This window comes from Gavia stellata, chromosome 1 (genome assembly GCF_030936135.1).
Source record: "Gavia stellata isolate bGavSte3 chromosome 1, bGavSte3.hap2, whole genome shotgun sequence".
Taxonomy (NCBI): Eukaryota; Metazoa; Chordata; class Aves; order Gaviiformes; family Gaviidae; genus Gavia; species Gavia stellata.
In genome coordinates this window covers 85665092-85909174 of record NC_082594.1, presented here as the reverse complement: position 1 = coordinate 85909174, position 244083 = coordinate 85665092, and the positions used below count along the sequence as shown (strand labels likewise).

General features: G+C 40.4%; 3 protein-coding genes and 1 non-coding gene across 4 annotated transcripts in view; 2 read left to right on the top strand and 2 right to left on the bottom strand.

Annotated features, from left to right (window-relative positions):
* Positions 1–28186, bottom strand: part of PPEF1 (protein phosphatase with EF-hand domain 1) — a 45105-nt gene extending 16919 nt beyond the window's left edge. Inside the window, exons 1-11 of the mRNA XM_059816055.1 lie at positions 28089–28186; positions 23316–23443; positions 22464–22515; positions 17004–17176; positions 12967–13081; positions 10857–10903; positions 6756–6922; positions 5237–5273; positions 4627–4776; positions 2361–2543; positions 741–926 (exon numbers count right to left, since the gene is read on the bottom strand). Of these exons, the coding sequence (XP_059672038.1) occupies positions 741–926; positions 2361–2543; positions 4627–4776; positions 5237–5273; positions 6756–6922; positions 10857–10903; positions 12967–13081; positions 17004–17176; positions 22464–22515; positions 23316–23443; positions 28089–28152 (1302 nt within the window). The 5' untranslated portion in view covers positions 28153–28186. The remainder of the gene's footprint in view (positions 1–740; positions 927–2360; positions 2544–4626; positions 4777–5236; positions 5274–6755; positions 6923–10856; positions 10904–12966; positions 13082–17003; positions 17177–22463; positions 22516–23315; positions 23444–28088) is intronic.
* A 10890-nt stretch (positions 28187–39076) lies between these two features.
* On the top strand, positions 39077–39149 carry TRNAV-UAC (transfer RNA valine (anticodon UAC)). The gene has a single exon. It is a non-coding gene; the product is annotated as a tRNA-Val (tRNA).
* A 5535-nt stretch (positions 39150–44684) lies between these two features.
* On the top strand, positions 44685–60022 carry RS1 (retinoschisin 1). Its single transcript, XM_009821146.2, is given in 7 exon segments — positions 44685–44744; positions 44746–44797; positions 53285–53310; positions 53622–53727; positions 58249–58390; positions 58534–58729; positions 59870–60022. Coding segments are annotated over 7 exon segments (735 nt in total).
* Positions 60023–71166: 11144 nt separating this feature from the next.
* Positions 71167–154695, bottom strand: CDKL5 (cyclin dependent kinase like 5). The gene is made up of 17 exons (XM_059818851.1): positions 154612–154695; positions 154036–154070; positions 123464–123509; positions 120284–120420; positions 117177–117297; positions 115381–115440; positions 108826–108916; positions 104083–104272; positions 100772–100852; positions 96157–96317; positions 92868–93825; positions 89632–89751; positions 89281–89386; positions 87068–87191; positions 78895–78997; positions 73098–73217; positions 71167–71791 (listed from the first exon to the last, which is right to left on the bottom strand). Exons 1-17 carry the CDS (start codon positions 154673–154675, stop codon positions 71405–71407), a joined length of 2904 nt encoding a protein of 967 aa, XP_059674834.1. The 5' UTR covers positions 154676–154695; the 3' UTR covers positions 71167–71404.
* Positions 154696–244083: the final 89388 nt, after the last annotated feature.

The following is a 244083-nucleotide window of genomic DNA, read 5'->3' as shown; positions in this document are numbered from 1 at the left end:
TCTTGATACTGTACAAACCGAGGAATCAGTTCAGGATTCAGTTTGATGTAGGCTCCCCGGTTGCTCCCCTCTTCGTAATAGTTAGAGGCAGAAAATATAGTGATAACCTGATCATAGGAAACAAACAAACTGGATTGGCTAGAACAACTCTTCTTGAAACTGATTTCTGAAACTGACCTTAGAAAAACAAGCAGGTCACAAAATTAAGCCTCTGCATATAAAACCAGAGATCAACAACTATGTCGATCACCAAATGGCTTGCACTTTTTGAGTCAGAGCTCCAGGCCTGTATTTTTGGCCTGTTATAGGAAGACTTCAGTTCAGAGGGCTGTGTGATATAACATGCTGTTAAACAGAAACCTCTTTCTAAGATAGACCTGGTTTTCAGGATTCTTGCTGGCCTTCTGATACAGCACGTCAGAAAGCAGGGCCAGAAGAGAAACGATTAAGTGAAAAGGCTTCTAGAGCCTTAGAGCATCTCTTGCACTGTATTTACACATAACTCTTCTCAGAGATTTTATTATCACATTAGTACTAAGCCAGTCTCCACTCCCTGAAGCTGTAAAGAATTTTGTTTGTCAGAACTCCATAATTCGTTCTAACAACTATGTAGCACACAGTTCCCCCAAACCCATTTTAAAGAAGTCACTCATTTTTTAAGTTAACTTTGCAGACGTATCTACTGTGGATGTGCCTGTGAAATCCACAGGAGAATTCTACTTTACATGGAAGCATCTTACCTTCCCATTGTGACTGATCTCATAACCTTCCGGCTTAAATTCATGAGACCTGATGAGCATCTTCAGATTATACCTTTCAAACAGCTTGGCAGTGACATCAGGGCCAAAGTAACAACCTCCTCCTCGACACTTGTTTGGTGTACAGCCATTTTGGCTTCTTGGATCACTCCAGAGAATGTCAAGGATCTGTAAATAGCAAGGGAGGACTGGTAGTAAGTGAGGACTGACAGGCTATAGCTGTCTAAAGTACTGGCCATGGCAAAAGCCCCACGGCACAGGGAGAAAACACACCTGAGCTAATAAGTAGGTCTCGTGTTTTCTTCCTTTCAGCAGGGCATTCTTTTGGGCTGAAACTTTTGTTCTACTTTTCTTAAGAAACATCTATGTTTTGGATGAACTTTTTCAGATGAAGTACTATTTCAGAAATGTACCTCCTTTTACAGCTGAAGTTTCCAAACTTGGGTAGGTGCATCAGGAATGGTACCTGGTACCTGGGCTATTTCAAAGAGAGCAATAGCTGCCTTCTTCACATGTAAGTGTGAGAGGCATTTTCTATTTCCCAGCACAGACCTGATAACTGCATGGGTCGGTGGTTTTACCTAAACTAAGCTTGGGAGTGCCTGCTCTAAGAGTTGACAAGAGTTGCCTTTGGCTTTATTGTCTTGCATTAGCTCATGTTTCAAAACAAGATTTTACAAACATGAGGATGAGTTATCATGGTTTAAAGTCACCTAACCTAATAATTCTAGTCAGTAGCAAACATAAGGCAAAATGTGTTTGTTTAAACCTCATTGGACAAGGTTTACACTAACGCACTCCACGTTTGTGAGAGTGGCTCAGTGGAGGCTTGGTTAGCTGGGGGAGTGTCAGATTTGAGAGGTTGCTTGTGCCCATTACATTAGTTTGTAGATCAGATATGTATCTTGGGAAGTAACATTTTCAGAGATGGGATTTGCTTCTCAAGAAGCAAAACAGAAGTGTGTGCCCCTTAAAGCAGCTGTCTGAAGAGAAGCTCAGAAAAATAAACTTAGCACAACTCAATTTTGAGCTTCTAAATTGCTGTGCAAATTAAGCTTTTCCAATTGACACAGTTTATTGAATTACAGCATGACAAGAGCTCCATATTGCCTCTAATATTCAAGAGGAAATGAACAGCCAAAGGACAAAAAAATCCCACTCTTGAGTAATCAGCCTGTAGGTCTCAGGAGTTGGGGTTTTTTGGACGGTATCAGCATTCAGCTGCCAAAACCACAGACAAAAAAAGGTGCTCGCTACCGCCGACAAAAGTCTGACGTATTTAAACGGACAACCATGTATGTACCAACAGATCTAACCACATGAGGGCATGCAAACACATCTCATATTGAGCAGTTTCCTCCAAACGGCTAAGAAAACACTGTACAATTGTACTTGTAAGGTATAAAATCACAAGCCTTTATTACCATGTCTACAAAAAGCATCCAAAGAACTAACAGCTGGCTAGCATACTCCCAAGAATGATGGGTTTCTTATTAAGAGACAGTCCCCTCAAACATTCTGCCTGAACAGAGCGTTTGCCGGGTTTGCGCGGGGCGGGGGGGTGGGAGGGTGGTGGTATCAATCTCTCTTTGGTTTACCTACTTGTTTCCATTCCTTCAGGGCGGGGTCTGAAGGCTCAGTGGAGCCCAATGAAGAGATGTGTTGTGTTTTCCCTGCAACATTCTGGTTGGCAATGTGTTTACTCGGTCTGGTTGTGGGAATTCTCTCCTTCACTTGGTCCTGCCTGTCTCCCACTGATTTTGGTGGCCGCATCAAGGATTTCAACTTCAGAAATAAACAACAAACCATTGAAAGAGTTACCAGAACATAAAGATAATACAGAGATGTCAGCTGAAAGGCACATCGGTTCCCATTTCCTGTATGCAATACTGAACTCTCATAATGTCCTGAACTCACAGGTTTGGTGGAAGCTGCAGGTGTTTGGCACTTGCAGAAATTTTGCTTTACATCTATCAGCGACCAGCCTTTTCAGAGCTGCTCTCATATTCTCATTCCAAGCCACAGTCAATCACAAAGTCTCACTATACAGCAAGTATGGTCTGGGCTCAGGGCAGACACTTAAGTGCCCAGCTTCACTGGAAACTGAAAATATACATGTATACTGTACTGAAGATGAAACAGCATTCACTACTGCTCTGATACAGTAGCATGCTGCTAGGTTAATTTGGCTGAAATCAATGGAATTACCACGACAATAACAGTGACATTGATGAAGTATTACATCAGGCCCTTTTATTGTTAAATCAACCTCCTCCAATATGCAGGGGCATTTGCCTTTTTGGAGCTGTGTGCTATGGCTCCATGAATGCCCATTAATACAGACTCTTCTCCAGGCAGTATTTTTTCTTCTCATTTGAAATTTTCTCATACTAGCTTATTTTTTGAACAAAAAAACCCCAACAACCCCCCCTCCAGTTCTACTCTTTAACAGAAAAGGACTGATGCAAAACACTGGGTTATTCCATAGCGTACTGACCAGTATTGAGTATTTGTCAGTTGCGAGCTGTACCAATTAAAATGTTATCAGTTGCCCTTGAGTGATACCGCCCTGAGTTGTGGCCCACACATGTCTCATTAGCAACGCTCTCCTGTGGCAGCAACTTTGACCTGTTAGTTCTGTATTTCACATAGTGCATCAGTAACACGCTGAGGCCAGCCTTGGCAAAAGCGTGGGCAGAACTCAGCTCACAGTAAAGACACCTCCATCTGTAGTTCGGCACCTAATTTAGTGTACAGTGGTATAGCCAACAGAGGCTAGACTTGGATGAGCAGAAGTATTCATTGCCCTTTTTCACATCTTTAAGAAACAGAGATACACCTGACTGCCCTGTAAAGCATTCATTTCTGTATTAGAAAACCTAAGGATGAGAGAAATAGCTCTAGATTCCACAGACACTAATGACAAGGTACACAAGGTTGCTTAAACATATGTATCCTGTGCTATCTGGGATGCTCTACCATGTCTGAATTAACATGAGGTGAGCAGATATAAACCAGACCTAAAGGAGACCGGTGAAGGAGACCTGCAAACAAGACTGTCCAGAAGCAGCCAGAGGAGACGTCCCTCGGCTATGGTGTGCTACCACAAACAGCACTGGAAACCTACATCTGAGCAATGATAAGATCTCGATCTCCACCAGATCTCCTGGATCTGTGTTGATTATAAGGAACCTAAGCACTCTGTTCACAAGCAGACATCTCCATTTAGTTGTCCAAATCGAGACCAAATCCCACACCATTTTCCACTGATTTGAAAGAGCTGTGTTTGCTCACCATTTCAGACAAAAATGGATGTTTCTGTCCTCTAAATCCCTGAAAAGCAGTAGTTTTCCTTTCCTCAAGGCCAGATGCTGAAGTTTGATCCTGCTGGAAAGGCTCTCCCACATGTGCAAAGTTCAGCTGCTGCCAAGGGAGCGCCTCAGAGGTGGAGAACTTCCCCCACACAACAGATGGCAGAAGCACAGCCCCAGGACAAAAGGCACTGCTAAAAAGCTGTGTCTAGGTTGATTTCTGAAGTGTTCAGAAATGCCTGAGAATTAAGTACTTTTCATACTTTCTGGCTAATGCGTCAATCACGGCAGGAAGGAGGTACCTAAAGTGTTTTTAGCTATTTTAAAGTCAAAAGACCCATGCTATTTTACAGCAGCCTAGCAATTGGCTCCCAACACCTACTGAAACCTTCCTTCCTAAACACTGATTTTGAAGAAAAACAAAGACTCTTTTTTTCCTTACGTGCCTTATACAGCAGCCATTTCCTTTCCTAATGCAAACAACTCGATCTTAGCATTTGCACTGCTGAATTTTTTAAAGAAAACAAAATTACCCCCACATGAATATGATCTCTTACCTTGTTTCTCTCAAGTGCATTCAGAAAATCCAAATCTGTGGTGTCTGAAATTCCTCCATGTAGGATAAGAACTTTGCTATCAATTATAGTGGCGAGGGGAAGCCAGCTAAAGATATCTTGCAGAAGACACAAAATCTGTTTCCCATGGTCCTGTAAAACATACTCTTACATTAGATCCTATTTCTGGCAGATTCTGTTGCTTCTAAGTTCAAGATTTTGCTGAAGTGTCTGCCACAGTCTGTATGAACAGTTCCATCCAGGTGACACCCTGAACTGCACCACTGACAAACATGTTCTGACATTTACTTTAGGGCCATTTGATTGTCTCTATAGCATTTCGTTTTTCTTTCATGTGCACCTCTTTTTGCGTTCTTGAGTTGCCTTATGGATGTTATTTATTTTATCCCACAGATGTCTGAGCATAGAAGGCTAACATTTAAAATTGTTTTGTCTGTTATTCTGCAAATAATCCAAAATAATTTCAACTACATTACTAGTCATTCTGTACTACACCTAAATAAACTGGTTGGAAGTTACCTTGTTTACGCAGGTTTCATTTTACCTGTGCAAGACTACAAAGAAAATATAGAGGAAGGAGGAGGAATCTTACCTTGTACTTCTTTGAAACTTCTTTTGTGAAGCCGTATCTGAAAACAGGACATCATGAACTGGTTTTCAGTATGTCCCTTCTGCATGATTTTCTATAGTGTTTGCCAGGAGTTTTCTATCCCTCTTTCTCTCCTGCCATTGTGTCTCACCTCTGTTTAAATATGCTTTCTTCTACTCTGTCTCAAGAATTGAGTTAAACTGATTTCTTCTACATACAAGAGATCAGGAACAGAATCCGGACCAGTAATTATTAAGTGGCCTTTTTCCGATCTAAATAAAATAGCTTTTACCTTTTAGATACCGGAAGGAAATTTCAAAGGAACCTAACTGATGATGGGCAAAAATTCGCACAAAACCTCCACAGAGTTTTTGTTCTGAATCACTCAACTTTATTAGACAGTGTCATCTGTCATGTTTTTTCATCCACAAGGGACAAGGATTTTGATACCTCATTCTTTTAACACCAAGATATCCTTGGTGCAAGGGGCATCTTCACAACACCCTGGCAAAGAGCCATACACAAGAATGCATCTTTGCGCTCCGTACCATCACAGACTTAGTCAATATTTTCCACTATTTTGGGTGGGAATTTTCCTACATTGTAGATAAAGTAACTGATCTTGTGTTATGGGGTTTTTTTTAAAATTAAGTGCTGAAAAAGGAAGTATCATGTGAAACTGATTCTCTTACATGGATCATTAATAGGATTTGAACCTGGGTCTCTAACCCAGGTTTATGCCTGGGCTAAAGAGCAATATATTCTGTGTGCAGGCATCAAATGATAGAAGGGGTACAACAGGTTACCAACCAGTCAGTCACCGAAAGACTTACTGAGGCGGCTGAGAATTGTAGGGACCAGGACTGAGAAGTTCTTCTCATGTCTGTGAGATGATTTTGTTCACAAGTCACTCTTTCACTACAGCCAGAAACACTGGCTGTGCTCATTCCCTTGGCAGTGCTGTACAGCTGAGTACAAACATCTGTACTAGAAAACAGGGTTTCAGCTGTTCCTGCAATGAGGTAGACTGCCACCTCTCAACTAACAGACCTCCATGGTGTAGAAGCTAGGATATTTAGCCACCCCTTCTGTTTGGGAAGTGACATCTCCATCTAAAGTTAGGTGGAATATCGGCTCATGGTTTACTGGTTCCATTATATCGCATACTACTATGTCTTTTGCTACGCTGTGGAAAAAGCCAATGCTTTAACTAAAATATAATCCTTCCATCTGTCCCCATTCCTAAATTTGGTACTCTGGAAGCTGCACTAAGCCCATTGACTTCAATGGATTGTGATTAGGTCAGAGACAAGACATGACTCCCGTTCAAGTGCCTGTGTGTAATGAGGATGTTCTTTGCCCCCCCCCCCCCCCCCCATCCTGAAGATGCAGAGCTACTCCTGAATACCTAATAAAATATTATTTGTTTTAGAGTGTCACAGTGGCTAAAGCAGCATTCAAAAGCGCCAACATTTCTAGTGAAAAGTCAGATACTCTGTCCCCCTGGCCCCCTAAAATGTACCTCAGGTTCATGATGTAGTCTTCATGGTTTCCTCTATTCAAGTGTAAATCATTAGGGTAGATAAGAAGAAATGCAAACAGGATTATAAGTATTTCCATAGAATTTTTCCCTCTGTCAACAAAATCACCGTTAAAGATGTAACAGTTTTGTTCTGAAGGCAGACCGTTCTGCAGAAGGAAACAAAACCAAGGACATTTAGAGACGCTTCTATGCTACTGTAATAAAGGAAATAGCATTTCAAATGAGATCATGTTGCTAGAAAATCTGAAAAAACCCTGCACAATACAGAGATCTAAAATGCAGCATTTCTTTATTTCCACTGCTTAGAACAAAAATCTCCGTATCAAAAAACCTGTATGAGCCACCAGAGAAGAGATGACCTCTCTGACTGTTCTTATGATGCCATCTCTAATCCTTCCCTCTGCCTATTAAATTAAATTGAAAGGGACCAATAGGAACATTATTCTTCTAATAAAATATACTTTTCTGTTAATGCAACTGCTGCCAGGAAGTTACGCACTTGCAAATAGAAAGGAGTCATTCATTTTGACTGGAAGACAAGAAATCCATGAAAAATGATCTTCTGATACAAGTCTGAAGGTTCTTATGTTTCCTTACACAGAAAGAAAATGGATTTCATATATTTACATTGTTTGCAGCATATACTTCTAAAACTCCTAAGAAAGACTGTAGTCCAGAGGACATCAAATCTTAATACAGAACTCTGAAGAACCTTGATTCCAGTTGCTTTAATCCTGAAAGCACTACTTGAATTTTACTCACATTGCACTTTGCTCCCACCCAGGGCAAAGATATACTTGAACGTTCACAAACCTGAGAGGCTGTACATACAGGTATTTCTTACCTTATTTTTTCTGAAAATATGGGGCAATGCTTTATTATGAATGGTAACTTAGCAAAAGCTAGTATTGTGAATTGATGGTGTGTTTCATTAGATTAGTTATCAACATGTCAATGGGTGTCATCAGCTTACAGAAAGTATAGCAGCAATTATGTGTAGCTTCATCATTTCCAGTCGTGAGTATCAGAAATATTATTTCAGTTTTGACTTGCCAGAAAAAGGAAACCTCTGTTTTCACACTTGGCATGCACAAGAATTATCAATAGAACATCTATAAAATCACTTTACAACTCTGGAAGCCACTCTTAACAGTTTGGCAGCGTTGCAAGACATCCCCCTGTCCTGAATATAGCTACTGTGTCAGTGTCCAGCACTTCCTGTGTGTACTGGCTTAGCAGGTTTATTGCAGGATGCATGATTTGGCCAGAGACTCAATTAAACATTTAATATGAATCCATTAGGAAAGCTCTTTTTTGTCCCAATCAGTGTCCTGTGCTGTTAGTCAGGGTGCAGTAGTGAATCCTGGTCTCTCGATTCCCACAGCGGCACAAGCCTGACTGCTGTAAATACAGCTTGCTTGGTTTTTGCTGTAGCCTCTCCCCAGCTCTCTCCAAGTTAACTTAGGAGAGGAGCGTGGTTGCTCTGTGCTCGGAAGAGTGGCAATTTATGAGGCTCTGCTAATGCAGTGGCTTATAGTGGTTTTAAAAAAGAAAGGACGGATTTCAGGAGTGGAACAGGCAGGAGAGACTCAGCAGCAGCTCCTGGAAAGATGAATATAAGGTTTGCCTTAAAACCGATAGGCATGTGAATCACCAGCAGATTGTCAGCATACACACAGCCACTCTGTAACTGCAGTCCTCATGGAAAGACAGATCTGCTGAAGCATTCTCCAGACTCTATCACTCTTCTTTTGGAAAAGCTTACCCACAACAAATCAGAGTTTGTTTTGGACTTCTAACTTCAATATGACATTTCAGTTTTGTTCCACACTCATGCAAAGTTTTTATGTCCTTTTCTGTGGTTTCGACAAACAATAACAGCAAAACTAAATTAAAGGCTGTTGCAGCCTCTGACATGTCAAAGAGGCGAACAAGGCCCTCTAATGATTAGCAACTTCCTGCTGGGTATCATTACTGTATCTGATGGGTTAGTGATTAATTAACTTCAGTTTGTCATTTTCATTTTCTACAGCTTCAGGCTATTTCTACCCATAGCATCCATTTAACAATCTAACTTAGCAATACATAATTTAAAATTCAAGGGTTTCAAGGAATTTCAGGAAATGCTGTAACTTAATGGAGATTAACACAGGGACTGAATGAACCTTACAAACTGGCTATTGAGAAAGAAGTAATTATCTTAGCCTCGCACAAACCAGGTTTAAGAATTATACATACTATTGCAACCAACATTGTCTTGATAAGCTGTAAATTGTTAGCTTCTGTGTGTTTGCTGCTGGCAGTTTGTAAAAGTGCTGTGATAAAAGCTCCCTGGACAGAGCCCACGCTCAAGGCAGCCAGTCTGCATGCAGGCCTCTAAAATGCTTCAGCAGCCCTTTCAGCTCTGCACGACTCTGCACAGACCTGAGATCACTACACTCTTCATGGCACTGTTTAGGATTGCACCCTCTTGTTTAAGGTTACAGGTGGTTCATATGAACTTGGAAGAAGAAATCCCTTCTAACTGAAACAGAGTTAGGGAAGCAGCAAAAAATGGATCCCAGAGGCTGACTGGGTTTGCTGATCGGCTGAGTAAACTGCTCATAGGGGACAGAAAATACCATGTCATTTAATTTGCTTCTAAATAACGAAGCAGCTCTATCATGTGCTCTCTATTTTCTCAACCACTTTGAAATGACAAAATATTTGTCCATTTTATTCAGTTTGGTGGAAGGGCTCCCCTAGAAGCTTAACAGAGAACAACTAGGGGTAAACTCAAGTGCCTGAAGTCAGTGGGAGTTTTGGCTCTGATTTTACTGAAGTCAGGATTTAGTCCTTGCTTAGAGTTTTTTCTTTGTAACATCCATTAGAGAGGGGAAAAAGAATCATCTTCTGTTTACTCAAAAAAAGTAAAATTCAGGCTGATTAAAGCTGTAAATATATCTGAGCATTTATCTTCAAAATAGTTCTTTTTCCCATTCTAGGTCCTGTATATGAAATCTGTATCATACTCTTATTCCAGTTTCAAAAAGAAAGATTGTCTAATTAAAATAACAGCTAAAAGACTACAAGCCAAGGACCAGCTAAATGTAATTGATTAATTGATTAATAAGAAAAGCAGAACACTGTAAAAAGGTCTGATTATGCTTCAACAGGCTTCAGGTATGCACTTGGGCAAAACAACCAAGTTTCAGTTCAACAAGTGTCAAAGTGTAACAAAGTTGGAAGCAGGGGGAATTACATCATTTAAACACCTGGTTTAGCTCACTTCAGTCTCCATTCAGTGCAGATGAATGTGTAAGGATCAGACACAAACCCTTTCCCCCGGAAAGCTCAAATCAAAGAGAGTATCTGCTAAATGAAAGGTGGTGATTCATGCTAAAGATAAATGTGAAACTAAATATAGGAAATTTCCTGCATCTTCAGTTAAATATATAATTGTGGAAAAGACAGCCTGGAGCTTTATTTTTTCACATCAGTAAAACAGAGCTATGCTTTTTTAACATCAAAAAGTGAGCAGCTGTTCAAGGATATGTAAAAGGTGCCCAAGGTATTTCCATTTTGTGCAGACTACATGATTGCTTCCAAGACTTAAAAAGCTTTTAAACAGATAGCACTCTTTTTTGTTTCCTGTAAACAAATAATAATAAAAAACACTTTGCCGCTATCAGTGGGAGGCCTAAATGAAAGCTTCCGCATTTTTTCTGGAGGGCCAAAATTATCCGTGGTGTAGTGTTACATCAGGAACCTAGTTAGCTCCTGATTTTAGAAGACTTTAGTCAATATGGCATATAAAACAGTGGCAGAACTTTGAAGACATTGCAAGAAACCCTCTTAAGTGTTGGTTCATGCTCCAGTTCAACATTTGGGAAGAGAAAGATCTCCTGCATCTCCTGCTTCACAGTGAGCAGGAGGATATGGAGAAGGAAAAGCTACAATAAAGACACCATTCAAATTGTTCCAGGATATGTGTGTGTGGTACATGCATACTGCATGTACAGTGATAAATCTATCAGACATAAATACGTGTTCTTAACAAGTCATGAAGTGAAAATGCTACATCACAGATTGCCTACTTACCTTATAGAATATCAGCAAAAGATCATCCAGGTTTCCATGCAAATCCCCTACAGGAAACAAAAACATTATTTTCTTTCTATTTTCCCACAGAGGAGGAAAAAACTGGAATCATAAAACTGGAATTAGTCCTAAGAAGTTTTTCCCCATGTTTTCCTTAGTAATTTCCCGTGTACTAGGATGGGCTTCATTTTAAGGTACATGCTGAAGCAGCTTATAAAATCTGGCAATTAAATACTTGAAAGAGTATACAATTGTCTTGCATAAAGTCTTTGTCCTTCCATCTGGATCTGAAGATCAGACCAGTCACACAGCCAAAGGTTCACTCAGGGAAATGGGAGTAAAAGACAAACAAACATATTATGAACCTGAAAACCAGAAAATGTCACTAGAAGACATTTAGAAATATGATAGCCTTTTACATACTAACAGGTTTAAATTTACTAAGTAGCCCACTATATACAGCACAATTGAACATCTGTCTGATTCAGGGCCAGGTTTTGATTACTACAGCCAGGATATAATGGAGAGTGTCAAGAACTGTCCATGCTTATATGCCTCAGTGCTAAGGCCACAAGAATGACAGATTTGGCCCTTTCCGAGAGGTTTGTTTTGGAACAGGCAGGGAGATTTCACCCCAACACAAAGGATCACTGCAGCATAGCTCCCCTCTGCATATGACTAAATTTCATGCTCACAGAACCAACCTTCTCACATCTGTGACTCACCACCACAAAGCCACAGAACTGTTTCAAAACCTATCTTGTGATAGAATGCTTTCACCATCAGTGAGTAGGAAAGAAGTGACATTTTTACCCTGTCTACATGTTTTCTGTGCCACTTTTTATTAATTATGAGCCTGCTAAAGTCATTCTAAGGAGTCCTTCAAGTTATGATATATTTTCATCACGTATGTGGATGCAAACATTTCAGGTACGTATTTAATCTGCGTTATTAATTCGAAATTAAAATAAAATGGGGAGAGGGATACCTTATTTTAAGGAAATCAACATTTTGGACAAATTATGTCTAAAAATTGATCTTTCATGTTCTGCAGATGATCTTTCTGGTTACAAAAGCTATTAGTTTCAATGGCAGAAAGGGAACCCCTTTAGATGCTGCTTACATAGTACAAATGCAATACAAACATGAGGAGGTACGTTTTGCTTAGTAAGAACATGTTGTGTAGTGAACGAGTATGAATCCATGTTTCCTTGGTTTGGAGAGAGGTTTTGTTGGTTTGGTTAACAAATTATTGGTTACACAAAACCTCATTTAAACAAACCTTTTCCTGGCAATCAAAGTAGGTGCATAACCACGTCTTAAAAAACATTATTTGTTTTGCATATAGTACCCTTCCTTATACCACTTTACTATTACAGCACACACTGCTAGCTGTCAAGAGTTAATGTCACCATTACTGTTCTGTTTTGCAACTACTGCATTCTGTGGCAAGTCAGGATACTTCATCCCTTTACCCATAATTTACAAAAGCGTAACAAAATAGACGGGCAAGAGCTCTTAGTTCTTTACCTTGTGACACATCACATTATTCTGAGAGACTAATTTGTTGGTTGTATAAAGACTCATCCATCCTCTTGGGTCCCTTTAGAAATGAGGGTTTATTATTATTTCAATTTATTCTAGATAGTCATGCTGTCAATGAAAGGTCCTGTTTGCCACCCCTATTAAGCCCTCATTAAAATAATTACTGAGTAAATTATGATGGTAAAGTCTTTTTCTCAATATGAGGAGAAAGTGGTGACTTGCAGCCAGTGATCAAAATACTTGGTGGCATTTTAGAGATGGAAGTGCAGGAATATTTAAGCTACACTGCAGTGTTAGCTGAATTAACACTGACTCATTCAGAAATGTTTACTGAGAAAAGGAAAGAGGAGGTGAGGGACTTTCTTAAAATATACCTAGTGTGACTCAGGAACCTTTTTTTTGTTTGTTTGTTCCAATTTATGCATTTGTGAAAAAGAAGAAGGAGTTAAAAAAAAGCATCAAGAACTTTATTGTAATGGCAACATTTGGAAATGGCTGTATCATTCTCTAACCACTTAGAATATCAACCCATAGCCCAAAGTGGTTATCTTCTCTGGCACCTTACCACAGACAGTTATCTCCTTGGAGTAGGAAGTTGAAAGCTGGGTGATATTTGGCATCTCTTTGAGAACCTTCCTAGTTTCACATAGTAGCTGCAGTACATAGCGGGCATGAAGCAGCTATGAGAAAAAAATGCAGGGAGAAAAGGGAGACTTATTAGAAATAGCAATGTCTGTCTGCTTTATTAATATCAGACATGTATTGCCACGATTATTTATACTACAGACCTGCAGCCATGATTACAGGCTGTATGGTTTAGTGCTGGGAATTAGGAGTGTTCACAGCTTTGCACTTGCTTCCCAGTGAATGGATATAGAGCCCTTAATGAACTTGCTTTACATTTTTCCCCGTTTTATTTCTAGTGTACTGTTTCTACTCTTACCAACTACAGAAAGGATAAGAGACTGAGTAATAACTGCACTCAGAATCATTGCATAAGGTCATCTGTTCAAAGTAACTGGGGAAAAAAAAGGATGTAGTTCTAGCTGTGAGTTAAAAAAAAACACACCAGAAACCAACCAAAAAAACCCTGAAGGCCATAAATGATATTTCAGCAAATTGCAAAAATAATGAGAGGGAAACTCCAGCAAGGGTTGCCTTGTTAAGAGTTATCTTCCTGTGACAGCTGTGAAGATGTTACGAGAACGCAACATTGAAGCTTCTAGTCTTCTCTGCTAATGCTTTTTAAAATAATTTTGTCAGTCAGTGATTTTTAAGGCTTTTAATTCAAACACAGCTCTGAGGAAGTTTGGTAGAGGAGATAGATGAGCTACTAACTAACTTTTCAAGATTCATGTTTTTAAAGCAAACAAAAAAGGCCAATTACATATACTCATTTCCTTAATAAAATGCCAAGCGTAAGAGAAGAGAGAGCTGACATAAGGTGAAGTCTGGGTGAGCTCACTTATCATGCGCTTTACATTTTGCTACTTTTAAGATCAGCCTCCACAGAAAATTACAGAAAAAACACCCACCATTATTTAGTAAATTGAAAAGCAAGATAGACCCTTATCACAGAATTGCTAAGGTTGGAAAAGACCTGTAAGATCATCAAGTCCAACCGTTAACCTAACACTGCCAAGTCCACCACTAAACCATGTCCCACAATGCCTCGTCCACACATTCCTTGAACACTTCCAGTGAGGGTGACTGCACCACCTCCCAGGGCAGTTTATTCCAGTGTTTCACCACTCTCTCAGTAAAGAAATTTTTCCTAATATCCAGCCTGAACCTCCCCTGGCACAACTTGAGGCCATTTCCTCTTGTCCTGTCGCTAGTCACTTGGGAGAAGAGACCAACACCCACCTCTCTGCAACCTCCTTTCAGATAACTGTAGAGAGCGGTAAAGTCTCCCTTCAGCCTCCTCTTCTCCAGACTAAACAACCCCAGTTCCCTCAGCCGCTCCTCATAAGACTTGTGCTCCAGACCCCTCACCAGCTTCGTCACCCTTCTCTGGACACGCTCCAGCACCTCAATGTCCTTCTTGTAGTGAGGGGTCCAAAACTGAACACAGGATTCGAGGTGCGGCCTCACCAGAGCCGAGTACAGGGGCACGATCACTTCCCTACTCCTGCTGGCCACACTATTTCTGACACAGGCCAGGATGCTGTTGGCCTTCTTGGCCACCTGGGCACACTGCTGGCTCATCTTCAGCCGGCTGTCAATCAGCACCCCCAGGTCCTTTTTGGCTGGGCATCTTTCCAGCCACTCGTCCCCAAGCCTGTAGCATTGCATGGGTCTGTTGTGACCAAAGCGCAGGACCCAGCACTTGGCCTTGTTGAACCTCATACAGTTGGCCTGGGCCCATCGATCCAGCCTGTCCAGATCCCTCTGCAGAGCCTTCCTACCCTCAAGCAGATCAACAGTCCCGCCCAACTTGGTGTCATCTGCAAACTTGCTGAGGGAGCACTCAATCCCCTCATCCAGATCATCGATAAAGATATTAAACAAGACCAGCCCCAAAACTGAGCCCTGGGAAACTCCGCTTGTGACCAGCTGCCAACTGGATTTCACTCCATTCACCACGACTCTCTGGGCTCGGCCATCCAGCCAGTTTTTTACCCAGAGAAGAGTGCACCTGTCTAAGCCACGAGTCGCCAGCTTCTCCAGGAGAATACTGTGGGGAACAGTGTCGAAGGCTTTACTAAAGTCCAGGTAGACAACATCCACAGCCTTTCCCTCATCCACTAGGCAGGTCACCTGGTCATAGAAGGAGATCAGGTTGGTCAAGCAGGACCTGCCTTTCATGAATCCATGCTGGCTGGGCCTGATCCCTTAGTTGTCCTGTACATGCCCTGTGAGCACCCTCAAGATGAACTTCTCCATAATATTCCCCGGCACAGCAGTCAGGCTGACAGGCCTGTAGTTCCCCGGATCCTCCTTCCGGCCCTTCTTGTAGTTGGGCGTCATGTTGGCAAGCCTCCAGTAGTCTGGATCTCCCCTGTTAACCAGGACTGTTGATAAATGATGGAGAGCGGCTTGGCAAGCTCCTCTGCCAGCCCCCTCAGTACCCTTGGGTGGATCCCATCAGGCCCCATAGACTTGTGAGTGTCCAGGTGGCACAGCAGGTCGTTAACTGCTTCCTCCTGGATTATGGGGAGTTTATTTTGCTCTCCATCCTTGTCTTCCAGCTCAGGGAGCTGAATACCCTGAGGATGCCTGGTGTGGCTATTAAAGACTGAGGCAAAGAAGGCATTAAGTACCTAGCCTTTTCCTCATCCTTCGTGATGATGTTCTCTCCCGCATCCAGTAAAGGATGGAGATTGTCCTTGGCTCTCTTTTTGTTGTTAATGCATTTGTAGAGGCATTTTTTGTTAACCCTTACGACCGTGGCCAGGTTGAGCTCTAGCTGGGCTTTTGCCTTTCTAATTCCCTCTCTGCATGACTTAACGAGGTCCTTATACTCTTCTTCAGTTGCCTGCCCCTTCTTCCAAAGGTGATAAACTCTCCTTTTTTCCCCTGAGTGCCAGCAAAAGCTCCTTGTTCAGCCAGGCTGGTCGTCTTCCCCACCAGCTCTTCTTACGGCTCATGGGGACTGCCTGCTCCTGCACCTTTAAGATTTCCTTCTTGAAGAAGGCCCAGCCTTCCTGGGCCCCTTTGCCCTTCAGGACCATCTCCCAAGGGACCCTATCAACCAGTGTCCTGAACAGGTCAAAGTCTGCCCTCTGGAAGTCCATCATAGTGGTATTACTGATTTCCCTTCTTACTTGGCCAAGAATTATCCTTTATATACAGTATATTGTTAAGCACAAATGACCACATGTTCAAACAAAGCTGTGCCATATAATGCCTCCCTGCCCCTCCCTCATCTTGTAAGAGTGCAGCAAAGGGGCTTGCTCAGGAACACAGACAGAAAATCAGCAACAGCCTTCTCAGTGCCTTGGCAGCTGCAGACAGCAAGCTCCTGAGCTGTTGTGATACATTAGTGATGCTTTATATTCACTCTTCCCATTACGGTGGAGTCTTGCACACTGGAACGAGGTGATTAACCCTTGCACCTCAATTCCTCTAAAAAGAATGGGGTGGGGGGGGGGAAAAAAAAAAAAGAGGACCACACAAGGATCACTTTTAACCCAGAAAAAGATGATAACTAGTTTCTAGGTTAGCTTAGGACACCTTCCCCAGTCCTGCACCCTCACAGATAACCCCTGCCTTGCAGCTGCTAAGGGTTCCCATTTCATGATCACTGTAATCTCAATGCTAGAAGAGGAAGTCCCCACTAGTCCCTGCCCCTTCCCCAGTGCTGTCTCTGGTAGTCATGCAGCCAAGTAGTGAATCAAATCTGGGAATTAGTCTGGCTGAGAACTGACTGCTTTTCATTTTGTTGTGTTAGCATCCAGCCAGATCAGCTTCCCAAGACAGCTCACCATGTACCTGTATGATCACATGGAGCTAGCAGGAAAGGGTAATGGGATGGAAAGGAAGGGAGAAATATCTCCTTGGGCACCAGTTTAGCCTTCCATTGAATTCAACTGATTATGGAGCTATGTCTTGACAGAGATGTAAAATAAGTAAAAAGAAATAAAACTAGTTGCAACTTACCTGTTCATTCCTGAAGGCATGAAGAAGAGCATTGGCATCTTCAAGAGTAAGGGGGAATGAGAGTCGTGGTCCATAATAGGAGTCTGGAACATCAATCTTCTTTTCAAATTCTGTTAAACATAAGCCTTCATCCACCACCTGAGAAATACTAGGACTGGTGAAAATGTGAGAAACTGGAACAAGAGGGAAGAAAAACAACAATGTAGAAACTCCACCAGTTGCCCATAGGGCCGTAACAGCATGACCAGAACCTGCTGAATGTAACTGATGCTTTACTTGCTGCAGTATTACAGTGGCTAACTCCTGCCTTGTATAGTGGAAGAGCTCCAGGTCTCCCCAGGTTGTTTCAAAATACTAAACAAACAAACAAACCAAAAACCAAGTAAAACCCAATGAAACAAAAAAGCAGGCAAAAACCTCTGTCCCAACAGCCAGTAGCTGTGGTCAGGTTGCAAAACATTTTGCACTGAAGTTGTGGAGCAATCTGCTCTCATAGGTAATGAGAAACATAACCTGTTAAGAGACTTTCTTCTCCTTCCCCCACAATGCAGGGAGATTCAAAAGTCATGGCTGATCATTCAATGGCCATCATCTGTTTAAAGTTCAATATTACACTTTTAATACAGGTTTTAAAGATTCACTTTTATTGCTTTTATTTTCTAAGTACAATTTTTAGGCTAAATGCCAGCAGTTCAGTGATTATTAAAAAAGTCATCAACAAAATCCTGTTTATTCACAGTGGATTTGCAATGCACTCCTTTCTGATACAACTAGGAAACAATGCCAGCTTTTGGTTGGCTGCCATAAAACCATTGGATGAAATAAAGTAAACAAAAACATAGCAGTAAAAGTAGAGCATAGCTTCTAATTTTCCTGGAACATGGAGAAAGCAGGAACATTGCTAATTGCTTCAATCCAATATTTTCTTGACATACCCTTGAAATGTAACTGAGTGAACAGTAGATTTCAGTGTTTTCTTCTTGCAGATTGTCTTTATCATATATTATACTAAAAGAGAGAACCAAAGCCTAGAGGACAGTGTTCTGGCAGCTGCTGTTGCAGAGTTGCTCTTGTGAGATGATTGTTGTAAACACTTTTTGCTGGGCTACAGGTAAGTTTTTTGTAACCTTGATTAGATGCGACTGGAAATAAAAATGTATTATTTATTGCTGGAGGAATACCTGCGGCTGTGACTCAAAACTTACAGCAGCCAAAACCGGCATGTGGTCTCATAAATTATGAGATTCATAAAGGCCAGCTTGTCTTGTAACTGGATAAAATCCATAATAAAGAAATAAATAGATAAAAATACACTTTTTATCAGTTCTGGATTACAAAACCTCCTTTTTTTATCAGCTCTTCTGCTGGGAGCTAATTAGCACATTCAGTGTACACCCATGTAAACGGATTAAGGCATCAAGTAACAGCAAGGTGCTCAGGGTTCACCGTTTCCACCAAGTACAGTCTGATTTGCAGTCCTCCACCACAGTTACAGCTTTGGCTGGCCGGACGCCAGAACATCATCCATGGATTGAAACTGCTGGTTCCCACATACTGATCAGCCAAGCACATCTGCACCAAGTCTCGTCCCAGCCCTAGCAGCAGGTCTCTGGATGGCATCTCCCTCTGTGCCCTACCTCTCAGGAAGTGGGTGGCTGCAGACCACGGAGCCAGTTCCTCAGACCACTCAAATTCTTCATTGCTTGCCTGTTCTGGCCAGAGGCGCTCCTCATCTGACACAACTCCTTCAGAGTCAGCAGTCGTCTCAGCATTTCAAGTCAGGCAGACACCTGTCCATGCCTGCTCCTACTCCAGCCCTCCCTTCCGGCACACAGCAGGCTACCATTCCCTTTACCTCTGAACACAAACCTGCCTTCCTCATAGCCTCGCTTCCTTTTTGGCATATGCCCAGGCTGAGAAACCCAATCTCCTTCCCTGTAGGGCATATCTCTGCAAAGTACACCTCATTTTCCATTTCTGGATGAGTTGTCAAAAGCCAGTCATGGTCATTAGCCTTAGAGTGCGCTTACATCTCCTCAGGCAGTCTTTCAGCTGTCAGAGGAGTCAGTAATGGATGCCCTAATGCAGCCTGGGGATTAGCACACTGGCCGATGAGTACCCCAGCTCACTGCAAGCCCCATGCAGGACTAAGTCTAAAGGATTCGTCCCCCTTCTCATTTTAGTCATCTTCTAGTCAAAGCTGTCAAGGCTCTTTCAGTCCATATTGAAAGACAGAAAACGTGTAGACATGGCACTTCGGGACATGGTTTAGTGGGCATGGTGGTGTTGGGTTGATGGTTGGACTTGATGATCTTATAGGTCTTTTCCAACCTGAATGATTCTGTGATTCTGTAAAAGTCTCAACGTGCCTAGTTCAGGCACCCCTCTTAAGACAGAATGAAATACCCTCTGCCAGTATCTGCATCTCCACCAACTAGAGAGCACAGGGAATGACCTGCTTTGTACTCTGACACCAGAGGTCTAGCCCAAGCTCAGTGAGTTGAGTCTTCACTATTAGCAGACCCCATACAACTACCCTACAAGACAATAGCCATATTCCATGTTAAACACGAAAGCCCAGAGCTGCAGAAAACAACACTTTTTTTTGTTCCCTTTTGAAGGTAGGCTCCAGGAGGTGTGGCTCCTGCCCTGGTGACCTTGAGAGGCACAGCCAGGGGTGCCTTGGACTCCCAGTCCCACCACTTTGCCCAGGACATGTTTGCAGCCTTCTCACCCTCAATACACCCACAGAAGAGTGAGTAAATGGGTCACCTTTTGCTGGAAAAGCAGTTTCCAGCTTTCTCTGGAAAACTGCAGATTTTTTGGGGGATGGAGGGAGAAAAGTGTAAGGTGGAAAAGTTTTTAATTTTTTTTTTCCACAAACCCTTGGAAACTAGTCTTTAATCAGAAGCAGAACAAGAATAAGACACATACCTATATAATATCCCAATCACAACTTTAACTGCACTGACATCATAAACAGGATGAGAGGATGAAAAAAACTTCAGGGTACAACAGATAAAACAATCACATCTAAAGCACTACTGTGTTAATGAGATAGTGGCTTTCTTTCTTTGAAAATATATTCTAAAAAAGCAGATTAGAAAGACGGAAGTGACAAGATGACTAGTGGAGACTGAATGGTTTATAATGTAAGGAAAAACACAGTTCACAAAATCTTCAGGTAGCTTTCTCATCACATACTGAGAAGAGCAGACAACCTGTTCTCTGGTAAGAATATTATAGATTACCTTCCTGGAGAGTGTTTTTGAACCATATGCTATCGCTCTAATTTAAGTGAGCACACACTGATGAAAAACAAGCCAGAGAATCGTGGGTTTCAAAAAATTCGTGGGAATAGCAAAGCCAATCTGAAGCCTTTCTGCCTGTTATGTTTACACTCACTATGGCTCACATCTTAAAACTGTGATACAGCAGAACTGGAAGCATTCATTAAGAATCGCTTTATTCAGCATTGATTTTGCTTAAATCAGTGGGGCTAGCATGGGTGCTGCAAAGGTCACTTGGAGGGGCAAGCAATCGAGAGCTTGAAGTAAAGAATTCACACAGCCAGTAGCTGGACAAACATAACCACAAACCACAAATTTGATATGCAAATTCTCAAAAAAAAGCCCTAAGTCAGCTCCTTTGCATAGGTGGCCTGGACCATCTCTCTATTAAACATGTGCCTTACAGAATATTTCTGTTTCTTTTTGGGTTCTGGTATCTGTAACATGGGGTGTTAGAAAGGGGGAAATAACAAACCAAGACAAAAATAAAGCCTTTGTAGCAGTTATCAAGCCCTAACAACTTCAGTCCTAACAGATGAGAGTTTTAAGCAAGCAAGACAAAGGGGAGCTTTACCATAAACCATACACTTTATTATGTGTTTCAGCCTTAATCATGTCTGCAAGTCCCATTATCTGCAAGATGAAGGAACAGGTCACCCACGCAGTGGTAATGAGGGGCAGCCCACAGTACCCTCTGCCCCTCCCTGTGCACAAGTGGGGCCTGGATCTCCACCTGCCCACAAACAGCCTATGCATGTAGCAGTGTGCTCTGCACCCAGCCAAATCCTGAGCCCTAGCAAGTCACCTGAGGCACCTCACTCACCTTTGTTCCTTCTGTCAATAGACACAGTTAATAAAGTTGGATAAATCATCTCTACAATGAGCAGCTGTAAAATTATCTTTTAATATTATAATGAAAATAGAGATTAAGACTATTTTTCCAAATCTCAGGCCTAGCGCTACTATTTTCTTTCCACTCAGGGTGAAAAGCTGAACTGAGGTGCACTATCACCATGTAAACATGGTAGATGAAATGAGCAGTGCCTGATTTTCTTTGAGTTTGACAATTCCTTCCCAGGAAGTTAAATGACTAAAGCAGATTTTTTTCAGAATACAGTGGTAATGAAAAAAATCAAAGGAAGATTATTGTATCGTCTGCCTTGGCTTTGGAGCAAGGCTCAACCATAATTTCTTTTTCTGCAGAGCACAAACAGCATTAGGCACTCTAAAGTATTTGAGAGAGAAAAATTGCCATTTCTAATGGCTGTCATTAGAACACTGAACCACTTATGGTTTTGATGATGGTTTTATCCTGCTATCAAAGTGTCTTGTGCAAATTTTAATTGGAATAACCTGTGGCTGGACCCGATGAAAGAGAAAGGACATTCTCTTTTAATTCAATAAGAAGGGGACAGCCTCCTTTTTAACTCCGCTGGGATTAGATCTATTCTCAATTTGTTCAGGGAAGTCATGTTTGTTTTCTGGACTTAGAAAGTCACATTCAGTCTGTCCTTCTGTTGAGCTTGACCTCAAAAGTAAGTTTTGTCCAAGGATCCCAAAATACTTCAAAAATTAAAGGTTATTCTTTGAATAACTGAGCTTTAATTGAGATGGTTTCTAAAGATTTATCTCCAGCAGTTTAAATTTATTTCATTTTTAATCATTCGCATACTGACAGACGTTTTGCAGCGAAATCTAGAACAAATTAAATTTAAAAGTGGTCCAGAACTGCTTCAGGGAAGGAAAAAAAAAAAAAAGAGAGCAGTCTCTTTGAAGGCAACCTCTTTGATTACACCTGCCCTAAACCAATTAGACACATTCTTTCTGGATAACCACATCTCATAGTTTAAGAAAACATGCACAGAAAGCTGTGAACATTGGAGTCAGTAAGACTACCATGAGAACAGCTTAAGGGCAGTAACAGCACCTGAGCACCTCTGAGTATTCTCATAAGGACAAGAAGTATCTGTCCTGTCTTAAATCTTGACTCACGGAGCAGATATCGAACAGAGTCAACACTTACAGGATCAAATTCTTATTACAGTATTTGGGAAATGAAAACTCAGCCCCAGCACGTGCCATAGGCTGTAAACATCACATTGAAAATTAACCTTCCTCACATCAGGTTTTTCAAACAGAATCTCCATATTACTTTAATTTTTATCCTTACCTGAATCAGGATGAGTACAGTGATCCAGCATGAATGTAAAAAAGTTGGATAGCTGAGTACAGAAAAGAAAAGAACAAACAAACACTGATCAGTTTAGGGGTTCCAACAAGCATTATCATTCTTTCCTTACTCAATTACTAGCAATTTGCCATTTAGGGGGATCTAAGACACTACTGCATGTTCCCATAGCATCAGCCTACAATAATGATACAACTTGTGTCCTACTACAAAAATGGCTTACTCCTTTCCTTCTTTGCTATATCAGATTGACACTATATGAATACATACAAAGTTCCAGGGCTGTATCAATGCTGCTGACATTTTTGGGTGCAATTAATCTTGCCCATCATGCAGACTATTTGCCTAGACTTCCTTTGTAATCAATAGAAAGAAACTGCTACAGTGCACCAAACTGACTTCAGACAGTTTAGGATGAACACAAAGCCCTAGAAGTTCCTAATTCCCTGTATTGACCCTAAAGGAAACCTGGGCTGACATGCTGCAACATTGATATCTCTGTTGTATGTATCTTTCCTCACAGATACAGTTAAGATCACCCATAATGGGATGACCTGCAATCCCTGGGCTAACAGAGCTGTTGTACAGGAACCTCTAACCTAGATATGGTTGTACGGGCAGAATGGTGTCTTGCTGCTTACATGTTTTTTTATACGTATATACACACACACATACACACAACTTAATTAGTTAATGTGTGAGGCAAGGAAGCGGTTTTATTATACAGGACACAGCTTTGTAGGTAGAAATAACCACATACCCATTTCATTTGTGCAACTTCAGTCCACTGGGTATAACGTAACTGCTTGCACAGAAGAATTGAAGATTACAAACCTGTAGTTGATCTTGCTCATCAGCGTATTCGATTGACTGAAAGATACTCAGAGAATAGCGGCGCCTCATCTCTAGCCGGGCCATTGTAAAGCGGTACCAATTCTGGATGAGGATAGCAGCTCTAATGACTGTCAAAACAGAAAGCAATGGAGCACACATGGATGAAGTGTAATCTACAATGAAAACACACATGCTACCTTTGCAGAATTTTGCAGGCAGATGACAAATTCAGTCCATTGTGCACAGTCGACATTAAGATGAAGCTCTGTAAAAATGAGACTTAAAAAGTATTTTCTGATAATGAGTCCAGGATGCATTTACTGTTTCTGTCTTTGGAGACAGATCCCAAACCAGCTGACTTGCTCAGGCTTATATTGTTAGAAACCATACCTATTTCATTGTCCTGAAGACAGTACCCATGTAGGAAGTCAGCCATGTTCAGCTGATGGGCAGTATGTGGGTTTTGGGAAGGTAAGGAAAGGAAGAAGAGCAGTTTGGCCTAGCAACAAAATGTATTTCTTTACCAAGCTGCAGTAAAAAGCTTCAGACTGCAAGCTGTAACATGAGCATCATGTAATGACAGAGTTTGTAATAGCCGCTTTTAAGAGAAAATTTTTGCCTGCACAGGTGTTATCAACAAGCCAGCAAAATTCAAACCTTAGGGTAAAATGTTAACAAATGGTATTGAAGGACAGAGTAGATGCTTAAATAGACATGCAGAAAGACACACAGCTGTATCTTTGGCTAGCTTGGTGAACAAAGGAGCACTCACCCCAAGAATTCAAGGGACATGTCAGAAGACTATTTTGAACTATGTGCAGAATACACATCACACTCAGCACTTTAAGAAGTTGCATCTACTATTGCCCCAGCCTGGAAAACTGCTGGAAACTTCACTGAAGGACAGTTGCCAAGACTGCAGCCTAGGGTGAAGGGCCTGCTGCCTACAGGCCCCAGTCACACCACAAACAGATCACATTCCCTTAGCTGCTCAGGTAAAAGTTTATCAAGTAGAACAACATCTGGTGGCACAAAGAGGTCCTGGGGTGGGCATTGCCCTGTGGGGATTGCTCCTCACACCTATGTCCACCTATGTCAAGCAATTAGTGCTGTGTGAACAATGGCCACCAGCAAGAGCTGTGCAGGAGGACAGGAGCGACAGGAGCTGATGCCCACCTGATCCCTTCCCACTATGCTGCCAATCCCCCCTGCTACTCCTGGTACCCAAAGGACAGCAGCTCTCAGGAGCTGAGGCATGAAATGTGGGTGGCACTAGCACTGCCAGCAGGAAGACAAGAGGAAAGGTGGGCAGGCGTGCCCTCAGCATTACAGGTGATCACTGCAGCTCCGATAGACCTGGAGGGAAGCATGAAAGCAGAAGGCTGGAGGAGCTGTGCTCAGCCTGAAATAATCATGAGGTTGGGAGAGGAGGAACAGATGAGCTCAGAAGTAACTTCTGCTGTTTCACAGAGCTATGACTCTCTAGTGCTTTAAGCATGCTTATCCAGAAAGATAACTAACTTTGAGAAAAGCATTCTTTGGTCACTTGTTAACTGTTTTTTTAAGATCAGCTGGAAAGGAATAAATGCATATTTCATATGCTTAGGGCATATGTTAAGTGTGGATTTATCATCCAGAGGAGGACACCATTTACTATAGAAAATCATAACAAAATGCAGCTACTGCCTTGAAGATCTAGCAGCTGAAATAATGGCAAATTCAAATCTAGTCATTTGCTCAAATTATGGTCAGAAGGGAACTCTGTATTAACATGCTTAGCCCTACAGAGCACTAACAGAGGCGGTCAAGAGGCATTACATGCATCACTGCATAACAGCAAGAGGAAGGCAGAGAGCAGGGGTATTGGATCCTGTACCTGTCCCAATGCAACCACATCGCCACCACCATATTCTCGCCTGGCAACAAAAAAATAGGGTAAGGTGGGAGGCTGCTCTGAAGAGATGTCACATTTACTCACTTAAAGTTGAACATAACTCTTTCTTGACTGGTTCCTTACTCTTTTTCCCTGTACTCTCAACAGGATACCAGTAAACAAGTAGATAGGGCCAGAAATGTCAAGCCTTTGCCTCCAGCCTTGCAGCTAACAGCTCACTTCAAGGAGTTTCCTAAGGAACTCAACCCTGAATAGCTCAGCATAGGACACAGAAAGAAAGTCTTTATGCTTCTGATCTGGGGAGAACAAGTCAAAGCACCTGCAGGGCAACTCTGTCGAAGGTACAAGAACCAAAGGAATACGCTGATCTTATCTCCCGATGCTCCCAAGAACTAGAGCTCATTTCTAAGCAGGTGAACAGATGATCAGGAGAAGCACAGAAACAAAACTGAGACGTTCTCCTGAATTCCAGGGTTTGACACAATCACCACAGCACAGTACTGCAAATTCATGAAAATGAAAAAAAGAGGAAACTAAAACCAACACTCATGTCTTAACATGAATATGCTTATATTACAGTTGCCAAAAAGAACAGTTGATACTGAAAAACAAAACAAGAAATAACAACCAACAATCTATACTAATGCTTTTTTTTCCCCCCTGCAAAGCAGCAAACAAAAGCGCTGTACAAGAGAGACACCAGTTCACACTAGTCAATTATTTTACCTGATCACAAATACCAGGGATTTTGAGGCTAGGATTAATGGCACCCCCGAGTAAGAATGATTTTTTTTCTTAAACTGACAGATATGCAGGTAAAGAAAAACCTCCATGGAAAAGTGAGTCTATTAATAAATGAATAACATTATGGAAATTTTTTTAGAAAAATGCTTACGGGTGCCATAATAGCACGTTGTTTGCTTATTCTACTGTTAATAAGTATTCAGTATAGTTAAAGTGGTAATTTTTTCTAGTCCAGACAAGGCCAGAACTAGTAAAGACTCTCATCCTACAGATATCGCATCTGTCCTAGAAAAATCCTCCTGCCTGAAGGAAACGTAATCCTTATATGACTAAGAGCATCCTCCATACCCTACATAAAGTCTGAGATCTCTCTTATTTTCTGTCCTTTTTGGAATTCACCACCACCACAGACCTGAAAGCCTGACACATCACACAAGGCTGTCATCAACTTTTCTGTTTAGAAGAGTACTTAAGGGGCAAAGCACAGTCACCAGCACAGAAACTGATTTCCAGCATCAGAACCATTAAACTTCCCATTAAAGCCCCCCTGGGTTGCTTAATGGTCCTGAGCACTTAACATGGCACAGTTCCACTGGTATCACATAAGGCAGATATGTATAGACCACTGTGGTTAATGTTGCAAATCTAACAGAATAGTTCCTGTCATTTTGGTTTTAATTGTACTTATTACAGCGCTGTTATTCTCAGGACTGAATCAGAACATGATTTTCACACTAGGCTAAACTGCATCTGTAAAAGAAATTATCAGTTGCAGAAGGTCTCTACACCAGCAAGTAGTTGTTAATTCATGTTATTATTGCATTAGAGGGATGTACAGCCTCAGGCTGCAGATAGAATGACAGTTCAGCATCATTTGACTACTGCTGAAGTGCATAAAGAATACTATCCAGCAACTGGAGAGGACAAAACATTGTCAAACAAGCACACAAAATTATAAGCCAGCTTTGGGATAGCAAAGCCTGGCTCCACACCCATGTGTATTGATGGTTGTAGACTGAGAAAGAGTACAGCTGCTCATGCCCACTCCAATGTTTTGCACCCTCAGAAATATTCCCCACTAACTCGTCTCCGAGGACTTGCAAGGCACATGTACGCGTAGCATGCAAACCCAAAGAGGAAGGACCGCTTCCCAGTTACAGGTCTGGGAGTTCAGATGTTTCCATTCTCCTGCCACTGCTGTGATAACAGCACTGATGCTGCTGTGACTGCCAAGTAGTGTACACAAAGCTGTGGGCTACCCTTAGACCAGTCAGCTTAGATCCCTGTAGCCATGACTAAGTGTTCCTCCTTCTTAGTCACAGTTTCCTGTGACTTGTGTCCTGACTTGGTAGCTAAAAAGAGCCTTCCTTTTCGACCATAGCTGTTCAGTATAATAATCTCCTAAGACTATGCACAGTGCCACCTAACATGGCTCTCGGCAGACCTGTAAATTGTGCTTTAATGACAAACCTTGAAAGAGAACACCAAGGGTCTGAACAAAGGTCTGAGCCAATCCTGGAACCCACCTGCCTGTGCAAAGCCTGGTGTGTTCAAACCAGGGTGTGGTACGATTAAAAGCAGGGGGATGATACATTAGATTTTTAATTGAACATTTAACCGGGTACTGTGGAGACTTTCAACTGACAGCCTCAGTGACTGTCAGGGAGAATTTCAGGCCAGGCACTTGGTACGGCAGAAAATTGATTCTGAGAGTCACTGTAATAGCTCTGCTTTATTACACTTGTTTCATAATCGTCACTCAGCAGCAGGGAAATTGGGGCAGTTTGCCCAGGAACCCCGTGTTGTGAAAGGCCGTAAAAGGTCCCCCTCAATGCCTTGCCCCATACGCTTTGCCAGTGACAGAGCCAGCACAGACACATGTAAAATTTAGCTTCTGTCCCAGATGCTGTGAATCTTTTCCAACCCAATCTGTAGATGTTAGAGGTGGTCTACACTTGCCTTCTGACCTCAGCCAGCATTTAAAAGCTATGCGTCCTTTTAAAAAGAAGATAATTAGAAAATAATTTTCTCTGAACAAGTATTTTGACAACAGGACTGGGGGAAATATTACCTTGCAATCCTCTTCTGGTGTTACAGTAAAAAACACTGACCTTGAAGACAAAGGCAGCACTCACCTTTCTCTGACCTTCTGTCAGCTACAGAACTGCTGCACCCCATGGTTCCAATGATGCTGCCCATCAGTTTTAATTGCTGCTGATACAAAGCATGTTTCTCTCAGTTGTTAGCGTTACACACACTTCCTGTGTTTTTCCTTCAGTGATGAGAATTATACCCCTCTGGGCTCCTGGGCTCTTCCTAGCACTCCTAACAGGGAGAGGATTGGAAGGGAGGGAGAAGAAAAAAAAGAAGTGCTTGACAACACAGAATCTAAAGTACCTACAGCTCATAACAAATTACTTTACAGCATGTCCTACACAAACTGGACCTGATGAACCACACTAGGTTTCTTTTTCACATCTGATCACTACGAGCTTGCATTCAAGACAGATGAACTCAGTAATGAATACAGTTTATTCCTTACATGTTAGCTGAAAGTTAATGTGCACCAGTGATTTCTTAATCTGAAGCATAGCTATTTAAAGCCTTACTACTAGGGACAAAGGACTACAGAGGCATATTACTCTTTATTCTTGTGATTTGAAAATTGGAGCTGCAGAATTTTAAGGACTTTAAATTACATCTGATACTACTGCTAAAAACCCCTCAAACGTCAGCCCTCCTAACACTCTATTGATTTGAAAAGGTGCCCTACCACCCCATTTATCATTTTACCGCTCTGTCACCACCACCAAGTTTACAAGGAGAAACAGTGCCATAACAAATTGCTTCATTATCAGATTGAATTTAAATAAAACATCCAATTTTCTGTTGCATTTCTACTGAAACATTCTAAATAAAAGATTTGGTTTCATTAAATAAATGAACAAAGTACATTTTGCAGTGTGGCCTTTTGCGTTTTTCTCCTGGCACTTGCTCAGCTCTTCACTAACTGGTAGCATTCACTAATGTAATGCACTTCCTAATCAACAAGTTCAAATGAGTACAATTCCCCTGAGATACAAAATGGGTTAATTCCTAAGTAAGAAGAAAGTCACTGATGCTCTTAGAAAGACTGAATTTTGTTTTAGCTAAAGATTTCGTATATGATCACACTGAACCCTCTCTCTCCCTGTCTCCAGGGATACATGTTTCTCTCTAGCATGTCTGACATGTCTAAATTATTGCATTGGTTGTTTTGTTTCATTGATATTCATTTCCTTATAACTTGAGTTTTAAAACAAAGAAGAAATTCATCAGCATAAAATGAATGCTTAACTACTATTCTTTTCCTTTGGCTTTATTAGCAGAAGTAAAAATAACAGGAGGATAAGAGAAAGCAAAACATAAATGCATAACTAGCCTATTTTCAATGTCAATAGTTAAATACATTTATTGCTATGGGACTATCTACAGTTTATATATATATTTATTATATTATATTAATATCACACAAGTGTTTATAGTTGTGGGACTATTTTCAGGGTCCAACAACACAAGGGTATCTTACACTTGAGCTGGGTCTGCCACCTTCTGAGTCAGTATTTATTTCAGGAAAGAAGGATTTTAGGGGTTTTTTTCCCCCACAATGGACTGCTTTTCCTCCCTCTGAAGGAGCTATGATGAAATTCAAAAAAGTGCTGGTACATTAATTTTGAGCCAATCAATGGCTTTGACGGCATCAAATCAGCACTGATACTGCTAATAGCTCAAATTTGTCTTCTCTCCAAACAATTGTTGTTCTCCTGAATACCATCTCCTCACTTGCCCTCTTAGGAGAATCTTAAGTCTTTGTTAGTCCATCTCAAAACAGCCAGCCATGACTTGAATTGTGATCTGAAGACTAGGACCAAGAGCAAAATAGAGCTTACAATCTAAGTCCTATTGCAGCGAGACCATCTTCGGTAAAGGGCAGGTCGGCATGTGCCCAGCAACAGGAGCCCCAAACAGAATCATCACACTTCTTAGGACTCCACCCAAGCCACAGCAAACAATGGGCTGATCCAAGAAATGGGGATCTGAATCACTATCGCACCCTACTTTCAATGACTTAAGCTTTTCTCCTAGTCATCCCCAATCTTCTCTCCACCTACCTCTAAATTCATGGACATCTAGCACCTCATTGAGCAAAGAAATAAAAAAAAGAGACATAGAAACAGAAATTTTATGGTGATAGCAGTACATGAAGCCTGAAACATACACTCAGAATTTGGAGGAAAACTTGCACAAATATATTCTATCATTAAACCTCTTAAAAAGGCCAAATCTGGCCACCAAAGAGCTAGTCCAGGGAAATAACCATCCCCTTCAGTCCCAAATGCCTGCATCCTAAAGTGGACACAGCGAACATTCAAACTACTACCCTGTTTTCTGATGGAAATATTTCCTATTGGCTTCTCAGGTGGCTACAGAGCCACCCTGACCACCAACCTGCATGTCCAGATTCCAGACCAGCCACACCTACTAAATACTGCAGCAAGCAGGGTCTCCACCCAGGCCCAGCAAATGCACTTTCTGCCATTCTGGTTATGCCAAAGAATCCTGAACAAGGGGAACAAGCCACTGTGGAAACAGCCAGTGCCTTCCTCAGGCCAGGGCTCTTCATTGCTCCTAATTGAACTGCTCCAAAGGAAGAAATCCCTCCCCTCCCGCTCCCCAGGTGTGTTGGTTCAAGCCAACTCCCGCTCCATGCCAAACCCTGTCTTCCTGGGCAAAAGTGTAGAAAAATACCAGGCAAAGGCCATGAAGGCCTTCCATGGGGAAGAAGGTTGAAAAACAAGTATTTAAAACGTTAGAGTCATTTCTGTGAGCTATTTACTATGCAGTGTAGCACTGTCTGGTGAAGAATCATTTGCCATTACAAAATTCCCTCAAATGTTGGCTGATGAAATGGAAAGCTTGGGTTTTACCAAGGTATTGAAAAAGGCTTCGGAGATACAAGGTAGCTGGATGAGAATCTGGGACATTATCCTGTATTAGCATTCTGGATACTATACCACTGACTTACCCTTAAGAGTGAAACTGTCATGTTCACTAAAAAGCAGGCAGTAATTCAATTCCTACAAGTCAGTGATCTGTCCCATTTTTAGATATAACTCCAAGAAATTGCTACATTTCTCAGTTCAGCAAAAAGGCAATTTTGCGATGGACAGGCACTGAACACACAGCCCATCCACTGAAGCAAAGTAAAATGTCATTCCAACCATGCCAATAGACATGCACCAAGCTAAGCCAGAGTGGCACATGCTGCCCTTTTTCTGAATAGGAGTCACTGAAGGTTACACTGCAGCAAGTGCTCAGAAGTTTGGGGTTTAGAACCCGAGCTGTCAAGAGCCTGATTTACAAAGACAATGAATCAGCACCATTTGATCCGGATGTAATAGGTGCTGCCCAAAATCAATCATGCCTTCAGTTTGTCAGTCACGTAAAGACCAGGCTGCCTCAAGAATAAAGGGAATCTTGTAAAGATTTATAGCTGACTTTTAATGAAATCAGGCTGCAGGTCCTTTGGGCAGAGAGCCATCCTTTCAAGCATACCTTATCTTTTAAAATTAGATGAGCAGTGCTACTGGCAGACAAGTGTAAGCTAGGTCAAGCCTGAGGATATGGAAGCCATACGAATAAGAGCCACTAGGCTTTAACTTCTTATTCTTGCTTAGTTCCATTTGTTTCTTACCTTTGATAAATAAAGAATGAAAGGCTCCTCCCTTTATTTTTGTTGGGATGGGATTTCCACAATTATGCTACTTCCCCTAAAAGTTTTTTCAACAGTTATCTCGAGCAATGTGCCTCCTTTCCCTACTCGCCCCTTTCTCAACCATGTTTATGAGAAGGTAGTTATGATTGCCTCTCATGTCATGTCTTAGAAGGTACATGTGGTTAGAGAGGTGATGAGGTAGGGACTGTTTTCTCCATAAAGATCAGATGGATGGATGGGTGGATACTTCCAATTACAGAGGCTTTCCTTTGATGTGTTCTTGCTATCAGTGTTCTAATTTTCTGTGACTCACAGACTTCCTTTAGAGTTTTTTTTCCTTTGGAAATTAGGACTGCAGAGAACTGAAAAACAGATGTTATAACATGGGTATATGATGGATTTGCTTCTGTGCATTGCTGAGGGAATGAAGCAGGAAAGAGCAAAACACCCTAGGGAAGAGAACCCAGACGTTAAATTACAACATCCAGGTTAGTACCTGTGGAGGGACAACTCTTCAAAACTGTCTTGTTGCCAGAGTTGGGATTGTCAAGGATGGGAATCTAGAGATGAGTTAAAGATTTCATTAGCTAAAAGATCCACCCTGCAGAAAGTGGGATGAAGCAGCCATAGTCAACTAACAGAGTGGAAAAGACCCTGGCTATGGCACAAGAGCTGTAATTTTGACATCAACAGTGAGTTTTGTCTGCCAAGGGGCTGATACGAGAACATCAAACACAGGCAAAGCAGTTTATGTTTAGGTCTCTGTTATTTTACATCCATGGGACAAACTAACATTTCTGTTAAGCGACTTTCAGTGATTATACATGTCAAAGAAAGAAATAAGAAAGCCTTTTTGTTTACAGATAATTTCTTCAGCCTGCTCAGACAAGCAAAGCTAAGCTCAATATAGAACTGCTGGAATAATTTCTAGCAATGGCCATGTTGATGGATCTCAGTGTTTGGGCCAGGAATCAATAGGGAACGGATGCAGCAGGATACCACAAAGACAGCAAAGCCCGAAAGAGAATAGGATGAAGACAGACCAGCTCATTAAGGTGGACTCATATTCCTGAGACCAAAAATGCACTGCAGAAAGAAATAAAAGCAAGAGCTGCAAAGGTGTGAACATGCAGAGATTGATTGAGCAATCATTGAGTTCAGGAACTGCATGCAAATAAGAAGAGAATCTGTAGGAAATCATGGAAGAAAGTTGGTTCACGTTACTTAAAATCAATAAAGGATACATTACCAAAAAACATTTGCACTTTTTTGTGCAGAAAATAAACAAACAAAGCAAGCAGCCTCATTTTTTGTGTAGCGAGACTTTGGGGAGAATGTTTTTTAAAAAGAGGAGGAGTAGCAAATACAAGTGCACAAATGGGGTCCAGATCACCTTGATGTATAAGCAAAGCCATCATATCACTTTCCAGAAACGTTAAATGCCTCTAGTGGGAGATTCCTTTAGGAAGTGAGGAGAAATCCTGAAGCAAAGTTAGTTCTAGTAAACTGGACTCAACTGGAGCATAAAAGTCAACAACAGTTGTAGCTTATTATCCTGGAGGAAAAGGAAAATCTGAATCACACACCATCCTGCACTTAATGAACATGGTCTTAATGACATCCCGTTTAATTCTCCTTACTTGAAGGGGGAAAGGGGTGAAAAAGCAAAGCTCCAGAATAGAGTAAATATGTGTTGAAATCTGAGCCAGTTTAAAAATTAAATTAATGCTTCAGCTGAAATTCATATTGGTTTTAATAAAGTTTAAGTTAAGCATCACAACAAGGTTCAAAATTATGATCATAAAAATACTTTTTCCTAAAGCAAAAAGTACATGAAATACAGTAGTCTCAGAGCTATTTGATCTCATCTATAGTCAGAAGTTCTGGATAACTGATCCAGTTCATTTCAAACTTTATAGCTTGAAGCACACTGATTTTTCTCAGGGTAAAATCATAAATAGTCCCACATACATCTGTCATTCCCTACACAGACTTAGGATGAAGTCAATTTGCTCTTTAAAAGTGAATTTTTATATATACACACACACCCCACACCCAAAGATATTACCTGTTTTTTCTTTCTGCTTCTGCAATACCAAGTTTTTTTCCACAAGAGTACCTTTAGAAGATTCTTTTTTTTAAGAGAAAGCAGCCCCTTTTTGGAAGCAGAACTGCACAACCAAGGGTGCAGCTCTGCAGAACAGGTGCTCCAATTCTCTCTGGAGCTCAGGAGCTGCAATGCACTTGCTCTCCACCTATTTATACAGCTTCCCGAGAGGAAATTTCTTGAGCACTGCTCTTCAGAAATCATCAGGAGGAAACATCGTTTTCATTGTCCAGCTTGATGTGAAAGCTCATGGCTGCAGCTCTCCAGCTGCGCTGTACGCATGCTGTTGAAGAGCTGTTTTGTCACCATGCCTCCTGAATCTCAGGCAGAGAAAGGGATGGGCTGAAGTCATCTCCTTCGCATCTGAAGTCACATGATCTCTTTCAAGAGGAACGGCCTTTCTGCTGTGTTGAGGCAATGATTTGCATTTTAGCAGATCTAGCACGCCGGAAAAAAAACGTAAGAGCTGTCCAGGTATTCGGTCATCTGATGTGACTGGCATGGTTATGAAAGCCCTTAAGGAAAAAAATACTGAATTTACCATGAGGCATTATATCTGCATGCTAGTGATATAGGTGTTCTCCAAAACACTCAGTCATACCCAGACAATGGGAGAAGTCCGAAGCAATCAAATCTTGCACTCAGAAGCACTGCACTAATGCCTGTACATTTTGTTTCTTCACGTGTATGCACGTGTTCTCCCCATAAATGTGTGACTGGAATTCAGTGGACTCGCGTCATGTTTCGGCTCATCTGCTCCTCGTTCCACTACTGGAAAGGGGTCGGAGAAGCTGATAACGCTGCAGCGTTGCTCTCCTGTGCGGTCAGGAAGCCGTGGCGCTGCATGCTTTGAAATCAAACCCTGATCCCTGGCAGAAGGGCCCGCACCTCTGACCTAGCTCCTCACCATCCTGACCACGGGCTCTCAGTCACTGCACAGGTGCCCAGGGAAAGGCAGAGCCGTCACACCCAAGGCAATTTGTTACTGCCCACTGCTAGCACAACAGCGCCTGAGGAATCTGCTGCTTCTGGCATAGGGCAGTATATCAATAGCATGGGGACACTGCAATTTTGAAAACACACCCACCCCCGCACCAAACCATTCAAATATATTAGGTGTCAGTAGAAGCATGGTATTGTAATATCACCAGCATAGTCTTGGGCCCAGTCCTCAGCACAACTGACCCTACACACCACCTTTACCCCCAGTCTGCCCTTCCATCTCTCTCCGAAAGCCCGGGAGGGGCTGTTTGTTGCTGTGCAAAATGATTGAACAGAGCACAGCAGCCACTTCTGTGGGGTCAGCGTGGGGGGGCTGTGGGTCCAAAGAGGACCACAGGTTATAAAGCATGGTGTGGTGGGACGAAGGTCCACATGGATGGCACAAGATGGGGATCACCATGCCTCTCGCTCTGCAGCCTCTCCACATGATGGAGTCCCACCAGGACTGGATAGGGAGCAAAAGACTTCTGAGAACAGAGACAAACAAAGCCAGATCTTCACCCTCGTGCCCCTGCCCCAAAGGTCTAGTAATACTGTAATGTGGTATTTTTAGGAAATTTTTTGCCATCAGTCTGGTGACAGTTCTAAAGGCATCAACCACCACTGTGAAGGACAGAGTGATCAAGTCGGCTTTTGGCACAGACGGACAACTGCCTTTACTGTGACAGAATGGATACATTTACTAATGCGCAAAAGATATTTAATGTGCCAAACCAGCAAAGCAGAAGGCACCCTGTGAATGCACTGCTTTGATTGACTGAGCTAGTCCTTTGACATTCTGGAGTCCCAGACACAAGCTTCCACTTTCAAAGCTGCTCCTCTCCTGTGAGACGAGACAGTAAACAGAATACATATCAGGTGTAACAATTCTGCATGACCCAGAAGTTTTGATGTTTGTTTTTCTGGCAGGATGCACTTTCCCTGATCAGAGTTACAGTAGCTAATCATTTATGTATGATCACGCTGTTCTGCCAAAATGCATGCAAGCAAAAATACATCATAACCTCTTTCCACTGCACTCTGGGGATACACATTATTTATAAAACATTTACTGTACCTGATAAATTCATCTATATTGGCATTTGCCAAGATCTCTGCATAATGAGAGGCTATAAGGTTTGTTCCAACAGCCAACAAATCCATCAGAAGTGTTTCATCCAAGATCAATGGCAGAGGCATCAGACCCTTAGGTGTTAGGTTCTGTAGGACATAAAGCCTCCACTGCATGTTTTCTTTTGTTATTCATGGAAGTTGTTTGTCCTCTGTCTCAGTGGTCTGACGTGACCAAGCAACCTGATAAAGAATCAGTCTTGCTGGACTGAGCCACCTCTCCAGTTACCCATGGGGATCACAGTAACATGCAACTTGAGGAAACACAAATGTGCCTTCCAAATTAACCTTTCCCGTTCAAGTCCAAGGACATAGGCTGTACCAAACACCACCATTCTCCTTTCTATATAGGGCAAAAAGAACATACCAGTCCCACCAACAAGGTCACACACATTACAGCTTTTTTGTTTAGCTGTCATGTACCACATGCACACTTAAGATGCTGGAAAGGGTTTTAGCAAACATCAACTGCTGCAACAGAATATAGGCCAAAAAATTCTGACAATATGTTGTTGAGCAGTCTAGCATGACAAGAAAAAAACCAGTTATGTTGTTAGCGCAGAAATTGGGACATCCCTTTACAAGCTGCCCTTCTTGATGTAATAGCATGTATGCTGTTTTCCAAATACTTTGGAAACATTAACCTCCTGAGCAAGCCTCCATGCAGGCATTCCACATACATAATTCAAATTCTGCTTCAGGCCTATTTCTCAGAAGCACCCACTACGAAGTGATGTAACTGATATTTTTCAGAAAGACTGAAGATAATCCCTCACAAGTTAGCTTCAGCCTTCACTTAGAGCCTATAGAGATGATAGCTATCTACAGCACTCAGGTTTTGCCAAATCTTAGTAAAGCAACATGAGGAAAAACAAATGGGCACAAGAATTGCCTAATGACAGCTTGATCTGCATTTTGTTAGTCTGGTGAACCATAAGGTGCACAGACAGTGCAAAACCTACATCCTGAAGCCTCAAGCCTGCTAGACTGTCTTTTCCCAAAAGGCACCTCTGGGTTAAATCAGGCTCTCCAGGTCAGGAGGGTGCACAGATTTGATTCACACATTAATGATCAGTATGTAAAAGGATTTTTTTTTTTTTTTAATTTTTTATTGTTTTTTTTAAAGACTGGGAACTGCCAACTCCTAAGTGCAGCCATCACATACATGGTAGGGAGTCAGCAAAGCGTATGGAAATAATTTTCTTCACCTCTATTTTCATCTTATCCTTATGAAATTGCTTCTAATGACAAAAAGACAAAATATTCTATCTTGTAACAGTAAATCTTTCGCTTCAGCAAAATATTATTAATTTCAAGATTCAAGGTAACTAGACTATTTAGCTACAAACAATACACTGTTTTGCTTACAGGCACCTCATGCTTCTGAAAATTAACAAACAGTCCAAATAATAGTTTCTGTTTGTGACTTTTAACCACAGTCCTGTAAACACTGTACAGGTGCCTTAATTTGTGCTTGTGCAAGCCACTCCCTTTGGGATGTGAGGATTTAGTATGGTGAGGACTGAGGTAATGTAAATAGCACAAAACCCCAGGTAAAACATAATAGATGAAACAAGGCAATTATTGTGTGGTGCAAATCCCTGAATAAACGAACACCTGATGCGGTCGGGCACAGAACTGCACAGAAACAGCTGTGCTGCTCTGTACTCCCACAAAGAGCCACCTTCTGCAGCAGATACACCACGAATCCACAACCTAAGTAATCTTGGATGGGAGTGGGGGGTGAGCAGACAGTACGAGCAGCGCGATCAGCTTCGCTTTAGCAAAGACACTGCTGCGAACGCTTAGCCCTTCTCGTGCTACATCCACATGTAACGAAACTTTTTTTTTTTGCAAAAATCCAGTTGCAGAGGAGTATCATTCACATCCCGCGCAGGTCGAGGTGCGCAGTACGAGACGCCGCCGCCTGGCGGTGAGGCGGTGAGCGCGAGCGTAGGGAGCCCCCTGCTGGCGGCGCGGCACGGCACCGGGAGCCGGCCACAGCCCCGCCCGCCCGGTCGGCTCCGCCGCTCCGGTCCGAGCTCCCCAGCACACCCACCTGCCGCCCAGCTCGCGCTGCCACCCCCGCCACTCCGCACTCGCCGTGCGGGCACACAAGGGTTTTACGTGCTACGCGACGAGGTGCAGCGGGCTGGGGAAAGGTCCGCGCTCAGGGCCTCTGCCCTGTGTTTAAAGGAAAATCCTCGACCTTTTCAAGGTGGATTTTAGAAAGCAAATGGTCTCGCTTTCACGCCCCATTTTAAAAACACTCACTAGTGCGTCCCATGCTGTGTCTGAGGGGAGAAATCGTAACTTTCGTAGATCCATTAGGCAGCACGCCACAGCTTCCTCAAGGGCACGACTGACCCTGACAAACTTCAGGCTCTGCCTTCTCTCTCAGCAGGTTATTTTAAACACTGTACCTGTACAGTGTACCGAGGAAATCATCTACACATTCCTTCCCCACTAAAAAGAGCTTAAAAACATCGCCATAAGCAGCGGAGCACCTTCCCGTGACTGATCACACGAAATCCACGCAGCCAGGTGCTCCCGAAGCAGCAGGAGTGTTGCTGCACCTCTCACGGAGCTCAGCCTGCCTCTCCCATGCTTTCGTCAACCTGCTGGGTGCCGAGATGTAATACACCAACCCAGCGACCTCTCTTCTCCACTTATCTGGGAGCACAGAGCAGCCGAGCAAACCCGTGTTTGGCGGGGCAGACCACGGCCCGAGGCCGCCAGCCGAAAGGCCCCGACAGGCCTACAGCTGTCGCGCAAAAACCTTGCCTGTGCTTTCCCATAGCGTGAGAGCTATTAACGTGCTTTACCTTCTTCACGGCTCCTCCGTAGCTATCTGACGGGCAGAAAACGCATTAAGATAATTTTTTAATTACTACGTTTTTAATTAACCAGCAATTTAAAAAAAAAAAAGCCCGGGGGCTGCAGCTGCGGAGAGCCGGCCCGCCCTCCCTCAGAAGCTGTGCCCCACCGCCCAACGGCTCGCCGCATCCAACAGCTGCCCGCCAACTGGCCGCCTCGCGCCGCCCCCCCGCCCCGCGCCGGGCACCGCCCCCGCGTCGGTGGGGCGGGGAAAGGAGGCGCGTGAGCGCCTCCTCGATAGGGGCAGTGCGGCAGAACCCAAAACACGCGGCGGTTCCATAGTGTAGTGGTTATCACGTCTGCTTTACACGCAGAAGGTCCTGGGTTCGAGCCCCAGTGGAACCAGTGCCAAGATACTACTTTTTGTTTTTCATAATTTCCTTTAAAGCCTTGAGTCTCGGTTTGCTTTTTTTCTCCCCAAGACGGGCAACCTCGTAAGCACGTAAAGAAAGCGCGGGCCCTGTCTGCGGCAGAGGAGGCGTGGGGTGTGCTGAGGGCAGCAGAAAGGCCCCTCAAGCAAGGAACCGCAGCCTGGCACGATCCTTTCCACAACTCTGTGCAATAACACGTTTTTCTAGGAGTATGAGCATAATTTAGCTGATGTCACTGCAGCGGTTGCCTTCTTCCCCTAAAAATCTCCATTTCCTGCAACAGCATCAACCAAAATGCAGAGAGCCAGCACCCTGAGGCGCTGAAGCAGCCGCCGCTCTCTCTGCCCGCCTGCCTGGCACAGCTCTGCCGAGCAGGACTTACAGGGTTTTAATCTGACTGCCCACCGCACCGTCCTCCCTGGGTGCCATTTTATGGTGGCCGGTAGCCCCTATGCCTCTGGTGCAGAGGGGAGGCCCAGGACAGGGCAGGGGCCATGGCCCTCACTGTGCCAAGGCCTCACTGAGCCACGGGTCACCCCAGGCAGGGGAATGGGTGGCTGGAAGCCTCATAAAAAAGCACTACCCTCCTTCTAAGCCTGCCTGATCCATGGCTGTCGGGGGCCATTTTGCATCTTCCCCTGGGACACTCCTCACAGCTGCAGCTTAGGCGCAGGCTGGCCGCTGCAGTGAGGCGCAGACAGGGCCTCTCCCCACCGCAGGTCAGAGGCTTCGTCCTCAGAGGGGCTGAACGCCACCTGCGAGAGGAGCCTTTCCCCACCAGTGCCGGCGAGGGATCCGCACCTGACTGCGGTCCCTCGGCTGGCTAACCAAGGAGGCTGCAGAGACCAGAGGCAGCCATGGCGGCAGCGGGGAAAAGCAGCGGTCTGTGCCTCCTCCTAAGCAGGGCCGAGGGCGCATGAGCACCTACGCAGTGGTGGCAAAGGCTGCAGCCCAAAGCATCCCCAAGGACATGTTTCGTCAGGGTAGAGTGGAGCACTGTTGCTTTCACCTGTGTTTGGGAAGTTTGAGTGCTGGGGAAACGCCAGTGCTTCTCACAGTGCACAGTTAGCAAGCACGGTTAACTCTGTCCCTGTTTTCCCCTGTACTGTGTGTATCGTTTTCATTCATCAGGAGAGAAAGAGCCATCTCAGCTTGCCTTGGAGCAGTTTAACTTTTGCATTATAACGTGTTGTCTCATTTTGCATGTGCAAGCCTTTAGAAAAGGGTAACCTCTGGGTATGGGTGCTGCCACGGTGTCTGTCTGTGTGTGGGAGCCCTAATGAGTGCTGTGGCCAAGACCTCTTTGCAGGAGGAGGAGGAGGATCCCTTAGCTCCACTGAGCTGGAGTTTGCTTATGAGTGTCTTTGCAGGATCAGAGCAGGAGCGTGTGATTTGCCTATCTTAAAGATGAAAGAGAAAAATTGGCTTAACTTACTTTAATCAGGATCATGTTAAGAAACTTACCTTAATCATCATCATCTTAAGAAAACTATTAACCTTTGTCAGTGCTTGCTCTTACTAAAGAACTGCTCTGGGGTATGGGCAAGCTGAAGTTAGAGATTGCAGTGCACTGGAGGGATACTTGGGCCAGGTTGCAAAAGCTTGTTTGGGTAGAAAGCACCCATATAGTAACATAGTGAGACCTAGCAGGGTAAGGTCAATAATATTAAGCACTGTAACAACGCTAAGGGCCTGTGTATCCTGCAGCCTGAAAGTGTAGACATATTCAGGTCTGGCTTTCCTCTGCTTAGCTTGGCTAGTGGGGTGTGCGCAGCCCACGGGAGGTGAAGAAAAAGCAATGTATCCCGCCTCTTGGGTAAACTGTCTTCCACAGACAGGCTGCTTCCAGGACACAGGCTCAAAGCTGAATCAGCTATAGCTAGACTTCTCCTAATGTAAGGTATGCATCTAATAGGGATGGTGATCCCATGGTGCCTGCCCTGCCAACAACATCCAGAGCTTCCCCAGGTGCATGTGTTACAGAGATTTGGCCTGATCCTGGTGGCCAGCACCAGGTAACTAGCTGCATTGCGTCTCTTTGCATTTAGGAAAAAGGCTTCTTTTCAGAAGAGGACTTAAGCTAACACTTCAAACTCCTTGAAAGAATATTTTATTTCAAGAGCCAGATCTTCAGCGTGTGTAGACCATCGTAGATCCATCCATTTCAAGGGGATCCAGCTCCTGACAGTTTGACTCAAGCTCTGAAAGCATTGGCAGTCTTGCTCTCTTGGCATGTCAGTATCCTGCTTCTGAGAGATGCCTATGGTTCACACGTACATGTATAAATGTGTATTTTGTACGTTCCCTAACTGTGCTAACACTAAAGCACGTGAGTGACACATTTGTGCTGAGACATTGCGCGTCGTGTGTGTTTAGCTCCCAGATACATGAATCTCTGCATGCTGCTCTGATTTAGCTGTCTGGCACTCTGACTTCGGGAGAAACGCTATGTGGAGTTGCACTCCTGTTTCACACATGACTACTTTTGCCACCTGATTCCCCTCCGAGGGCACACGCTCACACATGCTGCCGGTCAGTCATGCGCCAGGGAGGGCTCCATGCCCATGTATGTGTTTTGAGAGCTCGTGGATGCACAGCTCTGCCATGCAAATTCATTTCTCATAAGGAGAAAGCTATGGGCAGAAAGCATTAAGTCTGCATAAGATGCTGGCATGGGGCTCCTCAAACGGTGCTGAGCTATATCTATATCTGTTAACAAAGCAAGGCCAAGGTACAGACTGGAGCACTAGCCTCTGGTCTTCCATGCTGTTTAATTCTTAGCGAACTCCTGGTAAAATTGTGGTTCAGGCCAGCTAACCCAGCTGGGGAAGGACACGTGCCAGTGAGCTTCGACTTCGTTCCCCCTGCTGCCATCCCAGGGGCTTCGCAGCCTTACGTATTCTGGTGCCTTCATGCTGTGCCCCTGGAAACGCAAGCTGTGCTCTCAACTTCATGGACTAAAAATATCCCAATGGTGCAGGGTGTCCTTTGTGTTATTTCCCACAATCTGGGGGAAGAAAACACACCAAAATATCTGAGGACCATGAAAACATACAAAAAAAGTCTTAGGGCTAATGAGACATGAGCTGGACCTGGAGAAGATGCATGGCCAAAAGAGTGAATCTGCCCAGGCAGTTCCTGCCCCTGTTTTACGTAGCAGTGTGGATGTCACCAAACTGTCTTACTTTGGACCATTTGTACCAGCCACAGTTTTGTTCCATAATCAATGCCAGGCTAATTTTTATCCTTTTTATTTTTAGTAAAGGGCAAATGTAGCCCTTTCTGCTGCTGTATTGTGTACTGGCTTTAGAATGTTTTCTGTCTTCTGTACCTGAAAGTATTTGTATGCTTGCTAGGAATTAACTACGTGATTCATTTAGCAATGTTGTCTGCAGTGGCAGCACAGTTTTGCTGTTTACAGTTATTAAAATGAAGGACCATTAACGCCATTAGACACAGAGGGTCTGAACTGTGTAGTATTTATACTCAGGCTTTAATTTTAAGGCTCTTCTACTCTTCATGTGAACCAATTTTATTTTTTTAATGCCACAGACAGATTTTTAAACAAAGGCTGCCCTTTTTTCTGTGGGGAGGGAATTTTATAACTGGGGAGCTACCAGTCTTGAGGGTGTCCCTTTGGATGAAATGTTCTTTGATAATAGCTGTGCTATTTCTGAACATGATCCCTGAGCTATTGCATTTCTTACACAAAATGAAGACTTAGTTGAAGGGTGGAGTTGACCATAAACCGAACTAATTTTAAACTGCTTGAGGTGATGGGGGAGAATTTGATTTTGCTTCTTTAAAATACGGTAGGTGATTTCTTTCTGGGTGGGCTGCTCTGCCTCCCGGTGACCTGTGCTTATGAGACCATAAGGTGAGAGTCTGAAGCCCTGGTCTGGTTTTCCAAGAGATATGTGGATGAAGGTATTTAGGAATTTTTACACCAGGATTTTCAAGCCCATGGGATTTAGATACCAAATGCTCATCAATGCAGAGAGGGAATAGATACCTGAGTGTCTTCAGCAGCTCTGGAAATCTCTTTCTCTATGGCAGCCCATTTTAGACCAGACGGCAAAGAGAGGAAGAGAACGAGCCTTGTCTGGATGCTGTGTAGAGCCTGGAGCAAGATGCTGCACTGGGGCGGATGCCCAGAGGCTGCCCTGGTACCCTCAATGAGGCTCATGTTTGTTCACCCCTTGGCTGGACCTTCTGGTGGGTCTTGCTGCCCTAAGAGGGGTGCTGTGTATGAGCATGAGGCCTCTGAGAAAAAATCAGGAGCAGCTCCCTGCCCTTAGGAAAACCCCCTTCCTGGTGCCTCAGATGAGCTGCCCTGCTTGCTCAGCCTGCCGTGCATTGATGGTCCGCAGTGTTTGGGGTGAGTTGGCCCAGGTCAGTGAAGCAGGATGGCTATGTCCATGCAGGGTTCTGCCTGCGATAACCTCCCTTTCCCTGAGGGTAGATTAAAGTGGGAAAAGTGCTGGGTTGAGGAGGTTAAACTGCTCAAGGCTGAGCAAAGCAGTGAGCCCCCTTGGCAGGAGACTCGTCCCATCCATGTCGCATGCCCTGGCGAGGCCAAGATGCTCCTGCCCAGGGGACTGTTTCCAAAAAGTCAGCATCCTTATTTGCGCAGAATTTTTTGAATGGATGTAGACCAGGAGACTAGAGACAGGTCTAGCTTAATTCAACAGCAGCCCACATGATCTATGCAGCACTTTAATCTATTCCCTGTGCATACAATCCGAGATCTTCTGGAACAAAGAAAGCTGCTTCTGAAGCAATTGCTTTCAAAAACCTCCCTTAAAAATTCACTGCTAATTGCACATAATTAACAGAGATTGGAGGAACGGGTGCAAGATCCACTGGAATCACTAGCAGTCTGTTGTTGTCTTGAATCTTTCGGTCATTTTAAAATCAAATGTATAACTCGCTTTGACGTAAACTGGTTGAGAGGATGCTATAGGTAGAACCATTAGCAAAGGGAGGTTTACTTTTTTGGTTTGAGATTTTTACAGCTCAGCAAGTAAACAACTGAAATGTGCTATTTCTGCTTGATCTACTAATGGAAGTTTTCAGCCCCTTGCAATTAGGTGACTGAAAGAGCAGTAAGGCCAGGGCAGGTTTCTACACACAGCTATTATTAGGAAAGGCATTGATAGTGTAGAGGTAAATAATAGGGGTGGAAGATAATGAATACATACTACATACAACAGACAATATATACTACCTATATCTTATAAGCATTAGACATCTGCATTTCTATGGGGGGTATATGTGGTTTCTTGGTAGGTATATCCTTGTTATTTGGACATATGTCTGCATACACAATCAGATTCGCACTCAGAGTGTCAGTACCTCAGTACTTTTTACCTTTTCAAAACTGTTACACATGACACATACTCTAGGATGGAGCTTGACAGTAATAATTGTGTGGTTGGCTTGATGGTGCTTGATAAAATCATGAGAATGGAGGAGAGTAAGGTGCTTATGCAATGCTTAAGTTAATCTCATGCCTTCCCAGCAAGCCAAGCAGCATGCTAAGGAGCTATTCCCAAAAGAGGAAGGAAGAGATGCAGTTCAAGATGGGAAGCGTCCTGCTGTCTCTTCTTTTCTGGTACAAAGGTACGCACTTTGCCTCCTGAGAGGCACTTTCAGATGTCCTTCTGTGTATTTCTTGTTTCATCCATGCTTCTTTCTTCTGCCAGGGGCTGTGGGGTACAGAGCAAGCTCTTCTCTACGTTCTCATGGAAGCGTAATAATTCGGGGAAAGGCAAAATTGTGGAGGAGATGTGTAATTTATGTACATGAGTGAGCAGCGTTCTTACAGCTCTATGAATATTCAGTAGTAAAACTCTGTTTCACAAAATAATTGCAGTGTAAAAAAATTGCCATATAATTTGTCAAAATATGAATTTGCAAAGAAAATTGTAGTGCAGCTGAGCCAGTGAGTAAATAATAATGCTGATTTGAAAATGAGGTACAGTATAACATGAAAGACTGGTCCTTCATTAATTAAGACTCTTGATTAATCAAAAACTGATCATTTTCTCTAGCCCAAGACATTGCTGAATGAGATCTGCCTTTTTTTAAAGGCTCTTTCAGGTATTTTGGCCTGGAAAAGACTTCCAAAGGCACTTTAAGAAGAAAAAGCAATCACAAGTCAAGAAAATGGGAAAAGCATTTATCAATTTTGAGGCTTTCTCAAATTTACTTTTCAGAAAAATAGCAATGATAGCAGGTACGCAGGAGCTAGAAGAAGCCAGGAAATTCAGGGTCACGGTCTCCTTCCATTTTAATTAACCTAGCTGTGGAATGAGGAGATCATTTTCTGGGTTGTGTTTGAACTTCTGGCTTCATTGAAGCCAGAAGCAAAGCTGCTATTATCTTAAAGAAGGCTGAAGTTGCTCTTGCTAAGTGCTGGGCAGTATCTACTAATATTAATGTGTGAATAGTGTATAATCTGTCAGTGTGGGACAGATTTATTAGACGGTCCAGCTTTTCACCCATGGATGTTGAATTCTTGGTGTTTTACTTTGCATAGTTTTTGCTATTCTCTGTTTCCATTGAATATTCACGGATAGGAAAGTGTTCCTCAACTAGCCATGCCTTCATTTCATCCTGTTATGCTTGGCTGTACCCCGCTCTGTCTAATTAATAGGTCTTCATTTTAATCTTCCAGCAAATATTTGTGTGTTCTACTCATACCTTATCTCTTCGCTCTCCTTTGTTTCACATGGGAAGGTTACTGGTGCCTGAGCTACTTGGAAGGCTGTTTTTACCCAGACTCCAGCATTTTTTTCCCAATGGGTGGCATAACTGCAATTAGTCCTTGGAATGAGTTCATACCTTGCTCTGAATCCCAGACACAGCTTCCTTTTAATAGACACCCACACATCAGGATATTTTCGGAGAGCCTGCAGTGAAAAATTACTTGCAGGATCACTTTCCAGGCATCACTCCTGCAGTATTTAATTTATTTTCTTAATTTACTGGTTTTCTTAATTTACTGTTTTTCTCTGCTTTGCGGTCCAAGTGCTGCCTTCTGGATAAAGAGCGAGCGGCAACCCTTTGCCCAGGTCCCCCTCACGCTGCTGCCTCTCCCACCATAGAGAAGGTGCCGCGAGGTCAGTCCTCCGAGCCACGTGCACTGATGCCGTGGTAAGCTCCTTAGCTTATTTTCTCCAGCAGAGCAAGTGGCTTAGAGGAGCACCCCCAGCCCCCGTGCCATGGCTGGGTCCGTGTTTGCCAGGGACACCACCACAGCAGCAGCAGCAGCAGCAGCATATGGTGCAGCAGGCAGGCTCCTGCGATGAGAGCCGCAGCAGCTGCCAGGCCCCCTCCATACGGTGAGGGGGAGCACCCTGAGCCCTGGATTGACATGAATATGCTTTTAGCACATTGAATGTGACATGCCTGCACTGCATTACTCCGTCTGTGCTCACTACACATCTCAGCAGGTTAAAAGAGTGGATTTATTTTTTTCCCTCTGTTTTTTGCAGCTTTGAAAAAAAAACAAAATCAAAGGCCCAAACCCTCCTTCGGATCACAGTAAATAACATCTTTAGTGCCGCCCTTTGGCATAATCAATACATCTAATGAAATTACTATGCAGGCAATGTTCTGCATAGCTCTAAGCAGGAAGGAACAAACATGTCAATAAGATCAGAAATTGCCAACAATTTTCAAAGGAACACTTTGGAAAAAAAGGTAATTACACATTTCTTGAAAAGAAAAGAGGAAAAGTTTGATTTTTTTCCAAATATTTTTGCAACGTAAAAAGAATTTGTAGAAAAATTATGGAGACAGCAGGCATAAAAGAGAAATGAATATGAATTAAATAGGTATAATTGTCATTATTAAAATATGTTTTTTATCACTTTCAGATAAATACCAGTAAACATTAAATGAGACACAATACAAATGAATAAAAATGGAAACCAAATAAAAATCATTCAAATAACGAAAGTGAAATGGAAATGAAAATAATAAAACCATGAAAAATCCCCACAAAATTAATGAGGAAAACAGCAGCCGTGTTAAAACATGAGAGAGGAGCTTAACATGAAACATGCTTAACAAGAAAGCTGGAGAGGGACTTTTTGCAAGGACATTACCCCTTTTTACAAGGGGTAATGGCTTTAAGCTGAAAGAGGGTAGATTTAGATTAGGTATTAGGAAGAAATTCTTCACTACAAGGGCGATGAGGCACTGGAACAGGTTGCCCAGAGAAGTTGTGGATGCCCCATCCCTGGAAGTGTTCAAGGTCAGGTTGGATGGGGCTTTGAGAAACCTGGTCTAGTGGAAGGTGTCCCTGCCCATGGCAGGGGGCTTGGAACTAGATGATCTTTAAGGTCCCTTCCAACCCAAAGCATTCTATGATTCTGTGAAGTACGAGCCCTTCTCCCCTCTGCAGGCTGATGCTGGTGCTGGTCCTCTTGCCTTCAGTTTCTGGCTCCATGCCTGTCAGTGACCAGCATGATTCCTCAACAGGCTGATGTGTGCCGGTGTGGTGGTGCCCTCCTGGGGGGGAACCAGGGCCAGAATGTCATCTACAGGGGAAACAGGCTGAGCATTTGGCACAGTGTGGCTTTAGGTGGTGAGAGGGACCCTGGATGAATGCCCTGCTTTCACCAGGCTAGCCTGGTTCCCAAAATCTTTAGTTGCACACATATCTGCATATGCCCCAGGGGTCTCCACCTGCCAGCATAGCTCCCAAGGGCCATTTAAAGCCTGCACTTCTTAGAAATAAAGGCACTGTTTGTACAACAGGTTCCCCACCGAGCCTGCTTAGCATGGCCATGGAAAAAGCCCTGGGGGAAGCCAACAAAAGCAACCACGAAGTGACTGGGCGAGGGGGCTATGCCTGCCAAGGGGATCTGGGCACCAGCCACGGCTGCACCAGGGGTTCCTGGGGCCGTCGCCACTGGTGCAGGGGCAAGGAGAGATGGGGAAAATGCCATCTGCGACAGCAGCCTGGGACATGGCAGCTTCCCCAGATGCACCTTGCTACCGAGGCTGGTGCAGCCTGATGTGAGTCACCTCACATGCCTGGCACGATTGCCAGGGCTGGGATGTAAAAATAGCCTAGGTTAATAATATAGCAACCCACAAACTAGCACCTGATGGGCACAGAGGTACCGCAATGCTTTTTTCAGTGTCTCAACCCTCTGTGTTGCTTACAGACCGCCTTACCTAACTCTGCTTCCTGATGCTCTCTAATGTGGTGCTCAAGAAAAACAGGGACCTGGAATGGTGTGCCTTTTTGAAAACTGATAAAACCAGTGCCATTCATTCTAGTCACCTCTTTCATTTCTGTGACAGCTTTTTGGGGGCTCCAGTAACATCTCTGTTTTTTAATCTGTTTTCCTTTCCCCTGCCCCATGGCCCACATGTGCAGAAGAGAAGCAGGTGACTAGCTATGCAGAAGGAGCCATCACACCAGGAAAGCACTGCATCACAGAGGGAGTGCTCTCCTTTGGGACAAGCGGAGAGAAAATAATTTTGCTCATCTCTCTGAGCTCTGTTAAACTGAGATGTTGCTTGCAGAGATGAAAGGCAAAATTAACTATTTTCCAGCTTCTAGGCCACCTAAATCATAAAGTCAATAAACAAAGTTATTAACATTTTCCACATACTTTGCCTGCAATGACCAGGTTTATGTGAACTTATTCTGGTAAATTGAGTGACTGACATTTATTCTGTGTTATATTTTATTTCTCTGTTTTATTTTATAATGTGCTTTCTCATGCTTGTACATCTGTCATTAATTCTAGCCACACTGAAAAAAGATGGCTTGTTTTTGCGGCTCTGCGGTCAGGATATTCAATATGATTCCTCAGAGCTGACCTTATCAAAATGTGCTCAGCCTTTGGCGGTGTTATTTCTGCCCACACTTACCTTCCTCCCTTCTCTCTCTTGTTTAACAACATTCTTAATGACCACAAACTTTCTGAGACACGCAGTTAACCTGTTCCTGTCATTAAAATGCCAGCAGCTGAGCCTCCTTGCTACCACTTGCCCCTTCCTTTCCCCAGGTAGCCCAAGTTGTGGCTGGTGCTTTATTCCACCTCCACCTCAGGAAAGCCATGTCCTCCCCATCCCGGCATCCCAGGATTGCCTCTGCCAGCTCTTTTTCTTGTCCCCCAGACTTGGGACAGCCCCTGGAGTTTCTCTCCCCTCCATCCAGCCCAGAAGCAGGTGCCAAGCAGGGCCACCCCAGGGTCCGTTCTCCAGCCCAGCCCCACCGGGATGGCTGCTCTGGCACAAAATCATCCCCTGGTGCTTGCCCAAGCCTCAGTCCCCAAATCCTGTGCTAAGGGGTGGCACTTGTGCAAGGCGGTGCATTGGACACACCATGCTGCAGGGTGGGATGGAGGGACAGGAAAGGCGCATGCCGTATCTCCCCGCCTCTCACAAACACGCATAGAAAATAATTTATTTCACTGAACTGATGGTTTGCTGCATGTCCTGGGGTTCTGCAGGGGCTGTAAATAGGGCTCTTTCCTTTTTAATGTTTTATTTTTGTTTGTTTGTTTTCAGTCCTGTACTTTTAAAACAACAGCCCCCGGCGGCTGTCCAGGACTTACGACTCTCCCACGAATTGCTGCAATTCATTCTGTCTGACCTACAATTACCAATTGTCTTTGTAACCTTCCTCGAAGGCAAACACGCTCGCTATAAAAGCATGCTGCCCATCACATTTTTAGACTATTGGCAGCCAGCTTTACTCTTCATTTCCTTTCTAGGACAGGGCCCGTCACAGCTGTAAACACACCAATATATCAATTACTACTTTTTCCAGCTGACTGAAGGCAAGGGCACCTTTTCCTCTCTTTTATTCTCCCGACACCAGGGGTTATCAAGCCACGCTGCCCAGGCAGGACAGTTGTCCTACCTGCTGCTGTGCTTAACCCAAGCCAAGCCTGCTGCTCCCCGGGGCCGCAGGCTGTGGCTGCTGGTGGTTGGATGGCTGAGCCACTGTGGGAGTGAGCTCTTAGCAGTTAACCTCTTATAGCTCAAAAAGGCAAAGCCAACCTCGTATTTGAGACATTTAGACCAGAGCGCCATGTGGCAAGGGGTGGAGGCCCCCAGCCCACCAGGGACAGCCAAAGGGGCAGCACGCCAGTGCCCCTGCCCTGGCACTGCCTTTGCACCTCTGCATGTCACAGGGTTGACCCAATAACACTGAATTTAGGAAAGGACTTTTGTGCTTGAAATTCATACCCTTGCTTGATTTGCAGTGATGTCCCCTGGCAGACGAGCCTAAAAACCCTAAAAGCCGCTCTTGTAGCTCAGGAGCAGGCATCACTGGCCAGGTGCAGCCACCCAAGCAACGCCAGGGCGGCCAGGGTAGGAGTGTTTATTCCTGGGGGTTGAGCTGGTGCTACCATACACACACATACACACACCCACCCCTGAAAACTATTCCTTTTTTTCCTCTTGTTTCACTCACAGTCGTTGGATTTCCAGCTGCATGTGTCAATGACGTGCCAAATTTTGATCTTGGCTCTCAAATACCCAGGCAGGGACTCAGGAGGCCTGCTGAAAGGCTCAGCATGGACCCAAAGCAATATCCTTACATCAGCCTGGTAATTCACACCCCCTTTCCCCACCACAGGCACATGGTGCACAAGAGTAGGCTTCACCACAATGTGATTGTCCTCATGCTGGGCAAATGTACCTGACACACATGTAAGTGGGCTGCTGGTATGCACTGGAAGAGAAAAGAGAAATATTTATTCCTATACAGAGTATATTCTTTGCTAGTTTGTTTACCTCTGTAGCCCCTAAAGTCCCACTGCAGCACCCAAGGTCATTGCCAGGCCAAAGTGCATTTAACCACTGGGAGGAAAACATGAAACAACCCACAAAACATTTTCCACAAAAATCAGTCTTCCCAAGGTGAAAATAAAGAGTTTAAGAAACACATAGTGAGCACACATCTCTAAATGAAACTTGAACACCTGCAGACTGGAGGAGCCAAGGCTGCAGCCCCATGAGCCCAGACCTGGGCAGTGGGGATGCATGGTGGGCTATGCTGGCTGGGGAGCCAGGATCCCAAATCCCAGGGTAACAAAGCTAGCCCTTGCAGATGGTGCTCCTGGAGCAGGGCGCCCATCCTGCTGGGAAAGGCCACCACACTCATGGGCTGGAGGGGCAGGAGGCACCTGCCGACCCGGTTCCCATACCCCCGGTGCCAGTGCTGCTCCAGCATTGGCATCAAACAGAGCATCAAGCAGGCAGGGGAGGCACTGTGTTGCTTTTATTGGCAAAGATGGTACAGTTTTGATAGGTGGTGAAGTCCTGGTTTTTATCGTATTGATCTGACGACAGGCAGCATTAACTTAAACCACTCTCATGCTGGTTTAAATCGACCTGCTTTGCCCTGTGTGGCACAGCACAGAGGTGGCAATGTGCTGCATGGCCTTGGGCTTGCAACTCCACCTTTGTTTTGCTGTTGCACAGTGGAGTCACAGGGCTTGGCTGGGTAACATCTGTGCTGGGAAAGGTGGAACATGGTGTTGCGCATGGCCCCCAGCCTATGCTTTCCAAGAGGCCAGGTCCGGGGGCATGTACCCACGTTTTCCTGCTGAGCTTGATGGGGTCTGTGTGCCCTCCTGCCTCCCTCTTTGGCCTGACTAAGAGCCACATCTTTTTATTGTAGACCAACATCTACTTCTTCTGCCAGGGCTGATGCCTTGGGTTAATGCAGTAAGCTCCTGACCAGAAATGCTGCCCTGGGACACTGAAGCAAAGGACAGCATGTCTGCATTAAAGAAAGGATTTTTAAAAAATTCCTTTATCATTTTGTTCTTTGCTGGGGTCTTTCTTTCAGTCTCTTGATACATTCAGGCTCAGTTTCACACCCAAGGAGCAGTTGCATTTCAGTAATAAACAGAGATTTGTATATACTTTATATTTCAGCTGATTATAATTGCACAGTGTTTGTGAGTCTTTTGAGATGAAACTTGCTATAGAAATGCGAGATGTAAATTCCCAGCATTAGTTAGAACTTCCTAGGCTCAGCAAAGTGACAGTGAATGAATAAATCATAACTAGATTTCAGTGAATAATTCAGAGTCTAATTCATTTGATGAAAAGATCCTCTTTTCCTATTCACAAAATTTCTGTTTGGAGATGGCGGGTTTCTCATGGCTCCTGTACACAAGTGTTTACCTGCTCAATAGCTTGGTCCTTAGTGGCTTGCAGATTCTCTACTGGTATTGAAAACATGATGTCTGACATTTGACTTGTGTTGGTGAGTTATCAGCAGTCACGGGACTATTTTTTTTAAAATTATTTTATTTTCATAGTTGTTTGGGCACTATTGTGCCTGTCCAAATGCTATGAACACAGTCAGCTTTGGACTTCATCTGGAAGTAGGAAAGACCTTTCAGCAAGGAAAGGGCTCATAAAAAAGCCATGGCTCAGTGACAGGCAGGAGATAAAACAGGTCAGATGTTACAAAACTAGCGGCTCTTCCTCTATAGCCACAAGTGGCTTTCTCTAACTAAGGAAAAAAGTGAGTCTCGTATGTAAGATGGATTGGGAAGACCTGTTTACATTTTGTTTTCCTCCATCCCGTACAGAGGGAGTGATCTCAGGCCAGGCACCTCGTGGGATGTCCCATCTCCTCCGAAGGCACCGGGGATTTGCAGTGGTGCCAGGCTGGGATTTCACCCTTGGGGTTCATCAGCTCACAGGTTTTAAGGGCAAAATGGGAAAGGAAAACCGTGGGGCAGGAAGACAGCAAAAAGGGATAGGGGCAAAATTAGCTGTAAAGCAGAGTCCAAGGGGGCCGGCATGAGTTTCTCCTCAGGGTTTCAGGCATATCTGATCAGAAAGAGGAGATGCCAAAGGCATGGAAAAGAAAAGGCAGTGGGGGAGTAGCACCGGCACAGGCACACACAGTGCCCTGTTCCTGCCCAGTTCCTCTTGCTTTCCCCTGGCAATCAGCTCAGGGAAACACAGTAGATTTGTCAGCCCTTCCTTGATTTATTTGTCCCCAGCTCAGGAGTAGATGTTCATTGCATTTCTTGGCACTTGCCTGCAGCATCTTCATTTCTGATCTCTCTCTCTCTCTTCTTCCCTCCATGCCCACTGCCCCAGCTGCGTTGGCCCTCTCTCCGGGAGAGGTAAGTCTCTCTGGCTGTTTTGGCTGCCGGGTAAATGCTGGGGGCCTGACACTGCCAGGCTCTGGTGCCTCAAGGCAGAAGGAGGGACGGCACCTGGGCCTCCAAGCCCAGGCATGTGCTCTGACCTCTGAATCCAAAGGGGAATCATCCCATGTTTTGTGCCAGACTGGCACAAAGAAAGGGGCTTGGGGAAGGTTCAGCAGCCTAGTAGGAGTGAGTGTCTGTCTAAGCTTCAGGACTCACATTTAGCCTCATGTCACTATTGTCAGTGACGATGTTGATTTATTATTGTTTTTTTACCTTCCCTTTAGGATGAGAGACTGGAGCTGTGGCACAGCAAGGCTTGCAAATGCGATTGCCAAGGAGGTCCTAACTCAGTGTGGTCCAGCAGGACTAACAGCTTAGAGTGCATGCCAGGTAATGTGTCCTTTTAACCATGTTTGTCTGGTGATCTTCAGCAGCTTCCCCCGTTGCACCCTGCATTGCAGGTGGTGGCACGTTATGGTGGTGCTTGTTCCAAACCCAGCTCCTGGTAGGGCCAGGGGAGCTGCACCAGTGGGAGGTGCGGGGTGACCCTGCACCATTGGGCAGAGGGGCAGCAGCAGTGGGGGCCATGCCTGGGCTTCAGGCAGTCACCCAGGGTGGCCCAGGCTGGCCGATGCTCTTAGGCACTTGCCTGCCCTGTTCCTACAGCCCCCAGCGCTGGTGCTCCCAGAAACTGCCTGGGGCAGCTACTGCCATGTGCAGGATTTGCTGTAGGAAACCTTTTGTACAACCTAGGCTGATTCTCCCTTGCTGCAGTTTAGCCTGTGACATCTTGTCCTCTCCCCAGGGGTCAAAGAAAACAGTTTATTCTTTCTTTGAAGCATATTTTTAAGCAGTAAAAGACCACAATCGTGTTTCATTTGAGTTTTCTCTGGGCTGCCCCTGCCCAGCTCCTTTAGCTGTTCCTCACAAATCATGTTTTATAGGTTTCTGATCAAGCTCTTTCCTCGTTATTCTCCACAACTGACAGCTGTGTTACCCCAGCAAGGTGTTACCGGTGCCCTGATCCTCAGGTTTAGCTCATGGGTCCCACAAAAGCTGCACTCTTGTTCAGCCTCTGTCACGCAGATGTTCAGAGGTGTTCATCCCCTCTGGGGCTGGGTGCTGAAAGTGGTACCTGTCTCATGCCCGCAAGCAACCACCTCTTCCCAGCTCCTGCAAGAGGCTGTGCAACAACTTGAGGTGTGTTTTGCTGCTCCTGGGTTCCCCAGGGGAGATACACAGAGAAAACAGTCACCCCAGTGCTCAGCATTTGGCATGGCTGCCCTGAAGGAGGAGGAAGTTAAATGAGTTACCCTGGAAGAGCTCTGAGTGGAAGCCAGGATGGGCTAGAAAGCAAATAAAAATGTGTATTGACAGGAAGATATGACACCATTGCTAATGCTTGCAGGCAAATGCAAACGGAAATGAGAGAGTGAATAAACCCCAGGCATTTCTGTCCCGTGCTTGTGTTGCATATGAAGGTTTCCCTCCAGTGGCATGAGGCAGCTGACAAGCACAGAGGCTTTCCAGTCATCCTTGCTGGCCCATCTACTTCCCCAGAGCTCTCCCTCCATGCACCCTGCTCCTGTGGAGGCCATGTCCACCTGGGGCTCGCCAAGCTTGAGCATTGCCCACAGGCTTCTTCCCTGCCCAGAGAAACTGCAAGGAGAGGATTCATCTGCCATGCATGGGTGGTGTCTTGCCCCCAGGGCAGAGTGGCCCCAGACATCCCCAGTAAAGGGTCATGGCTTCTTAGGCTCTGCCCCTCCAGTTTCTGCAGCTGGTGTTTCCACAGGGCTGTCTGCTGGGGCGGGTATGAAGAGGAAGAAGGCATTTACTGGAGACAGCCTCTGTGGTACAGAAGAATCATTTATAGGACCTCCAGAAATGACACTTTATGTGTCTTGTTCTGAGGGTTTCCTCCAGTCTCTTATGAAAGAAACCCACATGCACTACCCCAAACATGAGTCTGAGCTGGCATAGCTCTGCCCGAGCTCACCGCTCCCTCTCAAAGGGCTGGCCACCACAACTCTTTTTTATCACAGCATCATCACAAAGCCTACCTGTGATGGGCAGGTCCCTCCAGTCCTTGCATCCGTGTCTGAGTCTCTCTCCATTCGGAAGGTGCCCCCCTGCACCTGCACATCTTCCACCTGTAACTGTATCCCTTTGCATGGAGCTGCAGTAAAGCATATTTTGGACAAAGGGAGATTACTGCACACTCTAGGTTGCCATGTAGGAACCCCCTGCTTCCTGCAGCCTTGGCATGATGTGCAAGGAGCAGCACTGGCACGCTCACATGCACCACAGAGCCTCATGTCAATGCTGAATCGCAGCCAGCCCAGCAGAGATCCCCGACCAACCCCTTGGGAAGTACTTCTCACGGTGGCTCCATACCAGCACCTATGCCTGGCATGCCACCCTGGTCCTACTGCATGTTTTACTGCTGTTTAACAGTGCACAATTCTCCATCCGAAGCCTTGCTACAGCCTGGTACCACCCTGCTGTCGCTTGCACCAAGGAATCACAGAATCACAGCATGGTTTGGGTGGGAAGGGACCTTTGAAGATCATCTAGTCCAACTCCCCTGCCATGGGCAAGGACATCTTTCACTAGACCAGTTTGCTCAAAGCCCCATCCAACCTGACCTTGAACACTTACAGTGATGGGGCATCCACAACTTCACTGGGCAACCTGCTCCAGTGGTTAACCATCCTCATCATAAAAAGTTTCTTCTTTATGTCCAATCTAAACCTACTCTCTTTCAGTTTAAAACCATTGCCCCTTGAAAGGGAAGGGAAGGAAAGGAGACACAGCAGGTTTGGTAGATCCGTCCATGGCTGAGGGACGTGTACGAGAGGAGTGGCTCTAGGTTTCCTGGCCAGGCTAGGTGTGAGGGGTGCTTTCACGCATTAGTTGAGTAATGAACATGTCTTCCTTGACTAATGAAGGCTTCTCCTGAATAATAAATGTTGTTGATGTATCTCCTAGCTGTCTCTCTCCCCAGGCAGGGGGGCTTTGCACTCTCCTCACCCAGCCCAGCCCAGCCACAGTGGTGTGGCCCAGCATCCCCACTGCCTGGGGATGGTTTGCAGAGCAGCTGTGCTGAGTTGTTGCAAAACTGTCTTTGGCACGGCTGGAGGGGAGCAGCCGGCCTTGCAACCACTGCAGGAGTTTTCTCTAGGTTGGTGGTAATGGCATTAAATGGCTTAGCCGGTTTGGCCAGGTGGGCACCAGGCGTCTGTTTTGCAGGTCCCTGCATGTGGTGCAGCCAGACGTTCTAGAAGGTGACCTGCTAATTGCATTATGGTTGTGTGGTCTGTGGATTAGTGTTGCTAAAAGTAAAGTTACGTGGTGTTTGAGATAAGCCTGCCAAGTAGTAAACATGCAGGGCCACCCCAGCCCGGCTGCCCTCTTGCACAAGGGGAGCAAGGGTTTTTAATGAGCATGATGTTTCCATGCCTGGAGGAAGGCTGGACAGCGGCTCTGTATTTTCGTGAGGAAAAACATGTTAATGAGGTACCAACTGAGCAAGATATGTTAATAAGATATTGATGCATACGATATCGACCCAGTGGAGCTTGCTAATGAGACATCGACCGCACTGCCACAGTACTGGGGCATTGCACTGGGGAGGCCATAGCCATGCCAGGCCCTGGGCACCTACTGATGCTCCCCGCGTGTTGGTCATTTTTAATACGAGGCATCATGCTCGTCGGTCAGGCATGGCTAAGGTGAAGAAATGTCCTACCCACAAGTGAAGCTGCGCAGAGCTTTGCTTGCTCCTTTATAGCTGAAACCCGTGAAACAAACTACTCTAAACTGGAAAATGTGACAGAGTCACTCTTCGGGGACCACACATGCTCCACAGGCTGCAAAATTAGAAAAATGCTGCCCACGATATAGAAGTTTGCCCAGGCAATTCCCATCTGACACTTATGAGCTCCTTCTTTATGTGTACCTATATTTGTAGTGATAACCTGCTCGCATAAAAAAAGATCATAACAAAAAAACCCCAACTAGGTCCAGGTAGCATGCAGGTGCTCTGCATGGCAGCATCACCAAAGGCTTGCCTTCCAGAGCACTGTGTGGTGACCCACCACAGAAAATCTTAATGATGAATGAGTATTTCTGCCCCTAGTGGTTCTGCAGCCAGCGGGAGTCTTGCTGTTCTTCTCGCTATTGCAGAAGACAGCTGTGGGGTCAGGTTTGGTAGCCTGAAGATCTGAAGGCAAAAATTCAGATGGAGATCCCTGAGCCTTTGGCAGGGCCAAGCATTACACCTCACTGGCACCAAAGTACCTGCAGGTTTTCCACAAGACAAGACCATCTCCAGATACAAAGACAGTCCCCATAGCAGAAAATGCAGAAGATCTGAGGGTGCTTGTGGAGGGATGATCAGAGCAGGCACAGCGATTTTGCCATGCAGGCATAGCCATAAATCAAGACAGTGAACGGAGGAGCGGAAGGAGATAAAGCCCCACAAGAAGAGCCGTGCCAGGCATTTCTCAAGGACCAGGCAGAGGCTGACAGCCTGCAGGCTGGATCCAGGTCGATGGATCCAGTCTGGATCTGCTTCCACAGGCTTGCAAGAAGGAGATTCAGACTGCAGCATCTGAATAAAACCTTCCCCCCAAAATGCTGCAGGCAGCACAAGTTTAGGAAGTTTGAGAGAGAAAGCAGTCAGAAATTCATACAAAAGAAGAGTTAGAAATGACCCCATGGTCCCTGGGCAGCAAATACTGCAGGGTTTGTGGTCTGGGTTTAAAAGCATCCCCAGCATCCTGGCCAGGGAGGACAGAGAGCAGCGAAACCACAGAGGGTGTTGACAACAAGCGTGCAAACACAACCAGCAAACAAAGCCAGCCACTCGTGGCCTTATGGTAGCAGTTTTTTTCCCTTGTTCTGCAGAGTGCCCCTACCACAAGCCCCTGGGCTTCGAGTCCGGCACCGTCACCCCCGACCAGATAAGCTGCTCCAACCCTGAGCAGTACACGGGCTGGTACTCCTCCTGGACAGCCAACAAGGCCCGCCTCAATGGCCAAGGCTTCGGGTGAGTCCGAAAATGTCTCCCTGAGGGGTCTCGTGGGCAGGCGGGTGGGGGGGTCTGGGGCACCCCTGGCAGCATGGGGGCAGGAGAGGCCACCCGGGAGGGCAGGGGCGGAGGACGTAGCAGGGCCAGCGGTGTCTCCCCAGGTGCGCGTGGCTCTCCAAGTACCAGGACAACGGGCAGTGGCTGCAGATCGACCTAAAGGAGGTGAAGGTGATCTCGGGGATCCTCACGCAAGGGCGCTGCGATGCCGACGAGTGGATGACCAAGTACAGTGTACAGTACCGCACTGATGAAAACCTTAACTGGGTTTACTACAAGGATCAGACCGGGAACAACCGGGTCAGTGGACTTTATGCTTTTGCCATTCTTGGAGCAGGGGGCACATTTGATGACACAAAAATATCAGGTCTCAGCAGGGACATGCCCCAAAAGGGGTTCCTGTGGGAGCAGCAGGGTTGATGGGGCCTGGCGCTCACCTCACATCCGGGGACAGCATGGAGAGGGGTGTCCCCCCACCATGGTAAAAGCAAGTGCCATGCTGACCAACTGCAGAAGGACAAAATATATCTGTTTGCTAATGGTGATGGTGGAGTCTAGACTAAACTCAGCGGGATGGAGGCATTAGCTGGCATCGCAGGGGAAACGGCACCTCCATGATAAAACCCCTTTCTCATCCGGGGCCGTGCTACACCAGTCATGCCTGGGCACTGAATAATGGGGGCTCCTTCTTTTGCTATAAGTCCAGGGGTAGTGCATGCTAACGATGCAGAAAAACCCCTGAGACAAAATCTGCAACTATTTAAGTCACAACCCATCAAACTGTTTGCATGCTGCACTTTTAGTGGTTGGTTTGAAGCGAAAAATTGCACTGAGGACCTTGCAGTGGTGCCTGTGGTCCCTGTGCAGCCCAGGTGGGCTAGGGGATGCCATGGCTGCTGTCTCCCAGGCATCATCAGTGTCCATCCATGGGGATGGCCCCGTGCCAGCATGGGAGGCTCTGATGGCTTTGCTAAAGGACCGGTTGCTGCAGCCCTGGGGCGATGCTGAGCTTTCCCAAATAAACTGGTCATGGCAGCAGGAGACATGGCAGCGCGGCCAAGCAGTGGAGAAGGGCCCCCAAATACACTTTTTTGTCTATATTGGCATGTCTGGGAGCCCGGCTCATGCACTGCAAACAGCCAAGGTCAGCCACGCTCACTTCGAACACATGGTGCCTTGCTGCCAGAAGGCGAATGAGAGAGAATAAGGCAAGATTAAGTCTAGCCTAACAGAAAAAGTGGAGGAACGATGTGGGAAAAGTGACTTACTCATAAAACCCAGTTGGTGTGACAAAAATTGTCTGCGTCTGGCTATTTTTAAAGTCTTATTTTGGGGGTGAGGGAGAGGGACCCTCCTTCTCCTCTGCTCTGCACAGGCACCCCAAACTCATGGGGCAGGATTTTCAGTCCCCTAACCGCCTACCCACACCTCTCTCTCCAGGTTTTCTATGGCAACTCAGACCGTTCATCTTCAGTGCAGAACCTGTTGCGGCCGCCCATTGTAGCCCGCTACATCCGCCTCATCCCACTGGGCTGGCACGTGCGCATCGCCATCCGCATGGAGCTCCTCGAGTGCCTGGGCAAGTGTGGCTGAGAGCCCGCCCGCCCCATGCTGTCTCCTGGGGTAGATGTGTAGGTGTCTGCCTGTGCAGTTGCCCCACCTCGCCACCAACACCAGCTGCAGCTGTGGTCCTGCGGTGTAAATGCCCAGCCTGCAAAGGGATGGGCTGTCTTGAATAAAACGTTGCTTTGCACCACGCCTGGTGATAAAGCTAAACCATGCTGTGAAGCTGACGGGTGTTAATGTGGCACACATCGGGGAAGGCAGGAGGGTTCATTGCTGTGTCTTTGATCCCGTGAGATGTGGTGCTTCTGGCCCTGGGTGTTAGGTTGGGGAAATCATCATCACAGCGTGCTGTGGAGGCCAAAGTAAATGCAGATGGGGTCCAAAGGCAGGGCTTGGACTCCCGCAGGGAGGGCAGGTCTGCGAGTGATTATTTGTCCCTGAGCCCGGGCACCCCCCGCCACCTCACTGGGGCCAGGGAGGGCTCTTGCGCCGGGGCAGACATCTCACCCTGCTTTCCTCATGCTCCTCCTGCCGGTCTCTGCCATCCCTGAGACAGGGTCGGGGCCAGATCTGGCCAGTCCCCAGTACAACGGGCCCCACCAGTATCTCACGCTGTCAGTAACCTTGTGTCCCCTTTATGAGGTCCCCTCCAGCCTGAGCTGCTGTGGCCATTTTTGGGACAGCCATCGCTCCCTTATGCACCGGGTGGCCAAACACCCTCTGTATCCTCTCTGGTTTTGCACTGACACGTCCCAAGGAGCCCAGGGTGCTTTGCTCCCCGGTGGGCATTTGGGCACAGGAACAGGGACTTGCTCTCATTAACTGCCTTGATCTCCATGGCCCAATCCCTAATGGGCACTGAGCACCAGAGGAATCTGGGGCATGTGGAGGCTCTGATGATGCACCCATCTTCCTGGGGTAACCGGCTGGGTGCCATGGCGCACGTCCCTGCCTCTGCCCGGGAGCTGATGCCCAGCATGCCCCAGGTGAGAACTGCAGCTCCCATGTGGGAGGGCTGCGGGGGCTCTGGGGTGGCAGCTGCTGTTTGGCTTGTCACACGTCTGTGGCAGAAACCTGGCAGGCACCGGAAGCCTTTTCCCTATTTAACAACCCGTGTATCCATCCCAACCCATGGCATTGGCACCTGAACTGTCTCAGTGGAGAGAGGAGAGGCACAAAGACAACGGCACCAAGGCAGGCCATCTGCCTCTCGTGCCCTCTTCCTACCCCTACAGGGAGAGAGGCAAATGCTTGGTGTGCAAGGCAGGAGATGAGACGGGGCTAAAACCAAATGAGATGTGACCAAAAACATGAGAAAGGCCTTTGGATGTCTGTGCAATTCGTCACATTTTATTCATCTGTCAGGGCAGATGTTTATGCCTTGTTTTTTCCTGTATATAGAGACAAATAATAACTGTCAGGAAAATATGCTGTTCTGGCGAGCCTGAAAGCTTCTGCTCAACTATACTAACAGTATGAAGTCTACAGAGATGTAGAAAAGGCCAATCCCCATCTGCTGAGATGATGGTTATTACATCGCCATCACTCTCTTGCTTCCCCCCCACCCCAAATGAGTTTTGCCTATCCACAAATGGGTGTAGGGACATATTTTCTTAATAAGAAAGCACTGAATCTGTGTTGTTCTCTAATGATTATCAGTCCAGGCAAGCTTTACTGAGAAGGTCCATTGAGCAACTTGTAGCCGAGCTGTGGGACCAGCATGGGGTAACAGGCTTCCTGGAGGCCCTGCACATACAATAACAGGGAGACAAGGGCTCTCCACAAGCCATCATAGCTTCTGTGTTAGTAACACCAACACTGAAAACTGAAGTGTTGCCAGTCCTTGGACACAGTTGCCATCACGTTAACACTGCTCTCCCTTCTCTAAAAGCAGCACGGGCAGCTCTGCTCCATGTCCTGGTGGATGGTGACTAAGGGGGAGGAGGCTTGGTGCTGTTGTTTTGTTGCATGACTGAGGAGTCGTGGGATGGAGTTGGAGGGGTGAAAGGATGGACTGGGCACCAGCCGATGAATATCTCTAGCACCCCAAAGCAGCTAAGCTTGACTATAACCACCCAAAGCCTTGCCTGTGACTGGCCTCTCAAGAGCTCCCATGCACAGTCCAGGGTTTTGCAAGTTGTCTGGTTTTGGAAATGCACCCTGCGGCATGGGCCAAGAGTTCCTAAGTAATTTGAAAGATCTCACAAGCTTAATTCACAGCTTGAATGGATGGACCACACACCATTATACACCAAGGCACCACACCAAATTATGTATCTTCACATGACTGATCCAAAATATAGGATATAATAAAACTTTGGAGGGAGAAAAGACTGTCCAGGTAGAAAGGACCTGTGCTATCACTCTTCCAGCCTCCCAGCTTCAGAGAAGTCACTAGACCCTTTTTCCAGATTGAAATGTACAGCAACAAATAAGGTGGAACTAACTGGCATACACTGAATTTCACAGTTCATTTGCTTCTTGCCTCTCCCCGTCTTTTGCCTGCAGTTCACCTCACTTCCTTGCATGGGGAAAGGACCTACTTCTGGCTTAGATCTGCAATGTCAAAATGGTTCCTGCTAAAGCAGGAGTTTCTGTTCAGACCCTAGCTATGCAGCTCGTTTGCTAATCAGCCTTTGGAAATTCACTTAACCTCTGCCTCCTATCTAGAAAGAAGGATGCTGAGAGGCTTAATTAATTAAGTGGTCCTAAAATGCTTTTAGAATTGCACTTGATTTCCACCTCTGCATAAACACAGAGTGTTGGAGTAACAGTGTGACTGAGGGCATTATGAAAGCGGGATAGAACCAGCCAAAATACAATTACAAAGATACAAAGCTTTTCTTCATAAAGTCTAACTTTTCCTAGCATATCAGTGTAATTTTAATTTACTGGCACAGATGCCTCCAATCACAATTAACTGGAACAGAGCCAGCAACTGAGGCTGCAGGAGATGATGCAAAGCAGTGCTGAACATGCATTTATCTTCTAGGAGTGAATATCCTGTAGGTCTTTACCTGCAGAGGTAGGAAGACCAATGCATGACTTCTTTGCAACTGCGTAAAACACAACAGGTTGAAATCGGAGGCGGGACAAAGCACTGCCTTCAGCTTTGTCACCTGAATGGATGGGATGCTTACAGAGAGAAGTGAGGAACTGTGCTGAGAAGTCAAGCTTGCCCAATTTAAACTATGTGATAAGAGACTGCCTCAGGCCTCCAGGCCAGCCACACCATTTGTAAGTCAATAGCCCCTTTCTCTTAATGAGTACCTGCAGGAATTATCCCTTTACAACTGTCTGAGAGAAAAATGCCCACAGCCACTCTGCTCCCCATCCCATGGGGGACCACTGCTGACTATACTGGGGCTACCACAGTGAGGTGCTTGACCTCTTCAAGGCAGTGGCCACTTCATTTTCTGGAGCCCTGCAGTGAGTACAGAAAAGGGCAGCGAGTGCCTGGGGTCACTACGAGGAGGTCCTTGAAAGAGTAAGAGCAAGGTGAGGTTGTAGGAGTAAAGCCACGTCCCCAGATAGCTAGGCACCTCAAGGGAACGGGCATTTCAAACGCATTTTTGGCTGGGACTGTTGCAATGCTGGACCACTTGTCCCGGTGGAAGTTGAAGCCACTAGCTCAGGCCAGCAGTTTCCCCGTTAGGGAGGTGATGGGCGCAGCTCAGTGAAGGCACCAGGCAGCAGCCTGGTCTCGCGGCAGCCGTGGCTGCTGCACACCCCACCAGGCGGCTGTTTTGGAAGGATCTGAACAGACTGAAGGTCCTGGCTTTCAGCAAGTCTGCTGCTGGAGCGCAGAGGGAAAGAAGGGAGGCCAAGGTAAAGTGGTCCCTACTCCTCAGTTTGTTTCCAATTACCCTGAAGAATGAGGGACTGTCAGAGAAATATTTAAAGTTTTTTAAAGCTGCACACCGTAACAAAAAAAGTCACAGCCAGGACACATTTAAGAGGAACCCATCAAAAACTGTATTGCTGACACCTGAGTGTTTGCCTAGAAGAATCGCAGCTTGTGTGTGGCAATGCTGAAATGCCAACATGCTAGCCAAATGGTGGATCCCCTTCTGCAGCAAAGACAATTTAAGGGCTGGAAACATTCAGAGCCTTTTAATTTCTGGGTAGTGCCTGCTGAGGGGATTGGTGGGTTGATACTGTTCAAAAGAGAGAATAGCAGAGATTCTTGCCCTGAAAGGAAGAAACCCCCGCAATGTCTGCAATGAGACTACAGGAATGGTGGACAACAAAGTGCTTCGGAGCTGTTGTGTCTGTGCTCCTGTGGAAACACCAGGCTTGCGGACAGATACAAGCTGGCTTCTCAGATGGGGAGTTAGCCAGTACCTGGCAGCGACCTCTCGGGCAGAGGAGTCCTGGTGCAGTTCTGGTCTGTTCTGCTCATCTGGGCCAAGCTAATGTATGGGGAGGCGCTCTGGAGGAGACGTGTCAGGAATAAGATCAGCCGCTGAGCAATGGCAGTGTTCTAGTGCAAAATCTGCATTTTTATTAAAGACATATTTTGGAAGGCCCATTCAAAAATACATTGTGCTCAGTAAAAATTAACCATTTCCATGCTGATAATTTAGGTTACCACAGGATTTTTTTTTTCTCTTTTAGAATATTTACAGCAACAATAGAAATTGTACAGAAGTTAAGAATGGAATACATGCCCAAAAAAAATTTGGTAAGGTGTACCAACAACATGATACAAAGGGTTGTATACAAACACTTTACAAATGATTTGTTAACTTGCATGAAGTCATCCTTAAATATTCAACACATTTTAAAATCAATTTGTATTCCAGGATTAAAAAGGTTAACACCACATCACATCCCTTCCACAACAGAAAGCATGGTAGATTTAGAAGTTTGTGCGCTTTAGATTTCTAGGAGCTGTTAAAAAACATCAGGGAAACTTATCCATAAATTTAAAAGTTTTGAAAGCTACCTCCCCAGTCTGTTGTTTTTGGAATAGTCTGTACTGGCAGATTGTGAAAAAAAGATCACATTTTCCTAAACCTCATTCTTCCTTCCTTCTCCCAAATGACACAAATTCAGAGTTCAGCATTTCACAGTGGAGATCTAAGCAGTCCTGGAAGTCCTTAGCAGATTAACCAGATTTTAAAATGCCTGCATAGAGTTTCCAACAAAATCACGGTTTCATGGAGGATTTTAGCTTATTGTTCCATATAAACCAAATATATATAGATATATCTATATCTATATATACATCTATATCTATATCTATAGATGTTACTCCTTTCGATTAGACATATCCTTCAGTAGTACGAGTCTAAGATGTGCACTAGCAAAACAAAAAAAAAAAAAGTAAGAAGAAAAGGAAAAGTCGAGACAGTCACCTACACTTAAAGTTTTGCCTTGTTACTAAAGAATTAAAAGTTCTGCCATTGGATTTACATGTCAGGAGTTTACACCAAGAGGTTATATCCTATAGGAAACTTGAATAGTGGCTTCCATCTTGTGCTATGAACATGCTTTAACGAGGCTGATGGAAAGCTCTACGAAAGCAGTTCACAATGCATTTCTATGCCTGTACAGTTAAGATGCCACCTTGCATTTCTCAGAACGGATCCAGAGAAACAATGCCATGTGAAAACGGAGACCTGGTGGAACAAAGCGCCTGGTAGGCAGCATGTTTTGGTGGGGGCACAACGAGGTAAGGTATCTCACCCAGATGAAATGGAAAATTAAAATGAAGAAAATCCTGAGCAAGTCTAAGGATAGCTGTTTGAATAAAACAGCAAACAGGGTAGAGTAGTAGATAAGGCCTCTAACTCCCTGATAATCTGCACTAGAGAAACAACAAAGAACAAGGCAACTGCAATATTTGAGAACCGCAAGGGGAAGGGCAAGGGAAGACTGCAAAGCAGTGCAAAGGATGGCATTGGGATTCCAGAGGGAGAGCTCGGATGGCTTGGAGGTTTCAGAAGTGTATCAGATGAAGGCCCATCAAGATTTTATTACTTGGTTGCTAACAGTACCTAGAGGAAGAATCTTTTTTATATGTCTCTTCAAAATTTGGAGTCAATAATAAGCTCAGAACAAACAAACCAAACCTCGACCACATTCTGCAAGAGAGAGGAGGTAGATTGACTTGCAGAGAAGACAAGAGCTGTGTAGAGTCACTCTTAGCCTAAGTCACAATTCCATGTTCAGACCTTTGGGCCACGTCTTTGCCACTTTTGCCTGACTGCATATTTTGAGTTACATTCTAAAAGAGCCTGAGAAGCAATCTGGTTCAGGGGAACGAAAGCATCCAAACATAGTGGGGCTGGTCCTCTCACACTTCTCATGCCTCTTCCACTCAGTTTGTCAAAAGCCAACTTTTGCACCAATTGTTTGTACACAAGGTAACAAATAAGTATCCAAGCAGAACTTGGAGCAAGTAAAATTCAGACCTAATCCATCAGATTTACCTATGCTGTCTCATGCAGTAGCTGTTAAGACAGTCCACTGAGAGAACAGATGACCTACCACAGCTTTTTTCTTCAAATTGAAAGAGGATCTCCTACAAAATTTGCTTCGCTTAATTTTAATGAAATTTGCTTCGTGACTGCAGAATGAAAAATCTTGTTTCAGTACAACATCTGAACCAAGTGATGTGCACAAGCCTTCACTTTCCTGATGAGCCTGAGCACTGATGTACTGCTGCTGTTTGACCCTTTGAAAAAGGAGCCAAAATCTAGAACTTCCAAGCTGTGTTATATTAAAAGGGTTTACTCAAATCGCTCCCTTTTTAACAAAGGCCAGAAGTTTAATGGCTTTTCTCCTCATTCACTACAAACCCAGTTAATGAATGGTTACTATCATGACACAGTTAGAGAGAGCTGTGTAGGGAAAGGCACCTGTTCTTAAATAGTGTCCTGATTTGAAGGTCATTTAAAAATGTTTAAATAGGGCACATCACCTTTCCAATAATTTTCTGTGACACTCCTATCCTATTTCGAATGGTGGGCCTACTTCCATGAACAACAGCCCAGATGCATGGTTTATGATATAACCCCATTAATAGATGTATTATGTATGCTAGCTGGAATGGAAAAAATAAACATTCATTGCCACCCCACAATTTGCAGTATATTATATATGGCTATCCTTTTCAAACTCCTTGTGTAACTGGGATTCAAATAGTCTCCCAGCTCTACTCTGACAGTGTTCAACACATACAGAATTGATTACATGCAGATATTTTTGAAGCGTGTCTCACTACCAAACCATTATAAGATAACAAAAAACTGAAACATGAATAAAAACCCCAAACACTTCTAGAGCATGGCTCCCCTCAAAAGCGGCTGGGTTTTGCCTTAACTAAATAGATCATAACAGTGCTTTCAGAGCGATATAATCTGTGTTCCCTTTCTTATAAGGGAGGTCTACAGCACTGAATTGTTAAGAAGTCATAGCTTTTTCTGGGTGAACACAGGAGTCTACTCAGCTAAGAGCAACAGCAGCTTTTGAAGAAAAAAGAAAAATAAGTTGGTATGTAGCTTTTTATACTAGTAAGATTCATCTGTTAAGAGACCTAACTGCAATGACAAGGAATGGCTAAAAGCCTATCACAGGACACTGCTTCTTGAGGAATCACTCCGGCTTTGCTCCCAGAAACAAGTAAGTGTAGCAGAGAGAAAGGCAACAAGCCTAAGGACGACCTGAGGGTGCCTCATATATTCAGAAGTTTAAAGCCTGCATTAATATTGATCTAGAAGAGCGAGTATCCGTAAATAGAGTGGCATCAGGACCCACTCATTTAGATGGGTCTGACTTGGTATCAGAAATCAAAGCTTGGTGTCAGTCCCAAGCCCAGTGGGATGGGGAATGGTGGGATGGGGAACATTTTAGGAAGAAGGGACTGAATCTGAGATCACTGACTTCCTGCCAAGAACTCTGCCCAGTGCTCCGTGCTGGTGACCTCTCAGAGGAACAATGAATCTTGGGCTGCGATAAATGGAGCAAAAAATGTTAAATAGCTCTAAAGGACTGTTCTCTGTGGTCAGGCCTGTTGAAAAAAAAAATGTTGTTTTAGGTTAATACATTTACATGGCAGTTTAAAAGGACAGCTTAAACACACACAATTTCAGTTAAAATGAGCTTAAGGTGCTTCTTTTTCAGTTAACAAGAGCTCAAGAGCTATAGTAAAAACATACAGACAAGTTTAGGCAGCTTGAGTTCTGCAAAGTGACTATAATTCATTTCTGAAACCTAGTTTCTTTTCTATTCATATCATTAATGATGCCAAAGAATAAAATGCAGTTTAACTACAGTACTTTATACTAAGTAAATCTATACAACATGTAGCACGAGACACACAGACCAGTGAAGAGGAAAGCTCACACTTACAAAATCTTTTGCTCTGTAATTCTCTTCCCCTTTATTGAGCCAGCAAATCTCAGTCACTATAATAAGACTCCTTTGGAAGCCTCGGCAAAATTACATTAGCAATATTCTAAATATTGGGAAGTTATACCAGGTTAAAAATACATGATTTATCCCAGCACCAGCTGGCCAAGCTGCTGGAAGTTCTTTCCAACAGAAGGAAGAAAATACTACATACGTTCAACACAATTTAGTACTCAACTGAAATCTACTACGGTTTGTTGAATGTGAGAAGAAAATGCAGTATGAAGTAGAAACAACTTCCTGTAAATATGGGCCACCAAATACTTGGAACATTCCTTGGGTCACCCTTGAAGCTTTGCTAACTACTTTAAACAGCTATATGTACAGTCAGAGATGACTCTGATTTAACTTGATGGGTACTGAGAAAAAAAATCGTTTGGAAACAGTTTTGCTTGCTAGAAATCAGAACAGCCACATACAGCCTAGTATCATCATCCCCAGCATGAAGCTCTTACCAGCAAGCTAAAAGTCTTGCAGAGGCAAAGGATACATATCCACAAAGTACAGAAGAGTCTAGTCTGAACACTCCCTCGGACGCATTCGAATCGTACTGCTTAGAGCCCCACTCTCAGACACTGCTTTTGTGAGGGATTTCAGTGGCGTCAGCCCATTTCAAAGCAGAGAACAGGACTAACCTAGTTGTGACCAACCGGTGAATCCAAGAGAGATTGCTAAAATATGCTGCTAAACTCTGACAGTGATGACTACTAAATATCACAATGTCTTTCCTGGATGCCCACTGAACTTATCAAAAACTGAATACCCTTTCATGTCTACTGTATTTATATATGCTATATATATGATATATCAACACAGTATATATCATATATATATAGATATCATATATTGTCTATATCTATAGAAAATCACATGCACATTTCTTGCAGGCAATTGACAAAGAAAGAATTCTTATTTCGTAATTTTTCAAATTTACTAGACTGACTTTTAGCCCTGGACAAACCTGATGCAACATCCTTCCATGATGTCCTTTCTGACACAGATTTTTAGAGTAGTGGTGCCAAATTTGCCATTGTTTGGACTTTGGTATGACTCGAGAAGTACTGAACAGCATGTCCAGTTTGCACTGTTATCCAACTAGGAAGTTCAGCTCTTACTGCCTGGCTACTTCTGTTAACTACATGTATGGCTAAATCACCGCATTTACATTCAGGTTAATCTCTTTTTGGAAAAGACAATGTATTTGCAAGTACAAGTGTCTTATGAGGACAGCATCTAGAAAACGAACTATGCTGCAGAGTAATGAGGGAGTTGAACTAATACGTTTAAAAAGGAAAGATTGTATTGTTCTGACACTACAGGCCTGACTCTCCTCTTATTGCACAAAGTTTAGACTGGCATAACTCTTTTGACTCCTACTGGCTCACCTTTGACTTAGTTTACCGGTAGCAACAGAGGAATCCGGTTGTGTATTTGCTACACTCTACATTCACCAACGTAAAGGCAGTTTTAACAATGTTGTACAGGAGACTGGAACCCAAGATGTAGTATTTTGCTGAGACTGGTAACTGAACTGTGTACGGGAATATTCAGATAGTAACACCTAAGGAGAAAGTAAGCTGCATGGCAACCTTCTCCCTCAATATCCAAATATCAGATTTGTAGATTTAAATACATCCTGAAATATAATAGAAAGTGCAAGAGTAGTTTAAATTTAAATACAGTGTTTATCTTATTAGTTAATAGATTGCTAAACAAGATGTAAAATACACATGTGCATAAAAGCTTATACCATGATCTGCAGTGCCATGCTATGCGTAAGTGTCGAAGTTTGGCATTTCACTTGCAATTCATGCTATGTTTCTTTGGTTTTCACCCCTGCTGTTAAGTGGAAGAGCACCTGCTTTAGCTTCTAGTCATGGGGCACTTTAGATGAAACAAAAATTTGGTATTGGGGCTCTGTGCTCTTGATGCAGATGCAGAAATCCCATTAATATTACTAGGAAGGCTAAGGACACAGGGGAGAACATACCACAGTTAGATGACTGTACAGTTCTGCAGTCTCTTACATTTAGCCAATACTTCCAACAAAATAGCCCATAATAAAGCTTGGAATTGAATCTTGTCTTTTGTTTGTTACCAATAATGCCTGTAATACTGGGCTCTCATAGCTGAGCAAGATTCATACTGTTACAGTCAGGTTTATATCCACATTCAACTTCCTTTTATTAGAAGTATAATACTGCACTTTATATCACAAATGTATAAAAATATGGCAGATAGTGTCATAACAATACTTTTCTTTTAAATGAGTATATTTAAAAAACAGACAGTTATTTTCCATTTGTATATATATTTATATATAGAATAAAATACTCCTGATGCAATATATAAACGTTACTGTTAGTTTTTTATAGAAACTACTGTAGCTGTTGCACTGCTTCACAATGTTTCAAACAGCTCAAAATAACTTTACATTATAACATAAAAGATATGATTATAACAGTACGATATTAGGTCATCATAAATAAATATTACAAATCCTATCAAATATGGAAGTTTAAAAAACAAATTTAAGACATACAATTTAACATTAAACCCTTAACCGGGATACACTTTTATCACATAAACCCCACTATTTTAACTAGGCAGCAAAAAATGTAGTAAGGGCATAGGTCTAGACATGAATGTTTTCACCCTTATAAGTGCCAATACATACCAGAAGTCTCCCAGCTTTCAGACAGAGATGTGCACTGAGCTGGAATGTAAATGAGAGAAAACGGCAATGCATTTTTCTCCCTGACCGGCACACTCTGCCTGGCATCCAGCGACATTTCTGATGACTGGTAATTCATAATTCAACTTGTTTCACTGTATAATCCCTGACTCTCACTGTGGTGCCAAACAGCATAGCTCCACATGTACATATTGCACACCTTTATAAAGCTGAAAATGCAGTCTTACCATCACCAGAACCACCACCACTCCCCCACGCTGATCTCCACCTGAACTGGCCTATTTTCTGAAGTGCAATTACAAGGCTGTCTCTTTTAAATCATTCAGATTTGGCATTCGCGATCGGTTTGTTCGGTTATACGTGTGCCCGTTCTGTCCGCTCTTGGAAGGCAGCTGATCGGAGTAGGGAGGCCCATCACTTGCGCTCCTGTTCACTGGGGAGACGTGCCAGGTAGGTTCCAGCTGGCTTGGTATCTGCAGCGTCGGCCTGCTTTTCGGCTGAGGCTCTTGCCGCACGTTGCTGCTGCCGCTGCCGGAGCTTTGACTCATGGGGTGAATTCGCACTTCAGAAAAAGAAGCTTTGGCTGGCTGACTTGGTAAGGGCTGGAAGCGAGGCTCAGCAGGGACAGGATGATTTGAAGAGGAGAGGTGTAAGAGCTTTCGGAGAGATTTCAATGGCTGGCTCTGAAAGACACGGGGAAAAGCACTTGACCTTCTGCTTTCCATCTTATCAGACTACCCGTAACAAAACTGTCATATCCTAAACTGAACGTCTTGAACTCCACAGGACTTCCTCACTTCTAATTTGTATTCACTTGGAATATTTCATTCCAAGCTATGACTACACACCTGAGAAAATGTCTTCTCATTATGATTCGATCTATTAGCTACCTGAAAAGATTGAATCTTTTCTACATCAGAAAAAAAAAAATTGTTCCCATCAATTATGGTAACCTTGTTTCCTATGAAAACAGAGGCATAGACATTTGCATTAGCTGTCCATCTGTCACTACTCCTGCTATTAACTTTAGAACCTCAGCCACATTTTATGAGACACATATCAGAAATACAAAGTTCCTAAAAATTTTGTGAACATCAATTAGGGGTTAGAAAGAGTCTTGAGTAATTATCTGCACTGAAATAAGGGCTGGCAGAACTCAGCAGTTAGATATTTTGTTTGCTGGCAGCTGGGCAATAAGCTGCTGTAGTCCCTCACAGCTTCTTTAACTGGTGAGCAGGTTGAAGGAAAATGGAGACATGGGGTTACTGAAATGGCTAGCAAGAGCCTGGGGAAGCCTGAGTACACAAAGTGGTATGAAAACAGCCTCATTAAATTCCACAACTCACAGAGCAACTTGCTTCTTCGAACACTGCAGCTGCAACGAACTCTCTTCTTCAGTTTTCAATGTTGTAATGGCAACAGAGTACAGCACTGAAGCTCCCTCCCAAACCCTGCCCCCCAAGCTGGTTATAGAACTGGAGAAAGTAAACTTGCATTAGTCCAGTGCTATGCTCCAATCGTGTAGCCTGCTTAAAGTGCAGTCTGTGCCAGCTGAGGCACAGCCACACCGTAACGTGGTCACGATGCTCTGGTGACCCCATCAAGTATCAAACTGTGTCGAGTAGCAGTGTGCCCTCAGGATGCACCACTCCTTGCAGAGCTAACTTGAGGACTTTTCTGCAGTGCTGTACAGCTACCATAGATGTGCACTGAAATGTTGCTTGCCTCTAATATAAAAACATAACCAATATTCTGAAAGGCTCAAAGACTGACACAGGGACATTTAGTCTCTCTTCTTCTCCTTGTCATTCATGTCTGGATTTTCAAAGAATTATGCAGGACTGCAGGCACATGATTTTTCACACTCAATGAGTGGGGAATGGGGAGGTCGGGAAATAATGTCAAATGCAATTTTTCTACTCATCAGAGAAAAAGCTGTCAAGCTACCTCAGTGATGTTAAAATACAGGGAATTGATAACGCCACTTACATGAGGCTGAATTTCTGTCATCTTCTCAGGATGCCAATCCTTCTGCCTGCTGCTCTGGTGATTAGAAGAATGAATGGCTTTCTGTAATGCCAAGAGATCCTGACCATCACTGCTAGGCATCTGCAACAAAATTTTAAATAGTGGTTTCCCAGTATATTCTTAAGAACAGCTGTAAGTAATTTCCCCCAGTTAATTACAGAACGCAAGTGAAGCCCATTACTGCAGCAGAATTGCAATGACCTTTCAATATTTTTCCCCATAGTAAGAGCAAGTGGCTGTGGATATCATGCAGATTTGCTATACCCTTAGCCCTTAAAGCATTTGCATGCTGTTAGTGTTACTTGCTGTAAGAGAGAGCAGTTAAACAAGGCTTCAAAAAATAAAAAAACTAAATAAATTGTTGAGCCTCATCTTCATTTAAAAAGCATTCCATGCTGCAGTTAAGACCATGGATCAGTTCTATAAATTTGTTCCTGAGTGAAGCAGACCAAAATCTCTCTAAACTGATGTCTGGCTGATTTTGCCATCACAAAACCAAGAGCTTTTCTTTTCCCCATCTTTCTCCTCCTCCACAAAAATCCCAAACTAAAGCAAAAGTCAAGAAACTCCCCAACCTCCTCTGCCCAAAACAAGCTGAAAATCCAACAAAATTTATGGCAGAAGGATAATTTAAAATTTATATGTAGAGTTTTATCTCATTTCAAGAATTCTAAGCAAAAAAAGGACAGTTAAAATTTAACCTATTTTTAATGCAAGCTGTCTTTTATCATGAACAATCAGGACAAACAAAAATACATCACAGGCATGAGCTAAAATTTTGTTTTCAGATAATCTGTTGTTAATATTTGATTAATTAAGTTGATATGTAAATGAGCAGTTTGCATAAAAAAAAAAGTATTTCCAATATAGCTATAAAACAAACCAGGTTAATGTTTTTCCTGATTGAAACAGAATGAGACAGTTTAATTTTAAAAATACACAATTTCACAACTATTTTCCTCCTTCAGTCTTAGTTTCAGGGCTCATTCTCTCTGGAACTGTGTATGTCACATTTTCAGTATATCGAATAGTAAAACAAAATTTTTAGGCACAATCTACTTCAACAGAACTGCCAATTTTACTTAAATTTATCGAACTGGCCCAAGATACTTAACTGGCATGAAGAGAAAGTGATCCCATGAAAATAAAACACATGCTGCTGTAGTCAGTAAGACAAGTTTACTGGAGCATTTTACAGTGCTACTGTACTTAAAAATTAATACCATGGGTAGAGTGACTACAGGAAGCTTTTTCAAAGAAGAACTATGCTTTAAATTATTCTTTGAATTAAAAAGAGGAAAGAGGGATTTCTTGATGCTTGGATTCTCCCCGTTGGTTGAGTCTGTCTGCAATATAAGATACAAAAACTAAATGCATAGTATTTCAATTCAAGAGATCTGTCCTTACTATATTAATATTTTTTTTTTTTTTAATTCCAACAATATATTGCATCAATCCTATAATTTGCTTTGGGAAAATACAATAGTGATTAAACAAAAAAAGCATATGGAACAAATTCAAGGAACTCAATGCATATAAAGCATGTAAAAAGAGATCAGTACACCTATTCTTATATGCATGTTAATTAGGAATGCAGAGTGCATTTCAAAGCCTTTTGGAAACAACTGGTAGGTCTTGTTGACTTCACTGAGCTTTGGATCAAATCCTGTAATTCTGGCAATCATTTGTTACTTATTATAATGACCTAAAGCTGTATGACATTTCTTATTTTTTTATAAATAAAATATCAAAGATACACTAACAATAATAGCAATTGGTTTCAGAATAAGCAGTTGATAGCTACCTCTAGAACAAATAAAAGTATTCTATTTTTAACTTGTAAAAAGAGCTAGGGCTCCAAGATGAATTATTTCAGTTCTGACAAAAATATGTCTTCAACAACTTCATGTATAACTGCAAAGGCACTGGCTGTTTTATTTTAATTTCTGTAATACAACCAAAAAGCATACCAATGGATGCACAAACAACAAACAGAACTATCAAGTATTAAAATTAAGAATGGGACTATTTCTTCCCTGCTCAGGTACAAACAAGCACAGGACACATATGCTGTGCTTAGCATTATTCTGCCTACCGAAAGAAAACTTTCTAATACAATGTAATGGTTATATGACTAAAGAGAATGATGGGTGCACTACCAAAAGTGAGGGTTTTCAAACAGCTTTCTCAGCTTCTAGATTCCATCCAAGTTAATGAAAGACAGAGGCACTAATTAGCATAGCTTGTTTAGAAACCTTACGGTCAGAACAATTTTCTGTTTGAAGTTCAATAAATCAAAAAGGAATCAAAACATCACTAGGAGAATGGCTCACCTGCAACTGTTCTTCCCGAAGCAGATAATTTCTTCAGACCCATAGCTTGCTATGTGTGCCAAAATCTGCAAAACTTGGTCTCCTCTGAAGATAGTGCCTACTGACACTGTGCACAGCCCTCATGGATATCAAATTATTTGGTGGCAGATGACAGAAAAAACTGTAACTCTAGCAATCCTCAAAACCTTTTGCCACCTTATTAAAAGACTCCAAACAAGATGAAAAGGAGAATGGGTAAGAACAGCTCTGCAAAATCAGTATTGCAAAGAATTCCCATAGCAGGAAGTAACGATTATGAACCCATGAGGAATTGCACCTGGAGAACTCTCTAGGGAGAATGATTAATGGGATTAACTCTGCAGGAGGAAGTGTCAGGAACTGGGATCAGTTCTGGGCTATCAGAGATTTTGAGAATGACATTATTAAGAAGATATCTTCAATCCAATTTCAGATACCTTTTATGACTCTTATGACAATCACCAGCAAAATGAGACTTGCCAAAGGATATCAAAAGTGAATAGTAGCTAGCGGGTATGATATTATCAGTCTCTTAACAAATTCTAATTCTATGACATGCTTTTCAGCATTGTGACAGTTCTGTGGTCTAGTTTGTTATTTGCTGCAGAAAGTCTGTGTCAGAGTAAATAAGTGGAATTACATACTTCCAGGACTCTGTAAGAATTATAAGCCTCAGAAAAAAACTTGGGTAGTCACAAGCTGTTTGTTAGATTTTTAATATGAATTCATAGAAAACATTGTTCATGTAGTTGAAGAGCTAATATTACAGTGCTGTTAACAGCTTTTACTACTGAAGTCAAACTGGTGCTGAACTGAAGGTAATAATTTTTGTTTGTGCTGGAAGATCCTAATGAACATTCCAATGTTTGTTAGGTAGATGCCCTTAACCAACAGATGAAGAAGAACAATGAACAGTGTCTGAACCAGACATTTACACACACATTGGTGGGTGCAGTCTGTCCCTAGATACTGTCCTGTTAAACAGCTGTAAGTAGAAACGAGAAGAGGTTTTTCAGTCTCTGGTTGGTCCAAAGATCAAGTTGATGTCAGCAAGTTTCTACCTGAGGATGCAAGAGTTTTATCACTATCTCATTTCATGAATTTATTCATCTTCCTGTGAGATACTAGCTCTAACTAGCTAACATAATTTTCTCTTATGCGAAACCTCTCCTTACCCCCTCCCCCCTCTATCCCTCTCCTTAAGACTGAGAAGAATTAGGAGCATGGATTATGTATAACTCCGTCCTGTCTTGCAATCAGTGATGTTTTTGAGAGCTACAGACCAAGGTACTTGTGATTTAGATGTTTGGAAAGTGCCAGATTATGAGATGCAACACAGTCCAGTCTGTATTTCCTTCGCATAACTTAACCTGGAAGTAATTGATACACCATCTATCAGCCGGGCTTTTAGAGTGTTCCCTGCCACCATGTCTGAATGGCTGGAATCGGAGTGGACTAGAATGGTGCAAATTCAACCCTTTTTTTTTGGTTGGAAAATGCATCACTGGAACCAATGGCCTTAGGTGTGCTATCCTTTCATGGATGTTTTGATATCAAATAATCCCAGAGTTATAATCTAGGTATTTTGTTCCGTTGTGTAATGCAAATGATCGTATTTGAACAGGGTACAGGTGAGGTGTAAGGATGAACAAATTCAGAAGGAGAGGTAGATGACACTGCTCTAAAACTTGCCCATCAGGAAGGCGAGGTCCATTTTTTGGTGCTAGTTAACACACACACATGTTCCAAACAGTTCAAAGAAACTAAAAAAATCCCCAAACCAAAACCACCCCCCAAAACAGCAGCCTGATAGTAACTCTTCTCCCCCAATTTTCAACAGATCAGCCCTCCACCACCACCCAGAGTCATGTCACCTCCCTCCATGACAGTAGATATTTTGATTTAGTTACTCCCCTTTGCCCTGTGGTACCATTAACAACTTCTGAAGCCAATTTAACTGTAAGGAGTGAGTGTGATTTACTCCATTCTGAGAACATTCAAAACTATAACTGCAGTTACACTTATAGAAAAATTGCAGCCTCATTTTTGAATGGCATCGAGTTCCTAAACAAAACAAACCCCACAATGTGGGGAATTAAAGTATGCTCCTCTGAAAAGCAGGGCATACATTACTGTTGGAGATGATGATCCCTCTGCTAGATAAAACACAGTTCCATTTTCAGATTCCAGATCAAGTCTGGAATTTATCCTCTTATTTGTATGCTGAGAGCATCTGACACAATACCAATATCAAATAAGGAAGTACTGTTACTAAGAGGTTAACAATAAAGTCACATTTTAGTGAAAAGCCCATCTTAAAAAAAAAAAAAAAAAAAAAAAAAAAGTTGGGTCAAATTCTTAGTTTTACTATCCAGATTTCATTACTCAGAAAAATGAAACGTAAGAATGAAGCACACAGAAAAGAACAGGTAACAGAAAAGGACAAACGTTTATTTATTAAACTATTTTGCACATAAGATTTAGTAACATACTACTGTACTAATAAAAAAACCATTGAAACGTTCAGAAGTTCTGCTTCTGGTGGCCTGTTTGAGAACTGCAAGACCACACTTGTACTAGCCATAATTTAAGATAAAGTACCTGTAGTTTTAAATTTTGTAAAACTAACTTTATGTAAATGAAATTTAAAATATATATTTACTGTTTCCAGAACTGTCATCCAAGGATGAAATAAGATGATGTTTATGCTACTTCAGTTTAGGGAGATTTTCATTATAAAACTTTGTGAAATGTTAATATACTTCTGCTCTCTGATAAAAGAAAGTTCTTTCTCCCTCCCAAAAACTAGATGAAAATGTAAAAATGTATAAAAGACACCAAACGCTTATGCCAAATAAAAGCCACAACCCCTTCCCCCAACAAAACATAAAATGTTAAGAAAGGTTAAGACACATCATCCTTATTCCAGCCACGGGGTGCAGCAAGAAGATGGAGGCTGTTATCAAGACACTGCCATGAAAAAGACAGGAAAAAATTCTCATTTATAACAGTTTGATCTCCTCCTTATAGGTGTCTGAAATTATTCAAGCTCTGAGGACACACAATAATGCATTTGCTATTCTTGGAATGGTATCACCATATCCTGCAAAAGAATTTGCTGCAACATCAGCTTAAAACTTGCATTAAAACTGTCTCTCAAAGGGTCTGAATGAAAACAAAGATGCACAGGATAGTAGGTGAAGAAATAATTGAACAGACAGATAAATAAACCCTGAACAGGGAAAGAATTTGACTTTCATATAGCCAAGAGAGAAAATAAAAGAACAAATAGATACATGCGGGCATGATCACAAATAATACAAAGGTACTGTACTAATCTAGCATATTAAAATGGTATAATTCAAAACTGATAAACATATTTTCTTTTAGAAATACTGTATACTTACAGTTTGAGATTTCTTCTTTTTCTTTTTTATTGCCCTGAAAAAACCTTGCTTTTCTTTCTCCTTGAGCTGTTCTGAGTGACTGTTAAGGTTTTCAGGACTTTTCCTAAACATGAAATAAGGTATTGTAAGAGAGATATTCTTTTGGTATTATGTAAAGTCTGTGTAAAAATGAGATCTTATGCCAAAGAATGCAAATTATTGATTAAAGTAAAAAGATTCTTAATGTTTTAGCATTCATTGGTTCAAGGGTTACTATACAAATACCAGATAAATAATCTTATTAAATGGGATAGGAGGAACACAGTGTTAAGGTAAAATGTTTAGCTCAAACCAGCAAATAGTTATTTAGGGAAAAGGAAAGCATGCATGTCTCTTTTTTTTAAGCCAGAATTTAATATTCAAACCAAAATATCACACACAAGGTCTTTTAGAAAAATGAAAATCATATCTGAGAGAACATACAACAAATGGTGCTGAGGTATAAAAGCACAGGTCCAGTTTATCCACTGCTTGCTGGAGAGCCAGGGGTTGCAAAGTTCACCAGAGAGAACCAATTTCAATTGAACTTCCTGACCTTTGCTGACATGGTTCCAAATTTATCACCAGGAAAGCTGGGGATCTACTGTTGTCCATTTCAACTTTAAAACTTCAGTTAGTTTGTTATGCGTGGGTGAGACAGTGCTGGCAAAAGAAGATGACCCGAAAGTGGAACAGGTGACTTGCCTGAAGATTAAATTTCCACTTTTTAACTTGTCTACACAGCTGAATTAACTACAGCTGATAAAGAGCATGTTACTTTAAGTATACACACTAAACTGTGTATGTAAAGTACTGATATGGGGTAAAAAGATGGTTTATGTAAGACACTGGTGAGACATAACTGAATGCAGTTCTAATACCCTTTAAAATAGTTCGAAAATTGGAAACGGTGCAGGAAAGTGTCACAGAAATAATTTCAGAGATAGAAAGAATGGCCTGTATTGAAATCTCTGACTCTTTTAATCTCTTTAGTATATTAAAAAACACAGCCAAACCAGCCCCAACATTTAGTTTCCTTGATTGTGGCACACAAGTACTTATCCAGGAAGAAATTACAGAGTACTAGAAGGGTCTTTAAAGTAAAGGGCAAAGACATAACAAGAACAAGTAGGTGGACGATGAAGCCAGAGAAGTCATATTAGAAATAAGGCACTGATTTTAACAATGAGAATCGTTAACCGCCAGAACAACCTCTTTAGTGAAGAAATGGATTTCCCATCTTTAACATTTCAAATCAGGACCACATGCCCTTCTGGGAGATACACATTAGTCAGGTATGCTACTGGGCCTGGACCCCAGAGAATGGATGACATTTAATGGCAACTAACATAGAGAAAATCATACTGGGTGTTTTAACAGTCCTTTTTCAGTCTTAAGTTGTACGAAAACAAAAATGAAATTATTCCATCGCCTTGATGAAAAACCTAAAGGAAAGCCACAGTTCTAAGGGTTCTGGATGACAAACAGGAGCAGCTTTTCTTGGAGTAACTGTAATGTAGCAACGCCTAGCTGTCTGCTATAGTTATCTCTGGCTTCTAATTCTGGCTTTAAATGCTATGCTATCAGCTGGTGATTCAGCTGCTACTACATGCCAAGCTGACATTTTTTTCCAGGCAAATGTGAAACACATAGTTGGGGTAGGAATCACTGGAGTCATCCTCCTTATTGATGACTATCTTCACTCTGATAGGTGGTTTCATCCATTTCTCAATTTCTACACAAAACCACCTCAAGCTTGAAATGCTACCTGGTTCTAAATAGAAATGCATGCCGTGTTTAAATGCGGTAATAAAGTGCAATTGTTGAGTAAGAGAATGGGCTTAGAAGAAAGATTTATAGGCAGAGATGATGGTGGAAATTTTCCTAATTTAGATTTTTGGAACTTACATCTACATCCAGGAAACACATTCAGGTGCACAACAATGTAGATTTAACATGAAAATTATAACACTACAGCAAAAATATCTAGTTTAATATAATTACTAGATGTAAAACACGTATTTTAAAAATACTGGATTGCTAAGAATTCCTGTTTCTGTCACGTCCCTGTATTTGGTACCACTGCGTAACAGCAGTAGGGCAATCTTCTATTAGTTACTTAAAGCACCACAGAGAAAGCCGAAGAGTAAAGACTACTGACAGCTTTACAGATTCGGTGAACTCACGAGACTGACTTAACATAGACAAAACACCTATCAAATTATTAACTAAATGATTTTTACTTAATTTGTTAGAAAAGTTGCAGGAAAGCATGCACCCCAAGTATCCTGCTTGTACTCTGAAAGTCATGTGAATGGGGCTAAGAATCTTCCGAGCCTTTCCCCGAAGGAGCTACTGTGCATTCACATCTGCAAACATACCCCGAACCACAGCCCCAGTACAAATTACCAACCCAGCAACTATGTTGCCTGCTGAGGAACCGGTGTCAGATCATAAGGAAGTCCCCATGTGGTTACTCTACATTGTCCTTCAAAATTTTTCAATGTCTGGCTATGGCTTTTCTGTTCCGAAGACCATTCCAAAATGGAGACACTGTATTTTTAAAGGTGAACTTAATTTTCAGAATGAAGCTTGGGACAATTTTTGCCAGACTTTTAGACAGAAATTCACTCGTGTAAATTCTTTTCTTTGGCTCAGTGAACCTGGACAAGAACACTGCTCCCTACGGCAGATGAGCAGAGAGGAGAGAAGTGAAATTCTGCACCATCATTTCCTCTTTATGACTATAGCGACCAGACAGAGGAGAAAAATAAGGGGCTGAGAACTCTACTCATTTTCAATTGTTGCTTTCCTAAAAGCCAGTGGTTTTACACCAACTGGTTTATGTCATTAACTCCTATGACTCATATTGCAGTACAGTTGTCTGAAAAAGAATTGACCTTGAAAAGCAACTGCTTCAAAACACATGCTCATTATGTGAAGAGAGTGAACATATATAGCATTATAGCAGGAAGCTTCAACACCAGGATTTTGTGCTGAGTAAAAATAGAGCAGAACATTTTGATCGATGAGATGAAACACTGGTATATTTGAGGCATCCCAAAAGATGATTTTCAGACAATGGACAGTACAGCAAAAAATAAGGATTATCAGAAAAAAATCGGTATGGTATAGTCACTCAACACTAAACTCTTACAATATAAGTGCAAGTATCTTGTATTTTGCCTAAAGCTTCAGCTCTTGAAAGCAAACAGTTACACCAGAATCCGTTACGCAGTGTCTCTTTTACTAGCAAGTAAGACTAGCCCTAGAGCAGAGCCCCCACTCAGACAGCTCACCCTCAAGCAGAAACCAAAGGCAAAACATGCTGTTCTTTGTTATTTTATCTTTGTGTGCCTTTTGCATGCTTAGGACATGTAACGTAGATCACATTGGTTATTCAGGTCTGAGACATTTGGAAAAGGCATAGGTATAAACAGACATTCTGTGATTATCACCAGCATTTACTGCCCCTGGGCAGGAAAGGTATCCAACTTCATGCAGGTACAATGAGGTGTAGCAGCAAACATGCATGGGGCAAGTGCTGATGGGCTTTAATATTAACTAAAAAGAATAAATATGAAGCATGCTGCATTCATGCTGCCATAGATAGATTCACATTGGAGACAGGTCTTTTTGGGAGGCAGTTCCTCATGCTTGTTTCAGTTATTCTTCAGCAGCCCTAATCTCAGCAGGCAGACTCGCTTGGAAATCCTTTTTAACTGCCAGTATACTACTCCCTTTACTGAACCACTCACAATTACATGAGTAAGGATTTTGGTCTAATGGAGGAGTTACTGAAATGTCTGAAGTTTTCTTGAGAAGATAAATGAACAAACACTAATTCTTCAAGTTAGCTTTTGGTTTTACTTAAAGTAAACCCCTTGGCAGTTATAGAGTTACCATAAACGAAGGCAAGAAAATGTCAGAAACTCGTGAAGCATCTCAAATAGATCATTTACTTAAGGTAAGAATCTCAATCCCACAGCTGAAGCCCATAGTAAAACTTCTTGGTCTAAAAGCCTGGCATTGAAAGCTTAAAAATCAGAGATAAAATCTGAAGTTTGCTTGGAGCTGCAAATATTATTTTTTCATGTGGAAAAGGAGGATTTATTAACTGGAATAAACCCTGGAGCTACTGTCTTACATACAGAATACTACCCAGAAGCCACTAAAGCTCCTAGATCACCTGAGGTTATGGCATCACTAAAAAAAGGATATATATCTCTCTACATCTGTGTGTGGGCACACACACACATATGTATGCATATATACACACATATATGTTTTACACCCCTGTCCCCCTCCCCCCACACACCCCGTATGATACAACATTAGCAACCATAAAAATTTGGAAGTTGTTGGGTTTTGTCAACTTATAAAGCATATACTTCAGTAGGCTTATTTTTTGGACAGAATATTGATGACTACAAATTCTGGAAAGCTTCCTTGCAAATAATATTAGACTGCATCATCTAATTTTTAGTACAAACCAAAACCACTGATGACTGAGGAAGGGTCAGGGAAGAGGCATTGGTTACTAGAAGAGACTGGTAGGCAGGCTCAGATGTTGCCAAATAGATGAATAAAGCAAACATATAGGATGACATACGTAAGAGTCTTGTGCAGGAAACGTCAGAGGGAAAGCTATACCATTAGGAAGGTGAACAGCTTCAAGCTATGCAGGGCAGATTCCTAAAGCCTCAACCAGCGTAACACACACAGGTGATTTTTAAGCTTGCAAGTTACAAATTTGTAATTTCCTGATATATTTTACAAATTCAAGAATTCTGTAAATGAACTGGAAAGTATTTACAATGCAGCAACAGTTGTACTGCAGACACAGTTGAACAAGCGTTAAACTAGCTTGCTCAGATATTGGTAACTTTCTAGTTTCAGGAACATTAAGTGTGACTACATTGTTACACTAATATAGCGATATTATAGCCAGTCATGTAAAATTTACAAAATACTGTATTATTTTTGCATCTCAAAAATTAATGGTAGATAGATATTTGTAAGCCTTTGACAGTCCTAAGAGTAGCATGTTCTTTTTTTTATTCTTTTCTTGAATGACAGTTTGTGTGTGTTTATATAAATTATATACATATAAAAAAATACTATATAGATTTTCCCTTTTATTATTTTAGCAGGAAGGTATGACACATGCTAGAAAGATATGACACACTATTTGTCATAGAATGGATACATTTAAATGGATATAAAAGGTCTAAACAACAAAGCTTTCCAGAAGCCCCCAAATATCTCTTAAGCAATCAATGCAAACACTTCCAATATGATGTCAGATAAAGTACTGCATGTTGGAGTTTATTCCAAAGAGATATTTAGAACTGTAACAATGGTAAAGATAACTCAGGCCAACATTTTGGCACACTGGCAGAACAAGGTTAAGCATCTTGCCCATACCTACTGATTTTGCCCAGCTCAAGACAAAGCTCATACAAGTCAAAGAGAATAAAACATCTATCCTTCTATCAAAAAGGAAAAATTGAGCAAGTTCAAGGTCATCTACAGGAAATTAAACTCTGGCAAAGAAAAGCTTTTCTAGAAGGATGAAAAATTTGCCGTTTTCCAAATCAAGTTGTCTAAAGTTCAGAAATGATCTCATAATTTAAGAGTAAAACCTGATGACAAAAGTAGAGTTTATAACATCTTTATTTTAAAGAGGCAGGACAGGGGGGACAGAGTGAAGAAATGCACACAAAGACAAGGGAACATCGGTGACAATTCAGTCTAGCAAACATTCACAAAATCTTTGACAGAAGAAAGGCAACACAGAGCAATAGTATGAGAGAAGCAATATTTTACAGTAGTGGCAAGTCTGGGTGGAATACATGTCACTCATTATTCAAGATGAATTGTCATGTACCAGTTACGTATGTCAGTCAAACATCAAATATTTACTTCATCATAAAATTGATGTAAGCAGAATCACATTCCATTAGAGCTTTCAACATTTTCATAAGCATTTACACAACTTCTATACAGAAAATTAAGTAGAGGAACATAGACTCTACATCACTCAGGAATCTGATTAAGCTGCATTTATGGCACAGAACAATTTTGCAACATTAGACCATTGCCAGAACAACTTGCACAGAGTTAACATGTAGAGCTGGGCAGGAAACATTTCAGGAAAATAGGGAGTAGGAAAAGCAAAGAGAAAGAAATACATGCCAAAATAGCAGTAACTTGGTGTTGCGGGCACTGCCATTCCTCCCATTTCACAAGAAATGCTTATTCTTCTGTGGATTCTTCTCTCAAAGGAGATGTTCCACTTTGTGAAAATATTTGAGTACATTAACTGGAGCAAGGACTTAAATCTAACTGTCTCAAAGTTAATGAAGGGCCTTAATTGCTAGGCCATATCCAGCATCTCTGTGGTCCTTTCACTATTTCAACAAGATGAAACAGCTTCAAGAGGGAAACAGAGAATGTGCTCCAGAATAACCTCTAACTTCTGGTTCAGGGCGTTCACTTGTTAGATCTAAGACCTTGGTTCAAGCCTTTAAATAACGAAGAACAAAGGCCCTGCACTTGAGTTCCTCACGTTCCAAAAAATAATGCTGACCCCAGAATATTTGTTATTTTGAATGTATCTCTGGTTTTGACTGGCAATTCCATCCTGGAGCTGAAGAATCTTCCCAATAAAAGGTTAGTGGATATCAGTCTGTTCCTTTGAAAAGTTTTGGTTTTGGTAATTTGGCATTGTAACCAAAAAATACTTAAGTCAAAAAATTCCCAACCAGCTCTAATAACATACGCTATTATTTCAGTTCAGAGTTAAAATAACATTACATGTTTCTTCGCAGTGACCACATAATAAAAGGTAATATATTGCTGAGTTATATATAAAGCAAAACAAGATTCCAGTTGGCTTACGTTATAGGCAAGATAGAAAGATTCAGATATGAAGGACAACAAAATATGTAAAAGGATTCAACAGTAGGAATAAATACCTTCTTTAGCCACATAAGTCACAACGTAAGTACCACCTTTTTACATAAATGACCAGAGTCCTCAGCTAACTTCCACAAAATGGATGTAGGTGGAGCTGCTGAAGGACAGGAAGCAGACTCTAGTGAATCAGAGCAGGTGACAAGGGTTTTGGCGTAAACATCTTCTATTACTGACATGGGTATATAACCTGAACGCAAGCTGAAATATCAGTTGTTTCCCTTCCTCCACCCCCCTTTCTTTTTTAAGGAGATAAATCACAGCTTGTTCATGTGAAAACACATTAAGCCAACAAACCACTGAAACAGTTCCTTAGATAGCACGATTTTATCGCACTTTCAGAGAGCAGTGTTTCAGATAGTGGTATGAAGCATAGTTAAATCATGTGAATGCATACAGTCCATTCCTCCCACCCATCCTCTGAAACTCCATTTGCTTATTTTTGTTCAGTGTGCTTTATTGTCATTGAACAAAGTAGAAGATTAAGAGTATTTTAGAGCTGAACAGCTCTCAGAGCAACAAAACTAAGGTATTTTCCTTTAAGTCCTGCAAAGCTACGCATATGCTGTCATTCTATTAGCATAATTATAGTTAATTGTTCTATGTTATATAATCAAGCCATGTGAAGCTTTTAATCTTTTAAAATCAAAATGCACCATTAAGATGTTGCTTAGTCCATTTTCCCATAGAACGTACTCATTTCCTTCTGTGGTGTGTAAGCAAAAAGAGCAGCAGACACCATTGTAGGGTGAATATTATATTCTTCATTAATACAGTCCTATTTTATATATGGAAACATGCATTTTGATATTTTTTCCATTTGTCTGACAACTCATGCTTCTGAAATCCACAGATGAAGCTACAGCCTCGCTATCCATACTATATAGCACTTTTTATTTTCTTTAACCGAAGATTAATCGTGGAAAAAAATCAGAAAAAACTGGACAAAAGTATATAATCGTTAACGCATTCAGTGTGATGGTGTAATGAAGTATTTCTTGTTGCTCAAAAGAGGACAGCAAACATGCAATGCTATGTCAGTATAGTCAGAGGAAGCAACTAAGCACATACAGAAAATTGCAAATTTTTAAAAAACGTAGGGTTTTTTTTCCCCCTCCTGTTCAAAATCCCTTTCTTTCCTGCCATTCTCTACACATCTGTGTAAATAAGAACTCACCAGGTGTCAAAGGTGGTTTGTCTCTTTGAGTGGTTTGCCACCGTGCTGCTGTCTGCTGGTAACACAGAGGCTCTGTTTGACACATTGTTTTCTATGTACGTACTCTCTGGACGTGGAGATGGAACTGAACAAAGAAATAGCAAACGATGTATACTGAGCTCTGCCAAAAATCACACCCTTCAGTTGTCTGCTTCCTCTCTACTTCTTTTACAGAAACAAGACAGTGAAGACACAGTTGTACTTTATGTGTGACTGAAAAAAAGCATACTTTTTTTACAGTTTGGAAAGCTGTTGTTTTGTGATACTTGCAAGGTAATACTAGTTGTAAAATGAGACCATCATCAGAACTTGTGTAAGTTGTTATTAGATTTGAGAACATTTTTATCTGTAGGGAGCCACAAGTGTGATTGATATTTAAAACCAGGAAACAGAATAAAAGGTTGGAATACTGTTATTAAAAAACACAAAATACTACAGTTTACACTTTGTCTTCACTTAGACCTTAAAAAAATTACTTTGGATTTTAATATAACTAAGAGATTACTCACTAAAAATGAAAGGATCAAAAACAGATAGTATATATTTTTCAAACAGATATACTGTGGTTTTGAAAATAGGTTATACCTACCTAGAACATAAATTTATTAGAATTATGAGTATCACCAGAAATACCTGCACTGGATTAAAAATTGATCAGACACTAGTTGCAGCATTACTGCAGCATCACACTATACTATTTATCAAAACTGAATGTGTAAGTTTCTGTTCAAGCTGTAGTACAAAAGTACATGCTAATAACCCTTGTATTAAGTCAGTACTTAAGAACTGCATAAATATGAATTTACTTCTTTCATAGTAACTTTGTCTTTCAATAGTTTTTGCATATTCTGTTAACTATGTATTATTTAAACATAGTATCATTTCCCCAATGCAATAATGAAGTCTGTGAACTAAAATATATTTGTTTCACAGATATAATTAAAGAGGAGGAAACCTCTAGTTTATAATAAGGAATTCAATGCAGCCCCAGACCTACAGTTTCCTTAGCACGTGACTTACAGAAAGTCATTCTTCCTTGGAACTTCTGTTTCACTATGTATAAAAAGGAAGGATAATCCATGCCCAATTTTAGGAGTGTTTTAAGGATTAATAAGAGCAATTCAAGATTGAGGATTCTTAAGGATTCTCTGTTGCATGCGCTACAAAACCTTACTCTCAAAAGTATTGCTCAAAACAGTACAAGCTTTAATATTGCTCACAGTTTTTAATATTGCAATAGGACACTTGCAAGGATTGGCAAATTTTAGTATGTCTAAATCAGGTCATCAGCCAACTGATCAACCTGAAGAGACTCAGAGGGAGATTTGTGACTCTACTTGAGGTTATTAGGTGACTCATAATCGAATTTTAGCTGATTGGGACTTCTTAAGGTTCAGGGGAGCCCCACAAGCCTCCTAACACTTGCAAGACAGTAATTAGATTCTTAGCTTCTTATCATCCTTGTCTTTTTTCAAAAGGATTACCCAGGTTTAGGAATGAGGCAGCTGCTCAGAAATCGCCATCATTTGTGTACCTTAATAGAACAATATCTATCCGTGTGTGTGCGTGTATATATACATATAGATACATACATATATATGCACATACTCAGTCCTGCATTACTATTTATTCTGAACTGGGATTATATAAGTGTGCTTTTGCTTGTAGGAAACCCTGATCTTTAGCAAGTCTGAACAAAAGAAATGAATATAGGTTTCGAGCAATGAAAAACTAGCATTACGTTTCCATGCACCACAGTATCTGAAACAGATCAGTAAGTATGTCTATGTGCTCCAAGTACAAAGGTGTTTAGCTAGAATGTTAATGAGAATTTAAAATACAAATTAAAAACATAAATGAGCTGTTTACTCTGGTAATACCAATTTATTTTATTCGACTCCCCCTGATAAATTACCTTCTGCTTTACAAGGTACTGCACTGGATATACTTTTCAATCGAAGTGAGTTATCATTTGCAATAGATAACATGATACTAATACAGTTATGGCACACAAACTAGCAGGTCAAGCCAGTCTCTGAAGGTGGGGTAACAATTCTTTTTCCAATAAACTTTTTTTGTTGTTCATGTTAGTTCTCTGTATCCATTTCCACTACTGAATTTATATTCCATGTTAAAATTCTTGTTTAATTTTGAAAGATCCACCATAAAATTACCTCTGTAAAAGCTGCCAACTCTTCTTGGAACAGGGTCATTATACAGAATTCTATTTTCCTTAGTAGATGCTCCATCTTCTGTGTGTGGATCATGATATGCTCCACCCTAAACAAAAGAATAATCAACTATTTAAAATGAAAGACTATAAACTGATTTGCAGTTTTTAACCAACATACATAAGCAAGAAACGGTGAACTTAACCACACACAGTTTTCGTTTCATGTTATTAATAACTGACAGTATCAAATCCCAGACTACGTAATCAATAATTATTTGGTTTTGCTGCTTCCTTCCTTTTTCCGAAATGGCATTAACAAAATTTTGCCTTTTAGCTGTAATTATTTAAAGACTTGAGCATGATTCAGACCCTCAGATTTTTGCCATGAATGAAATGCAGTTGTAATATCTCTGGAGGAATCTTTTACTGGAGGCCTTGTTAAATTAATTTCTGATGGAATCTGGTCACTCTGCTACTGGCAAATTTTAAAAAGCAATCAGGAAATGCATGTAATTTGTGATAACTGCAACATCAAAGCACTATCTCTTACCAGCTGTTATACAGTAGTACCTAGAGGTACCAACACTTACAAAATCCACTGTATGCAAAATAAGAGGTAGTTCCTGAACTAAGAAATCTATAAGCTAAATAGTTAAGTCAGACAGGATAGCAAAAAGAGTATCATTACCTCTAATTTACTCTATTTTCCTGAATACAGTACTTCCTGGAAGGTACTTCAAGCAAAAGCTTAGAAACATCCACATGCATGTAATTTGCCACCAAATATGACTTAACTCCACTCTTAAATGAACCAGATGCTGCAATTTTTCCCACAGTATGGACTGACCAGATAAAATTCAATGCTCTCTACAAGACCCCACAGGAAACTGTCCTGAAACCCCTATATGAATTTAAATCTAGAATGGCCAAGAAGGACAAAGGTTAAAAAACCAAAACCACAAAAAAACCAATCAGAATTAAAAATTGGGATTTCAATTCACTATGTGAGTGATTTGCAAAATCTATTTTGCCTTTTATTAATGATGATCTGGCCTCACTGTCACAGATAAAGCAACCCTTGAAACTGTGCCAAGATGAGAAATGGAGCTAAAACAATGCTTTCAATCACAGTCTTCTAAAATGTACAAGAGGGTGAAACATTTGATTAAATTACTACTTGTGTAAGATACCTCTTCTTTGTCAGCAGTTAAGTTAGAAATATGAGACAGTAATAGCAACTTGTACTTGATTTTCTTCTGCTTGTCCCCTTTTGTGTACATTTAATTTAACTAAAAAAGAACCCTTGAAACAAAAGTGTTGTACTGAGACTTGAAAAGCCCCAAAACTAATACTGAATGCAAGTCTTTTTTTCTATTTTTTTTTTTTAAAGTAAGATTTAAAGCCTTGCAAACAAAGAATGTTCTTTAAAAAGACTTGGTAGAGCTGAAGAGAAAATCAATGAGAAACTAGAAACATGGAAATGAGGATACTTCACAAAATATGAGCAGAGAGAGAGAACCAGTAGAACTGAATGGGGAAAAAAAAGGAAAACAATAAAGAACCTTTGAGAACACTTATGTTATTCCTGTATTTTTTTAGTTCAGTAATCCTGAGGGAAGTTAAATTTTCTGATTTCTAATGCAGAATGTAGCAAAGAAAAAAAAAAGGATAGGAAGGAGCCAAAGAATGACTTCTTTGTGAAAATGCCTTTACGAGGCATAAGAAGATTGACAATTCAATTCTGATTTGTTACTGAAAGTAGTATAAACAAACAAAAACAGCTTTGTGAATTTACAGACTTGCCATCCATTTCGAAAGAGTATTTTTCCTTTCAGACTTCTGATGGTTGAAATACAGATTTAAAAGCATTAGTTGAAGGCTTAAGTTTAAACCCACTGACCATAAGAAATAAAGGCAAGTTCTTTACAAATAATTAGGCATTCCAAAGCAAACCAAAATGAACAAAACCATAAGCATTAAGATACACATGAATTTTTCTAATTAAAATAAAAATTTGTCAACCAATTGCCAAAAGACAAAGAATGATCTAATAAAAACAACCTGAAAGAAAATTAAAATTACTTGTCAAATTAATATCTTCGACATAATGCAGAAAAAGATCCTAATGCTCTGAAGAATGCAAGATAGCATGAGCTTTTATTACCAAAAACTCAAATGTTGGTGTTATTGCCCTTCTACAGTAACATCCTGAAGAATAAGTAACATTTAACTTGACTGAAATGAGAGATAGAGAGAGAAAAATGACTACACAAAACAAAAAAAGCTGGTTTTGAAATGGAGCTGCTGTAATGCCTTCTCAGTAGCTTTTGGGTTTTCTTAATTACATTGTATTTCTCTTATTTTGATGAGATCTTTTCTCATGTGTGAATATACATAATCCTGAATGGAGGAGATGTGGTTAAGTACAAAAAAACATATTATGCTTTTTTTTCCCTACTGAACTGAAGGTGCAAACACTACCTGAAAACTGTTTTTTATGGCACTTGTAGACCACTATCAAGTCAGCTACACATATTTTTTACATAAACTAAGTAGGCAGAGTTTTTTAGTCTCTCACAGTAAAACATAATTTTTAGACCTTAAATAACATTTGCAGCTCTTTGACTTCTTTCAATTTGTCAACAAATCTGAACTAGATGTTCTCTCCTTAGAAGTCACTTTATCACAGATGTACATATAGAGAAACAAACACTCATTTTTGTATTTGTCTCTGCACCATTTTGCTCCAATTTGATCAATGGCATAGCAATTTAAAGATTTGGGGACAAATGCAGTCATATTTACACATCTGATATGTAAAACATCAGATAATTCAGAAGTGTTCTGTAAGGAATGTAAATCAATACCAGAACTAACCCTTCCTCTATTCATTAAATAATGCTCCCAGTAAAACACAAGGTGTCTAGTGACAGTATTCACTGTAAGGAGTCAATTTACCAGTGGCTTCTCCAACATAGAATCTCTAGACTACCCCAGTTATTTATCATACCAATCAAGAAAAATATTGCAAGTTTTGATATTGCTGTAATAAATTATGGCATTTCAGCAATAACGTCTTGCTATAAGCGAGTGAAAATCTCAGTTCAAAAATTAACATTAGCATTCATAACAGAAAGACATACAAGAAAAGCTAAATAAAAACACAAATGAGAAAGTTAATTCAGTAAAAAAATATGATAGAAATGACAACAGACAATGTAACCAGTGATTAGGAAGTACTAATGAAATTTTAACTTCAGAGACAAATTTTTCTGTTCTCACGTTTCAGTACTTTAAGAGAATGGTATTGATAGTCCATTTAAAAAAATTATCTTTTAAAAAGCCTCTCATTTTGCACTTGAAATATTTAGCCCCTCTGAAAAAAAACCCAACATCCCTTGCCTTATGACAAATGAATAAATAATTATGCAAACAAACAAAAGCAAGAAAGCAGGACACTGTCCCTACATGAAATAGAGGAAGGTAAGCCTTCCATAACAAGCAATATTTTGAACTAACCCTATTAGCATCTTCCGTACAGTCTTCTCGTGACGAGCCAACAGACCTTGTGAGTGACTTATGCTGCACCTGTGGAGATAACAGTTGCAGGCTGTTTGCTCTGGCTGCCATCCCTTGCCCTATGCTTAAGCCACCCTCTGAGCCCTTTGACCTCACTCTGTCCCGGCTCACATACATAGAGTGTCTATGAGGGCGCTGCTGTGAAGAAAAAGGACTGGTATAACCTAGCCCATAGGAAAAAGATTCATGTGGAGCAGACAGAGAGTGGGAATGGCTTCCATCCATGTGATCTGGCAGTTTTAACTCCTCCATTGTTTTGGAGTGCCTTGTTGATGGTCTTCGGGTATCCAGGGTACCCTCGCTGCGATTATTCCTCCCAGATGGACTGAGCAAAGTTCTGTTATCACTGTGTCGGGGAGCAGTTGGACTGGTAGGAGAGTTCAAGTCCATACAGCTGGATGGAAAATACCTACTGGTGTTTGGTTCTGCAGCTTGGGCCCTGGCCTCAGAAAGGTTGCCCACAGATTTTGAGTCTGTCAGAACCCCATGGCTCTTCGACTTTGTCCGATATGAAGGACTCTTAGAAGACTGTGGGATAGTATCAATATAGCTGTGGCGACTGTGCTTATCGCCGGGTTGCAGTGTCCCAGTTTTGCTCTGAGAAGTTTCCATAAATGAGTGCCGGTTCTGCTGAGATCTGGTGTTAGACTTCAGGTACTTTGTGCCTGGACCATCAGAACTTTTTGGATCCACATTAAAATCAAATTCTGTTTTTGCCTTTGTTTCCTTTGGGCTGAGAAGATGTGGCATGTTATTATTGGCCAGATCCTTGTTGCCAGATCCAGGTGTGTTGCTTGATTTTTTTGTATGCATTGGACTATGTGCAGCTCCAGGAAGGTTTCCATTTAAAAAGCTTTCGTTTGCTGGAAGACCCTCTTCTCTTGGCCCGCCAACCCCTAGTGTCTGTATATCCTTGCTGTTTGATCTGTGGTGTGACTGCAAAGCAGAACTTTTGCTGGCTTGATTTCTACATTAAAATGCATAAAGAAGCATTAATATACCAGATTACATATTCACGTATTAATAACTTCAACAAAAGTACACTCATTTCAGAAGGGAGTTGCCATTTAAATCCACAAAATTTAACTGCAGTAAGATCAAATACTGCCAACTAGGCATCAGAAGCTCCACTAAAATAACAGATTTGCAAGTGTTAGTACATTGTTGTTTCTTTCTGGTTATGTCCTGATGGACAAACTCAGCTTTGGTTAATGGATTTTGCTGACAAAAAAAATGAAGATATAAAATCCAATCATAGGAATTCCAACATATATTTGCACATTTATGCATGTGTGTGAGTAATATATGTGCACATCAATAATGTAAGCACTACATTACAAAAATTAGCTGTATATCCATTGAAAAAAAATCTTAAATACACCTGGCATATCAAATTGAAGGTGGAACAATAAAGTATGTCAGCACTGTCAAAAAAACCTGATACAACCAATGCTCCAGGCCATCTAATGTATGTCTGATTTGGAGGGGTAGGAGAGGGAAGAGGAGGGGGAAGAGAGGATATTATGCTGGTAAAGACATCCAGATGGAGTGAGCCTGAGCTCAGTGCAGCAGAGCAAGCCCTATAAAACCAAACCCAAACCGAGGTCTACCATAGGAACCCCAACTTTTGTGCAATTTGGCACTATCCCAGTTCTTGGCACACTAACTCATCCCCAAAGCTGCACCGAAAATGCTCTGCAACCAGACTGACTTGGTGCAGAGCGACTTAGTGATGTCCTTAACCTCCACTCTACTTTGCAGCTCTCCTGGTTTTGGGATTATGGGACTGAGATATGAGTTGGTTCTGAAAACACTCAGCCTGAATTAATTTGAGCAGTATTTATTATCTAAGGTTTTCTGGCATAAAACCGGTTCTGCTTCTGGACTTACGCTGGCACTGCAAACTAGCCATGACTGAGCAGTGCTGCAGCTGTACTTGTTAGCCTTGATGGACCTAGGCTGGCTATGAACAATTAACTTATTTCTGTATCAAATCTATGATAATGTAACTCAGATATATTACTGAGGGTTAAAGTGAGAGCTCACTGTACAGATGAGTTTGTACCTTTGTTGATAATTATAATTGGATAATCAATGCTAGCCATTTTTATACTTAGGATTTTTGTATTACGCACTTTCAGTGATCTAATTATGTACTGTATTACAATTTCTAGAAATCTAGCAATTTTAATGCCAGTTTAAAATATTTTTTAGTTAAAAGGAAGTATATTTTTTAAAAACTTAGAGATATAAGGAACCTAGTAATTTTAAATCAAGCAACGAGGCAAGCCTTTGTATTAGACAAGAAGTTTCCCATGGATCTAGGTTTTCCTTTCTGATGTCACATATCTAAAGGTAAAACTTCTACCCTAAATATCTATAAGGGCAACTAAAACTTTTTGGTGTCTATCTCTGAAAAAGTATAGATTGTAAATGTCATCATCCCAAATCTTAAAATGAGGAATAATTTTTTGAATCTCACAGGAAGAGCTAAAGAAAAACATGGCTAGGATTACAAGCCACTATCATTCTGCATACTTCAGAGGGTGACCTTTAGGACAGCTTTTGTCAAAGCAATACCATAAGGCTTTTTGTACTGAAGTATTTTATCCACCAGTAAACCTGGTTCATAGATGTATTAAAATGAAGTGGCTTCTCTCAAGCTATGTGGGTCCAACAATGGAGTCACTGAGCAAATACACTCTGCTTTAAGTTCAAGTAGACTAGACTAGATTAATAACTGCAACTGCAGACAAAATTCTGTTTATCCCCAATTTGGAGCACAATTAATGCACACAGTTTTCAGGACATTTAGCTGCTAAAAATCTGTGTGAATTTTGAACTTTCAAATATCAAAACCTTAGACAGATTTGCACATGTACAGTAATGGCAGCATTCCAAAGAAAAGAGCATTCCTTTGGAATCTCAGGCATCCTCCAAGCCACAAAATTCCCACTGTTGTTCTAGTAAAATTTTTTTAACATGGGTAAGCCAATTTATTTTTCCTCTGTCATATGCAGAAATGGCTTGAACGTTGTCTTTGGTTTTTTTCAAGAAGCATTCAGCCTGATGCAGAAAGTTAGCAAAAATTTCAGCTTGAATAGCTATGATACAGTACAACTGTGTTTACTTCCTTTACTCAGTGAGGCAACATGGAACAGTATATATGTCTCAGTGTGCCTAAACTATCAAACGATTACTTTTCTTCTCTTGTAGGTGATGTTGTATCTAAGCATGATGGCAACTCACTCATTGGCAGAGCAAATGTCAGTGATGACGGTGACATGACTAGGTGTACCTGTTAGATAATGTGTTGCTGTCTACGTGGTAAGGTTTTCTCTTAGCTGACCGCGAAGGTGAGCTTCCACAACGATCCAAGAGTCTTTGGGTTTGAAACGAAGGATGGTTCAAACATTGTTCTGTCAAATATCTGTCTGCTGGATCTAACTTCAGTAAGTTCTTTGGAAAACAAATCCCAAAGTTTAAATGTTAGTATCTGTATTTTCATCAGCAAAAAATATAACAAAATAAAGAACATTATTGGGATAGTTTTTTTAATCTCCAGTTTTGTGATTAGATGTAACTGCTAAAATAATTTCATGTTACATTAAACTACGTATGATACAAAATAAACACTTACAAAACCTATATTCTACTTAAGAGATGGAAGGCCTCAGCCTTGCTTATTATGAAACATATATATGTGCTATATGTATATAAGGAATATGTTATATATATAGTTATATATATGTGCTTAAAATATGCTTAGAATACAAAAATATCTAAAATTTTAAAAATATGTTTTATGTATATATTTTAAACATGTATAGGTATATGTATTTTAAACACATTTTTCTGGATATACCTTACAACAAATGTTGTTTAGAATGAAAAATATTAAATTTAAATTTACCAGTAAAAATGCTACAATAAAACAGGCTTTACAAACAAACAGAACAAGCATATGGGAACATTCTTATACAAACAAAAATAGTCTTTTAAAGTTAGTATTTTTAAAAATATACAAATATAAGAGTTTTCTTTTTTACTTCTAGGGTTCAAGTCCACCCATATTTTTAAATAATTATCTAAACTTTACAATGCATGCAGAATAACATTTACCTTATAATCCTGTTAGATCTGCTGTGATTCTAAACAAAGACACTTTCTGACATGTAGAAAATATTTAATCACAAAATTGAAAACCAGTAGGTTGGGTATTTTGATACGTTTGAAAGGTTTCTTGCAGGAACAGGGCAATACAAAACTTACCTTGGAATATTTGAACATGCACGACTGTCAGCAAGGATAAAAGTTTAAATTTTAAGCAAAAAGTTTAGCTATTTTTTAAGGGTTGTATAGGTTGAATAGAGCACAACTCTATGTGTATACATGCATGTGTATACACACACAATGCATATCTGCATATGCATTAATATAATATTCAGCCACTTGACCACAAACTGGTTTTCCCTTCACAGGATCCCTGTACTTAAAAATGGAAAACGCTCAGGAAACAAAGCAAGTGGCAAACTACATTCCTATGTAGTTTGGTCATACAGTATGCAGTATCTTCCTTTCTCAAGTGACAAACTGTGTACTGAATGATTAACTTTTTCTTTCCCACTTTTTTTTCTGGTGCTCATCACCACCGTGGCTCAAATGGCCCAAACAAACACGAGAAGGCCACACGTGATTTCCACATTCCTCCTCAGTAGAGAGGGTGTTCATAGGCTTCCCTCAAGTACCTGGACACTAACTTGCAGAGCCTGGACCCCAAGCAAGGAGAACTGAAAGACCGTAGAGAATCACAAGGCTGTGAACCTGCCTGGAATCACAGAGAAGCAGTGGGATAGGGCTCATGGCTGAGGCATGGTCACTGATGGGTACAGCTGGCTTCAGAAGGAAGAGGGTGTGGAGGGGGAAGACTGGCACTCCATATAATTGAGTTCCTGGATGGTATCAAATGCCAGCATGAAACAGAAGGTTTATCCATTGACAGTCTCTGGGTCAGGATTAGAAGGGAAAGCAACATTTGTGATGTTATGGTGGGGGTTTGCTACTAACTATGCATTGAAGAGCATGAAGAAGATGAAGAGGACAACTCTCTCCGACAACAAGCAGAAGTCTCCTGATCACAAGTCCTCATCCTCATGGCAGAGTTCAACTATCCAGACATCCAGCCTATGTAGATGATCCAGGAGATTTCGAGACTATGTTGGTGGCAATTTCTAGTGCAGCTGCTAGAGAAGCAAATCAGCGAAGGGTAGGACTTCACTCTACTTGACCTGCTGCTCACCAACAGTAAAGTACTGGTGACCAGTGTGATCACAGAAGACAGTCTGAGCTGTAGCAACCATGAGACGATTACAGTTAGGATTCAAAGGAAGGGTGGGAAGATAAATATCAGGGATAGGACCCAGGACTTCAAGAGAGGAAACTTCAGCTTCTGTAGGGAATTACTGGGCAGAATCTCCTGAAAAACTGCCATCAGAGGAAAGGTGTCCAGGAGAGCCGCTTGATTTTTAAAGAAAATTTCTTGAGAGTTCAGGAACAAAGCAGCTTATTGTACAGAAGGCCACAAAATTTTGCATAAGGTCAGGCTGGCTAAACAGGGAGTTTCTTAATGAACAAAAATGCAAAATGGGAGTGTATAAGAACTAGAGTCAAGGACAGAATACAAAGGAGGATTATAAAAGCACTGCTTTAGCACAAAGGATAGGCCACTACAGAAGGCCAAAGTCCAGCTGGAGCTAAGGCAAGTGAAGAACATCAAGGGTAAAAAGAAGGGGTTCTACGAGTATTCTCATAGCAAATGGAAGCTCAGAGAAAATGCATGTCTGCTGCTGTATGGGGGAAGACAACTGAATGACAGATGATATGAAAAAGACTGAAATACTCAACGTCTATTTTGCCCAAGTCATCACATGCAAAACCAGCTCGCAACTCCCAAATGCATGCTTGCAAAACAGCATGATTTGTGAAGAAGAGGGGAGAAGAGAAGCAACAAAGCAATGGGTCCAAACGGATGCCTCTTCATTAATCTAGTCCAGAAATGCTCTCTAAATAGAGATATATCAAGAACTCACTACTTTAGCTGACATAAGCTGAAGTGTGGGTTATTCGGTAATCTAGTAATCAGACCTGAGGTCCCTGAGAATGCAGATAATGAGGAACACACCAAGCACGGACATGTGCCAGACTGTCTGGCATCTGGAGAAGAGACAGGCGTACAGCAAAGTATGTGCAGCATTTGTAGCATGCAACTTAACCACAAGTCTCTTCTGTTCTTTTCTTGTAGTCTTTTGCTCATTCTTTAACAATGTTCCAACTCCTGAATCAAGTAATGTAGGCCAAACACAAAATATCCCCTCTACAGAATCCCTGACCTTTCTCACCTTGTAGGGAGAAATACAGACAGAAAAGCTGAAACGCATTATTTAAAGTGAAATGGAATCACTTGGAAACCTGTGTTTCCCTAAAATTCAAGTGCTTAATTTCACAACTTTGTAACTTTTAAATCACATCAAAAGAACCTGAAAGACATTGTGATAGAAAATAAAAATTAGGATAAAATTAAAATAAACCCCGCCCCAGCATGTGTAACAATGGTCTGAAGAATGACCTTGAAATTGCTGTTCTGCAATATATGCTACTACAGCTTGAGCTACAGCTAACTATGATGCCAGAAAAGAGTTTCTGTGAATTAGAAAATAGAGGAGAATGTATAATACCAAAACCAAGCAATTACAGGCACCGAGGTACCTAATTTTGCGGACTCCATGAAACCAAGATAACAGCTATGCTGACTCTCTTCATAAGGCAGGGAGATTAAACGAAAGTGATTTGAACTGGTTGTGTTAAAGAAAAAGAGTAGAGCAAATTTGGTGGATTTCTGGTGGCTACATCAATACTGCTAAAAGCAAGTAAACACCCAAGTATACCCCAAAGCAGATGACCTCTGGTTTCCAAGATAACAGGCGCAGATGGGTTTGGGACCACATAACTCATTTGAGTTCATTAGCCTTATCCACGCTTCATATTTGTCTCAGATTACCTTTAATTCTTAGGTAGTACCCCTGTGATTCTAAACCTAATTTTTGACACTATGACTTTTTTTTTTCAGCTTACTGTGGATGAAATAATGGGAAGGTTGTACTGCAGCTCACCAAGGTGACATTTTTATAGTACAATAATAAGGACAACAATATGCATTGCATACCCGAGAATATGGCATGAATGCATAGCACAATGCTTTACAGTGTTTGACCATTTTGAGGGGAGGCAGTTTCTCCTCATCCCCTGTAAGAAACTAACTCAGGATCATACCCTAGTTTGGCCACGGGTAACTAACTGACTTGTTCCAAAACAGGACTGAAGAGTAACTTAACATACGTACTGTGTAGAGCTGAGTGATAGCAAGCAGATTATGTACTCAGGTAAAAAACCCCAAAATTACTGTGTGTCAACTTTGTTTTTGACTACTGCCACATCTCATGCTTATCCAACAACAAATGAACAACAACTCAGGTTAGCCTAATACTCTGTACTATTAAATCTAAATTTATTACAGGTTGAGACTCACACTCCAGCATTACTAAGGTAACCTGTGCATCTGAATGTATGTTACTGTGAACGCATATTGCTGCAAATGATGGTGATTCCTTTGTCTGGACTATGTTTTGTTTATCAAATCAGTCAAATTTAAACAGACTCTCCTGGCATTTAGAAGAGGTATTTTCCTGATTCCTAGGAAATATTAAGCCTTGCTACATACAATGGTGATATCAAAATATCTCAAAAGGAAGTTCATAAGTACTTTTAAGATGTATTATATTAGGAAACAAAGATAAAAAGTCACTTATATCTTTCCCTACATGTTACAAACAGAAAACAAAACCACATTTTCCTACCTTCATAAGATCAAGCAATACACCACTTAAAATTCCCAAGTATCTTCTCTCTAAAGACTGTGGATGATTGACTGCTGGAAACTGTAAAAATAATATAGCATAAATATACTGAGAATGTAAACAAGGTATACATAAATACAATGTTTCAAAAAATAGAAACTACACAGTGAATAAAGGCATGTAATTAATGGGAATCATACGCACTGAAAAAGTTAGTGGTTTATGAAACATTACAAAACGTTATAATGAAACATATAAATGTTGATGTATGATATGCATCTAGTCAACCAAAGAAAGTATTCTTGATTAGTAGAGCAGTCAAGCAATCTCTCTCAAATGAGAAATAATCAACTTAGATTTATAAATGTGTTTGTGGCATTATGATTGATAAGAGGTGGGAGGTATGAAATAAACGACCATTTTATGTGGAAGTTTGCAACAGTAGAAAACCATATGAGAACTATATGTTTGGTCTAAAATGTCAATGAGCAGGAAATCTTAATGACTTTTATTCCTTTAATTTCACTTGTGCATTTTTCAGCTCTCACTTACATCTAGGGATTGTTACAGTTAGGTGCATATATTTACACGTTCACCTTCCTCAGATTAAATACCAGCTTCAAAACTATGCTTTAAAGAGCAACCCAGTACAAACACCCATTTCCAAAAACGCATTTTATTTGGAAGCAAAATGCATTGCATGTGCACTGTATGTGTTTAAGTGTTAGACCACTATGAATGGAATTGCTGTCCATCGTTTGTATTGGCATTACTTTTCATAAATTACATTATATGAGCTTTGAAGGAAAATGAAAGAACATTTGTTTGAATGTGTTCCTAAATAGTGTCTGTATTTTTCTTTTTATTTTGCTTTACTAATGATTGAGAATTTTTTTTTAAGTCCAAGTCTGCTATGTTGATCTTAGATGATAGTAACTTAGGTGAACCAAGGCTTCCATGCTTCCTCCACTTTCAACATGAACCAAATGGCAAAATATTATTGTCTTCATATAGAATGACCATCATAAAGAAGATTTTACATCTGGAATGATCAGGGAAACATGAAAATGTGCTGAAGCCATGCAAAGCAGTATTACAAGATGGCTACTCACTGGTTATTCAGATTCTCCAGCTTATTTATAGCTTATTTGTAGAACAATATTTATAGCCCTACATTACCACTCACATTTTCCATAAAGGCATGACCCTATTGGTACTTTCTGATCTCTTATTATTTTATTTCCTTGGGCCTTCAACATACCATGGATGTTTTCTTCCTCAAAAAGACTGAAAAGAGATCACTAAATACTCCCTAAACCTCAGGAGTGAGGAAAACTGTATATATATATACACATATATATATATATATATGCATGGAGGAAATGAGCAGGAAGGAAAGGCAGAAAGTTTGCAAATGTGCATCTGTATACATGTGCCTGTGGTGCTGGAGTGTGCATACCAGAATTTTTAAAATCCTGTGCTACAATATGGTAGTACTCACAGTTACCGTAATGTAGGAATTCACAAGGGCTAGCTTCTATCTCGTGAACACCCTGCGTCAGATCCAGCTTGTAAATAATAATTTGCATGATCACAGCATACCTTCTATCCACTATGCAACAAAAAAATCTTCTACTATTAAGCACTACGCAACATTCAGAAAAATGTACTTTTAAGGTTGTCTTATAGCATGGAGTATGTTTTTCTCATGAAATAACTAATGAACATCACATTCCGAACCAACGTTTTTTGTAGTATTTTTCATTTTTAAGCCATTATTCAGACTTTACTTCAGTATTCAAAAACTACTCTCTATTAGAAGGCGTATGTTACTGTTGTCATCATTAGTATCCTGACTTTGCAGATAGGGCTAAGAAGGCGGCAACATGTCTGGGGCCAAATGATAAACCATTGATCCAGGATGAGAACAGAGACTCATAACTCTCAACCCTGTGCTAATCACATTAGGTCCATGCTGTCTTCTTGAATTACTGTATTTTAAAGCTACAAAATAAAGATACTTCATTTTCATCCTAAGACACTAGAGCATTTATCTAAATACGATTACACTGCACAACTAGAACTGGTGTAAAATAATGTTGAAAAGGCAGCAATTTATTTTGCTTAGAACTTTTAAAGCATTGCTTTCCTGATAAGGGTTGTAATTTTTTTTAAATAGTAAATCCCATCCAGCCCACTGTTCTAAACAGGATCAAATACAAACAGGACCTTGCAAGAAAAGCTTGTCTAATCTTTCTTTAAACCCTCCACTGATGGAGGGTCTACAAACTTCAACAAAAACTCTTAGCTATCTTTGTAGCTAAAATAATTATCCTGACACCTTAAGCCAACTATTTCTTTTCTTATCATCATCAGCTAAACCAAATTTATGGCAACCTTTAACATGTTTTAAGACAACTAGGTCCCCCCTCTTTCCCCTTCTCATTCTGTAAGTTTTCTCTTTTACAGAGTAAAACTCAAATCTCAAGTGTTTAGCACAGATCAGGTCTCCTAAAGCCTTGGTATGTCCCTATAGGATTTTACACTAACAATTTCAGACCCCTTTATCAAGATCATAAATTCACCTTTCTAAGCAACATTCATTAATAAAAAATAACAACCAAAACTGAATTACAAGAAAACATGAGTAGAATCACTGACCAGTTACTGTTTAAGATAACAGAGCTACTACTTATATATTGCTTCTGGGATTTTGCCATACTGTACGTCCCAGCTCGAGCAGCTTCTCCACACTAGCAAGTCTCTGTCATTACATGATAATGGCAAACCCCTGAAAGGGGAACAACGCTGCCAGTAGGAAGAGCTTTTTTACTCATGTGGCTTACATCAACTCCCCAGGAATGTAAGTCAAAAGACAAAAAGCTCTTCTGCCATGATAGTGGCATCTATGGTCCAGATTTTTCCATCATAGTAGCCTGAAGACAGCAAGCGTGAATTTTCCACACCCCGAATGGACAGAACTATGCCACTAAACTTCACAGTGCAAACCTGGCAGGGTAATGCTAAGCTGGGTTATAACTGCTAACTTGTATACCAAAGAAGTCAAAGAAATGAAAGAAAATTCTTAATCAGCTCTTAACAGTAAAACGAACATATTTATACAACTCAATACCGGTGTAATCAGAATTTTACTTTGAATTATGAATGCCTTATAATCTAAGTATCTATACTTACACAGAAACACATGCAATAGATAACGCACAATGTAAATGAAAAGAACCGTCACCACAACAATGACAATAGTGTAAATACTGTGTGAGTAAACTAAAAAAACCAAAGCTTTCTCTTACCCGCAAGCCATGGAAGCGTGGGTTGCTGTAGAAAAGCTTCATCTGCTCAGCGGGCAGCGGACCTAGCACCTTCTGAATGGTAAAGAGCTGGTCAATCTCGCTCTCACCAGGAAACAAGGGCTGCCCGTCACTCAGCTCTCCCAGGATACAGCCTACAGACCACATATCCACAGCCTTTCCATAAGGGGCTCTGTAAAATGAACGTATAATGTTTTTCACTCGCTGACACTGTTGTCTTACTGAGCTGTTTCAATTTATTGGCCATATTTCCTATGGCCCACTTCCTTACAACACAGAAAAGTAAACTTTGATATTAAAGAAACTACCCCAAATACCAAGCCCTCCGTTTCTGCCCTGGGCTGCGTGATGTATCACTGCTTGAAAAGGCAGGAGAGGAATTCAAGTACCCCCAGGGATCTGGTTACCTTTGGGAAAAATCTTACACACAAGAATAATCTTTTTGACTGTGAAGCAGTTGCCATTCCAAGTTAAACTAACACTAACTTCCCTTCGCTCCGGGGGTTAATGACTGTGCTCTATTTCTGCACTACATTTCTTTTTCCATTGTGCTTAATACATGGATAGGCATACTGGGCCTGGCCACTGGGAGAACAGAAATTGGAAGAAATCTTTGTTTCAGCATTCATGGAGTGAAATTTTAATTAGGGAGAAAACAGAATACCCTTGAAAACTATTCCTTAAAAAACACAGGTGAGGAAGCAATGAAAGCATTATAAAATAAGTAATTCCTGTTTTGGAAGAAAGCCACAGGTGGGGGTTTGGGAAGAAATTCTGATGGGTGGTCTCCGTGTATGCAAGCAATGTTGTGTGGTGGGGAGGATAGCACCTGGTATTTTAAATTGCTAATGACAAAAGAAGCTACGTAAGCAATGAAGAGGTGGAGGGAGTTCATCAGAAACAAAACAAAATGGTGCAAGTGTTACACAGGCAAGGGCTATACCAGCTTTTCTTGAGACTACATACAAGGGTATTCAATGGAAGAACATGCAATATGGGTGCTCTAGTCAGGAGAGACTACGGGTTTGAGGATGGTTTGCAAGATGCGTAGGGCAGAAAATCAGAATACAGAGAACGGAAGTTTGTATGAAGAGGAGAGAGTGGTAGACTACTGCAACACTCAATCTAAAGGCATGAACACTGAAGAAACACAGAATCGTTTTGAACAGTTCCTGATTTTCACTCTAAGGTTCTGTTCCTTGGCAAGTTTGTTTAGCCCCTACCTCAGTTTGCAACAGCTAATGCATTACATACTTTTGGCTTTTCATTGTTCCTACTATAGACTGACACAACTCCTTCTGTACACCCGAGTTCTTGCTTGTTGAATTTGTAAAAAAATTTTGTAGGCATCCAACTTATTCCAAGAATCTCTTTTGGATGTTTAGGTTTTGAGCGGAACGATCAGAGAATTCTCATGTCAAAGAAAAAGCATATAAAAAGAATAAAGAATGGAACAAAGACTGAACTGAAAATGTATTTCACTGAATCTCTTCTTTTTGAAACTTGTAATCCAATAACTCAAACTCTGTTTCAAGAGATTTTTAAGTTACAACTGGCTTGCCTATTTCTGGAATAAGACAGCACCAGGAATTGCAGGTGACAAATCCTATCCTAAATCTGTTCCCTTCACTCCTTCCTTATGCTGATGATTAAAGATGTTTAGAGAGAGAACACCCTCAAGACTAAAGAAAAATAAATCTGACTTTTCCCCAGTGATTACTCATGACTAGTTACTTCACTTTATGGGGAGGGGACTTGACCAGAGGACCCTGTAACCCTTGTGATGATTTAGTTAAGTAAAGGTGAGAAATAATTTCTAGCTGGACAATAGCCTGAGTAAAACTACAGGCCCGCTGAGTTGACTCATGAAGGAGTCTACGGTAGCTAGGAAAGCTGAAGCAGGACACCAACATTTCAAGAACCGCTTGCCTTTCAGAATCTGCCATGAGACAGTGCAGTCCTTTCAAACAATCATCACAAAATCAAAGTTTGCCCCATTGGAATAGACTGGTGACAAGGAACCACCAGTGGCAAAGCAGAGCATGCCGAAACTCCTGAAGTACTACTATTACAATGGCTCTATCTTACTAATCTCTCATAGTGACTACTTATAGATGTGCTGAGAGACTCAATGTTTGTTCTTTCTGTGATGCTGCTAGTCCAACCCACCCATTAGGGTCAGGTCTGAGTGCCAAGGAAGGACTAGTTTTTCTCCACGCTGGAAAAGGCAACACAGACAAGTACAGACTCCAAAGCCAAAGATCCGCTTTGAAGATATTTTGTGCTTGTACTGGAAAACTGAGGCTCTGTAAGCAAAACAGTTTGTGAGAGTGCAACTAAAAAACCTACCTTTTTATTACGACAGAAAAACAAGCACATCTTTATTTGCAACCCCTTTAATAGGCAGGTTTCTCCACTGCAATGTGAACTGGCAAAAAGGTTGCTGTAGGCTGGGGCCTTTGAGAACAAGCTAGGGTTACAACTGAGGAATGGGCTAAAACTCCTTTGAGGCAGGGACCACTACCCTTCCCTGCTCACAAGGATAAAGGAAGTTGAATCACAGTTTAAGAAGTTTCCAGTATTTACTCTGTAGTCAAACAGAAACAAATCAGAAAATGCCCATTTCTTCAGGCAGTGGCAGAGTAAACTTTTTTGTTTGAAAAGGCATGCTCAAGACTCCTGTTCTGATGACTGTCAGGATCAGTCTTGTCAGATCACAACAGGCAAACAATGCAAGAGTGATGTGGCTGGATAAATGAAATAACTCCTATAGGACAGAGAGACCACAAATCAGAAGTACTATAGTCTATTTCTGCACAAATTAGATTCTCCAAAACATGTTTTCATCTAGTAATTTGGTATGCCTTAAAATCTACTGGCTTTTAGCAATATTTTGTCATCAAAGGGTACAGAGTACTCCATTAACAGTTACCTGAGGCTCTCCAAAGTGAGTAGATTTTGGATGTTCTGTGAATAATTAGGCAGCGATTTCTTTCCTCTCCTGACATTTAAGTCTTGAGCTTTATCACAAAACAGAAACCTCTCTGGGACACATTTTAAAAATTGAAAAAGTAAAACTTTATTTGGTGAAATGCATATATTTAATAATCCTGGGAAGACTTTTAAGTATTAGATGCTTATAAAGATTTGGTAAATGCAGGGGAAGGGGGAATGGGTAAGATGAGTGTCTGGGAAATAGAACAGGATTGCCAAGAAACAGACATCACTTTGTGCCAGAAAAACTTGGCATTAAAAACATACATCAGCAAAGCTGAAGTCATATGCATTAAATACACATACCCCACCCCGCCCCTTCCTCTACAAGCTAATCAAACAAATTTAGTCAATTACAAACAGATGTGATTCCTGCTGAATTTCCTTTGGTAACGAAACAGTTTTGAAAACTGCAGGTCAGATTAATACTACGTCTGTCAACCTTTTCACATCTTTCCTCCTAAATCCTCATTACTACTATAGACAAAGAGTAAAATGTTGTGTAACTAAAAAGACCACAACTGATGCTTTCTTTCCAAGTCTGTTTTCTCCAAAATATGAAAAACTGATCTTTGAGGTTTTTAATGGCAACTTTAACATACTATTCTACATATAACAATGCAACTGCCTACGAATTTGATTAAGATTAGTACAGCTCTGGGAATACTGGGATGACTTCATTGACAGAATAATTATTACTTAATTGATTACCTAGTCAAGAAATGTCTAGTCCTGTGTTAATCAAAGCTTCCAAAAAAGGCTTGTTTCTAAACAGCATGAAACACTTTGCTTAAAGAATTGTACGAGTGACCAGTACTTTTTTGATTCATCCTGTGGCTTACAATTCCTTAGTTCTAGACTATGTACATATAAATAGATATATGTTATACATACAGGAATTGTATTCTATGAGAGTGATCATGTAAGTTTAGAATAATGCACTGTTAAACTTGATAATAATGGGAAGATCACATATAGTAGATCTCCAGTTATTTTTGTCTCTTCCTTTGCCCTTTTGGGTCCTATGAATTTGTTCATACAGAATCTGAAAATCTGTTTAACCTTCTGAGGTAGTAAACCACTCCTTTTACAGATTAATAAAAGAGTAAAACTAAATTGTTCAGCTGAGGCTACTCATGTACCTACTGCTTTGACAGGCAATGCAACACTAACTTCTCAGTGCTTTATTAAAATGATTCATACAGCCTCCTTCAATAAATTATTCCTGACTAGTAAAAAGCTAGCACCATCCTTCTTAGCCACTTCAGCAGTGCTGGTAAAGGGTAACTGGGAATGAAAACCAAATCATAGTTTTGACCCGAAGGGTGAAGAGAACTGGGAGCGTAGTGACATGAAAACTGCACTGCCATTGCTATGTGATGTCCACCACAAGGCTGATGGAACATTTCAGGCTACAGGACTATCACAGAAACCTCTTCTAAAGGGAATGGGGCGGGGGGAGAGGAGGCAGGAATCGGAATTATGTCTGTTATAATTCAGCTCCATATTTTAATCAGTTAAACACTGCTCAGCTCAAGACAGGTCAACATGTCAATGATTCATGCCAACTTACTGGAAATGAACAAAAATTAATGAAAATCTGGAAGCCTCTTGAAATCTTCCCTTTAAATCAACCACAGCTCTCCATAGGCAAATCTTACAAAAGGTGCTTGAAAAAAATGTAAAGAATCAGTCAAGATTTATCATGGCAGTTCCACAAACTGTACTTACCCAAGCAAAAGTTCAGGTGAGCGGTACCATCTGGTAGCCACATATTCTGTATAGTTAGCATTGCTTCCTTCAGAGAGATTACGAGCAAAGCCTGTCAAAGAAACAGTGTGAAAGATTATATACGATTTTAAATATAATATGCATACCACCACTGATTTTGGCAGTAAGAGGTCACGCCTATTTAAATAGAAGAAAATTGTTTACAACCCGTAGTGCAAAATGATGTCTCCAACAATTGCTTGTCTACTGAAATTCAAGCTTTTATTGATACGACAGTGAAAGTCAGCATGTCTGCTTTAATGACTACTTTACTTAATATACTCTCCTCAGAATTCTATGGGGTTTTGCTATTACTTTTGACGCTTTGTCATAATCAAAACAGATTATGACAAAGTACGCCATGCAAGCTATTGAACTATTGCCACTAAATTTCACTGACATGCTGTTTGCAGAGGAAGATTCATAACATTAGAAACGTAACATATGCATGGGGTATAGACTCTTCTAGTCATTGATCCTAACTACTATAGTCTCACTGCATTCTATTTTTTAATAGAAATAGGTCAAGAAACTATGTATTATTGTTATCTAAGGACACTCCCTCCCTGCCCTGGCAAGGAACAGGGTCATCTCCCCAAAACTACAAAAGGCAGGAGTCGACCAAAGATGAGCAAAACTGCTTTATACCTGTATTTGGCTCACTCCACATATGCCAGCTTCCCACCTGCTTTAGCATAACATTCGTAACAAGGCTCTTAGTGAATCAGGGTCAGAAACCAAGTCCAAATTAACTTCCTCCTCCACATAATTTTGTTGAGAATAAAAAAACCATAAGAAACGTATACTTATTTGTAATTGTACCAAAACTTAACTTTGGTCCTAAGGCATAACAATTAAGACCACTGACTGTGAGAAGAGTGCATATACTGCATTCCCAGACGTAGGAATAATTTATATTTTTGTTTTCATTCTCCTCCATTTATAAAAAGTCAGCCGAGCACCACAGTAATGATGTTACTGGATTCTTCATGTAGAAGTACTCTAGGGCAGATGCTGGCACTGTTTTCAGAAAAGTATCAAGTGTCTTACTGTTTTCAAACAAATGATTAATAATACAGTGAGACAAGACAGACAGATCTCAGCAGCAAGACTCCAGATGTGTAAGCTCCTTACTAGAGCTCAAACTGAGATGAATTTTTGGGACTGAAATGCAGAAGCAACATTTTCAAAATGCTTTCTTACTGGGATGTGGCATTAAAACTTGGTCCAAAATTCACTTCAGTGAAATCACTACAAGTCTTTCCCTTATTGCATGAATGATGAAGGAAGAATAAAAATTCCAAAGTGTTGCAGAGGTATAAGGCATAATTTCATTTTCAGAATCAATACGTGCTACTTAAATGCAATAGTCATTTTTCTTTATAGCTGAGTTCTTACGAAGAAGCTGCCAAAATTGCTTTTCCCACGTGACTACACTTGTAAGGTTGCAATTTTTTAGATTTGTTTTTTTTTAGTATTCTGAAAGTGTATCTTATTTGGCAGCTTAGTGTGAAGGAGCCCAGCCCCACTCACCCCTGTGGAACACAAATTTACTCCAAGTTGAAGTAAAAGTTTGGATGCAGATTATTATTATTAGACTAGTGATTTGAGAAAACAATGATAAATGTGTTACTGACATAGGTTACAACCGTTACTTTTTGCAAGATACCTCTACCTTCAAGAGTTAGTAAACTAAAAGGCATGTATGATGAGGAACAGATATTTCAAAGTTGTCCCAAAAGAATAATAATTCTGATCTGTTCCCATAAAGTCTAATGAACATTACTGATGCTGCTGGAGAAAAGCTGGAAAGGAATTTTTTATTACATGTAACACTGAGTTTGGGTAAATTTCTAAACATTACTATATTTAGACCTGCTTAAGCAGCCCTGTTTCTGTTTCAAATTACATGACCCATCTGATTAATCTTGTCAGTGAAAAATTCATTCCTGTGTTTAAAGAAGAGAGGGAAGATAACCAGGAGTTACACTGAAGAAATGGGACAGCCAAAATGAACAGTGGGAAATCCCAAACTGAATGGGGGGTGGGGGGAAGGTGATAAAAATAAAAATAAACACATGTGCTAATGTAACACACAAGGCTGGCAGCCCACCAGCCCATAGGCATCAGAAGAATCAACAAGTCAAGGATGCCTCCTCCTTCCTCCAGGCCAGTCTTTTGAAACTTGGTCACAGTCAGCAGCTACTATATCCAGAGATGAGCAGCTGCTAACGTAGTCTGAAAAAAGGATCAGCCCCAACTTTACACACTAGGTGCAGCACAGATCTGATGTGGCAGAACAGAAAAGAAAATTATCATCATGGGCTTCAGTGTCATCTATATATTGTTGGGTGATGTAAGAAACCATTTTATGGATTCCCTACTGCTCTGACTCTGTGACACCATACTGAAAGATGATGGACAGAATTAATAATTCAAGAAAGGAAAATACCTTTCTAAGGGCACAATTACTTTCTTTTTGTCATGGTGGAGTTACCTTATTGTTCCTTACTTCAAATTGTGTTGAGGGATTGGGACAAATTTTTTGATACAAAAACATGAGAAGGTAACTATGGAGAAGATTACACCAAACTCTAAACAGTGAGAAGGAATAGATTAGAACATGAAGACAAGGTGATTTGGGTGAGAGCAACTATGAAAGCAATAGAGTTCGCAAATGCATCACAATGCAAGGAGGGAGAACAAGCAAAACAGGAGATTTCAAGAAAGGACTTTAAACAACCCAGAACAAGGTAGGAGACATATCAAGGAAAAAAGGTGTGAGGCAAAAAGCAGAAGTCTGTCAGTTTCTTACAGAGAAATAAGGCAAATTTAAGTTAGACATAAAGTAAAGCATTCTAACATTAATGACTTGTAAGTACTTAAATAGGTGCCTAGGAACACTAGGGAACCTCCATTACTGAGAATTTTAAGAATAAGCTAAGCAAACATCTGTCAAGAATGACACAGACATGTTTAATCTGTTCTTTGAGTAGGTGGAAGAACTAGAGAATTTCTTGAGGTCTTTTCCAATCCTGCGTTTCACGATTTCTATGCTTATGCATCATACAGAGATTAAGAGATTGCTAAAACAAGTAATTTTGAAGCCCTGGTGTTGAAACTGCAAACACACTAGTCAGAAAGCGTAACTTTTTCCAATAGTCAGATGCATCTGCTGTAATCGGCATTTTGTACCGTTCTCTTTTTCCACTTCTATTGGCAGAAATGACACCCACACAACATGTGCCCAAGCAAGCACCACATTAAATCTCATTTTTATCTAGCACTATATGTACAGAACACATGGCACAAGGATTATGAAGAACCATCTTGTTAAAAATTTATGAACTTTTCTATTTAAACTGTTCAGTCCACTGGGCTATTCAGAAACACCCAATTACTTCAATATCTGCATTGGGATGGATGCATAGACCTTTTCTTTGCATTTGTTATTACATGAGGAATGTGGCACTGTATGTGACAAGTACCCGTGTTCCAAAACATGATTTAAGTTAGGCAGGCAGACAGCATATGTTAAATCATAGAATCATTTAGGTTGGAAAAGACCTTTAAGATCATCGAGTCCAGGCGTAAACCTAACACTGCCAAGGCCACTACTAAACCATGTCCCTAAGCACCATGTCTACAGGTATTTTAAATACCTCCAGGGATGGTGACTCAACCACTTCCCTGGGCAGCCTGTACCAGTGCTTGATAACCCTTTCACAGTGAAGAAATTTTTCCTAATACCCAATCTAAACCTTCCCATACGCAACCTGAGGACATTTCTTCTCATCCTATCACTTGTTAATTGGGAAAAGGGACCAACACCCACATCACTACAACCTCTTTTTTATGTTAAAAGGCGAATTCTTATATCCTAATCTGTACACGTTCAGGAAACGCTTGTGGCTAATACCGTTCTGACAGCCATAGCTTAAGCTACTAGTAATAATGTCAACTAGCAATAAGGCTGAAAAATTAAAATTGATCTGAAATTATAAAGGTTGCTTGGAATTTTAAATTTAACTAAATCTGCAACATTGTTCAAAATTCAAACTAACCCACATGAACAATAAGAACAACAGAAATTCCCACAATTTAGTTTGCCTTGCTTGAGGTTTTGCCGAGCACCGTGAGTACATTGGGATTGCATGTCTTTTCCAACAGCAGAAAGAGAATGTGGCTGGAGAGTATGGTGTGAGCAAGCCAATGGACCAAAACATCACTGCTGACAGAATTCATATTGTCTACATCTAGTGAGAAAACTGTTGTCCGAAACGTGATCGTACCACTTGTCCAGCTTTTTATTTTCCTGTGATACTGCTGCACAAAGGATGTTGACACGAGCTCACATGCACGAAGATTTGTTAGCTGACGGCATATGCCAACTCTAACGGTGAATGTTGCAGAGGGATTTGGACAGGCTGGATCGATGGGCCCAGGCCCAGGTTGGAAAAGACCTGTAAGATCATCAAGTCCAACCATCAACTAACATCACCATGCCCATTAAACCATGTCCCACAATGCCTCGTCCACACGTTCCTTGAACACCTCCAGGGAGGGTGACTCAACCACTTCCCTGGGCAGCCTGTTCCAGTGTTTCACCACTCTCTCAGTAAAGACATTTTTCCTAATACCCAGCTTAAACATCCCCTGGTGCAACTTGAGGCCATTTCCTCTCGTTCTATCGCTAGTCACTTGGGAGAAGAGACCAGCACCCACCTCTCTGCAACCTCCTTTCAGGTAACTGTAGAGAGCGATAAGGTCTCCCCTCAGCCTCCTCTTCTCCACACTGAACAACCCCAGCTCCCTCAGCCGCTCCTCATAAGACTTGTGCTCCAGACCCCTCACCAGCTTTGTTGCCCTTCTCTGGACACGCTCCAGCACCTCAATGTCCTTCTTGTAGTGAGGGGCCCAACACTGAACACAGGATTCGAGGTGCATCCTCACCAGTGCCGAGTACAGGGGCACGATCACCTCCCTGCTCCTGCTGGCCACGCTCTTTCTGATACAGGCCAGGATGCTGTTGGCCTTCTTGGCCACCTGGGCACACTGCTGGCTCATATTTAGCCAGCTGTCAACCAGCACCCCCAGGTCCTTTTCCGCCAGCCAGCTTTCCAGCCACTCGTCCCTTTCCCCAAGAGGAAGTAGGTGTATGCTACACCAGCCTTCACTCCCTGCAAGAGCTCTGGCCCTGCCAACCCCACTGGGGTTTGCTTTGCAGGGGCAAAGCCCTGAAAATAAGTGCGGGGTAAGGGAAAACTCCTGCCCCACCAGCTCTGGGCTCTGAGCAACAGTGCCAGGCCAGCCTGGGTACAGAGCTGCCAGGGGAGAGCAGCCACAGCAGTGCAGACAGGAAGCCTGGGGAGATAGAAAAGGCAAAGGCACCGAGGGTACCACGCAATGGTACCCTGGTGTTCTGTGCAGTTCCTTACACTGCAGAATAAATTGCGCTTAATTCAAAGAACTCATACGGACCAAATCTTCTTAGGCTTTTCCTAGAACGGTTATTGCTTCTGAATGCTTAAGCAAAAATGCCTTTAGGATTAAAAGACATAAGCAGCACTGCAAATGACAAATGCCTTTTTTGTATTCCTAAAAAACTATTTCAATGTATTTTTTTAGCAGTTCTTCTTTTCATTCAAAATTGCAGAGGTTTGAAATGACAGCTTTCAAACCGCTCTCGCTGAAAAGTGCCCTTGGGTAGCACTATGGAATTGGTTTTTATTTACCAAGCCAAACTGTAAGCTTTTTAGAGGGAACAACATTTTATTCTGTGTTTATGTAGCATTTAGAATAAAAATACAGATTGTTGGAACAGTGTACAATCCGCCCTGTTGTCTTCTGGGGATTACTCACATGGGCAAAGTTCACCTTGTGCTTGGGTGCTGATTCTTCAAAGCCTTAAAGCTGACATTAAACAGGTATCGATAGGTCAGGAAACATTGAAGTTAACATTACAGTACAACTTTGACTCTAGCCTCCAGCCATTCGGTCATTAATCATATGTGGACACATGATTCCTTGATTAACATAACAATAAAAGTTGACCTATAACTACACACAGTCCATGAAAGCCAGTGGTTCAAGAAGTATATAGAAAGTACATTTATTGTGCCTTTACTAAACAAGGAAGAATTATCTCTTCTTTTAATACTCAGGCCAGATAAACCTACAGTTTTGCTAGCATCCTAATCAGCTTATATCACCTGCACTGTTCTCAGCTGAGTGCCAGTAACACTGCTAGTAAAAACCTTGTCAAATATAGGAAGAGATAAATGCAGCGTTTCTATTGACATGGTAATACAGGTATTTCACACGGTATGCGAATTAAGCCCCGAGATCTTTCAAATTAAAGTACTAGCCACAGACCCGAAGAAGTAATCAATTCTGACCACTAAAAGGGTTTTAAACTCTACATACTATAGAACTCTTATAAGAATATGGCAAAACTCCACTGCAAGAAATTTTCTCTAAAAAGGTAAGAAGCAGGTATCTATCTATTGAACTTACCAAAGTCACACAACTTCAGAACATCATTGTGGCTTATTAAGAGATTCTCTGGCTTGATATCTGGAGTATCAGAGTGAGAGAGAGAAAAAAAAATGCAGTTAATGTCTCTTTTTAATTTTGAACTTAGTCAACAAATATTATTTCATTATAACATATTTAGAGATATTCATGCAATCATAAACGAAGCATTACAAGAGCAACTGCTGAAACAGCTTCCAGCAATTCAGTTTTTGAACATGTAGAATTAATTTTCTGCCTTTTGAAGTCTTCTAAAGTGTTTCCCAACAAAATATGGGAAGATAAAAAGTGGTTACAGATATTCCTGGGCAGCAAACCAATATGCAGAATATTGCATATTGCAAAATAATACAAAGAACTGACATTTAATTACCCAGTTAACCAATAAAATGTTAAGTGTGTTGTGCTCAACATTTTCAGTTATGATGATCTCGTTGATCAGCTCTTGTCATTTGTTTAGAAAAACTGTGTTGTCTAGTTTTAAAGCCCGTTTTTTTTATTCCTATATGGATATCACGGTATGCATATATGGTATATTTTTCAAACTGTACTTTACAAAATATTTGCCCATTTTTTTTATTCCTATATGGATATCACGGTATGCATATATGGTATATTTTTCAAACTGTATTTTACAAAATATTTTCAGACTCTTGCTTATGTTTGATCAGTCTCAAATATAAATAGCATATTGTGTGAGAATTTTAATTTATTGGAAACATTAATTAGAAATGTTACTCTTGCAAAGCCACAAAGCAAAATACAATTTTATTAAATCAGGATAAAATACGTAAAACTACATGAAGTCACACATCAAGATATGTACTGTAAGTGCTTGAAGTTTAGGGGAGAAAGTAAATATACAGAGCTGAATGCATGGGAGCTGGGAGGAACTGTCTTAAGAAGTAAAACACAGGGGACCAAGCTTTAAGTTCTGGGTTATTTTTCTACTAATATTCTATTATCAGATTCAAAAGTGAAATGACTCAGCATGATGAAATGTTTAAAAAAAATCCTTTTCCTTTGGCAACGTTTGTACTGCAGTTTCACTTTGCTGTGCATATGATACGATCTTTACTCATACCCCAAAACAGTGGACAGCAAGCTTTATATGTAGATGAACTTACTTTTAAAACAATCTGAAGTCAAGCAGCAGACTTAAGACCCAGCCAAATTTACAGATTTTTTTTTTCTGTTAATATAGAATCATAGAATCATTTAGGTTGGAAAAGACCTTTAAGATCATCGAGTCCAGGCGTAAACCTAACACCGCCAAGTCCACCACTAAACCATGTCCCTAAGCACCATGTCTACAGGTCTTTTAAATACCTCCAGGGATGGTGACTCAACCACTTCCCTGGGCAGCCTGTTCCAGTGCTTGATAACCCTTTCACAGTGAAGAAATTTTTCCTAATATCCTATCTAAACCTCCCCTGGTGCAACTTGAGGCCATTTCCTCTTGTCCGATCACTTGTTAACTGGAAAAAGAGTCCAACACCCACATTGCTACAACCTCCTTCCAGGTAGTTGTAGAGAGCAATAAGATCTCCCCTGAACCTCCTTTTCTCCAGGCTAAACAACCCCAGTTCCCTCAGCTGCTCCTCTTCAGACTTGCTCTCTAGACCCTTCACCAGCTTCGTTGCTCTTCTTTGGACGCAATATAAAGCAATTGCTTATATTTATGTTAAATGCAAATTACTTCAAGCTGTAACATCTTTTCCTTTAGAAAGCAAATTCCTACCCAGGGCTTATCTCCATGTGGAGAACTACACACTTACCTCTATGAACAATATCATTCTTATGGCACCAATGAATTGCTTTAATTAGCTGGTAGATATAGCTTTTCACTTTTTCTGGTGGAACTCCATTTGGCATTTCTTCTAGCAATTCAAGCATATTCTAAATGTTTAAAAGACATGTTATTTAAATGAGTTATACTGTAGCTGCTAGAAGATAACATGCTTTCAGCATTCTGAAGCAACATACATAGGCCAGTGAGCCTGGTTATGCAAAATCAGTATTTTAACATTAAAGGAGTGTATTTTAATCATAAGCATACTACTAGCTGTTTTCATTCTAGAGAAAGCACTTGTGAAGACAATAAACCTTAAAGGTGAACCACAAATATACCACAAGTTCTCAAAAGACTGTCATGAAACCACTTATCCTAAAACTTCTAAAAAGTCATTTAGGTACAAAAAGTTGCTTCAACAGAAATACCAGGTCAGTGTGGCTATATGTTTAGTAGAGCACGGCATTTTGTAAATATGCGACTGTGCTTTAACATACTGTTTTCTTCATTATTAAGCTAGTTCTGCTGCTTTGATGTAGCAGGGCCATGATTAATCACACACCATGTCTATATGTTAATGGGTATAGTTAAAGCAACACAAGCCTGTTCCTGCAAATGAAGAAAGAGATATAAAAATGCCTCACAGGAGCATAAATAGTAACCTAGGGAGTATCCTATAGCTCTATGTCAGCTATATTGATCTTAGACATATTTGCACTACAGTAACTATGGCCATATTAACTGTTTTATGGATATACCTAGAGAAAAAAATAAACTGCATGTTTATACTAGTAAATTTCTTATTTGAAAAAGGACATTTAGATTCCCATTATGTTAGCAAATGTCTCAAATTTTGCACAATTAGAAGTACAATGGAGTTTGTACTCTGAATCCTGAAAGAAAAATGGGCAGCAGCAGCCCGCTTGAAGACAGAAAAGTCTTATTTACTGAATACTGAAATAGAAAGAAGTATTTTGGCTATATTGCTTTACATAACTCATTTAACTATGGATTTGGGCATTTGTAAATTTTTCATTTAAATAGATTTACCTTGTCTTTGACAAATATTTTCTTTAGCTGTATAATAAAATTTTTGATGTTTCTCTTGTAAGATATTTTAATGAACACAAATATAAGACAAAACAAATGGAGAATTTGATAATATTTGAAAACATTTCTAAGTTTTGCAATCTGTAAACAAATACTGGAACTTATGTGCTTGAGCATAAGTTTCCTTAGAAATACACATCAGATCTGAGAAAAGGGATTTTCCGTTAAGGAACCATATTGATTTTAGTTAGACTCTTGTCCACAGAGAAGCCTGTGGATCTGGATAAGTAAGCCAAGAAGTTAGCGTTACAAATACGAACCAAAATAGTAGCATCAACACAGTGAGACATAATCCTATATGAAGACATTAACTAAGGGGATGATGAATAAAGGAGATTAGACTAAATGTGAATTTAAGTAATCTGGAGTTGAGTATTGCAGAGCTAAGATTCCCTAAAGGACACAAGGTGCTCATCACCAGTTAAATCAAAAGTTAGCCTACTATACCACATTTTATTTAATTCCTTCTACCCTTCCCTCATCCAAACATACAGAAATCATCCTGGTCTTCAAAGAAACTATTGTGGAAACTATTTGATGTATCTGAAAATAAGAAAAGTGCACGGACTGCAAAGTTTAACTGAAAATAAAGGGACCATTAATATAGAAATGACATTAGGCACAGACTATGCATGACATCTACCTTTATAATTATATACTTTTATTCTGATGCAAATAATGTTAGATATTGCAGCCTGGTGTTTTTACCAATATAAACCATTTTTGAAGTACACTCCTTATCAGATTAATTAAATGTCTTTTACTTATGGTGCTCTTCCAACCCACTACTACAGCAAGCTTAGCCAAGTCAACTATAATACAAAATTAAATATATGTTCTAAGTTGGTGTGTGATCAAAGACATTCCACGTGTCTGGAACATGGGTGGAAGAAGTCAAGCTTTGGATGTTAGATCTAAGTAAGATCCACCACATTAGAAGTTGCTGATCTAATGATGAAAAACAAAACCGATTTCTGCCAAACTGTGGGCTAATATAGGTCACCTCACATTATGCCATAAAGTTATAGGACATAATAAATTGTAAATTGAGGTAAAGGAGAGACAGTAGTTAGGGTGAGGAATCTTTACATGAGAGAGAATTGACTGAAGTGGACTAGCACTCAAGCTAGACCGCAACATCACACTGGCAGGATATTAAATTAAAATTTCAGTCAAGGCAACAATATCTCATGAAAGCTACAGAGAAACATATATTTAAGCTTGCGTTTATTTTTACTGTGTGTATCTGAATACCATCTAATCATTTCCATGAAGAAATGCTAAATGGTTAGAATACAAAGGGAACATCTACCTTCATCACAAAGGTTGCAAAAATAACGAAAGACCAATTTGTTCCAGGTTGTTTCTCCCTGGAAACAGACCAGGATGCTTCGCAGTAGTAGGCCAATCTAAGGAAATTTTGGAATCGTTTCAAATGAGGTCAGGATTGGAAACAATGACAGTGATCTTTGCCAAATCCCTCTAAGCAACTACTGATAGTGGCCTTGTTACAGAAATATACAAACAAATCCTATTTTTAACAGGGAAGTATGGAGAAAGTTGAAACAGATTCCAAGGTCAAAAGTCTATGATCTTGTTTTGAAAGACTACGTCAAGATTCATTACATAACACAGGACAGTTAATCAGCTTTACAAATAAACTGGACTATAGAGTTTGGATGGAAATTTTTCTTCGTATGATAGGTATTCCAGTCTACATAATTTGAACATGTTTGTGTTCATATATGGAAGAACTTTTTTCTTTTTAAAGACCAACACATGAAGTATAAACATTAGTAAAGTTATCAGTGTTGCTTTCTCCCAATAAATATCTGATTGCAACAATTCAGATTGTATTAAGGTTTATGCTGTTCCTCTTTATAGATTAGAATAGCTTAATTTTTAAAAGTAAAAGTAATTTTAAAGTTTTTTCCAGTAAGCTGATGATTTAGCTGTGGCAAGGATAGTACAAACCCAACTCACTTTTTCCACATATTCAAAAACTAAGTATAATTTTCCTCTTCTTCTGAAGGCTTCCTTCAGCTCCACTATGTTCTCCTGTTTCAAAGTGCGAAGCATTTTAAGCTCTCGTAAAGTGGTTTCTTTGACTTCTTCATTTTCTAGAGTGCAAAGTAAAGTGACAGAGTAGAACTTATTAAAAAACAAAACCAAACCCCCAAGTAACAAGTGTTATAAGTCTTGACTTTGAACCCCTGATTAAATTCTCTGTTTCAGATATTACAGATAAAAAGATTTATTTTCCAGCGTGGGCTCTCTCTGCTGCCTGGATGCTTCTGCACTGGAAGAGAGGTAACCGGGGACTGTGCTATCATTATGCAACCCTCACAGACGTCCCACCACTACCATCTAGGTTTTTGGTGGCAGAAAAAGTCATAAGAAACCAATAATTTGCATTTCTATCTTTTTCATTATGAAGAGCACTAATACACTTCAAAAAATATGCATGTACATGTACAGACACATCCTCCACCCCACAAATACATGTCACATGCATGAAGAACTGGCAAGGTTAATATGTCCTCAGCAGAAACAATGGAATGCAAAGCTCATGTTTGAACAAAGTCAAACAAATCTATTGGATTCTAAAATAATTTTATTCTCACAAAGCCATGACAAATTCTAAGACCGAAGCACAGATCTTTAAGTCCTGTAAGTTTCCCCACGAGGCTTTCAATGGGCATTCAGCAATGCAGACCAGTGTAGCAGCCACAGAGGGCAGTAGAGCAAGTATTGATCAAAGGAAGCCTTGAATCTGATTCTGAGGAGTCAAGAAATTTAACTGTTGTTTTGACAATTTAGTTATCTGAAAGTTGTTCAAGAAAGAAGGAGTCTTTTACTAAAGCTTCCTACACTGCTTATCATCAAGGGGCCCTGAACTGACTGGGTTCTAAAGGATATGACAAATTAAACATCAAGTAAACCAGATTATATTACATTTTATTTTTCATTTAGTAAAATGAAATCCATTAATTCAGTAAATTTGCCCATGCACATGTAGAAGCAGGATTCTTAATCTCTTAGAACCGTTATCCACAACAGAGAGATATTAAATGAGATATGATCGCATAAATTCAAAGCTAAATCACATTTGCAGGTCATGTACCACAAAGACAGACAGAGACAGAGGAAAAGAAACAAGGAAGAAAAATTGTTTTTCCAAGCAAGCAAAAGGTAAAAACAGGTTTGCAGGAGAAAGAGAATAACACAGGTCATGCAAACGCATACAATCATCATCAAAAGAGAGGAAAAAAAAAATTAGAAGTGTAGCAGGAGGGAAGAGGAAAACAAAATACTATCATCACAAATGCTTTGATTAAAAAATATATAATTTAGAGCAATCTAAATAATTTCATTTTAAAACTGAGTGCTCTGTGGTAGCTTGCATCAGCCTGATTACATAATTTCATCTATAACTAGACACACTCTTTCCAGCGCATTTAGCATGCATATGTCAAACAGCAGCAAAAATTCAGTGAAACAAAAATGGCAATAGAAACAATTACAGTATATTCAGATTTCTAATGAACTACCATATTAACGAGACAGATGTGAAATGGGCTGAATCAAATCCATCAAAAGAACTTCTGTCATATTTCCAGAAACTTGTAAACAACTAGCTACAACTCTGAAAAGCAGTCATCAGTCATGCAGACTGATATTACGTAATACTCTTGGAAAGTCAGACCTAATGGCAATGTTGCATTTTTTGTTTTCATTTTTTGGTAGACATGCTAATATAATAATCCTGTTTAGGGCTTAATACTGAGATTCAGTGCCTAGAATCTGTATTGAATAGCCATATCGAGTTCCAAAAAGCAATTCTGAAGTACCCTCATGACCTGGTCAAGATGGTCACCACAAATAAATTATCTCCTACATTCTTTAACAGGGATTTAAAACAGATTTCTGAATAGCAGAGCTAAAAATTTCATCAAATATACTCTTTTAAGTGTCTGGCAAAATCAGCTGCAAAGCAAAGACTTTGCATTGCATAAAACCTCGGACACAAATCAGACTTCGCTGTGTCTAAATGACTCTGACAATTACAGTCCTTGTGACCAACCACACCTCCATGGCCACCAGCAATCCTGTAACAATAAAAAAAAGAAAAGTTTGCTAAAATAAAATGACTGCTGTTTCTTTAAACCACATCGTTAGCTTTCAGCTAAAGCCTTGGCATATGGCAAATCATAGCTGCATCGCCTCAGGCTGGAATGACTCCTTTTATTACTTCATACTTGGCTTCTCCTTCTGTTTGTGCTAGGCCATTAGGAATCAGGGTTATCTTCTGAGGTACACAAGGTAGACAGTTGCTCTCGTGGTTGATTGACAGTGTTGCCTATGATAGGATACTGGGATTCACTGTCCCCCAACAAGCGCAAGTCAGACAGCCAGTCTTGTCTTGTACAGATCTTTGGTTTTATTACTGCTGGGTGAGGAATAGGTGTGTGCAGCAGTGGCAATAATTTCCATGTGTCTGCCTTCTGCCACTCACTTTGCCAGCAACAGTAAACCTTACAGCAGTCAGCTCTTGCCCCCTCTCAGCAAACTCAGCAACACTGGAGAGTACACAGAGGCTGCTGTGAGGGGGCAAAGAGCAAGTTTCCTGTGGAGAGTGGAGCCTGCTGAAGGGAGGGCAGAGCTGCTGTCTCACCACCCAGCTCCCTCAAATCCCCCCACAGATCCCTGAGAGCTCCCCGATTCCTCTTCATACCACTGAACTTCTCAGCAACTTCTCTCAGTCTCCGCCATTTACCGCTTCAAGTCCTCCTAACGTTTAGATCCTCTCCCACAGATGAAGGGTGATAAAGCCCAAAGACTCCGCAAGCCACTACTACAAGAGGAGTTTTTGCCATTTTCTGATCGCATCCAGTCTCCAAGTGGTAGATCTTACTACCATGTATGGCACCACATTCTCAGCCATATTAAGATAGAAGCACCAAGAAAGGTAGTTATCTAGTTGGAGTGTATAATGCAGTCCCTAGGCAGGTATGAAGGATCATGTGCCTTGAATATTCACAGAGCTAATAAATCATTATCATTTTAAAATAATGTCTTGATATATGAGACTTCTTATTTTAACTGGAGAGATATTAACAACATAGTTATTGACATGAAAGATTATGCAGGAGAAAAGGTTACCTTCACTGTCTTTGAATTTCTTGATAGCCACAATTTCATGTGTCTCCTGTAAAACAAAAGCAAAGAAAGGGAAATGAGCAAGATCTGTTGTGTGTTTTCTCTTGTTTGTTTTTTTTTTTTTTTTTCCCTGAACATCAGACAAAGGAAAAAAAAAAGCATCCAGAGAAATTTCACAGTGCAAAACAAAATTAATTAAAAATCTGGTAAAGTACCTCAGTGATCAGGCCAAATGCAATACAAAACCACAGGTAGCAGATACGCCACAATTAGGAACCCCAGTATGAAAAAACAAAGTTAAATGCCAAAAATTCATATTTAAGTACCTTGTACCAGATATCAAGTAAATTTTCAGAATAGTTGTTCCTGTGACTCTTGTTGCTTAGTTATTCTGAAAGTCAAACAATCTTCTATCTGACTAAAGTATGAGTGGGGGTGCTTACCTTTGTGAGCTGAAATGAAAATACTGTACTAGCATGTGGCCAAGGCTTACAATGAGACTTGTAATTTTGGTTGCCAGAAGTTTTTGGGTTTCAAAGTTCAAATATCCACAAAGAACATGATTTTAGGCAAGTAAATTCTCTGTGCCTCCCTAAAAAAAAGTTGTCATCTTAAGGGAAGCCTATCCAAAACCGGAAACACTAATTGCATTTGAAAGTGTTAATCTGTGCTTACTATACAGTCATAAGTGATAACTTCTTAATGCCTGCCTGACTTTGCTTTCCTCTAGTAGTCTCCATTCTCACCAAACCTGATAATCATAGGTCACATTTTTCCCTTAAGTGAAGACATTTCTCTTCTCTTGTGAGCAGGAATGCATTTAGCACATGGCAAAAATGTAGCTGACATAACATGACTAGTGCAGGTCTGCTCATACAATGATGCGGCACCTGAATTTTAGTAACATGATGAGAAAGAAGCTTTAAGGTCACAGAGTAAGGGCGTGTGAGCAGACAGGCAGTAGGCTACCTGGGTTACTTGACAAGCTAGACGTAGCTTACACCCCTTCTCCAAACATCACAGTTTTCAAAAAAAGTAACCATATCCCACTATTAATAGTGTACAAAGGCTGGACTGGAAAATAGCAATAAAAAAGTGAAGCCCTTCTGGAGTATCTGAAGACATGTGCATAACCAAGTATTGAATAACACAAACATTTACGCCATTTTTCATTTGAAATTGTCATAACACATTAACCTTTTAAAACACCTGATCCCATTTAAAATAAAAGCACCGGGAAAGATACTGTAGATAGTGAATAATGCCTTTTAAGGCCTTTAAATAAAAATCAATATTACTACCAATAAGAATAAATAAATAGTTTGCAAACAAACATAAGAATATATACGTGTGTCTGTGTATAATTTGCATGTTCAAAAAAAAAAAAAATCCTTCTATCATCACCCATAACATCTATCAGAAAAATCTGGAAGCGTTTTGTTGTGTATTGATTTAAGTGACCAAACTATATCTACCTCGCATTGAAGAAGGTTAGTTCAGCAGAAGCAGCACATGCTACTAACTCTTAGAGAGGACTTGCATTGTTTTTCTGCTACAGAAACCTACCCTTCATATAGACTGGTCTAATCTGAAGGCTGATACATTACATAAATTCAGCTGAGATACTACAAAGGTCCAAGCACTACCCTTTGCTCAACGAATTTACAGAACAGCAAAGAAAGAGATGTCAGAACTGAGGAGATAATATGCATTTCAGGTTCAGAGTGATTCTGAAAGGCTTGTCTATAGCTTTTATGTCAAATACAGTTCCTAAATACTTTTGTTTCAGGAAGCTCACAAACTGAATGGTCTCAACTAAACTGAACAGACTATTTTACTAACTATATTGTTACTACTAAGTTATAGCATTGTTATATTTACTAACTAACTATAGTAATAATAGTAATGGTTACTAGCACTGTGAAGGAACAGTGTTAAGAGGGTGAGTAAATTTAGCTTATTTGACTTCTGGTATCTACTGTTAGGTGCTCTGGCTAATTAAGCCTCTGAAAGGTTTTTCAGAAAAGGAACACTGTAATTGGCCACAAAAGCCTCTGCTGACTGTAACATGCCTAAGTTCAGACACTGTCCAGACACCACTTTGCAGATGAGCCAAATTTATCCATTAGCATTACATTCCTATTTCACATGAAGGAAAACAAAAATGTGTAGCTGTTTTGGCAACCTTCAAAAGGCTCTATTTTTATTCTTGAAGTAATGGCTAAGTACACTGAAAGATATGCAAGAGTTAAAAGCCGTTGCCTCACACAGACAGCAATTCTGCACCATTCAAGAAATCTAGTCCATGTGGCTTCTCTGCCATATGCTGCTGTCCCTGATGTGCATAGTGAATGTGATTAATTTGGAAATTAAATTTTAACAGCTCTTGGGTCACAGTCTTGTGTGACTTACGTAAGATATGCCATCAAACGTCCTGTAGGATTTTGACTATTCACAGTATTTAAATCATGAGTGGCTCTATGAAGAACAGGAACATAAAGACTTCAGCAACACACATGTGGAAGAAAAAACTATCCAAACAGTTCAAAATACTGTAACATTTAAGAATTTTTTGTTTGAAAAGCTTTATCGCTTGTATTATTTCATTGAACTAATTAATGGTGTCATAATTAAGCAATGAAGAATTTATACAAGACATATTCCCGATCTTAAAAAACCCAACAAATAACGTATTTAAGTAACCTTTAGTGAAACAACATCAAAATGAGACTAGACAATAGGTGCTTTGAGGACTTGCACTAGTAACATTTCGTTCCTCCTTAGGGAGGGACATTCTTGTCTACGTTTCTTGGAGGACCTCATTCTATCTAAATGGTATTCTCTAGGAATCAGCTACTGGTGAAGCCAAAGCTAAAATGGATACAAGGACACTGAAGATTACCGTGCACAGATTTTTAAATACGATGCACCCTCTTGTCAAAAAGTCTGTAACTTCCCTATGATGTGGAACACCTCCAAAACAGTAGGGTTTCAGAGTGTTCCATCAGGTAGAACAGAAAATTGAAGCCAAGTGCACCTTTCCCACTTCTTGGTTGAGTGCTCTAAACCAACTATATAGTTTATATGAGGCGACTTAAAAAAATAGTAGCTCCTCATCGATCATGTTTTAAACTAGTTTCCAAATGAAGAATCCATCTGAAATGCCCTGTTTCTCCATTTGCCATCACCACTAGTAATTTTGAACTAGATGCCCAGTTTCAACCAACTTTTACAGAGAAATGCAAGTTTTAAAAAGAGAAAATTTCAAAAAATTTTCTCAGATTTGTCAGCCATATATATAATATCCTTCCTCAGGGGAAGAAAGCAGTAAGAAGTCAATCTCCTATACATTGTATGATGTTGCAAACAAGCAGCATGTGTAGACTGTGCAACGAACTAACACGCATAGCTTTTGATTAGCCATTGTACATAACTGTCATTTACACAAACAAAAACAGGATGAGATTGGAAAACATGAAATACGTTTTGTATATGGACCAATTCAGCAGGCATATAGTAAGGGTGGTAAGAGTATGCTTCCTGGATTAGGAGACAGATGCTAGAGCTGTCAGAAGATGCAGGCCAAACCTGAAGTTTTAAAGAAGTACTGACACACACGAGGTGCAAAGCAAACAGACACCACATCACTAAGCCCTGAGAAGATGGACAGAATTGGGGATACAAAGAAAAACAGAACTTTGAGCAATGAGGGAATTCAACAGTGAAAATTCAGACTCCTGTGGGAATCTGAAAGGTTCCTTACAGATCGAATTTAGACTTTGTCACTTAAACCTTCACTTAAAAGTCCTTTTGGGGATCTGAGCTCTTTTGTGGATCTGGTTCTCTGTTCCTCAAAACCAGGCTAAATTGCAATTCTCCAAAATAGAATTGTCATTCTCTAAAATATCTTTTTTGCATTTCAAAAGTGGTGGGTTTTTTCAAGACTGTAGTCTGAAACAGAACAGTACTGACAACAATGTTCAGTCTGATTGCGGAAACCCTCCTTAGACAATAGCTCAGTATCCAACTCCTAGCATGGAAAATTCTCATATCCAATTAATGCATCATCTAGTTAGATAAGCTGTTACTAGTTGATTCAATGTCTGAGACTTCAAGGAATGTCAAGGAAAGAAAAAAAACAAGTAATCCTAAATATTCTGTGCTCTTTACGGAACAGAGAATATCCTTTCTGATCTCTACTACTTACTACTACTGGCTTATATCATGAAGTATGAAAACTTGAGTTGACTTAGCTCTAGTTTTGCTTCACTTAGCTACATTTATTACTAAGCATCTCATTATCTTGTTCTACTAAAAAGTTCTGGCCTCAATATCTCACTTTACATTCTGAGGCAATGGCAAATTTGCAAATGCACAAGTCCAATCTCTCCTAGCATTGGTATTACCTCTGCTTATTGAGCACATATATTATAAATATTCTACATTATAAAACTATAGGAAAAGCACTGTTTTACGGTTAAGTACGCAACAACAGAAAACACTCTGTGTAAAAGTTAAGGATGTACACAAACTGATTATTCAGACTCTATGTGTGTAAAATGGGGCAAAATATGTCTCTTCTCCATGTACAAACCTGCTAATACCATTTAATAAGGGTAAGACAAAAATTTCTTAATCCATGTCTGTTCTATTTGCTTTATATATAAACAGAGAGAGAGAGAGGAGGAAGAAGATACCTGTTCACTGGAAAAGGATATCTCCAGTCCTGGCGATGGGAATGACTGAATGCTAGGGCTCAATCCTTTCCTTTACCTCAAAATATGTCTGATTTACTGTCTGTCCACTTAGCCACAGATGAGAGGTGAGTATCTTTATGGGAGCTGAGCAGTCCTCATAGCTCTTCTGCTAGCCACCCAGAGATTTCTCTCCCAGGTTTCCTCACAGGATTGGAGCACCTGGTATTTCCTGTTATCAGTATAAAACTAGAAGTGTTCCCAATTCAAAAGCATTTCATTTTATCTCATTTAAAGGAAAGAGGTCTCCTATTTTTCCATTGCCTCTACATAATATATATGACATGACAGTGCTTTTCCAAAACAGTGCAAGAATGTATCTCTGTGGTTTTCTAGAAAAATTCTTGATGTTAATGATGGGAGTACTCAAGGAGAAAGGTGCTCCTCAGCATAACTCAAGATCTTAGAACTATAACCATTCTTTTCCGGAAGGAGAAACTTATCCTACCAAACTATATGCTGTTCTTGAAAGTATCATGTGACAAAAAAAAAATAATAAAAAAAAAATCTTCAAACGTTTGTCCCTATTTTGTTTCAAAGGTTTCTGTTAGGATTTTTTTTTTCCTTTTTCTTTTGCATATCAAGGAAAATTTGACACAAAGCATAGGTACACAAAAAGATTCTTGAAAAATAGATAAGACTATGTCCTTCAGAAAGTTACATCATTCAGCTGTAATTTTACTGTCTCAACCTATATGACTACAAGAATTTCTCAAGCATGGATTTTTTAAGCAACTGAAAAAATAAGTGTTTATAAGAATCAACAAACATGAGTAGAGATAGCAATAGTCAATACTGAGCACGTGCCATGGAGAAGCAGCAGGTTGCTGCCTTTACTTAGGTGGTGCTGCTCAAGCAATATCTAGTACATCACATCAGGGTTTTATGCTGATATATTAAGTGGCATATTAAGATATGATATGGCATGTTCTGTGATTGGCTCATATTTTCCATCTGTACAAGTATGATGCTGTAAGGCCCAAAGACAAATTCATACTTTACTTCTGCTAGAAAAAGTTAAAACAATCGCATTCTCTACTCATAGATAATATCTACATTATATAAAAATAATTTAGAAGCGAGCAAGAAACTGTGATTTGATCCTCATCGATCCATAATTACATTAATACAATTTAGTTTGCCACAACAAAGACACACATTAAAAAAATCAACAAAATTCAGCCAAACATATCCTATGGCTAATGTCTTTTCTGAACAAACTAGTACAGTTTTACTTCGACTTGCATAAGCATTATTATGTTCTTCAACATTTAAGTGTTTAAAATAGATCTTTTAATAATCTTGATTCTAGCAAAAATTACGGAACATTAAGCAATCACCAGCGAGGCAACAGAAGCTCACGAAACCATTACGAGAAAGTAAAGCATTTATTTTTCATGAGTCGCTTAAAATGAAACATTAAAAAACCCAGCAAATTAATTTTTCAAAGTTACTGTCAAAACAAGAATAGAAAATATTAACATTATAGTCAGTATCAATCAATGTATCATAAATGTAACATTTGTCATTACAAAAGTCTTTAAACTCAGCCTGAGCTACCGTGCAATGCAAGTTCTGAGAGTTAACAGGCATCGTTACCTGCATGTAAATCAGGTGCTTAAAACATCACCCAGATGCTGTCCTGACTCCATTTGCATTCTGCCTTAAAACACTGCTAACTTGGGACAGTACTAACAGATCAGAACACAGCTTTCTGTCTTCTGAAGACTTCTAATATTAGGTGCTGGCAATTTTGCAACATTATTTTCAAAATCTAGTGGAGTATCTTAGAATATTCTCTGCAGAAAAAAAGAGATGTGCAAGATTATGGATTCAATTTCTTTTTTCAAGCAGTTTGACATTGGGAAGTATAAGTCATAACACTGTGTATTCTTGTACACCTAAAATACTTTGGGGAATTTCCCTCAAGAGGTGTTTCTCTATTTGAATATTATATTTCTCCCTCGAGAAAATTGTAATTCTCCTATTTTTCACTTAACACCCCCCACCACCACCACCTGATTTGTCTACGAAATATCACTCTTATCATAGCAGAACTTTCAGGAAATTACTTCCTAATCCAAAAGTCCTATTTATTTTTTTTTAACTGCCCCAGCCCCCAGTGGCAGGCTCGAGAGAGACCGAAGGGCTCCCCCTCCGCTGGTGGCAGAGGCTCCCCAGACTGCAGTAAGTTTACAGGCTCACAGGACAGTTGGGGCTGGAAGGCCCCTCTCAACCAATCTTGACTCTCCCCATCCCTGGAGATATTCTGAATAGTCTTTGAGATATTCAAAATCCACCAGGACAAGATTTGGAGCAACCTGCTGTAGCTGATTCTGCTTTGAGCAGTTATTAGGAGGCACACCTGAATCCTGAGGAGTGCTTTACAATGTAAGCATTTTATATTCTTCAAAACCTTGAAATCTACCAATTTATGGTTTGGGGCTTTTTTTCCTTCTACTTTCCACAAAAGTTACAAAGCCTAATCTTAGCCTTGCAGGCTAGTCCCTCCCACTTTCACTTAAGATCGGCAGAGGTGCACAGAGTGATTCTGAGCAGGACTAAAGTTAAGATGCTGTCAGTCACCTCTGCATAAACGGAGGAAGCAACTTCCCTAGACTCCCAAGGAAGCCCAGGGGGGCTCATCTCTCTAGACTGAAGTCAGCTCTGAGCAAATTCTCCCTGCCTCCTCTTTTACATTATGCTGAATGCTGGCTCTTCATAAACATTGGGAATTAGCAGTTTCTTTAACCCAAGGTTATAGCATTAACATTTAAACAGTCCTACAACCCTAAAATACTACCATGAAAAGAACACTTGAAGGAAGTGAACCCACTCAATATTTTCTACTAACTACTAGGCTGATGACAGTGGTTAGCATTGAAACTTTCATTGTTCCAAATGGATTTTTCATGTTTATTCACAATTTTCTCCAAACAAGAAAGTAAATATGTATTCCCAAAGAATTTGCACAATAGTGTAATAAAATAACACTGGAATAAAAAAAACCTGGCATAAAAAGCAGCTTTTAAATACTATAAATGCAGCTATTCTGGCTTTTCATGGTTAACTGGTATTATTGTATTTTTTAATAATCTGGCCTTCATTTCATCCTATTGCAGCACTAATCTATATCATTTTACAGTTTGACAGTATTGTGTAATCCCAACCCTAGACATAAAACAGAACCCAAATTCAGCAAATGGCTAAAAATTTTTTCTGATACTGAAATGTCAGTAATAGTAATTTCAGTTTTAGACCTCAGTCCTCTTCCAGTTCTATTTGAATTTTTTTTTGTCTGTTAATGCTGGAAATTGTGAAAATTTTGGGCATTAAAAAAAAGGTATTTATAAAGAGCATAGTACTGCATTGGGCAGATACCAGCATTATTTAATTACTTCTTATAGCATAATCTTGACACTTGGAATACAAGTAATGAAGTGGAAAAAGCAGGAAGACAATCTCTACTACCTTTATGGCTTCCTTTTAGATATTGCTGACTCCATAAATGCAGAGGTCAGCAAGACATTTATAATTACATTGTATTTCTTAATTCTTTTTTATTACTAACGTAATGCCCCTTCCCTGGGCACTTTGTAACTCAAGAGTACGTAGAACTTATTGGAAAATATTTCTTTGTTTTGTTTGCTTGGTTGGTTTTTTAAACATGCATCAGTGCCAAAGTCTTCAATGCTATTATTCCAACTTTGAGCATCAAAATAGTTTCAGTGTGATTAGGTAAACTTCTGAAGTTCATCACAGTTCAAGCTTTAATTTTGAGATCTTTACTTCTGCAATTGATACAATTTATTTTTTACCTGGTACTTTCACATTTTAAAATTTTGTCTTTTTTCTTATCAACAGTCTGACAGGCATTTTCTTTAATCTGTAAAACAAGACCTACTATGAACCAAAGACAAACTTGTCAAGCAGGTTCCTGAGGCCGAAACTCTTCAGGTGGAATTCAGTTTCAGATTAAGACATCTAAATTCAGGTACCTGCATGTGAGTTGTCTGTTCAAGCTTCTACTACAGCAAGCAGAGCTGGAGAGCTCTAAGTTGACCAGTTGCTCAAGACATGATTCAGTAGCCTAAACATAGGCATCTAGTAGTGTTTAAGATGCCCATGGTATCTACAACACTCACATGGTATTGGCAGAAATGACAGAGGATTTAGAGATGCACACCTCCTAGAGCACAAGCCAGAGGTAAGGCATAGCATCCCAGGTACTGTCAATAGCAGTAAGAGCTTATGGTTAGGCAACTAAAGTGTACCTTTCATCCCCAAAGAAGCATGAATTGAACTTTCCTCTATTCCTTGACTAGATTTCCATTGACTATAGTGGGAGTTTAGACACTTGTACAGGTGCACACATACATACCTAAATTTGTATCTTAATCACGTCATCTTCCAGGTCTACCAGCACATTAAAAGAAAATGAAATCAAAGCACATATTCAGCTTAAGCATGTATGGGAAATGCATAGAAATCACACTTGGATTTTCTAATCATAGGTAAAATCAGTTGGAGTGGGTTTTTTCTGTTTCTTTTAATTTTAAAAAAATGTTGGTCCCTTCTCTTTTTCTCAAGTACCTCCCCAGTCTCCACAACCTTTCAAAGACAATCAAGAGCTGTCCTGCTGCAAGGACTCAGTACCTTTGGATGCTGCCCATCTGGTCCCATTAAACTGTTCGCGACGAACTCTCTTGAGTAATTCCCAACTCAGTCCTTGCCCACTGCTGGTAATTCATCTTCCTCAACCCTTTCACTAAACATAGACACCTGGGAGACTTTACTAGTGAAGACCAAGGCAAAGAAGACACTGAGCACCTCTGACTTTATCTGACTCTGCTGTCACTAAATTGCCTGCCCCACTCAGCAACGGGCCCACACTTTCCTTGTTCAGCCTTTCACTACCAAAGTAGCAGTAGAAGCCCTTCTTGCTGCCCTCATGAGTCTCAACTCCAGCAGAGCTCTGGCTTTCCCGACAGCACCCAGATCCACCCAAGCAATGTTTCTAAATTTCTCTTTTGTAGCTTATCTGTGATTCCACCTCCTGTATACCGCTTTTTTTGCAATGGAGATCCATCATGAACTCCCTGCTCAGCCAAGTCAGTCTTCTGAGAAGTCTACTTGCTTTCCTAAGCACTGAGAGGAACTGTTCTTGTGCTTGGAGAATGTTCTTCTTAAAGGACTGCCAGCTTTCCCTTGCCAATTAGAGCTGCCTCCCATGAGCTCCCCACCTGCCAGTTTCTTGAATATTCTCTGTTCGAGGTCTGTACTCTGTTACTGTTTTCCCCTCAATCTACTCATGATCTTGAACTCCACTATTTCACAGCCATTGTAGCCAATTATAATAACCTGGCTGGCCCTTCCAGCACCTTTATCAAGAAATTTTCCCTGACATCCTCCATAAATCTTTGGAACCACTTACATCCCACCATGTTGCCCTTCCAGCAGATGCCAGGGAAGTTAAAGTCCCCCATGAAAACCAGGGTCTGTGATTCAGAAACTTCATCGGCTGTTTAAAGAAGGCTTTGCCCACTTTTCACCCTGATCAGGCGGTCTACCAAAAAGTCCCAATACAATGCTACAGTTTCTGGTCTCACCTCTAATTCTGAACCATGGGCTCTCAAACACACTGTCATCCATCCCAGAAAAAACCTCTGTATAGCTGAGGCACTCATTCACACAAAGGGAAACCTCACCCCTCTTTGTCTTTTGAGCCCATCTTTCCTGAAGTGCTTGTATCCATCCATCACAAAGCTCCAGTATTAATTCTATTTTAACAATTTTTAAATACTAAGTAAATTTTTGTTTTAGAGTACAATCTAGAACAGGATTTCCCAAGCTTAGTTTGCTCAGTTTACCATTATCTTAGAAAGAAAAATTGTCTATCTTGGTGCTAAAGGAAAAAAAAAATTAAAAATAGCAGCAGCTACTGTCATTCCCATGCTGTAGACTTATACACAACGTTTGCCCTAACTTTAACTTTCCTTCTCATGCAGAAACAGCAGCAACAACTCCTCCATATTCTGGAGTGAGCCTTAAACTACCAGAGGTGGTAATCACCTATTCAGATACCAAACAGCCATTCCAGATCTGCTCTGGAGCAGAAGCAAGAGCCATGGTTGAGGTTATTTTTAGTTTTAATACATTAATTTGAAAGAGAGTATATGTCAGTAACGATAAGCTTTCCGCATCTGGGGGAAAGCCCAAGCTACAATGTTCTTCTTGTCTAGAATCCCCAAATATGAGAAGTTTTATGTTTAGTGTTTCCAATTTCTAAAAAAAATATTTTAAACTGAAAACTAGGTTTTTTCCCCATTTTGAGCACACAAAATAATGTAACACTGTCTTGTCCATGCAATTTAGTAGCTAAAAGGTGTTACTGAATGAAACCAACGCCTTTGGTAATACGGTCTCAGCTCGTTGATAGGTTTTGGCTATGGAACATTTCATAGATGTCTACATTAGCCCTGAGAATCTGCCATTCCATGTCCTCTCCATCATACGGTATCTCCTTTCTCCTCAAGTAGCACTACAGCTCACAAACATCCCTTTTACTTCTTTAATGATAATCTTTATAGATCTTTATATCTTTAATGATAATATTTTTGTGTTGTTCTCTAGGGAAGGAATGATAAATTTGAACAGGAAATGCCACCCATACTTTCTAGCCTCAGTTCTTTGGCTACTTCTTCCATTAGATAACAGTATTATGGAGAGAAAATAATTTTTCCCCCCCTAAGGATTTTGTGGTATTTACAAAAAAACATCTTTTTGCTCTCTTCTTTTTTTCCTCAATCAAGAGGTATTTTTGCTGTCATTATGCTCTTATCAAAGCAAAATTCTAGGTCAATCTTATAACAGGGAAAGCTCTATAGGTGCAAGTTGGTACTATTTTCTTGCTGACCTCAATTTTTTAATTGTTTTAGCATTATAATAGAGCAGAATAATTTTTCCTGATATTTTATTTATCAGTTCTCCTCACTTCTGATGCTCTCCCAACCAGCCTGATGGATGCTCTACAGAATCCTAAATCAATGCTCTTTCCTACTTCCCTTTCAATTTAGCTATTTTTTTAAAAAGTTTTTTCCAGTCTGTATATTGATATGGCTTTCAGTGGACACCTTCATTTCTTCTCGAAGTTTCTACATTCAGGTTTGCAGAGAAAGAAAGGCTTTTCTTTTCTAGGATTATACAGACAGTACATTCTTTGGATAATAAGAGAGAAATTCTTGCCTCTTCAGAAAACTGTGATTTTGCTCTGCCAAGCATTTAAAACTACATTCCTTTTAGAGATTTTCTCTTATAGAATACCACTAAGGATTAAAATTCAATCCAAACTGCCTAAAAAAAGACATCAGGCAAGATTCAGACTTCAAACACATACGGGCTTTACTGATCACTGTTGCAGGGGTCAGAGGAACAGGAGGGCTGCCTCTACACAAGTTGCATGGTAATTTAGTTAACTTGAGAAGCAGAACGTACATGACGAAATAAAGGAGTCTGCAACCAAGGAAGACTTCTGTTACTACTAATAGATGGAGAAGAAACAGCAGCTAAGTCTTCATAAAAATAGCATTTCTACAGATGAAATTTCAGTTTTGGAGCTAAATTGAGAAAGAGAGTTTGTGGACTTATTTCAGGCAGTTTCTGCAGCATCCAAAACCTCATGACTAGATCAGTATATTTTCTCTTTTATTTCAAAAAGGAGAAAAAAGTCTAAACACCACACAAGTTCCAGGAAGATTAAAAAAAGCTATTCTAATAAAAACTGCCCCTACCAATAAGACTAACACATCCCACTTTTAGATTGTGCATGCACACATGTGCTTCTGAGCCAGGAAAAAAGGTATCATACAGAATTTAGGTTCACTATGAAAGTTTGCCCAAATGTGACAAGTGAATACTTCTTGGAAAAAGGGGAAGGAAAACAGTGTCTTGATCTCACCAAGTTTATTGTCCCAAACACTGGAAACAATATGTGGGGGAGAGGGGATAAAAAGTGCAGAATGAAGAGCTGAGGGCCAATGAATACATAGGCTAAAGAGACTAGGAAAATAAGGCAGACAATGAAGGCTGAAAACAGATTGGAAAAGAGAACTAGGATACAGCACGTGGATTCCGAAGTTAGTATTAAAACCAGCATAACAAATAAGCAAATGAATCTGTGAACATCTAAAATTTTACTGGAACCCAATTTTACCGAAAGCAGAGGAACGGTGAGAATTCAGAAATAGCTGCAAACCCACTAAAACCACAGATGAGTCTCATTCCACAGCATTCTGGTATGCATGGCAGATGAAGGCGACAGGTTACTCAGGTTACACCTCAAATACTACAAGCTGACAGCTGTGTGACAACTGCGTGGGTATCCATATGGTGTTATATGATGAATTTTGTATTTGAGAAGTCTAGAAAATTACGTGCAAAAAAGTAAGTTTATCACAGTGTATATAAGCAAGGCGGTGTTTGAGGGGAAAAGGTAGCATGCTTTTATTAGAACTACTGGTGCACGCAAAAGAAACTGAAGCCCTTCTCCAGGTCTAAAATAGAAACAGCAATTTCCAAAGCTAAATTTAAACTGAGAACAAGTATATTCTGTATTTAAAAGAACTCAATAAATCTACAGAAAACCTCAAATATTTCCTAAGGTAGAGTCCGTCTCATTTAGCTTTAGGCAGCTAAGAGTTACATATCCAATGTGTGTTGTCAAGGCTTTCCCCACAGCTAGTAAAAGCAGGAGAGGGAGAGAAGATTCAGCCAGAAAGTTACCTATTTTAATAATTTCCAGATGGTAAAATTGCTTTTCGGATGTTGGGCTCTCTCAATTTATATAAACTAGGGAAATTGGTTATGCAAGACCTACGCACTGAAACAGAGGGTGAGATTAATTCCACCCAAATTACTGGACTTCGCAACCCTTCTGTCTATATGTTTTATTTTCTCATGCATGCACAAACTTATGTGCATGCACATGTTTTTAAGGTACACTTCAGAAATGGTGATCAACACTAGTAACTTCAGAGATATTACCTTCTCTGTATCAGTATTCTTTGAGTTCCATTGCTACATTAATATCACAGTCCATTGGATTGTTTGTAATACACATGCTAGAAACACAAATAAAGTATTCCCAACTGTGCTACTGAAGTAAGAACATCTCTATTGCCAGCATAACTGTGCAGCGTCAATTCTCACATCCCACAAAACAATCTGGCATAGCTAGCAGCAAGACCAGAATTTCTGAAGCTCATCCTTCTTCTTTAACCTGCACATTAGAGAATAAAGTACATGTTCTCTGGTGAGTCTCTTCAGGAAGCTATAAATATCTCTGCTACGACCTTTGCATTTCCTGTTCCTGGTATAATTGAAGGTACTACCTGAGATCAAGAAAGCTTTAAATAACTCGCAAAGAAGGCCCTATTAGAAGTAGCTCCTTTCCTTATGTTAAGCTTCCAGGAAAACATTTCAGATGAGATCATTGAGTACGAGCACAAAGATTAACATGAGAGGTTATCATAAGAAAAATGTGGATTTAGATTGTATGTTATGTATGGAGCTCCTAGAGCTATATTTCTCTCAGTTCCAAGGCACATTTAAACGAAAGGGAAAGAAAAAGTAACAGTTGGAAAAGCTTTAGGATTCTTTATGGAGTAAAGGTTTCAAATCTTTTACTTTGCAAAATTTCTCATTAGTATTTAATAACAGTACTGTTACTTCAGATTTGATTAGGGGTATACAAAACATTTATGATCACTGCAAAAATCCAAAAGGTAAAACTGTACAAGTAAGCTTTGAGCTTCATTGCAGCACTTGGTCTAAACTAGACGGAGATATGAAAAACAAAGCTTCTTCAGAGGAAGGTTGCCTTCTGTCCTTTGCAAACTGATGTAGTAGCAAGCCTTCTGCTGGTACAGAGCATAAACAATAGCTCTAACAGGAGTTTGTTGACTAGCGTTTGTGTTTGAATGTACTAAATCTGACTTGGTTTCATTATAACATGATTCTGAATTTTTTTTTTTTTAAAATAACATTACAATATAAGATTATATAGCCTGGGTGTGACGAGTAATATAAAAGAATGTGAACAAGTGAATCATTAATTACTCTAAATCCAGTTAAAATCCTCAGTGAAAAAAGATAAATTAGTCTCCTCACACAGGTTTCATTCAAGTAGTACAATGTGAATAGTCAACTATTGCCACCTCTTCAAAAAAGAAAAAGGTGGCCTTGCAGAATGTTAATTGTTAACCTACCCTAACCTAAAAATCAAGAGGAAAAAACCCAAACAAATCCATGGACAAAAGATCCCTGGACCTAATTATTCTTTTAGTCTTTCCACAGATTTTTTTTCCTTGCAAGAATAAACTATGCCCTCATAATTTGATTCCTAGCCAGATATTTTCAGAAAAGGCATGTTCTCCCATTGAAAAATTCTGGGATTTATTTTTTACTGTAGAAATAGAGCTATCAAAATTAAATAGACCCTTCATTTTCACCTTTTTTTTTTTAATAGCTCAGAAGTGGTAAAAGATTGCCTTCCTTCAAGCAAACATGTTTAGGGAAAAAGCACAAGATGTTTTAGCAATGAGGATAATTTTTCAGAAAGTTCATCTCATAGATCATGTTTCAGGAAGAGATGAGTGAAAGCTGAGAAAATACAATCATAAGACTTCAGTTGTGAAGTTTTTTATTCAGATTTTGGTTGAAGACTTGTACACTCCTGCTGAATACTTTGATAAAAAAGAATCATTGCCATTTCTATTTCATACTGAGGCACAAGTGTTCAGTTCTCCTCATATTCATAAAAATAAAAAGGACTAGCTAGTACATATAAAAATCTGCTAAGAGGCAACAGAAGGAATGGGCTAGTATCAGTTTCTAAAACTGACCAGAAGAGACCACTTGCTGTAACTTACTAAACAAACATACATGTGTATACACTTGTGCATGGCCCTGTACATGCATGCATGTGAAACTGAAAGGATGTTGGTCAAGCAACAGAAGCTACTCTTCAGCAATTTAAATTAAAAACCGTCAATTTCATTGAGAACCATAGTGAATAGAAAGTGAGAAATACTATAGACAGTAGACAGGCTGATCTCCCTTGATTTGCTTTTCTGATACTGCTGTCACCTGAAATATATGGTTTGCAGTCTCTATTTTATGCGATCTGGGGAACCTGGATGAAGGGGGCACCACATCCCAGAATTTCTAAATAGAAATACCATCCCCTCCCCCCGCCCCCTTTTTTTTTTAAACCTGCTAGAGTCCGTAGGATAGATGTTGTTTGGCCTCTCTTAAGCCTTCCTAAAGGTTACTAACGAAGTTCCTACTGATTCTTTTTTCCTCCCCAAATAGTTTCGATTCCTTAGCACTACAGCAACATTTATAGCAGTGGAAGCATGAAAGACTTACAAAATTAGAGCAGGTTCAAAACTCAAGCTGCAATTCCACCACATACTATCTTGTATACATTTCTTAACACCATTCTTCACTAGCTGATGCTCTGAGTGGGAAAAAAAAAAGGTACGTACCACTCAGATAAATTTTTCACACAAACAGTCACAGGAAATTTGATCCTATAGAAGCAGCAGCTAGTCAGCTTTACTCTGCAGATGGCATTGCCTGTAACATATTTCTGTGCATAAACATGGCATTACTCCATCTCTGTTGGAAATGTTAATTGATTTCAAGAAGATAGCTTGCCTCCTGGTCAAGATGTGTACTGTCACAAGAAGAGGTAGGTGTAACCAGCCAACCAAGTTTTTCTGGTCCTATAGAATTCCATCTTTCCACACCTCAGTGCATGACTACACTTATAAATGTCATCTACCTCTGTTATACCTGAAAAACCTCACAATTTTAGAAAAGTCTCTCTACAGCCAAAAGGAAAATTGATAATGATGGTAACCTTGTTCAGTCAAGGTTAAGTCTAAGAAAATCGCTTTGCAATTAATTTTCAGCACACTGGAATCTGTGGTAATGTTCTGTTATTAGAACTGTATGTAAAAATATGCTTCCTAACACACATTTGTGAAAGAGTTCTTCTCAATATTATGAAGACTGTTTGTGGACTGAAAGTTTAGGAGATATAGCAGCACCCAAACTAAGCCTTCTCTCTAAAAGCATTTTATCATCAACCGATACTTAGTTGTTCAATAAGGCAGCACAATTCTATACTAAGAACCGAAAACATAACAACAACAAACTTTTCAGAGAACGTATGCATTTGTGTACCTTGTTTCTGCTGCATAAGTATGTAACAAATCAGGGGAATATGAATAGAATATTGGGGGAGGCATTGAGAGAGTACACACACACACAAGCATGCAGAGGCATGAGAAGAAACTGCACAATAAGGTTTTGAGAATAATTTTTATTGATAACAGAGAAAACTGTTCCCAGTATGGTGCTCCAATAGTAAAATTGAGGAAAACATTACGCTAAGCCCGGAAGGTTGCAGCACAGCTGACTCGCAATCAGACCCTGCATCCTAACAACAGGAGGACAGCAACAAGGTTGCAGCTTATAACATATATCAGCCTTTCTCCTGTTAGCCCATCAGGGAAACAGATTACAGACATACATTTCAAACACAAATTCCAAACAAGCGAAAACAGGTAACAGACTCATAGAAGTTGAAGTAAAAAAGACTGAGGCTAAGGACCATCCCATAACAATGGACAACTTCTGAAGATAAAATATATACAAAAGATGTAAGAACTGGTTTGTCATCACCACCAAGCGGAACTTCAGAGGTGTAGCGGGGACTTGACAGCTACTTACCCTTGTCTTCCATCCTGCACATTGGAGATACTGCCCAAATCCGATACTGCCCCTGTGGGCACACACACATCTTTATACTTCTGAAAGTGTTTGAGTATGAGGGTGCAAGTGAATGAAGTAATGAAAGAATGGGTGTCAGTGAGTACAATCATTCCACTTCAAGATCCTGCAATCTTTCTATGCTGCGTTACTCTAACAGAAATTAGTATTCGCAAGGAGGAAGAAATACAAGATGCTTTATCAAATTTAAGGCACAAGCAACTATAAACCGGAGAGCAATGTTGGTATCTGTTTCCAACAAAGAGTTACTTGTGCTGCTCAGAAACAAATCCTCACTTTTCTATTTTCATTTTTCCAGATGTGTAGCATTACATAAAGTGAGTGACTTTTCATAACAGGCAAAGTTAAGCCATTATGTTGTAAGATGTTAGGATTTAAAAGGGACTTGCATGAAGATTGGTCTAATTTAGCAATCTAAGCTAAAATAATTCAGGGATAATATAATAAAAATGCAAATACTTTATAAATCCAGAGTGTTTTCCTATTAAACTAGAAGAAACTTACATACCCTTTAGAACAGGAGAAGCTAGCATGCAATCGGACTACTCTATCAAAAGCAAGCAGCAAACTCATTGAGCTTTATTGTCCAGGTGAAGCTAAATACAACAAAACAGAAGTATGTGTTCCGGAGAGTTTCAGAAATGTAATATATGTATAAGGGATAGATAGCATAAAGAATGCTTCCAGTTATGTGCAAACCTGTAACAATTGCTATCAGTTGAAGAAAACCAAGCACTACGCAGTCTTAACAAAACGGCCTCTGTTCCAGAGCTCAGTCTGGCCTCCCACTGTATCCAAAATTTCTTCATCACCATACTCTGATGCCAGGCTTGTCTAGTCCCTCAGGCTTTTAGCTGAGATCAAACACCATGTACAGTAAGTGCAATTATTAAGTTCTTTGCATGAAATTTTACACATTTGTACACATTTCAAACAGCTGTAATGTTATAAATAGAAACTACTTTCCTTTTTTGCCCCCATTTATTGTTATCCAGGCTTTGAATGAAGAGTAAATACTGCTATACTTGAAAAGAAGTTACATGTTGCAGGAATTTTTATTCAGAAAGAATAGAAAGTTGTCTATATTTTTAAGAGGGCATTCCACCAATTAGGAGTTACACAGAACTGAGCAATCACAGAAAATTAAATTACTTTAACCAGGACATTCAGAAGGACAACATACTACTTTAAAACCCACTGTAATCCTTACTGATGAAAAATTACGTTTGCCTAGAAGAGCCTATAGCTTTCAGATAAAGTGAAATGCTGGGAAAGTTTTCACTATTGTTGTCAATGTTTTACCTACACTGTCAAATGTTCCTTTTCCAGGACTCCTGGCTTAAAAAAAGGCTTTAAATTCACAAAAACAATTAGTGTATTCAAGACACTTTAGTATAGTGACATTTTAGATCAACTTGACTTCTACAAATAATTCTGAAAGACAGCTAGATGATCCAGATACATTTTTACCATGGTACATTTAATAATCTACATTAGTGATCTTCTCAAACGCTGAAATGTGCTCTATTTTACTGGCCTTTATTTAAATACATGAAGCGTCCAGAGATCAGCGATTAACCTAGTGCTCTTAGAGCTCCTCGCATATCCTACAAAAGTTTAAGTAGTCCACAAGAATCCCTTGCAGGAAAACAATTAGCCTAAAATTTAGAAACACAATTTTCTTTGTGTCAATTATGCTACACAGTAATTTGCAATTTGATGACAAGACTAGACTGTAATCCAATATTCAAGCAAGTTCATACTACTACAGATGTAGTCCTATAATTAGCCATATGTTGTTACTTCACCCATATATTAATTTGCATTAACTCTAAATTCCCTAGCCTGCACCACTACTTTCCTAATGATCCAAAACCCTACATCAGGTCTCAAATCCTCATCGATTTCAATTTCTTCTGCTGCTGCTTCTAAGAAATACTGTAGTCAGGTTCTTAAACTTTAATTTTCAGCATAACATTTTCAACTTTTTCAAGAAATGATAATTTGTATGGATAGTCTTGCTTTGTGTGCTCACCACATCTACACTTAAAAGTAAGATTTCATTTACAAGTGCATTATAATGAGATACAGCACTACAAGCTGTTTACAATTAAGAGCCATTAGAGCAGCCACAGAACACACTGCTGCAGGTCTGAATATGATTCCTGTATTATTACAAGTGTGATGATATATAATCTGTTTGCAGATGGGACTATGCAGCAACTACTAAGGAGCATGTTTATATACTGGCAATATTCCAAGGAAATGTGTTGTTTGCAGCATAAGCAGTAACCTTTCACTTAGTCAAACCCAGTACCCATAGCAGAAATTCACGCAACATATTATGTAAAACACTATCAGAAAGACAGTTTCTTTAAGAAACAAAAAGTGCAACAGATGTCTGGTTAATCTAGAGCCATTAGTGCGACAAAGTGAAAGAAGCTGTGTGACTAAAAGAAATACTGATCTGAGACACCGTGACTGTAACAAATTACTTATCTGTGACTTAATTTAAATTGAGAACCACCAGTAATACATTTCACATATCCTTCCCAGGTAAGATGAACCACTTATTTTTAACTCGGATTTCTATGCCTCCTTCAGTTACCTGCATTACTAGAGTATAAGGGGGATCACCTGTTTCTGTCCCTCCCCCCTCTTACTTTGAAGGTCTTCCGCAGCATCAGGTCTCTCTGCATCCCAGCTTTGTACTGCATGAAATTCTGTTACCCAGTGTTATAATGGCCAAGCCAACTTAAGCCGTCCTAATTTGTGGCACCGAAAGTGACACCCTCACACTGTACTGCTTTAAATTCAACACACCTGAAAAAAATATAATCTTAGTATCGCCTTCCACAGCAAGTTAATTTCTCCCCTCTGAAAGCACACTCTCATCTTTCCCCTGCACCTTCCATTTCCAGATTAGCCTTTGGGGACAAAGGAGGGAGGGAATGCCAATTTTGAACACTGAATACCGCCCACATCTTAGCAGGGTTCATAATATGACAAGTACAAAGAAGGAGGTAAGGGAATGGAGTATCCTACAAGGGACCTTTCATAGAGCAGTCTGGATTGTCATAAAAGACTCAAAGGGAAACAACACAACTGCAGACATCAAAGCAGCACCATTCCATTGATATGGCTACAGACAGACTGACCAGTGTGAATAATGAAATCCATTAAATTTAATGCATTTATTTTCATGTCTGCTTTGTACAACCTGGACAGGTCCTCTTAAAGAAATCACTGTATATGACTGAAAAAGATAGCAAGGGGTCATATAAAAACAAACTAAAAAAAATTTTAAATAGAGCACACCTTAGCAATCTATAGCAGAAGTAACAGACAGAAGACAACATAATGCAACAAAAGCAATCAGGACACCTGGGACTGCCTTACCTTATCCTCTCATCCTATATAGCCTTAAAAGCGTGAAAAACAAATGTTTATTTCAATTAATCCCAGGTCTCAGGCTTCTAGGAAACTGGGACAACATTAAACAGAGATCTAATTGTTTTTCTCATGGGAGTGGGTAAGTCATTTTAGAGTTGGATAGCCTCATCAAAATTAGTGCTTTAATGTTTTTTATTAAGAGATACCTTACGAAACAACTCTTAAAAAAATGCAGAGAGAGAGACAGACACTTAGGAATAAGGCTTTGAGGAAAAGAAATAAAAAGCAGCAATCTTGTGGTATGGAGAATATCATAGCCCACCTTGGGGGTGGGAGGGGAGGAGAGACTGAATAGTCAGCTGTCTTCTCAACCTGTGGGGTCTCAGCAACTTAGTTTCTACCCTATCTACAACTATCTGATCTTTGGAGCAATAACAGTACACATATGAATCTTCCAGTTTAATATAAATCAGGACTTCATTGACATCAGTGACATTTAAAACACATTAATATAATGCCAATCTGATTGTCAGGCTAATCCCTGCTGCAGCGAACTAAGAGGACTATGGAAGAGGCTCAGATTCAGGTCTAGACAAATACCACAACGCATCAATGAAAAATGAAAGCTTTAGAAACTTTCAGTGCCACAGTAGCATCTACCGTGCATAGCAAGCAGTTATAGATGTTCATTGTATGTCATTTATATATACACGTATAGGAAAGTAATAACTGAAGTGATTTAGCGCTAATCAAGCTTGCCTCTCACTGCTGCACTCAGCGGAACACCATGGAAGCAGAGTATGGAAACCCATGAAAGAAATACTATATACCTAATATTTCAAACCAGAAATCTGTAAGGCATTCAAAAGGTTATTCATTGCCTAATGGTGAAGTTGAAACAAGTGGTTATTAAAGAGTTAATATGATTTTCAGCACTACAGCTTGCCTAATAGCTCTATTTTCCTCACATAATAGTCAAGACAGATCTCAGCTCTGACTACTGCAAACATTTACTACTGGTACACTCTATTTACTTCAGAAGCTCAATATAAGTCTCATGTTCACCGTATGTATTTTGCACAAGTTTTGGCACAAAAACACGTCAGTGAGTTGGTGAGTCAGCATTAAGTGTAATAATCCTCCATAGGTAAGCTGCCATTAATGAAAGAAAATGGTGTGCTGCGTACAAATTTGCCCTCAGCCATGATTAAAAGCAAAAATCTTGCCACAGAGCCAATACACATTTGATTAGAAGTGAAAATCAGAAATGCTACTTTTAATTACATACAAAAATCAAAGAAAAAGATCAGCAAAAAATTTGAGGATGTAACCAAATAGAGGCAGCAACAAGATAGCAATAGCAACAATGAGAGCATATGTGACATCTTAAGACATGAATCAGTAGGATTTGGCACTGTACTTTTTACCTGGTTTTAGGTGAAAGATAGTTATATGTAAATTAATGGTATCTAAAAAAATGCATAAGGACAGAATACTTTACACAGTATACAGAAATATCAGTTAATACGTTAAACAGTACACACAGGCAAGTAGAAGACTTAAAGGACAGATGGCCTTAGGCACAGGATAAGGTAATAAAAAAATACACTGATGACAATCTGTGCTAGAATATTCTGGTGATAATGACTTTCCAGTAGCACTGTATCAATTAGAGACTGTGAATACTGCAGGGAGTATCACAACATGCCTGCCGTGTTCTTAATCTGTTGTTTACCTCTAACAAAGTCACTTTTAAGGTATGGAGCTAGTTGAATCATCTGACTCAAAATGGCCATTCTTGTGCATATCAGGGTACAAGATTAGAAAAAGTCTATGCATTACTCAGCTTTCAGCTTTACTCTGAAATGATGAAACTGAGTGCTCAAAATGCTCCTAACATAATTCAAATTTTGCTGGAAGGCTCTAATTTTGAAATTCAATTGTACATGAAAAAACACAAATATTTAAAATATGCTTTGCCTGAATTGAGCTACTTGCCACATAATGCTAAATGCTATGCATTATTATCTTCTATTGCTTACCACTGCAGTCTGTTTTCCATAACATTTAACAGCAGTACATTCATATTTACCTTCAGATCAGTCATTAAAATGTTGAATAGCAATATTGTACCTAGCATCCATCTCTGTCAAAAGCAGACAAAAATACCTCTCCTTAACTCACAGTATTACAAAAAGTTTAATGAAATACAACATCAAGAACCAGGAACGTCCGAAGCAGCACAGCTAGTATTCTGGGGTTCAAATACCAGACAGTGCTAGTTTATTCTCTAGCTGAGTAGTCAAAATCTGACATCAGCTCATACTACCTCCATCATATGAAAGATTATAACGTTGAGGGGAAAAAAATGCAGACAGCAATCTGTGCTCATTTTGGGAACTCAGATTTTTTTATTTACTCATCATTTCATTTCTCAGTCATCCAAACAGGAACTACTGTCAAATCCAAAGTAAAAGAGTTGTATCCATTTCAGTACAGAAGATAATACCAGAAAAAAGTTGAAGATAAACTGCAATGAAGACTGTATTTCTCAGTCCAAGCACTTGGCTAAACACATGCTGGAGAGCTAAGGAACCTTGAAAGCCACATCTAAAGCAAGAATGTCAGAAAACACAACACACTGAAGATAAGTGCAACTTTTACAAACAAGTACACTTACATTTTAATTTTGACACTAAAGAGAAACTCATCAACATAAAAAGAAGGGTTAGCAGATTTCCAGTGAGAAGAGTAAGGCAATGTTAATAACATCAGGAAATGTATGAGTTGGAGATGGGATTCTAACAGCTACCAGGCAAATTCAGAACTCCATTTTTATGATAGCATCAGAGAGACCCCATTTTTTTATGAGTATGAAGCTCCCATTCCCTTTGTGAAAGCAGCATGACCAGGTCCCAGGTGCCTGTAGACAAAATGCAAGCGTCATGGGAAACAAACAGGAGGAACTAGGAGTCTGTAAACAGTTATAGAAATGTGTTATCTGAACTACCCGTCACCCTAGGTGATGAAATCACTCATTAGGATTACAGAAAACGTGGTGGGATAGCTTGCATGACCGGAGCACTGTCACAAACAGACTGAAGGTATTTTGAGGAGGACGAGCTAAGAAGGCAAGGATATTCTTGCAAAGGAAAGGGAGGCTTGAATGCATGGACATTTGCTTTGAAATAGGTAAGAAACTAGTCAAAAGATTTTGCATGAGGGTTAGAAGACAGAAGAACACAGGTAACATTAGGGTGGACATCTACTTCGAAGCACCTGATCAAGAGAGCAAAACAGGTAAAGGAAAGCCTTGCAACAAAGTCCAGTTTTCACAGAGGGCTTAGAGCACTCCAACATCTGCTGCAAGCATGCTCCAACAGCATGATGGAGACAATCAGGAGATTTTTGAAAGATGCAGAAGGCAACTTCTTGACACAACTGACCAATGAACCAACAGGAATGTGAAGGTTTATATTAACCTAAGAGGTAGTGACAATGTGTAGTCACTCTGACCAGAAGGCCATTGTACATCGATGAGTTAGCGACCCACACCAGAGTTCACCCGAGGCGGGCCAGCCCTCTGCACCACAAATCCCTCGGCCGCAGGAGGAACTCAGCCCACTCGTTGTAAGGAGGAGCCTGCAGGCAGCACCCACTCAGCACCCGCAATGACATCCCCTGCGTGGCCTTGCCTCTAATGTAAGAGTACAGCAAGAATTTTGCACCTGAACATCCATTCTGTCTGACAGCAGAAATGATTAATAGTTTTCTTGTAAGAAAATCCTGTAATAGCTTGAGTCATTAAAATGGGGTAACCCCTTCTTACAGGCATGGTCTGCACAGTATGCTGCACCCCGATCAGAGGCCTATTTGATGCTGTACAACTCAAGGTTCCCAGCATCTAAAGGGATGCAAGATCACCTGTACCCATTTTTACTTTATTAAAGCTAACGTTGTAAAGAAATAGCACTTTAAATGCCATTTTATAGAGTCTGAGTGCCTTTCTTACTGGGATTACAAGAGACCAGCATCTCCAGACGCAAAACACCATGATATAGTGGAATTTGTGATTCTGAATGAACGAAGAAAGAGAGACAGTAAAATTACAACCCTGGACCTTCGATAGAACAGATTTCACCTTGTTCAAGGATCTGCTTAGAGACAGCCCTAAAGGGTAAAGGGGTTTAGGAGGGCGGGTTGTTCTACAAGGACGACTTCCTCAAAGCACAGGAATGGCCCACTCTAACACGCAGATAGCTGGGAAAAGTTTCTCGAATTGGCCAGCACTGGTAAACAGGGAATTCCTGACTGAGCTCAAACACAAACAAGTAATGTGAGGAGTGCAGAGGTGGAGACCGGCTACCTGGAGGAACAGAAAATCATTGGTTTCAAAGGGAAAGCTAAGGAAACTGTGACCCTGTTAGTCAGTAGGGGATCTAGTGATAAAAGTCATGGAAAAGGCTGAGATACTCAAATGAAATCTAATGATTCTGTTACATACGCATATCCATTATGTTTTCTAATGAGTAAACTATACCTTTCTTTAAGAGCTCAGTAAATATTTCTTTCAGATATTCTGAGACATACACAAAACTTTTCAGAAGACAATGCAGGAGTATTACTGAAGGCTCAAACAAGACAAAATTAAATACTAGGCTAAGAGGAAATCGCCTGGAAGTATTAAACCTATTAAAAAGGTTATTCTTCATTATTCTTCAATGCAGGTAAGTGGCCAAATGATTCTGTAAACTAACCTTTCTTTTTCTTTGTTTTTAATAAGGAAATTCAGTGGTGTTTATCTTAAAGAAAAAGTTCTAAAAATATCTCAGTACTATAAAGAACAACCAAATCCAGACACACTTCTAAAATAAAGGACCAGAAAAAAAATCTTATTAGGCAGGAGATGTTGTACATAAGAACAACTGGCATTAAATTTCTAAATCATTAAACTGTATCCCCTCAGGCTCTAAGCACTCTGATAACAGACAGCACATAGCACGGGAAAGGAAAAGTCTAGGAGAACTCAAATTTCTACTGTGATTTTATAGAATTTGCATCACCTTCCTGCATACCTAGCTAACCTAAAAATAACCCCATAAATTTATACATACAGATACATGTATACAGGTATCTTTCCTTTTGTGTATTTTTTCAGTGTTTTTTCCTGCAAGTTTCTGCCAGCTCCCCACACCAGCAGGTCGAAAAGTGGAAAACCATCAGCTATCACACTCTGTTATTTACATAATGATCAGCTTAAGGTGTCTAGGTGTTTCATGCTCATTTCTTAAGATGCAGTCTATTCCTTATTTACTGGATAATAATGAAATCCTGCTCTGAAGAAAAAAAAAATATTTTTTTTTTCTTTACAGACTTGCATCTGCGTCCTTCTCAAACATTCAACTGAACAGTGATAAAACTGTGGTTAGATAAAGCAAACCACTATGCATGCTCTGCAGATGGGAACTAAAGCAGAAGTTAGAATCGCTGCTTTCAAAGCATTAGTACAACAGCTGTGGTTTGACTGCCTGCTAGTACAAATCCTTCTTCCTCTCCAGCCTGGCCCTATGGTGAACTCTGCCTCGTTTTAACGAATGACCCCCTGTTCCAGTGTTGTCACCTTGTCTACCTAGACACACTCTCCACTTAGTCATCCAAGGATGTATTCACCTCATTTCTACAAACTCCTCCTACTTGCAGCTACAATTTTCAATATTCCCCGCTATATACACTGTTTATTATCTCACAGTACATCAATACATTCCCTTTTCACACTGACTTTCATCTTATTTTTTTCCTCTAATCTTCTTTCTTCAGTGTGCCTCTCTCTGGACACCTATGGCTTTCCCACACCACCTTCCTATCACTTTACTGATTTTAAGTCACAATATTGTCCTATTAGCTTTGTATCTGATGTCAGAGTCCTCCCAATACTTGTGCCCAAGTCCCTGTTAGCAAAGGATAACTCTTCATGAAGCTGCAAGCCCACGTTGCAAAGTAAAGGGGGAAGTGGTTTTATTTAAAGGGCAAATATTTGACAAGTCTTAAACATAAGCAAAGATTCTTTTCCTCAGCCATGATCTCTGACAATGCTGAACTGTTCAAGTGGCTTTTCTTTTCAGAAAACATAGCCAAGATCCAGTAAATAAGCCAAGACAGCCTATTTTAATTGTTTGTGAATATGGAATATATTTCCAGTATTTTGCAAACACAAGGTACTCCAGTGTGTTTCCTTATGAAAAGTCCTCCCAGCAAAATAAAAGGAAAAAGCTTTTCAGAACATCAGATCTGCTTTATCTCAACATTATTTGTATTAGCTTCACATCAGAAAAAAACCCAGATAAACAAGTAATCTTTATGCACAAATGACAATTAGCAATAAAGTATTTGTGATAAAAACATGCTGTATAATAATGTAAACGCAGTCATTCTAGAGGAGGTACTTTTGCTTTTCTGATAATGTTCCCCTAGCAAAGAAAAAATGCATATAACAACGACAAGGTATTTGTTCCTTATTCCATTCTCTCCAATTTAAATCCATATACACACATCAATGAAATGCACTGAGGCAAAAAGCTACATATTTATTGAAGTGCTAGTGGATTATATGTTGGAAAATTGTTGCAATTAGGGGCCAGATCCTCATTTCACACAAAATTTACCCCCTCACCAATACAATGGAGATACATTGACTTACAATAGCTGAGAATTTGATCATGGCATGTAACCGCTATTTATAAAGATTAATATAAACACTTCTACAAATTCTTAGATGTAAGTGCTAGCTTTGTACAAAAAAAACAGTACATGCTGAGGGAACATGGCCAAGGATGGCCTGGTATATACCATACAGACATTACAAATACTGCAACTTTCTCTAGTTTTTATGCTGTTTCTGGACTTCTTATGTTGTGCTGAATAGACTTACTATGTAATGCACTTAAAGTTCAACTGTGCTATGCGGAGACAGATTACGTGGAAGAACTTCTTACTTTCTTCATCCATACTAAAAAAAGTATTCCCATCAGCAGCCAAACAGTAAAAAAACCCCACATATCCTTGCATTTCCAGGTAATTCTGTTAAGACTTCATGAAAGTGAATTAGATCTTTGTTTTCCTATAGAAGTAGGAAAGTTGTGTTAAAAAACAGCTCTTGAACAAGGGGAACAACTACATATACCATCCTGCAATATCTTTTTTTCTTCCTTTGTATACAAGTAACTCTTCTTAACGCACAATCGTTGTTATCATGGTTTGGTAGAAATTCCCATTTTGAGCTAATTAGTGCTTGGTTTTAGGTGTCACCTAAACCCCACCCCTTTAGTTTATAACATTCTTTAATGTCACAGGAATTAGAATCTTCTCCCCTTTTCTTCCTCTCTTCCCCTTCCCATTAGAAGGGTGCTTCTCTACAACTTCAGTTCTTTCACGTTCATTCTAGTCAATGATTAATATCAGAGCCTTAAAATTTCTGTCTATAATTTTGATCTTTTCTGTCTTAAGGTAAATGAAAATCTGGAGCAAACAGGCAGCATCTTTTCACATCTTCAAGCTCCAATTCATACTGTGCCTCCAACTCTCCTCCTTTATAGCCACTTTTCCTCTATATTTAAAAGGAATAAGCCAAGTAAAAAAATAATCAAATCCATCAAAAAAATGTAGAAACTAGTAAGTTATTCTATTTATTATGATGCCTATAATTAAACATGAACTAAACTCTTGTGGCAATTATCAAATGTTTTCTTAACAAACCTTTTATATCTAGGCAACAAGCAGGACCTGTCTGCTCTGAATCTGTGCAGTACCTTGCAAAAGAGCTCGGGACAGGTCTCTCTCGATGTATTTTACCAAGGTGTAAAAGGAAAAAGTTAAGATGACAAACAGCCAGGGGAAGAATGGGAAAAAAGACACATGTCAAAGTTTACCTTTTAGATACTTCCTCTTTTTTAGTAAAACAGATACCCCCTAAAGTCATCTGCATTTAGAGGTTGGGTGCAGCTTGTTTTAAGTAAGCGAGAATCATAAATCAGTAATCTTAAAATAGCAACATACCTTGCCTTTTCTTCAGATCTCCAAATACTGGAAACCCTACCTCTTAGTAAACCCACTTGCTAGAAGCTTTAATAAATACCGCTTTGTTTTAGAACTTCAATACAGTTGTTTAGCTTAAGCTTGAAGCTGCAGAAAAAAATGGTGCAACTATCTAAAAATCTAGATCCTCACTAGCAATTCAGGGTCCTTACACAGGCTGTAGGAAGAAGCACCTCCCTCTGCTAAAGGAAAGCCTTTCCTTTCTAGTCATCTGGTATACTGTAAGATATTCTTACGGGAGCTCAGACCTACCATTATATTATACTCTTAGAGTACTAAACTCTTTCGGATGAGGACATGACTAGACATGCAGAGCTTAAATTTCACTCAGCAACACAGGAAATCCTAGAAACTTCTTGAGTTTTGGTGAGGTTACCTTCCATAAAGGACAGAGCTGCCTAGTATAAACTGTGTTGTCACTACCCAGGTGCTCTCAAACTACTCACCCGGAGTTAGTATTCCATAACTATCCAAAAATATCCAATTTACCAAAGCCATTCTATTGAGCGTTACAGTCTCCCCCAAGCCCAACAAGGCTTCCGTTTGAAATAGGATCTTTCCAGTTTCTAATTTTTTTTCCCTTTTTTAACTTTAAGTCAGTGTAATAGTGTAAGCCACTCCAAATATATGTCCTGTGCAAAAGTCCTTCTGTGTACACACTAAAAGCCACTGCAAGAATGCAGGCCCTCTGCACATTGTTAACTTTTTCTAGAAAAAGGTATGAACTACATAAAAAAAACTTTTATATATTCTTGGATTGGTACAAATGAATCATTCTATGATTCTGAAATGTTTTGTTTCAGAGAAGTAGAAGTTATTTTGTCATATGACTACACTGCAGCTCCAAAGACAGCAAAGTAGTTCATGTCAGAGTCCCTGTGAATAAGCAGCAAGTTCAGGTACATCCAACTTACACAGTAGTTAAAATAGTGTAGACAGGTTGCCAGAGTTAATTTTTGTCTGAAACAGGGTTTTTTCCTTTCCTTTTTTACTTCTTCCTCTTCCAAATTAAAATCAACAAGTATAAAAGTCAGTGCTTTCTTACTGCAGTTTGATTGTCCAACAGCTGTAGAAATGCCACATGGATCCCACTCCCTCCCCGTCCCAAGACAGGTAAGCGCTTATACAGCAGTATTTGGCAACTAATTTGATGTTCTAATTGAGACTGTTTGAGCATAAACAGCATTCCAAAACAACTTTTTTCCTTTTTTAAAAAACTCTCTTAGTTGAGATTAATGAAAAATTAGTAATACTTCATATATTTCAGACAAATATTAAACTCCAAAAAAATGGAGGTTTGGTACTGGATGTAGCCATTTCCTCTGACAGTATTGCAGTTAAAAAACTGAACACCTGACCACAAGGAAAAGCCCACCCCAGCTGCCACATCTCATACATAGTAACATCTCAGTTCTCATCAAAAGCCATTGTTTCACCCAAATAGGAACATTTTTCTCTGACTTAAAGCAATTTACTTACCTTGTGCCTGCATTTAAGTACAACGCCATAGGCTCCTGAAACAAAGAAGAAAAGAGATAAACCATCTCAAAGCAGAAAAAAAAGCAGCAAGATGAAACAGTCTTCAGTCACTTCCTGGCTCTAGAAATAATATTGTGCCCAATATTATTATCCAGAACTTGCACATACAGGTACCATACTAAATTTCTGTGCACTGAAACAACTTTATAAAAATTGCTTGAAAGTAAATGGGTTTTAAAATGCTGAAATTATGTTTTTTAAATACACTTGCAGAGAAATTTAATAACTTGCATCTCCCCACTATCACTACAGAGAACTTAATACAGTAAACTTTAAAAAAACCAAACACCCCCTCCCCAAAACACAAAACTGTCCCATTTCTCTTCCTTTTCTTTCATCATCCAAACTTCTCCTTCCATTTGAGAATGGAATTAGAAGGAGCTCTAGAGAATAAACTGATATTTCTTAAGATTTGCATACAATCAATACTTTGCAAATGAAAACTTACTACCATCAAGAGAACTAAGTCAAATCTATATAAAATTCTAATTCATTTTTTATTAAGATACTACTTACCTTCACCTACAACCCCAAGGATCTCAAATTTATTCATCACATTACCAATGTTAGGAATCTTCATCAAGACAAACTCCTCTTACAATGAGAGCCACAAAACATGGCACAATGGGGAGCGTCCAAAGATTTTGCAAAAGGCAATTGTGAAAAGGCTCTTGGGAAAAAAAAAATTCCACCTTGATCAACCAGACTTCTCACACCCTTTCTTAATTTCTAGGCAGTCAGTAGTTTCCTGGGGAAAGAAGAGAAAAATAATGTAATTAGTACTTTGTTTTATCTCTGTAAGAGAGAGCAGTGGTATATATACATCACACCAATACTGTCTAACAATTGTAACAAACAATTAATTTACTTCTACGTTTTATGATCAAGAGAGCTTAGCAGCATATATAATGGACAGAACCTATTGAGAACATATATCTGACATAACAGCTGGCCTTGTAATCCCATAATTAGGATGTCTGTTACAATAATAACTAAAAGTTATTTTCTAAAGCACAGAAGCAAACAAAAATGTTGATAGGAACTACCTCAGTGAGCAAAAATACACCTATAATTATTTATGTTCTCAATTTGTGTATGATGACAGCTAGGTATAAAAACAAATTGTGTTTAGTCAATTTATTATTTGTCCACTGTAATGACAAAAAGGATAAGGTAGAAAGAACACTAAACAATCGAAAATAGTCTTCCGCTACTATTTTCTGTGATTGTTTAAAAAAATAAAGGAAATGATTTACTAGACTGACTAGTAATCAGATTTAGAAAATTATTTCCATTATCAGTTTATTTAATGGAAATGTAATAAACAGCAAAAAAATGTTTTCAAAGGTTTTTTTCCATGTTTCCCAAACATTGAAGTAACCTGTCAAATCAAGCAACTATACACAGGGAAAAGAACTGTTTTCTGTGTCTGTCTGTTTTAGGCTCACCACATCTCTCCTATAATCTTAGAAATCTGAAAAACTAAACACACCGTAGTTTGGTTTTGCTAATTCAGACTGCCTTTTCCCCTAACATTAAAGGCAAACATCCCAAATTCAAAAATGGGAAAAAAGCTAAAATAGCTTCACCATGAATCGGAAATGTGTCATTTCCACAGTTCGGTGCTCCAAGAACAGGACTACTTATGAGGAACAAGATGGCAGGCTAGAAGTGAATTCATTTAATTAGATTATGTGTAACGGGTGAGTGTGACCTAATGATATTGGGTTCAGGTCACACAAACGGGAAGTCTTGTTGCTATTTCACTATAAGCAAGGGGTGCTGGCCAAAAGCCCTGTGTTCACTAAGTCACACATAACAAAGGACAACTCAAGGGTGGAGGGAAATCACAATGACACTATCCTCAGCAAGACATGGGGAAGATAATCTGGGGGGGTCTTGTTATTTTAGAAGCACCTTCAGAGTTAACCAACCACAGTATTTTGGAAACAAACTTTGAAAATAAAGCAGTGACTTCCAAATTAAAGTTATGTTTTTTTGTTTGGTTTTTTTGGTTTGTATTTAAAACAAGTTACCCACTCCTTCATGGATTATTTCAGTGGTTTAATTTACTGTTTTAATTAATCAATTTTTTCTTCACTTTTGAAACATATAAAATACCCTTTCCTTTCCCTCCTCCTATCTCACATGGCATCGCCTTCTCACAAAAGCATTTGTGCTGTTTGTCCAGGCTTTCTGGTTACAGTAATGAACGAAGAAATGGGTTCCTGGAAAAGCAGGAGCATCTGCTCAGTGGCACCCATAAGCACGAGAACAGAGCCCACGCTGAGCTGCTCTGGCTTTCTACTGAAACAAGCCGGTGCCAGGCACACAGGCGCAGCTGGCTGTCCCCACGCTGCAGCTGAGTGACAGAAATACCACCACAGAGACCTTGAAGGAACCATTAACGCCATAACGTAAACCAGACAAGAAAACAGGTCAGCCACGTTCAGAACAGCAAAAATACTTGCTGGAAAGAAAGGAACAGTCAGAAAACATATATTGTGTTTTCTATTAGCACTATTCAACAACATCACCAAATACGTGACTTCAGTTATTACTATATATTATCCTCCTGCCTTATGATGTACACAATACTTTTTGGTTCTATGACAAAACAGTGAAGAAGCTTATGAGATAATGTATCAAAAATTCAACAAGAAATTTAGATGCAGTTTCCTCTTTCTCTCATTCATAATTTCTAAATTTCTCACAAACTACTTAAAGCTATACAGGCTTCTGCTTTCCTCTCCCCACCAATCATGCAATTTCCCTTTTCACTTCATTAAAAGTAAGAGCCACAGAAAGCTGATCCGCTTGTTACACTGGTGCTCCTGGATGCATGTCACCTACAGCAGCATTCACATGTAATTCCCTAAAGGATAAAGCCTGTCAACTCACTTATCAATGTTCATATCGATGTTCATTCACCATCAGTGATGTGCTTCAACTGGCCCAAAGAAACACACAAACCAGCTCCTCAAATTCTCCAAAGTGCATCATGACTGACAGCAAAGGTAATATAGATGCACATACAGGGGGACTCCTGAAAGAAAACTGCACTTAAGAGACCCATCTCTTCTGTGCTCGCTCCAGAGTCATCTTCGTGCGCAACTGTGCTGAGAGCACTTCAAGAGAACCTAATCTTGAAATGAAAATGAGAGCAAATGAAAAGACAAGTGGCATGCAGCAGTAGTATAGATTCATACCCAAACACTTTTTGCCCCAGCTCATTTGCCACATCTCCTCAAGCAGGGCAGTAATTCAAACTAGTTCTCTCCTGCAATGTTAGTGAACTCAGACTAACTAGACCCATCTAATCCCTAGACAAGATGAATATACTTGTTTGAGATCTTTGCCTTCAAAAGCTCCTGAAAGATTGAAAAGAAACTGCTAAGAATACTTGCTCAGTGGCAGCACCCACTGAACTTTCTGGGATTTTTCTGCTTTTCAAAAGGCACTGGCCTTGTTAAGACTGTTTTTTAAATTACTGATTCTTGCAGGGAATCTGGTAACAAGAACTCAAACTCCATGAACAACATAGAGTCTTATGAATGGCAAAGTGAGTGACTGTTATAATAAAAATAAAGAAAAAAAAAATCTCAAAGTCTTAACGAAAAAAGTAATTTCAAGAAAGTTATCCATAGCAAGAATGACATTATTCTGTAACTTAGTGAAGACAGGCTGGATTCTTTCAAGCTGAACACTGGAAATAGCAAGGAAAACCTTATTAATAGCAACCACAATTTTGTTCTTTGCACTGAGCACCATATAGGTCTGTTTTAATAAGTTGCCTGTGGCTAGAATGATAACCTTTGAGGAGAGGAAATAAGGCCATTCTTTACCTCTCAAAGGTTCTCAGTAGGGAAATAGCACTCATTCTCCTAACATCCCTTTCTGAGGCAGCCAGATTCACAGCACATCAACAACTTATGAATTAAACCAACAGACTCTGAGATGGTCTCAATGTTACCATGGCATTCTACAAAACACAGAGCCAATTCAGCAAAATGAAACATCATTAAATGAACAAGAACGACTTAGTTTTACTTAATCCATAACTAAAACAGTGTGAGATTTTAATACAAATGTTGTTGTTTTGCAATAGCATGTAAGGCTTACATGTAAAAACAAAAACGGTATAAACATTCTGGGAATGAACATACAGACTATTACAGCATTATGGTCCCTGATCATTTGCATTTAAATTAAAACAATGGGGAAAAACCCTAGCTCTTCCCCAATTCCTTTTCCCTCCATGACCATTAAGAATTCTACAGCATCACCCAAAAGCATCCAACTTAACCACTCACTCCAAGGCCTCAATCCTAAATAAAAATGCTGTTCATTATTTCATAATCATCAATAGCTGGGGGGTAAGCACTTTCTACACAGTTAGTAGAGACATTTAGTGAGAATTAGAAAAAAATTGAGGTAGACATTTGTCTTCACAAAACGTGGAGAAATAAAACTCTGTTCTAAAAATACACAGATACATATATCGTATATCAAGTATACAGTTCATTTCGATATATCAAGACAGAAAGAGTGCAATTTGCACCCTGCTGAAGTCAGTTACAAACTTTAATTGACTTCAAAGTCATCCATTAGCTTTTAAACAAACTTCTCACCAGTAGGTAATACACCCCTCTTGCTCTCCTAAAACAAGAAGTAAATGTAATCTTTTTATTTATTTGTTTATTATTTTTACTCACTGAGAAGATACAACTAAGAATTTCTAGAGGCTGGATACATTTTCATCTGCACGCTAACAAAACAGCAGGTCAGCAAAAAGATGTAAAGAACTTAAACCATATAAATATATCTTTGATGGTTACGCCTTAATCCAAACCCTGGCACGTCTTCTGTCGTACAAAGTCCACACGCGAAAGGAAGCATTAAATGCCTCTATTAGTCATGATGTATCACTACTACAGCACCCTCTTCCTTCTCCTCCCCTTTATATGTATAGTTCTATTTCTTGAGATTTTCCAGAAAAACCCTAATTAAAGTTACAAGCACTTGATTCAGTGTTACAGCAGAATATACAAGTGACAGGGTTAAGAAAATAGTTGGAGAAAATTTTCAGGATTTATTGATACAGAAGAATGCGCCAGGAGTATTATGAGGGATTACAGATTAGGAAGAACCAATTCAGTATTTGAATGGCTGTGAGGAGGAAGCTAGTAGTTAGTAATAGTCTGACTTTAAGAATGGAGAGAAAAAAATACAATCATATTGCTAGTAAAGTTTTGGCAGTCTCACTCCTGCATTCAGAAAAATCTACCACTTGTTGTTTTCCCATTTTATGGAAGGACAGTAGACCTTCTAATGGGACAAGGTTCTGGAGGAAGAGCCATCAAGATTTCATAATATGAAGAAACCCACAATGTGGAAGTTGAAAAAAGAAAAAGCTGAATAAGACATAAAAAGCAACAAGAACTTGCAATTATGCAAGGCATTTTTCATACTCTAAGCTTCAATCTATCCTCCTCTGCTCATAAAAAAAATTAGGAATGAAAACAGCTGGTGAAAATAAATACAAAATTTAGAAAACTGTGAAACTTGAACATATTATGTAAAAGCAAAACACCAAGGCTGCTTGCACAAGCTCACAGGTTTTAAAATTCAGCTCCAGCAAGATTTTATTGACTTTGCTAATATCATCATTGGAACTTGACTTCACTGTTGTTGGTTTTTAGAGTTGTTGTTTGTTTTTTTTTTTTAATAGCTGAAAACTGCAAGCTCATCTGGATGAGTTATACATCAAGGGAAGTCATTGCCACATAACTGGCCTAAAAGGCAGCATGCCTCCATGGCACCAGGGCTGGGGGTGCAGGGGTGAAGAACCTGAACGAAGTTCCCATCCCGCAGCAAGCATCCAACTAGGAAAAGGGTTGAATCAGCTCCCATCTATTAAAGATACCGGTTTGGTTAAATTCCTAAAGGAAAACTGAGCTTGAAGACCAGGGCATCAGTAACGATTTGGTTTGTTTTACCTCGTTCTGTGAGTGCTGTTCCTTTTGTATGCAAGTACAGATTCAAAAAGAAATTCAGCTCATCCTGGATATATGAACTAAATTCACTTCTCAGAGTTAAAATGCAGGATTTATGAGCTTCTCTAACAGCTGTGGCCAACTCAAAAGAGTGGGCGCTTAGCAGGATGCTTCTAAGACCATAGTGACAAATAAGCAGACTGATTATCAAAGCTTTGAGCACAAAAGCAGCTCCCATGAGTCATAACAGAAGGACAGGAAAGACAATTTTGCTTCCATTTTCGTCTTCCTCTCCAATAAGAACCTTAATAAATATGTCTATGGTAGGTGTGACAGTTTCTTACGCAGTTTATGCTGGTCCTTACGCATGCTGGGTGGTCTTCACCATACCTGTAGCAGCTCTGAAGAAAAACAACCAGAATTCAGAGGATAACACTCTCGACAGCAACCTGTTAAATCCAAAGCCTTTGCAGTTTCATCTGGCACAAGGAGCCTGACACTTTTGTATTCAATTCTATCAAATGGAAGTGCACAGCATTTGTAGTTGAAGTAAAAGCACGCTTCTGCTTACTGAGAGACCGTTAGACAAACGAGGGCAAGGAAAAAAAAATTTATTTTTTTTTTTAGATAAAAGATGGTTTTATTTCATAATGGAATATCTTCCTGTGGAAGAAGCTAATATTTCCTTATCTGACACAATATTTGTAGTGGTCTCCTTGGAAGTTGATTCCTTCATTTTAATATTTCCTTCTCTCTTCTCAGTCGCCAGTAATATCCTACATTCATTTGTCATGTTGCTTACTATTTAGTCCCATATTATCTTTGACAATCTGCCATGGACTTTAAATCCCCAGGCTATTAAATAATATTACAGGCATAGCTTTTTCATCTTCAATAATTACCAAAAAAGGCTACTATTTTCAAAGAGTTACACATTAGGACTCACTTTGTGACTCAATTCCTGCATTTACATTTGAAGATTCATGCTTAGAAGGAAAAAAAAAAAAAAGCGTGGAGCATACAAGTCTTCCTCCTTTACCACAAAAAACTGGAACACGTTAGAAGCACTGAGCAGCCAGTCAATTGAAGGACTGCTCTAATGTTTGAGCGCAGCAGGGTATTTGTGGAAAGAAAGGGCCTCTCGAGTTCCTCCATCATGGTCTCTGGTCCCTCTATTCTCTGGCAGCCTACTGTCAAAAAGCGCACTGCTAGGTTCCTCTCCACAATGGCAGCAACCACTAACTGCACCAGCAATCCTATACCACCATGCTGTCAGCAGACAAAACAACAGATGCAGAAGACCTGGCCACTTAGAAAAAAGTCCTCTGATGCGTTCCTAACTGGATCAGCCACCAAATCTTTCATATGCGCACACACAAAGCATACTGGTGTTTTAAAAAGACTGTCTCCTAACACAAAAAAAAGACCAACATTCTCTTAATCTGACAAACTTTCACCCTCCTACCAACCCAGTTTTGTCTTCATTGTTCCAAAAATAACTCCCATTCACATTCTAAAAGTCAGATGTTCCTCTCTACCCTGGCTTGGATGGAGCTCCTGGGATGGAGCTTTCTCATAAGAGAACAGAAAAGGAAAGGTGACTATAAAGTATTTATAAATAGCAAATGAATGCTGAAACTAAGTTCTGTGGGCATTCTAATGCAGATCAAAATAACCGCAATGACTACTCTTCCTTGTGATCTACAAACATATCATTAAATACAGATTACTGGTTCACTATCTGAAGTAAAAAGAAAAAAAAAAGCAAGGGATCACTTTTTGCTTTGAAAGGACATACCAGAGATATGGAACGAACATAAAAATATGGGGGGAACCCCCCAAAATTTAATACTAAATTAGTAAGAAAATACAATACATGCAAATGAAGAGAATTATATTCTAATTACACTATAAATTACTTATCATTTCTTCTGGATGTGTGGTTTCCAGGCAAATAGTCAGAGGCATTTTCTTTAAATAATACTGATCCATCTTTTACAAAGTTAACTTTGCAAAGAATGCCATCAAAGGTTTTCAATAAAGGACAAAAAGAAGCCACTCAATTACTAACTGTCCTAACACACAAAGACAGGTCATTTCAAGAATAAATTCACATTAATATGCAAGCACATGTGCAAGAAGCATTTAAAGAAACAACTCAAAGGCTCTTCATTATTGGTGGTTCTTTCACAAAAGTCATTACAAGTGATTAAACCGTATGGTGGGCAAACAGTGTACAGCAGGGGTTTTGGGGGAAGTGTTGGGTTGTCTGGGTTTTTTGTTGTTGTTTTGTTTGGGTTTGCTTTTTTCCTTTAATTAGAAAAAGACACTTTAACTCCACCAACCTCAAAACAGCTTGCTTCAAAAAACTCAAAGAAATTGAAGCCTATAGAAACACCTCTCCGTATGAAGTTTCATCTCAATTTGAAGATATTGCTACTATTTCAATGTGTGAAAGTCTATTACAAGACATTTTCTCCAATTTACATATTTCAGAGATAACAGTGAATACAATTAATACTGAAAATATCTGAATGCGCTTATTTTAACACTCTATAGAATTTTTTTATGATGATGTCTATTATCAGAGTAACTGAACACTAACCACGTTTAAATAAAAGGTGAGTTTTGCTACACTTTCTAGTTGAAAAAAAAAACCTGTGAAACTTACACAGGTGAATAAATCAATTAACCAAAACCCAAGTCAAGAAGACTAATCTCCGAAGTGGCTCAGACTGCATTAAGACCTTATGACCATCATAAGGAGCTGAAGTTCAATAAAAAAGATCCACATTCCAGATAAGGAAGAAAAAAGAAAAAAAAAAGAAAAAAATCCCAACAATTCCTCTCAATTAACATAAGCTTCCTTGAAACAGAGGATGAAAACTTTGAGTCTTCAGGAATGCAGCACCACAGAAGCAGCAGCAGCACTGTATCAGGTACCAAGTGCAATTCTAGTAAGGAGTCTGAACATAAAGCTGCAAACCCTGAAATAAACTTTGTGTTCAGTGCAAATCCACTGCAGAGAAAGTACAGCAACAGAGCCCTCCACTTGTGCTGTTACGACAGATGCCCTCATGCTGAGCCACCTAGAACACCTTCAGGTAGGGGAACTTCAGTCTGCTACATAAATTACTGCAAACATATTTGGAAGATGCATTAAGGTGACCAAGTCAATTTGCAAAACGTGTAAACAGCTTTCCAGTAGAGAAAAAAAAAAATACAGAAACAAACCCACAAATTTAATTTAGTGATCTCATCTAAAGTCAGCAAAAAGCAACTTGAAAATAGAGTCAGGCAAAAGCAACGAAGACCAGATTATCTTTTGCACAAGGTCATATGCTTATCTCCACCACTGCTAGCTGCATCAGTGAATGGATACTAATGAAGAGTTCATCTGTATACAGGGAAAAACATGTTGGGAGCAATGCTTCTTCATATTAATTCATGTACCATTTGTTTTACCTAAACACAAAATTTAAGTTCTATTAAAATTATAGTGAAACTGGGTGGCGGTGGGGAAAACAGGCTGTTAGGATTTTTATCTGTTTTTGAATATTTGTACTGAAAAATCTCTTCAATCATCAAAAGATCCACTTTCATCTCATATAGCATGAAATAAAACTACTACAATCACGACAGTTCAGAGCTTTGCAGCTTAAAAATTATAAAATCTAGTGGTTGTGGATTTAAAACAACTAGAGAGCATTAGCTAAAGCAGAAGTTCTTTTTCAGAAAGAAGCAAGTGAGACACCATTGTGCTTCAAATTGAGAATTTGCACGTGAGCTCTAGGTTGGAAGGCACATACTTGTATGAGTATGTTACAACGCACGGGGCAGTTCTGCTACAAGGAAACCGGTAGAAGAGCTATCTTCAATAAAGATGAAAGGAAACTGAGAAAATAGTAATGTAATGATAAAGGCTGACAGTCTGCGATCCTGTAGATATTATCGAGGGATTGAGGTGGATCACAGTAAGGCTGAATGTGAACCCTGCAACTGGGCTTGGAGCACTGGAGAGACTTACTCTGTTAAAGAGACTGAGAAAACTACTGAAATTTATAGAATGCTTCCCCCTGTATTCCCTTCCCCCTTACACTATGAATTCAAGCTACAGTGGAAAAATTATTTGCCATTTCTACCTTGGTATCTCTAATTCTCTATGAGAATAGATGAGATTCCGATTATTATTTTATTTCTCAAACTTAAAGGACTCCAAAACCCCTATGATGAAACCTAATTGGAAAGACTTGTAATCGTTTATGGTGTTCACTTTTCCTCTCCTGTTTATTTCAACTGTTAGATGCATTCTTGAGTCTTGTCTTTAATTAGATGTTAAGTTCTTTGATAAGAAAACTTTTTTGCTATGCTGAAGGCCTCTGGATGTTGTTACAAACCAAGTTATAAAGACATAAACCAAGTTACAAAGACATAATGTTTGAAACCATGCTGTGGTACTGGTTCTTTGCTTGAACAGAATTGCTGTGGTAAAATATGAGTCTTGAGGTAAATGAACGTCTCACCAGATGACTCAGGAAAAAACTTCAAAAACATTAGCAGGCAATTTGATTCATCTCTGGAAACAGGATGTGGTAATAATTTCATTTTTTTAATAATAAACAACGCTATTTCAATGCCAGCCTCCATAATGACTTTAAAAAATAAAATCAAGTAATAGCCTCTCTTGCAATTTTAGCCTAGTGGTTTCCATTTAATGGTTTAAAAGATATTTTAAATCTCACATAACATGAAAACTATCCTCATAACTAAAAGTATGACTGTTCAGACAAACTTCCTTAACCCAAATTCAGCCTGTAGTTGTTCTATACTTTCACCACCACCATCAATATACTGGCAAAACATATACATCCAACTAACCGTGCTTTACTAGTATTTTTGTCAAAAGGTTTAGTATTTAAAATAAAAGCCCAATGAAAGAATGTCACAGCCCTAGTCAACTTCATTATTCTGGCAAAAATGTCTCTAAACTAAATAGAAGAGTTTTCTACCAAAAGGCATGAGCTACCTCAAAAAAAGAAGTGAAAGACTAGTATTTAGAAGTTAGTCACTGTAATCTAAAGTGAAGAATCATCCAGATTAGAAGGTTAAGTTTAAATATTTTGCCTTTGATACATAAATAGGAAATGGCTGGTGCATTGCCTTTCTCCCAAAGAGACTGCTTCACAAGTGCCAATAGAGCTTCTCTCTGGTATGCTGACAGCTTCTTGCATGGGAGATTCCCATGGCAGCAAAAGCATATCTGGATATGGAAGTGACCCAAAAGAGGACCTGAAAAACAGGTCTTGAGAAAAGCAAGATGCATCTAAACAGTAAACAATGTTGGCAGGCCTGCAGAAGGAAAGGTAATAAAAAAGCTCATAATCCTGTTTTCCATCTTTCATGTGTTTCTCTACCCTTTGGGCCTTCTAAGTTTAATTATAGAGTGGGGAGCATGGGGGGAGAAGGGAAAAAAGAGGGAAGGCAATGCCCCTGGCAAAGGGCACAAAGGGTGGGTGAGGGAGGAAGGGAAGGGAAGCTACTCCAGGGAGTCACGGAAGACGACAGTGAAAGGCTGGCATATGGGGAAGTTCCGGAATGAAAGAAAAGAGGAAACCAAAAATCTAAGAAGATGCTTCAGGCATGAGCAATGAGTTCATCATGAGACTTGAGATTTATATTAGCTTACAAAAAAAACACAGACTCCCAGCACCCAAAAGTCAATATTTGCATAACTGACTTTCCTGTTTCTAATGTATCTAGTTATTTCTTGAACAAATAGTCTTGTAACATTAAGGGAAATAGAAGTAATTTGGGAGATCTGAACAAAAAAGTCTACTCCCAGCAAATCATTATTTATTTCCTGTAAAAGGAAAGTAAAAAAACCTAAGAAAATAAGGGCTGGTGACAGTGTAGGGCATACCATGTCTCAAAGGATTAAAAAGAACTTCCTGAAGTTCAGTTATACCTAGTGACAGAGGCTGCTAGGGAGCTTGTGAGGTGAAAGACTCTTCCAATCAAAAAGATGAAACACCTGTCTCTGGTTTACAGTAAGCAAGTTGTACAAAACCATATACATATAATGACATGCCTAAATATTGGTGAAGAAACTAGAACTGAATGGGCACATATCAAGACATTTCATCATCTACCACAGGCAGTAACCCCAAAGCAGCAGCATACTGACCCCGTGCCTAACCCAGCACACACAACCGAAGAAGCCACTGCCCAACAGGTAGGGAGACAACATGCAAGATTACAGTTTTAACCGCACCCTATTATTTCTTTCCACTAACATTCTCTTTGTGCCTTTCTAACTTTGGAGGAGTGGTCTCCACTTTCCTTTGTAACCCAGGTAGAATGGGGAATACGCTGATTACTCAGACAAAAAGTCAGAAATAATTCCTGTGAACTTCGGGTTATACCACTTTCTTTGCTGCTGAGCAATTTAAATGCAAGTTTAACACATGCCTCTTGTGGTGCTAGATACGCATTTCCTACTCTTATCTACTCATATCTCAAAAAATTCCAAACAAACCAAACCCAACTGACCAAAACACCAATTTACAGAGCTGAATACCTACTGCTAAAGAGAGATTTTTGTAATGTATAGGAGATAGCCCTTCTACCCCCACTGAACAGAACTAAAAGACAACCAAGTAATATAAGAGTCTCCATCTTGAGCTAGAATTTCAAACGTGGATGTTAAATGCATTTTATAGTCTATTTGCAACCATTTTTCAACTGATCAAAATACTTAGTAGTTTAGAATAACTCCATTTCTCTGCTTGCATGCTCAGATTTTTTTAAAAAGCAAAATACTTTGAAGACAATTTCCACAACAGCATTTTGCAACAAATCACAGCTAAAGTATTTTTTTCTCCACTGCAAGGTATTTACTAGACTGCAGTAATTCTCTTAGCACTTTTAAAGCTTGAAACACACCTTCTGTAGAATACTATGAGTCAGTTTTAATGACAGTGTTATGTTCTATTGCTCTGTAGCTTATGCAAGAGAATGAATTTGCATTAAGTACCCAACTTTAGAAGCCACCTTCTCTTCTCCATTGTTAATACTGAATAATGGTAAAAAATAGGCTATATTCCCTGCCTGCTTTCGTATTGTTTTAAAAGAATAAATCTAATTAGCTGCCTATAATGTAAAACGGACATAAAATGTTATTGTCACCTTATGGATATGTACTTTTTTTGTTGCAGAAAGCTAGTATACAAAAAAATATAAAGACTAACAACAGTTTTCATACTTAGCAAAATTCCAAAATTTTAGTTAAGTGTTACCTGATTAGTGTTGTTATTCTCCCTTACCCTGCGCGCAGGAGAATTTACAATACCTTTAAATTACTTCATCTGGAAGAAAACTAACAGTTAACTTCACAAGGAAGAGGATGAAATAGTCCAACATGCTAATTCAGGGGAGGAAAAATAAAAAAGCAGGAGTAAAAAATATCAACTAGTTTATAGATTGGCTTTTGAAGACTGTCACTGCTGTCTCTGGGGGGGAGTATGCAATAGCTTTGCCTTTTTCAAGAAATTCAACAAGAAAAAGTTACAATGTGACATCTGTTGATATCATGGGTCTTTTATTCCAAACAATGGTCCAATCTAAATATGCTTTTCTTTCATTTGCTTTGTCCCCTCATTTAAAAACCCTCAAGCCCCCCACCTACCTAGAATGGTACATGTTACTTATGTTGGGGCATTTTTTTTTTTCCTTCCCCCCCCCCGAAAACATGACTACACTTCACTCTGCTTGACAAAATTAGGGTTTGGCCAATTTGTTCCTAGAAACACGACTGGCAAGTTTTGTAACTGGTTCTCATGCAAACCAATGGCCAAAACGCCACAAGTAGCTATACAGACATACAAAGTTAATGTAGGGTTTTTTACCTCTACATATATATACATACAGAGAGAAACGTACATGTGCATGCACCTACTTCTAATGACAGGTGCCAAATTCCTCCTTCCAGTAAATTTAATTTCTTAGAACTTCAGCTAAATGATCACCTTTCTTTTTCTTTATTGAAAATGAATGTGAATAAATTGAATTACATCTTCTAGTCTCTCTACTTTCTAGAAATTAATCATGCCAAAGCCAAAAGCTTCCTCCAAATCAAAACTTACTCTCTTTTTAGCACTTTTAAACAGATCCCAAGTCGCCCAAGCAAGAAAAAAGATCATTTATTTCATATTTTTAGTATACGTTCACAAGTTGAACTCTACAAGAATGAAGAAGGGGTCTGATGGATATCTTCCTCCATGGTTGGAAGATCTGCTCTAAGAGGCTAAGCCATTACAGTAATAAATGACACTTTTTCAGTGCAGAAAAAGCACCAAGAAAACCAAAAGAAAACCAAATCCCACATACACCTGTGGACTGGAAGATTGATAGACAACTGCTTTCTGAAAGCTGTACATAGAAAACACTTGTAAATCACAGAATCACTAAGGTTGGAAAAGACCTATAAGATCATCAAGTCCAACCATCAACTAACACCACCATGCCCATTAAACCATGTCCCACAATGCCACGTCCACACGTTCCTTGAACACCTCCAGTGATGGTGACTCCACCACCTCCCTGGGCAGCCTGTTCCAGTGCTTCACCACTCTCTCAGTAAAGACATTTTTCCTAATATCTAGTCTAAACCTCCCCTGGCTCAACTTGAGGCCATTTCCTCTTGTCCTGTCACTAGTCACTTGGGAGAAGAGACCAACACCCACCTCTCTGCAACCCCCTTTCAGGTAATTGTAGAGAGCGATAAGGTCTCCCCTCAGCCTCCTCTTCTCCAGACTGAACAACCCCAGTTCCCTCAGCCGCTCCTCATAAGACTTGTGCTCCAGACCCCTCACCAGCTTCGTTGCCCTTCTCTGGACACGCTCCAGCACCTCAATGTCCTTCTTGTAGGGAGGGGAAATAAAATAAAATAAAGCAACATTTCAGACTGAAGAAATTACACATTTACAAACCTGTAAAGATTGCAGCTTATGAATTCACAAAAGAGCCTGCACCTGCATGAGGGTATAACAGATACGTGGATCACACCACGATCTGCTAAAATCTGAGTAGCAGGTAAGACATTTGCCCAGCATACTGCAGAACAATATTCACTTTAATGAAGACAACTGTAAGGAAAACGCCAGCTGTCTCCAGCAGTAAAAGAGGCAATTTCTCACAATATGAAGTCTGTCACTATTGCCCTGAGATATGAAAGCAGATTATACTGCCATTTTTATTAATTTGCAATTAAAAAAGGAGATGCAAGATCTAATACCATTCTCATCTTGTTTGAGGGTGTGAGGAGGAGTTATCAGCCCTTTTCTTTTACTTATGTAAAAGCAAGCTGCCTTTTTTTTTTTTCCTTCTTCCCTTAAAAGAACTTCTCCTTAGAGTACTTGAATCTGCTCCAATAATAAGCTCTCAATTCACTTCAGAAATATATTCTACCTCTTGAAGTTCAATTAATTGGGGGTGGGGGGGGAGGAATCCATCAGCACATTTTCCAACTATTAGAGACTTGTTTCTTGGCAAGCTGAGAACTTGGCCAACTGAGAACTTAAATAATTTTGTACCCTTAGCTCCAGTGGTGGTGAAATGCAATGATCTTACTTCTAATTCAGCCTGTAAGCCTCAGTAGCAGCTAAGTAACACTAGAAATAGAACAGGAACGTGGTTAACTGCAGGCATTCTGAAAGACTCCCCAGCACACATTAACATATACATCTATCACACAAGAAAAAGGTTAGCAAAATATTTAATCCAAGATTCACAGATATTCATACTGCAAACAAAAGCAACCATTTTAAGTTTGCTGAAAAAAGTGCTGATGGACTTTTTGTAAATAAGGTTATGTTAATTTGTGTTCAGTATATAGTTTTATTAATAATTAAAAAATGGAATGTCAAATGTCATTATTTGGAAGACAAATATATTTGCACCCAAAAACCTGAAGCAATGAGATCTTAAAATACTTGACTCCAAAAGCAGAAGTAAAAGATTTCTTATCTTCACTCACTTTTTAAATGCACCATGCCATCAAAAATAGTTTGCATCCTCTTCTTTTGTACGAGAAAAGGGAATCCCCTCCCCAGACACACCGTACACAGGCAAGCTCTCCTAAAAGCTGCTTATAAACTTGCGTCTACTTCCTCAGCAAACATGATGAAATGAATGTTTAGTAAAAATAAAAAGGAGAAATAGTATTTAACCCTGTCTCAAGCATCCAATTGCATCCAATGGCAAACCATTAAACATTCAAAGTTCAAGAATTTAAGATACTAAAAGTTTAGGAATAATACAACATTTATTTTAGTTGTAACAGAGGTACTGTCAAGTGCCCACTAAGCAAATGTAATTCATACAAAAACCCAGAGCTAATTTAATTGATCTCCTTTTAGCAGTTCCTTGCCCAATTTAAATTTATCCAGCTTAGTTTATGTAAACTGTTCGGACACAGAATGTGACAGTTTGAATTTGGCAAGGAAAACATGCTTTTAACACATAAAGCCTGATTTATTTTCATTTCTAACCTAATTAGTTAAAAATAAGTTTTGTGATGGTAGATTTACACTAAACTAAAAATCAAGATTTTCCCCAATAACATTTATACAATATTTAAAGGTAACAAGAATATTTTAATAAAATCTACTGCCATGAGAAGTCAAATCTGTCTAGTACTGAAAATATTCTTTATAGTAAGATTATGTAAACTACTTAGGAAAAATCTACAAACCAAAGCCACCACAATATAAAGCATCAGACACTGCTGTTGTGTTCCAGTTCATTCACAGGCATAGAACTACAGCATTCATTATCCTCACTAGCAAGCTGCCTACTGACAAGAGCAAGGACCCCAGTATCCACACCCTGCCAAGTAAATGACCATGTTGATCTCGAAACACCATTTCTCCTCACTCACGGAGCTTCAAGTACAAACAAAAAATCCCAAGATTACTTGTTTTTCTTTTAGATCTAATTCAAGTCAGTTTTTGAGGTGATAAATATTTTTCATCTTCAAAAAAATCTTCTCATAAAGAGTGTTACAGCAGCTCTGCACATAAATCAGCAAGAGACCACTGAGACCTGAAGAGCAAAGCACAGCCATGTCACTAGAGGCTCAAATGTCTATTAAATTCCACACAGAAATGAGCCAAAACCTTGACAAACTGTCAGTTAACACCAACCAAATAACTTTCATGCAGCAACTCAGGACAACAGGAAATAAGAGGACAAGGCTCTAGTCCTCTCCATTGCCTTCTTCGCTAGACACCAAGGGTCTCAGCCCCAACATCCTACTAGGGCTCTAATCTCCTTATCAAAAAGATTTGCTGCAGCAAGGGAAACCAACTTCAGAAACCTAGCTCAGAGGAGCCATACAATCTTAATATTCCCCCAAGTAAGTTACTTTAAAAGTGAAATATAAGCAGAGGTTTTGGGTGGTGGGAATACAACAGTAGTAGAGTTTTATAGCACATTTTCCCCACAGCAAACTAGTAAAGTCTCTCTAGTTCTGTGCACACGTAGATACAAGAAAAGGAAAAACAGCAGTGAGGCCAGACTGGAGAAATGTCAATCTGCCAAGGACATCTTCACTAGGAGTAAAACAACTATCTACGCTCATGCTTGTAACCACTGAGCTTTAACAGCTCACCTGAGCTGAAAAAGAGTAGAAAACTCAGGTAAGAGTTTTTACAGCTGGAAGGAAGGAATCAACATTTGCTAAAGGCTTGGCTTGCAGAAAAGCTAGACCTACACTGAGCTTCTCTTTCAACAAGTAACTTAAATCAACGTTCTTTTCAACACTCATAGGTTATTTGGCATCAGTGTATAACCCAGCTACACTCAAACATTAATTAAAAATGTTCACCTTTATAACATGTAATTTAATTCACTGGAAAGCACTCACCAATTTACTAACCAGCTTCTCAACACCCATAATTGGAGCTGCAAGTATTAGCTTTCATATAATAAACTCTTGACACCACATAACTTGTCAGACAGTAGAAGCAAAGATGCAAGAAGCTCTAGATACATCAACCAAGTGTTAGCAGCCAGAAATGCACGACTTGTCTTATATACACAGTATATATTTTTATATTCACACATATGTATTTATAAAAACATATGCATATTATATAGTATACATAGTTTTAAGGAAAAATAATAGGAGAGAAAATGTAAAGCAGCATTTGTGTCTGAGAATGTCTGGATGGCGTACCAATAACCACACCCAGCCTGTGAAAAAATGGTTTCCAGAAGTGAGCAGCAGAGCTATGAAGAAGGAGGTACACCAGATTAGAATCACAGAATAATTCTGGCTGGAAGAGACCAAAGGAGATGCCTGCTCTGCTTTTGTTCAAAGCAGGACAAAGGCATTCAATTAGGTGGCGCAGGACTTAGTCTATAATCCTTATTAGGATTGCACAGCATTTCTAACAAGACAAGCTACAACAACATGACGACAGAAGTGCTTTGACTGTAGTATCTGAAGCAAAAAAATAATCCTGTATCACATTTACAGCCAAATCAGTAACAACAAGAAAACAATCCACACAAACCCCAAACTAAATCAACAAATTTAAGAGTGCAAGCATGAGCAGATAATTATTCAATAGTCTCAAGGGAGCTTCTGTACTGAACGCTCTTTTATTCACACATTTACATTTAAACAAAAAGCTCATTCAACTGCCTGAAGTTTGTTAGTTTTTTGTTGGTTGGTTGGGGTTTTTTTAATTGTTGGCACTATCTCCCAATATCACACCAACCTATTACAATATGCCCATGCTAAGAAAACTGAAGTCTATGAAAGTATTTCTAAGTTTCATTCCATCTCCACCTCTTAAAAGCTTCTCTAAGGGCACCCAATTAGTCTTGAAAAAACTCTAAAGGAAAATCAAGTTTTTCTTCTCTGCAGTGAACTGCAATGGAATCTCATGTATTTTATTTAGTGTCATTCTAGTAGATCATCTTCTTTTTTGCACTCAGGTAAGACCTCAGTGGTCGACTGGGAACCCCTCCAAGCCTGCAAATCAAGATGCAGAAAGGAAAGGTGCTTGTCAATCCTCAAAATTACCATTTTAAAAAGCCCTGTGCTTACTTGGTTTCTCCTGTTTAAATGAGTTCAGTACACAACAAACATGTTCCAGAAGGAGAAGCTGGGGCCCAGATGAGTTGAATAATCCAACAAGATCAAATGAGATCGTGCGGTGCTTTCTCAGGTGTTCCCCCATTGCTAACAAGCTTTCCACAGAACTCGCAGCTCAATCCATCTGAATAAGCCACAACAGAAATGGATAACTGGAAATTCCGCACACAAGATTTTATAAAGACTGTACTTTCTCCAGGCCCAAGAAAAATAATCTGCTATTAGTATTTTCATGTTGTTCAATTCAAATAAAGTAACATTTTTTAAGGTAATATTTTTGTCTACTTGAAAGAACTTTTAAGAACTGTGCTTTAAAATAACTTCATCAGTAGTGAGAACAATGACTGTAATAAGGCACTACAGTCAACTAAATTAAATAGGTAGAGTAAGTAAAAGGCATTGACAAAGTTTCTTTTCAAGAGAACAGATGATATTTTGCAAGACATATGGTATTTATTTTTAGACATTAGTCATACAATAATACTACAGATTTTATTTTTCTTGAAAATAGCACAGTATTTTATAGTGACGTGCTTTGCTGATATTAATTTTGTACAGCTTAACATTTATTTTTGCCATAACAAAAGGTTTAACTGTATTTTTCAAATCATTAACATACTGTACATGGAAAGAATTATTCAGTATACATACAGGTATGCAGTGCACCTTTTAAAAAAGAACAAGTCTTCACAAAAAAGCAGTACTGAATTCAAACACAGAAGGAAAAAATGCCCTATACAAACACATGCCCTGCTTTTTGAGTATCTATTATCTTTTCAATCAAATCTCCCAAAAAATCTCATTATACATGAAACAGCAACAGATAACTCGCTTTGGATTGCTGTAATGACTGTCAGGCCAGTAAAGTGCTGGCAAAAAGGTGTAAAATAGTATCAGCAACAGGTTCCATCTGGACTTCAATATATCCCTGTTGACTTCATCTAAGCAAAAAGTGTCCCAAGACCTTACAATTTTTATTATTCCAATTTTTGATATGATAAAACATACGAAGGAACACATCTCCTGCTGATTACTTCCCTCAGATTTCAGATTATGCAGGTTTTGATTCAAATCTACACATCACTCTTCCAGTCATTTCAAGAGTATTTCAAATTTTATTTATTAGAATTAATTAGTATTAACTCTCAGTTAATGTAATGTAGATTCTTCAGGTGAAGTTGTTTAGGTTTTGTCTAAGTAAATTTAGTATAATTTATTTTCATGTCTTCACCTTTGTTATTTCCCCTCCCCATTCCCTAATATACAAGTACTTCAGGGCTCTACTATATGAAAACTTCCATGTAGCATTAAAAATAACCCATAAGACTACATTATCTGTTCCTTAAAGGAAAAAAAAAAAAAATCCCCACCTAAAAAGCCTTCAAAGAAGAAAATCTAACAACGATTTATGAACTTTGCAGACACAGAAAACTGAGTTTGTTGGTTTGTAAAAGAAGTACTTGCAGGGGTCAGCCCGCTCAGAGAGAAGATAATAGAAGTTGGCCTAGGCCTCATCATTAAAAAACAGTCTCTACCATGGTAAGCCCAGCATGTGTTTGAAAGAGTAAAACACCCTAATATTATTTTATGGTGTTTGAGGAGGGATTTGTTTTTCCTTAGGAAAGTGTTATAGAAGACTACACAGTACACTAGGCTTTTTTTTTTTTTTGAGTTTATAGAAGGACATAGAATTGAAAACCAAAACTAAAGTGTCCACAAATATTTGCGAAACAATAGTAAAATGTGTTAGGATACAGTCAAATACTCAATTCTAGCTGCTACTGATCCATATAAAATTGTCAGCAAATCCAAGTATCCATAGCTGATGGCAAATCCCTATTTCTACCACCTCTACCACTCAGGGCTCAAAGCACAGTTGTTCTGCTTTAAGGTTTTACACTAATTCGTTTTATTTGTTCCAATAGATACATAAAAAATTATTTTTTTGAAAAATGGAAGAAATCCCCACACACTTACTAGGCTTTCTTCTTTGAAATTAGACACTATTTACAAAAACCTTTGCAATAAACCTATTTATTTTTTTTTCAGTCCAGAGCATTTTACACAATGAAGACAGAGAGCAGATATCACACACACACAAAGTTTTGCTCTCCCTTTAGGCCACCATCACAGCAGGCTCAAGGGGACACTCAGGAATAACTTTGCCATCTGGATCCCACGTTGCCAGATTAATAATGCTCTTTCATATAATGACTCCAAGCAGAGCGAATAAAGCTTTTACAGAATCCTGCCACTGTTTTCTCTTGCTAGATAACAATCCCAGCCTCATGTCACCAAAGACAATTCACAGATCAAGCTACCCAGAATACGTGGATTCTCACACACCTCCTCTTAACCCAGCCTAGGTTAACATTTAATACTTCAATGCTACAAATTCATTCAAGATGTCTTCTAACCCTGTATGTAACAGGAGTGATTAAGTCTCCACTGTATCATTAACAGATTAGCAGCATGACAATTCTTTTTTGCAGCATGACAATTGCAATGGTAAAAATACCTGTTGTTTAAAAAAAAATAATGGAATGTTTGTGTTTCAATGCAACACCAGTTAGCTTGAACAAAGATTGAGAAGGATGGAAGTACTTTTAAAAAGCAGTAAATGCACTTAAACAGCTACAAATGTGTTTGCTATGTCACATACTTAAATCTGGGTATATCATTACCCCGTACTGTTTAATTCAATACCTACAGATACTAAACATAGATCATTAAGGTACAGTGATGAGGGAACTGGAGTAAGCAAAAGGAAAACACAACAATTGATCATCATCCCCATAAATCTACACAAGAATACATGTCTACCAGGTATATATGAAGATGCGGTATCCATCCCTCCCTTCCTAGTGTAAGGGATAACATTATTCTAGTACTTGAGGTAGAATGTTCTTATATTAAATTCAGTATTTAAGACTCATGTGAGGATATAAATACAGCATTATGAATCATCCTGAGAAAATAGACACATTTTGTTTTCTTAAAAACCCTACAGCATTCAAAAAAGTGGAAGTTTATCTTTTCTTCATTCATGGTGAGTTATTTGAACATTTGAAAAACCTCTATTGGGACCCCCACCCATTCAGTTAAAAAAAAAAAACAAAAAAACCCAGGCAAGCTATTAAGGAAGAGCCAAATTTCCTGAAGATCGTCCAAGAAAAATTAAATTATCCTCACCCTCCCACTAACTAACCATACCCTCTAATAAACAAAGGCATTCAACACAAATAAGCCAGTTACATGGCCAGGAAGTTTCTGGAATTAAGTTCAAGAAGCTCTAGCACATGACAAACAAGTCAATAAATTTAATTATTTCCAAATGCTACCAAAAAAATCCGTACAGCATGGAAAAACTCTTCTGTCATTCTTCCCTGGGTTCCCATCTTGATAGCTTAAGCAGGTTTTTCCAAGCGCGTACAACACTCATGGCTGCAACTGATTTCAAGAACAGTAAAAACAAAGTACTGAAGTACTAAACAAAACGCTAAAACCTACGATATCTAAAATAAGATACTAAATACTAAAAAATACTTTAAACTTTGTGCCCACTCAAGTCTGGTCAAAACGGGAGCACTCCCCCTTCTAAGTATAACACAAAATCAGAGAATTGTACCAAGTGCTCATACCATACGGTGATCAAGACACTCAGAGCCTATGAGAAAACAAACAAGTTGGCTTTCCTATCAGTCTTCAAGCACTGGAAAAACCGTTTTCTTTACCATTTTGTTCACTTTGCACAATGTACAAGGCTCATTTAATAATCAGTCATTCACTATTTCTTTTTTTTAACTCCTGTTCAGTGTGGGTATGTAATCATATGATTATTGAAAATCAAATACATCAGGCCAACAAATTAAGAAGCCACAGGCACCTTAATTTTCTCATTTCTGAACCGAACACTCTATTTTGCTACTCTTTTATTTTTAACAATCTGCCTACGTGCACACATGCATATCTTTATGTAGGTTCTCCAAGCGGTGTGCACAAACTTGAAGAGCAGATTAAGTCATTTTGCATGACACTTACAGACAGTTCAAAAGCTAGTCAGAACTTCTGACTGCCCCAGACATATCATTGTCTTTCAAGCAATCATTGCTCCCACGGAAAAGTGAGCTTTCACAAGAAGCTTTTCAGTGGTGCCCGGCAGCAGGACTAGAGGCAACGGGCACAAACTGAAAAACAGGAGGTGCCATGTGAACATCAGGAAACACTTTTTCACTGTGAGGGTGGCTAAGCCTTGGCACAGGTTGCCCAAGGAGGTTGTGGAGCGTTCACTCTTGAAGATATTCAAAAGGCATCTGGACATGGTCCTAAGCAACTGACTGTAGGTGGCCCTGCTTGAGCACGGGGGTTGGACCAGATGATGTCCAGAGGTCCCTTCCAACCTCAACTAGTCTGTAATTCTGTGAAGAAACAGCACTAGAAAGGTATAAGAGACATACCTTGCCACCAGGCTATACAGCAGAGGGAGACTGAAGAGACTCTCTTCCAAACTCTCTCATTCCAGCAGACTCCAATTCCTACCCTTTTCTCCCAACTCTGCTCTCTTCTATCCCATTCACAACAATCTATCTCTACCTTTTCCTCCAACACCTTTTTCTCCTTCCCCTCCCCACACTATTATCCTATACCTTAAGCACTGTCTCCATGTCAAGTTAGATCGATTTTCTACTGTCCTCAGGCTTTTCATCTTTGGATCCAGGTAACTGCTAAATTCCAAGCAGCAGTAAGCACATTCAAACAGGAATTTTATAGAGAGATATATATATATTTAAGTGTATGAAACCTGGCCAGGTTTTTACCATCATTTGTGAAAACTTGACCAAATGCATAAACATGACAAGGTGACTCTTCCGTTCCTTATTAAATATTATAGCAGCACTGAAGGTGTTTAAAAGAAACCTTTCAATTTTTTCTTCTGAAGTAGCTTCTTTCTCACCAATTAACTGCTTTGGCTTGAATTAAATAAAAGAGTCAGAACCAAACCACATGCAAATCCATAAAATAATCAGGCTGAGGCAGTCATCCAGTATAGGGAGGGTGGAGAGAAGAAAAAAAAAAAAGTCAGCCCAGACACATTTGGCAAAAGTTATAAGCAATTTAAAAGCTGGGTCTTAAAGGAGAAGCTTTGGAAACCTTAATTATAGATAGTAGTTCCAGACCTGTCTACTAAAAAAAAAAAAAAAAAAAACCACAAAAAAACCCAACAAAACCAACACAAACAACAACCACCAAAACCCACCAAACCCTAGTAAGACAAGATGTTTCAATTTCTTCTTTTTGTGCATTTGGTAAAGAAACATGAATTTTTTTTTAATAAGCTTAGAAACTCCCATATATATATCAACAGCTATTCTAAACTAATAGATGTCACATTTTATCTCCAAATCTGTATATATCACAGGATATAAGTACTCTTACAGTATTCAATTATCAAATTTACAGATTTCAAGCTGACCACCATGATACTGATGAAGGCTTTGTTCCATTGAGAGCAGAGATCCGAGACAAAGAGAAAGGGATGGATTCAGTATGATGTATATATAGTGTGGAACGGGTGGTTCCCTTGCTCTTAGAGACAAATAAAACTGACACTGCAAGATAAACAAAAGACTGCTTTAAATTTATATGCTTTGATCTTTAAAACAAAAAAAGTTCTTCAAATGAGCCTAAGGATTGCAAATCATAAACAGAGTGGCCAGTGGTCTTGAAAAAACAAAGAACTAAAAAACCTCACACCTTTGCACAAACATTGAACTAGGATCTACGTTGTTTGTTTGTTTATTGTTTTTTTAATTCCTTAAACTGTCTTCTGTTCTGCCATAAGTTTCAGACCATATCAGAAGCCCGTATCAGTTATCCAAGCATTTCTTTCCTGCCTAATACTGCTTCTTCTGAAGTTTCACTTAGTGAAATGAAACAAAACAGGGGTTAAATCAAAAGAGCCGTTCATGCAAAATCATGGATACACTAGCCTTCTGCTAGATCTAATAAAGGAGAGAGACCTGCAATCAAGAACAGATGAGTTGCTGCTGGTGAAACAGGAAAGGTTGAAATAAAGGAGAACTGTTACAAAACAAAAGCTCAGTACAACAGAAAAAGAGGGAAAGATAATGGGCTACAAAATGAAAGGCAATTACCCAAGGAAAGTGTTTCAAATCCTACATATGGGGTGGGGAAACCACTCCCTTCTGAAGTACTGCAATTCATTAGGTATTGCATGGGTATAATTTCTTTACCACAAAACTTAGATCAGCAACCTGATACAGACTTAAAGCAGATGTGAATGTAATTTAAGTTGAAGACTGCCAGTTGCTTACTCAGTAGGACATTTTCAGGATTACCTGAAGGGAGCAGAAGTTTCATTAGTAAAACTGGCATTTTCTAGAATGGTACCTGGGATAAAACCCCTCAAACCCTAGCCTTTTATATCCATTTTTATCACAGCTTCTTATTAGCTGGGCTTTCTAAAACATTTCACATGAATGTTTTTTTCTGTCACAACAAGAAAAATAAAACTCTACAACTTGAGAAGAAACATATTAAGTGTTCAGTATTGTTTTGTACTAAGTAGAGACTCAGCATATTCTCACCAGAGCCTTCAAAACTCATTTCTGGGTGATGCTATGTTGTCATTTCACTGCCATGAAAAGCATTAACAAATTCTGCTTCCTGGATTAACACTGCAGATTAATATTGACAATTGGATTTATATATCTGCCAATAAAATGTGATTCAATGTTCATTCACAATACTTATTTATCCGAAGACATAGCATCACTCACTGTGTCCATGTGGTCAGTAGGGACCACATGATAGTATCACTACAGTAAACAAACAAGTTACAGAGAAATGCTTAGTTGTGACAACAAGTTTTCCTAATAAAATTTAGAACTTCTACTTGTAATTATAAAACTTCAAGTTATCACATTCTCATTTTGGAACTTCCTTTGTTTTCCTGTGAAGAGGAAAATGTTACACAACCAATTAAAGAATGGTATTTGAGATCAGCATCCTCAGCAGTTAAATATTGTTTAAATATAGATCATGGAACCTGTTTTGCAGCTTAGTTAAACTGAAACTGGAAATGGAAGCTTTGGAGAAAAGCAAAGGATACTCAATCATATACACCAGTTAATTACTGGCAATACTGTTTTCCACAAACCCAAATTTTGGCAAAATCCTGAGTTTCATGTGTATCTCAAACTGTACTGCAGTGGTGTCTCTCTTAGCTCCTATGTCCTTGGGCCACTACAATTTGCTAGGCAAATCAGTTTGCATCAGAGCACACAAGGAGAAGGGCACTAAGCCTGCTTTCCATCCAGTTATTAGTTTTTATAGAAGATCCTTCAGCATTTATATTTTTCTCTACGCTGCTTTACCCTGAAAAAAAACCCAAAAAGTTGATGGATCCCAATAATCACCTATCTTCTTCAAAATAACTACAAATTGTCCCGCTCTGGCATGATGTTCACCTTTAAAACCCAGTCTATAAGAATAGTCAATCACTTCATTGATTTCAATACTGTACATACTCATTTTACAGGCCAAATTATAAACAACTGAGAGAAGACACTAAAATCTCATTAACTTGGATATCATTCAATATAAGAAACCAAACCACTGTTAAAAGGCTTATGTCTCTAGCACAGGTGCTGAGCTTGTCCATACAGAGCAATAACAATGGACTTTATAATACATATAATATTATTCCCTGCAGCAAATCTAGCACAGCCTCACTTAAGTCTAATTCATTGCTTCTATATATATTAAGCACTTTTTCTATATTAAATCCCCTTCCATATGTTCCATACATCTTTAATCCCTACTTTATGGATTACACAGCAGAACACTGCAAGAATAAATGGACATCTGAACAGATTCATAATGCAACATTGCAATCAGAATACCAGGAATTACTTCTTTCTGTACCAACACCAACAACTGATAAACAGAGTATTGTTTTAGTCTATACTATCCCACAATAATAGTGATCACTGCAAATACACTGTGGTTTGTAGAGACAAACATAATGCCTTGCAAGTCAGCCCCAGTAATAACAAGCAAAATGCAACAACAGCATAAAGTTCTTGGACCAACTGCTGTAGCAATAGGAGATCATTAAAAAATGTTCAACTGAGTGTGAAGAATTTTTCTCATGTTACATTCATGCTACTTGGTTTGTGTGCATTTAGGAGGTACAGTAGAAATAGTTGAGACAGTCAACTGGTAAAAAAGACTTACTTGGAAACCTCACAATTCCAGCAATGGCTGGAAGGTGCTGTGATAAAAGACAAGACACTTGCAGAAGGCTACTGAAGTTACCTGGTTACTCAGACATGCACCACCAGCACCTGCAAACTCCGTAAGCTCAAATGCTAGCAAGCATTAGTTAGCTAATTTCACACTGGCAGAATAACACTAAGGCTACCGTGCTCTGCCCCTTGCAGCTTTAACAACAGTAGAATGGTACTGGCAAGACATGTAAAATCCTGACAGCTTCAGATTAACAGGGGTTCCCAAATTCCCTTTTTCTCCTAAGCTCATAAATTGAGAAAAGATATTTCTTCACTGTGCTCCACAACCTACCTGATCACCATGGCAATCTCACAAAAAAATAACATTGCTTGTTCATGACTAGAATCTTTAGCAACTCACACCTCTGAGATGAAAAATCTGCATGAAGAGCACGCTGCCACGGACTAACCCATTCGCTCTCATCATCATGATCATATCAATAAGATTGTGATGTTCCTCTTGTAATTTTGTTAATTCAGAAGCTTAATCCACGGAAATAGAAAATAAAGAGTTTACCAATGAATTAGAGAGGAACTGCTGCAGATTGAACATGTGTATTCGAGACCGAAAAAGGTATGGTAGTGTCTTGTGATCAGATTACAAACTGCTGAGCAACTTCGTTTCTAACTGCATAAGCAACATCTGTGAACCTCACTGATGGCTGAGAGAGAAAAAAATGCTCGACATTCTTCTCAGTCATTCAAAGCACTTACAGAACACAAGCAAAACTAGCAGGGTTCATCTCAAGTTGGAAAACAGAACTTTTTTTCTTTTAGATTTGAAAACCAAATGAAGTATAGCAACCAGTTCAGTGGTGTATATAGATAGATAACTTTTCAAGGCCATTTAGAGAGAGGTATGGGACTTTGTGAAGTATTTATATGCTATTTTCATAAATATGATTAAATTAATCTTGAACTTTCACTTTTGAAAATACCTCTTCTTAGTAAATATCCATAAACACAATAATGAGATTTTATTCATTTATTATTAAACAGAATTGCTCTAAGAATAAAAAAAGTCAAAGTTTGGAATGAAAAAGCTAAAAGGCAGTATGAATTGCAGCTACACGAGCCCTCAACCTGAGACAGTGCAACAGAACTCCAGGAATGCTCGAGTCTTCAGGGTGGTTTTATAAGTCAACAGGCACTGCTACTCTCCATACCCTACACTAGGGTGCCAAGGACTTTGGACAGGTGACCGGAGGGGGATCTTATCAATGTTTAAGTGTCTGATGAGAGGGTGTAAAGAAGATGAAGCTGGATTCTTCTTGGAAGTGCCCCTGAAAGGGCAAGCAGCAACGGGCACAAACTGACACAAAGCAAGTTCTGTATGAGCATAAGAAAACACTCTAACAGTGAGGAGGGCTGAACACTGGAGCAGGCTGCTCTGAGAGGTTGCAGAGTTTCCATGTGGAGATGTTCAAAACATGACTGGACGTGGTCCTTGGGCAACGCGCTTGAGGTGACCCAGCTTGAGATGGGGGTTTCGATTTCCAGAGGTGCCTTCCAGCCTCAACTGCTCTGTGATTCTTTGACACTTTTGGAGTTCTCTCAAACTACAGTGCATGATGTGTCTGAGAGCATTACATGACAACAGGCAGGCATTTCCCAAATTCAACAGGAGGAGTGCAAAACTTCATGTTATCCCTTTCTTTTTCTATAGTGTTCTGGTCCATGGTTAACTCCTACATTTTAATTTGTCATAATCGGCCTTAACCCTGAGATATTCCTTTGCTCCTGCCCACGCTTCAAGGCAGCTAGCAGTTTTCTAAACATTATGTTATCCACAGTCCCTTCAGATGTGCCTAAATTAAGACAGTTCTTAAACAGTACTGCTAATCTTGGCTCAGATGTCTATTCTGCCAAAGGTGAATTGCCTGTTCTGTTTTTCTATGCAAAGTGAAGTGTCTCCTGAATTTTCAGATGATGTCTTTATAGCTTCCTATTTAAAAAAAAAACAAAAACAAAAAAACCAAACAACAAGATAGCTTTGCTTCTTTATTCCCCATATCTTCTATATTAAATGAATGAATTTGTTATGTGGTGTAGTAGAGGGCAGTTGGTACTGCTATGCACACCACAACAGAAACAGTTACTTTGGCAAGCAGAAATTCACAAATGCCTGTGAATTTCAGGGATGGAGCAGCAATGCAATTTCTGTTTTGAAATAGTTTCAATGATCCATCAACAAAATGCTAATAAAACTAAGGCAATAGATTATTCACTTACAATCCCTATCAGAGGCCCCTAGGAATGGAATGATTTCACTGGGCTAACTTCCTATACTGGAAGAAGCAATAGGAGCTGTGCCATCTTTCTTCAGCACCATAAAATAAAAAAGAGATACAAGATGAACTTTAACTTCCCTTGAAGATGCTGCACACAGCCTAAAATGACTCTTCAAGACATTCTAGGTTACCAGTGTTTGCCTCACCAGTGGATTATCCTCCCTTCGTAATTTTATTTGTATAGCAAATGACTTACTAGCTGCTTAAATTCTCTGCTTCGTATTACAAAGAGAAGACTGTCAAGTCTAAAGCCATGACAGAACACTGTGGAGTATAACTCGGAGAATACTACGACATAATGCTATAAAACCTCAGACCTACAAGCAGGACATTGATCAAACCATGAGCCAAACATGTAAAAATGCACCACCATCTCAGATGAGATCTCTGTAGGATTTTAGTCTTTTTAATTTGCTGGGGAGATGCAGAACGAGGGGGAAAAGTTTACTACTTCGAACACTGAAGAGGAGAAAAGGCTTCAGTGAGAAGTTACTGAAAGGAACCAGACTGTATTTTCATTCCCACAAGAACAACAGGTTTTTGCCTTTCCATTGCTTGCTTATCTCTCAGCGTACCTACGATTTCTCTGGAGTCTACCAGTGCTGATTAAGCAATAGTTGTTCAAATTAGAAAGGATAGCCTCCTATAATCAAGGAAAGATAATTGGCTTCTATTGTCTCTCCTACTTGCCACACTGAGTAAACTGGGAATCTAGAGAAAACCCTCAGCTTACAAGGTCCCTTCTCTCTAATCCCTCTCCCATTTCAGCATATGGGGACAACCAGCCTGACACTCGGTAAAAGACAGAGCTCTTAGAAAACAGATTTTAAGTTTCTTAACTCTGTTTTGAAACTGATGCCTGCAATATTTGCCTTTTACAATCAGACTGCCAAGGCACAATTCAAAGGCTACCAAATCACTTCCATGTATCAAAGAACCGCTCAACAACTCTTTCCCACAGAAGGGAACTAGGGGAGGAAAAAGCCAAAGTAAGCATGTCCATCCATAGATATCATGTGCCTATTATAACACTTAATACTACATCAAATAAAACAATATAAACCAGGAGAGAGAGATACTATTTGTGGTCCTTTTCCCAGGTACATAGTTTGAGTACAACTGGCATTGAAATAATCACCTCTGACCTGCTTAAGGCTCTTTCATCACGATGACTTAATCCATCAAAATGGATTAAAAAAATTATTTCTCTTTCTCAGAGTTCCTGAGGTTTTCACTAGCCTCAAATTCCTCCATTCTGTTCACAATAAGATGTGATCTACTGATGACATCCTCTAAATGCTGACAGCCAGGACGGTGTTAGAGAGATTATTTTAATGCAGCCTGGAGAGGGTAGAGACACCAATAAAAACCTCCTCATACGATCATCTGCCCACAATTTATTAATCTGTCCAAAACACATTGCTTTACTCCATGTCTAAACAACTTCAGTTAGTGAATTCCTTATCTAGAACTGCTTGAGGAATTTTTTGAAGGCAGATACACTACTTGTCACCATTAGAAAAAGGAAAATGTCTTGCTATCACACTCAATCATTCAAATGTTTGCAAGAGATGGGCACAAACACCCAGATCTTCCTATTTAAAACAAAACTGTCATAAAACCAGTAATTCACAGAATCACTAAGGTTGGAAAAGACCTGTAAGATCATCAAGTCCAACCATCAACCAACACCACCATGCCCATTAAACCATGTCCCACAGTGCCACGTCCACACGTTCCTTGAACACCTCCAGTGAGGGTGACTCCACCACTTCCCTGGGCAGTTTATCCAGTGTCTCACCACTCTCTCAGTAAAGAAATTTTTCCTAATATCCAGCCTGAACCTCCCCTGGCGCAACTTGAGGCCATTTCCTCTTATTCTATCACTTGTCACTTGGGAGAAGAGACCAGGACTCACCCCTCTGCAACCTCCTTTCAGATAACTGTAGAGAGCGATAAGGTCTCCCCTCAGCCTCCTCTTCTCCAGACTAAACAACCCCAGTTCCCTCAGCCGCTCCTCATAAGACTTGTGCTCCAGACCCCTCACCAGCTTCGTCGCCCTTCTCTGGACACGCTCCAGACCTCAATGTCCTTCTTGTAGTGAGGGGCCCAAAACTGAACACAGGATTCGAGGTGCGGCCTCAGCAGCGCCGAGTACAGAGGCACGATCACCTCCCGGCTCCTGCTGGCCACACTATTTCTGATACAGGCCAGGATGCTGTTGGCCTTCTTGGCCACCTGGGCACACTGCTGGCTCATATTCAGCCGGCTGTCAATCAACACCCCCAGGTCCTTTTCTGCAGGGCAGCTTTCCAGCCACTCATCCCCAAGCCTGTAGCATTGCATGGGGTTGTTGTGACCAAAGCGCAGGACCTGGCACTTGGCCTTGTTGAACCTCATACAATTGGCCTTGCCCCATCGATCCAGCCTGTGCAGATCCCTCTGCAGAGCCTTCTGACCCTTGAGCACATCAACACTCCCGCCCAACTTGGTGTCATCTGCAAACTTACTGAGGGAGCACTCAAACCCCTCATCCAGATCATCGATAAAGATATTAAACAAGACCGGCCCCAAAACTGAGCCCTGGGGGACTCCGCTTGTGACCGGCCGCCAACTGGATTTTGCTCCATTCACCACGACTCTCTGGGCTCACACAGTGAACAGCCAGGCATAAGACTCAAAGCTTAAGCAAAGGTTCAGATTGGTACTTCGAAATATCTTAATGAAAAAAAAAACCAAACCAAAATGCCTATTTATTGCCCACTTTCCAGTTAACGAGCAGGGAAGGAGACTGTTACTTTTTCCTCCTCTATTTACCTCTAGTACTGGTTCTTCCACCTTTGTTGAGAGTTACCTTGTGTTTTCACAAGTTGAACGGTTTCCTCACAGCTACCGATTCAGATTTTAAATTAAGAAAGTAAAAACCCTATCTGTAACACTACAAAAGTACCCGCTAAATACAGAACCAGACTAGGCACCCAAGATCCAGTCAACACATCTAGGCTACCAAATTTTCCTTTTAAAAAGTCCTCCCTAGGCTTCCCAATCAAAAAAGAATACAGGCAGCATCTTAAAAAAAAGTATTATGCATTTTTCATAATGTGCCTTTAAAAGAAGGGGTGGAGGCAAGATATCTTTAGATGCTTCTACAGCTTATTTTTTTAAAACCAAAAGTAGATCGTTAACACTAGTAAGACCTGCAGACCATAGGTATTTCAAAGATTTGTGGAACTGATGACATGGTATGAGTCTATATGAAGTATTGTCATCTGCCTAAAAAATGGATCTTTACTAAGATCCAATCATTAAAGAACATTAAAATAGTTACACTTGTTTGACCACAGGTCTACCAAACCCAGCATCTGGTTTCTGACAACAGCCAGAAGAGAATACAGAGTACAGCATAAGAATGCTACAAGCATGTGAAGACAACCCTGCATATTCTCCCAAAGACTCTGCCCCATACAGACACTCCCCCCCAAACATCCTATTGTCCTCATTGTGTTTAAGTCAGACAATCTCTTCCTCAGATCTAGATTTCAGTACAGCCCTGTTTTGTGCACTTTGATAAAACAATACCTATTTAACAACACAGCCCAAAAGCTAAAAAGGACATCATTTCATGCCATACTGACAATAAGACAGTTGTAACAAGAGTAATTTAATACAAGAATAATTTACCAAATATGGATTAGCAAGTAAAGACTAGTTTAGCTCAAACTTGATGTTATCATCCTCACACACAAATTACTGGATGGAGTTTTATAAACTGGTTTGTAGCAAACTAAGGCAGTTGATTACAGCAGTTACTCTGGTACTTTAGCCTGACCTTGTGGTAAAAAGACTATAGCTCTAAGGAACAGAACAAGCTAAAAAACCAAACTGCCTTAGCTAACCAAGAGTCACAACAGTTAATCTAAAAGGACTGAGTAATAATTCAGCCATATGTTCAAAATACTTTTTTCTAAAAATGTCGCATTCATTATTAAAAGGCCACAAAGCATGTAGCTTGTTTGAAGCCTAAACCAGTTACACCCAAATGTCAAGAAAAAAGGGCTATAGGAGTTTTCACCTACAATAGCTCACATGAAGCACAGAACAATTAGAGCACTCCAGTTCTACCATGTCTTCAGATTGCTTTCACTGAATATTGAAAATAGTGTTAAGTGCTGTGTGTCTGAAAGAACACAGGAACCTAGAAATTTCAAAAGTTATTATGTTATAGCTGTAGTCACAGTTTGTCTGTGCTCTTATGACTGCATCTAGTCAGGAGTGATTATTCTCATTTTATCAGCCAGTACCATTAAGTGTAGCAATTCAGCTGATGAATTAGTACTTTTACTCCAAAAAGGGAGCTGAACAGGGCAGGGAGAGAAGGGAAAATAGCACACTTACTGCACACTTTTGTAGAATTGTGTTCCAAGTCAAAAAGAATTCCCTCTCTTCCTCTCAATTGTTCCAAAATTCAACAGATTTCAATATTGTGAAATTCTCACTTAAGTTTACTAACAGAAACAGAACATCCCTTATCTGCTTATGCCTTCAAAGAATTCGTTTGCCCCTTAGGTTTTTGCAGATTTGTAACATCCAAACAACGGTAACTACCTTTTGACCTTTGTCCTTTGAAATACACTACTGTTACACTGTTCTTATAGCTATTAAATGTAATATCCCATTTAAGTAAGGAACCCTGACCACTAACATCAAGTTAGTACACAGCAGCAGTCCTATTTGTTCTTCTTTGCTTCTCCATTTATTTTATCAGTTTAAATGGAATTAGAATGGAAATCGAATAGGGTGTGTTTTCAGTACTTTGAGTTTAGATTATTTGATTCATTCATCTCAACACATTAAATTGCTTTAATTTCTATTTTTAGAAATACAGTGTTTAATATTTAGAAGTTGTAAGCAAGACATATTAAAGTCTTCCTGAAGAGACACTTACTCTTTCTGGTTTAAAAGCAACTCTTCGATTAACTGATACAAAAACATAGAACAATATAGAGTTACCACTCTCAGTATTTTCTGGTCTCCTCCAATGCACTGATTAGCATACAAACATGTGACATTAACAACAGAATCCTACACTCACCACCAAATAAGCTATCTATGCCTTGTAAAAAGAGTTGATCCTAAACAGTACACATTTTCTTTATTACATCCTGTATCTGGCATAAATATGCGGAGTGAACAAGTATTATACAGACCCAGTTGTAGAAAAACATTGACAAAGCACTAATATTGAAGACGCTGTCACGTGATCTTATGCTGTAAAGCAAACCCTATAGGCAGTAACAGTGAATTTTTACACTCAGGCAAGTAATAGAGAGTAAGAGTTCAGATGCGTATGAGTTCCAGTTATGAAATACACCTCGATAAAAACCAGAATTAAAAATTTTAAAGGCTGCTGATAGTAATCTCATTAATAGCACCATGTATTAAGATGTTAGCCACAGAGAAGTGCAGCAGAATAACAGTAGAGCTTCCATATGTAGAAGATCACTAACGAAGTAGAACTTGCTACACCTAATACCCACTAGCAGAGCCTATAGTGTCAATTTTACGTATAAGTATCAGTCTTCTAGAGGTGAATGAATTCTTGTGTGTTCCCTTCTTTCAAAGTACCTCATCAATGCATTATTGTCTCATCTGGAACAAGAAAATAAGCATTAGCTTTTCCAGTTAATTTGGGATAGACTTCCTATGCACAAAATATGATTTATTATTACAACACCTTGCATCATTCTGTGTTTTCTGGGACATCTGACAGCAAATAAGACTTTGGGGAACAGTTCTAGTTCAGTATTTCATTTTATTACTGTTGCCATTATGGATAAGCTATCATAGCCACATCTTTTAACAAAAATAGTAAGGCTAGAGTTTTTATTCTTAAATATTTGACTGTGTATTGTAAATATCTAAAGGTAACTACCAAAAAAGCAGCAGGAATAAAAGACAACTAGCTAACTAGTTTCAGCCACTTTTTTATTTATTCAATAGATAAAACATAGTTCACCATAATTTTAAAATGACACTTTCTGAATATTACAATTGAAGAGCTTCAAAACCATACTTAGGGAAAAAAAAACGGGCAACATAAGACAAAAACAAAAAAAATTAAAACCCCACATACCATACAAAAGACTTCTTCCCTTAAGAAAATAATCTTGCATTTATGAACGACACACATAGTATTTCTGTATCATACAAGTGGACTATTTGTAGGAATATAATCATCTAATGTAATTTGATACTGGGTATTACAAAACTCAATGCAATTATATTTAAGGGTAAAAAAAAAGAGGTAGGCTTCACTTCAGAGTAACAGAGAACTTCAAACTTCAGAGAAACAGAAATGGATTGAATCGAGTTTACACATGTATTTTTTGCTTTAGTGAAAATGAATGTCTGTGCAGTGCAGACTGACTTTTTTTCCTATTTCAACTTGACACAGCTCACAACTGGCATCTAAGCATGAAGTTCTTAAATTTTATTGCTAAAATAAACACAGCAGTGTTGAACTTGATATTTCACCAAGATTTTTTCCCAACCAAGACTTTTTTTCTTCCTCTCCCTAATTTACTGCAACATTTGCAGAAGTCCCAAAAAAACTTCAGAACCATAGAAGCCTACCAAACAGAATAACCCACACTGCAAAATTCAAGAACTACAGAGATTAAGCTGCCCATAAAACAGCACGTAAGAGCAGATCTCACTAAAGATGTATTTCCCACTGTTGAAAAAGCAAATTAGCCTGCTGTTCCTGAATTACAGTATTCGTAAAATTTCTTTATAGCTATACTACAGCAAAACACTTCCCCTTTCCTCCCCGTCTTGTGCTCAGCACAACTCCTTATACAGCACAGATTTTTAAAACCATGTCTATTTTTCCACTCTTTCCAAATTTAATATATTTTATTTATTCCACTTAATATCTTTGAACGATTGGTTATAGTCACTTATACCATGGCACAAAATGCTTTATTACCTAAACTCCTTGAAGGCATGTTTAGATTTTAATTCTGGGGGGACATGTTCACAGTATTTCAGAAGCACAGTAACAAACCAAAATAAGTGTTAGTCAATGGCTGCGCACCAGAACTCTTACTCATGTAGAATTTAGTGAAGTTGCTACCTTGACTTATATTCCACTTTTTTGAGCACTCCAATCACAGCTGTACTATATATAGCTAGCATTGGTACATGCACAGTATTCTCTCACCCCGCTACTGACATCTTAAGTCAAAATCAATTTAGAAACTTATTTTTTATGTTTCTCCTTCAAGAAGATTACATTTCTCTTAGGTACTGCAGTGCAATTGCTCAACACTTGCTTTAATCTTTTTTTAGATTAGTTTGAGCTATGTTTCTCCTCCTCCAGTGATTTGGTTTTGCTATTAATTAAATGGCAGTATTATTTTGCTGGGGTGGAATTATTAGAAAGCATCTTAATGAGTTGTAACAACTATAAAACTGACAAGAATAACATACATTACTTAATTCTGTATTGTTAAGGAACAATGTTTGAAAGAGCATGTCTACTTGTCTTCATTTAATCAGAGAAAATGGAAAAAGACTTCTCAAACTGAAGAAGTTAGTAGAAAAAAATATATAGTATGCACATATTCCAGAAGACTTTCTTGAAAACCATTTAAAAACACTTCCCTTCATATTCCAGTATTCCATATACCTTTTGGATAATTTCTCTTCAGTTCATGTATTTTGGAGGCATATTTAAAGGACAAAAATCTCAATATAATCTGCAGCCTTTATACAAGTGCTTTCAGTTTTCTAAAAAAACAAACTAAAAGGAGAAAATAAGCTGTTGGCATGGTATCATTTTCTCTGTTTCTTAAATATTCCACATCAAAGGCATAACAGGTATATTCCTTGAATTAAAAAAAAAAAATACAGTATTTTCCCAATGTCAATACATCACCATTGGCAGTCCCACATAAAGGATCATAAATGACTACAGAAGTGGTCCATATGAGAATCAATGCCATGCATTAATACTAGGAACAGCAGCAAGACATCCCTAAGAGCTACTTTTTAGCCAAGCTAGATTAAGTACAGTATGAAATAAGGCTTTTGTAATGTAAAATTTGATTTTGTAACAAATAATTTAACATTTTGATTTATAATAAAACTGTAAAGCATTAACGGTATATTTTGTACGTTTTTGTACTCTTAGAGTCAATCTTAAAGCAAGCATCACAGGAAATTCTCTAGCCTAAAAATACTTAAGTGCCTAGCATCATTTGCTGTCCTACCACTAGCTCTACAGAACCTAAACACGAGCACATACTATGTTACAGTAATATACTTGTGTGTTTGCTTGCAAAACGCAACTAGACAAAAGTATTTTCATACAAGTGTTATTAACACAAAATAAAACAATCTCAGCTTTTGATATTTTGCTTCTAGATTTAAACTCCAAGTTAAAGCATACTATAATGCCACTTCTGCTGTGGTATCATGACGAAAACCTGTTCTGTATAACTACCAGGCATTGGCAGACATTAAGCAGTTCACATCACATTCAAACTTATTTCTGGTTTTCGGCAGAGGAACTTCACCACCACAGTCTGCCATATGTAACGAATATGAAAGCCTACAATTTCTTTTAATCTGTCCCACAGTTCCTCCACAAAACAGTGAAGCCTATCAGACAAGGAAAAGGAAGTTAGGGAAAATTCACCATCCATCTCACAAATGTAACTGATTCTAGAGGTCCACTTTAATCTTCATCTATCATTGCACCTGAAATAAAATCCAATTATTTCAGCTTCACAGGTGGACTGGATTTTCGCCCTGAGATATATGAATGAGCCATGAAATGATTAAAAAAGCCCATAAATTAACATTGCACAAATATATATGCTACACACAGAACTGTCAAATCCTACCTCAAATGTTAAATTCAATCCGCAGCTCCCCAGTTTAAACCTTTAGCATGACGTATCCTCTCAAACCTTACCAGCGCAGCACAAGAACTACTATCCACTGAATAATACCATACTTGGGCAGTACAGCTTGCCCAGGCAGTGTTTCACCTTGAGCAGGAAGGCTCAAGGCTAGCAGGAGCCCTATCTGCAGGGGCAACCTCTCACCACAGCCTTGTGCCAGACCCCTCCCCATCACATGGCCCAGCATAAGGCACATAGTCTTCCATAAGACCCAGCACACAGGTCTCCCATGTCAGGGCTCCACAGCAGATGAAAAAATCTGTAAATACACTCAAAAAAATACTCTCATTTTCATCCCTGCTTCCATTCCACTACTGCAACCCAGCTTCCACTATTTAATTCTCAGCATTGTATGCAAAACCACCTTTAAGGATAGGAAAGATACCATATTTTCCTTTCTAATTATTAGTTACATTCACAACAGGTGGAAGAAACTGGAAGTGGTCATTTATCTGTACAGCAGCTTCCATAAGCACAAATTAGGATGGGGTCCCATCATACAGCCCCCACCCTCAAGATTCAACAGTATAAAAACACAGCCCTATTTTCATGCATTACATGCCCTACACCATCACCCTTGTACATTTTATACTACAAGTCATTCCCCAAATTTGGGGGTATGTATGTCTGTTGCATGGTAAAGGTGCATGGGGCTTGGCAGCTTGTGCACTTTGGTGGGGACCGTTCTGTTGTAACTACTGCTGTACTTCACAAGGTAAAAAGAGATCAGAAATAAAACTAATGATCAAGATCAGGAAGTGAGCAAGAAGTTATATTAAATGCTAAGCAATGCAAGAAAAATCCAGAAAATAGTTTGATATTCACAAAGTGAAAGTTACAACCATTGTTAAGAAATTCTTTAAAGATCTGAGATACTAAAAGTTTAAGAACTAGCATTTAAAAAAAACAGCCATTGATTTTAGCGTGGGAAAGTAAATTTACTAGCGTAAAACTGTTTATTCATATTTTCTATAATTGAACAATCTTTTTTCCACTAGCACTGAAGCTTTATGTGGTCTAATTATTTAAAAGGACAGCATACTTCCTCCTTGTTAATTTATTTGAAGAAGAGCAAGCTAACAAGCTTCATTTGCCACTCCATTTTTAGTGAAATAGTCAACAATAGCTCAAATGTTATTCTAAGTGCATATAACTGGAACAGTCAAACAAAAGGTCACACATTTTACTGGTGTGGAAAAATATACGATAGGCCTTCTAGCATCCCAGGGCTGTTCAGTAATTTGTATGATCAAAGGCGAGCACACTTTGGCCTTAATACAAATATCTTCATATCTCCCCTCATCCATACGTACTATTTGCAACACAATTTTAGTCACTGTATTTTATGGTGACTTGTATAAACAAATTTGATTTATCCCACAAGAAAAAAAAAAAAAAAAAAACAAACAACAGCATCTGTCAGTATCCAAACTTACAGTTAAAACAATCTTAAGTTTCAAGTACATTAATTACAAATATACATGGATTTTTTCCTGTGAGTTGCATCACATAATTTGAGTCACATCACATAATTTGAGTCAGCAGAAGCAAATGAAAAACAACTGTGTTAACAGAATTAAGGCTCTGATTTTTTTTTAAATATGCTGTTCACTCACAGAGATTTAGGCAAGTAAAATGTCAATGTGTATAAAATTTACTGAAACAGATTTAATGATCTCCAAATGACAGGAATAGCTATTTGGTTAGGAAAAGCAGAGTCAAGGTTCATCTTCTGAAAATACTGTTTTGTTACTATTACCGTGGGCATCCCACACCGTCACCTTCATACTGAAATCTGTTTTTATTTATAGCAGTAGCACAGTTTTCAAAGAAAGTCAAGCAACCCATTTGTTGTGTTGAAGTTGCAGAACTCTTGAAATCCTAAACTGAACACATTTCAGTGATTTTGATTCATTTTGCTGTGCTACAGCACCTCTTTTCTCTCTAATTCCCCTCTGTTCTACATATGAGGTTCTATGTTTGAAGTTCCTCCTGGTTGGCTGCCACTCTTCTTCCTGCATCAAGCTCATATTTCTGTCACTGACTTTGTAGGATATGTACAACCTCTTATCCACGTACATCAGATGACATGTTTTCTACTCCACCTGCAATTCTCTCCTTTTTCCTTGCTCTTTATGACAGGTTTAAACTGAGCAGCTCTTCCCCCATTTCCTTTAAAGACAGGAAATTCTTTAAAAACTTAAGTTACACTTCTGCATAACCTACATCAGACACTGTCAAGCAGGTCTCCCACAATAGCTCTGGGTTCCACGTCCACACATGAGAGTACCTTTACTTCCCTCCTGGAATAACATTCTCAAATTACTGCCCCCATGATATCCCCCCCCATCATGCACAATGCAATAACCTATCACATCAGCTTCGTGTCTCTCACTTTTCGTACTACCTTGACTTTGCACACTAGCTTGGTAAAAGGCAGCAAATGCCGTGACAGGAATTACTACAAGCTGACCACAGAGACACAGAATGGAGTTCCCCCTGTTTCTTCCCCAGTCTGTCCTCTAACCATCTGCCTGTTTCCTTAAGACCTGTATGTCTACAACAGAGCTGGAGAACACTGCCCCTCTGCCAAAGTTGACTAGGAATTGAGCAAGTGGTTCAGAAGTTACTGGCAGGGTGGGAGGACAGGCTAATGGACAGATGGATGGACAGATGGAACAATTGCATAAGCAACCTTCCCTCAAACTAAAATAAAACTTAGAGGTCCCACCTGTTCCACAAAGCATTTCATCAGCACTAGCCACTCCCCACTTCAAGGTTTTCTGTTTTATAACAGGCTATACTGCATAAAGTAGTAGCTTTAGTCTATAGACTTACCGGATCAACACATTACTGACTGTACATCATGATGTACAGCTACAGCGCTCCATAAATAACTGTCTTGAAACACAAGCTGTACCCAAACAAGATTTCACAGTTAAGTAGAAAAAGAATGGTTGCATAAAAACATTATAATGGCATGTAATTTAAAACATCCTTTGTAATAATAATGCGAACAAAAAAGGAGAAAGAAAGCACAAGATTTTGGGGTGGGGTTTTTTGGTTTTTTGGGTTTTGTTTGTGGGTTTTTTTTTTTTTTTAACTTTTCTACATCTTTTTGTATTTCTTTAAAGACGACTACCAATTAAAGGATCTGCAAAGGCGTCTTGCATTTCAACAGCCTAAGATTGTGTGAAGGGATAGAGAAGAAGCTGTGCTAGATGAACAGATGGATCAGGAAAGTGTGAAGAGGTCCATAAGGTAGACTCAAGTTTTTAAAGCATGAAACTTCTGAAGAGAGCATAGACTCATTGTAGGTGTTTTCATACAAGGATTAGTTAAGGTGAGGGATTTCGGTGGTTTCTTTTGGGTTTTTTTAAAGCTTACAGATGTAGGTAGATAACAGCATACTACGTGTGCATGTCTGCTGTACATGTCTGGAGTGGTGGATTCGGGGATACTGCAACTCCATGCTTCTCTGACAAACAAGGCAAGGAAGACTGGAAGCATTTTTGCAGAGGTTAAACAAGCAACCAGATGGCAACATTGTGGATGTGGCAGATTAAGAGTAGAAACAAAAAAATTAGGAAGATCAGAGTAAAAAGGATAAAAAAAGAAACTTGCTTGCACCACAGACCTTTGTTTACTTTTAGCTGGAATTCTCTTTTCAAATGCTCAAATGAAGATAATGCAGCAGTGTCATTAAAATGAGTTGAGCATAGTGAGGGGGAAAAAAAGGTGTCCTGGAAACAGAAGAATAATTTAATTTTACACAACTTCTTCCTAGCGACATTTTAGGAATAATTTTTTTTTTTTGGAAAATACTGCTTTTGAGCAGAAGGTCTAACTAGACAATCTCCTGAGGTTCCTCTTCCATCCTTGATGTCAACTATCACTTCAAAATACCCTAAGCAATCCTATTAAAAACAGCAGTAGAAGGTTAGGGAGGGGATATTCTATATTTATTAATAGATTCAGCCTCACTTCACTGAACACTCATCTTGCAATAGAAAAGGATATAATTAAAAAAGTGTATGTTCTGAGGTTCATAACTGAAAACTATTAACATCTATTGTCACTGCTATGACAATTGCCTACTCTTTGACCAATAAACAGCTTTAACTTTTGGATGAATAGTTCTATACATAAGTAACCCATAAGCAAATTAAACTTCTTTTGATCTCAAATGGTACATAACATAAAAAGCAAACTTGTTCTAAGTTACCATAAATCTATGCCCATCCCCTATTTTTCATCCTCCAAGTATATTCTAACAACACAGAAAACACTTAAGAGCTGCCAGTACATCTACCAACTATTTTGAACTACATGAATTTGAAATATCAATTAAGATGTGATATTAAAACCAGTTTCATATACTATATGAGGTGCTGTATGTTTTGACAGTTCTAAGATTTCTTCACCTCTGAAGGGGGTCACATAAAAACTGAAGTCAGATGGGCCTCAATTCTGCATACGCTTCTCCATAAGCAATACAGCTGAAGTTAAACATATGTTTAACTTATTACATGTGCACAAATATTTGTAGAGAGGGCTTAAGTGACTCTAGAGAATAAACAAAACGCTGCCAAGGGTTCAAAATAAAAAACAGAAGAGGAAACTTTTCCTGCAATTTGTTTTCAGCTACTGTAAAGTTTTTACCGAACACAGCAGGTTAACAGGAATTTAGAACAAGTGTAATAGCTCTGACAGGAAGAGCTTTATGAAGAGCTATAACATATACCCACCTTCCATGCACCTTGGTTTTGCTATTACTATTTCAGATAACAGCCAAAAATGCAATCTGTAAAAAACCCCACCATCTTGGAAGATGCAGAACAATCAAACTACATACATTTATTCATGGAAAATTGCTCTGATGAACCTGCAATTAACATGATATGCTGCAGCATCCAAGATACTCTTATGAGGCATACTGAAACGGGTTGTAAGAGCCAGCTGAGAGTAATAACCAAATCCTTCCAGCAAGCATCTGAAGCTTATCTACTACAGCACTTATGTCAGAACATAGTTTCCTCTTCGCCATCATCTAGAAAGGTTGTCCAGATGAAAAGGGAGAGGAGAGAAAAAGAGCAGTGCAAATCAGCAAGCATCGTTGAGTCTGCAGCATCCAGGGCACACTGGACCTTTTGCTCTACCAATGCCCACATAATGCTGATGCACATGTAGGCAAACACAGGGAGTTTGTAAGATGCGAATTACACCAAAAAATAAATATGACCTTCTTAAGATTAGGAAATGTAGCAACAAGTAGGAAGCTTATAAACAGAAATTTGTTGTGCTTTCAAGTTTAATTCAAAAGTTTCTACGCTTTAAAGATAAATATTTAAGTACAAAGTCCCATTTACTGGTACAAAGCTTAAAAAAGTTACCAGCTCGCAGTTACTTTGTGGCCATGAAATCAGATTGTTCTAACAAGTTAAAATGTCACCCAGTCTATCACATACAGGCCAAGCAGAAAGATCTACCTTCTCAAGGTCAGAAAGGGGTAAGACTGTAAAGCGCTGAACTGATGTACGTGCAAGTAGCTGCTCACTTACTTCACATGTAAGTGGGACTTCACAACTGAGTAGCTGCTCACTTCATAAGCACTAAGCTCACTCAAAGTAAACCAAACGTACTGAAAATCTCTGAGTGATTCTATGCCAGATAGTTACCCCAGATAATTATCAAATCAGTAGGAACTTAAAAAAGACATTTCAAGATCGCAAACAAAAACTTCTATGAGTTTGAAAACTAAGGGTTTCCCCACAAACACAAGAGCTTCACAATTAGTTGTTTAGTGATGAGATCAACCAAAATATAGTTCTAAGGAACTAAGCCAAATAAGAATTCTCCCCCACAAATAAATCATTTTAAGTGTTAACCGTTTCTCCAATTCCCTAAGAAATGTACAGTTCCTACAATACATGATGACTTTTAAACACTGACACCTAATTATGAAGAAAAGTGGAAGAGGGGGTGAAAAAAGTTTTGTTTTCACATTCAAGCTCCAAGTTGGTTTTTTTATATACTTAAAAGTTGAATAAATATTTGATTCTACCGAACCTTACAGCCACATCCTCCCTTTCCTTCAATTGAATGAAGCAGTGTGTTACCATTAACATTTGTACTTCTATAGTCATCTGTAAGAAAAGGTTAACAGAGAGAGTGATACAAATCAACAAAATACTGGAGCTCTATGTGGCTGACATAATGAGGATTCAGTTAAGAACTGATTCATATTTTGTTTTTTTCAGAGAAGGAATTTGTTTTTTGGTTTGGGGGTTTTTCTCCTGCTTTTTTTTCAAAATATTGCCAGGCGAGTATTTCTCGTGAATGCCACTCACAGCAAGAGTATCTTCCTTTTCCAAAGTGTCAGTGTTAAATTAAGTTATCCTATTGTTAAAAATAAATCAACTAAAGGATTAATTTTCCAAGACATTAACAGGCAATTCCAACACTAGAAGGTTCAATCAGCTTAGATTAGGAATACAAGTTTGAAGCCAAACTGGAACACACTAACATCTCTTCTGAAGTCATTTTAGAAAAATAAATCTAACTGCACTAGAGCTAGAATTAAAAGCTTCTGGAGACCTAAACACTTCAGTATCACAGACAGTCATCATATAGTAACTATATCTATTTATTCCATACACATTTTCCTCATTTTAAGACACAGAAATAGATTATTTTGACTCCACAGCAGCTAAACTTAACTTAGGTATCAACCTTCATACGAACAGAGAAGCAGAACACAACTCTAACTTGCAAGCCCATACGTTCATTTCTGAAAGTTATTTTGCCTGAAGGAAACACACATGGAAGTTCTCTGAAGGCTAGCCTATTCCTATGAAATTCTCATGGCTGCCTCAGAGAAGGGAGAAAAAAAATAGGCAGTATTTCTACAGCAACAGAGTTTGACATGTAGAATCTTAAATTTATTTTGTTCTTTTGTTGTGATTTCATCAAGATATTTAACACAATTATTTCTGCTGTGCTAAAACATCTTATTTAACACAGTGACAAAGAAATATATTATCGCATTCTAATAACACCTTATTTTTAAAAGCTGAATAGTGTTGTGAACATTCAGAAGTTTAACATTCTTCCTTCATCCATGTTTAATATTATGAAACTGCAGAGACTCGACAAGAGGGCTGATGTAACAGCAATTTCCTCAGTTTACTTATGTATTGTTTTAATGCTCATTTTAATTTATATTATGAAATTAATTCTTACTGCTTCTGATGCAGAAAGCTGGTACTACCATTCACAAACAAATCTCCATCCAGATACTAAAGTATTACAGTTACATCACAGAATTTGGAACCAGGAAATAAACTCCACTACTCATTATATTACATATATGCTTTACTGACAGCAAGTCACTGATCATTCTCGTGCCTTGATGTTCTGGTGTAAAAATCAAGATAAAAAAAACTAGAGTTGCTAGGTTTAGCTAATGAATAGTGCTAAAATTCTTTAAAATTCTCAAATAGAAGTTACGACAAATGTAAGCCATTCTTGTTCCTTTCACATGATGAGCATACAGTTCACAATGACTTCATTTATCCTCCATGTCAATGCATTTTCAGGGTAGCTCCCTCTCATTAATGTTTCATGACCCATGTTCATGCTCTGCTCAGAGTCAGCATATAAGCTCAAGAAAATTCTCATAAATAAGAATTCATATCTTATCCAGAGCTTAAATAATACCTAGGAAAACTGCTAGTTAGTTTTTTCTTTCCAATTTTCTACTGCTGAGTGTTGTGTGTTCGAGAGAGAGAGAAAGCTAATGCTTATATGTGAACGGTTTTCAAGAGCATCCATATATAGTCAGTACTATAAATAGCTATTTTTATAACAGCACTGAACTGGCTTTTTGTTATATATAGAGAGAGGGTGTTTTCTGCATACAGAAATTATTCTCTTATTCTACCTTGTACTTGCAGTCTTAGCTCTCCTCCCACTCACACAGTCCCACTCCATACAACAACAGAAATAGCCACTGCTAGCATCAAACCACACTGGCACTATAGTTCATAGAATCCCAGGTTGGAAGGGACCTCAAGGATCATCTGGTCCAAGCTTTCTTGGCAAAAGCACGGTCTAGACAAGATGGCCCACCACCCTGTCGACCCAAAACTTATAAGTGTCCAATGTTGGGGCATCCACCACTTCCCTGGGGAAATTATTCCAACGGCTGATTGTTCTCATTGTGAAAAATTTTCCTCTTGTGTGCAATTGGAATCTCCCCAGGAGTACCCACTACCCCTCATCTTTTCCGTGTGACTCCTTGTAAAAAGGGAGTCTCCATCTTCTTTGTAGCCACCCTTTAAATACTGGAACATGGTGTTAACTATACCACTGCATAGTTTCCAACAGACTAGCCCAAACCTCTTTATAAAAAGAAGTTCTCTCTATACTGACCATACAATTTTTTACATTTTCCTGTTGCTATTTCACTAGTAAAAAAGGCTTATGAAATTTATATTCTCAAGGGTTTTGTTAGGAATATAGAGCTACAGTAAACATTTCAGTATTTGAATCTCAAAGTGTATTTTCCCCCTCATCATTATTAAACTAAACTGAAAGGATCTATGAGAACATTAAAACATATCTGCAATTTCTTTGTTTCAACACTTCAAGTTTTGAAAACTAAGCCAGAGCACATCAGCTACAACACTAACAGGTTTGTTACAACTCTCATTTTAAAGTCAGACAAAAGGAATCAAAACAAATTTCTAGTTTCAGCTTCCATAAAGTTGAAATCTAAGACATCAAAAAAAACCCCATAAACCAACAATGGATTATATAGCAGATTCATTAGAATTGTTAACATTCAATTAAAGTAAAAAATCAGGCACAATGCAAGTATTTTTTACATGTGTATTTTTGAATGACGATAACTGCTTTCAACTACAGGTCTAAACACTGGCTGAAATTAATTCAAAAGATCTAGTTCCAAAATATGGTATAACACTTGCTCCTTGCAGCACTTGATTGCTACAGCTTTAGATTTCTCTCCTTCCCTCTAAATTATGGTCTTTCACCCATTGTAATATATCATCCAGTTTTTCTGCATGCCAGAAAAAGCTAAGAGGCTAAAACACGGCGATAAAGATTTTGATACCATTTTTACTTAAATCCCTAAATACTACAGTTTTAGGTAAATACTGACAAACAAGGCCATACTCCTGAGAGTTATTCAGTGCAGAGGCTTTTTTAAGGCAGAGAGCTCTCTCCTTGCAGAACATCTTGCCAGAAGTACAAAGGGGGAGATTTTCCTTCCTATTGCCAAATGAGCAAAATGAGAGAAATCATAAACACCCACACAACTAGAGGTAGTATTTAAGTCTGTACAATAGAAAAAGCCAATACTTCTATTATTCAATCCACCTATTAAAATGGCGCTTCGTGTTTCCACTACAGACAGGTATATTTTATAAAAAGCTTGCTTTTTTTTTTTTCAACTGCAGATCCCTTTGCTGTTAAGTCAGCACACACACACACACACTAAGTCAAGAAAAATCTTAAAAATCATGTTGTTTTACGCAACCCCAACAGACTATTTGAAATGTTAGATTTGACACCCTTACACTGAGATCTGGGAAAAAAAAGACATTAAGTGTCCTCATAGATAGTAAAATGAAGTGGGAATTGTAGATTGTACTAGCCAAGAAGCCATTATCAACTGGCAGTATACAAGTTGATCACTCAATACTGGAAGCTGGAGGTGCTCAACATCTCTCTGAAAAACAGCAGAGAGACACGAGGATAACAAAATAAGTTAACAGGACAATTTAAAACTTCTCTCCTGCAGTACTGCAGAACCTGAAGGCCATTCATGGCCTGCATCTATCAGTATGCCAATGGATTTTCCTAGCCCTCCTCTGTTTTATATTCTCTCACAGCCTGAGACATTCCAAAGCTTTGCTAAATAAATATATATTTGCAATAAATAAGAACTCTTCCAGATATGACTGTGACTAATGTATCTTGACAAGTCTACTGAGCAGAAGTCAGGTAATAGCCTCCCTCACCCAAGACAGAGCACACAGGAATTTGCATGATCATTACTAATTTCACTATGGCAGTTTCATGCTGTTGCTGTTTCAGACAGCTACCTGCCGCAGCAATGGTAGGCAGTACACAATGCAGACAGAAGGAGGATCTCTGGGAGCGAGGCTGGAGTAGTTCAGCAACAGCACACAGAGCCCTCACATACACCAAAGAGAATGGAGTAGGAACAGAGCGTCTTGCTCCTCCAGCCCAGAAAGAATCATTGCTGCAAACACACAAACCCCTGCTTGAAGAAATCCTTTTCCATATGCTCAAGTCCAAGAATAGCAACCGAGTTTTCCCTGCTCACCGACCAATATACAAGATGAGACCTGAGAGCAGAATCAAGGAATAGCCCAGCAATGGGAATCCCGGCATCCCCTTCTTCCTAGCAGCTCAAACTGAGGAACAGCCTTCTCTCCTGGGTGTTGTCCCCTCGGATGCTCTCCATCACCACCTACCTACACCTGATAACCACTAGTATATTTTCTCATAACTGGCACAGAAAATGCACAAGCCCAGCAATAGTGTGACTGATTTAGGAAAAAAAAAAAAAAACCCAAACAAAAAAAAACCGAACAAAAAAAACCCCAGAGAAACACTCCCTCCCCCAAGTCATAATAATCTAAGGAGTATCTTTGTAGAAAAAGCCATGAGCCCTTCCAGCCAGACGGAAGAGGCATCAGGAAGAGGGGAGAGCTAGCGCAAGACAAGGAACACAGGAGGAATCCCACAGGCGGCGCCCCCCGCCCCCCCGGGCCACCTCACTGAAACCACGACCAGCGGGACCGAGGAGGGGCCGCGCCCGCGGGCTCTGCCCCATCCCGAGAGGGGCGGCGAGCGGGCACCGCAGCCTCGCCCCCTCGGCGCGCCGCGGGCCGGGCGCACCTGGGCTGCGGAGCGGGGCGCGGCGCAGCGCTGCCCGCCGGCGGAGACGCCCACCGGCCCCGCGCCCGCCGCGGCAGCGTCAGGAAACGGCCGCCGGCGGGATGGGGGGAGGGTGGGCGGCGGCCGCCCAACGGCGGTGGGGGCGCGAGCGGCGGGGATCACGCGGCTGGCCGGTGGGGGGGGGAAGGGGACAGAGCCGAGGGAAGCGGGTGAGGCGTGGGGCTTGCCCCGCTACAGCAGTAAGAGCCCGGCAGCCACGAGGTGACAGGTGAGGGCGACGGAGGGCAAGGGGCGACCTCCCGGCGCTCGCCCGGCCCCGCGCAACTCCCCTACCTCCGCTCCGGCGCTGCCGCTGCTCTCGTTACACCCGGCGGCGCGCGCTCGCTCCCTCGCTCGCCCGCCCGCCGCCGCCCCCTCACTCCGCTCCCCCGCCCGCCACAGTCCCTCCCTAGCGCGGCGCTCAACCGACACCACTAGCCGCCCGGCCCCCCCCTCAAGCTTGCACTGACACCTCCTCCCACCAGTAGCAGAGAAGACGAGCTGGCCTCCCGCCACGCCCATATACTCATCGACCAATAGAAGCTAGCCATGCGCCTTCCCCTCTGTCCCCCACTGGCACCGCCCCCAGCCTCGGCACGGCCGGCCCTGCCGGCAGGTTCGGTTGACTCGCAGCTGCTGAGCAACGGGCGCGGGGCTGCGGGCGGCGGCGAGGCCGGGGCCGGGGCCGGGGCCCTGGGGGTTGTGCTGGGGTAGAGGTGGCGGCGACAGCGGGCGGTAGCCGAGGGGAGGTCCGGCTGCAGGAGAGGCGGCAGCAGTCATGAGTGACACTTGCGCTGCTGGCGGCGCAGACAGGTGGAGGTGCGGGGTTTAGCCTCCGGCAGCAGGGCAGGGCTGTGAGGGCCGTGGCCCTCCCTGGACTGGGAGGGGGGCAGGTGGCTTCTCGTTCGGGGGGATTTCGCCTAACGGATGGGCGCGGGGATTTTTTTTGCCTTTTTTTTTTTTTTTTTTTGGCATGGAAACTGGTTCACGCCACCAGCACGCAGAGCCGTTAGTCACCCGTGTGCGGAACGGGGAGGGCGTGGAGAAGGGCCGTAGGAACTGCTGCTGCTTTTCCTGGATGGATGGAAAGAAGGGCAGCGGGGATGTTAAAAATCAATGTGTCCTTTTGTCTTAGATCAGCTCCTAAAACGGTGAAAATGTCTCCAGGACTCAAGCATTTCTCCAACCTTTACAAAATTATAATCTCGGCTTGCAGATTCTGTTGCTGGTGCCTGTGAGGCTTGCACTTCCCAGCTTTGATCACACAAATTAAAAATGCAGTTAAAAACTAAAGACACTTTCAGCTGCCGCTTTCAGGCAAACGTCGAGTATCAGATGCATCATGGCAAAACCCAGTTCTGCAAGTTACGGATGCTTGAACTCAGCTCCCATTTTCTTGGTATGCTTCAATGGTTATTTAAATTAGAAAAATGTTATGAAGCTCACTGGACATAACATGCCGTAGGACTCAGGGATGGTTGAGTATTGCTAATCTAACACTAGCCAAAAGTGTATTTCTTTTGTAAGGATATGAACCTTAAAAAAATCTGTGCAGACAGATAACAGAACTTAAGGCATTGCAGTGCATAAAAATCAGGCTCCTTATTTTCATTTGTTGTTCCACACAGACTGCTTCATGAGCCTTGGGGCACTTCAGTGTTTTAGTTTGGATCAGGGATGCACTTTTGAAGTAACTCTGCTTACAGTGCTTTGATTCACAGTGTGGAGTGGTGTCGGAGTACATGAAGTAGATCCTTTTTGGATGAAGCTAAACTGGCGGAGGTGCTCCAGGAGTGTACCTAATGCATTTCAGCCACAAATGAGCACTCAGTGGGACTCAAACTGAACACTAAGTGGAACACTAAGAATCTCTGAATTGTGTATAGCTTGGAAATCAGGCCCTCATCACCAAGGTTGCACTCTACAGGTCTTCTATTAGGCCTTGGTACTTGCCGGTGTAGTCAAAGACTTGGAGCTCTGTAGTTCAGAAGGAAGGTCCCAGAGGTTTTCTAATGTAACCTCTGAAAGACTTGATTCATAATTCACAGCAGGCAGTCAAACTGATCTTCTGAAACTTTGATGCTTAAAAGTCTGCCCAAATTCACAATTTGTATATGGATCTTCCCATATTGTGTCAGGAGTACATCGCATCATCCATAGCTATAAGGATAACTTGAAGTTCCAGATGTGATGCTGTTGTCTAAAGGGTAGAAAATGTGCTACCAGTGTTGCTACTCCAGATAATGTCAATGGCTTTTGTGGTCCTTAATTATCCCCCTACGCTGTAACTGATTCCAGGATAGAAGGCAGTGGTGCTGCAAGATAAAAATTAAGATAAATGACTAGGTAATGCTTTACTGCTTAAAAATAACTAAATGAATTTCCGGTAACATATGCTAGCAATTAAAACAATTTTTTTTTCTATCAGTGTATCTTGTCATTTTAATATGAGGCCAGATTGTAAGTGATGTAGTACATGTTGAATTTTTGTGAGAAGGCATAGACAGAACCACTGCTGTGGCAAAATCTGAGCAGAGAACTGTGGATTTTTTGTTATAACCTACACAAATTCAATTTCTTTTTCCTACAGTGCTTCTCACAAGTAACCAGTTTTGTGCACTAACATGACTTGTTACTCTTTTAACTGAGATCTGCCTTCTTTTTGATGTTTTTCACAATACAGTATGTGATAGAGAAGATAGAATACTTGATAATAAACTTTAATCCTGAGCTTTGCTTCAATAAGGACAGCAGTCCATAATTTTACATGCCTGAAATCAAACATCATAGCTCACTTGTCTTCTGGATTTCTTCAGTATTCACCATAATATTTTTCTCCCTCATCTTGGGGTTGTAACAGAAATGTTAGAGTACAACACGTTTTTGTTTACTGCGTCCAAAACTTTAAGGCTAATTTCACTCAACTAAAAAGGTGGAATTTTCTAATGTGAACCCGTGCAAATCAGGCATGGATGTGGAGGCAAAGCCCTTTTTTTCTAACATGCACGTCATGATCTATAATGGAGGTTTTGTTTTGAGAAACTAAACTAGACTCCACCAGGTCACTAAAATAAAATACAGGAAAAAATGTGATTTACCAGGTAAAAGACGTGTATATGACTCTGAATACAAATAAGCAGCAGGTCTCATTCATAACAAGATACCATTTTTAGACATTTTTCCCATAAAAAGGAGGGGAAACGCCCAAGTTTGGGCCCCCTAAGTGTTTTTTCCAGGGACTCCTAAGGGGGTTGTGGAGTGATCCAGGCCAGAGACAAACACTTGAAGGCAGCAGCCAGATTGTCTTGGCTTCCTTTTTTGGTCCCACAAACTGGCTGGCTCGGTATCAGGCTGGCCCTCCAGTGCAGATCAGAGCAGTCTGATCTCTTCTGCTGGAAACGGCGTGAAGTGCCAAGTCCTACACGTGTCTTCTCTAGGAGCGCTTGTGAGTCACTGTATCAGCTAGGCATACTGCTGGTTTGATGGCTAACCAATGTAACACAGTCTCAGTAGGGAAGAGCTGCTTACCCACTGCATCCGTATCAAGCCACTGACACTAAGAGCCAAGTAGGAATAAATTTGATGTAAGCATCAGTGGAAGTGGATGGCAAAAGGATACTAAGTGAGTAGCATTATCGGTTTAGACAGGTATAAATGTAAATACATGGGGCAAGATACTACCACAGCATTTTAGAAGAGCCTTTAAAAAGGCAAAAATCAATGAGAGTTTCGCCTAGCTGAAAAGGGCAGAAATTGGCACATGGATAGGAGCAGATTATTCATTTATTCTTTCTTGCAGTGACATTTCATTACATACAGAAGAAACAAAACCCATGAAGAAGTGAATAGATATTGTTTCTTTCCCAGGGTCTTGAGAGAAAACAATGCAACAAAAGGGAGTGATGCTGGTGTTATTATTATTCTCTACAAACTGGCTGTTGGTTTCCCAGGAACCAAGCTCTCAGTTGAGCAAGCAGTAATTTAAAAATAATTTTATCACTAATTTCCTATACAGCATTGCATATTTAATACGTGCAATAAAGGCCGACAGTCACAATTCTCAGGTGGTAGAGTTTGCTATAACTGCACTGACATCCTTGTACAAAACTTTTCATAAAATGTGTATTTTAAAATGCATTATTTGCAAGTATTGCTCTTGAATGGGATCATTTCATTTTGAAGATTAGGCTCGTGATCAAAGAGTTACGGCTTTATTCCTCCCTATGCAATCATTTCCATGCAAGGGCTACAAATCAATTTTTTCCTCCTCCATTTGGTGGGTGCTACAACCATCCTTCACTGAAATGGCAAGTGGTTCACTCCACAAGATTTGCCTGGTACGGGTGTTTGTGGGGATTCAACAGGGATGAGGGTTTTCTGCGCATCCCCACCACAGAACCGCTGGCTCGTCTGCCCAGCACTTCTAAGCCAAACAGAGCCCTTCCAGGAGGGGGGAAGCAACAGAAGAAACAGTAGTTGGTCTGTAAGAAATAGTTTTACTGTCTTATTTAACAAGACTTGTTTAGGCTATGAAAAGTACCAGTGATCTAGAGTTTACCTACTCTCTGCCTCTTAGTTTAAAATAGGTTTTCTGTGCTGTTTAGCCACCTGCTGTGTTCTCCTTTTATGCATTACCACTGCCCTTTCTTCTGGCTTCCTAAACGTATGTGGGTAGATTGCAAGATACACATTCTGCTTTTACAGAGCCAGGAGTCAGCCTAATTATAACCTGCAAGATCAGGATGTGACTGTTTTGACTTGCAGAAGCAAAGATGAATAATTGAGTTGTTGACATTTAATTTGTTTAGATATTCTGAACTCGGTCCACTTTTTACTGTTGCGTTTATGACAGTGCTGATACCTGATGAAAACAACCTATGTGTGCAAGCTATCATTTGCATTGTATTTTCCGATGAAGTAAATTGACTTTTAGCAAAGTAAAAACACCTTTGTTGTTCTTTTATGATTCTGAAGTCAGTGTTTTTATAACTTCTCCGTAACAAGAAAATAGTACACAGAATAAAGTTAAATAATATTTCTTTCCAGACTACAGTAATTTAGACAAGCTACCATTTCAAAGAACTATACATCTTTATTTCAATAATAATGACCCGTTATGGTTCATGGATTTCATTCATCCTAATATCTCTTACTGTGTATAATAGGCACATTCAGTGTGTGCGTAGGTAGCTTTGCCCATGAGGTATTTCATCCTTGAGCATAATTCATAGTTTTATGTCAGCATTTGGTTGGAACAAGACGGGGTAAGATGATATGATTGCAGGGTGGCTTTCTGTTGCAGCACTCTGTGTCTTAAGTTCTGAGGGCAATTCCTGTATGTCGGAAACCATCAAAGCTGCAGCCCTCAGCTCATCTCAGAATAATGGTACTGACATACATCATTATGGTCTCACAGATCACATCGTATTCCACCCCTTTTTTCCCCCATGGAGCTCTAGTGTCCCTAGCAATGATGTCAGAATGAAAACAGATTAGGTAGGACAGCTCACATATTTTTCCGGTGATCATTTTCTTAAAATCAGTTTTGTTTTCAGAGCATTTGTAACTTTCCATAAACAGTTTCCCAAAGAATGCCCCTCTCCTATATTTAAATACTCTATTTTCCTTCTCTGTCTTACTTCTCCCTTGTACTCCTTTCTCTCTTGGTTGCATTTAAACTTTACTTAGTTACTATTGTTTTCACCTATACCAGCAGTATCCCCCACTTGGGGCCCCTTTTGACCTATTTTCTAAGAGAATAGGTTTCCATAGGAAAGAAGAATCACCCTTCTTCTCTAGAAGAAATAGAATTTATTAACTGTCTTACTAAGCCAAGCCTAATGGAAAGCCCATGCCACTACATTTAGCATCCATATACAGAATCCCCGAACTTTATGTATGGAACAGTAATATATGAAATATTGCATCTAGGCTGACATTGTCCCACTAAATGTAATCTTCAATTAAATCAAAGATATAACTTGGTTTTAACGTATTTTTAACAAGGGAAAAGATGTGTATGTTTTTTATAGCCTGACATACAGGAGACTATGTTCTAAAATATGAATTTAAATATAGCACAGAGAGAGGGGTCGCACAACAATATCAACACAGCTGAGATGTTACAATTTCTACCTATTGTAACATGTATTATCACTATTGTAGATAGTCCTATTCTTGGACAGAATTCTTATTTAGGTGGATCAGGTGTCGTACAAACACAAAATAAGAAGATGATCCCTGCCCAAAAACCTTATTATTCAAGAGGTAACAGGTGAGAGAGTATTGGGAAAGGATGAGGTAGTTCACACAGCATGATAGACAGTTGGCTAGACTTATCCAAATCTGTAGCATCACGGCAGAGGTGAATTTCAAATAGAGATTTTTAAGGAAAATACTGAAGTGGCTTTGTTGATGTCTATGAGAAACTCAGCAAGAGCCCATGGGAGCAGTATGAGAGATAATGTGGATGTGCATACCTGGAATTTTAACAAGCAGATGATAACCATCATCCTGGGTAGGCTGGATGTGAGATCTTGAGAGACAATATGGTGGGGATAGATTGCAAATGGACTTGAAAATTAAGACAGTGTACACTGATGCTGTAAAGACAGGGAGAACAAAGAAAGGATTGTAAGAGAGGAAGATTTAGAACTTACCATCTCCCTGAATGATGATGAATTATTAAGGTAGTGCATAGCAAGGGTAAGGAAACAGATGTTGCAGCAATCAATGTGTGGCATAATGAAAATTCGCATGAGTTTTTAGTATGCAGATGAATGCAAAAAGCCTTCTACTAGAAATGTTAGAGGAAAGTCTTGTTAGGATTATGGCATAATTTGGCTATGAGAAAAAAGATGGAGGTGGAAAGTGCAGATAAGTGGTAGGCTAGATATGATTTGTCATGGTGACTGCAAAGGAGATGCAACTGAAAGTGTTGTTTTAAACATACTGTTCTGGGGGTCATGTCCCTGAAAAACAAATCTGAGACAGATTTCTTCAGACTTTCCTTTGAATAAAACCAGGCAGATCTGGAGTGAAGAGGTGAATATTCAAAATAATAACTAAATCATCAGAGGGTTAGACCATCATAAATGCTGGAGGTGAGTCTTGAAAGAACTCCAAACAGCATGAAGTGATAATGGACAGAGGCACAGAGGGAAAACAAAAAAAAGACAGTAACAGAAACTTAAGGAGGACAAGGTTTCAATGATGGATTATTATTTTTCAACTTTGGTTCAGTTCAAAACCAATAAGAGACATAGGTAAAAGCAGATTATGTTGTGTCTAAGGGGAGAAGGCTAGTTTACAGAGGTTCTGGGATGAAACTGGAGAAGAGGTATGTTTAATGAGCTTGGAGATGGGAAAGAGGAGCAGAGCAGTCTGAGGCTGGTGAAAAAAGGGGATCAGAAAAAGAATGTTTTTGGTGGGAGCGTGAGAACTGAAGGAGGAGTGAACAACAGTTTGCTCAGGATGGAAGAACTGAGGCAAACGGAGGAGTTGGAAAGAGAAATCTTAATACGTGACATGGAAGAAGGAAAGGAGTTAGAGAAAGAGAAGTAATGGAAAGCAGATGTCTTCATGTAGAAGACATTGGTGAGATCCCAATGTAGAGAGTGAAGGAGATGCAGGAGCAGGGTAAGAGGGAGGATGATTCAGGGTAGCAAAAAACCTACTTGAGATGACAGATGTCCAACTGGAGAATGGAGAATTACTTAACTAGGAAACTGGAAGAGCTGAAGATGGATAAAACAAACTTGCAGTGGGGAAAGACAGCTCTTGGGTGAAAAGGGTGAAGAGCGAAGCAGGTAGAAAATGAACAACAATTCTTGAGATAGGAGAAAGGAAAGAGGAAGTGTGGGAAAAGAGAGGGGAGACAAATACTGATAAATACCAATGACCTGGAAATTGTGGAAAGACTGAGTGACAAAGCATAAGGGAGAAGACGACCTTAAGTATGAAGCTGAAAGATATATGATCATTGTTTAAAAAGGAGGAACACGGCATCAGAGATATGAGAATATGACTGAAGAAAATCAATGCAGGACAGTAAGCTTTGGTATAGGGTGAGCTGAAGGAGGAATGCCAACTGAACACAAAAGGGAGACGTGGGACTCTTCGGCAAAAGGATTGGATGGATCAGCAAAGACTTACATAGGATACGGTGAAAATAAAAGAATGCCTTGAGCTGATATCAAAGAACAAGGCTGAAGAGAACTGCTGCATGGAGAGCAGACAGCAAGAAAATGATAGGGGGAAGTGGAGAAGGGTCGTATTTAATGCTGCTAAAAATGGAGAAAGGGTATAAGGGACGTAGCCAGTGAGGAGCATAGGCAGGGAGAGAGCAGAAGCCCAGTGTGACTGCCATGAAACAAAGCTGGGGGGAGAAATGCGCGGAAGAGAGAAACCTCTGAGAGGGAAGAGAAACAAAAGAATCCAAGACTTGGCGAGGCTGAAGGGAGTGACATATGAAGAAGTCATGGATGACAGGGGTTTTTTACAGAGACAAAGAGAGTGGGAGGAAAGAAGGGTGTGGGTGTGAAATTCAAAGCTGTGAAACAAGACAGGTAGCAGCAGCAAGAAAGGAAGATGTAGCATAAGGAAAGACAAAATTTTCAAACTTGGATGGTAAAAATAATGGTCCTAAATTCTGTGTAGCCTTCTCGGTAGAAAGTGGCTTTAAAGCATAGTCCCTCAAAATATTTTCTCTTTTTTTTCCGGAGATCATATGCAAATAGTTGCTCAGATATGTGGGCTTTCCTCTGGGGAGGGGAGAGGGAAATGAACTACTGATTCCTAGTCACTCCTGTTCAATGTGTTCATTAGGCTGGTGGAAAGGCTGATAGAAACGATATTTAATAAAGTAGCAGGTAATTGATTTAGCTGAGAGAAGGCATAGATGTTAACAGTGTCATTCCTAAACAAATTTAGACCTTTCTGTTTCATCACATTTGGCAGGTCTGGTTGGATGATGTCTGTACTAATGCTTAGTATTAACTTGAGCTTGAACACAACCTAAACAGGTGAGACCAGGTTTATTTCAGCAGTCTGCACTGGAGGGCTCTGTTGCTTGATAATGGTGTTGGTTTCTATCTTAGGGACTTTCCTGTTCCTCCAGCTGCTTCTGTAAATTAGCAGCAGCCATGAAAACTTCATTCAGTGTGAGCTTTGCTTGGAGGTGGATACCTTTTTTTCCTGGACATGGGCCTTGCCGCTTCTCCGTGCTTCTGTCACCTGGAGTTTTGGTTTCTGCAGAGAGCACTCCATAAAACCATGCGCAGAGATCAAAAGGGAGCTTCCCCACGTAAGTGCAGAACGCCCACTGGCTGAGCAAGTTCCTCCCAACATTCCCGGCCAGGCAACTTTGGCCTTGGCTTCTGTGAAATTCAAAGTGTGTGTTTTTACATGCACTGCAAAGCTTTGGGACAGGATCCGTCTCGCATGAATACACCTCTCACTCCTTGTAATAACTCAGCAACTGGGGTTCTTCAGGTAAAGGAGTTCTGCTCTCTCCTATACTGGGGAAAGGTCTGTTGATCTCATATCTTGCGTGCTCACCAAGGTGCTCTCGAACAGCATTAGTATTTCAGTCATTATGTCTACAAAAGAGCCTGAAGCTACAAAGCCTGTTTCCAAGATAAGCTTTCTCCTTCCTGTTTTTGAAAAGGGATTTGGTCGTTCGGCTCGGGGAGCCGCGGCAGACTGCGGTTCTGGTTTGTTTTCTAGGAATGACTAAGAGAGGAGGAGTTTGTACGGTCTGACTAAATTCTGGTGACTTTGTTAGCAACCGCATTTCTTTAACCATACATGAGCTTGCTGAAAGTATGTTTTTAATCTTGTAAAACCCTCCTCAGTTTCTGATGTTGCTTCTCATACGCATCCTGTTATTTTCCCTTTTTAGCTTCAGTCCTTCTGTGTTTGGCATACAGGCATTTCCAGGAATATTTTTAAATTAATTTATTCAACTTAGTAAACATATTACTTTCAAATATTTTCATTGTTGGCTAACATTTGAAGATTTCTTGTTTTAGTTAAAACCCCTCAATCCTGGTTAAAAATAACATTTTCTTTTACTGGATGAGCAGCCAAGCCATCTTAAAAGTGAAATACATTAAATCAGAAAAATGAAAAACTAATCTGGTAGACATTTTACTTTCAAGTTATAGCAAGAAATGCAGAGAGTTCAATGTTCAAATCTTGATGAGAATAATGCATACATGGGTGGGATTAAGGACTTGATTGAAGGCTGCATCAGAAAGAAGGTTATTATTTGAATCCTCAGAAGCAACATGAATGAAGCGCATGAAAGCTGGTTTTGGTTCAGAATTATGGTTGTCCCAGATTAGCTTCCCTGATGTGATTTCGGCTGCATCCAACCATGGCAGTGAATAGTTTCTTGTGTTTGGTCCCAACCAAGAAACAAAAGCATAAGAAAAAAATTTGGATGTGAGGACTGATACTCAGTGCTGCTGAAAATCTGAAAGCATAAGGCTTCAGTTCTCCATTGTGGACCACTCCCTCGTGAAACTATTATCCTTTTCCCCAAAACTGTGTTGGAACTAGTTATCCGGTACTGCAGTGACATCTGCTGAAGGAAAGCGAAACAAACCTTAGGAAAGCAGCATTGGCCTCTCTTAAACGTAATGCAATCATCAAAGCTTGAATGCATTTTTAAATACCGAGGGGTTTCGTATTTTTCCCTTTGAATATTTCAGAGCTATTATTATCTGATTGTTATTCAGCAACCATCATCACAATGTTTCCACGCTTTAAACAAACACATACCTAACTAATGTATTCTGCGACTTGTTTTGTATGCAAATATTTAATTCCTGAAAGACTGTGGTTTAATTCTAGTTCGTTCTCCATTTGAAAATGGAAGCGAAGGGATTTTTTCTCCCTGGAGAAGGGAAGAGATTAGAATTTAGGGAGCTGGCAAGTATACAAGGTGTTCAGACAGAGCTGGCTGCGACCTGTGTGCCTCAGTGGGTGGGAAGAGGTGGAAAGGACAAGGAGAATTGTCACTTCTGCTATTAAGGTGAACTGCTTGTATTTGTATTACATTTAGGTAGAGCATATCTGATGATGTGTTTTCTTTATGCTCTCTGCTTGCTAGCAAGCACTGTTTTATACTGGAAACGAAACCGCTGTTTTTATTGACTGTTGATTTGTGTTACATACAGCTGCTTGGAGGGAAGATCTGTCTTGTTTGCTAGTGAAGGTTCGTGGTCTGTAGCCGCTCCACCTGGATACTTTCATCTCTTTCTTCCAGGGTACTGGATTATGGGATCTAATCTTCTTGCCACTGTCAGCAGTGGTTGCAGGTCTCTGGATCAGGAGGAAACTGGGATTCATGCCTGCACCTCCACCCTCCTGAAGCAGGTAGCATCTTGTCCTTTTAGTTGCAAGACCCTCCTTGAAGGGATACCTCCAAGCAGAAGAAATCCCATCAGTGTATGCATGTGCCAAACTATTAATGAGCTAGAAAAAAAGCATAATGGAGCTGCAAAATGTTGCTTGATTGAGATAACTGTTGTTTGAAAAAGACCTGAAAATACTGATGGGAAGGTTTTATGGTTCTGCTCTCTTCTGCATTTTTTTCTAGTCTCCCAGCATGCAACACTTACAGCCTATCATTAAAACAGCTTGCTGCTATTTGCATTTTCATGAAAGGAAACCCTTCTAACATACCACTCTTAAGTCTCCTATTTGATATCGAGTGAAGTTTCATTTTGAGGCTTTCCTCTTTGCAGATCATTTAACTCTTAATGGCTTTTTAGCCTAAATCTATCTCCATTTCTGTCTGAGCGTGTGTGTCTCCCTCCCCCTCCTCTCTCTTCCTCATTATTTGTTCACCTTTAAGCCATTCCACAGCTATTGGAAAGACAGATTGCAAAGACAGAAGCCTGAATTTTGCTATTATGCTCAACAACTCTGGCATGAGTTCCCACACATTCCTATTAAAAATACATCTTGAGCCAAAAACCCAGTGAGGGAAAAATGGGCTTTGGGCTGCTTATTAGTTAAGTAGTTCTATATGGCACTATCTGCACATGGGAGTCACATTTATGGATTTAGATGAGCACTGGAAGAATACTGCTTGGCATGATATTCTTGGAAGTGCTGAATTTAAAATACTGTGCAAATGCTAAGTGCTAGGTACTTAGGTATTTCTGTATCAGAAATAGTGTGGCCAGCAGGAGTAGGGAGTTGATTGTGCCTCTGTACTTGGCACTGGTGAGTACAGTGGTGAGGCCACACCTCAAATCCTGTGTTCAGTTTTGGGCCCCTCCCTACAAGAAGGACATTGAGGTGCTGGAGTGTGTCCAGAGAAGGGCAACAAAGCTGGTGAGGGGTCTGGAGCACAAGTCTTATGAGGAGCGGCTGAGGGAACTGGGGTTGTTCAGTGTGCAGAAGAGGAGGCTGAGGGGAGACCTTATCGCTCTCTACAATTACCTGAAAGGGGGTTGCAGAGAGGTGGGTGTTGGTCTCTTCTCCCAAGTGACTAGCGACAGGACAAGAGGAAATGGCCTCAAGTTGAGCCAGGGGAGGTTCAGGCTGGATATTAGGAAAAATTTCTTTACTGAGAGAGTGGTGAAGCACTGGAACAGGCTGCCCAGGGAGGTGGTGGAGTCACCCTCACTGGAGGTGTTCAAGGAACGTGTGGACATGTCATTGTGGGACATGGTTTAGTGGGCATGGTGGTGTTGGTTGATGGTTGGACTTGATGATCTTACAGGTCTTTTCCAACCTTAGTGATTCTGTGTGATTCTGTGTGTGTACTTTGTGCAATAAAACTGAGCAAGGCATCCCTTAGAAAAGTAATAACTAGCAGCAAAGGATGTCTAGCAAGTAGAGTTTTCTGTTGATTCTCTCATTCCCTTCCCTATCTTTCCTTTTCCTGACAGAAACAGATGGAATTTTATTTTCTCACAATTACTATGAACTGAGACTAACAGCTCCTAAATTGGCAGTGAGGAGGTGGAAAGGTGTGGAAAGAAATAAAAACATGCAAACCCTCTCTAACAGTCTGAACAATGAAATGTGGAAATAAACCTTGTCATATAAATTATGCATGACTGGTCTGTGGCTTGCGTATTACACCCAATATATAATGATCCATCAGCTCTTCAAATAATGTGTGTATGTTAAAAAATAACACAATTCTCTTGCACTTCTACTGATGATTAGACCTTCCAAACTATTATGAAAAAGAGGAGCACAGCCATGTTATTTACCTAGTGTTGAGGCCTGCAAAGGGCTTTTTCAGCTTTGAAATTGTTGTTTAAGCATGTTCTATATAGCAGCCATTGACCTTCTTAGAACATTTCGTTTACGTTCCTCTTTGCCCAGTTTACTCTTTTCTCAAACTCTGTATTTTCTTTTTGTGACCATTATCTTATTTTTTAAATTGTATTATTTAATCATGGGGGAGGGAACAATGGCAGTAAACTCAGTTTAAAATCTACTCCATCTAGCATATGGACATCTTCTGAGAAAGCAGCAACTTGACTTTCTTGTGGGCTAGTTCTGGAGATAGTCTGGATGTGCCCCAGGTACTGGCCATGATATGATTGTCTGACACACGCCCCAGGAGTCTCACAAGGACTTTCTGTGCTACAGCTATCCTTAATTTTGAGAAAGAAGACTTTCTAAATTGAACAGGTTAAATATCTTAACTTATCCGCTAAGCAGGCTATATGGAAAGATGAGGAAATTAATATTCAGAGAAGCAGAAGCTACTGAAATGCCATTTTATAAACCTTGGCTGAGGTGTGCAGGGGGAAGGCCTGATCCAACACTCAGTTTTGTTCCTGAGGAGGATCCCAGTGCAGATTTCTGCATGTGCTGGACCTGATCCCATGGTGGGGAATGCACACTGCCTGAGCTGGAGCAAGGGTTCCCCTTCAGCATGAACAGGGTGAGGATATCCTCTCGGGCGAAAAGCAGTAAAGGAAGAGATTTTGTATGAGGGAGAGAAAACAGATAATTATGCAAAGAAGCATCACAAAAAGCATCTAAATCTCAAGGAACGGCACAGGGACATCAAACAGCAGAGAGGACCGACTGAGGAAATATAAAGCATGGGCTACTTTACCTGGTTATTATGAGAAGCCAAAAATCACAACAGACCTCTTCCTTAGACTGGGTTTAATTTGGTCTCCGATGAAGATGTTTCGGATATTCTGGATTTCCTAATTCCAATCCTGGGCTGCTACCACTGTGCCAGTAAGACAAGGCAGTAGTACAGCTGGTGCCTGCTGTCATGCCTTGCTCAAGGAAGGAAGAATGCCACCTTTGCTGAAACAATGTGATGACCTTGAGTGCAGGGTCCTCACCAATTATCCTTCCCTCTCCACATGCTTGTTTTCAGAAGGACTGGGGAGGCGAGGGCTCCATTACTCCTGAGGTACTTGGCCTCAGCTACAGTTGGGGTATATTTCAAGCTCAGTTTTGGCTTTGCTACAGAATCATCATGCTGGTCCTGAGTACTGGCTGTGTGTTGCTCTAAGATCAGTAAATTCTTGGGTATGATGGACTTTGCAATTATATACTGATATTGCTGATCATGACCCATTATTTCAAGAGCTGGAGGCCTCTGCATTCTTGGTAGTGTTTGTATTGATGATAACTTTCTCTAGAACTGGTTATCAATGCCAAGTGATCAGGGCTGCTGCCTCTGGTCTGACATATGTATGTCCCTTCCTCTTTGCACACACACATGCATGATTTAGGCTATCCGACACTTAGCTTAGCCTGCAGCGTAAAGCAATAGCCCCAGAGACTGTCCGTGATTCCTTCTCATCACTGAGGGAGCTGAAATACAGAGGCTGCTGATGATTACACACCTTAAGCTTAAGCAGAGCTTCCAGGATGATGACTGTGAAGCATGGGACAAAAGATGTTGAGTACACTAAAATTATTCAGCTACATATTTTCTGCCGAGCAGACCCTGAAAGTTCTGGGAGGAATGCCAAAGTGATGCTGGTAGATGAATGTTTCTGAGCCATCTTGTCCTTGACTGCAGGAAAACAGAAGTGTTGTTGGATCAGGATTTTTTTTATAAGGCTACCCTCTCTTTGTTTTGCTTTTCTTCATAAGGAGCCATGTTAAATACCGGGTCAAAACTCTTAAGAGTCACTTTTGATGGTGCCCTTCTCATGGAAAACCATAAGGTGGATGAAGCTTTTAGCTATGCAGTTTGTGTAGATTGCACCTTATTTATTTCATGGTTACCTCATACCAGTATGATATGCATCTTCCTGGGTTCTCTGGGTTTCCATTGTTTTGCTGATTCACTGCATACAGCACACTGAAAATGCTTAGTAACCTTGCAAACACGATGAGTCTGATTCACATTCCTTGTATTGCATATTCATTTCATGGAAGATCCAGCTTCAGTCTGCCTCAGTGTACACAGCTGTGAAAAGTTTGGCCCAAGTCAGATCTGAATCCTCCTTCTTGAGCGTTTGCTCAATAGGATTCTGCACTATATGTTTCTTGTATTTTGGACTTTTACACCTGTGTCTAAAGGCAGGCTATTTAAAATTCTGCCATGGTGACTCCTTTATACAGAACTGGCCTCTCTCTAGCTTGTTTGATTCTCCCAACTATTTTTCTTTACCTAAAAAATTAAAAATTACTGCCACAGTTGCATTATATTTGTTTGTATTAAAATCTTTGCTCCTGGTAATTTTTATGAGGTTTGAATGTTTCTAGATAATGATGTATCTTTTCTAAGCCCTTTTTAGCACCTTAAGTCCCTACTATTATCTTTGTCATTATTATTATTACTATTATTACAGTTCTAGAGCTTTCTTTTCTATTCAGCACAGCCAATGCAGAGAAATTTTCATTTTATGTCTGCCATTTTTTCCGACATTGTAACAGGAAAATTTCTATTTTACTTCAGTCGTACACTGATTGATGTTTCTGATGGTCTATTTCATGCCTTACTTTTAGTAATTGTAATTGCACCTTCAATGGAACATTGATTTCACATTAGCTTCTTGTACTCTTGCAGGATTTTGCAGTAATGTAGAAAAATAGTCTAAAAGCCGTTAAAGAAAGATTGTCCAAAATAAAAAATCTTTAGTTCGTTTTTGAAGCATTTTCTCATTTTTGACTCCTGGGAGAACTGAAGTACCCAAATCAAGTATATGCTAAAATATTCAGCATTTTTATACTGAAATAGATTGCTATGTGAACAGAGGAAAGAAAGTATGCAAGAGATGCTGAACACGTAGGAGCCAGTTGGACTGTAGTAATAAATCACAGAATCACAGAATCACTAAGGTTGGAAAAGACCTGTAAGATCATCAAGTCCAACCATCAACTAACACCACCATGCCCATTAAACCATGTCCCACAATGACACGTCCACACACGCCTTGAACACCTCCAGTGATGGTGACTCCACCACTTCCCTGGGCAGCCTGTTCCAGTGCTTCACCACTCTCTCAGTAAAGAAATTTTTCCTAATATCCAGTCTAATCCTCCCCTGGCTCAACTTGAGGCCATTTCCTCTTGTCCTGTCGCTCGTCACCTGGGAGAAGAGACCAACACCCACCTCTCTGCAACCCCCTTTCAGGTAATTGTAGAGAGCGATGAGGTCTCCCCTCAGCCTCCTCTTCTCCAGACTAAACAACCCCAGTTCCCTCAGCCGCTCCTCATAAGACTTGTGCTCCAGACCCCTCACCAGCTTTGTCGCCCTTCTCTGGACACGGTCCAGCACCTCAATGTCCTTCTTGTAGTGAGGGGCCCAAAACTGAACACAGTATTCGAGGTTCAGCCTCACCAGTGCCGAATACAGGGGCACGATCACCTCCCTACTCGTGCTGGCCACACTGTTTCTGATACAGGCCAGGATGCCGTTGGCCTTCTTGGCCACCTGGGCACACTGCTGGCTCATATTCAGCCGGCTGTCAATCAACACCCCCAGGTCCTTTTCTGCAGGGCAGCTTTCCAGCCACTCTTCCCCAAGCCTGTAGCGTTGCATGGGGTTGTTGTGACCAAAGTGTAGGACCTGGCACTTGGCCTTGTTGAACCTCATACAATTGGCCTCAGCCCATCGATCCAGCCTGTCCAGATCCCTCTGAAGAGCCTTCCTACCCTCAAGCAGATCAACACTCCCTCCCAACTTGGTGTCATCTGCAAACTTGCTGAGGGAGCACTCAATCCCCTCATCCAGATCATCAATAAAGATATTAAACAAGACCGGCCCCAAAACTGAGCCCTGGGGGACTCCGCTTGTGACCGGCCGCCAACTGGATTTCACCCCATTCACCACAACTCTCTGGGCTCGGCCATCCAGCCAGTTTTTTACCCAGCGAAGAATGCACCTGTCTAAACCACGAGTCGCCAGCTTCTCCAGGAGAATGCTGTGGGGAACAGTGTCAAAGGCTTTACTGAAGTCCAGGTAGACAACATTAATAGCTCTGAACAGGTATATCTTTCTCTGGGGTTTGCAGATTTATTTGAATATATTGGGGATGATTCTCTGAGTTGAAAGAAACCCATTTGCTTAACAGTAGCTTCAGAAATAGAGCTGCCGCTGAAGGCCAGAGCCAAACATAAGGTACTGTCTTCTGCTGAGACTCCAGGGATGGCAGCTGAAAAGCCCATGTAGAATTAGGGGACAGCAAAAGAAACACCGGTATGTGGTAGAGCCAGGATGCTTTATCAGGTTGCTTTTAGGAAAGGCAAGCTTGGAACTGTGGAGGAGACCATTTTCTTCCTGTTTGACTCCTCCTGTGTTCAGGGCAACAGGGATGTCTGAAGAGTCTCTGTAAACCACATCAAAGATAGCACCAAAGAAATACTCATGTAATGAGTGACTGATGTAATTAGCTTTATTCCTAGTGGAAATAACCAATAAAGCCCCAAATACTGGCTAGCCATGTGATTTAAGGGTCAGTGTACTAATTTTTCAACACTAAGAATGAGTGCAGCACATTTTTGCACACAGAATATCTAAGGAAACCATGAAGTGTCTTGATAAATATAATAAAAGTGTTGATATACATGAAAATCTGCTGTGGCACATAAACTTCAAATGCAGCTAAAGGGAAGAAAACCCCTATGTATAAATCTTTTTTATGGGTTCACTTATACTCAGACTGAAGGTAGCCTGAAGGTGGGGTCACCAGGACCTGTAACATCATGCATGTTAGGGCTGATACTACTTGGGAGCTGTTCAGAGCAATGTGATTCAGATTCAATGTTATTTGAGGCCATGTTACCATAGTCCTGACTCACAAGAGAGAGAAGATTAATTTGGGCTGGATCCTGTTATTCTCCCTGTGAATATATCTTTGTTGGAATATATGCATTTTTTCTGATCAAATTCGGTATCTGGTTTTCAATGCAGTCCTAGTTTACCTCTTTTTTTTAACATGTGCTAAGCTAGAGTGGTGCCTTTCCAATGTTGCAGAACGAAAAGAGCAGTTCCTTTTGATTCTGTTCAGTCTACTGCTTTTTCCTTCTGCTGGAGCACACACCATCTCACAAGAGCTTGTAGCTGAATCTTCAGGTTCAGAGTTTACCTTCCTGTTTCCTGCGTAACTACTTTGGCTTTTTGGAGTGAGGCAATTTTATGTCCTATTGCTGTGTTTTCTTTAGATCATTGTTTCCTAAAGCTACTGAAGCACTGAAAATGTGCACAAAAGGGCAGATTTCATTAAAGGGCAGTACATGAGTTTAATTATAACTAAAAGCAGAGAAACCGTGACTGCTTTGTGTCATCTCTATGCAGTAGTCATTTCTCCAAATGCCTCAGGCATCTTGGAAAATCAATTTATTAAACTTGGCTCAACAAAGACTTCTAGGGCACCATTTTGCAAAGGATGTTTTATTACTGACTTAACATCAAGAAACATCGAAAATAAAAGTTCCTGACTTTGTATATTTAAATAAGCTGAGTTTACAGTCTCTTCAGTAGTGAAAACTTTCTATCTTCAAAAGGAGTATCCTGTGACCAGGACTGGATAGAGTAATGATACATGGATGGGGACAGTGCAGTAGCGTTACTGTTTTCCCATCCCGTGATCTCAGAAGCACTACTTGGGCATTACAGCTCTCTCTTTGTCCTTCAACATCCCTCCTTTAGGTATCTGCATTGGCTCAGATGAGAAAAGTCAACCAGATAAATCATAGCTATATGCTATTCCATGATGGGCTCTTTTCAGCTGGAAGCATAAAACACCCCAAAATGTGGGCTCAGGTCCACAAGAAAAATTGATCACAGTCCCCATGATTTCTATGGGCTAATGTCCTGGCACACTTCCAGTATGTGTGGGATTTTATAAATGTAGTTAAGGGACAGCTTTCAGCCAAACATTATGAATTTAGCGGGTACTGTAACTCCGCTGCTGCTGTGATGTGTCTGACCAAAGCATCACCACAGCTAGCTGGCCATGGCCAAAGGAGTGTCTGATGGCATGAATACAGCAATGGTACCATGGACTGCAATGGTTCACTGTGAACACAAGTCAGGGGCATAGAAGGCCATGCTCCACACACAGAAACATGCCAGTTTGTAAATGAAAAACAAACAAAAAAGTGGGGTTTTTTTCTCTTCAAATGATTCAGGTGACCATACACATTCACTAGTTATCACAGGGCTAGTGGCAGGGGACTGGAGAGGAGTGGAGAGTTTTGTGAAATCTTTTGGAAATCCAAAATAACTAAATTTTTCACTGTGACAAAGTAGTTGTAAGTAGGACATTAGTAATTTGCTATTTGTTTACAAGAGCAGTCTGGTAGAAAGATAATTTTCAGCCCAACTAAGAGAGGAAAAAAAACCCCAAACCCTCAAACAAAGTCTTTCCATGCAATGGTATGACATTAGCTAAGTAATCCATGTCCTGTCAGTGTGTTACCCCAACTTGTTCTTCAGTTGTCACAGTTAGTAAAAAAGGTCTTTGCCTTGTGCAAATAAAAATACATTTGAGTATTTCTAAGTACAACTTTGAGAGAAAAAATATTTGCTTGAGACAAACAACTGTTTTGTGCCAGAACTATTTCAGGTGAAAAGAACGTAAAAATCTAAGCAATGTGTCTCTGGTGTATAAATAAATGCCCTGTAATTGCCTTTGCTAAAAGTGGAGGTAATGGTGTTGAAACAATAGACCCCATTGAAAAATGAAATCCTGTAAAGTGATAAATGTGTAAGGTCAGCTGAACTATTTGAAGGTACATCATTTTTCTTTCCTTAGCTACTGGCATCTTTAATCTGAGAAAGAAGACTTCCAGAAATTAACTCTGTGTGTTCCACAGAGGTAGGAAAAGACCTATATCAGGTATAGGATCACACCTGCCACTTCACTTAGCGGGAACCCCTTCAGTATGCTGCCTCTTGACTGGATTAGACAATTCCTAGCACAAAAATGTCCAAACTGTGTTCAGACATGCTCAGCTCCCACTAAGACAGTTCCACACAGATGGCTGGCAAGACTGATGAGACCAACAGGTTTCTGACCAGCTTGCGGCCAAGGGGCTAATACTTCACATTCCTTCGAAGAGGCTGAGGTCCTTTAAACAGGTAAGGGGCAAAACTCCCCTCCTATACACAATGAAATGCCTGCTCAGTGGGCCCAAATCGCAGCTGGAGCTCCCATCTGGAGAGGAGACCGCTGACCAGCAGGTAGTTACAGTTTAGGTGTTCTCTGACTATGCATACAGCTCATACAGATTGCTGTAACAGGCAAAAGGGGCTAACAGCCTCCAACGGGCTGCACACAAGGTAACGCCACCAGGCGCGGAGCACAGATTTAGCACTGCAAAACCATATTGCATCCTATTTCATGTCAGCTTATGTGGTCATACGGTGTACTCACGCCATACTTTCTCCATTTCTCAGTTTCCATTTCACCTTCGATCCATTCCCAACTCCGATCTCTCCCAACTCCCTGAATTTTTTTACATGTATTATATATGCATATATCTGATATGTACGTATCTATATTGCACTGCTGCTGTCGCAGGCAGCACTGGTATCCTGTTGTAAAGAATTCTCCACCCAACCACAGAAGTCAGTAGCAGAGCTCAGGATCCTTGTTGCATGTATAGAAACATTCTGCTTGTGATGGGAACACCATCTTGCACCAACAACTGGGTGCAAGAACAGAAGGCTTCATTTGAAAAGGTTTTGGCTCAGTCTCCATGCTCATATCCTCCTTTATTTTCAATGCATGAGAATTTTTCCATTAGAGCTTACTTTGTGAAGTTATTTGGGGAATAACTTCCTAAACAACTGAACAAGAATAAAGACATAGCACAAGAATAAACACATGACAGTGAAAGAATAAAGAAAAAGATGTTAATGTCAAATGTGTAAGAACTTACACTCATGAAAAAGAACTACTAGAAGGAAAAAAACCTATGTTCTGATAATTCAGATATTTGATATCTTACTTCTTATGCAACTCATTTTCTTTACATCCCTGGTGTTTCCATTAGAAATATGATTCTCCTTCCCTGCCTCCTATTCAGCTGGTATTTTGGTCATGAGAGTTTTTAATCTTTAAGAACAAAGGAATTTTTGTACTTTATAAGATCAGAGGTTTGTGCAGTCCCATGAGTTTTCTCTGACAATGATAACCCAACTGATTGCAAAAAAAGTACAAGCAATTGTTACAGGCAAAAAAAAAAATTTCTTTCTTACCCTTAGCAGCTGTCAGCTGCAAAAGAGAAACCTGAAAGGGTGCTCCCTATTTAAAATTATCTCTATTATTATAATCATAGGATAGTCAGCCCTATTTTAACCTCTCCAGGTCTATTCCTTTGTGATACCCTCTTAACTCTTGATAGCAATGTTATATTGTGGTAAGGGGTTTTATGGATTATTCTATTTTAACTCTTCACATTTCCTGATATTCAAGGTCAGTGTATGTTCTTAATGTTTGGAATAAAAGACTATATAAGTTTACATACTTTGGTTATTTTTCTTTTTTTTTTAGTATTTATTTATTGCCCCTCATTCATTTCTACATTAAACAGCCTGATGTGTATGGTCTCTCCTTGTATAAAACTCTCAAGATAATTTCTAATTTGTTTTATCATCCATTTTTGAAATAATTTTATTTGCATTGTTTTGAGATGGAGAGAATAAAACTAAGCACAATAGAAAATATACCTCTGATTTAAATAATGCTTGTATATTGTCAGTGTTGTTTTCGATGTTGCTTATAGACTTTTCTCGATAATGATCCTTTTATGCAGACACTTTCAAAGTGTAGCAGGATTTGCCTCAGGGACCATTGGCATCTTTGACCCTTTGTTGGGAAATGTTTGAAAAAAATACCTTAGGCAGAGAAACGTTTTGCTAGCAAGTTCCTAAGAAGTATCTCTTTGTTCGGCCTACGAGTGAGTGTGTATTATTTACCAGTTCCACCATTTATTTCAAAACTCTCTGAATGTACCGTTTAATGCTGAGGACTTGTCCTTCACTTTATCCTGCTGTTTCAACACCTCTCCCTCTGGTTCCTCAATCTTCATCTTTACTACCTGGAGGTAGAACAGAAATGGTGTAGGGCTATTCCGACATTTTCTTACTGTTTCTACCCTCCTTCACAGCTAAACTTTACTCATATTTTCATATTTTTAACAAAGAACATTTACATGATCTTTTTTTAAAAAAATATGTAACACGGGAAAATCTTGTTAAAATTGAAAGCTAGCTAAAATAGTTGAAACGCTTCATTTTCTTTACCCAAATGCTGAAAGCTGAAAGCAAGGTGGTATACATGTGAGAACGGAAAAGCACATTATTTTTGTATCTTTGTAAGAAATACTTCAACTGCCACAACTTCATTTCTTATGCTAACAAATTAAACTACGTATTTGTTTAAAGTAGTCAATAGTAATGTTTTGACACAGAGAAAAGAAAACCCCATTACCTCTATGTACTGCTGATTTGGGGCTGTCTATTATAAATCTAAACAGTTGCCTTGGGAAAAATAATCCTTACTTATGAATATTAATAAGAACGCTCCATTTGGCACTCTTATTCTGCTCAACAGCTTGAGACATTCCCTGTCCCTCCCTCGCTCGGTCTCATCGCTGCGCAGATGAGGTGCAGCCCCAAAGGAGGACAGGGATGGGTGGCAGGAGATGACTACTCTTGCCTTGCAGAAAGGGAAAGACAGAGGTGCTGGCAGCTGCTGATTGCACTCCTGGCCCTTGTCCTACCCCCTTTCCCCAGCCACCTGCTCTTTTGCTCTCCCTCCACGCTCTCCAGCAGCAAGGCAACGCTACAGGCTTGGGGACGAGTGGCTGGAAAGCTGCCCCGCAGAAAAGGACCTGGGGGTGTTGATCGACAGCCGGCTGAATATGAGCCAGCAGTGTGCCCAGGTGGCCAAGAAGGCCAACGGCATCCTGGCCTGTGTCAGAAATGGTGTGGCCAGCAGGAGTAGGGAGGTGATTGTGCCCCTGTACTCGGCTCTGGTGAGACTGCACCTCAAATCCTGTGTTCAGTTTTGGGCCCCTCACTACAAGAAGGACATTGAGGTGCTGGAGCGTGTCCAGAGAAGGGCGACGAAGCTGGTGAGGGGTCTGGAGCACAAGTCTTATGAGGAGCGGCTGAGGGAGCTGGGGTTGTTCAGTCTGGAGAAGAGGAGGCTGAGGGGAGACCTTATCGTGCTCTACAACTACCTGAAAGGGGGTTGCAGAGAGGTGGGTGTTGGTCTCTTCTCCCAAGTGACGAGTGACAGGACAAGAGGAAATGGCCTCAAGTTGCGCCAGGGGAGGATTAGGCTGGATATTAGGAAAAAGTTCTTTACTGAGAGAGTGGTGAAGCACTGGAACAGGCTGCCCAGGGAGGTAGTGGAGTCACCATCACTGGAGGTGTTCAAGGAGTGTGTGGATGTGGCATTGTGGGATGTGGCTTGATGGGCATGGTGCTGTGTGGTGTTGGGTGGTTGGTTTTTGGTGTGTTGTGGTTTTTTTTTTTTTGTTTTTTTTTTTTTTTTTTAAGGTTGGACTTGATGATCTTACAGGTCTTTTCCAACCTTAGTGATTCTGTGATTCTGTGATTCTGTGGGGTCTTCTGCGCTTGGTGGGGCTCCATCCCCAGAAAGCTGAGAAAGGCTGTGCCTGGCAGAGACTCCCGCACGCCACCGGCGCTTGCGTCGCTCTGAAGGTGGGTGTCGAGTGCCCTCGTGGGTAGAAGCATCTATTCCTAATAAAGCTGAATAAACTAAACTACAAATAAATGAATAAATAAATGATTGAGAAGCTGAATAAATGAAACAGCACTTTATGTATTCTATTTAAAGCAAGCTATTCTGTTTACAAAGAATAGCGTTTTAAGGAAAGCAGAAGTCACTGGCATTTGTGAGCTTGCGAGCCGAAAGCTGCAAGCAACTGCCTCTGTCATCGTTTGAAAACACAACGCTGACAGATCTCTGACTTGACAGTAGCACTAAACAGGATTAACCACTTTGGCATCTCAGGTTTCATTGCACTGAAATGGAAATAAGTGCTGTTCACGCGAAGAATGGCATTTGTGATATTATTCATGCCTGCGGTGGCCTCTCAGGGTGTACGTGGTCAGTCACACCATGCCAAACAATGTTCAACTTGAAACTAAACTTTCAAGAGTGCTTTAATGGTATTACTATCAGTTAATTCTTCTTTTGCTCTTAGGGTACTAATTGAAAGAAATAGCAACCTGGCTCAAACACCCCGATACGCCCGGCTTCAAGAAAAGCACAATTTTGGTTTTATTCTTATGCAGCACATTTACTTAGCAGTTAGCCCCTCACCCACCCATGGCACTCCCTATCATCTGCACTTCATCCAGGGCATGTTCACCAAGGGGTATAGAACAGGCAGGACTTACACAGCCATAATTCAGAGGCCTGATTCATTTGATGGCGAATTCAGGATCCTGTTGCCAACCAGAGCGGCTCCTTTCCGTGGCTCCCCCAGGCCACAGCTGCCACCCTGCCCTGAAGGCAGCCCAGGCGGTGGCCAGCTTGCACTTCTGGCTTGCTCCCCCTCCCCGCTCGCCAGCTGGGCTCTCCCCCCGTTCCCTTGCGGTCTTGGCCCTCTTCTGCCTCCCCCTGCGCCAGCAGAGCTGAGGAGCCACAGGAGGCTGCTGGCAGGCGCCGGCGGGGCAAGTAGACAAAAGAGAATGTCAGGGAGCTATTGACAGCAAGTGGCAAATCCCATGGCAGAAGTGCTCAGTTCGGTGGCATCACAGAAACCGTACTGGACTCGGAAGCTACGGGATCACGAGGTCCAAAGGCTGCGTATGAGAGAAATTCACCCCTCACACGTACCTGTATGACCATGCCAGATTTCCCAAAAATTTTGGGAGACAGCAGTGGATTTACTTAAAATTGTTCATTTTCTCAAAGCTTTCCCACAGCCAGAAGAGCTGAATTTTTATTTTTTTATTAACCACTCAGACAGCTGTCAAACCTTGTCAGACGGACCTCCCCACTGCATGCCTGGGACTGACAGTCCCGGGGAGCTGGAAAAGCATGGGCAGTGGGGAGCAATCTCCCCTGACAGCTGGATAAGCCCCGGCAGCAGGGACTGGTCCAAGCCAGAAATATGGCAGCATTAGCACCAACCAGTGAATTCAAAGGCAGGGATTATTAGCACTTCATCTTGTTTGCTCTCGCTTTTAGGGAAGAGGGTGCTCTATTTTACTTGAATTTCCTTTTCACTTTTAAAGACCATCCAAAGGAGAAATGTTAGTATATTAAAGAAAAGGAGACTTTGCTTTTGTTTGCCAAAATGTGAACCTGGAGCCAAAAGAGTTCCTCCGTGGTAACTAAAGAGTTCAACCATTCATTACCCTCCTGTTGGATGATACTTGCAGTACCCCTTGAAGTGATTCCTATCCAGACATGCAGAGAAACCAATTTCATTAAAAGAAAAAAGGGGTAAGTTATGCCACCTTCCATGCTGTTTTGTGGAGTGCCTCAACTGAATGAGACATTTAATCATGAATTTTAACTGTTGCAAAATTAATCGGAATTTGGGTCAAGTGAATTGCTAAAATACTTGTTGGTGCATCAGGATCAGTGACTTACGATGTGTATTATAGCTTTTTTTATTTGGCTCCCTAATACAAGTCACTGATCTGGATTCTTACGACCCAGAAGTAGAAGTTTTGTTTCCTGGTGCTGCTGCTTTATTTCAAATCCCCTGTTTATATCCATTCCATAAAATGTTTTCTCTCCTTTTATTCATATGTTTTAGACTAGTTGGAAAGCTTCCTACTACATTTACACAAGTAGTTCTGCTTCACTGAAATTGTTTCCAGTAAAGGGATGATTTTGCTGCCATTCCTACATACAAACAAACAAACAAACAAAACCCTAAGGTTGGACATTTTAACTCTCAAAATAGGATATTTAGAGCTAAAAGTTCTGAAAACGTTTGATTCACAACATTTCAATTCAAATACAATGCAATTTATGTGAAAACAAAGAAAGAAAGAAAGGGTCAAAATGGGGTATTTAGAAACACTGAAACAAACCATTTCCATTTACTGAAACAGATTTACTCGGTCAGCTTATGAACATGTTCAGGATTTTGATATTTCAGCTATGGAAAAAATACCATAGAAATGGAAAACTCATAGGGAAGGAAAACCAATTTTCTGTCCAGCCCTGCATATTATTTATCCAACCAAGAGGCAGCCTGAAGCTCCAAAGGACTTGATAGATGTCAGGAAAAGAGCCTCATCACTTCAAATTTTATCTTTTTTTGGTATTACAAATCTATTGCAGGTTTTTGCCCTGAACATTCTGAGAGTAAGCATTTTTTTCTTCTTTTTACTTGTCACTGTGCAAGAAGCATTCACTTTAGGTAATACAAAACCAAATAAACCAAATCTGTTTTCCCTCACTGAGGCAATTTTAATCACTATCCACCCAATGGCAAAAGACTACCCATAGCTTAAGTCTATCTTACCTGAAATTGGTTTCTCACTGCTTTTCCCCTACAAATTAATTTCTAATACAGCAAAATATTTTAACAAGCTGTGTGGCCAACATTCTGTTCCTGCTCATTTCTGTGAACTTTCTGTACCTCAGAGAAGTTATTTTCAGGTTTGCAGCCATGCAAATGAAAATAACATAACTGCTTTTTTTTTCAACATTACTAGTTCCTATATGCATGTCTAAACACTTTATGTATATACTGTAATGTTATAGCATCAAATGAAACTGCTTTAGAATGTCTGAATAGTTTTACTTAATATAGTCACAGTGAGTGTTCTTTACACTTGCCATCTGTAATTATTCCTGTTCTTAACCTACACAGTTTAAAAATTGTGAAGAAGGTGATGGCATTTCCTACAAGCAAGAAGAAAAGAAAAAAAAAAAGAAAAAAAGATGTTATTAAAAAAATATGTCATTGTCACATTTCAAGCTTGAAGGACTTCTGAGGCTGTTCTGGAAAAGGTAAACATTCTTGGGAAAGAACGAAATGTTAACTTGCTGTCAGATAAAAATCTAGAATTTCTGTTGAATTCACATAACCGAGAGTAGAAGGCAGTCCTATTTATGTCTAAATTACAGCACTCTTCAGGTAGTGAAACTGTGCATCCTCTCATGTACCTATAATATACTTAGTTACATAGGACAATCATAATGTGACAGCTTGAAAGGAGGATTCAGAAAAAAGGAAGGCAGCTTAAAATTCTTATTGAAACAATTTATTTTTGGAAGCTAGTGGCATGCTCATTGCAGAAATGATAAAATCATTTCCCTGAGGAAGCTGATACTTTCCAATGGCCTTAAAGAAAGCTTACATTCATTGAATCGGGTTGCTGGCAGGGACCATGGAAGGTGATTGAGTCCACCCTCCACCCAAGGGCCAGTCTACTTGTGCCAGCTCTGACAGATGGTGCCTAGCTCTTCTTGAAAAGTCTGAGGTTGGAGGCTGCACAACCACCCAGCCAATCTTCTTCCCTATCCTTGTAATTTTTATGTTCTAATCTTTCTTGCCACGTTTTAAACCTGTTCTCTCTTGACACGTCCACTATGGAACTGGAGAGCAAATTTGTCCATTTCTCTTTACAGCAGTCTTTCATATATTTGATACATATTCGTATCTGTATCGTATAGCTATGTATGTTATTTTCTCTTCTTCTGCTTTCCCCACTTCAACCTAAATACCTGTTGGGTTTTTTTAGAATTTCCTTATAGGGCATATTTTATAGATACCCAATTGTTCTTTTCTGCTCTCTTCACAGGCTACATATTTACTGAAGGCAGACAGACACGGCTACTGAGCTTTTCCAGGGCTGTGTAAATCAGGCTGCTTCACAAAGAGTCTGTGCTTCTCTTTCTGTATTGTTTTATGTGGTTTGACTTTCTCACTGCAGCTCTCTGACATTGTCTCCTTTGTATAGATTGTGATTCACATAACCACAGATCTTTTTCTTTTTTCTTTTTCACATAATTGCAGCTTTTTTCCCTGCAGAACACCCAGCAGTTCCCCTTTTCCTATTTGTACAGCGGATCATATCCGCCTCCGCCCAGTAGCGTGCACTTATCCCTGTTGAATAGTACCCTCCTTCTTTCAGACCCTTTCTCCAGTGTGTGAAAATCCTTCTAAATCCTACATCTGTCCTCCAGCATAATCTGCAGTTATGTAAACACGTTTTCTGAACCATCGCTGAGTTCATTAACATCCTTCTGACAACGAGCTGCTTGTACCAGCTCCCTAAATATCTTCATCTACATTGTTTCCCGTGTTTATTTAAAGAATATCATATGAAACCATGTCAAAAATCTTACTAAAGTGACATCCAACATGACATCCAATGTTTCTCCTCCACTGACAATTCCTCTTACTTTGTTGCAAGAGAGATTAGATTTGTTTGACATCTTTTGTTCTTGACAAAGCTGTATTGGCTGTTACTTGTTTGTTTTAAGTGCTTAAAAATAGCTTGTTTACTTGCTCCAGTATCTTTTCTGGGTACTGAAATTAAATAGATTGGTATATAACTACCTATTTCCTTCTTTCCTTTCAACAATACTGTTTGTCCCTTTCTATCCTGCAATATCCCTCCACTGTAAATTCTCAAAGATAACCACTAGTAACTGAGATTGCATTAGCCAGTCCTTTAAGTCCAGCTGATGTGAAAGCAGCAAATTTTGTCTAAATAATTTCTCACTTGGTCCTTTGATAGTCAAGTCTGAAGTCTGTCTGTTTTTCCAAGTGTCAATAATGCTTGATATTAAAAAAAAATATCAAAATTAGATGCAAAAATATTAAGAAGCTTGGCTTTCTCAGTGTTGTCTGTCAAAAACTTTCCAGTTTGCTTGACACTGGAGTAATCATTTCCTTGATTCTTTTCCACTTCTGGTAATGTACTTAAAATTATTTCATGTTACTCCCTATATCCCTTGCTAGTTGTGTCTCATTTTCTGCTGCCTTTTCTGATTTCATCATCCCTGCACAACTGGGCTACATGTCTGTAGCTCTCCCAAGTAACCTGACCCAGCTTCTCTTTTCTAGATGCTTCATTACCATCTGAGGTTCAGGAAGAGCTTGTGGCAGCCAGGCTGATCTTTTACTGTGCCCCTTACCTCTTCTGCATGGATAGTTCACTTACTTACACTCTTAATGTTATTTCTTTGGGGAACTGTCAGCTCTCTTAAACATCTTTTCTGTCTGTATCAACCTCCCAGAACATCACATTGACCAGTTCTTTGAGTTCATTGGAGTCTACCTCCATGGAACATCGTGTTTTTATTTTGATGCTGTTGCTTCTTTCTAAAATCACAGAATCTCTCTGCAAAAAACTGTGAAGCCACATACATGTCTACACACATATACACATATATGTACACATACATACACACATTTATCTCTTTGCGAAGAACACTGAAGACTTAAAAATTGCCTGGCTTTTCTGACCCAAATAATTCAGTTTAATACCTATAAAAGGAAATGAAAGATGATGGGTGATTCACCAGAAAACAAGCTCATCATTCTACTGGAAAATGGAAGCAGGCAGGACTCCTTATTCCTTTTCTAATAATCCTGTAAAGAAATCGTTTGCTTTACATCAGCAACAGCCCATAGGTGAAGGACACATGTGAAGGTGTTATGGACCCATTTGGCTCCTCGATTGGAATAGAGTGTTAAAAGTTTTCTTCCATTCTGCTCTTTTGACTGGTGATGTATCTGTGACCTCGTAGACATTTGTTCTTACGTCTATTGTTTATTCTCAGTTTCACCACATCGGGGTCTAAGAAGCATGGTTAATGCTGGCCAGGCTTCCTGATTTCAGTCTCCTGGGAAAATTACGAGCAGGTAGAGGACGGCACCAGTTCATGTTTGACAGGCTCTGCAACAATAGCTGTAGAAACCAACAGCATGGTATCCCACTGGCTCTCGGGGAATGAATTCCTCAGATGTTATATCTAGCACTGGTTTGGGTTTAAAGGATATCTTTAAAATAGATTTTCTTTTCCGCTGTGTCTCCCAAGGACTTATTCTGTGACACTTGGCACATTTCTATATCCATCTCCATAATGCACATGACCTCTCATTTTCCTGCAAAAGTTCAGTAGTACAGAAAGGGGAAAATATTTCAAATTAAGAAGCATCAGTCTGCATTGGTTATGAGCATACCACACTTGGCTAGAAAGATTTTCTGTAAGCATATTTCAGTATTTCTTTGTCTTTCTCTTGTATATTTTTAATCATTTGGATGAGCATATTTTTACTCATTTCTCTCATGTTGTCTAAATATTAAATATTTATAATTTATGGCAAGGACTCATTTTCCTTGTTTCTGAAAAACCATTTACTACTTATGAGAATCCTTAAAATAAATGGTTAGCAGTGACTTGCAATATATGCAGGATACAAAAGCGGGTTGTATGAATTTCACTTCCGTATAGAAGAGTTTGAGGTTTTTTGGATATCTATTTGGGTTTCCTTTTTTTTTCACCCCATTAAAATACCTCCTACAATCTCCCTCTCGTGACCTGAGTTTAGTTTTGAATTTAAAATTTCACTTTCAAGTCATGTAAGTAGTGAAGATGAAACTTGGGCATGGAAAGCCCCAAATATTGGCGGTATTTAATTTCTCACCAGTTTGATAGACTTACGGCTACACACCTCTTGGGCTCTGAAATAAAATGCCCAGAGCTTATACAACGGGAACATACCCTCCTAAAAAGTGCAGGAAGGACTTTTCAACTAGATGTGCACCGATTATTATATGTATTGTACACTCGTGATCATTTGTGCATGTATAATGCCGAGTATTACTTAACGCAGCTCATTCGGTCTGTTTACACTGGCGGGGCAGGCAGCACACAGATGCAGCTGCCGGCAGCCGCAGGCGTGCCTGTAACGCGCTGCAACGCTTGCCTCACCTTTAGGGGTCATTTTTCCCCCCCTCACAAGGCAGGACCGCTCCCAGGGCGCAGGACCGCGGAGCCCCAGCCGCCGGCACCCCCAGGTCTCCCCCCTGCCCGCAGCAAGGGGACGGGGACATGTGCCGGTGCGGCGGCCGCCGCCCTCACCACCACGGGAGGCGAAGAGCAGCCGGGCGCGGTCCGCCGCCTGCCCCGTCGCAAGATGGCTCCGGGGGAGCGGGGCGGCCCTCGGCTCCCCCTCGCCCGGCGAAAGGATGGCGCCACGTTTGAACACGGGAGGACCGCGGCGAGGCAGCGGAGGACAACGGCCGGGGTGACGCCGGCCGCGCTGCGCTCGGGGCTGCCTCACGGCCCCCCCGCGACGGGGCGGCTCGGCCCCTAACGTGCCCGCTCGGGCGGGGCCGCCGCCCTCAGGTACGGACGAGGTGAGGGGACGCCGGCAGCCCCGGGCCCCCGCAGCGCCTGCTGCCCCCGGCGAGGGGCGCGGGACCCCGTGCCGCGCCACCGCTTCCCCCCGCGGCGGGCGGAAGGGGGGCGGTGGGGGGGAGGCTCGCGCCCCCGGTGCCGCTGCCGGGCATGCGCGGTGCCCCCGGAACATGGCGGCTGCGTGAGGCGGGCGGCGGTAGGAGCCCCTTGACAGGCGCGGGAGCCGGCGCGGGACGCTGGGGACCCGCTTCCCGCCCGCCCGGTGAGTGGCGGCGGCGGCGCTCCCCGCAGCGGCGGGCAGGGGAAGGGAGGAGCGAGGAGAGAAAGGGAGGTGCGGCGGGGGTCGCGCCCCCTTCCCGGGCTCCCACCGCGACCTCCGCCCGCCGTGGCCGCGCCGGGCGCCGCGGGGGAAGGAGAGCGGCGGCGGCCCCGTCCCCTCGTCTCCATCCCCTTCTTTCCTTTGCAGGGTGCCTCCGGCTGCCGCCCCCTGCCAGCCCCGCCGCGCTGGTAGGCGGCAGCGGGTCCGGCCGGGGCTGCCCCGGGCTCAGGCGCCGCGTCCCGGCCTCTCAGAGCTGCCCGCTCTCAGCGCGGCGGGTCCGGCCGCCCCCCGCCCGCGGGAGCACTCCGGTCGCAGGGGCAGGGGCGCAGCGGCGAGGGCGGCGCGGCGGGAGCCGCTCCCTGGACGAGAGGAGCGGGACGGCTCTGCCTCCCCGCACCAACAAAGCTCCTGTCCGGGCGGGGGGCGGTCGGGGGTCCCGGGCAGCGGGAGCCCCGGTGAGCAAGGGCGGCACGGGAGGTCCCCGAGCGGCCCGGCGCAGCCGGCTGCCCGCCCCGCCGGTGCCTCCGCGGCGGGTGTGCGCCCGGGACGGGCCCCGCTCCCCGCCGGAGCAGCGGAGCGGGCGACGTTTGACAGGAGCGCGGGGAGGACACGCCTCCCCTGCCCGGGGCGGCCCCGCTGCCTCTCCCGGCGGCGGCTCCGCGCCTTGGCCGCCCGCCGCGCCCTTCTGCCGGGGCGGCGGGGGGTGCGCCTGCCTCGCTCCTCGCTGCCGCGGCGCCTGGCGACCGGTGAGGCTGGTGGGGCCCTGGAAAGCAGTTGTTAACCTGACAAACTGGATACGCGTTAAAAAGTAAATAATCCGGAGCGGGCCCTTGTGTTTGGTAAGGGGGTTGAGGGTGCTGCCTGAAGACTGCGTGGTGAAAGGGTGGCCAGTTGGGGGGCACTTGTCGGCTTGCGATGTGCTGCGGCGTTCGCGTTTTCTTTACAGTTGAACTGCATTTTTGGCATGCAATGATTGCCGACTTAAAGGGGTGTATCTTACATGGGAAATCGTCCTCTCCGTAGATGTGTGATGGTCCAAAGAAAGTAGCTAAGCATGGTATGAAGAGTTCTGTTCTTAACAGTGGCGCTCGTCATCTGTCTTTAGCTACTGGGACAAACTGCAAAGCAGATCACAACGCTGTAGTAATTAAATTAATATTCAAGTTAAATATTATGGTCAGTTATTCTTTAGCAATAGACACTTCAAGTGTTTTTAAAAATTTCTAAGTAGTTAGTTACTGCAATTTGAAGTTGATGCCTTTCTTTTTCTCTCTGATTAATTAGGCTATAGGAGATAGCAAAAAATAATCCTAAAGCCTAAAAGGTTTAATGAAGAGGTGAAATACTGATATCTCAGTGAATTCTAATAATGGTAGCCTCACTCGTGACTCATGCATGTTCTAACTAATGTAGGCTTAGTGATTAAAACTTAAGAAGTGTAGACTTCATAGATTTCATGGTAGCTTTTCAGAGTGTCCTGCATCTGACTTGCAAACAGCTGGTTATGAATTTTTTATCATTCAGAGTAGCAGTCTTAAACCTTTGGAGTTTTATAGCTTTCATACTGCATGTTACTCTGGAAGTGGCAGAGAAAAGCAATTAATGAGGCAGTCAGTCACTCAGGGTCAGTAACAACCGCAGCACTTGTGCGGATGGGAAGAGTAATGGCAGGAAGGCGTTCGCTGTGTTACAGTTATGTTTGAAGCTGTCATATTAACATCAGGTAATAAATAGGGGAGTGAATGCATTGTGGCGTAGCAGTTCTCCACAGGCCACCATCAAGTGCTGCTCAAACCGCAGCAACCCACAGCCCACACGAGTGGGCTCGTTGGCAGTGTGTCCGGGGCTCGTACAAGCAGGCTGCATGCTTGGGGGCAGGGGGAGCTGGTTTTCTCCCTTAGGGTATCATAAAATGTAAGTGCTATTTAAGGATGATATTACTTGAACTGATGTAAAGAAAAAGTACATTGAAGACGCTTCTGTTGCTACTTTATTTGTGGGAAGCTTTGCAGTAATGCAAGCGGGAGGCAAGGGGGAAGAGTATATGGTAAAACTTAAGTGGAGACCTGGAAGTACTTGTATGGCTTTTAACTTTAATGTTGTCAGGTTTTGAATACGAAAGTGATGTTTACTGATTTTTGTTCGAGACTCAGCTGATGGAGCTGATGCTCTAGTTTTCCATTTGGTGCAAATATGTGGTAATATTTGTGTGATATCTTTCAGGTTGCTTGGTATTATGTATTTTCATAGTAATGTTCAGATTCAAAAAAAACAAATGCTAGCTTTTGATTATGTGTTATAGCTGCAAGTATAAACTACTTTCATGCTAATTAGAAGCCATGTAGATACACAAATGTGGCTGTCTGTAATTCAATTGTTCTTAAGATTTGGTCCTATGTTAAGTGTTGATCTTGACGTAGGCAGGTTCAGGGAAGAAGCATGTCAGTCCTCTAAAATATGTTTTCTTAGACTTCGTATATTCTTACTTTGAATGTGCAGATGCCTTCCCCCCCCACCCCGCCCCGTTTGCTGTGTCTGTCCTTGCTGTGTCCAGCTACCATGCTCTCATAAAGCAGAGGCATTGTTTTCTGGAGTAGCTGCCTCAGTTCAAAAGAGGCATTGGAGAGTGTTTCCTTCATAAAACCAAGTGTAATTTTGTTTTCACTAGAGTGAAATTTGTAGTACTGAGAAAGTATTAATTCCAATATCTAAAAGTTGTGTGTATAAAACAACGACATGGCTTTTACTTAAGAGAGAATGTGAAAAAGCCTGAAGCAAATGTAGATAGCTCCTTCTGCCCTTTGTACATGAGTGTCTTTCTCATGATTTTGCCTCGTTGTTTTCTTATTATTCCAATGGGATTGTGAGCTGTGAGTGAGCCCTCTTTACTCCGTTTACTGTTGCAGTCAGTCCATAATGAAGTGGATGTACGGGGAGAAATTAAGTCCTTGGTAATTATCCCTTGATATTAAATAGCATCACTAACAGGAAACGACATTTGTCATTAACTGTCCAGGACACTGCAGCTGGCTTTCTTACTCGTCTGAATACACCTACCTCAAACAAGCATGGGTGAAATAAACAGTTATTCTTGCATGTTTTAAGATAATCTTTGAAAACACCATTTGACAGTCTACTGTAATATTTTCTAAGTGTAAATATAAAACAAATCAGAGGTAGATACCAGGATACTGCTTCAAGGAGTCTACATAGGGGAGGCTGTTAACCAACTTCTTGCCCTGGGCAGTTCTGTTCATTCCCATGTGAAAGAAGTAGCCTTAGGCACCCAGCCGTATTGCTGATTGCTTCTTCTAGAGATTAAAATCTTAAATATAAAGGACTGTGCTGTTTGTGTTCTTTAAAGTGTAAGACAGGCAACATAAATGGCCCAGAACTGAGATTTTTCTAGCACGGCGGAAAAGCCAGAAAGTCCCATATAAAGCTGTTGAGGCTTAATACAGCAGTTTGTAAATATGAAGCAACAGTAATGTTACACAGAAAATTACTTGTGCTTGAATGTTACAGGTTTTCTCATTACATGTAGCGGTCCTGGTATTTTTGCTTCTGATTTGCAGTTTGGCTCAATGTAATTTGAAGTCCCAGAATATTTTTTAACATTCCAATATGATTTGGTGCATGATTCTTTTTTACTGTGATATGTGGTTTGATATATGACAGTGTTGTACTAATACAGTTTGTATGGCTTCTTTGAAGACTTCTTTTAAGGTTCAGAGCTTCTATAATTTGGTGGTATCTTGATGTAGTGGTAGGAAGCTTTAATATTAGTTATATGCAGTTAAGTTTATTTTTGCATTGTAGCAATGACTGATAATGGTGAAGTACACGTGGTGTGCGTGAAGAGCTTTACTTACGATGCCTCAGTGGAGAGATGATTCATTTGCTTCAGGCAAAGCCTCTAAAAAGTAGAACAGTTAAGTCCTTAAATGAGTTGTAGTTTCTTTTAAGAGTTTATTTCTGGGTGAATCCTGTTTCTCGTATGTGTGCACTTCATGCACCTGCCAGCTGATGTGACCTGCATGGGCGACGGGGGCTGAGGATGTGCACCCAGCTCCTGCCACCCCTTGCTTCTGCAGCAGTGGTGGCCGTGGAGTAGCAATGCTGCTGCTTGCTCCTGGGAGCAGCGAGAGATGACTTGCTGAGTGACCAGCTCAGTCCACATGTGCACGTGTGTGTGCCTACAAACTCCTCACGTTGCCTAAAACTTGTATCCTGTATCTGTGATGTCTTTGAGTATTATCTATCAGTTGCCTTGTGGGATGGGCAAGGGGACTTTGTGCCAGCTGCTGCTGGGGAAGGGACCTTGTGAGACAGTCTGTTCTTGTACCAGCCGTCTGAGGCTGCAGCAGTGGAGGGATGGCTTCAGGTACCTGAGCCAAGAGTAAGCAGGCTCCCCTTTTATCTGCAGCAGGTGTATAGGCAAAGAAGAACTGATGCATAAATGGTGATGATGACCCTCAGAAGTACTTGTATCTCTTCCTTGTTAGTCTTTCTGCTTGGTCAACAAGGACATAGATCTGGAGGAAAAGTCAGCAGCTGCATCGCAGCCATTCAGAAAGCAGCATCTGTCTTTACAAGACGCCTTATCTCTTTTATTTGGGCTTGCTCTGATACTTTATTTTGTATGCAGTAGACATTGGGCACAGGTATATACAACTATAGCATTTGTAGTAGAGGGGATATACTATCTCCTACCCATAGCAACTCTCCTCCCAAGATCCCTATCACAAAAAGTAACAGCTTTATTTTCTATGTCTTTGGAATAGGACCAAAAAATCCGGTATTTTCTTATCTTGGATCTAAATGAATTGAAGAAGTATACGATTCTCTTTGTGATGGTAAGTTCCACGCCTCTCTTATTTCAGCAGTGTAGCTGCAAGACTGATTCATAGTTCTGGACTTTAACAAAGGCGCCTGCTTTATGGGTAGTGTTTGATCATTTTGGATCCAAATTGGTGCAATACTAAGCGTGTGCTTATTGTGGTTGTTCCATGTGTTCTCTTCATGCCTTTCAGAATTACTTGCAGAGCTTAATATCAAAGTCTTTCTGAAATACTAAAACCTTTAGCAGAATTTTAGTACTCTTCCATTCATTTTAGCAGGGGGATAGCCTTTCCACTCTACAGGGAAGATGCTCTCTAGATAGCTTATATCCAAACTAATCCTAAAGTACTTTTTCAGATTTGTTAGAATAATCTTATATGCAGCTTAAGTATGAACAGTGTTTTGAACTGATACTCTTTACTCATAAATGGTGTATTTTCTGTGCAGCTCCCCATTTGTATGTTGTCACCTAAAACCAAGCAAGACATCGCATTAAAGGTAGATTTCCTGGTTAAATTACTTGATTCCAAGCCTTCAGCTTCACAAATCAGGTCAAATTCTGTTCAAGATACCAAGGGAGTTCAGCCTTTTCATGAAAGGGATGAACTTCTTTGATGGAGATCTAAGTCTGTTGTCTTCTCAAGGTAATACGATATCCCTTTTAGCGTAGGGCAAAGACGAGGTTGAGCCTTTCATCATCTCTAGTGTGCATTAGTTCAGGGAGCATTTGAAGTTTATAAAACCTGCAGAAGGGTAGCACTGTTTTAATGAGGTGCATACCTAAAATGAAGCATGTACCATTATTTATGTACTGTATGGAATCTATCAGAGATTAACGCAGGAAGGTTCAGTGGAAGGAGTGTGATTCTTGGGGCACTTTTAAAAGCCCATTTAAAAAGCACAGTTTGTAAAAGTGAGTCTTGTACGTGGAGGAATGTGAAAGGGTACCAGAGCTTCTAAATTTGGTGGAACTCCTTATTGTCACTATCGTCTGCCAGGGGCTCAGAGTTTAAAAGGGCTGTAGCATGTTTGATGGCCCTTCTCATACCAAATTTCTTGTATGTGTACCCTGCACTGGAGTGCTATAAAGAGGCAGACAGCGGTTGTCTGGAAAGGTCAAAAGATATGTCCTGGTTTTAATCACAAAATAAACTGTTACAATTAGCTGGAAAACTTTGTATGTGGCCTGTAATTTTTTTTTTTCAGCTTGTTGTAGGAAAATGATAGCTAGGTCCTTGTCTGAATATTCTCCAGTGCTCAATGGTGTAAGCCCTGGGTGGCGAGGGAGGGGGGATCGCCTCCAGAAAGGTGATCTTCAGAAGTAGCAGAAAGGGAGATGCTCTCCCTCTGTCCTGGAGCTTCACACAACCAGTGACAGCTGTGCAGTTGTGCTGAGGTGGAGGAGGTTGCCCTGTTACACCCTGTTTCACCTGTTTTTTTTAATAATCGGAAAGTTGTCCCAGGAAGTGGGGTAGAGAGATATGGACTTGCTGTGGATGTTCCTGATGCTTTGGGCTATTCACCTTCTTCCATTTTTGAAGAGTACGGCAAATACTACAGCTGAGCATTTGCAGCTGTCTGGTCCCCCCAGCACTTAGGAGTTGTCTTGTCTTTTCTGACCTGTCAGCACTTTGTCAGCTGCAGAAACGTCTAGCAACGCTGAATGGTCCTTATGAATGCTTGTCCAAACAGATGGTCAAATATTTTTGGCGGCATCTGCGTGGAGGATGATCTCCCTCCCTTGTGGAAGGGGTTTAAAGAAGGATTTTCCTTTTTAGTTAGAGAAATAAGAAGTTGGGGAAACAGCACAGCCATCAGTACCAGCAGCACAGGTGAGCCCAGTGTGGGGATGTGGGTGTGCCTGGAGACTGCAAGCAGCGCTCTGGGGTTTTCTCCATTCAGAAACATCCTGTGGAGGGGGGAGCTATCAGCAAATTGCTTAAGGGTTTGTTTAGTTCTGTTTGGTTTGGTTTTGCGCCCTGATTAGACACCAGTATGTGGGACCAATGTAGTTGTCCCCTTGTATAAGCCAGGATACACCGCCATGTGTTGCAGCAACAAATAAATGCTGTGAGGTAAGTCTGTCTTTGTTAATATACAGTGGCGGGGAGTCCCAGCCAGCATTACGTTGTTTGGATTCTGAAGTGGAGAGAACGAAACAGGTACCTTAAGCACTGGAAGAGGATGGTAGCAGCAGTATGTTGCTGCTGGCATTGAGTACAAGCAAGGGGAGGCAAGCATGTTGCTCTGAAACAAGTTAACTCCACCCAGGGTGCTGGCAGCAAGCTGATCCTATGCAGAAATGTCCCAATACTGTTCCCCATGCCTTGAATGAAAAAAAAAAAGAAAATTGTGCACTCTGTTTGATTTTTATAGATTTCTGCATCAGACTAAAGGTGCTTGTGTTTCTCTAGATACTCTGTTGGTTGAATAAAAAAACTGGACCACAGGGATGGATTTGCAGACTGTGAAGTGTGTGGATTGGGCTCTGTTAGATCATATCTGAACTGAGCTTCCACGGTCCTTTTCAAGTTTGGAGGCAATGTAGACGGGAGGAAGCCAAAGTTGCCTAAGAGGTTGTAAAATCCCTTTTCCACCATCCCTCCTCTGCTTGTCTTTCTCCCCCTTGTCCACTTATGTACACATACTCTCTCTGACTGCTGCTTTTAAAGCTGGTGGTATTGCTTGATGTCTGCCAAAGATAAGTGCAGAAAAGCTGTACAGGGATCTCTAGCATCTGGGCATCTCTTGCTATGTTTGCAGTAGCAATTTCTTTTCTCCCTTACCTGCCATATTTACACTGTGCTAAAAGTATGCTCGGTGCCTCACAGAACAAATAGTTGGAGAGCTCTCTTCTGTGTCAAGGGAGGCTGAGCTGAAGGCAGAGGAGATGTATCTGGGTGTAGAGAGAATGCAGGCATGTAGCTCTTAGCCAGTGCTAATCATACAAAATTGTTGGGGTTTTTTGGTGCATAATTTAATTAGTTTGCTTTACGAAAGAAATTTGAGTTAGGCATTTGAACAAAGCCAGGTTGAATAATAATGATGAATGTTTTCAGGAAGAGTACTCCAGGCTTGAAGGGGAAGTGGAAAACAGCACAGAGGTTTCAGTGAGTTGAATTCACCAAAATGTTTAAACAATTTGTCAAGCTGTTGTGCTACTGTAAATACGTGCTAGTGAACTACTAAAATGGGTGGTTTTACTTAAGATAGAAATGTAAGCGCTGTGAGCTGTATTTTTTATTTATTTGAATATAACATTAAAATGCCCTTTCATGTGGGAAGACTGGCATTTTAAGAATATTTAAAGCTGTT

What these genes read in the sequence shown, in the direction of transcription:
- CDKL5 (XM_059818851.1), bottom strand. Translation starts at nt 154,675, where the DNA reads ATGAAGATTCCTAACATTGGTAATGTGATGAATAAATTTGAGATCCTT. An exon ending in TCACCTGAACTTTTGCTTGG is followed by an intron (nt 104,273 to 108,825) that starts GTAAGTACAGTT and finishes TTCATTTTACAG; the next exon opens with AGCCCCTTATGGAAAGGCTG. An exon ending in TGCAACTGTTATCTCCACAG is followed by an intron (nt 89,752 to 92,867) that starts GTGCAGCATAAG and finishes ATTTGCCAGTAG; the next exon opens with CAGAGTGACCAGATTCCATC.